The sequence below is a fragment of the Botryllus schlosseri genome, chromosome 16 (assembly GCF_051294905.1).
Source record: "Botryllus schlosseri isolate E-star chromosome 16, Bs_hap1, whole genome shotgun sequence".
Classification (NCBI taxonomy): Eukaryota; Metazoa; Chordata; class Ascidiacea; order Stolidobranchia; family Styelidae; genus Botryllus; species Botryllus schlosseri.
The window spans coordinates 17,456,444-17,683,017 of record NC_137251.1 but is presented as its reverse complement, the minus strand read 5'-3'; the positions used below and the strand labels follow the sequence as shown (position 1 = coordinate 17,683,017).

General features: G+C 40.4%; 15 protein-coding genes, 4 long non-coding RNA genes, 2 other non-coding genes and 1 pseudogene across 27 annotated transcripts; 9 read left to right on the top strand and 13 right to left on the bottom strand.

Moving 5' to 3' along the window:
* Window positions 1-201: 201 nt before the first annotated feature.
* LOC145459093 (exosome complex component RRP4-like) lies at window positions 202-4,480 on the bottom strand. The gene is made up of 6 exons (XM_080337689.1): window positions 4,235-4,480; window positions 4,015-4,175; window positions 2,583-2,732; window positions 1,282-1,495; window positions 877-1,034; window positions 202-377 (listed from the first exon to the last, which is right to left on the bottom strand). Exons 1-6 carry the CDS (start codon window positions 4,365-4,367, stop codon window positions 297-299), a joined length of 897 nt encoding a protein of 298 aa, XP_080193815.1. The 5' UTR covers window positions 4,368-4,480; the 3' UTR covers window positions 202-296.
* A 13,795-nt stretch (window positions 4,481-18,275) lies between these two features.
* On the bottom strand, window positions 18,276-18,478 carry LOC145459544 (small nucleolar RNA U3). The gene has a single exon (XR_013921460.1). It is a non-coding gene; the product is annotated as a small nucleolar RNA U3 (small nucleolar RNA).
* A 2,666-nt stretch (window positions 18,479-21,144) lies between these two features.
* LOC145459523 (small nucleolar RNA U3) lies at window positions 21,145-21,347 on the bottom strand. Its single transcript, XR_013921443.1, has one exon. It is a non-coding gene; the product is annotated as a small nucleolar RNA U3 (small nucleolar RNA).
* Window positions 21,348-29,507: 8,160 nt separating this feature from the next.
* On the bottom strand, window positions 29,508-31,310 carry LOC145458753 (zinc finger BED domain-containing protein 5-like). Its single transcript, XM_080337221.1, has one exon. The coding sequence runs from the start codon at window positions 31,308-31,310 to the stop codon at window positions 29,508-29,510; it is 1,803 nt and encodes a 600-aa protein (XP_080193347.1).
* A 2,339-nt stretch (window positions 31,311-33,649) lies between these two features.
* On the top strand, window positions 33,650-35,446 carry LOC145459253 (store-operated calcium entry-associated regulatory factor-like). The gene has a single exon (XM_080337900.1). The coding sequence runs from the start codon at window positions 33,799-33,801 to the stop codon at window positions 34,825-34,827; it is 1,029 nt and encodes a 342-aa protein (XP_080194026.1). The 5' UTR covers window positions 33,650-33,798; the 3' UTR covers window positions 34,828-35,446.
* Window positions 35,381-37,952, bottom strand: LOC145459242 (origin recognition complex subunit 4-like). Its single transcript, XM_080337890.1, has one exon. It carries the CDS (start codon window positions 37,219-37,221, stop codon window positions 35,881-35,883), a length of 1,341 nt encoding a protein of 446 aa, XP_080194016.1. The 5' UTR covers window positions 37,222-37,952; the 3' UTR covers window positions 35,381-35,880.
* An 874-nt stretch (window positions 37,953-38,826) lies between these two features.
* Window positions 38,827-206,645, top strand: LOC145459265 (uncharacterized). The gene is made up of 2 exons (XR_013921322.1): window positions 38,827-39,036; window positions 206,484-206,645. It is a non-coding gene; the product is annotated as an uncharacterized LOC145459265 (long non-coding RNA).
* Window positions 38,996-39,347, bottom strand: LOC145459268 (uncharacterized). Its single transcript, XR_013921325.1, has 2 exons — window positions 39,189-39,347; window positions 38,996-39,070 (listed from the first exon to the last, which is right to left on the bottom strand). It is a non-coding gene; the product is annotated as an uncharacterized LOC145459268 (long non-coding RNA).
* Window positions 44,937-56,595, top strand: LOC145459030 (uncharacterized). The gene is made up of 2 exons (XR_013921260.1): window positions 44,937-45,179; window positions 56,381-56,595. It is a non-coding gene; the product is annotated as an uncharacterized LOC145459030 (long non-coding RNA).
* Window positions 52,014-52,506, top strand: LOC145459458 (uncharacterized). The gene is made up of 3 exons (XR_013921425.1): window positions 52,014-52,099; window positions 52,245-52,277; window positions 52,342-52,506. It is a non-coding gene; the product is annotated as an uncharacterized LOC145459458 (long non-coding RNA).
* On the bottom strand, window positions 59,028-75,901 carry LOC145459237 (semaphorin-5A-like). Of its 2 annotated transcripts, none has more exons than XM_080337881.1 (10): window positions 75,734-75,901; window positions 74,858-75,010; window positions 73,179-73,316; window positions 72,846-72,933; window positions 70,834-71,121; window positions 63,649-63,761; window positions 62,791-63,042; window positions 61,482-61,632; window positions 60,291-60,580; window positions 59,028-59,312 (listed from the first exon to the last, which is right to left on the bottom strand). In XM_080337881.1, exons 1-10 carry the CDS (start codon window positions 75,789-75,791, stop codon window positions 59,143-59,145), a joined length of 1,701 nt encoding a protein of 566 aa, XP_080194007.1. In that variant the 5' UTR covers window positions 75,792-75,901; the 3' UTR covers window positions 59,028-59,142. The 2 variants fall into 2 exon arrangements, with proteins under 2 accessions (XP_080194007.1, XP_080194008.1); XM_080337882.1 differs by having other exon boundaries at window positions 62,791-63,039.
* On the top strand, window positions 66,858-70,028 carry LOC145459228 (uncharacterized). The gene has a single exon (XM_080337870.1). The coding sequence runs from the start codon at window positions 66,891-66,893 to the stop codon at window positions 69,177-69,179; it is 2,289 nt and encodes a 762-aa protein (XP_080193996.1). The 5' UTR covers window positions 66,858-66,890; the 3' UTR covers window positions 69,180-70,028.
* LOC145459260 (uncharacterized) lies at window positions 83,639-89,627 on the top strand. 2 transcript variants are annotated; one of them, XM_080337919.1, is made up of 5 exons: window positions 83,639-85,197; window positions 85,981-86,088; window positions 86,840-86,947; window positions 87,659-87,825; window positions 88,261-88,953. In XM_080337919.1, exons 1-5 carry the CDS (start codon window positions 85,102-85,104, stop codon window positions 88,262-88,264), a joined length of 483 nt encoding a protein of 160 aa, XP_080194045.1. In that variant the 5' UTR covers window positions 83,639-85,101; the 3' UTR covers window positions 88,265-88,953. The 2 variants fall into 2 exon arrangements, with proteins under 2 accessions (XP_080194045.1, XP_080194044.1); XM_080337918.1 differs by lacking the exon at window positions 88,261-88,953 and adding an exon at window positions 88,971-89,627 and having other exon boundaries at window positions 83,646-85,197.
* Window positions 97,314-98,930, top strand: LOC145459346 (small nuclear ribonucleoprotein Sm D3 pseudogene; annotated as a pseudogene). Its single transcript, XR_013921354.1, has one exon. The product of XR_013921354.1 is annotated as a small nuclear ribonucleoprotein Sm D3 pseudogene (transcript).
* LOC145459341 (protein SCAI-like) lies at window positions 98,934-112,785 on the top strand. Its single transcript, XM_080337991.1, has 16 exons — window positions 98,934-99,075; window positions 100,530-100,625; window positions 100,685-100,771; window positions 100,874-100,972; window positions 101,187-101,286; window positions 101,716-101,811; window positions 101,880-101,973; window positions 103,399-103,502; window positions 103,560-103,622; window positions 104,236-104,337; window positions 104,473-104,548; window positions 104,987-105,086; window positions 105,401-105,555; window positions 105,755-105,928; window positions 110,088-110,188; window positions 112,017-112,785. Exons 1-16 carry the CDS (start codon window positions 98,972-98,974, stop codon window positions 112,155-112,157), a joined length of 1,692 nt encoding a protein of 563 aa, XP_080194117.1. The 5' UTR covers window positions 98,934-98,971; the 3' UTR covers window positions 112,158-112,785.
* Window positions 107,120-109,987, bottom strand: LOC145459339 (uncharacterized). Its single transcript, XM_080337990.1, has one exon. It carries the CDS (start codon window positions 109,432-109,434, stop codon window positions 107,584-107,586), a length of 1,851 nt encoding a protein of 616 aa, XP_080194116.1. The 5' UTR covers window positions 109,435-109,987; the 3' UTR covers window positions 107,120-107,583.
* Window positions 113,771-115,317, bottom strand: LOC145459342 (RIB43A-like with coiled-coils protein 2). The gene has a single exon (XM_080337992.1). The coding sequence runs from the start codon at window positions 115,246-115,248 to the stop codon at window positions 114,109-114,111; it is 1,140 nt and encodes a 379-aa protein (XP_080194118.1). The 5' UTR covers window positions 115,249-115,317; the 3' UTR covers window positions 113,771-114,108.
* Window positions 116,157-125,039, top strand: LOC145459344 (gamma-interferon-inducible lysosomal thiol reductase-like). Its single transcript, XM_080337994.1, has 8 exons — window positions 116,157-116,386; window positions 116,456-116,543; window positions 117,829-117,929; window positions 117,996-118,076; window positions 118,797-118,898; window positions 120,388-120,534; window positions 121,165-121,236; window positions 124,837-125,039. Exons 1-8 carry the CDS (start codon window positions 116,279-116,281, stop codon window positions 124,873-124,875), a joined length of 738 nt encoding a protein of 245 aa, XP_080194120.1. The 5' UTR covers window positions 116,157-116,278; the 3' UTR covers window positions 124,876-125,039.
* LOC145459343 (RNA/RNP complex-1-interacting phosphatase homolog) lies at window positions 125,061-128,641 on the bottom strand. The gene is made up of 2 exons (XM_080337993.1): window positions 128,217-128,641; window positions 125,061-126,425 (listed from the first exon to the last, which is right to left on the bottom strand). The coding sequence occupies exons 1-2, from the start codon at window positions 128,636-128,638 to the stop codon at window positions 125,891-125,893; spliced, it is 957 nt and encodes a 318-aa protein (XP_080194119.1). The 5' UTR covers window positions 128,639-128,641; the 3' UTR covers window positions 125,061-125,890.
* Window positions 128,677-130,725, bottom strand: LOC145459345 (RNA demethylase ALKBH7, mitochondrial-like). The gene has a single exon (XM_080337995.1). It carries the CDS (start codon window positions 130,703-130,705, stop codon window positions 129,983-129,985), a length of 723 nt encoding a protein of 240 aa, XP_080194121.1. The 5' UTR covers window positions 130,706-130,725; the 3' UTR covers window positions 128,677-129,982.
* LOC145458571 (somatostatin receptor type 2-like) lies at window positions 146,719-167,378 on the bottom strand. Of its 3 annotated transcripts, none has more exons than XM_080336981.1 (10): window positions 163,614-167,378; window positions 161,638-161,754; window positions 160,862-160,980; window positions 157,137-157,315; window positions 156,411-156,487; window positions 155,844-155,969; window positions 154,367-154,540; window positions 149,805-150,019; window positions 147,872-147,972; window positions 146,719-147,262 (listed from the first exon to the last, which is right to left on the bottom strand). In XM_080336981.1, exons 1-10 carry the CDS (start codon window positions 163,711-163,713, stop codon window positions 147,223-147,225), a joined length of 1,248 nt encoding a protein of 415 aa, XP_080193107.1. In that variant the 5' UTR covers window positions 163,714-167,378; the 3' UTR covers window positions 146,719-147,222. The 3 variants fall into 3 exon arrangements, with proteins under 3 accessions (XP_080193107.1, XP_080193105.1, XP_080193106.1); XM_080336979.1 differs by having other exon boundaries at window positions 163,419-167,345; XM_080336980.1 differs by lacking the exons at window positions 146,719-147,262; window positions 147,872-147,972 and adding an exon at window positions 149,017-149,048 and having other exon boundaries at window positions 163,419-167,357.
* LOC145459245 (somatostatin receptor type 2-like) lies at window positions 184,709-204,288 on the bottom strand. 2 transcript variants are annotated; one of them, XM_080337892.1, is made up of 9 exons: window positions 203,346-204,179; window positions 202,426-202,542; window positions 202,178-202,296; window positions 199,886-200,064; window positions 194,855-194,934; window positions 194,150-194,275; window positions 188,317-188,536; window positions 186,437-186,583; window positions 184,709-184,941 (listed from the first exon to the last, which is right to left on the bottom strand). In XM_080337892.1, the coding sequence occupies exons 1-8, from the start codon at window positions 203,638-203,640 to the stop codon at window positions 186,472-186,474; spliced, it is 1,248 nt and encodes a 415-aa protein (XP_080194018.1). In that variant the 5' UTR covers window positions 203,641-204,179; the 3' UTR covers window positions 184,709-184,941; window positions 186,437-186,471. The 2 variants fall into 2 exon arrangements, 1 of the variants encoding a protein (XP_080194018.1); XR_013921316.1 differs by lacking the exons at window positions 184,709-184,941; window positions 186,437-186,583 and adding an exon at window positions 192,300-192,479 and having other exon boundaries at window positions 188,397-188,536; window positions 203,346-204,288.
* Window positions 206,646-226,574: the final 19,929 nt, after the last annotated feature.

Below are 226,574 nucleotides of genomic sequence, written 5' to 3'. Positions count from 1 at the left end.
TTCAGCAGATGGGTACAATATTTGACAAGGTCCACGGACTTAGTAGCATGTGACATTGAGCATACTGGTTGAAGTGAAGGTTAGGTTAAGGGCTACTTTTGAAGTTAGGGTTAGTTTTGCGGTTATGAAATCACACGCTTCAATGTTGCATGCTGAATTATCATTTTTCATTGTGCCGGATGCTCAAATGTTTGACAACCATTTGAATCACCAGAAGATAATATTGCTGACAACTATCAACAGAGCAAATTCTTGTATCGAAACAGAATTACAAATATCAATTCTGGGCAACTTTTTCAAGTTTCTTCTCTTTCCAGTTTCCCGATTGCATCAGTTACAACGTCGGCCATAACTTCGGGATTCAAGAGTTCTTTAATCTGAAATTTGATATCTTTATAACATAATACATCCTCCATGTCAAATACCGTTTAACGACCTGAACTTGAATCGTGCGAGAGCTTCCTTGATAAGAGTTAGATGTTTCAACAAACATTTCAATGGACGCCGTACAGCAGGGCTACTCGACTATTTTTTAGCAAACGTCCAGTTACAAACGTTTAAAATTTGCTACAGTCCATCATAACTCGCATGAAAAAATTTACAGACATACAAATGTGATACGGTATAACTACATACAAAATACGTTAGCAAAGCGATACGGTATGCGAAATGTATTCAAAGTTCTGTAAGGGCTTCTGGGAGGTACACAAATTCAATATAATATTCAGTTTATTTTTGTGTTAGTTACAGCTACCGCGAAATTGGCATTTTTTGGCACTTTGTTTTTGCAAATTAACGTCAACATTGAAAAGGTCAGAACTTGTGCTTGGAGTAGCCCCTGCCGTATACGGCATGCTATATTAGGGATGTGAATACCTGATAGCTCATCGATGCGTCGTAGGTGTACATGACGCTGGTGTCGTATAGTTGAATATTATGTCTCGCCAACATCAGAACACAATTCCTCAGTCGACAAATAACTTCCCTATCCTCCAATAAAACAGGTTCAAGATCAGCGACGAAACCACCGTGACCTGAAAGTGTGGCACACTCAAATAAATATAAACCCACAACACACTACATCTATGAAAGTACATATATAAATGAATGATACAAAATATTTTGAATACGCGTCTGGTCAGAATGCAACAATTAAATAATATTCTAGTTCTCTAATTGGACTATTAGAGCGAAATGGAGGTTATCTAGTTCTAATCTAATTTGTGAAATGTTGAACATCAACTGGACTGAACATATTTTCAGAATAAATATGATAGATACCTTTATCAGACTCGTTATCTTCCGATGGTGGTGTAGAAAATATCCAAATGTAGCCATTATTGGCGAGGATAATGGTCGCGCCGCATGTCAAGTTATGCATATGATTTTTGCGGCGTTTCACTAACGATGGCGACACCACGACTAGGCAACCTTGACCAAGTTTCCCGTATCTCAAGCTTCGCGTGTGCAAGGAAAGTGATCCGTCATTGTGCACCTTAAAATGGAAATAGGTTCCCTTACCGTACTGATCAAATAGTTGGATACTTTCCGATATCAGGAGTTACGAGGATAAAATGACAGCAGTAATAGGCCTACTGTATGAAAACAAAAATACTTTAAACCCCAGTGCACTCAAACTTGACTCGGCAGTGTACCTACACGGGAGTGTACTTTTATGCAACATATAAATAGGGCTGGGCACTATGATTCGAGTACTCGAATCTGAATCGAGTATTAATTGTAATGATTCGAGTCGAGTAGTAAAAGACGATTTTTTCGAGTATTGAAATTTTACGCTCCTCGGCACTGGAAGTTAATTTTTCAACGAGAATAATAGTTTCGACAGTAATTTCACTATTGAAGCCTTGAAACCTTGATTGGCCGTATCGTAGCATACGAAACATAGAGTACAAAGCTACGAACGTCACTGGAACTAGCACATTTTCGAAGTCATGATCGTCCCACAACATTGTCACCAAGTCCAATAAAATCGGTATGGTCGAAAAAATACCAAAGTATCTTTAATATGATGGATAACAGGCATATTATTCTTTGTGGTGGCATAAATGGTACATATTTGAACTTTAACATATCACGTTCTGCTATGACGTCATAATGAGTGATACTCGATTACTCGACTCGACTCGAAGCATATTACGTGATTCAGAATCGAATCACTCAGGTACTCGATTTTGCCCAGCCCTACATATAAATGCGTGAGAAGTGTTTAAAATATTATGAACACTGTGTCAGGCTAGATGCGATGTAAAATATGACATAGACTCTTAAATTGGGATTCAAAGGTAACAGTGGCCTACATTTGTCACAGGACACCGTCACTGTGCATTATCTATCTTACAGAATCATGCATTCAGTCAGCAGTAACATAGAATCAGGAATTAAAACCACAACCTCTTTACAACTATACAGCCGCTTATTCCACCCTACACTAATGACCAAATCAGTGCAATATCATAATCATATGAAAGCAGTGAAATTATATAAACTGTAACACACTCTTCAAGTGACTATCGCATCTTAGTCTTTGTGCTACCTGCTAGTCAGCAAATAGATAAGCCCACCTGTTGAACTTCAGCACTGATGAGGTCACCCTCCTTGAGGTACTCTCGCATATTAAGCTGGTCGGCTGCAGATCTTCGGCGAAGCTCACCGCCAGGTAGATTAACATACGACAAGTGTAGAATGGAGTCCACTCGGGAATTTGTGTCCACCTTTGGAAAACAGCAACAGGTCTCAGTAACTGACCCATTTCATTTGCTAGACTGTATTTGTGTGAACGTATAAAAGATATAAGTACTAGCAGTAGGACAAAGGTGGTCAAAGTGACCAGTGTTACTACTCAAGTAGCAGTGGAGGTAACACTGTAAATTTACACTCAATCACAAATAGAAGTATCAATTTGAAAGGCGTGTCAAAACTAGTTTGAGTGCAAGTAGAAAGGGAAAGGTTTGACGAGTACTCAAATAAGTAGTTTAGGAAATTACATTTAATTGAGGGATTGCACACCTTTGGTAGTTCGTAGGAAGCTTTTTACTTTTGAAATTCAAAGATGCATGTTCGCGACTAATGTAAAATCTCTACTACAACAAATAGTTAAATAGTATATTCATATTGAAATGAACCGTCAGTACATTGAACGCTCTCTCATTCGAAATTTCATGCTGGTGACGTCATATTTTGTGATATGATTGTTGATATACAATGTTCTTTCCAATTCTCTACTAGTTGCTGACGATTACCCCTGACGAGTGTCAGCCGAAAATATTCGGGTTCCTTTCAATATGAATATACTATTTAATTGTATATTGAAGTTCTGTACCTCCAAGAAGCTCTACAACAAATAGGTACAATCTTCACAAATATATTCAGCAAATATTGTGATAGTTATTACACACAGTTACTCGGAAGATTTCAGTATCTACTGTTAACGTGGAATGACAACGACCGATTTTGCAGATCGGAGGCCGAATTCAGAGTGGTTCCAGTGCCTGCTCATATTTCAATTAATTTCTTTGATAGCTTTCGATCAAGACCAGATTCGGTAAATTCTGCGCTCTGGCTGGATGATAGCTTCCTGACAGTCGCTGCCGTAAATCAATTCAGTGTCCCGCCTCAGCGAAGTGAAACGAAGCAGAAAAATCGGTTGTTGCCATTCCATGTATATATTCGATAATTTCACAAACAGAAATGACTAAAATTACCACAAAATATCTTTCTACTTTCTAAAATCCAAAGTGCAATACCGGTAAGTAAGTAGTTTTACCTTAAAAAAAACTGAACTGCTTCTTGGAAGTACAGAATTTCAATATACAATTGAATACTATTCATATTGAAATGAACAAGAATATTTTTCGGTTCTCTTAAAAAAACTGTTTGAGTACGGTATATGATGAAACATAAGCACTTGAATAACTAGAGCACGTAGAGTACTCAAAAAATGAAGAAAGTACTTCGTTACTGACCCCCTTAGAAGTGGTAGATGTACTAACGTACCTTCCAACGTTTTTGTTGCACTTCTTTGATCCTACCAACAACAATATCACCCACTTCGCCGTTATATCGTAACTTCAAAGGTTTCACACTAATTAGCTTATTGATTCTTTCGACAACGCCCGCTACACAGGCACGCAGCTTGTCTTCTTCCATATACGTACCTGAGAAGTGTGAGAGTAGCGAAATTTAGAATTTGTACGCAAAGCTTCATTTCACTTACCATGGCCTCGCATGTAATCGGTGTCGTCAGTAACGACGTCGCCAGGCGTTACGAGGTGAATCGACGCGTCTTGTTTGGTCGGAAGCACCGAATATTTTGCAGGGAGTCTGAATTGTACCTGTGACGTTGACATCTCTGCACCTAACAGCTAAGTTTTTTTACTAAACAGTAAACTATGACCGATGAAAGCAGCAAAACAAGTAAACAACCAGAAACACGCGTTGTTTGGAGGGGAATTCCCCACTACAGAAATCATTTACATCACCTTACGGAAGTTCTTACATCCGCAAATGGTCTCGCGATGTCGCATCACGTATAATATTCAGATGATCCTTTTTAACCCTTTTAATGGGGGGTCAAATTTTGCAGAACTGACCATCACTTTTCAAATTCATACCGTGGCCCCACCAAGTCTTGATTCCGAGCTGTTCCAGTTTAGAAGTGGGCGGAGTATAGCCTTCTACCGTTTCAGGCCTCGATCGACACCCCATGACATGTTTAGGTTTTTTATAAGACTAAATAAATAAACTTTTTTTCTGTAAAATCAGTTTCTCTCTTTAATTATTCAAGATTGACCCCCAGGATAGCGTCAGAGCATAGCAATTTACAGCGTAGCTACGTAGCTACGCTGTAACAGAGATGAGCGGATTTGAAATTTCTATGTCCTAATCCAATCCAAATCCGAACCTTCAAATCCAAATCCATATCCTAATCCATAACTTTTTCATATTCAAGTCCATGTCCAATCCTAATCCGATTCCAACTGGAAATTCAGAAAAAATACTAATTTATGCAATGGAGGGATTCGAAAATTTTCTTTCACCACCAACGATTCACTTTATTCAAGATAACTTAGTAACCATAAGTACATTAATAACTGATCTGAATAAAGGTTGTCGCCATTCGTCACCTGACATTTTAATCTCCCAGAAAATAGGTAAATCCAATCCAAATCCTAATCCGTTCTGAAAAAAATGGCTAATCCAAATCCAATCCAAATCCGACAAAATTTCACAAATCCTGTTTTTTCAAAACCTAATCCTAATCCATGCTCATCTCTGCGCTGTAAATTGCTATGGTCAGAGGGTTGCCAGTAAACTCGCCCCAAAGTAAATTCGGCCCGTCGAATTCGGCCCTCGGTCACTTCGGCCGTCGGTGAATTCGGCCCTCGGTAAATTCGGCCCTCGGTAAATTCGGCCAGGGCCAGAGTAACAACAACAGTTACAATACCATTATCTAACCTGAACCCTAACCCTAATCCTAACCCTAATCCTAACCTAACCTAACCCTAACCCTAACCTAACCCTAATCCTAACCGTAATCCTAACCTAATCCTAACCCTAACCCTAATCCTAACCCTAACGCTAATCCTTACCCTAAACCTAACCCCTAACCTCCAAATCACTTGATAATATTATAATTATGTAATATACTACACATTATTAGTTAGTAGTTATTAGTAGGTTTAGGGTTACGATTAGCGTTAGGGTTAGGATTAGCGTTAGGGTTAGGATTAGTGTTAGGGTTAGGATTAGGGTTAGGTTAGGATTAGGGTTAGGTTAGGTTTAGGATTAGGCTAGAATTAGGGTTAGGATTAATGTTAGGGTTCAGGTTAGATAATATTAAAATTATGTATTATAATACACATTATTAGTTCGTAATAAAATTTCACACAATGTTCTCCGAGGGCCGAATATACCGATTGAATTCGGCTGCCGGTAAATTCGGCCCCGTAAACATCGGCATATATATATACATATATATATTTATACGCATACCCTGTTCTCCAAATCACTTGATAATAATATAATTATGAAATTAATTCACATTAATAGTTGGTAATACATTTTTATAAAAAATTCTCCGAGGGCAGAATTGACCGAGTAACCAGTGAATTGACCGGTGAATTCGGCCGTCGGTAAATTCGGTCCCCGTGAATATCCGCGCTATCTCCCGTGATTACGCGATCTACGCATACCCTGACATCCAAATCACTTAATAATAGTATAATTATGTAATTAATTCATGTTAACGGTTGGTAATACGTTTTAATACAATATTCTCGGTGGGCCGAATTTACTGATGTAATGGCCGAATTTGCCTGGGCCGAATTTACTTTGGGGCGAGTTTACTGGCAACCGGTCAGAGAGTCAAAAATCATGCATCAGTGCGTAGCCACCGTTGCCTGGTTTCGAACAAGCCGTCAACCGTAGCCGTAAACCGCGAGGCTTGCTTGCTTGTTTATATAGCTCAGTGGGCTTGCCAGATATCGAGAAGTCAAAATACATGAAAAATTTACATATGGGCGTGGTCAGTGAGTGGTCATAATGGTCAAGTTCAAGATCAATATCGAATCGAACCTCTACCGCCCAGTTAATGGCATGAAACAACATGGTATACTTTCTCTTGTCATATCCAACCATTTGCAGGCATAGTATACCAGTTTATGACTCATATTCCGTCACGAACTTGGACTTAAATTTGACTATGTTCTCGAAAATCACCGAAGCGTGACCATAATCACCAAACCCTATCAGTAAACTCCCCAGAACAAGGTTTGATGTTCGAAACGGTGAAAAATTACGCAGAATACCGTACAAGTCGACTTCTGCTGTTCTGGCAGAATATATGACTAAATTTCCCACTCGGAAAATAGCCACTTTTTTCGGCATGCGTATTTTCGAACGAATTTCTCATGTATGATTGTCGGTACTAGAAAATTTTCATGCCTTATACCTTGAAATTAGGTATCATATTATTCAGAGGATAGCTGACTTTCCATAGAAACCAAAAGCAGCCCGCTACGACATATACTTTTGGAGAAATTGAGAGATGAACTTGTACTTGGGTCACCAGTGACCCCCCCCCCCCATTAAAAGGGTTAACAATCGACTTCCGACAGACCGGCTCTAACGTCACTTTTTTGTCATCCTTGCCGTCGAAATCTGGTTTTCGCGCCATTTATGGCGTTTTTAGTAGCGCCTGTCGAAACTATAAAGTAGGACGGATTGTCGAAAGAGAGAGAGAGAGAGTCTTTATTTTTCATCAAACCAAAATACATAACACACGGCAGTGGTGGTGGTACAGAAAATATGCATGCACAGTATTCGGTATTAGATAGGAATGATCGATAAGACCGTGAGGGTCATCTAGTCTGATCACACCAGCATCAAACAGGTACACTTGACTCTAAACAGTCTGGCTGTAAAAAAAGTTACCGTAGTTAAAAAAATAAAATAGAAGAAAAATTAAACGATGGTAGCAAATGATCAATTAAGCAATGTCTGGGCGAGGTAGGGCAACAGTGTTAGTGTAACGATAAGAGGTGATCAAGTAGGGCTTTTTTGAATCTATTATAGGGCAATTCACGGATATGTGGTGGTAATGCATTCCAGATGATAGGTCCCAAGTAGTCGATGGACCTCTTAGTTAAGTTGCTATTGGGTGGGGGTAAGTAGATATTTCCTTTAGACGAGGATCTCGTGTAATGGGAGTGGACATTTTTAGCAGGCATGAAAAAGTCATCAAACACAGGAGGCAAACTATTGGAAAAATATTTGTGAATGACTTTTGATACTTCGAAGCGATATAGGTCGTCAACTTGCAAAATTCGGTGCTTACGGTAGTAAGTCGATAGTTTGGTACGTAAAGGTACAGATGAGATCAGCCGTATCGCACGGTTTTGCAGGGTTCGAATTCTGCACAAAAATGTTTTGCATGCACTTCCCCATACTACGATTCCATATTGCAGGTGAGAGTGGAAAAGAGAAAAATATATGGTTCGTAGTATTGATCTGGAAACCAAAGATTGCAGACGGGTCATTATTCCCACACACCGAGCTAGTTTTGATATTGTGCATTCAATATGCTACTTCCAAGACATTTTAGCATCAATAGTGACACCGAGATATTTTGCTGAGTCACATATGGAGATTTGTTTATGATTGATGTTCACAGTGAAACTATGATTGGCATTATTTAAAAGGAGCATCTCGGTCTTATCTGCATTCAAGCTTATTAGTTTGTTTGCTTGCAGCCATCTCGACACTTTTGGGAGTTCCCTATTCACGGATGCATGCAAATCATTGACAGTGTTGGAGGTTGTGAAGAGGTGAGTATCATCAGCAAATAGGGTTGTGCGGAATAAAGATGCATTAACAATGTCGTTAATGTAAATGAGGAAAAAAGTCGGTCCAAGGACTGAGCCTTGTGGGACTCCACAAGTTATATCTCTGGTAGTCGATCTTAATGTCCCCAGTTTAACAAATTGTTTGCGATTTGCCAGGTAGCTTTCAAGTAGAGTTGGAGTTGGAGTTGGGGTTGGAGTTCAAGTAGAGGAGGACATTTGGGCGTTCTCGCATGACATTTTCGATTTCTTGAAAAAGGAGGACAAATCCTCCTAAATGAAGACGTATGGAAACACTAATGTAGGGAAACTTCGACAGTATCATTACTCCCCTGCACTGTACCCATGCTTCAGCAATCAATTTCTTAAGGTAGGCCTATAACAGGGCAGTGTTGAGATCAAGTCACTACCTTCGAGTCACGAGTCATTTCGAGTCATTGCACATTTTGACTCGAGTCAAGTCAAGTCAATTGATTTTCGAAGGTGACTCGAGTCAAGTCAAGTCACTGGATTTTGGAGGTGACTCGAGTCAAGTCGAGTCAAGTCGAGTCAAGTCAGGTCAAGTCACGAGTCAAGTCACAATTCAAGTCAAGTTGCCGTTTTGAAGTATGAGACATGAATACGTCATTGCATTTTGCTAGCTGTCTGAAATACAGATCGAGTGGTCATTGATTCTGAACCGATGAACGAATATAGAGTTAAATATACACGCAAGAAGGTGCTGCATTGCTCACATACACGTAGAAATGTACAACTACGTAACTAATTGCATTGCCTCAGCTTATTGTTACACGCCAAAATAGAGAAACGAATTGATATGATGCAATACATTACCCGTTCACATATTAACATGCTTCGAGCCTGGGCCGATGGTTGGGGAGTATATTATAAAGTATATTCGAATTCAATTTCAATAAAGCAAGAGGTTCGGCTAAGGTGAGAACAGAGAACAGAAATAGATATTTTGCTATTAAATTACTTTACTACTAGTTTACGACAACCAACGTAAGCTGTAAGCTTCGATCACTTCGTTTGCGGTCAATCTATTTGTGAGAGAACAATGGGGAATCAGTAAAAAACACACGATCATTGAATGATTGGTCGATTTCACGGGTTACACCAGAGTTTCGCGAACAATGCGAACATATGGAAGTTTTCCAGTGATTTTTATCGAAACCGATCTTTGATGACTTGAAATTGACTCGTGAATTTTGGTTCCAGTCACGAGTCAATCTCCATTTCTGATACGTCAAGTCAAGTCAAGTCATTCTAACAAAGTGACTCAAGTCAAGTCATGCGTAAAAGGTGACTCGAGTCTGACTCGAGTCAAGTCATGACTCGAGACATCCCAACACTGTATCAGGGGTGGGCAACCTGCGGCCGTAGAAGGAAATTTGTGCGGCCGTGGCACGAAATTTAATTAGTATGTGTTGGCGGCCGTTAACAGGCAAATTGAATTTCTGAATAATTAAATTTTAAATAATCTTGAAATTTTCTTCGCGCTGTGCGCGATTCAATGCTATACTTCATGGTAGCGCCCTTTGCAATCTGACCCCCACAGTACAGACGCGAACTGCAGATAAAAATGATGCGCCCCATATAGAAATACCAAACTTGGAATAGCGTGTCTCCTTACGAAATAAATTTGTTTCTGGTATGTTTCGGCCAGTGATTTCCAACCACGTGTCTCAGAGCCACATGCGGCTCCAAGGTAGCCTTCTTGCGGCTCTGATTGACCTCTAAATATATGCAAAAAAAAGATAGGCTAATTGACGATAGTTGTTGTTTGTTTCCTTGAATAGCTATGGGCAATTTCTGTATATGAATGCTAAAATGAGGGATATTAGCTATGTTTAAAGCCGTCCAAGGCCGCTTCTGAAAACCGGGAAAGAGAATTCTTGCAGACTGGCGCCAAACGCATGGATGAATAGTAACCCGTCAGACAAGAATGTATCTTTGGTTTTGCTGGTCAGAGTGGTCAAGTGGTCATAGACCTTTGGCCTATCGTCTCTGTGAAGAGTAAATTTCGACACTGTTTTACTAACATCAAAATAATGGCTCATAGACAAGTATAAAGGGCAATAATTCCAACATTACTCAGCCTATAATTCCCCGCAAACTTGTGCATAAAGTGCAGGAATATATGAAGACTGAAGAGCTATCATATCACGACACAATAGTACTCTCCAATTTGCTTGTATCAATGCTATAATAACCGATATAGAATCCATAGAAGTCCATGTGCAATATGTGCATCATTTTGAATTTTGAATTTTGAATTTCGAATTTTGGATGTTGAGAGCAGAGGTTGGCTAGCTACCTTTAAATTTTCGTTAGAAGTAGCCTATACTCGAGCGGGGCCTACAATATCGTGGGCCCCGACTCGAGTGTTTTCATGCGACTCCATTCGTACTCTGATGTTTGAAATGCGGTCCCGACCTCCAAAAGGTTGGGAACCACTGGTTCAGGCGATTCCAATATATTTCCGCTATTGCCTATGCCTACCGACAATCCTGATGTCAAGAAATAATAACACGCTACAAAGTGACTAATAACAATTGGTCCACCCGAAGATGCATCATCATGTGCAACTTGCTCCCCTCAATTTCCGAAGACACTGCTTCCATCAACTCCACCAGTGAATCTGATCACATGGGCTGATAAAGGATAAATATTTGATTGCGATATATGAATATAATAATAATAATGACGGAATTCATTTGTGAATCCGAAAATATTTTTTCGCTTCGCGCGACCCGTTTCCCGGTCATTATTCAAAACACGGCTACTCGTGATTTCGGTGTGTATAGTAAGTCGATATGAGAAAGTAGATTAGTCTGGAGTTCAACGGAACTGGACATGATCAGTTTAACATGAATTTGTTTGTTTTATTCACACATACACAGTGGCCCTTATCGCCTATAGCAGTGGTCGGGAACCCAAAGAGCCATATTGACCCAATATTTCCAGTTGTAACTCCCAAAGAGCCATACATGTCAATCGACTGTTACGTCACAATTGAAAATTCATGACGTTTTGCTAGCACAAATATATGGGATTCGTAATGTGTGCCATATTTATCTGCCCACATGCGACATGCGTAGATGGAGCCAAACTACAGCAGCACAGCAGTACACAGCCACTGCAGGGTGATGATACGTCAGTGAAGTGGGGTTAGGAGAGGAAAGTGAGGCAGTGCCTCAGCCCTCACGTGTCGGTGGGGATGAGCGAGGGAGAATTGCGAAACTTTCAATGATTAATTATTCATTGGCATTTTTATCGATGTTCATGAATGATTAGATAATAAACATTTCTATTCAAGAAAATTGCGGAATTTTCATATTTATTGTTCGAAAATGAAGCGAGAAAGGAGAGTTAACGCACAGATGAGGCACAGACGGGCCAAGCCGCACCTGTGATAGCGCAATTCATCGTAAATACCTTAGAATTCCTCATCACTGATATTATTCAAATGAAATTGTCACGCTTATTCTGAAAATCTAAATATTGATCGACTTCTAAAGTATTCGGCGTAACATAACGCTACACACCTACATTTTACGGCGGTCCTAGAAAGCTATACTTACATTACCAATCAAGAACTTGGATAGCTATGGCCTTGTTTTATATTTGAATTTGTAATTGTTAATGTCACTTCCAAGAAAGTTTATTTATCCGCGTAGATCAGGAAGACAATGTGTATTTGAAAACTGCATTGTCCTACAAGCGTCGCGATGTCAAGGTATCAATCAAGGTATCAATTTAGAGGCGCGCGATGACGGGTAGATAAAATTTGCCGGTGGTGTTAGTCTCCGGTCCGACAGCAACCTAAATTTCAGGATTTTGAAATGGGGCCCGAATAATTATTCTCGTTGCAGCATAATCGTGTTTTTGAGAGGCCAAGACACTGACACAATCAGTCCTTTGTCTTTGTAATGTTTCGGACGACTTCCACTCTCGCTCTCTTTCATCATCGGTCTCGTTCGTTTTCCATGCGCCCACTTTGCTGCCGACTAGGGATGGTGTGAACGTGAGGTTCACGTTCGCGTTCTGTGTGTGAACCTCGGAAATTCAGAGGTTCACGTTCACAACAGAACCTTGATAGGTTCTACACTCTGAACCTTTTTCATATATATTTTCAATTTTCACTTCATTATGACATCTTCAGTACAAATTTATTGCATTTCAACTGCGGGCCACTCTGTACATGCCGCTGACAGCAGGAAAAATCAACACAAAACGAATATGCACCTTGACAATCTCAAAAATTTTATTTGCTTTGCTACAAAAGTTCGCTCAAAATATCCAGATTTCCGTTTGTGAATATTTAGCTAATCTCTGCTAAGAGCTCGACTCGCAATCACACAACGTCACGAGCGAAATACACTACATGTAGTCAGCGAATGATGCTTATTCAACCAATCAATCTTGACTTTATATGTTTATTGTATCATAAAAAAAATCGTGCGATTGGGGTGTTGGCTACCGCTGTATAACTTATTAATGGGATAATATCGGTAGCAAGTCTAGAAAAGACAAAAATGCGGCATTGCTACGATATAATTATAGAATGTAAACGTTTACATTCCATCTATAATATAATAGTAGCCTACATCGTATTAGTCTATTGTTACGCCATAAAACAAAGGTGGTTGAAGTAGGAGATGGAGATAGACTAGACTGGATCAGTGCTTATCAATCGGGTGTATCTCGCAACCGAAGTTGTTTCATACTTTTTTTAAAGGGTTTACCAAGCTCTAATGGGGTGTGACAATAAAGGTGTCCTTCCTTTGCTTGAAAAACGCTTGGAACATCTCAGACGCAATGACGGAATCTCAAACTGTTCAATTATAGATAACTAGCCTCCGTAAGTCCGTATGTTAGTTAGCCTATCTATAGTTTAATTTTCCAGCAGGCATTGTCGGCCAAGAAAACAAACCTGAATAGTGCTTTGGCCACAATGGGGAAAACTGTTAATATGATTTTAGTCTCATTAACTGAATCAGTTCCGGCAGATATTACTAGAAGCAGAGAATCAATATGGCGATGTCATGTAGGCCTATATCGGTCATGTTCGCGCAGCAAGAGAGAGAGAGAGAGAGAGTCTTTATTTTCATCGAACCAAAATACATAACAAACGGCAGTGATGGTGGTACAGAAAATATGCGTGCACAGTATTCGGCATTAGATAGGAATGATCGATAAGACCGTGAAGGTTACCTAGTCTGATCACACCAGTCGAGCAGCTATGCTTACACGTATACACGAGTGTATAGAACTGAGAAATGAAATAGCAACTTTCCTCGAAAACACAAATATCGCCGACTCATAATCTTGTAATCGAAAATGGGTATCTCATCTTGCTTTCCTGGTACATTTAACGTCACATCTGAACAAATTGAATTTGCAACTTCAGGGGAAAACAACTAAATACATGAGATGTTGAGGCGCATTCAAAACAAATCTGTGACTCTGGAAATGTCAAAAGTACAAAGAAAATTATGCTCACTTTCCTATACTGGAGGAGTGAAAACCTAATACCAACACTACATTTGTAACTGTGATACGAAATTTAACTACTGAATATTCACCCGCTTTTCCGACATTCCTTCTCTGCAAAATGAAATCTGACTATTCAGTACTCCGTTTAATGTGGACGCCAATACCATTGCCTGAATACTTCAAATAGGCCTTTCTGAAATGCGATGCAGTTGAATTGAATGACAAATTTCATACAAAGAGCATATTGTTGCATGACTTTGACAAAGAGTACGTTCTTGAAATTAGTCTTTATCCCAGCTTGACCAACAATGCAAAAGAAATTGCATCGATTTTTGGAAGCACGGACGCATGTTAAAAATAGTTTTGAACAATGAAATTCACGAAGAGCAAGCTAAGATCACGTATTTCGGACGTCCACTTTGAATAGGGTCTGATTCTTGTTTCATCTGACTTGTTACCAGAAGTTGAAAACCTTTCACAAAGCTAGCTGCGTCAATTGTCACATTTAATCTGTGTTGTTGAAGTGTAAATACATGTATCTTCTGATTGATATGATTGAGATTGCAGCAATGTAGGATAATATACCGAAGTGAGCGTAAAATATAGTACTAGAAAAATTCCGGCCCGCCAAAAAGTTGTACACCCGAAATTTGGCCCGCGACTATTAGCAAAAGGTTGCCGACCCCTGACATACGCTATCACTTCATTGAAAGATAGGGTTGGGATTGGCAATATGACGTCACGTGACGTCATGAGGTTCACGTTCGTGTTCACACAGAACCGTTGAAAAAGGTTCGCGTTCACACGAACCTGAACCTTGCAGAGGTTCACACCATCCCTACTGCCGACTTCTGGCTCGGCTCACCTTCATGTCTGGGTCAGCGATGAGGCGCCCAGAGAAACCTCCGACACGTGGTCATTGGCTTCGCGACGATGGCGCTTAACCAACTGCGCCACTCGCTTCCCCCTTTAACGTGGGTACTTGACGCCCAATTAGTTGATTACGGCTTATGCGCAGGAATACAGCCGTTGGCTACATAAGTAATCGTAATATGGCCGTGAATAGCAAACAGGTTGCCCACCCCTGCCCTATAACATCGGTGATTATTTGAAAAAAAATGTTACAACGAGCCATTGAAAATATGTTAATATCTCCGAGTGATCCGAGATGTATTGAAAGTAAGTACCATAATAAGAGAATGTGCGTAAAATTAAGTTGTCCATCAGTCTGTCGCTGCTTTGTATGGTGTCGCGAGTTTCAATCGCACATCGACCATATTCCATAGCGACATTCTGCCATTGCTGCGATTGTCCAATGATAACAACTAGAAATATTCCGGTGTCGAACACGACTATCAAGTCCTTAACAACACAACATTCTATTAACGGTATGTCGATATACACCTTGCTCGAACGGCATTCAGTTCTAGGATTCATCAAGTGCAAACTTCTTCCATTAGTTTGCTTTTAGTCGAAGAATTTCTGCAATGTAGTAAATGACATTTTAGTAGTAGGCCTAGTATATATATTGGCAAATGCAATGCTCAGGAGTACTGTAACCATGGTCAGGCGCAAAATTTACTCAGCTGTGATTAAAGCATGCATGATTTTTCAGTCTGGGTGTGGGTCTGTTATCTTTTCAAGTGTAAATTATTTGATGGTTACCAATTTAGACAAACTAATGGGGAATTTCAAAATCCTAGGGAATTCGGCGATTTCGAGTCACGCGAGAAGGACGAAATAAGACCAATATTTTCTTCGCATCAAGTGCGATTTCATGTCAATGGTATTTTAGACTTTAGTACAGGTACCATCACCATCCACCATCCACCGCCATCGCCAATCATGGATCGGTCAATGACTACGTTGTGAACGATATATTAGAATATATTGCAGAACTTCAAAATAACAATAAATCAATCACGTTCATCTGGATACCTGGGCATGCTGGTATTCGTGGCAACGAAAAAAACGATGGTACAGAAAAAATCCTATGCTAGTTAACATTGGTAATTTAAAGATACCTTTGAAAGCAATTTTTTCATAATAATGAAGTCGGAGTCAGAGTCAGGGTCATTTTCACAAACTCCGACTCCAGTCAGTATTTTTTTCACGACTCTGACTCCGACTCCAGCCACTATAGTTTGCACGACTCCGACTCCGACTCCACAGCCCTGGGTGAAAATAATATATCTGCACTTGTATATTTGAAACAAACCAAATATTGATTTGATGACAACGTGCACGCGTCAGAACCATTGACGATAATTTATAAGCTGGTCGTCTTCAATGCCAAAATTAGGGATGGGAATCGGTTGACCATATTCTTAGAATTGGATGAAAATTTGAGTCTGTGAACAGCGATCTGCTCATAGATTTGCTGATCGCACTTCTGACTTAACTCCAGGGCTCACAATTCTGACAGCATCATAAAGATGTTACCTTTGAATAGGCTACGCTTTTACAATGTATAAATATTATAAATATAAATACTTCTACACACACATAGAAGGAATCTATCTAACAAACTCGCGAATCGGTTTCTCCAAGTACAGCACTAAAAGCAATAAACTTGCTCATGTTGCCAATCTAAAATCACACTCGTGGTCCGAATTAAGTCATTTACGTTTCAGTTCATTCGATGTTTAGCAATAGAAACTTTCAACATGCATTTGCCTCAAAGTCGGGCTGTGTCGCTATTGCTTTCAATTGAATAAAAAAACTACTGTGGGAATAATATAACTTATCGTTATCATGTTGAAATATATTCGGAAAAAGTTTAATAAAGTACCCACAGGCCACAGTAATTTGATATTTAGTATGCACTTTATCAATATTTTTATTACGTTTCTTGAGGCTTTCGCGGGCCGCACAAAACAGTTTGGCGGGCCGCATGCGGCCCGTAGTTTGCCCACCCCTGGTCTACTCTGTATCACGGTACTATTCGGTGCCGTCCATTTTGACGACCAAACAGCAATATCCTAGGTTTTTGCCAACCAGCGACGGTTAAATTTTGCCAAGCGTTGATCGCCGTCGATCTCTTTTGCAGCCCACTTTGCCCAGTGTATAGGTTGGTCGAAACTTTTTGTCTTCATGTGTCGCGGCGTACAGACTTCTGCACATGTTTTGCTTGTTGGAGTATCCAACACAGTGATCTTGGACATCCACAAACTAACAACAGTAAATCGCGCGAACCGCTAAGAAAATTTTGTTGCAAGTAATTCAACAAATGTCACATACATATTATAAGTTCGCGACCCATACTTTAAGAACCCCTGTTATAATATGTCGTGTGCCTCCTTCTGATACTCTTTAAATCATTTTTCCTCTCGACGTTACAATATGGCATCATCATTAGCGGGGCTGCCAGTAAAACTGCACTTAAGCCGCTACAAAAACTACAACATCAGGTCCTCCGTATCATAGCCAGTGTCCCAAATGGACCAGGAGATGTGTCCAACAAATCACTGCTAAAAAAATTCGGTGTCCTAAACATAAAAGATATGCGGAAACTAGAAATTGCAAAGTATATTTATCGTTTCCCCTGCGGTCACTGCTCCGAAAACTTAAATGACCTCTTTACCTCGGTATCAAAAGTGCCTACATACGACACACGCGCGTCCGCGTCGTCCAACTATCACGTCCAACTATCATGGTTGACAAAAAATATCATATTATAGCTCTATCAAATATGCTGGACCTGAAGTGTGGAGCAGTATCTCGCCGGTTATCCGACAGTCGTCGAGCATGTCCACATTCAAGTCGAAATACAAGCAATTTCTGTTGAACAAATACTAGTCGGCCCTCCCCATTCACCGGACAACGACCTGACACATCGATCTCGCCTTCCGCCACTTGCCACCTGTTTTTATCGCTTGCCATTTTACATTATCTTCTTTTACTTTCATTCAGTGTGCATGCCTCCTCTTTACATCGCCTAGCTACAGGTCGGTGTCTGATCTTAAGACTACTCTTAGTCGTTTCGGCATCTTCCTATCATTCATTGTATTGCAGTCTTGTGATGCTTTGAAGTGATGAAATTTTATGAATAAACTTGAAATATATACATGTGCCCAATCCTTTTCATATCTGTTGCAAAAGTCTGGTTGCCATCGGTGACTGATGAGCCGAATTTACCCCCAAATCATGTATATAAATATGAGTGGTTGTCGGCGAACTGCATGTGGACCTGGTAAATTCAAAACTCCTGCTTGAATTTACGACTTTAGCAGATAGGGATCTGGATTAGCAATTTGGATATTGAGATATTTCAAGAGACATTAATGAAAGCCCAGTCCGTAACTGGATACGCACATTGCACATAAATCATGGTGCGAAAAAAGCTCTGGACTTAGATTTATGGCTCCGCTATGGGATTGATTGTGGATTCAATCAAATTCAGATGGAAAGAAAACCGCTCAGACGACCTCGCAGCCGACCTTTCAAGAAAGAAAGGCGCAATCATCAATCTCGAATTCGGGCAACGCCCACATTCGAGTTCGCTTCATGCTCAGGCCGCGAAGTTCCGTCTCATCATCACGGGGCTCGGATTCGCAATTTTGAACAATCACGATCAAGATACACACTATAGAAATGATCCCTAAAAGTATGATCTTGATTCGATGAGTGCGGTCGAGCGGGCATACTCCAATACTTATATATAGCTTTAACGGTGAACAGCATCTTTCTCTCTCTTTGCTGCGTACATGCGGATCGCTAATTTCAGTGTAGATTCAGAATGTAGGAGATTTCAGAGTGCTCTTGCCAGGGATATCTAGACTGGATATCCCTAGTCTAGATATCCCTGGCTCTTGCGTAGGGGTGGCGATATGAATTATAGCCCAAAGATAATTTCTGGTAAGCGTGTGATTATGAGGTTGAATGATAGACGAACGGGATTACATTCGAGATGACACCCGAAAGACGGACAACCGGAAAATGTAAGTTTTATGCAAGACCAAGGAAACACGTTTGAAAATTTTATTTAGTAGTTCGATTTCAAAACGTCTGTTGTAAATGTGTAAATATTCTAATACCAAAACCAATTGAGTGTACGTAGTGAGGCAAGACACCACCATATTCCAGTGGAGAAGTGTTAGCTTATATTCTTATCCGTGCATATCCACTATCCAGTAGGCGATGGTATGAACATGGTCGTCTTCAATGCCAAAATTAGGGATGGGAATCGGTTGACCATATTCTTAGAATTGGATGAAAATTTGAGTCTGTGAACAGCGATCAGCTCATAGATTTGCTGATCGCACTTCTGACTTAACTCCAGGCCTCACAATTCTGACAGCATCATAAAGATGTTACCTTTGAATAGGCTACGCTTTTACAATGTATAAATATTATAAATATAAATACTTCTACACACACATAGAAGGAATCTATCTAACAAACTCGCGAATCGGTTTCTCCAAGTAACTAAAAGCAATAAACTTGCTCATGTTGCCAATCTAAAATCACACTCGTGGTCCGAATTAAGTCTTTTACGTTTCAGTTCATTCGATGTTTAGCAATAGAAACTTTCAACATGCATTTGCCTCAAAGTTTGACTGTGTCGCTATTGCTTTCAATTGAATAAAAAAATACTGTGGGAATAATATAACTTATCGTTATCATGTTGAAATATATTCGGAAAAAGTTTAATAAAGTACCCGCAGGCCACAGTAATTTGATATTTAGTATGCACTTTATCAATATTTTCATTACGTTTCTTGAGGCTTTCGCGGGCCGCACAAAACAGTTTGGCGGGCCGCATGCGGCCCGTAGTTTGCCCACCCCTGGTCTACTCTGTATCACGGTACTATTCGGTGCCGTCCATTTCGACGACCAAACATCAATATCCTAGGTTTTTGCCAACCAGCGACGGTTAAATTTTGCCAAGCGTTTATCGCCGTCGATCTCTTTTGCAGCTCACTTTGCCTAGTGTATAGGTTGGTCGAAACTTTTTGTCTTCATGTGTCGCGGCGTACAGACTTCTGCACATGTTTTGCTTGTTGGAGTATCCAACACAGTGATCTTGGACATCCACAAACTAACAACAGTAAATCGCGCGAACCGCTAAGAAAATTTTGTTGCAAGTAATTCAACAAATGTCACATACATATTATAAGTTCGCGACCCATACTTTAAGAACCCCTGTTATAATATGTCGTGTGCCTCCTTCTGATACTCTTTAAATCATTTTTCCTCTCGACGTTACAATATGGCATCATCATTAGCGGGGCTGCCAGTAAAACTGCACTTAAGCCGCTACAAAAACTACAACATCAGGTCCTCCGTATCATAGCCAGTGTCCCAAATGGACCAGGATATGTGTCCAACAAATCACTGCTAAAAAAATTCGGTGTCCTAAACATAAAAGATATGCGGAAACTAGAAATTGCAAAGTATATTTATCGGTTCCCCTGCGGTCACTGCTCCGAAAACTTAAATGGCCTCTTTACCTCGGTATCAAAAGTGCATACATACGACACACGCGCGTCCGCGTCGTCCAACTATCACGTCCAACTATCATGGTTGACAAAAAATATCATATTATAGCTCTATCAAATATGCTGGACCTGAAGTGTGGAGCAGTATCTCGCCGGTTATCCGACAGTCGTCGAGCATGTCCACATTCAAGTCGAAATACAAGCAATTTCTGTTGAACAAATACTAGTCGGCCCTCCCCATTCACCGGACAACGACCTGACACATCGATCTCGCCTTCCGCCACTTGCCACCTGTTTTTATCGCTTGCCATTTTACATTATCTTCTTTTACTTTCATTCAGTGTGCATGCCTCCTCTTTACATCGCCTAGCTACAGGTCGGTGTCTGATCTTAAGACTACTCTTAGTCGTTTCGGCATCTTCCTATCATTCATTGTATTGCAGTCTTGTGATGCTTTGAAGTGATGAAATTTGATGAATAAACTTGAAATATATACATGTGCCCAATCCTTTTCATATCTGTTGCAAAAGTCTGGTTGCCACCGGTGACTGATGAGCCGAATTTACCCCCAAATCATGTATATAAATATGAGTGGTTGTCGGCGAACTGCATGTGGACCTGGTAAATTCAAAACTCCTGCTTGAATTTACGACTTTAGCAGATAGGGATCTGGATTAGCAATTTGGATATTGAGATATTTCAAGAGACATTAATGAATGCCCAGTCCGTACCTGGATACGCACATTGCACATAAATCATGGTGCGAAAAAAGCTCTGGACTTAGATTCATGGCTTCGCTATGGGATTGATTGTGGATTCAAACAAATTCAGATGGAAAGAAAACCGCTCAGACGACCTCGCAGCCGACCTTTCAAGAAAGAAAGGCGCAATCATCAATCACGAATTCGGGCAACGCCCACATTCGAGTTCGCTTCATGCTCAGGCCGCGAAGTTCCGTCTCATCATCACGGGGCTCGGATTCGCAATTTTGAACAATCACGATCAAGATACACACTATAGAAATGATCCCTAAAAGTATGATCTTGATTTGATGAGTGCGGTCGCGCGGGCATACTCCAATACTTATATATAGCTTTAACGGTGAACAGCATCTTTCTCTCTCTTTGCTGCGTACATGCGGATCGCTAATTTCAGTGTAGATTCAGAATGTAGGAGATTTCAGAGTGCTCTTGCCTGGGATATCTAGACTAGATATCCCTAGTCTAGATATCTCTGGCTCTTGCGTAGGGGTGGCGATATGAATTATAGCCCAAAGATAATTTCTGGTAAGCGTGTGATTATACGGTTGAATGATAGACGAACGGGATTACATTCGAGATGACACCCGAAAGACGGACAACCGGAAAATGTAAGTTTTATGCAAGACTAAGGAAACACGTTTGAAAATTTTATTTAGTAGTTCGATTTCAAAACGTCTGTTGTAAATGTGTAAATATTCTAATACCAAAACCAATTGAGTGTACGTAGTGAGGCAAGACACCACCATATTCCAGTGGAGAAGTGTTAGCTTATATTCTTATCCGTGCATATCCACTATCCAGTAGGCGATGGTATGAAGATGAACGTGAGGTACACGTTCGCGTTCTGTGTGTGAACCTCTGGAATCTAGAGGTTCACGTTCACAAACGAGCCTTGGTAGGTTCAGCACTGTGAACCTTTTTCATATGTTACAATTTTTCACGTCATCATAACATCTTTGGTTGAAGTTCTTTGCATTTCAACTCCGGTCCACTATGGCTCTGGCAGCATAAAAAAATCAACAGTAAACGAGCATGTACCTTGACAATCTCCAAGATTTTACCTGCTTTGTCACAAAAGTTTGCTCGAAATATTCAGATTCTGTTTGTGAATAGATTTAGTGAATCTCTGCTGTAAGCTTGACCCAGGGTTGTAATGACTCGAGTCATGACTCGACTCGAGTCAGAATCGAGTCACGATTTTTTTGTGACTCGACTTGACTCGAGTCATTTTCTTGAAATGGGAAAATGACTCGACTCGAGTCAATATTTGGATTGACTCCACTTGTACTCGAGTCATTACGCATGACTCGGTCCAAGTCATTGACTCGGCTTATTTTATATGACCTAAAGACGAAGAAATTTGCGAATGGTAATGGCTAGATCAACGCATCTGACGAATTCTGCCGACATCGCTATTTGTCATCACTGCTTTCGTTGCACTCGTCTGATATCAGATATGCCGCCGTAAAAACAACAGGCAATGGTACATAGTAGCAATGCAATGTTCAAAATCATCCAGCAAGGATATCTAGAACTTCTAGATCAGAGGTCTCAAACACGCGGCCCGCGGGCCGCATGCGGCCCTCGAGAACATTTTGTGCGGCCCGCGAAGGCATTTTTCAATTTCAAGTATTCGACAATATATTCTAGTGTCATATATCTTTTTTCAGATTTAGGAACTTAAAGTTCACTCTAAAACTACTACAAAAACCTGAAATCTCAACAAACTTCACTATCACATCACTTCCTAAAATCTACCATGCAGTGGAAGATCGCTATTACGTCACATTTCAGGTTCATGATGACAAAACATGAACCGTTGATGATTCGTGACTGAAAATTGTGATTTTGTTTGGTGCGACCTTTCGTCAAATTACTCGATTTTGGATTGACTGAGTGATAAACTAAAAATGACTCGAGTTGAGTAGGGTCGAACGTTAAAATCAGAAAAGGACTTGACTCTCGGAAAAGTGACATGGCAATCCTACGGACGCAAAAATCTAGGAAGCTGTCGTGTGGAATAGTAGGGTTGCGTAGGGTATATAGAATATAGAAATCTAATCAGGTCTGTAGGAAACCATTGGCATTCTGTGGCCCCCGTGACGTATATTTACATCCTGGATGTTGTTTGTGCTCTCTGTCCATGTTATAATCGGTGGCGAGTAAGGTAGTGGTACGCTCCACAGCTGCAACACCAATGGATTCCTCCGCGATCAGTCATTTCTATTGCAGGGGTTCCTAACCAGGGGTCCGTATCCCCTTGGTGGTACAAAGAACCGTAGGGGGTACCAGATGCATTGTGGAAATTGGCCACAAGCTGTGGAATATTTTCTGGGCTAATTTATTCACCTGGAAAATATTCTTCGCGCTACGCGCGGTTTTATGTGAATGGGCTTTCTGATTGTCATAGGTCCGATCAGAAATTGTGTTGAAAATCGACAGGGGGCACTGGAAATCTAATTGAAAGTACAAGGGGTACGATCGCTAAAACAGTTAAAAAACAATGCTATTACTATGGATCAATGAATGGTTATTATATTTAAGTTGTAATTGATCTGTTCCAATATTAATCGAAGAAAACTTAACGCTGGTTTAATTTGACTTTGGCAATAACAGTAACAATGGCCTATACTTATCACGAGTATATCAGAAACCCCGATTAGGCTACACCGCTCACATGCTCTGATATCAGATCAATCTTTAGTGAATTCTAAAATATTCTACATAAAATTGTGGCATTTCAAAGGTCCAATAGCTGCAATATTACAACTCCACAGCTTTTACGATATCATGATGCGTCCTCTCGCATGATGTCTAAACTCATTATTTCTAACAAATTATGCCCGGCACAAAAACTATTTTAATAGTAAATTGCATTTTCTCGATGGTTGTGGAATGCCTGTCTGCAAGGTGCCGTTAAATAAGGCCTAGTTGGATATTATAGATTGAATACCCCTATTTATTGATGCTGCGGCCCGCGGGTCATCACAAATTAGGAAATTGGCCCGCGAGCACATTTGAGTTTGAGACCTCTGTAATCTAGATATCCCTGTCATCCAGTGATGAGGAGATAACAAATCCTCCGCAATCAAAGCACTCAAGACTTTTCAATTATACAAGCAAATAATCGAAGCAAAGTTAAATTAGAGCCAATGCGATGACTCGGATGGTCAAGTATTGGAAGAGACTGATAAGCTCATGTGTATATTTGAAGGCGATGATTCTTTGCATTTTAGGGCGACTAGAAAGAATATCTAATGCTTGTCAATTCCTTCACCTAGTGCACCAGTGCAACGTGTATTCAGTAAATGTGTATTAATTCTAAGGCCATGCCGATTTAATATATCTGAGGATCTCCTTTGCACTTTGGTAATTTTGAAGTGTAACTCATCATTGATTTGATGTGCCGTCTGTGAAAACACACAACGCCCTCTGTCCATTTGACGTTTTGTTAGGTATGTGCATTGTGCATGTGAGTAATAATGAATGGCTAATGTTGTGTGATGTTTCTACAACAGGGCTGTTCAAAAATAACTTCTGTTTCATTTTACTGGATGGCTACTTGATAAAATTATTAGGTTGCATTAAAAGAATACCGTATCTTGCTAAATTTTAAAAAGTAGAATCAATAATATGCGAGGAGAAAATTTTGGATTTGAATATTAATAGAGTATTTTTTGCGAGAAATTCTTTCATATAATATAACTATATAGGCTACTAGTGGTAAGCCCACTATTTTTTCATATCCAAAATATCCTACTCTAATAACTTCGCTTCTTCCAATTGGATTTGAGCCAAATTTGCTATGAATCATATTTTCACACACTCTAACAATATCATGATATAGCCGGTAAAATTCAAAAATCTCTATTCGTAATTAATCCAAAATTTTCTCTCATAGCATTGATTTCTACCGGTTGAGATTGTGCCAAATTTGAGTTTTTTAGGCAATCTAACAATTTTAAAAAGTAGACAGAAAATTTCAATTTTTTTTTAACAGCCCCGTTGTAAAATTGATTCTCCAATGCTGTAACTGCGATATAGTCTTTAATGCAATTGAGAAAGCCTTTAGTAATATCAAAAGATATATGTTCTTTTGTCACTGCACATTGCTGCATGCACACTTTTACAGCATGCTGGCCTGGTGAAAATACCTCTACAATGTAGAGGTATTTTCACCAGGCCAGCATGCTGTAAAAGTGTGCATGTAGAGTATGTAGAGTCTACATAAACGTGCATATGTTGATTTTCTATCAGCTGATACGTAGATCTGAATTCGTTGGTTCTCCATCAGCTATTTGTGAGCCGACGTCGATGTGCTCGTAAAAAATAACTGAGTGCTTGTATCTGTGATGTATCAGACTAACAGGACAGATATTTGATTAGTGAAGTTAGCATATTGGGGGTCTCATCTATCTGTGGCATCGGTAAATGAGGTCAGGAACTGTCCGTTATCTGCCTATAAATAAACATGTGCCAATACTCTGATAGGGACAAAATAAGCATGTTTGGCAAGCAAGGAATTCGTTAGTTGAATTCATTAGTTGAACACGACTTCAATGCTGTGACTTGGACTCGGACTCGAGTCATAACACTATGACTCGGACTTGACCCTTTAAACGGTGACTTGGACTCGGACTCGACTCGGTGATGAATTGAAAATGACTCGACTTGACTCGAGTCAAAACCGCAAAAGTAAGATTGACTCGTGACTCGGAACCATGTGACTTGGTTACAACCCTGGCTTGACCCGTAATCACACAACATCAAGACCGAAATACGCTACATGTAGGTAGTCAGCGATTGAGACTATATTTTTATTGCTCCAGTTGATACATTTGGCGATGTTTAAAAGTCAGTATGTACTTCAGCATTGTGGCATTATGTGGCCCCCGAGTCGTCGCTAGGTATCGTGTACGTACATCTCTGCATACTAAATTGATATGGGCTTTTTTTGTCGCCGCAGTGATGTGGAGGAAGAGCGCTGAGGAGACCAGATAAAACCGGTCCGCCGCGGAGTAGCATTCGCCATTCGCTGCCGGCCATTCTCCGGACTTGCTTTGAAATACTCCGTCAGAACATGACGCGGCAAAGGTGGCCGGATAAGCTTTCGATACTTTTAATGCTGATATTACCATAAGTGACTGTGCTAAAAAGCTCATTCAATTCGTATTTGTTTGATTATAGATAACTAACCTACGGTTAGATGCGCATCACGTGATTCACGGTCGAGTGATGCTACAGGTGCAGATTTGTTGTCGCTTCATAGCATGACACCATAGTGTCCTATATGGTGTCGACACAAGCAAATCTTACGGCTCAGTGAAATTGTGTCACGTCACAATTTCCATTTGGCTACAGGCAATTTGACGGTCATTTTTGACCGGCTTGCCGAGCATTAAATTTGGTGAAATGGGTATCAATCGAAAGCTGACTCTGCACTGATTACGAAAATATAAATTTTATTCCACTCCCGGCCCTGGAACTCCCACAATCAGCCTCGAATTTTTCATTGTTATGGAGATTGGCATTGGGACGCAACAATGCTGTCTGGCGAAACGAGAGAGTAGTTCCAGAGAAAAAGAGTCAGAAAGCATTGATGCGTCCCAATGCCAACCTCCATAACAATGAAAAATTCGAAGCTGATTGTGGGGTTCCAGGGTCGCGAGCGGAATAAAATTTATATTTTCGTCATCAGTGCAGAGTCAGCTTTCGATTGATACCCGTTTTACCAAATTTAATGCTCGGAAGGCCGGTCAAAAATGACCGTCAAATTGCCTGTAGCCAAATGGAAATTGTGACGTGATACAATTTCACTGAGCCGTGAGATTTGCTTGTGTCGACACCATATAGGACACAATGATGAAACTATAAAATGTAAACGTTCTATAATAAAACCATAGTGTCGTATGTCCATATGTCCATCAAATATGCCGGACCTGATGTGTGGAACAGTATCCCGCCGGCCATCCGACAGTCGACGAGCATGTCCACATTCAAGTCGAAATACAAGCAATTACTACTAAATAAATACAGTCCATCCTCAAGATTACCGGACCACGACTGACCTATCGATCTCGCTTCCCATGACATGCCGCCCTATTTCTCGTCGCATTCTTTTTCTATACCATCTTCTTTACTTTCATTCAGTGTGCATGCCTCCTCTTTACATCGCCTAGACCAAAGTGGGTGTCAGATTCCATAGACTACTCCTTGCCGCTTCGACATCTTCCTGTCTTTTCATTGTATCGCATTTTTGTGGTGTATTGAACTGATAAAATTGCTAATAAACCAATGATGATGATGATGAAACAGCAACGTAATTGCTAATCCCATAGATGACGACCCGAGCGCTCAAATTTATCAACTTTGATATTATCCGAAAGCTACAGTCGCACTGATTCTGATAATATACATTAAATTTTCATCAAGGCGATGGAACCACCCCGAAATAGCTTTCAAAGTCAGAAAATCGGTAGGTTATTTATCTATAGTTTGATACGGTGATTTTTGACGTTTAGAAACTAATGCTCACTTCTAAATGTACACAAACAACATCCGGACTCGATGTGCACGCCATTTTGTAAAATCTGTACGTAACCCAACTTTGTTCTATGAATAGCTGTGCGAGATTGCGCCATTTGCATAGTTAGCAACGATCAGGGGACCAATTTTTTTCAATTAGTGCATGTGCTAGCTGACGTGTCCTTATGTGGGGGCAATAAAGAGGAGCGACGGTAGCTTATGTCTATTTCAAATGTAGAATACGACTGTCAGTTGTGATTATCAAGATAGGTACGATAACGCCAGGCTGCATCATTGCATGGAACTCGTAGTTTTCAAGTTTTGGAGTAGGCTCTCTTGATGTAGCATATATAGGTCTACTTGAATAACTAAAAATGTTATATATTACACATTACAGTCGGCACTGGGTATGGGTATTATGCTAAAGGTGTGACTGTGTTGTCGAACGTTATGCCGATTTTATATAATTGACAATCTGATTTCTTGCATATTCAATGTACAACCGATGAATGTTGACAAAAAAGAGACTCGATTCTTGACTCATCCCAGCTCGCAAAAAGGTGAATTAGATCAAATATGGAAAATTTGATTCATATTACTAAACTACTTTTCACCTGCAACTATTGAGTATAGACAAAAATCAGTATTACAGTATCAAAAACCTGTTGAAGGGGAGTTGATTCAAATAATTTTTTGAACCACTGCTCTAGTAGCCTATTGCAAACTGTGTCTGGTCAGTCTGGGTGTGACAGTCTGTCAGTCTGAGCCATTGTAGATTTTACGTCAAGTGTTATTACTAGGGCCATTTAAAGTCATTAAAGTCATATTTTTTTCAATGCATCAGTAAGTCGTGAAATCAATTTTAACGCAAAAACCGCATCCATATGGGGTATATTAAGAAAGTTATAAAGTCATATAAAGTCATATTTTCCTGGTTAGGTCATATTTGAGTTATAAAGTCATATTGTTGTATACTTTAAATAAAAAGTGCCAATTGAAGCAATTACGCACTAATTAAGTAGGGCAATTTCTGATCGAGCGAAGGCAAACTGTAAGGTTAGCCTACATAACATTACAGTCGCAGACCTATGAGGTCACACATTGCATTATGAGGTCACACATTGCATTGTGTTGCTACACAATCTGTTTTACTTCTGTGCACTGAAGTGGGACGTCATTTGAAGTTATGGAGCTACAAAGACTAGACATTTCACCAGCGCTGTATGCAAAACTGCAGAAGTGTCAACCAACATCAGCGTCTGTGGATCGCTCATTTTCCTTACTAAAGTCATTTTTACGTCCAAATCGTAACTTTAAAGACTCCAACATTCCACACTACACGAAACTGTACTACAAATGTGGTTTAAACTAAAAATAGATGTGTATTATTGTTATGTTGTTCATGTTTTACTCGTCAGTTCCATGAGTGACGTTGGTTACATGAAAAAATACACGATTTTCGCATAAAGTCATATAAAGTCGTATTTTCCCAAAAATAAAGTCATATAATTTATTTTTTAAGGTCATATAAAAATGGCCCTAGTTATTACTTCTTACAGTCATGGTATGATCTAGTTTGATTTGATTGATGCCTCTAACAGGCTATACATTAACACAGTGGTTCCCAACCTTTTTCTCCCCGTTACCCAAAACCAGACTTTCCAGACAGGTTTTTACCCCCCTCTTCCATCAAAACCACGTTTCATCACTAAACACTCAAAAACGATCGTCCAGTCCAGGATGGGAGTTTTACCTGAGGGAGAGACCGACCTGAGAAAAAGCGACATCAAGTTTGAAAGAGAAATAAATTGGTTTATCAGTGGAAAAAGGCTGCAGACGTTCGTTGCCAAGGAACAAATGCAAGCAAGGGATAGCAAACACCAAGACAACTGTCGTGGAATGACAAAGATAATATTCAATCAGTGCGAAGGTTGAGCTTGCATATCTACCACTAGCTTTGCAATTCTGGGTTTGGTTGTACTGAGGGCAATTCTTGCGTCGTTTTCGACATCCAGGCGATTCCGCTTTTTGGTTTTCAACCCTACAATGGTCGAAAATCCTTGTTCGCAACGATATGATGTCGAAAAGGAGATGAGAACATTCAATGCCCGTGTGGCCAATGTTGGTGCATCCTGAAGTCTTTCTATCCAGAATGCATCCAAATTCTTTTCTTTGAAATCAATTTTCAAGGCCTCACTCATTCTGAGGGCGATGAATTCCTCCTTGGCGGGAAAGTCATCGTCGTCCACTTGGCTGTCAAGACACCTGAACGGTTCAGTTAGCCATCCCATGTTAGTGGTGTCCAAATCCGGAAAATATTCTTCCATTTTCTCGACTAGCTGTCCCAAGTGGTCAGCTATGTTCCCTTTCAACGCCTCTGTGAAGTCGGGTTCATTCTCTGTCTCCAGGCCTTCGAGATACATGTCGAGCGTTGGAAACTGTGCCAGTACACCTCTGTTGACCCGCTTAATCCACAACTTCATCTTCGCGATAAATGCTGCTACAGCTTCTTTCGAGTGGATCACAGTCACACACTTGCCTTGAATTGACAGATTCCCTTTGTTCAACTCAACAAAAATATCGGCCAGGTAGCCAAGCTGGGCAATCCAATGGGGGTCTGAAAAGTATTCGGCCAAGCCCGACTTCTTTTCTATCAAGAAAATCTCAACAGCCTCACGAAGTTCAAACAAACGGGTGATCACTTTGCCACGAGATAGCCATCGCACCTCTGTGTGGTACAGTAATGCCTCATATTTTTGCCCCATCTCCTTGCACAGTTCCTTGAAAAGACGACTGTTCAACTCCTTCGCTTTTATGAAGTTTACAACCTTCACTGCTTGGTCGAACACTATTTTCAAGCTCTCCGGCAGAGATTTGGACGCAAGCGAGTAGCGGTGCAGTGCGCAATGATCCACATGAATGTCCGAGTTTTCCCGCTGCACAAAGCCCCTGAAACCGCGGTTTCCACCCATCATAGCGGGACAGCCGTCAACAGAGATTTGCTGCACATTGTTCCACTCCAAACCGTGCATGCCCAAGAAATCGTTCACAAGGTTGAAGATATCTTCTCCTTTCGTTGTTGTCTTCAAGTTCTTGGCAAGCAAAAATTCCTCCTTGACAGAGTACTCGTGAATGTATCGAACGTATCCGAGTAAAACTGCGCAGCTGCTTACATCCGTGGATTCATCGAACTGGAGAGAAAACATTTTGTGAGGACTTGCCTTCACTTCGGCAACGACTTGGGCAAGGATGTCAGCTGCAAGATCATCAACCCTTCTTCGAATTGTGGTGTTCGAGACTGATACTCCTTCCAGCTTCTTGGCCTGATCTTCCCCACACATTTTGGAAACGATCAACTTGGTACAAGGCATAATAAGGTCTTCTGCGATTGTGTGGTTCTTGGAACTTTTTGCAATTCGGTATGCCACCTCGTACGAAACTTCAACAGCGGCCGTTAGCTTCTCCGAAGCCATGCCACCTGATCCAAATTGAATGCCTCGAAGTTGCTTCGATTTGCCCTCAAAGTATCCTCGACTCTTTCCGGCCAGTAGCGGATGACGCTTCATGAGGTGCTCGTTCAGTTTTGACGGCTTTAGGCTTTCGTTGGTCAAAACTTTGAGACAAATGACACACTGTGGTCGATCGTCACCATTCAGTTGTGGTGTGTTTACAAAGCCGTGATTCAAAAACGCCTCTGCATAATGTCGCTTCTTGCCCGGCATAATGACAGTTCTTCTGAGGAGCGTAAAAAGCGGATGATTAGAGTGCATCAAATGCTAAGGTGAAGTAATGTGGTAATAAGGAACTTTTATCACACAAAGAATAAAATCTCTAACAAACTCAATTATAAACTGACCTATGAGCTATGAGAGCAGTCACGGAGGAAAAAAAACAACTTCAAGAAGTATAGGACCATAGCAATTTACAGCGTAGCTGGCATGGAAACTCCGTAAGCAATGTTGCGTTTTGCACTGCCTCCAGTGGTGGCGTACAGATGCTGCTGCTTCAACCTGCTTTAGTGTGTTTCTGGGTAATCTTCCAGCTGGGACCAGAGCACAAAAGTAAATGAAACTGGTATCAATCGAAAGCAAATTTCGCACTGATTCCAAAAACATAAGTGGAAATCCGGCCCGGGAACTGAAACCCTCTGAAAATTGACTTCAAAGTCTTAAATCGTCATTGTTTCACACAATGGGGTCGCCGGCCGACAATCGCCGATTAACTTTTCGTATGATTGTGACGCCACTGAGCGGAGATGAGCCGTGCTGTAACGCGTATCCCAATACCAGTACGGTAGTTCACGTCGTTGCGCAATGCGCATTTACACAACCGTCGATAAATACACGGTATAACACAGAAGCCTCCGCATATCATCGTAGAAGAAGTTACTTGACTATTTTTGGAAAAATGATGTCACTGATCTGTCAGCGTATGGAGTTGCAGTTGGAATTTCAACTTTTATAGTTAGGTCAGCAAAATTTGCACTCATTCTTGGTTCACATATTGTCAGTCTGTAGTTCATACATAAGTGCTCGGACTGCTCACTGTTCAATCAAGTTGTCACATTATGGCCACTGTAAATATGTTCTTTCTGGAGTATTTGCAATAACTGGATATAAATATACAGAATGTAAAAAATCAGGCAGGTTCCACTCGTTGGAATAATGTACACTCGGAATCTGCTTCAGCAGAATAGATGCAGTCATCACACAGAAGAAAACATTGCTTTTATATATCCTAATTTAGCAACTATTGAAATGATCTCCACAAGTATCGGAAGACAGCGTTAGTACGGCTAATGTTTACATCTCTGTTCTGAAATCTGAATGACGGCTAAAAAGTATTACGCTAGCGATAGGTGTCGCTGTAAACCACAACATCGATCGTATTCAGATGGAACTCTCCATGCCAGCTACGCTGTAAATTGCTATGATCGCATCGTGCTTTGACTTCCTCTTTGGCTTCGCTGTAAATTGCTATGATAGGACGGCGCCATTATGAAGTTTGGAAAAGCTGTGCACACCCACTGACGAAAGTCACCTTTGAATTTTTATATTTTTTTTCACAAAAGTACGAAGAAAACAATGAATACAACAATTATTTTTTTACTTAAAATCCGACCCCTTTTTACCCCCCCAAAAATGCCAAATTACCCCCGGGGGGTAATTTACCCCCAGGTTGGGAACCACTGCATTAACACATCGGTTCTTAACCTGGGGGTAATTTACCAATTTCAGGGGGTAATTCAAATTGTCATCATTTCATGTAGGCTACTTATAGGCTAACTCTGTACTGATATATTTTCAAACGTAAATATGAATTTAGGCTAAAATATATTTTTGCGATCTTGTGTATATTTCATTTCACGTAGCACACCATGCCTTCTGTGATATCATAGTAACCATTTTAGTGATTATGAATAAAAGAATCGGATGCAGTTTAGTATAGTGCTAGGTACGTATAACTTGTTTAGCAGTAGTGCGGATAATATATTGTTGTGCTTGCAAATTGAATCGCAACAGCTGGGGGCGTCTAAGTTTAGCTTTACCCCTGTAACACAATAACAATATCTTAAAAATATAGTCGTTAGTATTGAACAGTGTAGTGGTCTACTAGTCAGTAAAATCAAGTCTGACATCATCAAAATGCCTTCGAAGAAACGAGGGGAAGATATCGGAACATTTCGGATTTGCCTTCAAAATGAATAACCAATCTTTGTCATCACGGTATTGAACTTTCTGATTGAATTTCCTCCAACTTATTGTTGTGAAGTAGGATATACAGTCTATTAAAATTATCTTCGCCGTTCCTTAGATTTGACCACTCCACTGGATAACACAAAACAGCATCAGCCTTCCCGTTGACTTGATATTTTCAACAGGCATTATGACGTCATCCTTGCGTTGTTTTACGGTTAATTAAAAGCTGCAATTAATATATTTTGGAATATGTAACTGCATCCCGTCCCTTGAATCTTGGGGATAATGATAGGAAAAAGGTTAAGAACCACTGCATTAACATGCTATTCTTGACCCAATATATTGTTTTCTGTTCTATCTACAGCAATTTATTATTTGTGTCCACGAATTATTGTGACATTGGAAGATTCGTACCGGATTTTGTGGGAATCAAGATACAATTTATATTTTTGTGTCCAGGAACAATTGTGACATCACCAAGTTTCATACCTGATACCTGAAAAGACGAAATATGATACGTTACGCACTGATACTAGTAATACTGGTATCAGCGTTATTACTGCAAAGAGTGTCGACATGGGGTAGTAATAAAAAAGTCTTACTGAAAGACGTGACAGCATTGACTCTGCACAACGGACAAATGACTACAGGTCAAAGATCGAGCCCTGTACCGCAACTGAAATGCATTGGTGGTAGTGCCGGCTATAAATTCACCCCTCAGACAGTGCAATGTCGAAATGTGGGTTTCGATGGTCACGAGGTACAATGGGAATGCAAGTGCGATATGGATGATTCATACAGATTCGGAAAAGTTCAAGTCACTTGCGAGGGGTATGATTATCCAGATGACCCGTATATTTTGAAAGGATCTTGTGGATTGGAGTATACTATTGATTATACAGAGGCAGGTCGGTCTAAACAACAATACTCGGCTCCTGTTTGGAAATCAAATTCCTCTAGTGATGGTGGCGGATGGATATTTTTCTTCATACTAATTTGCGTCATTGTCTTTATGATATGTAAAATGGGTGGAAATGATGATACGAACCGTACCCCTTATCCTGACCCGCATCGACCTAGTCACCCTAACCATTCACAGCATAATAATCCACCTCCCTACGGTTTCAAAAGTGATTACACACAACCAAGACCTGAATATCAACCCCCTCCTCCATCATACCATGACGCAACACAAGATCACCACCATTCGTCAACATACACAAGGAGTAATCATGGCTCTCGCACTAATTCTAACTACGGAGGCTTTTGGTCTGGCCTTGGGTTAGGTGGAATTGGTGGATACCTTTTTGGGAGTAGACAGAGAAATCGACACTATGGTCACCAAGGATATGGTTATGGGAATAGCGGATGGGGTGGTTCTTACGGAAATAATGGTGGATGGGGAAGTTCTTGGGGTAACAGCGGCGGATGGGGCAGTTCTTGGGGGTCCGGTCGCACTACGTATCGAAGGAGCACTGGGTCTGGCTCGTCTGGTACAAGCAGGACCACATCTGGTTACGGCGGGACATCAAGACGCTAATACAAAGAATGAGAAAGATCTGCAGTACATCTGTGAATTTTATGACTGCATACAGTTATTGCGAATCTGAGGTCAGATTTTTGAACTGCTACGAAGCAGATGTAGAGATATTTAGTTGGTGGTTGACAACGTTACTGAGAGATTCAAAACTGCACAAAGTTATCGCACATCTGCAAGTTTTTGAACTGCTATGAACGGTGTAGAGCTATTGATTTGGTGTATCTATTTTGTAAAAGTCGACAACTATACTTGAGTAGCATCAATGTTGGCAACTATCTCTAATCTACTACGAAATTATTATTCCATATCTGCTCTCTCAACCCTACCAGAAACTATTTAATCATTCCACTTGAGTAGTTGTTCGAGATAGTCGCCGACATTGGTGCTACTCACCTAGTATAATGAAATATTTCCTTGTAGTTGAGATCATTGATACTACTGGAGTAGAATCCTTGACATTGACAAAATAAATACGCCTGTATTCAGTATTAGTCGGTGTTGGTTCTGTGCACTGTTCTGTTCTGACAACATGCAAGTCTTATTTGAGAGTGACTCCTTTTATATGTGAAACATTTTTTCGTAATGCAATAAAGAATAGCACTTGTAACGGAATGACAAACCAGACTGCAATAAATAGTTGTCAAATAGTAAACAGCACGATAATAAGTGATTCGATTCAGAACCGCGTATTGGGTGTCGAGTCGGGTATCACTAGGTATGACATCATAATAGTTGGGAGTGATGTGTACATTTAAAATGACTGACTCCAATATACCAGTGAAATTGGAAAATAAAAGAGCTATTTTTGGACAACCCTACTGTGATTGATCATAACTTCACAGAAATACGTAGCTTTGTGTTATTTATACTCTTGATGTCGTGATACAACCAATCCCTAAAAGGCTTACACGGTGAGAAACAGTATCAAAATTTCAATTGTCGTTGAGAAGTTCAACTCTCAATGACAGGGGCTTATAATTTTAGTACTGAAAAACACAATCTCTCACTACTAGATTCGGATCATTTTGCCCAGCCCTTACGACAACAGCTTTCCTAGTCAATATCAGATATGGCCCATTGTCTCACATCGGTCGGACATCCGACATACTTGTGCACAGCGGTGTGCAACTGAGAATTCTTCACCAATAAATTCATGAGTCTATATTCCTTTTGAAGTTTCGATTTTGAACCGCCAAATATGCTCGACTTGGCAACGGTGGCGTCGATCGGCATCAACAGCTCCAATTCTATCAAATGTTCGTAAGCTTTCATTAGAACTTGCTTCGAATGGTTACGCACGATGTTGGAGCGTTTCTTTGCGAATTTCAAAAATTCAACGTACACCATTTGAAAATTGAAAGGTTCTTCGTACGTGTTTGAAACGTGATGCATAGCGATAACTAGACACAGTTCAAGCACTGTTAATCCGTTCATGATGTTCGCTTTGTCGTCACAGTGGCTGAATGCGATTTGGTCAACGATTGCGCTGCAGATTAAACTATGGTTTTCAGCAGGATTTAACTTACACAGGGGTAAGAATAATATCGCATACAATGCAGATAGACTTTGACTGATATTGTATTGTGATTTTAATGACCGTATTACTGATGGATCGGTCACTATGTTATTGACATATTCATTCCAACCAGGAAGGAACTCTTTGGCTACTTTTTTTGACACAGAGTATTGATCAAAGTCATCATGCTGCATAATCAGACAGCTCTTTAAATTTTCCACATAATCATCAAACGTGTAGTCATTAAAAACGTATATCTGACGATGCGAGAATCGTGACTTGACTCTCTTCTCAAAAAGATCCATAACATCTAACTTGGACGTCAATCCAATCACAGCCATCGGCGTGGATCCAGATTGAGTCAGATCGAACAGATTATACAACAAAGTTTGATTCTTGTGCTGTGCGAACAAGTCGAACTCATCCAGCACGAATATTAATGGACGTGACTTGGAAGCATTTCCGGCTTTGAGAGCTTGTAATAAATAAGTCAAGTGCTCGGCGAAAGAGTCAAAGCTTTTGTCTTGCACAGCACCTTGTAGATTGAGTTGACGGGTAATTTCTTCCAGAGCAAGTTTGTCGTTAGACTGCATCAGTCCGTTGAGATGGATTTCCGTTAAATCATCAGCGATTTCTTTATCCTCGTGCAATTGGAAAATTGCTTTTTTCATCAGTGTAGACTTGCCTGAACCGCGCGGTCCAATTACCAATACAGAATTTCCCTCTCCCAACACTACAGTTCGTTTCAGTAGTTGTACGATATCATCCAGAGGTTTGAGCAGTGAATTTCTCAACCTTTTCGGAGATCTTTTACCACTGAGGTTTTGACGCACAATATCCTGAGCGTAACTCGGCAACTGTCCAATCATGATTATCATTTAAGTCAAAAGTAACTGTATTAAAATAAGAAATTGAGAGTAAAAAGAATTATGCATCATAGCAAGAAGTCTTCAGACAAAGATTGAGTGGTCGCAGTAAGGAGAATGAAGTTCCTAAAAGAATTGTGATATCAAATGTACGTTTAAAATAACGCTAACATAGTAATTGCAAGATGAATCTGCAGTGAAGTGATCATCTAGTCTACTGCAGCAGATGTTCAGTTAGGAGTGCTTCGATCTATATTGTGTAAATTTAGGCTATAGCTATGAATATGGAACGTGTCACAGTATAGTCTGAAGTGCACAAGTCATATTATGTTAGGAAAATCATAAATATGTTCGCTAATTCACATGATGATACTGTACTACCTAATATTAATACCAGTACTTACCTTGATAGTTCTAGTTTTTCAACTTATGTACGATTCAATAAGATACGGTAGTTATAACAGCCAACATAGTTTTAAATAGGCATGAATAATAATAATAATGGCTCCTGTGATGGAATGGAGTTCCATACTAGAAATCCAAATATACCTTTATCAAGATTGGAATAAAAACTGAGAGCCACATCATTGCTAGCATTCGACATGACCATATATATAAAATATTCCAGAATTTGGCTTACAAATGCGCAAATTGGTGACACTGCGGCCCGAACATTACCGATCTGGCATTGCCCTTCAACTAATCATATGCCTTACTGGCAAACGCTGGAACGCCGAGGCCGCGAGCGCGATTCGCGAATACTCCAACCATAGTGTCCTATAGGCAGGCCGTGTTATTTTTGGCATATGCCAAAACTGCCAAAAATAACTTATTTTTGGCATTTTTCGATTTTTATTTTTGGCAGTTTTGGCATCGTCCTCTAAATAGATAGTTTCAGCCTCGAATTAGTCACAAAAACGCTTTATTTGGGCTAGTTTGTCCAAAGACACCACAAAATGTGCAGCATCCACGTATAATCAGTGCCAACGAACAATAATAAGAAGAAAAAACCTAACGATTTCATAGGTTAATAATATCAAACAAAACCACAAAATGTGCAGTATCCATCGGAATCGGTGCCAATGAGCAAAAAAAAAAGAAAGAAAAGCCTAACAAACACGCTCAACAGCTGATTGTTACAGCTGTTGAATAGACTTGAATCGTTTGCACTGTAACGGGTAACCCTAAAAGGAGGGAACGCGGAAACTGCGGAAAACGCGGAACTCGCGGAAACGGCCCCTAAAACGCGGAAACTGCGGAAAAAGCGGGAAACCTCGATTCCTAAAGCGCTGAAATAGAGGGAAACGCGGAACAGTCGGTCATTGACCTTTATATATCACACAGTAGGCACTAAAACGAGGAAACAGCGGAACGCGGGACAGTCGGTCATCGAGGTGGGATATTAGGGTTGGGGGAGGTGGGATATTAGGGTTAGGGGAGGTGGGATATTAGGGTTGGGGAGGTGGGATATTAGGGATGGGGGAGGTGGGATATTAGGGTTAGGGGTTAGGGTTAGCTTAGGGTTAGGTTAGGGTTATGATTAGGGTTAGGGGAGGTGGGATATTAGGGTTAGGGGAGGTGGGATATTAGGGTTGGGGGAGGTGGGATATTAGGGTTAGGGGAGGTGGGATATTAGGGTTAGGGGAGGTGGGATATTAGGGTTAGGGGTTAGGGTTAGGTTAGGGTTATGATTAGGGTTGGGGAGGTGGGATATTAGGGTTAGGGAACGTGAATATTAGGGTTGAGGGAGAGGGTGATGTTAGGGGAGGCGGGATATAGGGTTGGAGAGAGGGGGATGTTAGGGTTGGGGAGAGGGGTGATATTAGGGTTGGAGAAGAGGGTTAGGGACATGATATCCCACCTCCCCCAACCCTAACCTAACCCTAATCATAACCCTAACCCTAAGCTAATTCCCTAATACCCCACCTCCGCTAACCCTAATATCCCACCTCCCCTAACCCCTAACCCTAATATCCCACCTCCCCTAACCCTAATATTCCACCTCCCCTAACCCTAATATCCCACCTCCCCTAACCCTAACCTAACCCTAATCCTAACCCTAACCTAACCCTAATCCTAACCTAACCCTAACATCCCCCTCTCCCCCAACCCTAATATCTCCCCCCTCCTCAACCCTAATATCCCCCTCACGTAACCCTAATCATAACCCTAACCTAACCGTAACCCCTAACCCTAATATCCCACCTCCCCTAACCTTAATATCCACCCTAATAACCACCCTCCGCCAACCCTAATCCGTCTCTCCCAAGGCAAAAACAATTTATTTTGACGTTTATAAATTTTTGCATCGTAAAACGAAGAAGCGCCATCAACTATTACGACAGTTCTCTGTCATTTATGAGTCCTACTTCGCCTCACTCTAACATTGGTGTCCCGCAGTTTCGTCGTTTTAGACTTTAGAGTTCCTCTATGAGATCTACAAATGTCAATGCGTTCCGCCTTTTCCGCTGTTTCCTCGTTTTAGTGGCTACTTTGTGAACTTTAGAGGTCAATGACCGACTGTTCCGCGTTCCGCGTTCAGCGCTTTAGGAATCGAGGTTTCCCGCATTTTCCGCAGTTTCCGCGTTTTAGGGGCAATTTCCGCGAGTTCCGCGTTTTCCGCAGTTTCCGCGGTCCCTCCTTTTAGGGTTACCCCACTGTAACAGTGCTTCCAAACTCATGTCAGTTAAGTTTCTCCTAAATTCATTTCTCGCCCAGCCAATCTGGGAAATATCGGCTTCAACAGTAGCCGTTGAGGGAAAGCCAGTCATCCACAAAAGGTTTTCAGAGCTTCAAAATCTTTGGAGGGCCGAACCGGCTTCCATGCATCATGAAAAGAGATCACTACGCCAGTGCCATCGATCTCATCGCGGAAAGAATTTTCTTCCCGATCCTTTTCCAGGAGTTTCCTGCGTTGTCTCTCAACACATTCTATTTAGTAGCCCGACTATCATTTCTGCTTCAGTCTACCGATATATTTTCGGAGGACTTTTGTCACTTCAGGAGGCTTTAATATTACCAACTCGCATGGAAGAATCCTGGGAAGGTTAGATTGTTTAAGAACATTGACGCAACAAGACTGTCTGGCAAAACGAGACTATGCACTGGTATGCAGCTCAGAAATAGCCAGACAGTTTGTTGCGTCACCACGTTCAACTCGATCGCGATGCAAAAATCGTGGTTGATTTTGGGGGTTCCAGTTCCATGAGCAGAATATAATTTATATTTTAATAATCAGTACTGCGGCAGCTTCTCATTGATACCCGTTTTATCAAATTTAGCGCTCGACAAGCTGGTCAAAAATGGTCGTAAAATTGCCTTTGGACAAATGGAAAGTATGACGTAAACCAAATGCAGTCAGCCGTTCAAGCTCGTTGTACCCACACCATTTAGGACACCATGCTTTCACCCCTAATGGGTGGGCTGGACCCAGATTAAGAAACCTGCCCTTCACAAACGCTCTTCTCGCTTGTAAAGCAGTCATGTTAACACAACACCATGAACAAAATGCACTATTTTGCAGGCCGTGTTATTTTTGGCATATGCCAAAAATTGCTTATTTTTGGCATTTTCAAATTTTTATTTTTGGCAGTTTTGGCATCTGGCTCCTGAAATGCCAAAAATAACACGGCCTGCCTATAGGACACTAGGCCTATGCTCCAACCTCTGCTTTGTATTATTGCGCCACTGTAGCCTTCCAGGCGTAACGTTGAAGTGAGGCACTGTCAAAGCCGTCAGGCAGATGTGGGGTATTTGTGATGTGTAATCATCATCATTCATCATTGGTTTATTAGCAATTTTATCAGTTCAATACACCACAAAAATGCGATACAATGAAAAGACAGGAAGATGTCGAAGCGACAAGGAGTAGTCTATGGAATCTGACACCCACCCTGGCCTAGGCGATATAAAGAGGAGGCATGCACACTGAATGAAAGTAAAGAAGATAGTATAGAAGAAGAATGCGACAAGAAATAGGGCGGCATGTCATGGGAAGCGAGATCGATAGGTCAGTCGTGGTCCGGTAATCTTGAGGATGGACTGTATTTATTTAGTAGTAATTGCTTGTATTTCGACTTGAATGTGGACATGCTCGTCGACTGTCGGATGGCCGGCGGGATACTGTTCCACACATCAGGTCCGGCATATTTGATAGAGCGATGATCTTTTCGGTCGATCATATGATATTTGGACGACGTGGACGCGCGTGTGTTGTACTTGTGCGCTTTTGATTCAGAGGTAAAGAAGTCATTGAAATATTCGGGGCAACGACCGCAGTGAAACTGATACATAAACTTGGCGATTTCTAGTTTCCGTAATCGTGATCGATTTCGACGATTAGAGCATTCTCGACTACAGTCGTAATCGATTTATGCGTGATTTTGCTATCGAAGTAATCATGTCAGCAGTAATCTACACACAATGTGTGGCCACTGGCGAACTGGCCATTTACCATAGGCTAGAATGGTAGATGTGTGCAATGTGCATTAAAAATTACACGAATTGACATGGTGAGGCTTATGGCTGATTGATAGTATAATGGTGACTTGCAGGCGCACGAGCACGGCTGACTTTATCTGTATTAACAACGCCAGTTGCCCCTGCATGAGTGCAAGATTTGATAAAACTGGTATCTGTCGAAAACTTGGTTGTCGCTTGCTTTATATATTATTTTCTTTTATTTTCATTGTGCAGTGCATCAGAGATGAGCATGGATTAGGATTAGGTTTTGAAAAAACAGGATTTGTGAAATTTTGTCGGATTTGGATTAGACATTTTTTTCAGAACGGATTAGGATTTGGATTGGATTGAACTATTTTCTGGGAGATTGAAATGTCATGTGGCGAATGGCGACAGACTTTATTCAGATTAGTTATTAATGTACTTATGGTTACTAAGTTATCTTGAATCAAGTGAATCGTTGGTTGTGAAAGAAAATTTTCGAATCCCTCCATTGCATAAATTAGTATTTTTTCTGAATTTCCAGTTGGAATCGGATTAGGATTGGACATGGACTTGATTATTAAAATGTTATGGATAAGGATTTGAAGGTTCGGATTTGGATTGGATTAGGACATAGAAATTTCAAATCCGCTCATCTCTGCAGTGCATGTCTCCTCTTTACATCGCCTAGGGCCTAGGTGGGTGTCTGATTTCAAAGACTACTCCAAGTCGTTTCTACACCTTCCTATCTTTCCATTGTATCGCAATTTTGTGGTGTATTGAACCAATGATATATGTGATGATATATATCATTGATTGAACTGATAAACATTTCTACTAGCTAAACCGAACCGAGCCACGTGTCGTAGATATGTATAAATCTGGTCTGGGCACTGGCACCACCAAAATTTGAGAATGGTCGTCCGGAATTTCCCGGACATGTCCGGAATTTCACTGCTGAAACTGCGTCCTGGAGGAATTTCTTAAATATGTCTAAATGTCCGGAATTATGAAGGTTTGAAATAGGATAAAAATGCTTTCGTAAATCAACAGAAAAGGTATTATTTTGGGCAGATTTATGCCACTTGAAAAATTTCTTCGCGCGATTTAGTGTCACAATCATTGATTTTAATATGTGACACACCGCCCTCAAAAAGCATACAATCAAAAATTATTAAAAATAATCATCACTTACTGAAATAATCTCAATTATAGGAGAACGGTATATCTATATGACTGGAATCGGCCATTAAGATGCTTTAGTCAAAGATCTTGGTTCTAAACCCGAGGGTCGTTGCCTTTATTTCGGGGTTATTGAAGATGTTGAACGTAATCAGCTTCCAAAATAGTTCGTGAGCAAGTCCGGACAAAGGTGCTGACCGTTTTTCAGTAAACTACTTATCATATTCTGAGCTGGGCCAGAATAAATTTTCAAATTTGAAATGGAGTTGCGATCATGAAAGGTTGAAAACCACCGGGTGTGCAACCTGCTGGTGCGGATCTGCATTTAGGCTCATAAATATTCTTATAACCGTGTGACGAACGGGCCTTCACGAACGGCCTTCCCGGATACTACGAACTTCTTTGAATGGCGGCCACGGCAAGGAATGCGCACGCGTACGACTCGCGAGGCAATCCACGTAGGTATTCTTGCCTACGCAGACGACCTAGCCCTGCTTGCCCCGAACACCGCATCGGCACAGCGCCTCATTAACCAGCTAGAGGCCGCCGTCGCTCTTGTTAGCCTCCAGATCAACGCCAAGAAGACTGAGGTTCTGGCCATACCAGCTCTACCGGAGAACGCGACACCAATTCGACTGGGAGATATCGATCTCAAGTATGTAACGAGTTTTGTATACCTCGGTATTGACGTCGCTGACTCTGGAAAAGCGCTCAAGGTGAGGCGAGAAAAGGCCTGGGGCGCGGCAAGACGGCTGCATAGCCTCTTCCATTCAAGTGCCTCAACCCAGCTCAAGACCCGCATCTTCCGTGCCACTGTCGAGCAGGTTCTTCTCTACGGAATAGAGGCACTCACGCTGACAGAGAAGCTGGCTAAGACGCTCAACGCTAACTATGACGCATTCCTCCGCTATGCACTCGGCATCCACCATCCGGAACATATATCCACGAACGCATTGCGAGAACTCACAGGAACGGTCCCATGCCGTCTACTGGCAGCTGAACGACGCTTCCGCCTAATCGGCCATCTAGTGCGGCATCAAGACGAGCAACCAGCCGCCGCCATCATTAATCACATTCCCACGGAGCCATGGCGCAGAGGTGGCTGGAATCGGAGAACATGGCGCTCGACAATGGAGACTGATCTAGCGCAACGCGGGCTGTCGCTTGAAGACGCCCACGACCGCCCACGTTGGAGACGCTTAACACGAGCCCAAAACTGATTATCTCGATGTTCTTTTTGTCTCCTGTTTTCTTTTGCCCTTTTTTATTTTATCTAATTGAAAAGTCGATATATATATATATATAACCGTGTGACATGGCATGACTTCACGATGTATAATTCCGCTCCCTGCATTTTCGAAGTCATCGTCATCCACCAGCTCCACCGCTAACTAATACCATGTAGGAGGATAAAGGATCAAAATTTAATAGTAATAGGCCTACATGGAAGAAACAATAATATAGACTGATTTCATTCACAAAACTTGAGCTGACTTTTATTTTTAGTCAACCACCCGACAATGTGGAGGAAGAAACGATATTTTGGGCTCTGAGCGTGAAAGTTGACCTTATTCTTTTTAGGCCCTTTTCATACCGGATTTACGAAACTCTTTCGGGAACACGTTCCGAAACAGGCGATGTTCACATAGAGAAAAAATTACCGAAACAGGTCCGGGAAAAGAGCGCGTTCATACCTATTTAGAGTTACCGCGAACTTATGTTCATACAGGTCGTTTTTTCGGTAAATTCGCGGGAAATTATGGCCAGTATGAACGCGATTCTCCGTAAGTGTTGATAGTTACGAAACCATGTCTGTGGGGTGTTCCAGTTGTAATATGCTTGTGGAAAACGATGTGGGAGAGGCATATTCGTGGGATGCGGATAAGGTGGCTTCAACTTTTAGCTATGGGATGCTGCGGATATGCCTTCTCGATGTGTATGGGGCTCTATACTCAATATACCAGTATCAGTAATAGAGCCCGAGCATGTTTCTGGCTTGTATATTATCAACCGAAGCTGAGAGCAGAAACAGAAAGCCAGCAAAGAGGATAGAGTCCTGGAATGAAAAGAACCACCGATCACACCTGTGTACAACAAAGTCAGTTTATCTTGGTGATTGCTGTATGTGTATAATGGTTTGGGTAAATCTAATCGTATGTACACTGTACAGAGAAACCAGGGAATTCGAGAAATCCGTGAGAGAAACATTTGGTATACTCTCCGACGAGCTTCGAGACCATAACGAAAAGCAGCCAGCAAATTATACGAGCTCAATTTCTCTTGCTTGCTGAGTAGCTGTCGCTCTTCGGAGGCTAGCCAATGAAGCCAATCGTTTATAGATCCAGGTAAACATCAGATGTATTTTAAGAAGGCAACTGTCACAAGTTGATTTTAATAAAAATAATTCTGGTGCCTAGTAGGGCTAGCCACAATGATTCGACTACTCGAATCTGAATCGAGGATTAACTTTATTGATTCGAGTCGAGTAGTAAAATACTACTTTTCGAGTACTGAAATTATACTGAAAGTTAATTTACTAACGAGAATTATACTGTAGTTTTGATACTATTTTCAACTGAGTAAGCCTTGAAACCTTGATTGGCCGTGTCGCAACATACGAGATATAGTACAAAGCTACGAACGTTGCTGGAAATAACGGCCCCGTGGATATAAAGCTGTATCAGCTGTATCAGCTGTATCAGCTGTATCACCCTGTGGATATAAAGCTGTATCAGCTGTATCAGCTGTATCACCCTGTGGATATAAAGCTGTATCAGCTGTATCAGCTGTATCACCCTGTGGATATAAAGCTGTATCAGCTGTATCACCCTGTGGATATAAAGCTGTATCAGCTGTATCACCCTGTGGATATAAAGCTGTATCAGCTGTATCACAGTCTATCAGCTGTATCACTCTACCTGTATGGGATCGGTGTCTTGTGTTCAAACAATTCTTGATTTTTTTATTATTATTTTTTTAATTACTTTAACTTTGAGAATCATCGCTGCTGCCATGTTAGATAAGACAAACCGTACCGAGATTCATCCAGGTATCACTCGCTGCAATAAGTATCACGTCTATACTATGTCTGGGATGCGCGAAATAGTATATAGCAGTGTTGGGATCAAGTCACTACCTTCGAGCCACGAGTCATTTCGAGTCATTGCACATTTTGACTCGAGTCAAGTCAAGTCAATCGATTTTCAAAGATGACTCGAGTCAAGTCAAGTCACTCCATTTTCGGAGGTGACTCGAGTCAAGTCGAGTCAAGTCAAGTCAAGTCACGAGTCAAGTCACATTTCAAGTCAAGATGCCTTTTCAAAGTTTATGTGAGGCATTATTACGTAATTACAGTTTGCTAGCTGTCTGAAATACAGTTTGAGTGGTCATTGATTCCCAAACGCTGAACGAATATAGAGTTGAATATGCATGCAAGAAGGCGCTGTATCGCACACATATACGTGGAAGTTAAACTACGTAATTACGTAACCTCCGTTTATACAGTTACCAGCCAAAATAGAGAATAGAGAAACGAACTGATAAGATGTAATACATTATCTATCTACAAATAGATATGATACAATTCGAGCCTGCGTCAATGTTTGAGGACTATATAAACAGTATTCGACTTCAATTTCAATAAAACAAGAGGTTTGGTTAAGGTAAGAACAGAGAACAGAAATATACATTTTACTTTACTACTAGGAGTTACGACAACGTAAGCTGTAAACTTCGATCTCTTTGTGCGCGGTCAATTTATTTTTCAGAGAACAATCGAGGCTCAGTGAAACGCACGGTCATTGAATGATTGGTCGCTCTCACGGGTTACGCAATCGTTTTGCGAACAATCTAAACATATGCAAGATACAGTGATTTTTATCGACACCGATTACTTGATGAATTGAAATTGACTCGTGAATTTTGCTCCGAGTCACGAGTCAATCCACATTTCTGATACGCCGAGTCAAGTCAAGTCGAGTCATTTTAGCAAAGTGACTCGAGTCAAGTCAAGTCATGCGAATAAGGTGACTCGAGTCAAGTCATGACTCGAGTCATCCCAACACTGTAGTCTAGTAGTCTATCACACATTTAGTGAGTCAGCTCTTCTTGCGTAAACGCGCGAAGCAAGAGAAATTTCTATATTTCATGATTGCTATCAATTTTTTTCCTCTCTCTACTCACGTAATCTGATTTAGGCTACCGACCGGTAGAGCTGAGTGAGTGTGTTTGAAAAGGTATAAGGACCCCTCGTATAATGATTAATTAAACATCTCCGGGTTTATTTATACCCGTTGGCAGGAACGAAAAAGCACTTCGTCAGGCTCCCCAAAAACCTTGAGTCTTGGGCTCCTATAGGGTGATAAATAGAGGTGATCATGATCAGTAACGAAGTACTTCTACTTTTTCGAAGTACTCAAGTAGTTTTCCTCTACTTCTGGCACTTACTGAAGTAGATCTGATTTTCGCTACTTCTATACTTCGTAATATTTTGTGATTACTTACTTATTTTTCGCTATTTTCAGTTTGTCAAGTAGAAGTAGTTCAATCCTCCAAGCAAGAAGATAGCCTGAGCAATTTCGGGCTGTTTCACGGAGTATCAACATTTAATTTTCATAAAAGTTGAGTAAAGCCCAGAATTTTCGTCGCGCGCAGTGTGTTAGGATTGTCTAGTAGAATTTCACGATATTATCGGTGAATATAATTTAGGTAGCGGCTTGGCGTGGTTCCCTTCACACCACATTGTCGCCCTTCGCCCATATGAAATAGTTCGTCACAGTATATATGGCTCATCATAACGTTTTGGGGGGTTTGGGATGCGGCAGTTGTATACGGCCCTATACTTATAGCAAGGCAACAAGAGGATTTGTGCGATGATGAAGTATAGACCAAGATTCACTCACTCAACAATGATCACTCATATAACACCTGGCCATCATGTTCGAAGAGATATCACAAGTATCTAGTTTTCTAGTATCATATCTAGACTGCTTTCAAACCTGCATTTAAATTTGATAATCCCAACTACTCCTGTGTGTCTGTGTACCCACATCCGCCTCTAGACCCAGATATTTACGATACTGTTTTTTCTCATAAAAGAAGTAAGTTTCATGAACGAAAATAACGTAACCCCGGAACGAAATTAATTGCAATCAATATCAATTTAACTAAAAATTGCCATTTTCTTTCTTTTTCGCCGGCTGCGGCCTGGTTTCGATCCAGCATTTTTATTTGGAACCGTGATGCGTAGCTTTCCGTCGGCAGAAACTTGCAAGTTAGTATCAGCAGGCAAAATTGCTTCCCCAAGAAACCTTGCAAATACCATTTCTTTTTCCTTGTCCGATTTTTTGTCCCATTCATATAAATGGAATTCATATTTTCGAAATTTCCCCTTCAGTCGGTAAATCCCTTGATTATAAAATGCCCTTTGTACATCCACATACATTGTCGTGACCATTTCATGAAGCAGATCAACCAATTTTGTCAGTTTACATTTTTGCCATTGCGTCTGTACCTTTATCATGAAATTCACTGTTTCGCAATTATTGTTCGTATACAGTCCTTCAGAGTACGAATGCCGATTTAATATTTTATTCGGCCCCCAAACCTTCTCACGAGCCTTCGCGAGAAATGTATTATCCAAGTACGACAGAATTGTCTTTACATTCAATGTGATGAATGCTGCCAATGGAGAATGGACAGTGGACACACTCTGCCTTTCTCAACGTCGTCATGGGTTCTCAACTTGCCTGATATAACGGGCCGCAGATCTATAATAATATGTATCAGTGTTGGCCTGTTGGGTAAGTCACTACCGTCGAGTCACGAGTCATTTCGAGTCACTGCGCATTTTGTCTCGAGTCAGGTCAAGTAAATGGATTTTCGAAGGTGACTCGAGTCAAGTCAAGTCACTCGATTTTTGGAGGTGACTCGAGTCAAGTCAAGTCAAGTCAAGTCAAGTCAAGTCAAGTCAAGTCACGTCACGAGTCAAGTCACAATTCAAGTCAAGTTACTTTTTCGAAGTACGAGGCATGATTGCGTCATTGCATTTTGCTGCCTGTCTGAAATACAGATTGAGCGGTCATTGATTCTGAACCGATATGAACGAACATTTTGCTATCAAATTACTTTACTATACTCTAGTTTACGACAAAGTAAACTGTAAGCTTCGATCATTTCGTTTGCGGTCAATTTATTTGTGAGAGAACAATGGAGGCTCAGTAAATCGCACGATCAGTGAAATATTGGTCGCTCACACGGGTCATACCAGCGTTTCGCGAGCAATCCAAACATATGCAAGATACAGTTGACCATTTTTATCCACACCGATTACCGATATGCATATGCGCAGATCGTGTCTATGTGTATCATGAGTCGGTGTATATGCCGCAAAAGCATCAAGGACAAAAATAAACTACGTCCGTTCCTTTTTTTTTATCTATCCATTATATGTTGTCTGTAAAAGCTGTAAAGGAGGACGGATTGCCTAATAGGGGGACAATTAGGCGTTCTCGGAGGACATCTGCGAAAACCTGAAAAAAAAGAGGACAAATCCTCTTATAGGAGGACGTATGGTAACCCTACGATAAGAGAGCTAAGTAGCTAAATTAAACAATTCAGTGTCAGTAGTAATTGCGTTCATAATAACAGATGTTGCGGGCCGCAAAATAAACGTGTGTGGGCCGCGGGTTGAGAACCCCTGCTCTAAAGGATCCGTGAAGCTGATATCTGCGCACCATAAGAGGCCGGGTTTGGTCAGAGAGACAGACGGAGTCTTTATTTCTTCATCCAACTGAAATACAAACAAACAGACGGCAATAATGGTGGTATACTGTATTCGGTATCAGATATGGATATCCACAGGGTGATACAGCTGATACAGCTTTATATCCACAGGGTGATACAGCTGATACAGCTTTATATCCACAGGGTGATACAGCTGATACAGCTTTATATCCACAGGGTGATACAGCTGATACAGCTTTATATCCACAAGGTGATACAGCTGATACAGCTGATACTGCTGATACAGCTGATACAGCTTTATATCCACAGGGCCGGAAATAACACATTTCCGAAGTCATGACCATCACATAACACTGTCAAGCAGTGCAATGAAAACGGTATGGTCGAAAAAACATTAAAGTATCTTTAATGTGACGGACAATAGGCGTTATGTTCTTTATGGTGGCATAAAATGTAGCCTACACATTTGAATTTTGGCATGGTACATTGTGTTGTGATGTCATCATTATGATACTCGACTCGAAGCGTAATGAGTGATTCAGAATCTAATCACTCAGGTACTCAATTTTGCCAATCCCTAGTGCATAGTAATATTTCTATATTTGTCATGGCGGAATGTCAGCCAGTTTTTGTGTAGCATACCACTACAAAAAGGTCAGACAAATTTGGTCTTGAATCATTATGTTAGAAAAAGAAGTCTGAAAGACCAATTGTTCTTGCCAAGTAGGCTACTTTCTGTCTCAAAAGCAAGACCCAAATAAATGGAAAATATACTTAAACTGGAAACTGAGCAGTCAACACAATGACTTGGACTCGAGTCATAAAACCATGACTCGAACTCGACGCTCTGCTCGGTGAGTTGGTAAATTGAAAATGACTCGACTTGAATCTAGTCAAAACTATTGAAGTGGGATGGACTTGTGACTTGGTTACAACCCTGCTCACTTATTAAGACTGAAATTGCTGAAAATGAGACCAAATTTGTATATTTTTCTAGTGTAGTCAGACATGTACATCAACCTACTCATTTAGTTACTAAAACTAAGTAGTTCTAGTTGTGGATTTGAAGAAGTGAATAGTTTCTGGTTCTAGTTGCGGATCTTTGAAAGTGAGTAGTTCTAGTTCTAATTGCAGATTTTGAAAAGTTGATGGTTCTAGTTCAGGGCCGGCCAACCCGTGGCCCGCGAGTTAATTTCCTAAATTAGTAGTATTATCAAAAATGGATTGCACAGATTGTGAACTTGCAAAGCCAATCAAAAATTTGATTAGTCTGGCAGCAACACTTGAGATGTGATGACTGAAATATCAGTTCCGACGCATTGGCAGATCCATGAGCCAGTCACATTTTGATAGATCTTCGTACACCACAATAAAGCAGAATACTTTGTGATAGATTAATCCAAAGTAAAGATTTTCTACACGCCTAGCGCAACATCTTGTCACTCGATTTCTTGCTTTTAATATTGTTACCCCTTTGTAAAAATTAAAGAACGCCGAATCTATCAGATTGAGTCTAACTATATATATATATATTCGCAACCTCCCGTTTGCGCTCGCAAAAAGACCGTCGACTATGAAACCTAGGCACAAAATGATTGCCGCATGTTGGACGAAGCTTTCGATATCGATATGTCCAGGTGCCGAATAGTCCAGTCCAGACATGGGGTGATTACTTCATGAATGTAATCGATTGCGATTACGATTACTTCCGAATGACGCGATTACGATTACGATTACGATTACAGCAAAATCAGGAAATAGTCGATTACGATTACGATTACATTGGAAAAGTAATCACGATTACTCACGATTACATTTATTTTGCATTTTAGAAGTTATATTGGAAGACAATATATGGATTGCGCTGAAAAGGCCTAATGAGATAACAAACTTCTTTTTAAAAAAGATGCGTTATTTGCTTGTTACGTCGGTTGCCAGTGAGCCCGTCCCTCGGTGAACCCGTCCCGTGAACCCGTCCCTCGGTGAACCCGTCCCTCGGTGAACCCGGCCCTCGATGAACTCGGCCATCGGTGAATTCCGCCCTCGGGAAATTTTGAAATTAAGTGTATTAACAAGTATTATTATGAATTAATAAACTAATAATGTCATTATCAACTGATTTGTCGATCTTGTAAGGAGGTCAGGGCTAGCGTAGATCACGCAGTCACGGAGTGATCAGATCACGTGATTACGATTGCGTGGTCGGCTCATTGTTGAATTGACTTGGCGAGGGGCGGTCGTGCGACGTTCGACATCCTCGTATCTCCTCATGACATCGCAATGGGTCTTATCGCATTGTATAATGTGTGTGACTTGTTCAGAGGAAAAATATATCCCAACGATTGTTATTGCTCACATATCAACCACGCGTGGTCTGCTCGTTATTGCAACTGTAGGTTGAGGTGGGGTGTTAGGGTTGGGTAGGGTGGGGGGTGGGGAGACATTAGGGTTCGGGGAGTGGGACATTGGGTTCGGGTAGGATACTAGGGTTGGGGTAGGGGGGATATTAGGGTTGGTGGAGGTGGGATATTAGGGGTAGGGTTAGGATATTAGGGTTGCCGGAGGTGGGATATTAGGGTTGGGGAGGGGGGGATATTAGGGTTGGGGTAGGATATTAGGGTTGCCAGAGGTGGGATATTAGGGTTAGGATATTAGGGTTGCCGGAGGTGGGATATTAGGGTTAGGGTTAGGATATTAGGGTTGCCGGTAGGGGGACATTAGGGTTGGGGTAGGATATTAGGGTTGCCGGAGGTGGGATATTAGGGTTGCGGTAAATACAAAATTTCCCGAAGGCGGAATTCACCGATGGCCGAGTTCATCGAGGGCCGGGTTCACCGTGGGACGGGTTCACCGTGGGACGGGTTCACCGAGGGACGGGTTCACCGAGGGACGGGTTCACGGGACGGGTTCACCGAGGGACGGGATCACTGGTAATCGTTACGTCATAATCTACCCATTGCCGATTTTTATAGAGGACGATTTATCGCACCAACGATTTGCATTCTTGCCAGGTCCATGACTGCCGCACCCCAAATTTTCCAATAGGGTGGGGAGCGTGCTCGAAGGGGACTCAAAAGTATTTCGTATACCAACATAAATTATAGAGTATTCTCGAAAGATTTGATTAACTTGAAAATTCTCTCTAGATAAGCTTGATTTTGGAATACATACGTCTCCCCCTCAACAAAAAAGCATACATAATTTAGGATTGCATTTAAAACAAATGGTTGTGTAAAACACACTGTTTAAAACATGTTTTAAACCAGGGGTTCTCAACCCGCGGCCCGCAGACGCTTTTTCTGTGGCCCGCGAGATCTTTCAATATGATCGCAATTACTACCGGCACAGTATTGTTGCATACGGTATCAATTTAGCCACTAAAGCTCTCTTATCGCTCTGTCTCTGTTTCGTTTGATTTATTCTCATTCTTCAATGTTTTCTGGTTTCTTGATATATGGTCGAGTTTAGATTCTTATTGTTCTAAATAGGTCTTCGGACAGTCCATCTCGAGTTACACATATCACCTGATCTTAGAAAAAAAGCGTTGCTAGCTAGGTCTCAGGCTGAGCAATCCATATTTTGAGGCATTGTTGAGATTGCCGACGACGTTAAAAACGCATGATTCAAAATTGCTTGGTATATCGCTAAACCCATGAAATCTGTTAAAAAAGATGTTTCTCCAACAAAACGTTACTATACTGTGCGAATCTCCGCTGTTTCCGGAGTTTAGCAGCAAGGACAACTTCACCTAACAAATTTCGAAGCTGCAGTTGTCTGATTCAACCGTGACAAGAATGGTAACAGCAATGTCAGTTAATCTTTTGTCGCATGTTTTGAAACACGTTGCCCCGCAGACTACTTTAACCTAGCATTGGACAAAATCTACGGACATTGCAACGCTAATTGTATTTGGGTATTCTATCAGAGTGGATATATTTGTAGACGTAATGCTGGCTGGGCAAACGTGGGGAGATGGGACTAGCAAACAACATCAACTTAACAAAGCTGACTTCTGTAACTATTGGTGCAGGGCATCAGCCATGGAAAGAAAGGAGAATGGTTGATTGGTTTGCTCAGAAATTTCCCCGGACGTGAGACTTCTTCTCATATCACAGAGAGCCTAAAGTGACAATGGCCTCTGTAAAGAAAAAGTTACCGTAGTTTTATACTTGCTCGCTCACGCATTGAAACAGAGAGTTCAGTTCTCTGGTGCAAGGGTTTGAAGGTGCACATATACCGACTTGGGAACGAATGCAATGCACGCTTCATGAAGGGATTTACGCAACAATCTCACTAGAAACAGCAACTGAAAGCTTACGAACGCTGTCCATTATGCTGTAGAATGCATACAAACAAAATGCCCATACACGACTGGTAAATAGGCTATATTAGCCTAAATATAATAGTATAGTCCACAAATATACGATAATAATGTTCTGCGGCCCGCAGCGCTTTTTGCTGTTAAAATGCGGCCCGTTACGCAAGGAAAGTTGAGAACCCCTGTTTTAAACAAAGGCTTTAAAAGAATTGTGTTTTTTCAAGTTGTAGAATTATACCATAATTGTGTAAAAAAATGCTTTCCACAATTACCACCCGATTTAGCCGACGTACATAGATATCGGATGGTTGAAACCCCTCAAAATGGTCCGTTCAACAGTTATAGTACGGATATTTCGTCAAAGGAGCCATATTTACCTTATATTTTCAATTGTCAATGTCAATCCACATTCGTCACGTCATGGCTTAAAAAATAAAAAATAAAATAAAAAACCTGTTTTAAACAAGGGCCTCGTTGTAAACATGCTCTCTTTAAATTCATTTTTGTTTTAAATGCAACCCTATTTTATAGCAATAGGTATTTAGGTTCCAGTCAATACCATGCCACAACACACCAAAAGACATATGCAATTTCGACCAACACGCGACTTCACGAAGCGTGCTACTAAAGAAAGACTTAGGCCGAAACTATGGGCATGTGTCCATTGTCAATAGCCACGCTGGGCGGGCGTGACTACTGGTCGGGTCCTTTCAATCCGAGCCCACGACGCAAATGCCCCCGTACACCCACAGAGCATTAAAGACATGACAATTTGTGTGTGCGTCTCACGAAAGTTTTTCTTTTAGTCTGCTACGTTTGGGATACAACATTATCTTTTGATTATATAACAGACCGGAAGTCACGAATGAACAACATACGCTAAAGTAATTATAACAAGATAACATGCGTTATAATTATGAATTACGTGCCCCCAGCTCTACAGGTAAATCTGACCATCGGGGGGGCAGAGAAAAAGAGAAGAATAAAAATTAATAATAATATAATGCAATAACCGATATTATTGACGAAATTCAGTCTTCAACTTAAAAATATCACCCTATGGCGGCCAAAGATCAATGTTTGGACTGAGGGACGAATTGCTGTTTTGGTCCTGGTTCTAGCTACTACCCACGCTAACATGATATATAAGCTCATGGCTATTGCGGCAGGTCCCAATGTTGAGTAAAGAATTATGAAATAACGATTGCCGCCTGTTTCGAGTAGAGTCATATGAGAAGAAGATGAAGAAAACATAAAATTCTGCCTTCAATTTAATACATATAATGTAGCCTACTTCAAGCTGCCGCTACGTGAAACGGCAAAACGGCTCGGTTATGATATATATCAGCATCTGTTGATTTTTATTGCTTCGTTGTGGAAACCGTAATGTTTTATTTGGCGAGTACAAAATTTCAAATCTCTATCCGGTGTACGTACGTATACGTACTAGGCCTACATATATGCCTACTGCTCGCTGAGCAGCAACGGTCAAACTGCGTTTACATGACCAAACATTATTACACAAGTTACTCGGTAGAGTGGTGATTAATTATCCTGCTGCGGGGTACTGGCGTGTGGAAAGTGTTGATAACCTGATATACACCACGGCGGGTGTTCTTACAATCCCATCGAATATCTATTTACTGTGGATACTTCTTACGCAATGACTAGCAAAGCTAATAGGCTACTTCTGACGTAATAATGAGCAATGGAATTTAAAAATCGGACGTTTGTTCTATCTTGAACCTGGTATAATACATCTTCCTTGTTCACGAATGTTCAGTTTATGTCATAGTACTTGTACAAATAAAAAGTAATCGTTCTTTCACAAAGAAATCGATTAGATATGGGAAGTAGTCGATTACGATTACGATTACTTCGGATTTTTTTCGAATGTAATCGATTGCGATTACGATTACTTGAAAATGCTGTAATCGTCGTAATCGATTACGATTACTAATCGCGATTACCCCATGTCTGGTCCAGTCCTTGCAAACTGAGCCCAGCGATATACAGCAGGCTTGCAATATAGTCAAGTGACAATATTATTAATTTATCAACTTGAAAAAATTTGCGCGGCTAGTGGCCCGCAGAATAGTTCGTCAATCGAATGTGGCGATTTGGCTGAAAAGGTTGGCCACCCCTGTTCTAGTTGCTAGTTTAAAAATTTTTGTAGTTCTAGTTAAAGTTACGCATTTTGAAATTCCAGTACTTTGTACAAGTATTGTGGGTGGATAAAAAATTACCACAGCAACATTTGTACCAAACATGCATTTGCCGCATTCAAGTTTTTCAGGATGACTTCATAATTGGGAGCCTGAGGGTTCCGTACTAGCATACATAACTGATGACGCAGCCTATCCTTTTCAGCCCTGGCTCATGAACCCTTTTACCTGAAACACAGAGTATAAGATAAAGCTAGTTTCAAATATGTAATATAAATTTCCTTTCTGCTGCCCTTAAAATTCACAATTGCTTTTTCAGAAACTTAGCAAAGCACACATGAGGTTGAAAGATTTTGGTCGACTGAAGGTGCGGTGTTCGGCTTTTCTCAGAAACTGCAATCCGCTAAGGCCAGAATGATACAGAGGATGGTACGCAATGAAGACAAGACCTGGTGGTGATCCAAGTATCGCTGGCCCAGACGTCGGAAATGCCCTGTGTGACTTTCTCAATAAACAATGCTCTTGCTTAACCAGATGTGTTTGTGCTGTTTCATTTTATTCATGAGAGAAACTATAACTTAATGCACACTGGCACAGTTCCACCTTTTTCATCAGTATCCTCCATCTAGACCTGCGAAAAGATCAGATTAAGTTACATTTGCCTAACATTGCATAACAAAGGAATGACTTGGTTGTAACAAGAAAATGAAGGCATAGGTGAAAACCAAATTATGGCTTGGATGATGTACGATGGCTTACCAGCCCGTTGGTACAATTTGAATTTTGGTTAGTGAGTCAGAGCTAAGGACATTATTCCCTGCTGTGCTGCCACTATCAAAGCAGATGTTACTAAATCCCCTTTTCAGTAGGTGTATATATGACGGTGACTGACCTACGCACAGCATATCCGTGGTTAGAAACTTGCCTTTGATATAACAAATTTGGTAAGGGTAGAGATCACCTACCAAATTAGTGTTGAAGTCCGAAAGTTTTCAGGCAACTCACCCAATGCTGCATCATTTGGAGATGGTGTTGTACCTTTTTAGCTGTGCTCTGTTTACAAAACCACAGAAAAAAGAAGCTGACTAGTAGTCAGTGACTACGTATTGTGAGCATACAGAATATATATCCAAGAATAATGCATTCCCAACACCATTACACAATAAGATCAAAATGCCGCAGATAGCTGACCTCGAAATACAAGCAGCCTGAATGAACAGCGCGTTACCGTAACTAAAAGTTTGATTGACAGCGTTCCGGGAACCCAGCTGCGCCATTCGCGTTCATACTCAGTCGGTCCCGTAAAAATCTCCGAAAATAAGCGCGTTCATACCGCCCCGAAACACCAGTGTTATGTTCACATAGAGGGGTTCCGGTAAACATTTTCGAGAAATGTTATTCCCGGAACCCCGGTATGAAAAGGGCCTTAGTCAACCACCTAGCAATGTGGAGAGAAAAACGGTATTTTGAGCTCTGAGCGGAAAGTTGACCGATCACAAAGTGGGAAAAATTCACCGATTTTTGAGAATTCTTCTCCGGTTTTGCAAGTCTCAAATTTCTGAAAAAGTGTCCTCTTTTTAGATTTCCAAAATATGGTAAGCCTAATATAAAAACTATATGTATATAGTAAGGCCCCAGAAGTAGTGCGGAGCATGGACCGGAGCCGGATTGGATATCCGGCCGGATTTTTACAATTTTGGCCGGACCGAATCGGAGCCGGATCACTACTTTTTTGATCCAGCCAGAATCTTTATGGATAAGCATGACTTTTATAACTATATAACTACCAACCAACCACACGTAAGTAACCTCCAAGCCAGTGTGAACATAAACGAGGCATATTTATCAATTCGCGGAACCTCCGTACCGAATAGGGCCGGATTTCTGACTGGACTTTTTCATTTTTGGCCGGACCGGATTGGAGCCGGATCAGTACTTTTCCAGATACGGCCGGACCAGAGAATTGAACAACCGGATCGGAGCCGGACCAGAGAATTTGTCGATCCGCTCCGCACTACCCAGAAGTCGCATCGATTACACTATGGTGGGCTCAATATCAGTGTTTATCTGGACGGGAGGGGGCTGAAAATATGTTGTTTCGATCCTGGTTACAACACACAACCACATAAATGCACCAACCTAACATCATAACAGCTCGTGATCCGGATGGTGACCACCTATGGTCGATAGGCAAAACTTTGCTAGTGTGACGTCATATTGAAAGACAATGTGCTATATATACCTCATTTTAAACTCCGCTAGTGGGCGCTAAAAGTGTCCGGAATTTGCTCTGCATAAATATGGGGTAACCCTAATATATGCTGACAAGTAGTTTTCACCCAGTCGTTCTAACTCCTTTCTGTAGAATGTCGCAATTAAATATCGAGCTACCCTGCCATGTTATTTTTGCCGGTAAACATCGCATCAAGCCGCTTTTTTCGATTTTGTTCTATGATGACAAATAGGCCAAAAATGACACGATATTTTCAAAAGTAATAAATATAAGAACAAAGAGTAGCTCAGTGGCCTTACATGAAAATAATGAATATGGCTCTTGGAAATTATTAGACGCATATTCAATAGTCTATACCAGTGGTTCCCAACGTGGGCGATATTTTGGCGATCTAGGGGGGCGAAAATGACGAAGGGGGCGACAGGGGGGCGAAAATGGACAAAGGGGGCGACGGGGGGCGAAAGTAGCGAAGGGGGCGATAGGGGGGCGATGACGCGTAAAATCCGCTGACCTTTTTTTTTTTTTTTAGTCATCCACCTAGCAATACGGAGCGAAAAAACGTTATTTTCAGCTCTGAGCGGAGAAAGATGACCTTTTTTTTTTTTTTTTAGTCAACCCGCCGGTGATTACAGTGTCTGTATGCCCAATTATCGGTGCACAAAATTTGGGGGGCGATGATCGGTGTTGACCTTGAAAAGGGGGCGATGGGTCGAAAAAGGTTGGGAACCACTGGTCTATACTCTATCTGAAGTATATGTGCAAATTGCACATTGTAAATGCACATTTACATTTCCACATTCCGCTGTGGAACAGTGTGCTTGCTGTGTTCATTGGTGGTGCAGTCTTCATCACTTGGGGCAAGATGACACATTGCATCTTATCAAAGTTCTTGAGCATACGCGAGATTGTTTTGTGGCTCCGCTTTCTAGACAGGATCTTTTTACTTCCTTTATCCCTCCATCACACGATTTGGAGCAAGGCTTCGTAGTGCGCCATGCTGACCACAGTGAACACAGATCTGAATTGTTACAAAAATTGACCGTAAAAGATATGCAAACATGGTGCCTTTTGTACAGAGACGGTCAGTAACGCCGTAATTCTTCGTGTACTTCAACTTCAATTAGATACTCGGACTACTGCCGCAAGTGATGATGTTTTTCTATTTCAACGTTTGTCTAGAAAAAAACTATGCAAGAATACTCACTTTTCACTTGGGCTACTAGGAAATCGTTACTTCTAGTTGTACTTGAGTATCAATGATGAATACTTTGACCACCTCTGCTTTTGTCAACAAGGCACATGTCTGAAATAGATCGCGGCAATTCGCTCGTATGGTATCGCGGCCACCGGCCATTATAGGGTTGTCAATTGCCTATTCTCTCTTAGGTTTTGTGGTTCCCATGGCATCCTAAGCTATTCCCAGAGGTGGTCAACGGCTTATATAGCTAGGGATAGCCTACCATATTTTGAGATCCGGAAAAAGGACATTTTATAGCAATAGTCTCTAATCAAAGCAGTAATCGTTGGTAACAGCTGCTGAAGTAGAAGTATGGAAGTAGGCCTAGGTGATCGCCAAGTTAGTAAAAAGTAAGTATTCTGGGCGCAGTTTTGCCTAAAAACTGTTAAGTAGTGGTGGAAGTAGGCCTACTCTAAAACCAACGCCAAGGAGTGGTAGGCTAATTCGTTACTGTCACCCTCTTGCTAGTATTGGGTAGCCTATATCTTGCATATCATTAATAAGGGAATGTGTGACAATCCCATCTATTCCCGACTAAGTTTTGTGATCTGGTCAAGCAATGCACGCAGAATGTGTTGTGGTCATTCCATGCTATAAGGTAGCTACAATATAGGCTATTCGCGCTCCGCATTGTGTATGGCAGCTATATCAAACAATATTAGGTAGGCTTCACCAAACGTCCTCCTTTTTCACAATTCGGCCTATATAGGACGAATCGATAACATCCAGATGTAAATGTAAACAGATGTCTCGATATACCTTCGTTGCAAATTCTTTCTTGTCGAACAGCCCCATCTCCACAAGCGGTCCCCATTCTTCTAGTTGTTGTTGCGAAGAAGCCATTCGCTGCTATGCAAGATCTTTTCCGTGTTCGTACACCAGTACCGCACTGGTTTGTGCATTCTGACCATCGACTCCACTCGGTCCACATGTTGTGATCGTTTTCGACGTGTTGCCGGTCTCGTAACACGCAAGGATTTTCTCCACACACTCGCAAGTTGACTGCGCAAGGCGGCGGCCCGATCTCTTTATCCAGTTGTCGACATGTTCTACGCAGAGGCGATATAAGTATATTCAGCGTACTCACGTAGTCATATACTTGAGAACGCCATAAATTTCGACTGAATCACAAGTAGATCTATAGTGATTTCCGACAGGTGTCAATACTACTTAAAGAGGGAGTAGCAACAAAATGAATGGTCTAATCCTAATCTAATCTAATCTAAAGGCGGAGATCATATAGTTGGATTGATTAAAGAAAATCGATTATCGCGTATACCAGGATTTAACAACCCAGCATTAAGAAAACCGGATGATCGCAGCGCATAAAGTTGAGTTTTAATCTCATGATTTAGCAAACCGGAATAAACGGCACAATACACTGCGTAAAACTCTTACGCGGAAGTATTTCCGAAAATGACCGAAACGGTTGTGTCCTAGGTTTCACTAAACAATCAGACAATCAACCAATAATGTACGCACCATAACAGATATCACACTACTACTTGATTAACAGTGTACTACCACGTAGGGATAATCATCACGCGGAACGGAACCTTATCCAACTTCATGCGTCCGGATTAGCAATTTTTATTCACACGATTAGCATTCTTCCGGATCAGCTAACTTTACGATCTCCGCTTGAAATGCGCCAAGATTAGCAGTTGTTAATCACACGATTATCGTTATCCCTGATCAGCTAACTTTATGATCTCCACCCTAGCAAGATACTTTGTGTATCAACAATCGTATCACCAAATATGTTGATTGATATACAATGTTCTTTTAAACTTTCAATTATAGTTTCTGACGAATACCCTTGACGTGTGTCAGCCGAATATATTCGAGTATATTTCAATATGAATATAGTATTCCATGGTATATTGAAGTTCTGTACCTCCAAGAAGCTCTTCATATAGTAGAGTATTGCTATGATGCCAAAAAACAAACCGTTCGGTGGTTCCAATCGCACTGCCACACGAGACCGCGCATGGCATATCGACCCAAGCAGTCCAATCACTGCAAAAATTCGTGTTGCACTGTTTTGTAGAGCGGGATGCGCCGTGTCCGCCGATACATTCGGTTGGAGATAGCAGGGTACCTGAACACGAAGGTCAATATACTCCAACCGTGTCTAATATTGGAAGGTTACCTATTGTGGAAACCAATGTTGCGATCAAGTCACTATACATTCGAGTCACAAGTCGTCTCATTCATTGCATATATTCTGTCTCGAGTAAAGTCAAGTCAATCGATTTTCGATGGTGACTCGAGTCAAGTCGAGTCGTTCAATTTTGGACGAGACTCGAGTCCAGTCAAGTCAGATCACGAGTCAGGTCACAATTCAAGTCAGATTGAATTTTCCAAGTATGAGGGTTGATTCGAGTCATTACATCTTGCTGTAGCTGTTTGAAACACAGATTGATTCGAGATCAAGTAATGAATATAAAGTTGAATACACGTGCAAACAGACGTTGTATCGCCCACGCACACGCAGAACTGTATAGCTAATAGAGCTGGTCATGGACGGGGCCCCGATTGGATATTCGGCCGGATGTTGTCATTTTTGGCCGAAGCAGGTACATTGTCCGATACCGCCGGCGTCGGATCGGAGCCGGATCAGTACTTTTTACTAAGAAGAGAACAGCCTTATACCCCCTTCCGCCCTCGAATCAATAGTTAAAATGAAACGTTCATGAAAATAAACCCCATGCTAAGTCCAAGTTGACATAATTACTTCAGATAAGGGTTGGGTTTGATCTTAGAGTTTTTAATTTCCTGTTTACATTGTTTCAATCAATCTTCAATACTATCCTGTGAGTAGATAATTATTATCGAAGTTCTTCGGATCGGACCACGGTCATCTCTAGAGTCCGGCCTAGGAGTCGGTCCAGAGCTTTAAAAACAGGATCGAAGTAGGACCAGAGAATTTGTCGATTCGCCCTGCACTAATAGCTACATTGCTACGGTCTGTAATTGTCAGACAAAATAGAGGATCGAATAAGGAACCTCGAGAGGTTGAAACAAATTGGTATGATGCAATATAGTGAATACACTACGCCTCTACACATCCGTGAAATACAATTTAAGCCTGCTGACGAACGATGAAAAACAAATTTCACTCAATTCCACATCGTAAAGTGAAGTTATTAGAGTAAATTTTTTTTTGATACGATCAAAGTATTAACGATGGAAACTCTATCATTTAGCTATATGATCAAATGTTCATGAATCTCAAACTTTAGCACAAGAAACATACCGTTTCGGACGCACACTCTTGCTCTTGTTGCTGTACCGGGACCACAAGACTCCGTGCAAGTTGACCACCCGCCCCAATTGGTCCAGGCGGCGGGACAAGTATTCTGGCATTTCTCCTGTTGTTGGTTTGGTCCATCGCAATTTGACTCGCTGCCTGTCTTGTCGATGCATTGTCGGCGTCTTTCCCTATATGTGACATCGTAGCATTGTTCGGGGCATGTTGACCATGAGTTCCAGTCAGACCACACAGCTTCTAAAAATTGGAATAAGTATGAAAAAAGTAGGCTACTCTTATTGACAGTTTTGAGAATGACAATTGTAGCAGATTCGGACAACAAGATCCCATTAGGGCATTCCAAATTCGATTAGAATTAGAATTATAGATACGCGGTTTATCAAATCCGAGTTAACAATCATAAGCACGTGAATGACAAATGTCTGTACACTAAGCTTGGTTAGTTTCGCACTACGCTGTTCTCCTGCAGCATTTTCGAGAAAACCGGAAATTAGACGAGAATTAAAATTGGAGCATATAAACATTAACAAATAAAATTAAGTGGATAAATTAATGTCACTGCGGTGATATTTCTGCACTATAATTACCAGCGTTGCGCTCGAAATAGTCTAATTCATGGGTTCTTATCCAGGGGTCCGTGGACCCCTTGGCGGTCCAATTGGGTCGATTTATTCTGCCTGCAAATTGTTATTTCTATGTTTCAATATGGGTAACATCTGTAGTTGTGTTGAAAATGGACAGGGGTACGAGAAATGTTATTGAAAGCTCAAGCGCTAAAAGGTTAAGAAACACTGAGGTTTAATTTCTAGTTGTACAAATCTGAATTATAGCAGTAGCTCTCACCGATTTTGGGCTTAGTAGTTGGCGTCACTTCGGGCCATTTTAGCATTTGAACCACTGGCATATGGCAGGAGTCCGGTTCCATCCAGCAACAGAAATGTTTATGGCAGTTTGATCTGTGTTTGAGAGGTAGTATTGTCGACATGGTTTCGTAACTCTGAAAGATGTCTATGCCAAGATTGAAGCATAGACCGTAGACACGAATAAGAATATACAGCTCAGTCGTCCACTGCGACCAAGACACAGTGTTGGGATGACTCGAGTCACCTTTTTCGTATGACTTGACTTGACTCGAGTCACTTTGCTAAAATGACTTGACTTGACTTGACTCGGCGTATCAAAAATGTGAATTGACTCGTGACTCGGAGCAAAATTCACGAGTCAATTTCAAGTCATCAAGTAATCGGTGTCGATAAAAATCCATTTATCTTGCATATGGTCGGACTGTTCGCTAAATGCTGGTGTAACCCGTGAGGGTGACCAATTTTTAAGTGATCGTGCGCTTTACTGAACCTCCATTGTTCTCTCACACATAATTTGGCAGCAAACGGAGTGATTGAAACTTACAGATTACGTTGTCATAAACTAGTACAGTAAAGTAATTTTATAGCAAAATGTCTGTTTCTGTTCTGTTATTTCCTTAACCAAACCTCTTGTTTTATTGAAATTGAATCCAAATATAGTTGTTATAGTCCTCAACCATTAGCGTAGGCTTGAATTTTATCATAGCAATTTGTAAATGGATAATGTATTGGATCTTGTCAATTCGTTTCTCTATTCTCTATTTTGGCTGGTAACTGAGGTTGTGCAATTACTTACGTAGTTTAGCAGTTCTACGTATATGTCAGCGATACAGCGCCTTATTGCGTTTTTATTTAACTTATATTCGCCCAATGGTTCAGAATCAATGATCACTCAATCTATATTTTAGACAGCTAGCAAAATGCAATGACGTAATCATGTCTCATATTCAAAAAGACAACTTGACTCGAATTGTGACTTGACTCGTGACTTGACTTGACCTGACTCGACTTGACTCGAGTCACCTTCAAAAATCGAGTGACTTGACTTGACTCGAGTCACTGTCGAATATCGATTGACTTGACTTGACTCGAGTCAAAATGTGCAATGACTCGAGATGTCTCGTGACTCGAAGGTAGCGACGTGATCCCAACACTGCCAAGACAATACTTGAACAGAAGTGACCAAAGTTGATACTCAAGTAGAAGTAGAGTTAACGTCGCTAATTTCTACTCACTTATCAGTAAAAGTAGCAATTCTGAAACATGTCAAAATTACTTCAAGTGTAAGTAGAAAATGAAAAGCCCGGAAGTAATCGAGTAAGTAGTTTCAAAACGTAGAATTCGTTTATCTACTTTCGAAACTCCAAGATGTATATCGTCGCGACTAATGAAAAATTACTAATGAAATTACAAATACGTACAACAGTCTTAGCTAAAAGATTGTGTATTAACACCCAAAGGGACGAAAGGGTGGTACATGGAAGCAGAACCTAACTCAGAATACGTGACAAGATAGCGCATAGTAGTATAATCCACTGCTACAACACCAATGTGTCGTGGGTTCGTGTCCGACCGAGGTCAACTCCAGAATTCCTACCTAATTGTTGACGTTTACCTGTAGGCTAGCCTACTTCTCGCCATATCATCCGTGTAAGCGGTATCTTATAAAAGCCGAGAAGTGGGCCGTGCTACAAGTCGCCAGCTACGGAATAAAAATGAAGAGAATTGGCCTGGTGTAAATGACCATTGTAGTCGAAACACACCATGAATACCTCAAAAAAATACTGCATCCAGAGTGGAGATCAAGACACTGCCTTTGAGTCACAAGTCAATTCTAGTCATTGTACATTTTGACTCTAGTCAAGTCAAGTCACTCGATTTTTGGCGGTGACTGGAGTCAAGTCATGAGTCAAATCACGAAACTCGAGACATGATTCAAGCCATTGCATTTTGCAAGATGGATTAAAGTACATTTTGATTTACTATTAATTATTATGAATCGAGTAACGAGTATCGAGTTAATTACACCTGTCAACGGGGCGCTGTATGGCTCACATATAGGCAGTACTACCTGGACACGTTGGTAAATGTCCGCCAAATAGATGATATAGGAGGGCAATTCCCTGCACAGACAACCAATGTTCCCACCACTACCTCTTCAAATCTCCTGAAATTTGGTACACGCAGAGATGAGCTAATTCCAACAAGGATGAACTTTATTTTATGAAAATTGGACTTTTGGGTCAAAAGTTATGTCACTTTGAAAATTGACAATTTTCTGCTCATTTCAGGTCTGCACTTTTAGGTTTTATCAATGCAATATTCAAGAAGGTGTAGCTAGATGTTAGACGACAGTTGAAATACGGCACTTGGATTTATATAAAGCTTGTTTGATCGTCTATATTTCCAAGTGAAAATTAATACCCTGTAGGTTAGGGTCAAAGGTTAAATTGAGGGGGAATTTGGTCAATAGTCTAAAATCAGTCAGGCGTTACGCGATTTAGACTGTGGATTGCTCAAAAACATATTAAAATATTTTGGAAAATTTGGTCTTAAATGAAAGTTTGCTTCAAGGGGACTTCGTTCATAGTTGTTTGATTTTGGCTATTAAACTGTAAAGTGATGAAATTGCAGTTTCAAGAGCACACTTCATTTGCACATGGAAATAGGTACGTTTAACACATGGTACACAAGTGTGGTAACCCGTTGTTTCCAGAATGTTCTGTATTTGCCGTTTGGAAATTATGTTGCGCATCATATGACTAGAGACCACGTGTTTAGTTGGGAGTTGGCTGAGAGCGTGGCTGAAAATGGATGTGAATGAGTATGTCTCTGTGTTTGGTAGCGGGAAGTATGAGTAGTAGGGAGCAGCAACATGAAGTAGTTGTGGTATTAGGCAGCTTGGGCATGAAGTAGCCGGTAGTTGGTTTTGTATTTGTAGGATTGAGGTGGATGTATCCTGTCGGAATCTATGCGCGGGTAGATTGACTGGGGTACGGAAAGGTCACAGCTTTTTCTCAGAAAATGTCTGGCAACCTTGCGGAGCAGGCGGTAATCGCCGATAGACGAGGTCCCGAGCCCAGGAACAGAACCGCGTTCCCTGTTAGGTACATCGCGCCGCATCAGGGTCGCTACACAAGGAAAAGTATTTACCAATGCCTATATTTATATTCATTGTTAACAGTATTTGTTCAACTTGAGATTCTATCGAAATTTGTTAAAATGGATACCGAAGTCCGGTCTTGCAGCATTGGACAGCTCATAGGAGAGGAAGGAGATTGTCAAAAAGACCCATCGAAGCATATGCAATTTGGTTTATTTGAAGAGGACGACAGAGAAAAAGTTCTACACAGATCTAGACTACTTGAGCAAAACGAGAAAGTCAATAGCATCTGTGCACAACATAAAAGAGCTTTCCTTGACAGGTACGAATTTTATCAAGTGTCCTGTTGCGACCCCTTTACCAAGCACAAAAAACTAATGAAAAAAACTCTTCGTGTCATCACATTAGAAACCGTGAAAAAGCTAGAGGGAAAAAACTTGAATATCATTCCAGGCAAAAAGCTTTGCGTAAACTGTAGGATGGAGGTGGAAAAGCTTGCTATGGCAGAGGTTTCATGTCCCAGTTATGTCCAATCCCAATCCGGGACAATCAGTAGTGGTACAAGTACTGACAGCGGGGAAAGTAATTGCTCGGATGAAATTGCCAGATATCAGGTAGACAAAACATTGACTCTTATAGGAGAGACCCCTCTCAAGCTCCACGGTTTACATGACAAGGAGAAACCTCAATACAAGAAACGAAAGCTATCTTCAATTGGTGACCATTATGGGAAGATGATGACAAAAGCCTTTCGATCGCCGGAGCATGCTGTGGATCATGACGTTGACATGGAAATTGGAAATAATGAGCAATGCCTTAAGGACTACAATATTTTACTTGGAAAAATTAGAGAAAAGATTAACGACAAGACTACCACATATTCCGAGAAAATTCAGTTACTAACATGCGCACCTGAATCCTGGTCCAAAACTACGGTTGCAAAATATTTTCAAGTAACTCAGCACAGTATCAAAAAGGCACGTGAAATTGAAAAAACGTCAGGAATATTCAGTAAACCGCCTGTGACCAAAAGGAAAGGTCAGAGTTTGGATATTAAACAGTTGGTCATTGATTTTTACTGCGATGACGAAAATACAAGAATTATGCCAGGAGCTCGAGATAAGGTAAGCATCGCCAGGAATGTGTATGAGCAAAAGAGGCTTCTTTTGTGTACTATGAAGGAGCTCTATCAATCATTCAAAGGCCAGTATCCAGAGAGAAAAGTGGGATTTTCAACTTTTGCTAGCTTGAGTCCAAAATGGTGCGTGTTGGCGGGTTCTGCAGGCACACATTCTGTATGCGTTTGTACGATACATCAGAATGTAATACTAATGCTGAAGGCTTGTCACACGGGAAAAACGTACAAAGACTTGATTGCTATGATGTCGTGTGACATAGAAAACCACGACTGCATGCTACTAAGATGTCCTAATTGCCCAAATGAAGATGCTGTGAGGAAATACTTGCTTCGTCAATTTAATGATACATACGACAACATCAGCTTCAATCAGTGGGTAACAACAGATAGAACTGATATGATTACTCGATTACTTCCCATTGATGAATTCATCAATTTGCTTGTCCAGCAACTAATTAAACTCAAGCCACATTCATTCATAACGAGTCAACAATCAAGCTACCTTAAACATCGGAAACGGTCATTAGAAGATGGCACAGTGGTATGTCTTATGGATTTTAGTGAAAACTATTCATTCCACGTACAGGATGAGGCACAAGGCTACCACTGGACCCACAAAAATTGCACCGTTCACCCGGTTGTGTGCTATTATAAGGATGGCGACGCGCTAGCACATTCCAGCGTGTGTTTTCTCTCCAAAGATTTTACACACGATGTCGCGATGGTATATGAAATACAAAAGAACACCGTTGACTTTCTCAAAAGACAATTACCACAGCTGAGAAAAATCGAATATTATACCGATGGCTGCGCAGCACAATATAAAAATTGTAAAAACTTCTTGAATTTATGCAAACACGAAGAAGACTTTGGTGTCGCTGCTGACTGGTCGTTTTTTGCAACCAGTCATGGCAAATCGCCATGCGACGGCATTGGAGGCACAGTAAAAAGGCTGACGACATTGGAAAGCCTCCGTCGACCCTATCAAAACCAAATATTGAATTTGACAGATATGATGGCATTCTGTGTAGATAATATTCCAGTCGTACACTTTATCGAAATAACTGAACAATGCATGGAAGCAACGAGAACAAATCTTGTAAAACGATTTCAGCGTGCAATGACCATCAAAGGAACAAGAAGTTTCCACTATTTTCAGCCAATTTCACAGACAAAAATTGGCGCTAAGAGAATAAGCTTTGAGGAAAAGTATGCTTGTGTATCTGGCATTTTACAACCTGAACGTCACAGTCAACCCTCTACTGAATAAATACGAAGCAGTCACGATTATCTTACCACAGTTGACATATCAACATCAACTACCGAAACATGCCTCGTTGATTTCCAACGATACTCCTTTATGTTTTCCTTTGATGTAACTTTGTGTTTCATTTCATGATTTTCGATCATTTTGGTGAATAAAATGGCATTAGTTGTCCGTCATTCTGATTGAATTCTATTGAGATCACTCACAATCAGGTTAGTTTCTAGTCTCAAGAGTGACAGAAAGGCGTTATGGCAAGTGATATTCAATCTTCATTGTTCAACATGTGTCAAACTATTGCATTTCCATGTTCAAATGAAGTGTGCTCTTGAAACTGCAATTTCATCACTTTACAGTTTCATAGCCAAAATCAAACAGCTATGAACGAAGTCCCCTTGAAGCAAACTTTCATTTAAGACCAAATTTTCCAAAATATTTTAATATGTTTTTGAGCAATCCGCAGTCTAAATCGCGTAACGCCTGACTGATTTTACACTATTGACCAAATTCCCCCTCAATTTAACCTTTGACCCTAACCTACAGGGTATTAATTTTCACTTGGAAATATAGACGATCAAACAAGCTTTATATAAATCCAAGTGCCGTATTTCAACTGTCGTCTAACATCTAGCTACTCCTTCTTGAATATTGCATTGATAAAACCTAAAAGTGCAGACCCGAAATGAGCAGAAAATTGTCAATTTTCAAAGCGACGTAACTTTTGACCCAAAAGTCCAATTTTCATAAAATAAAGTTCATCCTGTTTGGAATTAGCTCATCTCTGCGTGTACCAAATTTCAGGAGATTTGAAGAGGTAGTGGTGGGAACATTGGTTGTCTGTGCAGGGAATTGCCCAGAACACGAAACCTCGGAAATTTGAAACAAAGTGATATGATGTAATAGGCTATACACAATTCATCTACACATCCACATGATACAGATTAAGCCTGTACCAATTGTTGACGAGTAATATAAACGTATAAACTAATATATCAGTCCGATATAAATTATGCAAGAGTTTCGTTAAGACTAGCACTGAGCAGGAAGACACTGCTATAGATAGAATACTACTAGTCTACGAGTTAATATATTTGTGTCATATCGACGAATGCGTAGTAAAACCAGACTGCGGAATCATTGAATGATTGGTTGCTCACACAGATCATATCAGGGTGTCGAGTACATGTACATTGTACAATTGTAGGCTACATGACGACGTACAGGTACAGCGATTTAGTTGACACTGATTACTTCGTGACTTGAAATTGACTAGAAATTTTTAATTCGAGTCACGAGTCAATCCACATTTATGAGACGCCGAGTCAAGTCAAGTCAATTTTGCGAAGTGAGTTGAGTCGAGTCAAGTCAAGTCATCTGTAAAAGTAGAGTCAAGTCATCTGAAAAAGTAGACTCGTGTCATCCCAACAGTGACTACTAGTAGTGGCGATGTATTTGCGTAGCAACGATGACTATACTTTAATCATACCTGTTTTTGTCAACAAGGCATTAAGTTCGAAATAGTATAAGTAGTCTATTCTAGGCCTAGTTTTGCCTAAAATAAGGAAAACTGTCAAGTAAAAGTACTTCGTCACCGACCACCTCTGCTGAAAAACTCCTAAAAATCTAAAAATATACTCCGAATTTCCACGTCACAACCCACCTAGTAACTTTCGTTTTTATGCAATCCGACTTCCTGTCTCCTATTTTAGGACACCGCGCGAAAACTGTGTACCCTGCAAGTTCGTACACCCCGTTCGGTCCGAAATAACTGGGATTGGAGCCTGTTTCTTTCATGATCGGATGCCGCGTGCCGCGGAAAGACTGAGTCTTGATCGTCGCAGTGCTCGGCATTGTCGTTGTAACCGGTACAAAGATGGGAGACTTGTTGATAACTTTGCTTCCAGTTTCTTGGTCGATCTGTATACGGGCTGATATGAATCCTCCTGTTCTGAATAAAGTGTATTTGTATATTCCATGCATAGCTCTTGGAGGTATAAAGAACGGTCCAGAACTGCAGTATACTATTGAATAGTGTATTCATATTAAAATGTGCCGAATAGTTACGGCTGACACTCGTCAGAGACTAGTAGAGAATTGTATATCAACTCAACAATCATATCACTAAATATTCCTTTCACTTCTCTACTATATAGTTGCTGACGATTATCCCTGGCGAGTGTCAGCCGAAAATATTAGAGTTTATTTCAATATAAATACACAATTCGATCGTATATATACAGGGTTGCCATACCGTCCTTATTTCTAAGATTTGTCCTTATTTTGAAGGGCCACGTCTTAGAAAACTCAACTGTCCTTATTTCTAAGAAATGTCCTTATTTTTGACTTGCGTCCTTATTTTGTCTTATTTTCAACCACTACGGAACTTCGACCGTTTTCCTTTGGTATCTTTGTTGCATAATATTCACAAATTATGCTTTTGCGTCGAGATTTCATGACATCATAAAGGAAAGGAACTCTCGTGACGTGCACACCATGATATTTGACTTCTAAGTGGTGATAGCTCTGGCCGTGAGTGGTTTCGTCTGTACCAAGCTACCACGGCGGACGTCATTTTATCAGTAAACAGCAGTACCAGGTTCCTGCTATTTGGTCTACAGCAGAATAAGCTCAAGCTGTGGGGAAGGCAGCATTCATTGCGTAGTGAAAAAAGGCACAGTGCAGTCGACACAGTGGTTAAAAAGTAGTAAAGCTATTAGTCATTGATAAATTGTTCTAAATTATATTGCACTTGCGCACATAGTTTTAGCTACTAATAAGGCTAAATCTGATTAGTTAAAATGAGCAGGCGTAAAAACGTTTTTCGTGACGATTATGAGAGATAATTCAAAGGTATCTAACGAAGTTTTAAGGGCGAGTGTTTCGCACATTGCAATATCTGCAATTGTGACATTAACCTGGAGGCCATAGGAAAGACCGCCATTTAAACTCACATTGATACCCCAAACACAAGAAGTGTGTCATAATGATTAATTAGAGCCAGTCGATGAATAATTTTTCTACCAGTCAATGAGCAGTGAGCACCAACGACCACAGACGACAAGGCTGCTGCTGCAGACGGTACCTGGGCATTCCATACTGTCAAACGCCAGCAATCATTCCTCACCAACGATTGCACATCGCAATTGTTCAAAGCAATATTCCCCGATTTCAACATCACAAATAAGTTTTATTCGGCCAGGACCAGGACTACAAGCATTGTTACTGGAGTTCTTGCTCCATACGCTCAAAAATGATTTTGTCTAAACATGGTGTACGGTCTTTTTCCATCTTGGTTGACGCCTCGCCTCTAATCGCAACGAGGTGAAGAAGTTTGGTTTATCACCCTATGGGGGGGGGCAAGTCCAACGTTTATTTTTTGGGTGGAGGGGTGACGAAGTGCTGTTTCGGCCCTGAGTAAAGGTAAACCTAGAGCTGAGCTGTCGTGAGTACTTTCTAATAACAAGGAGTTGCTGGAGCAAATTGTTTCTGGCGAATAGTATGGAATGTGATATACCATGGTTCTTATAAATACAAAGTATGTTCAAAAACGCTTTTTCATGCTAATCTAATTTTTCGACTGTCCTTATTTTTGGGTCTATGTCGATGGCAACCCTGTATATATAGCTCGGTTACTTTGTGAACGAAACCGAGACAGTCAACATTCCATCTTACTTAGTAATAGGTCTTTCCTTTACGGGCTTTGAGATATTCATTAATTTACTACTTTTCCTTTCGTCCGAAGTTTGTTCGTGCTTACGTTCTGAACAGAAAAATGATTATAAAATGGGCCCGAAGAAGCTTTGATGTTCATTGTACAATGTACATATAGTATATCTAGTAGTACATCTACAATATACAATTGCACCCAGATATGAGATAGCTATGCACAAAACCGAACTGCCCATCGAAAGTTGCTTTGTTGAAAAAATCCTCTCGATCATGAATATTTGCACGACTGTACTGTACAATCTACAATTATATACATGTGCAGTACATGATACTCACTTTTATAGCAAGCTGGATATTGTCTGCTGTCATCATAACAGCAACCCATATATTTGCAAATAGCTGACCCCGTGTTCCGATATCCACATATCTCTCTATCAAACGGACTCACGAGACATTCTTCTTTCTGGCAGGGCTCTAAAATGCGCGTGTTAAATGTAACATAAACTGACTGTTCAAATCATGGACTTGTAGTACATGCAGAGGTGGTCAGTAACGAAGTACTTCTACTTTTTCGAAGTACTTGAGTAGTTTTCCTCCGCTTCTGATACTTACTCAAGTAGATCTGATTTTCGCTACTTCTACTTCTACTTCGCAATATTTTGTGATCTACTTACTTACTTTTCGTTATTTTCAGTTTGTCAAGTAGAAGTAGTTTAATCCCCCAATAAGAGGGATAGCCTGAGGAATTTCGGGCTGTTTCACGGAGTACCAAACATTTAATTTTCATAATTAAGTCAAATAAAGCTCAGAACTTTCGTTGCGCTTCGCGCACAGTAGTTATATGGAATGACAAATATGTTTTCATGTAAGTATCGGTGAATATAATTTAGGTAGCGGGCTGCATGGTTCCGTTCCCACCGCATTGTCACCCATATGAAACAGTTCATCACAGTATATATGACCCATCATATGTGAAACTGATGTTTCCCAATCTAGCATTTACTTATCACATCGTAATCTAGCAGTCCATGGCGTGTCCTAATCTGGAAAAGTGAACTCTGACTTTTTTAGCTTTAGACCTGTTTTAGCATAATACCTTTGAAACTTTCTGGACTAAAGACATGATATACATTTTCCGCTTTTAGAAGTAGTATTTATATTTCACTTTCAATTCCCAGTATCATACTTAACGTTCTAATTAGTATCAGTTCTTTTGTCTGGAGAACATACATGTTGATGGATACAAGCAAGTGTATAGTAATGCCTTTAATTTCCGGAAATAAAGCTACACAATATGGCATTTTTACAATCCAGCATATTTTGTATCAACGTTTACTAATCGCGTAAAGTGTTTACACCGTATCCGATACAACTTTTCTGTATTGCTCTTCGACTAAACTACAGGCCTTATGATATGGGTGAGGGCGCCATTTCATGACATTTTCTAAAACGGGCTGTTCGAGTAAACAGAGGATTAATATCGCATTTCCATATCAATACTATCATTTTCATCCCATAATGCGGACGAATGCTTATGCTGTCGAAAATTTTATACCGCCTATGGTATGCATCAATATTAATCAAGATCCGCATCTTTCTCTTAGCTCCATTTGCAGGTTTTTACAATCCATGCAAACGAATCACAATCTTTTTCACAACTACTTACTTGAGTAGATTTAAAATCAGTTAATTCTACTTCTACTTCAAGTAATTTTGGGTTACTTATGGAAGAAGTACTTCTACTCGTACTTGGGTAGATTTTTTGTCGCTACTTCTACTTCTACTTGAGTAGCTTTCTTGATTACTTTGACCACCTCTGAGTACATGTATACTTTACTTAAACGTAAATTTACTTAAACGTAAATAGATTAAAACGAATGGGTGTAAAGTAGATTGTAACTATATAGTCAAAATAGGCCTGTTTATGGGATATAGCGTGCAATAATGAATTTTTTCCTGACGCAGTTTGATTATTTTCACGCCTATATCAGGGATAATCAGAATATGATCCCTACCTTTTTTCTCAAAGCATCGCCCCGAGAATCCAATCGTTAGAGAAGACGACACGTCATCAAAACAACATCCGGCGAGCTCGCATTCGTATTTATCACGCCACGGTCCGATCTCGCAAGGCGCTCGTTGTCTGATGGACTTCCAGCATTGACAGTCTATAAACCAGAATTGGACAACTATAATATTTTCAACTTTTGCAATGTGGATTAGAATTAGAATTGTAGCTACACAAATTAGAATTGAAACTATTGAATTCGCAAAAGCTTTGGTTGTTGGTGGTATTCATGGCGTTTGTGGACTACAATGGACATTTACACTAGGCCAATTTTCTTCATTTTTATTCCGTAGCTGCCGACTTGTAGCGCGGCCCACTTCTAAGCTTTTTATAAGACACCGCTTACACGGATGAGATGGCGAGGAGGCTCAAAAGCTGTGAAATTGAATCCTAATTAAAAACCAAGTCCAGTGCATATCAAGTCAGAATTCCTTTTGACACGCACGAGAATGGCAATGTCTGTACACAAAGTTGGTGTCATTTCACATTTAAAAAGTTCTCCTATAGCGTTTTCAGGAAAACCACAAATTAGATTATAATTAAAATAAGAGCATAGAAATATTTCACAAATTCGATCAGAATTAAATTACCGACATTTCGCAGAAATTATTGTAATACGTTCTACGATGAGCTGGAACCACTTTATACCTTACCATGATACATTGATTTATTTCGATTTATACTGTGAAAAAGTTACGGTTTATGACGTCACACTCTTTTCGCTAAGACTGTAATAACAACAGGAGCGTTGAATCAGACGATTTCAGATGTCTAGATAAGAGCTACAGTACACAGGATGAACAAAACATACGCAAATCCAAACCTTTCATAATAGTCAATACCGATCCTAAATTGAGCATCAACGCGAGCAGCCGAAACATCGCTTCAATGTGTCAACAAATTGATGCGAAATTTCTGATCGAAATTAAGAACATAGATAAGTCTTAAAAGCTAACATTTGAACCTGGAAACGGGAGGGTTCAGAAAATCGTTATCGGATTGATTGATGCCTGACTAATTTATACCAAATCAGTAGCACTCGCGCTAGACAAAATCGAGTACCCGAATGGTTCGCATATTCTAATATCACTCATAATGACGTCATAACAGCGTGAAGGACATGAAAAGTTCGACCCTGCGCCGCGAAGGCTCTTAAGCATTATGTGCTTGGCTTTCTGTGAAAAGAATAAATCGTTTATCCTTTCCTTCAAAACTCAATCAAGGTCTGATGCAACTACACCCTACTTTCGTATCAGTTCTGAAAAGAGATCCTCATTTCGCCATCTGCGGTGCGCTAATGACTTTGGAAATCCTCTCTATGGGCGTGGGTATCCTGCTAAATTTGAAGGAGATGTCGTGTGAAAACAATCTGCCGGTTGATCGCTAACTGAAGTCGACACGCCCACGTTCAATATTGAGTCCCAAATTACGAGATTATAGAGGAATATTGGTATACCACGATATATATACACATGGATTATATTATGATGATTTATTTGGTCTATACATCGACTCGACATAATACAAGTATACCATCTGCAATCTGCAATAAACAAATACGCAATGCTTATTACTGTGTGATATGTCAGGTGGGTACAGCGTCGTTATGAATTGTTTTTAGAGTCCATGTGGCTATCCACAGCATACAAGTCGAATGCAGAATACGCCAATACGGGTTCACAGTTGATAGGCGTTGAGCTAACCAAATAAAGTCGCAGTCTCACGTATAGTGCATTATAACCCCAGACAAACGCATTAACCATAAATCTAGCCTTGTATTTCCTGTCTGAACGCTACCATACAATTACAGAATCTTCTTCACCATAAAACTAAATAGGTCGGTGGATAAAACATAATTTTCGCGGAAATATTCGGATAATCCCGGGATGTTTACATCTCTGTAATACAATTGCTACTGATTCATGTACCGCACATAGTGCGATATTCCACACAAGGCGAACCGCTAATCAGGCAAATGCTTATTCGATTCACTCCGATGAATACCTGAGTTGCATCATTGTCAAGTACAAGGCGAGAGATTATTACGGTCAATTTGAGTTGATAATTGTCGGCCGTCTTGCTGTAAATTGGTTGTTATGGTTGCAGCGGCGCATTCCCGCTGCTTTGAAAACTGTCTCAAACGTTTTTAAATGGTTGTATTTACGATTACTGTTGACACAAGCCGGAACATTAAACTTGAGATGCCGGTATTAGTGCTAATCGATCAGTGTAAATACGACAAGGGTCGTGAGGATCTTGTGTCAAAACGCGTCAATCTTGTTTTAACACCTCGAGAATGGACTCAAGCAATGGTTCCCATCATAAGTATCAATTCACAGATGGCAACTGCTCTACGACGTGGTATGGAAATTGTTGTATATTTGTCATATTCACACGGTCTTTGTCTATGATCTGATCAATTTCACTGGCCGAGAAATTTGTCGTTTGTGTTATTCATGGAGTTTGTCGACTACAATGCTCATTTACACCAGGCCAAGTTTCTTCATTTTTATTTCGTAGCTGCGGACTTGCAGCACGGCACACTTCTAGGCTTTTATGAGACACCGCTTCCACGGATGAGTGGGTGAGGAGGAGCCTAGATTAACCTCCAACATTTAGGTAGGAGTTCTGGAGTCGGACACGAACCATTTGGTGTTGCAGCTGTGGATTGTACCACTACACTATTTCGCCATACTTGATTGTCAATGATCGTAAATGCTTTTGTCGACTGATTCCAACTGATTTTGGGTCCTTGAATCCGAACATGAACTCAGATTTGCTCTATCACGCCCCGAGGTGGTCACCGGTCAGAAACGAATTACTTCTACTTTTCGGTGTACTTCAAGTACATTTTGCCTACTTGCACTGCTTCCACAAGTAGTGATTTTAGATTACTTCTACTTCTACAGTTTTCAGTTTTTCCGACCAAGCTAGGTCTATTATACTAGTTTCTTTTTTACTTTCTTATAAATTGATACTTCTACTTATATTTGAATATCGACGATGGCTCCTTTGACCACTTCTCATCTCGTCAGTTTATTAAGTAAAGAAAACTTGTATTTTCATGCATTTTCGCAATCGGTTAGGAAAAGTATTCAAGTAAATTCAATCACATTAGAGCGCATTAATTTTTAATTTTGTTAACTTCGCTTCAACCGGTTGAAAGTACGCAAATTGTTATGCGCCGTTCTTTTAGGAAACTTAACCATTTCATGTAAAATGGAAAATTTGAAAATTTACTTTAGAATTTTTTATGGGCTCTGCGGCGGCTTCTACTGTTTAGAATTGAACTAAATTCGGTGTGCAACGTTTTTTGAGGCAACCAAACAATTTAATCAATGAATTCCCCGGAATCCGGAAACAAGTAATATTTGAACAGCAATACTGCGGCAATCATGGTGCGTTTGTCGACTACAATGGTCATTTACACCAGGCCGATATTCCTCATTTTTGATTCCGTAACTGCTGACTTGTAGCACGACCCACTTCTAAGCTTTTGTGAGACGCCGCGTACGCGGACGAGATGGCGATGATGAGCTTATAGATAAACCTTACGTACTTACGTAGGAATTCTGAAGTCGACCTTGGTCGGACTCGACCCCACAACCCATTGGTGTTGTAGCTGTGGAATATACCACTACGCTATCTCGCCACCGTTCCAACTGTGGGTTGTTCACGTCGCACTCGCAGGTATATCTCATTCCACTAACGTGCGTAGCAGTACCACATGTTTTTAATGCTGTGTCACGGCTATTGAGGTTTGGAGGCTACCACGTAGGGAAAATGCCTTGGTACTAAAATTATCGCTGATAATATTACTTTTAATGAAAATAGGAATGTCATTTCAGTAATCGCTTAACCACTCGACACGATTCATTGTGCTCGGCCGTAGTAAAACCACGTCCAAGGTTGATTTGAAACCACTCGCCGTAAGATTGCGATATCGCTATACAATAATCTACTTCTCAGCAATGGATCACAGATACAACGTAAATACATCTTTTTGTTCTGTGACACGCGCGGCGGTGCTACTCCTAAGTTACTATGCTTAAGCAACGAATAAGTGTTACGTAAATACAGATCCCACAAAGCCAAACGCATTATGGTTCGGACGTGTTGTTATTGCGTGGTATCAGTCGTACGACCTTGACCAGTACTCGATATCTGGCAACGATTTGTACCAACAAAGGATTCTATATCAGACCTGATTGGTAGTTGGTTTGCTCCAGTCAAGATTGCTTACAGTCGCAAGCGCAAGGCATGAAACAAACTACAGTATTTTCAAAGAGTGTATATTCACACCTTAAAGGGAACAGAACCTACTTTAGAATTACCATTACAGGAGTGTCGATCGTATATTTAGGAGACTTGTTCGCGACGGAACATCATTTCCTTATTTGCGTGTTTCAATTAAGAGCCAATTTGAGCCAATCATCGTTATCAATCGGCGTTTTCGTTTCGCTGCATGTATTCAGTCGCTGGTTTAGTTCTTTTTGGCAATTCGCGAAATATATTTACGCTTGCGATGGATTCGTGGTTTAAAGTAGTTTCATAAATCCTATGTGCCTACGTTCCTTTGTACTCCGTCTGTACTTGCTCTTGTTTCTCAAGCATCGTTTGGGTTAAAATGTTGTGTCTGATTTATCCGAGGGTAAAATTCTGAGGTAATAGGTTACGTTTTTGTCTTTCACCTTCAGGGTGTGTATACAATATATACCAGGGACCGGTAACCTTTTGTGCGCAGCGTGCCAAAATGTCAAATTTTTAACATCTTGCGTGTCAAACATTCAATTTATTATTATTTAACGTTTCAAGCAAGGAATACCACTAACTGTTTTTTTTGCAGCTGGCAACGGCATCAGTCACGTCATAGTATGGTCGCTACCGCACCCGACCTATCGCGCGCTTACATGTACATGATATTTATTTTAATTTATTTTAAGTCGCGCAATGATCGATCTTCTGTGGTTGATTTGGTCGTTTCCGAGTCCCCTGCGTTCGGTACTATATCCAATAAGTGACAGGCCAATCAGTGTTGTTACTATGATAGGGTTTGATGATGATGAAAAATGTATCATTCAAGTTGGCTATAGGTGTCGCATTAAGATTTGGTTTGACACTAGATTATATATTTATTTATTGAGGGTTCCCACATTATAATCAAGACATCAGGTACCAATATATCGCGCGAAGCGCGAAGAATAATTTCAAGATAGGTGAAATCTGCTCTAAAAGTCTCTACTTTATGTTGATATACGAAATAATTTTGGATTGCCTACGAGCTTTGTATACATTTTGAAAACTTCTGTTTCACTTTTTGCAAAAATATGATCTCAATATGTCGTTTGCGTGAAATCATTTGGCGTGCCATGAATATTCATCTCGCGTGCCACAGATGGCACGTATGCCGGGGGTTGCCGACCCCTGATATATACTACCTTTTCACTGTGAGTGTGGCATTATATCGAATGATATCGTGGCATTGATGGAAACAGATAGACCCTAAATTTTGTTGGGATATCGTTTACTACCTTGAGCACTCTGTTTCCGTGACATTATGTCAAAAGAGCGTAACGAAACTTGAGAACAATACAGGAATGGTAGATTGATTTTAGAATAGGCCTACCTAGCATGGGTATGAGAAGCCACGCATTGTTAGAGTGGGCCATTGTCACGTTAAAGCGAGGCATATTCATGCTATTTTAAGAGCACGATGTTATTGTCGCCAGAACAGTTTTATAGCAAAAGATGGTGCTATTGAGGGCGGGGGATGAAATTATTATAATGTAGCTCAACAGACTGAAGTTACTATCATGATCAATTATATAAATACATTATCACTAGGGCGATTTATTTTGACATGTCAAAAAAGTCAAAATTAGGTCAAAATTGCATCGTCAGGTCAAAAAATGTCAAAATTGTTTCCTAAGTTAAAACTTTTTTGCAATCTGCATTTCGTTTGTATTGTGGATTTTGCACTGTCGGTGACTGATCATTTGACATTTTACCGCTTGTAGCCTATGCCTACCGTTGTAGATGGCCCGTTGTCTGCTCATTGTGAATCATGAATATTCAAATGAAACAAATAGGTTGACATGGTGTTTTGCTCAACTTTCCGCAATGTCTCAACTGAAGCAAGACAGCGTGAGCATTGCATGGTTCTTATATCAAGAAGCTCATGATGAGAAATTGTGATGTAGACACCATTGCCAGAATGCAGCAACACGGTTTGTCACCAGCAGTGTACGTACCGTACATACAACTTCCGTGTTGTCGGCCAACAACAGCTGCTGTTGAACGTTCTTTCTCCATTATTGGCAAGCTGTTTATTAGTAACAGACACATTCTACCCGAGAATGTAGAAAAGTATCTTTCGTTGTACTACAAAAATTTCTGACTATTTCTACCATAATGCGTTATGTAACTACTGGAATTATTCATAGGGCCAGATTTCGTCAAAATAGAGTTTTTTTAATGTAAAAATTGTCAGTTTTTGAGGCAAAAAAGTTTTTTTTTCAGGCCCAACTACTTCGTAAGTACAGACAGTTCCAACCAGAAATGAAGATAAGTAGTACAATTCTAACATTATGTGGGATAACACCTAATTTGCATACGTTATGTCAAATTTGGTCAAAATTAAGAGTTTTTAGGTAAAAAAGTCGCACTAATTATCATATAAAGTCACAGATTTTTCGAAAGAGTTCGTGACCGCTGGCCTAGCTATTGCATGCCAGTCATTCGTCATTCCTTTGTAGTGCAGTGGTTCGGGGTTCTAAACGCCCTTGTCAAAACGCATACCAGCCTCGTATAGCTGGAATCACAATTATTTGCAGTAAATATCGATTATAATATTTTTGTTGTGAAAATAATGTTTAACGGTTTGTTGCACACAGTTCATTGTGTTCACCGGTATTCTGCACTAATGTATCAGATGTGTAAAGCGGTTGATTTCTGTTTTTGTGACTAGACGAGAAAGGTAAAGAACCGCTGAACTTGAGATACGTAATTTGCTTGTCGCGGCGAACTTTGACCTTGTTGCTCACTGACTTGGAACGTATAATGCAAGTCATCTTTCTTGTCGGACTGTACTTCATGCGTATTGCTAGGTTAGGCTTGAATAAAAATTACCGACTTGTATATCCCATACCAGATTTAAACGAGTTTGACTTTTTATCGGCAAATGAACTCGGCACATTGACACGATGACAACTACGTCTATGATTTGATATTTGTAAACGTATACTTTGGGTAAATTATACTGAATCTGAATGGTGCTATGTTTATACCAAGAAGTGGCGTAAATACATGTTTCTCTACATTTGGCGCCCGAGCGTACAGAGTACGTAGTTCATTTAGCCATTCAATTAAGCGAATTCGCTGTGAAAGATTTCATTATCGAAATGCAGCTCCCACGGTTATCAAAGTTACTAGTTTCGATAACACCGAACATTCACAGAACTTCGTTAGCAGAAAGGAATTCTATCGAAAATTTACGATTGTGGATTCACTGAGGCAGTCCTGGTTTCACGTCCCATTCCCCTTAAGTATCGATTGCATCTTTGTCTAGATCACAAACAGTTGTATCTCTAAAATTAGATTTCCTGTTTTATATATAATGTGTATAATGTGTAAACTTAAGTTAGACTATACTTTCATTGCAAATTCAAACGATTAACACCTTGGTATAAATATATGTAGATATCTCAGCAATAGACAAACAAGCATGTCACGTTTATCTTTCTACAACGATATCCAATATCCACATGGAATATCAACACATTTGTTTTGAACTTCCAATCTCGGTTTGTTTGCCTCCCCCGCACTGTATTCGAAGCATCTTACCTTCGGTGCAATCGACAGTAAATTTTCAATGAGCCCTTTTGATGTATGCAACGTAGCGGATAATTGGTTGGATGATATTAAGATTCAACGAAGGAAAACGTTCTCAATCAAGGTGGAAATGGAAAATGTAATCGAAGCCGTCTCTTCGTTGGCGTAAACAGAGAAGGTCATGCGTGGACTCACACAACGATTGTAAATGGCGTAGCGCGGCATACAGTTATAGTGAGCAATGTCTCTCAGTCATAGAGTTTGACAACTAGAAGATTTTGAGCTTTTCTTAATTTGATCAGAATTACAATTAGAGCTTGATATTTTTTCAAATTATAGCCTAGAATTAGAATAAGTGATTTCTCAAAAAGTTGGAAAATTGACTCCAATTCCTAGATAGAAAGAAATACAAGACGTCATATTGTGTGCTACGATTGTTAATATTCAATGTTCTTTTCAATTCTCTACTAGTTGCTGACGATTACCCCTGACGAGTGTCAGCCGATAATATTCGGGTTCATTTCAACATGAATATATATTATTCAACACCCCTTCCATACCAATGTTCTATATCGACTTGCTATAGCTGTTGAACTGACGACGATGTCGAGGGTTCCAGCCACTCCATATCGTATACGTCGACTATATTGGGTGAAAATCGTCCGTAGGGTCATACTACATGTTTTTCGAAAGTATTTTAACTATTATGGCTTAACACAATTTTTTTCAAAGGCATTTGTTTATGACGCTGTTGAAAACATGTTTAAACAAAGTGTTTTAAAACACCGTGTGTTTTAAATGCAGCCCTAACTACCGATGAGTTAAAAAGAGATGAGAAGCAACACTGTTCGAGTGCACATTGCACATTGCACATTGCACATTGCACATTGTACAGTACGTTGCTGAATAGCGTCCGTTAAATATTGGAGCCTACAAGCTTTTGACCTGATTTTGTAAGCCTCTATATCTCTACCCATGCCATGGTGTTCTATTCAGAAATTTTGAGTCAGTCACAAGCCTATATCACGTACTCGAAGCGTTTCCGTGGCTTTTGCGCATACTTTGGTGAGACAAACTGCGCCATTTCATTCTACGCGCGCGAAATGATTATTCAAGACAGGAAATGTCGACAGGCGTTGTATATCTGTAATGCGAGACTGCTGTTTGGAGTGTTCGCCCTCTCGCTTCACCATCGCCAGAATTGTGGTCTCGACGCAATAATCCGAACTGTATTTATCGTACGCTTTGCATGAAAGAGTATTATACTATTATATAGCATCTGTGTGGCGGATGTTACGACGCATACAGAACGTGTGGAGCTTAATGAGGCTTCTTTTGTCATTGGAAGCCATTGCGTGCACCAGATATGTACGAGGCAGCTGTTTGAATATACTGCTAATAGTGGAGGTTCGATACAAATGTAAGTGGTAATATCTGGAATGAGATAGCCTTTGGTCACCATGCAGTGTGCCCTTGTGCAATTGCGCATAGCATAACATAACGAATGGGTGGACTAATTCATTCTTCATTTCTGGTTGTAATTGTCAATACCTTCCAGATGTATGTTGTAGGCCTATATCGTACGCAGCATACGAGCAAAGTCGTCAGTAAATGTAGGCTATCTCTGACTTACGCAAAGATATTTATATGCTTATAGCGCGTATCATAACGATGATGGTGAAACTGGGGTCTGCTCTGATAACGTTTTTTTCTCGTGAAGCTAGGGGAATAACAATCGTATAGAAACGACACGAAAAGATTCCGTGCAACACAGCTACACCGTCGATCGCTGAATTAGTCTTCGGTGGCAGGCAATCTTCATGTGTTACAGGAAATAGTTTATCTTTCTACCACATTACTATCAGGAAAGTTCGGTGTAGCTCTGGGTACACCTGATGCTAAGCATTCACCAAAACTGGTCATGACCTAGGCGTTCGAAAAATACTTCGAATAACAGCTGTGTGATTACGGAAATACAAACGAAATCGCGTGATAATATGTTATCTCGGTGCGAAAGGTATGTGGTAGCCTTTATTTATTTGCTATCCTTTTCAAGACTACGTCGCAAGTGTGACCATTATGGTCACATAGGAGCTCTACAGTTAATTTTGTATCCTTGAGTAGGTCACGGTGTTGACACAAGATATTATTTTATCCGTTATTCAAACATGAGACTTATGCGGATGACGTGATCCATCTTGTATATTCTCATTGTCCGCAGTGGCGTCGCGCACGTTAACTTCGTTATAAGGAACGCGGATGCGATCCAGATAGATACGTGTTTATATTGCGAGTCCTTGGTGTATAACTCGTAAATTTGCGATTACATTAGTTAGGAGATAGTGATATTTCGTATTCTAAATGGAGAGCGAAGAGCTTCTGGGCGATAACTCCTCTGGCATCAAGATGAAAGGAATATCTTCGGAAATTAGCAGTGACGACAGCGATGATATTGAGGTTGGTGGTTGAGTGCTGTAGATATATGCGTTGCATTTTGTAACATCTTTGCCGCGATTAAAACGAGAATACGGGCAGAAGTGGTCAAAGTAGTCACCGTAGGTATTTAAGTAGAAGTAGAAAGAATGTAAATTTCTTCTCAAGAAGTATAGCGATTTCCGAGTAAGTAAAAATGGCCCATGTTTGTGACTGCCTTGACCTGTAGACAGACTTGGAAAACTAGAATATTCACAGCATTTTCAAATTGGATAATAAAGATTAGAATTATAACTACAGTTTTTCCAAATTATACTAGACTAGAATTATAACTACGCATTTTATTCCAAATTAGATTAGAATCAGAATTAAAACTACGCCGTTTTTTTAATCAAAATTAGATTAGAATTAGAATTACTGAATTCGCGAAAATTTGGACATTGAATGAAGTTTAGTTCACTTCATATCAAATTTCATAAGCATGAGAATAGAAAATATCTGTAGAGCAATATTGATTCGTTTCGCACTATACAGTTCTCATGTAGCATCTGCAAGAAAACCAGAAATTAGATTAGAATTTTAATTGGAGCATCGAAACATTTCATTACCGACATTCCGTTCCAATTAATCTAGTTATAGGTAACTAGAATAATCTAGTTCTTCAAGTTTCTCTGTAGACAGACATCATTTGTTTAGTCTCACTAGAAAACCAATATTTCGTTATGAACAGGCAGAGTCGATACCACCAATTGGTCTTCGAGTCCCCACGGTGTTAATCGCCATCTTTCAGTAATTCCGATGTTGCAGATTTTTAATAGGAAACGACGTGGAAATCAAGGAAAGTCTTGCGAAGTTGGAGGCGTGCTCTTGGTCTTCCTTTGCTTGACTTTCTTCGCAGCGACAATAATTTTCGGGGTAAGATCGTGTCGAGGATTTCAACTAACGTGCTGACATTTAATAGCCCATACCCTACTGCCCTCACAGTCACGAGTGTATGTTTTTACGGTTCAATTAGATCTCAATTAGCCTCAATAGTGGAATGACCATATCCTGAATAAGACAGAACGCAACGACCCATCAAAAATGAACAGCACATGCCATATATTATACCGACATGGCTGAAGAAATGTTTGTATCTGGTATCAAGGCCATCTGTTCGCCTGCAGTACTCGAATTGTCATCTCGGTGACGTCATATTTGGTGATACAATGTCCTTATCAATTCTCTACTAGTTGCTGACGATTACCCGCGACGAGTGTCAGCCGAAAATGTTTAGGTTTATTTCAATATGAATATATTATCCAATTGTATATTGAAGTTCTGTAGCCCAATCTCTTCGTATAAAAGACGATTTTTCGATTGAGATTGCACCACATCCAACCGACTCTATCTTTTTGTTTATGGCCAAGCCAAAAATCTATTCAGAGGTATGTAACACGAGTGTATACTGCTCTAAATGCGAATCTTTGGCACTACCGGTATATAGAACCATATTTTCGAGAAAGATAGGATTTTTCAATCACTCTGATTTCAAATATCGACTGGTTATTGACATGCACCGTATACTGCTCACTAAAGTAACAAATGTCGTTGACTTAGACAAATGTACTTGAAATCTAAGGTTCTTGAAGCGCATTTCCATTGGATGAATTCTTTTGTCATTCAGGCTCGGTATATGAGTGCATTAAAGCAAATAGAAATATTAGAAGACGAAATCAGCTCCTGTCGCATCGAAATCGAATCTTCACAAGTCACATCGAAGACGAAAATTATGGTACGCCTTTGTTTAATATACATACACACTACAGATGTTTCGTATATAGCAGATTATATTTTGTGGTATCTGGTATTTAATATTTGTCTACGAGATGTCTGTGTTTGGCTGTGCTTATTCCAAAATATTCATGACTATAGAGCTGGACAACTAAAAAATTTTCAGCTTTTCCAAATTATATTAGAATTAGAATTACTGAATTCCCGAAAACTTGGAAATCGAATAAAATTCTGTATTAGAATGAAATTCAACAAACGTTCAGTTAATATCAAATCAGAATTCGTTCTCATCAGCCTAAGAATCGTAAATGTCTGTACACTTGTGTACAGTACACCAAGCTTTGCTCGTTTCGCATTATGCAGTTCTCCTGTGGCATTTATTGCAAAAATTAGATTAGAATTAGAATTAGAGTAAAGAAAGATTTCACAAACTATTACAATTAAATTACGGGTATTTCCCTCTCGTTAGTCAAATAAATGGATACTATAATTATTATCTAGTTATCCAAGATTGCTCGACTGAACGAAGGCCAAGTATAGGCCTAAGATAGTCTTTTGTTATTCAAGTATATATTTCAGCTAAATTTCACTCTCTTTATAATGAGTTGAAGGAAATAACTACAAGCTCATTCTAACTATATCATATCATCATTATCTAAGCGTCTTTCGTAGATAATACACATCGTTCCTGATTTGAGCTACTCCTGTTCAGACTTCCAAAAAAGCTCCCGACACGATACTATCGACCACGGAAGCGGGGAAAACCGAAGGAACACCAAATTCAAAGAACGGGGAAAATCCTACATTAAGCAGATCAAATCGCGAATCAGCTTTTCCACAACCCTTCACCAACACGTCAGCACGGAAAATGATGCACAGGTAGCAGAGATGAGCATGGATTAGGATTAGGATTTGAAAAAACAGGATTTGTGAAATTTTGTCGGATTTGGATTGGATTAGGATTGGAGAATTTTTTTTGAATGGATTAGGATTTGGATTGGATTTACCTATTTTCTGGGAGCTCGATATGTCGTGTGGTGAATGGCGACAAACTTTATTCAGATCAGTTATTAATGTACTTATGGTTACTAAGTTATCTTGAATCAAGGGAATCGTTGGCTGTGAAAGAAAATTTTCCAATACCTCCCTTGCATAAACTAGCATTTTTTCTGAATTTCCAGTTAGAATCGGATTAGGATTGGACATGGACTTGAATATGAAAAAGTTATGGATTAGGATTTGGATATGGATTTGAAGGTTCGGATTTGGATTGAATTAGGACATAGAAATTCCAAATCCGCTCATCTCTGACAGGTAGACATTGCAATAACGGCGAAATAGTCGCTCCCTGCATATATGGCATGCCATCTGTCCAAATTTATGTACGCAGTTTGTACACACAGTGTACCTATATACAGCGCACACCGTATATATTCTCTCTCATTCGGTTTACTGTACACAATTAGCAGTCTGCATACAACGGTATTTTCCGTGTTTCGTGCCAATTGGACTGTTGTCGGTTGTCGCCCTCCGCAATCCGCACAATACCCGCATCATAATTCATAATATTTATCACATAGCCTATAGCTCACGTCTATTTTTCATATTTACTGAAAATCTTTTCTTTTGAAACAATGTTGCAATCATAACGATGGTCAAGATATGACCGAAAGACAATGGAAATTTTACAAAACTTGATTTTCTCATGATGTGAAAATGGACATTTTGCTACTCTGATTGTGACTTGAGGGACACCCGGAGTCGGTTAGGTAACACGCAAAATTCTGATTTATAGCTATCCTTTGTATTAATTTCGACGAATCCCCCGATTTTCATTGCAATATATTAAAGGATAATTCAGCAATGAATTCTGATTTATATCTATCCTTTGTATTAATTTCGAGGAATCCCCTGGTTTTAATTGTAATATATTAAAGGGTAATTCAGCATAAAGTTCAAAATGGATGAGCAGGGTGCGTGATATTGGTTGAATTCGACTGACTGGATACTTGTTTTGGTTACAGGATATCGGTTTCTTTTGTTTCAATTTGCGTGATTACATATTTTGAAAAAGTAATCGTATGATCGAAGCGAAGGCACAAATGGACGGATGCGCGCCTGTTTCCGTGGACGAAGATACTATTCTCCCACGCGAAAACATCAGCGAGATGGGAATAGACACTGCAAATTTAGAAGCTCATAACAGCTTTGAGACTTGTCTACTTTACCATGAATAGAGAGCTAGGAAGTAAATTAATTCGTTATTCGTCATGTAGGCTATAGCCTCGCGTTTGGTTCTGACAGCTATAACATTGATTCATCTCACCTATGTCTAATTCATATGGACGGAAAAATTTATTTGTTCAAATTCATATCGATCTCAAAAGAGATTCGCAAAGAAACTTTTTTAAATTTCCCGGCGGGTTCTTTTCATGTATGCGCTGATTGTTGACAATGTACAATGGCTATTTTGTGAAAGCATATTGGTACAATATTGAGAGCCCGACCTTCACGAACTACCGTCCCTTTAATATTGTAATGGGATACGTTGCTGTCTTATTGTCCATTTGCGTCTATCGATTTTTTACAGAAGAAAATATTATGAAATAATGGTTGCTTGTAGCTGATTGTGTTATTAGAAAATATTATGGAAATACATGCTTTATTCCAGTTTCCGACAATTCTGTATGTATTTCAAGTATAGTCATAATTTTCTGCTTTATGATTTTTGGGTAACAGACCGAACAAAAATTTCGGGATAGTGCAGCGTTTCAACCGTGACGCATATCTCTCGATCTAGAAAATCGAGGATTATCAGAAGCAGATTATTTCCATGACAGATACTATTTGGGCCTGTTGCTATATACCAGTGGTCGGGAACCTTTTTCGTCCGAAGAGCCATATTGGCCCAATTTTTTCCATTTTAACTCCCAAAGAGCCATACATGTCGATCAACTGTTACGTCACAATTGAAAATTTGTGACGTCATGGTAGCACCCGAGATTCCTCGTGTGCGCCTCATTTTCTCCGTAAAAATTCCTACTAATCATGCTGGTAACCGTATTCAAGCATGCGGAATTTGAGTTACGAGAACGTAGCTTCGTCGTGATGCTCCTGTTAAATGCGACAGCCATGATCACATGCGTAAATGGAGCCAACATGATCGCTACAGCCGTATATAGCCAATATAAGATGTGATACATCAGTGACATGGGGTCAGGGGAGGCAAGCGAGGCAGTTCGTCACCTGTTGCTACGATGAGTGAACGAAAATTGCGAAAATTTCAATTACTATTGGTATTTTTTATCGATGTTAATGAATGACTGAATTTTGAACATTTTCCTCCCAAAATTAGGCGACTTGCATATTTATTATTCGAAAATACAACCCGATGCGATAGGTAAGGCACAGACGGGCCAAACTTCACCATTGATACCGCAATTCATCGTAAATAGCTTGGAATTTATAATACCTGATGTGAACTGAATGTAACTGTTGCACTGATTCCGAAAATCTAAATACGATCGACTTCTCATAGGGATGGTGTGAACCTCTGAAAGGTTCAGGTTCGTGTGAACGCGAACCTTTTTGAAAGGTTCTGTGTGAACACGAACGTGAACCTCGTGACGTCACGTGACGTCATATAGCTAATTCCAACCCTATCTTCCAATGAAGTGATAGCCTATATTAATGTACACAATACCTAGCGAAGACTCGGTCCACATAATGCCACAATGCTGAAGTACATATCGGCGTTTTAAACGTCGCTAAATGTATCAACAGCGGTAATCAAAGGATATAATAATTGCGTAAAATCAATACATTCCGTCGCTTTGCCAACAATTTCGACGAGGACTTACCAAGGAATATAAGCTTACGCTTTAACGGTCTTAGCCAGACCGGACAATGTGTTCGGAGTCTGAGTATTGCTACATTGATATTGAGCAGAGTGTACAACGGGTTTCAATACTCGCTACCGATACCACAAACAACAACAAGTTATGCAGCACTAGCAAGCACCTTAATCGCACGGATTTGGTTTTAATGATACAGTAAAGATATGAAGTCAAGATTGACCCCGTACGCCCGTTCGATTTTTTACATCAGAAGACGATATCAATATCATTGATTGGTTGAATAAGCATCATTCGCTGACTACGTATATCGCTCGTGATCTTGTGTGATTGCGGGTCAAGCTCACAGCAGATAGTCACTAAATATTCACAAACGGAAAGCTGGTTATTCCGAGAAAATTTTTTGCAACAAAGCAACTAAAACTTTTAAGGTTGTCAAGGTGCATGGTGCATGCTCGTTAAGCGTTGATTTTTTATGCTGCCAGCACCATGCATGGAGTGGCCCGCAGTTGAAATGCAATAAATTTGAGCCAAAGATCTTATAATGGAGTGAAAAGTACAATTTACCAAAAAGTTCACAGTGCAGAACCTACCAAGGTTCTGTTGTGAACACGAACCTCTAAATTTCCGAGGTTCACACACAGAACGCGAACGTGAACCTCACGTTCACACCATCCCTACAGTTCTCAATTCAAGTATTTGGCGCGAACATATAACGTTGCGCTTCATGCCTATATTTTATCGCTGGTGTCACGAAGCGACATACCAATCAAGAACGTGGATAGCTATGGCGTTGTTTGTAATTGTGAATGTCACTTCCACGGCAATTCATTTCGCGCCGTAGATCAGGAAAACGGTGCACAATCTGCACATATATATTTGATAACTACGTTGTCATTTATGGGCATCATCATGTCGCCGGCGCGACAATAACTTCAATTTGGGGATTTTGAAAAGGGCTCTCCGAGCCCCTAACTCTGAAGACGGCATTGTCTTTACCTTTCAAAGACATGTAGGCCTATAAACGCTCACGAGAATAATTATTGTGGTCGTGATGAAAATTTATTAACAAGCTGCTGTAAAAATATATTTATTTGGCAAAAAGCCATATCTTATACCCAAAAGAGCCATATATGGCTCGCGAGCCATAGGTTCCCGACCGCTGCTATATACTATCCGAATCATTCGTGTTTCGATTAAACGTTCGGGATGCTTACGATCGGATAGGCGGTTCGAAGTTTCACCTATGGGAAATATATATATAATAATTTACAAAAAAAGAATAGGCAGAGAAATCCTGCTCAGTTTCCTCCGGTCAATTCAGCCCAGACTAAAATAGCCTAGGCCAGTGGTTCTCAACCACCGGTCCACGGACCGGTGCCGGTCCGCGACAACATTCCTGCCGGTCCGCCAGGTATATGACAGTTTTATACTTCAATATCAAGATGCAATGTTGAAGGCTTGTCCTTTGAGAAAATAAATAAAACATCTAATTTTAAACTGATTCAAAACTTCGTGAGGTAACGTTCGGGCTGGAAACATGCTCGACTTGACTTAAAGTTCAAGACGTTTCATTTGACGACATGCGAGCGACAAATACAGAACAGATACGAGCTCACTCATCGCTAAACAGCGCAGTTTGATCATTGGTTTTCGATTCATTTATTTTGGGCAGGACCGTAACTGGGGCACACCAAACCGCCCAATTGGAGAGGGGCCGAGCTTGAAAAGGGCCCAAAATTATTTCGCAAATGAACATAAATCATAGCGTTTTATTTGAAACTTTTTCCAACATTTTTCAATTTCTTTTCGGGCTTTGCACGATTTAGTGTCCCTAAATGTCTTGCTTATTAGGTGCCCTTCTTCGAGAAATACGCATGATTTATAGGCATTTCGGCGTCAGCCATTACGGCGCCACGACGTACCAACACATAATGAAGTTTAGGTTAACATAGGGGACTCCGAAATTTGGGCCAAAAATTCGGCCGCGAGAAAACCGCTTCAGTCGTGAACGATTGAAAATTTTCGCTATAAGCTACGTAAACTCTCTGCTTACGCTGAGTAGAATGGATGTGATCACAAGTACAGGTGAAAACTTCCACCCAAGTGTAGGATCTTGGGGCGAAGCCCCCGGAAGTTTGGCTTATCGCCCTGTGGGGGCCCCAAGACCAACATTTTTGGGGTGGGCTGACGAAGTGCTTTTTCGGCCCGGATTTGCGCATGGCCGGTATAACTGCTGTAATGTGTTTTCTTGCGGCACGCATTGTATTCGCAGTTGCCTGAGTAGCTTGCGTCTGGTGGCAGTGGGCGATGACCAAGGTAGCACGACAAGGTTCCTCGACTCGGCAGACTCACTACCATAAAATCACATGGATGCCATCATGAATATAATTAAATGCGATCAAAACCCTTTAAATGTCACTCTCTAGCACCATTTCATTGCAAAAAACGGTTGCATACTTTACATTTTGGCTTCATTTCAATTTTGACAGTTCACCGGTCCGCCAGACATTTTTTGAAATTTTACCGGTCCGCGAGTCGAAAAAGGTTGAGAACCACTGGCCTAGGCTACAATAGAATCCCGGTCCCGTGGTGAAAACACTAAATTGAAAAGTGTCAAAACTAGAAACACGAATGCGATACCAAAGATGGATGTTCACTTTTCAGTTCACTTTATTATTAACAATTTTATCCGATCAATACACCCCAAGATTGCGACACAATGGAAAGATAGGAAAGTGTCGAAACGACTTGGAGTGGTCTTTTAAAATGTAATCAAATACCCACCTTGGCCTACAGCAGTGGTTCCCAACCTTTTTATCGTAATTCCCCACTTCCGATTTATTCCGAGCCTTCATTCCCCACCTAAAATCTCCATATCCATATCTACCCTTTAAAGTGCTACCTCCAATAAAATTTTGCAAGACTTTGCTTAGTAAATAGTACGTGCTATTGGTGTTTGTTAAGATCCCCGGAATTGATCAACACACAATAAAATCAACGCAGCGGTGAACTAGTAACCGTAAACGCACCTCCGTAGATTTATGTATCTATCCCGGCGCGCAGCCAACAGAAATATGGCCTAGGAGGGGTTTGAAAATTGTCCAACTGTTGCGTGGTAGCATCAATTTACCAGGGATATATAGAACTCCTATAGTTCTATATATCCCTGCAATTTACATACGTAAGTGTCGAACATTACACGGGTCAGATAAACTTCCTGATGTTGACGAACTCATGCGTGCGATATATATATATAAGCCGCCGTAAACTACACTTTCGCACAATACTAAAATAACTTGAAATAACATAAATATGTAATTTCATTTGTATGTGCTATCAATTAGCGATTCCACGATCTCCCTTGAATGCATGTTCTTCAATATGAGCTCTTATTACAACGAATCAGAATTTTTCTATCACTACGTTTCGTGACCGATGATGGTGTACAGATGAATAAATACATCTCTGGAGAGTACGTGTCGCTATCCAGGCGATTCTCGCTAATTGGAGGCACTGGTAATATGAATCGCTGAATTGCAAATGGCTACGAAATATTCGGCCGGCATTTCAAAACGACATTTAATAAAGGAGAATATTACTGTAAAGATTTTTTCAAAATTGATTCCATTCCCCACCAGAAATCCCGAAATTCCCCACCGTTTGGGAACCACTGGCCTACAGCATGTAATTATACAAGAAGCATGTACAATAGGGCTCTTCAAAAATGACTTTTTTTCTCAAATCGTACTGGCTACTTGATAAAATTGTTAGGTTACCTAATTTAAGCCTACACACAAAATTTGGTTCAATTTCAGCCAGTAACCGCTTTGCTACAGGAGATGAAAGTTTCTATTTATTATATAAAAATCAATAATGAAAAATTTGAAAATTTTCTGTTCACCCCATGAAAGTGGTAGGCTGTCTATAGAAACGATGCTCACCAAATTTGGTTCGATTCCAACCAGTGGAAGCGGAGTTATTGCCGTCGAAAAATTTGGATTTGAATAAAATAGTATTTACGGTGAGCACAACTATACTAAATAAACAAAGAATCGGTCACCGTAAATACTATACTACCCATAAAGAAATACCGAATGCGCTTCTCACAATTGAAGGTTTTTCAAGTACATTTGGCCGATTCCAATATATATTTCGACTATATGCGTAGAATCCTGATGGGAGGTCAAAAATTGAAAACATGCAACGAAGTGATTATCAAAAACCCGAAGATGCATCATCAATAATTTTCTGCCAAAGATCTTCCAAGATACCCTCCATCAGCTATAGGCCTATTGGTTAATCTGATCATGTTAGCTAATAATAATGGATAAACATTTGACAGTAATATATGAAACTGCCAACATTATCGACGAAACTAACCCTCCAGATGGAACACTACAAGGGCTCTCCGCGGTGCGAAGTTTCCAGTAACCAATTCAACATTAGTATATATGACATCCAGATGGGCCATGACGACTTTCCGCCGGAATGCGGCCTTATGCTATATATGAAATCTAAGCACGTCCGTGAGTAGCAAGTAGTTTGAGCACCCCTGGATTACGCTTATATGCGGATTGCGGAATCAGTGAGTTATGTGGTCAGGACTCAGGGGTGTACGAGTATCGAGTAAACGTTAAAAGGGTGTACCACGACGAAAAAGGTTGAAGAGCACTGCTATAGATAACTAACCTACGGAGGTTAGCAGGGTTGTAACCAAGTCACAAGGCTCCGAGTCACAAGTCAATCTCACTTTTATATTTTTGACTCGAGTCAAGTCGAGTCATTTTCAATTCCCACCGAGTCAAGTCCGAGTCCAAGTCAGCGAACAGAGGATCGAGTCCGAGTCATGGTATTATGACTCGAGTCCAAGTCCAAGTCATTGTGTTAACTGCTCAGTTCCCATTTAAAGTCTTCCTAAACCCACTTTTTTAACTCTGTTTGGTGATATTGAATAGTTCGCATTTATAATATATCAATTTTCCTCACTTTTAGCAGTTTCTGGTCGCATTTTCAAGCACCAGTACCAACAAACGAAATCCCAATAGTGTGTTGGCTTCGAAATTACAATGAAAAGTCAGTCTTGGCCGTCTGAATCTCGAGTCAATGACTTGCTTCGAGTCATGCGCAATGACTCGAGTCCAAGTCGAGTCAATACAAAGATTGACTCGAGTCGAGTCGAGTCATTTCCGTATTTTGAGAAAATGACTCGAGTCGAGTCGAGTCATCCGAAAATCGTGACTCGAGTCTGACTCGAGTCGAGTCATGACTCGAGTCATTACAACCCTGGAGGTTAGTTATCTATACATATACGTAGAGATGTTAAACTACGTAATTGCATAGCCTCAGTCTATAGTTACCAGCCAAAATAGAGAATAGAGAAACGATAAGATGCAATACGTTACCCATTTACAAATAGATATGATAGCATTCGAGCGTGCGCCAATGGTTGAGGACTATATAAACTATATTCGACTTCCATCTCTCCGTCCGTGCTGTGTGCATGGTGTAGCCTCATTTTGCCACCCCTGGTGCAGTGCCGGGTCCGCCAAGTGGCTGTTAGCTGCTACGCGATATTGTGCCGGATCTCAAGTGTGGAACAGCATGCAGTTCGCCCATTACCGGATAGTCGTCGAGAATGTCCACATTCTAGTCGATATATAAGCAATTTCTACTGAATGAAAACTATAGTCAGCCTTCAAGATTACCGGACCTCGATCTAACATATCAACGTCGCCTATCGACACATGCGTCATCATTTTCATTACTATCTGTTTTATATGTTATCCCTTATTTCTTTCCATCCAATGAGCACTGTGCATGCCTCTTATTTACATCGCCTAGTCCAGAGGCCGATAACGCAAAACAGGTCACGGGCCACTTTTCCACATTCGTAGAGACGGCGGGCCGCACGACTTCAAAATCGAGATAAAAATAGGCAACGCGGTTTAACAACCACGTTTCGAGAACTCCATTTCCTCGTAAAGCATGGTCTTTTGTGGAGCCTGAAGTTGTTTTCTAAGCGTGTCGGTCTTGGCAGTGTTGGGCCATTGCACGTCAATGCAATACGTACCCCCTTTCATATCAGCAAATTATTCCTCCATGGAGTGATATTACCAGCGCCAAAGCCGTATCAGCTAGTGAGGAATTGTGATATTGATCACAGACGAATAGCTTACTTTGAACAGTGACAACAACAATATGTTTTAACTGAAATCAATTTCAGCATATTGAAATCATTTACTAGCGTTCTTCCGAAATTTCAAATCAGGTCGTGGGCCGCAAAATGTGACCTCGCGGGCCGCGTGTCGGTGACCCCGGGCCTAGTCCCATGTGGGTGTCTGGTTGCAAAGACTTTTCGACACCGTACTATTTTCTCTTTATATCGCAGTCTTGTGGTGTTTTGAAATGATGAAATAAATATTAAACTGATACTGATTTCATTTTTTGACTATCCGGACCGAATCCGGATTCGTGAAAGCTGCACTCCGAATTCACCGCTACCATCGGTGCGTAACCACGCGGGAACAAAACATTACCATTCCGACATCGCACTGACCTGTGTTAGTGCTAATTTTTTGCGCCAGATTTCTACGTTTGGCCAGTGTAACTATGTCTATCGGCGTTCCGATCAAAGTGCTTCACGAAGCAGAAGGTCACATCATAACCTGCGAGACCGCAAATGGGGAGGTTTATCGCGGAAAGTTGATAGAAGCGGAGGACAACATGAATAGCCAACTGACTGAAGTCACTGTGACTTATCGCGACGGGAGCACAGCTCAACTGCAAACTATTTACGTCAGAGGCAGTCAAATACGATTTATGATACTGCCAGATATGTTGAAGAACGCTCCCATGTTGAAACAGCAACGCGGGGGCTCTGCCGGGCGAGGAAAGTCGGCGATCTTGAAAGCCCAAGTAAGTCGGGGTAGGGGACGAGGAGGATTCAGAGGGAGCTTCAGAGGACGCGGAGGCTTTGACGCTGCCAGCTACAGAGGAAGACATTGAAATGTGTTTGTCAATTCGAGAAAATCAAGTTTTTGGCTTTGAACATTTCATAATCGGCACTCCATATTCAACTTTTTACAAATTGCAATCGTTTTTGTGAATTCTCCACTACCGTAATATTTCCAGTTCACAATTGTTTTGAAACTGAACCGCCTGCTGTGTCCTCTCCTGAGACAATGGCTTGGTTTCGCAGCTTGAAATGTACCGGTATCTTTCCTTTATTGGGTAGGATTAATTTGTGCATGCTATTGCATTTAGATTTATGGTTGTCATACGAATCTTGTTCATTTATTAATTATAACAATTGTCCTCATTTTTGAGTTGCGTCCTTGTTTGTCCCATTTCTGGCAACAAGGACATAGTTCTTGCTGGGCGAAAGAGAACTTTTGGCGCTTGTACCCCAAACCTGAAACACAATGGTTTTTGATAAGGTTTTCATGAGAAACATTTATTGGTTTCATGGGAAACACTTCACATATCGCAGAAGCACATACTTTTTTAAGTAATCGCGTTATCAGAAAATTCATGGACAGATGATGGATATATTAGTACTGTACTGGATTGAAGTGATGAGCCTTTTTCAATCATTAATTTACAAATTCCGTGGTTACTCAAAGTTCATAGTTTTTGACCCATGTCGATGGCAACCTTGGCAATAACTAATGTCTGCAATGCTTGAATGCTATGAATGTCAGAACAAGCTATATGATCACGCCTTCTCCAAATTGACAAAAATCGTTCTATTTTCTGAGACTTATGGTTACCAAAATGGTCCCACAACTGCCTGACTTCTTCACGACTTGTCAATTCCGCAGTTATCCTGATGCAGTTTGTTGAATTAGTATTAAATGACTCTCGCACAATACATGCTTTACATGGTAATGTGATTTGACGGTTTTAGCATGTTTTTTTGTATATCTTTGTACTGATGGCAGTACAAATTTTGACTTACCATGTATGAAAAATAATTTGTGCTGGTAGCAACTGTTTCGCATCTGATACCATACGCCACGATTCGTGATTTTCTGTATGTGCTGGCTATTGAGTGGTGACTTCTTAGCTTAAATGTCCAATACCATGAATTTTATTTTCAACGAAATAATAACGCTGACATTTTCAAAAGATGCCGAGTTTGAAATAGGCTAATAAATCTATAGGGCGCTATGACGGAATCAGTTTCCACTTCACCAACGCTAGAGGAGATAGAAACAGTGAAGGAATTTTCGGATTTACTGGAAGCGTCCAAAAGCCTTTTCAATGGTCTTAGGTAGGTAGACTTTGTCAATTACTTTGCGCGGTACTTTGATATTTGAATCTATGTACCAGTGTTTTGCTTCATTGCAAGAAAAGCCGGTTAAGTCTAATGTAGTTGAGTACAGACTTGTACAATAAGGCTGTTTGAAAAGGTTGCCAGTAAATTCGGCCCTCCGAGAATATTGTATTAAAATGTATTACCAACCGTTAACATGAATTTATTACATAATTAAACTATTATTAAGTGATTTGGATGTCAGGGTATGCGTAGATCGCGTAATCGTGGGAGATAGCGCGGATATTCACGGGGCCGAATTTACTAGGTAAATTCGTCCCTCGGAGAATTTTGTATCAAAATGTATTACCAACTATTAATGTGAATGAATTACATAATTATATTAATATCGAGTGATTTGGAGGTCAGGGTATGTGTATATCACACAGTCACTGGAGATAACGCGGATATTAACGGGGCCGAATTTACTGAGGACCGAATTCAATCGGTAAATTCGGCCCTCGAAGAGTTTTGTGTAAAATTGTATTACCAACTGTTAATGTGAATTATATTACATAATTATATTATTATCAAGTGATTAGGAGGTTAGGATTAGGGTTAGGGTTATGGTTAGGTAATGTTATTTCAACTGTTATTATTACCATGGCCGAGGCCGAATTCACTGGCCGAATTTACTGGAAATCGTTTGAAAATATCCTTTCAAATTTTTGCTAATTGATAATATTATTAGGTTGCCTAAAAAACGCTGCACCTCAAATTTGGATCAATTCCAATCTGAAGGTATAAAACCATTGTCATTATATGAAGAGGTTTTACAATTTTACTGGCAACATATGAAAACATGAAATTGTCAAGTTATCTAAAATAACGATGCATATCAAATTTGACCCAATTCCAACCCGTAGAAGTGAAGGTATTGTAGGAAAATTTTGGATATTTAAAAATAGGATTTGCGGTAGCTAGTTTTATAATTATTAGTCAGGGGACTACAACTAACAACCTTTCGCAACTAACTAAAGTGTAACAAACTAAGAACTGGTGATACGAATTACAAATGAGCCACGAAATATTGAGATAGAATTGACATTTCCAAAGGATGAACTACTCAAAAACCTGCAGTTAGTTGACCGTCAAGGAGGTAAATTGATAGTTTACACAAGTCTGGTTAAGTAATGAGCAGTTTAACCAAAGATGTGGGAAATGGCGTGATTACTCCACTATAATATAATGTGATTATAATCTCTAGGGTACCTCATGTCTTACCTATAGCTACAAACATATTTTGCACATAATATACCATACTTTTCTGGTTCCTATCTTCATTAATCTTCTACTTTCAGGAATTAGTCTAAATCCTTGGCAAATGTAATATGATCAATTGATCATAGAGGCATTGTCTTCGCCTCACCTTTGCTCTATCAAGACCTCGAATGCGCTGGATTCTATTTCAGAGATTTGCCGCTGTACGGACAAAGACAATACCAGCCTTACTTTGCCCGTACATTCGAGACGTACACTAAACTATGGAAATACCAGCAAGAAAACAGGTCTAAACACATCCGTGAATGCTTGAACTTGAAATTAATTATAAAAATTTAATTTTCAGAATGGTGCTTGATAATGTATATGGTCTGAAACGCTGGCAGATTGGAGAAATTGCTTCGAAAATTGGACAGCTTTATTATCATTACTAGTAAGAATTATAATAGCTTGCATTACATTATTATTACCGGTAGCCTACTATTATTGTCATCATTCCTAATCAAGTAATCGTGTTCTAATGCATTTTTTACAGTCTGAGAACGAGTGAAACAAATTTCTTGCATGAAGCTTATCATTTTTACTCTGCAATTCGTACAAGGAATTACTACAAAAATGTTCACAAGGAAGAAGGGTGAGCCCTGTTTTGCCTGAATAATGCTTGATATTAGATGCTAATATCCGTGATGTGCTATCTGCAAATTTCACCGCACACATTTGGGTAATGTACATGCGTGAAAAAATTATTCTATTGCTGCACTCGTATAATGCATATTACCATTCATCAGGCAGTGGCAATTATCAGAATAGTTCAGAGTTATTTTCAATTTTTGCGTTTGATTTTTCAGTGCTGCTGATCTGTTACTGAAGAAGTATCGGTATTATGCGCGATTTATTGTTGCGTGTCTGCTTCTAGGATACAAGAAAGATACACAAGACTTGGTCACGGTGCGTCACTTATTTTTTTGAAGTCAGTTTTTATTTTTGGATTATTCTTAGCCCCCATCACCCGATTGTTATGAGAAATTGCCGTTGCACGCATAGACTTGTAATATTTTCTTAAAATGACACAGAGCTATTCAAACAGATTTTATACATCTCACAAATATACAGAAATCAGAATGCTTGTGTAGACTGTCCATCCGACTATAGTGACAAGGCTAGTACACTTGTGCGGTATTGACTTCAGATTCTAAGTCACACGCGTCAAACTCAGACTCGGTGATTACTATGATATGTGCAATATACGTATAATGACACATGTACGTACATTTATTGATGATAATTATAATTCATAATTTGTAAATAAAACAAGAAAATATGAAATTATCAATAATATGATTATCTAGTTTTGTAAATGAAATTATTTGTTATCAGGAATTCTCCAAGCAAGTCACTGATCACAAAGACCAATTGGACGACAAGGAGAATGAATGGACGCAAGTGCTTGGCGAAGTTCGGTCGTTTCTTGTGGTAATTTGTTCACTCTAAATAACGTTCCAAACAATAATTCCTATAAAGCCGATCATGTCATGTTCCAGGCTGATCCCGTGGAAGTGTTGCAAGCGGAAACCTATCAAAAATGTGATATCAGCATGAGACTGACGCCTGGCGTCTTGCCCGTACCTGAAAAAGGTGATAATTCCACATTCAATGTTTGTTGTTGGTGATATCGGTAATACTTTTGCTATATCTAAATTCAAATATGGAATACTAGTGGATAGATTACACCAGGTTTGCTGTTATGAGTCACGATTTTCTGATGAATCGACTTGACTCGGGTCATTTTCTCAAAATACGGAACAGACTTGAGTTATTGCGCATGACTCAAGACTCAGACGACCAAGACCGACATTTCGTTTTAATTTCGAAAAATAGTAAAGTAATCACACTATTGGGATTTTGTCTATTAATACTGGAACTTGAAAATGAGACCAGAAACTGGTAAAAGTGAGGGAAATTAGTATATTATAAATGCGAACCATTCGATATCACAAAACGCTTGCTCATTTTAACTAATCAGATTTAGCGTTATATGTGCAACATAATTTAGATAAATTTATCAATGATTTATAGCTCTACTACTTCTTAACCCAAGTGCCGACTGCACTGCTCCTTTTTTAGCTACACAATGAATGCTGCCTCCCCACAGCTTATTCTACTGTAGACTAAACAGCAGAAACCTGGTACTGCTGCGATAGCTTGGTACATCTGAAATTGCTATACCACTCACTGCCGCCCTAGCTATCTCACCACTTACAAGCCCAATCCTGTGGTATGTACACCACGGGTGTTCCTTTCATTCATGATGTCATAAAATCACGACTCAAAAGCATAATTTCAGAATATTTTGCAACACGGATACCAGAGGAAAACGATATCGAAGTTCTGTAGCTGTTGGAAATAGGACAAAATAAGGACGCAAGTCGAAAATAAGGACATTTCTTAAAAATAAGGACAGTTGAGTTTTGTAAGACCTGGCCTTTCAAAATACGGACAAATCTTAGAAATAAGGACGGTATGGCAACCCTGCCTATAGCTCATGAACCGGTTGGCACCGGCAGGTTTTTCCGAAAAATTTTGCTGCACTTTACGACGCCTAACCAACTACGCCGCGAAGCTGCACAAGAGCATGGCAACCGAGCGTGTATATAATCAAGAAGACGAGATAACCTTGGGACAAGTTTTGGGTACTTCCTTATGGAGTCCACAACGTATGACTAGTGCGAATAAGTACGTGCTATTCACTGCCAAAGAGATATCATCTTTCAAACAAGGCATGATTACCACTTTTGCTCAACTTATTCCATCGATTACATCGAAACATGGTAGAGCGTTTCACCATAAACACGCAGTTGTTCAGTTCTATCTTAAATCGCATAAAGTCGATGGAATGCAATAATGCAGGCGCAATCGTAAAATAGATATACAATGTTCTTTTCAATTCCCTACCAGTTGCTGACGATTACCCCTACTGGGTATCAGCCGAAAACATTTGGGTTTATTTCAATACCAATATATTATTTAATTGTATATTGCAACATATAGTGTCTATTGTAGGTGTTCCGACTCACGTGACGCTCGGAGACGTGATTATTGTCGGCAATTCCCCGCAGCAGCTGAAATTTTCCGAACTGACAATCGATATGTTTCGGATGGTGCAGGTTGGCTTGCGTGGGTGTTGTGTTTCTTCGAAATCATTTTTTGTTCTTTTTCCCAAGGTACTTGAGAGGAAACCCACTTTGGTCCGAGATCAGTCTGGAGCAGAGAAAGCTATTTCCGAGGTACATGGAACATGCTGTATATGCAATTATAACAAGACAATATTCAAAAGCAGGGTTATGCGAAATTCAGTACCTGAGTATTTCGATTATGAATCGAGCATTACACTTCAAGAGTATTCTAGTATCACTCATTACGATGTCATAACAGTATAAATGATGTGGAACGTTCAAATGTATACCTTTTATGTGACCAAGAAGCGTACGATCCAGTTCTACGTCACATTGAAGATAATTCGCTATTGTTTCGATCATACCTATTTCATCGCACTTTGTGACAATGCTGTGAATTGATCATGGCATTTCTCTAGCGTAGTTCTACTGCACGTTTTCGATGCTACAATACGACCAATCAAGGTCTCGAGGATATCTCAATGAAGAATAGTGTCAAAATTACAACTCTCATTGATAAATGAACTCTTAGTGGCGAGGAAGGTATAATTTCAGTACAACAATCAATTCTCTTTGTTCGAGCGCTAGAAATATCGCGCCTAGCATAGCCCTATCCATAAGACTGGATGTGTAACTGAAAACAATAGTTTTTGCTTGAAATAGCGATCCATGTTGATCTTGGTTGTTTGTTGCTATGGATGGCATCATTGCTAATTCTTTAAAGGAAAACGGGGACAGGCAAGCAAAAAGAGACAACCCTCATAAATATCTTCTCTACCGGCCAACATTCTATCAACTCTTCACGTTCATATCCACCGCCGTTAAGGTATGATGATTCGGGATGTTGAAATAAGTGTTGGCAGTCGTCAAAACATTTGTATATATATTGTATATGGAATATAAATAATAAATTCAGTTGATGGTGCAGGTCCTATACGCGTTGATGACTGTCTTTTTACAGGAATTAGCGCCTTCTCAAGCTCTGCTTCTTTATATGTCAGCCCAAGGAAGCAAATCTCACAGGCCTCTTGATTCAGGTACCTACATCATGAAATGGAATGCAATTTTTTTTTTGTCCAGACAATCGTTATGTGAATAATACTTGCACAGTATGGTCGAGTTTATTGTTTGCATTGCGAGTTGCAACGCGTATATATGTAGTAAGATTTAACATTGGAGCTATGGTTCTTAACCCTGCAAACCCACATGCTAACCCCAAATTTTCGCATAGCCACAAATACCGATATCTACCGCATTACGCTTCTGATTTATTGCTCTAGAAAACTGGTGCACAAATTGACCTCTGCATCAACAACAAAGTTATTAGGGCAACACCGTTCAAACATATCTTAACACAGAACAAAAAGATTATAATGAACATTATTGCAAAAAAGTCCGACTTATGTTGTATGAGTTGGGTGTGTGTCTGGACCTCCAGCGAACCGTGGTCACGGCTAAGTATAGATCTCTTCCAGGCAATTATGAAACCGGTGGTGTAATTACAAACGACAGACTCGATAACGAAACGGACCGCATGTCTCCCAAAAGACCTTTGGCACAAAAAAATATGCACTGGTAAGTAATGGACGTATTAACTCCAAACCCTAGCACCAATTTCTGGCAGCCCACAAACACTACTGTATTTCTCAGTCAGTCATGACAAATTTGAAAATTTACCAACCCACATGACTTATTACTAAGGCTGGGCTCATAACTAGGCCCTATAATTATCAAATCCGTTTCTCATTGATAAATTATGTCTTACAACCGGAAAGCATATAATTTCGGTACTCAAACTCAACTCGAATCAATAGAATTAATACTAGCTTCACATTTGAGTACTGGAATCAGAGTGCCGAGCTCTAGTGACGGGTGGTATTTACTTTCAGTTTACATCCTGGCGACCTGACACCCTTCACAAGGAAACCGCTGCTTCTTATCATCGACAGCGATAACTCACTGTCCTTTGCCGGAATCCCGAATCATTTCGGACAACCTGTGATATGTTTGATGTCACCGGAAGAAGTGCCTAACTCGGTGAAAGGTGACCTTTGACTTCTTTGGAAGCCGTGATTCAGACTTGGTCTTCTAGATAATTCTAGCCGTTTAAATAGACTAATTAGAGTGGAATGCTGGTAATCTATTTCTAATGTTATTAATTACATCTACTTGTATAGCAACGCTGACCGCATTGTACAATGTACACCTTTGACCTTGAGTAACCTTTTTGTATCGATTTTCAGATAACTCGGACAACGGCCGGCTCCTGACTCTGTTTCTTTATTCGCCAATTTTTGCGTTCATGCATATTTGTAAAATCTCGCAAACGTCTGACTGGGTGTACGAGACCTGTTCGCAAGTATTACATAAAGCGCTGGACGAAGCTCAACGCGCGTTTCTTAGATCTAGAATTCTCGGTGAGCGCTATGATAGTCCTAGCTTATGACTGGGTTACTGAAATATTACAGCCCGTTCCACTAAGAGTTATATATTTAACAGGGATTATAGTTTCAATGTTTTTCGTGACGCCTCAATCGGTCTTATCGCAGCATCCAAAAACATGCAGTACGTAGCTACGAAATGACGCGTCTCTAAAGCAGTGGTTCCCAAACTTTTTTGGCTTGTGGCACACTAGAAAAATTATAAAAAAATTATTAAGCACTCCAACAGTCTCTCTGGTGTACCTGTACAACTTTTAGTTTCAGTCAAACAAACAAGGCTATGTTCACATAGTCCTGGAGATGCACAAAACACATCGCAATAAGATCCTTATTGCTTTGCACCCGTGGTAATGGATGTGAAAGTAGACAGTCATAACTCGTCCATTTTTTTGTGGAAACAGCGTTTTCGTAAATAAATGAGCTATGCTTCTGTCGAAAAATTGCTTGATTCACTGCTTGCCAATGGACTTACTGCCCATCTAAAGTTGTGGATAGCAAATCCTAGAGGTGGTCAGTAATGAAGTACTTCTACTTTTTGAAGTACTTGAAATAGATTTTGCCTACTGGCACTACTTATTAAGTAGTTATGATTTTAGACTACTTCTACTTCTACTTGACAGTTCAGTTTTATAGGCAAAAATAGGTGTAGAAAACCTTACTTACTTGTGAACCAGCACTACTACTACTACTTGAGTAGAAATTCTGGCGTTACTGCTACTTGAGTAGCGACGGTGACTACTTTGACCACCTCTGAGCAAATCATTGGAAGTAATATTGCAAGTCTGGACCGAGGAGAAATTTTGTTGTTTATTAGCCGATTCATTAGTACCGTGAAACGAATTAAAGACTGTATCCACACATAGAATCCCCATATGGCAACAATTACCCAAGTCTTCGACAATGCCCTGATTGGTTCCATTGCAGTGGTCAAGTGGGCTTATGCACCGGCTATGCAGTAGTTTTAGCGCAGTTTTGCTAGCATGCGTGCCTCATTTTAAAAAAATTATGAAGATTTTCTCCCAAATTAGAAATTCGCGGCAGACCTGAGAATCTGTGGCGAGACACAGTTTGGTGTCAAAGTCCAATGAAGTATATGGTTAGAAAGATGTCAAATTATCTTAATGTGTTGTAGAAATTGCAATAATTTCTTTGTGGTCGTATAAAAGGTAGGGGAGAGTGGGTAGGTATGGGCCACCAAATCTTGCCAAGCTGTAATTCCCCCCAACTTGGTCCAATATTCCAATATTTTGGTACAGACAATCACTAGTTATATGGCTAACTATTAGTGATGGAATTGAGCTAAAATATAAAAGTTCTTGGAGTTGACATCAAATTTTGTAATAATACATCATTTTTGTAAATAAAAAATAGGGTGTGAGGTATGGGCCAGGGGGTGTTGAGGTATGGGCCGTTGTCTGTATTGAATCAATTAATGCAATTCATCATACTAAAAACCTCAACTCTTGTTACAGGTATCAACCATCTGCATATACTGATATAAAACTGGTCTGGAAGTAGACAATTCATTCATTTGAATTCCTGTATTGATTATAAACACCTAACGAAACCTGATAACTGAAAATAACGAAACCTAATAACTGAAAATATGTAACTTGAAAATCACTATCAAATTACGCTTCTTTCGCCTCAACCACCCCGTCAAATTCATATGTCACAGCTCTATCTCTGGTTAAAGTGGGAGTGACAAGAGAGCAAACCACGTCACCAAATTCAACCTCAAATACATCATTTTCTTTAACTTGAAATTTAGTTTTTGAGACGTTGATTGAGCGATACCCCTGCACCCTGAACCAATTGTCACCCTCGTTGAAACTTTCCAAGGTTTGAACCACGTATCTGTAGGTAACAGATTGCCGACGCCCTCCTTTTATTTGTACGAGAAGCCACTCGCCAACCTTCATGTTTTTGACAACAAACTCCTGACTGGGGTTGCTTGTCAACTCAGTCACCTCATCCATTTCTGAAAAATCCCTTTCGTCACCAGAACTATCTGTCAGTAATTTATCCAAAGCCTTTTTGTCCAAATTTCTCACTTTCTTCTCATCATTTCTTTTATTGTGAATTTGTAATAATTTATTCTTCTGGGGCGTTGATGTTAAAATCACTGGAATTCTTCTTTCCCGACCTCTCCTTGGTCCTGACTTTCTAGTCGGAGCCTTAGGCAAAGGTCTGAATTGTTCAGGAGATAGGGCTCCTGATGAACTGGGCTCCTCCGGCAATTCAATTGGAATAGGATTTTCTTGGAGTGGTTGCTCACTTGGCTCAGCACCCATAAAGTCAGCTTCAGTAAATGAAATGGGATTCGGGGGCCAAATCCCGCTCTTCTGGAATCCGTTTACGATGTTTTCGATGGTAAAAGCTTTGTTAAAAGATGTTTTCACAAGGCTACCAACATCATGAATGTTCAGTGCTCGTCCTGGATTTGAATGATGCCATGAACGAACTTCATTAGCATAATAGGTTTTGAATGGATACATCACACCTACATCTAGTGGCTGCATTTTGTGCGAACAGTGAGCAGGCAAAGTAACAATCGCCACTCCTGAATCACGCGCCAAGTTGACTACATCGATGGTGATGTGCGAGTCGTGATTGTCGAAAATCAGAATTTGCGGGTTTTCTTTTGTTGCTCCCATCTGCTGAATAAAATGATGCAATACTTCAGGAAATAGCATGCTTGTCATCCAGCCACTCTCATTCGCCAAGGTCAAAGTTCCAGGGGGTGCAGCTGTTGCCCAAAATGATTGCACTTTCTTTCTTGGATAGATCAACACTGGCGCAAGGGTACGTCCAGCTGCATTTACGCAGGCGCAAAGTGTGACTAGGGTACCTCGTTCTGCAGACGAGATGCCTCCAACCTGACGGTCTCCTTTCTGAGCTATGAGCTTTTGTATTTTTGTCACAGTAGACACTCCAGTCTCATCCAAGTTCCATACATTCATTGCTGCAAACGGAAACTGTTCCAAAGCTTGTTGGTATACTTTATGAAAAAGCTGGACATTGGTGGGGTTGAAAGCTGATGCTCGGGCAAGGCTTGTACTCTCAGCAATGCGGAGTGAAAGCGAATGTCTTCTTCGGAATCCTCGTGACCATTCCATTCCCGCCTTGCTATCTTTGGACCATGCCGTTGGTAGTGGTGTCTTTTCATTGGCTATTGCAAACTGCCATGCAAGTCTACAAAGGTCGTCAATTGATAAACCATAAAACATCTTGGAGCATTTGATGACGTACTGCGCTAACAAACTTTCCTCCTCTTCATTAAAGACAGTGTTGGCAAACGACTTTGATATCTTTTTCGCGTATGATTCTTCTCCTGCTTTTTCCAGATACCTGTTCAAGGTAGCTCTACCAATTTTGTACTGACGACATGCTTCTCTTTTTGACACCTCCCCTGCTTTAACTTTTCTTATTGCCAAGTTGAGATCTGATTCTGAAAACTGGCCCTTTTTTGTGGGCTTCATGATTAAACTTCGATTGAATGTATATGGGAGGGATAAGACCAACACCTGTTGTATTGTAATGAAAAATATATTTAATAGGATCGATCAAATATTGATTTCAGGCATATGCTATACTGTCCCATACCTCAGCCTATTGAGGTATGGGCCGGCCCATACCCTAACCTACTGAAAGGCCCATACCTCAAACACTCCATTTTACTGATTCTTACCATAATTTCAAAATAACAGAGATTGACAAAGCAGTAAAACTATTCTCCATAGATAGCCTATTGCTATAGCTTTCACACCATAAATAAGTCTAGCCCAAACATGCACACACCTAGACTCAAACCCAAATTCCCTATTTTAAAATAAATTTACTTTCGACCACAAAAATTATATATCTCCAGCTAAATCAAAAACTCTGCTGGCCTCATGGCTGTGAGGAACATGTGTGAGTCTGAAGCCTTTTTCTTACAATCACAGAGCGTGACAAGCATGTGTGATGTCACAGTCGCCTGATATGGCAGTGGCCCACACCTTAACAGTGGCCCATACCTACCTACTCTCCCCTATATATTTCAACATCTAACTATCCATATCATCCATGCGTTCGACTGGAAGCCTGACACTTGATTCGGAATTGAATCACTTGGGTACTCGATTTTTTACAGATAATGGATACTTGCAAATCCTCGGCGATGATTTCTTGCGTCTGATCCTCCTACGGTTTGTGTTCTGCTTCTGCGTTCTGAAGCTCCATAAAGCTTTCAAGGTATTGCATGCGTAGGGCTATTCCAAAAATAACGGATCCCAGGGATTCACTGATTAACATATAGACATATGACATATAGAAAATGACTCAACTTGAGTCAATTTTTGTATTGACTCGAGTCATTGTGCATGACCCGACCAAGTCTTATCACTCAAGACATTCTCTATGACTTAATGCAAGTCTCGTGCATCATAATTAGAGCCCGACCGATATTGGATTTTCGAGCCGATACCGATAAAACCGATATCCAGTACCTTCACCGATAACCCCGATATATTCAGCCGATATTCAAAAGATATGGAATCTATCCCAAGGCGCATATTTGACACCTCAAAGAGTATTTAATTGAACATGTTTACAGCCATTGCTATACTTAACATGAAATGAATGATCTGGGGGGCAATAAAAATATATCAGTAGCACCAGTACCTGGCAGTTGCGGATTACAGTTCATGAAGCATAACTTCTCGGCGTTTTCTCCAGGGAGTGAACTTGTGTGGTATTCATGAATGATGTAGGCTATACAGTACTTAACACAGTGAACAGTCTTTCACTTAGTACCGTAGTTGGTATCACAGCAAGAACTGGGAATCTTTGTTTATTTTGGTTCCACGACTGCAGGGGATCTTTTCTTCATTGGTTCCACCAAATATTGATATTCTTCCGGCAGTACACCTGGACCCTTCAGAACATCATTAACAGTTGAAGAGAATGTTTAAAACAACTCAAATTGTTCACGTCCGCTCCACCCATCCCCTTGACTATGACCAGCATTTCAACAATCAGTTGATCAATCTTTTACACACTCTCAGAATTGGCCCACGTCATTATGGAATCAAAAACATTTGTATGAATTGTTGGCTCTGCTCCCTTTTTGCTTGATTTTCTTGCACTCTATGCCCGCATATCCCTTATCATGGAGGCCCCTCAGTCAGATGATTCCATATATTACTGCTCTTTTTCGCTTTGTTGGTACCGTACCGAGCCTTGTGAGCTTCCTACACAGACACCAACCGCACTATCTACAGGTAAATGTTTACACGCGACCCTTTTCTCTGTCATCGCGACGGTCAGTCCAGCTTGAATGAAGTTTTCATTTCTCAAATGAATCGATTGGAATCTTCTAAATACAATTTTCCATTCACTCGATGTCTGCTCTGTCTCTGGTGTTCGATCACCGCAGGGGGATTCCCACTAAAGTCACTGGGGCATAACGGTGAAATTATATTTTTTACATAAGGCGAATGTGCATTGCAGCTTGGCCATTTATCTTTATAATTTACTGACATTCAGTGAAGACTTCGCGTCTTCTCTGACTCCATACGACCATGTTGTGACGTCACGAAAATGGCCGATATTTTTTTACCTCCAATGGCCGATACCGATATTTCTTTCCAAGTGTGATATCGACACGATATTATCGGCTCGCCGATAATCGGTCGGGCTCTAATCATAATGGATATTTGAAAAATAGGCCCGGAAAGAGTGAGAAAAATGTGTATATTATGAATGCTAGGCCTTCGATATCACCTATGAGTTAAAATTAAGTGATTTGAACCCGACTTGAACTCGATAATGAACATTGAACACAATGACTTGGACTCGCGTCATGACACTGTGACTAGGACCCGCTGCTTCTAGACTTGGACTTGACTCGGCGGTGAATTGAAAATGACTCGAGTCGGAAATACAGAAGTGAAATTGTCTTGTGAATCGGAACCTCTTGACTGAGACTTGACTACTTTGATCACCTCTAGCACATTGCTAACATAATGTGGGTCTTGTTCAATGATGACCTGACCTAATAGTAACACTTCCTTTTTGACAGGATGCATCGCATTATCCCTCGTCTTATCCTGAGCTACCAGCGGAAGATTTTGTCGGAAATCCAGCCATTAATAAAGCCATTTTTGATATTGCCGATGTGCTGGGTGTCCGAAATTTGTTCATGGACTCAAGCGGACACTAAGGTCGCCTCAGTCTAGTATTGAGTTTCTTTTTAATGATTTTAATAGCTATTTCTTTTGCTGGTCACTATGTCTCAACAGTATGGGTGTTTCGTATGATCAGCATTATACTGTTTCTAATACTGAGGGGCCATTTACATACGTAGTGTAACCTGATATTGGTCATGTTGTATGTCTGTCAGTGGTATGTTTCAACGTGGGTTTCATTGAAAACCCTCTGTGAATAGGTGTAGTTGAAACAGTTGAAATGACGTGTCTACGTCACTGCACCATAATGATTGTTTTAAATCGTGATGTAAATGACAATGTAAAAATAATGTCCATTATAATAATTTTTGCTAAAATTTGGTTCTATTAAGTGGGATGTTCTTTTTGTCAACCAATTTTACATGCATTACTTTTCCCTTGAACTACCTTGGCCTTCATTCTTTTGAATGGGTTTTCGGTTGTAAATTGCGATACGTTATGATTCTTTATAATACCTGAGTGAATATTTTAGTGACCAATTTCGTTTTTATACAAACAATTTTGAATCTACTGTACGACGGCCATGTTTCTGAAAAACGTTACCTTTGTCACACCCGCACAAGTGTGAAACTGTATTTTGCATTAAAGTCTATTTTCGAGATATTCTGTGTTGTTGATTCAAGTTGGAGCATACTAGTTTGAAAGGATCGACGTGTATTCAAAGACCAATAGTTTGATGTTATCAGCATTTTTGAAAGAGCATGCATATTGGATACTCTATATAGAGTTACAACTGAGGTTTACTATCTCGTTCAACAAAAAAATAAAACTTATTTGACAAATGTAATTGTATCTTCGTCTTACAATGATCAGAATATTCCAATGCTAAACAGATTTTTAGCTCAGCTATCATATTTTCAGTTCATTACAGGCTATGCATAAGATCAATTTTTAAACAGTCAATGCTCCTGATAACGCGCAGGGTACGCAAGGGCTTCATTTATAGCAAGGAGATTTGCAATGAGGAAATCAGTCCTATTTGGTGACATTTTCTGCTGCAGCAAGTGTTTATCCACGGACAGAAGCTGGTTTACTTTATCGGACAATACAGAAGGGTTTTTTACCCTGGAGGTTATCAGACTAGTTGAAGATTGGGTTTACGAAAGTTCAATGCTAAAACTATAACTGTAAACAGCACTGTCCTTTGAAAAGTATGTCCTCATTCACAGGCCACAAGCATGAATGTTGACCTTTTAGTCACCAGGTAGCTTTTAAGGCGTTAACTCACGCAGATGACAATGTGAGGCCGTGATTAGGACTGGGTTGTTCAGTTCGAAATATTTTCAATATGGGGAATGTGCACCACCCAATAGCATTTAGGGGTCTGTGATAAAAAATAAAGAGGTGAGAAACACTGCAATGGAGCAATGAGAGATAAACGGTTATATTTAATAACATTTTTGATTGAAGCAAGATCCTATCTGTGAACAGTCTTTACGAATTGGCTTGCATAATCAGACAACAGAATAGAGAAATGAAAAGATATCAGTAGTATTCTTGTGATATTTTTTACTGAAGTTGGATCGCAGGTAGGCTATGAACAGTATTTTGGAGCTAGCCCTGATTTTCACACAATAAAACACAGCAATGAGAGGAGATCAGTCCTATTCAGGTACATTTTTCATGTAAGCCAGTTCCAATCCGTGAACAATATTTTGGAGATGGCCCACATTATCAGACAACACAATATAGCAATGACAGCAGATCAGTGCTAGTCAGGGACATTTATAATCAAAGCAAATCAATACCTACGAACAGTATTTTTGGACTGGCTTACATTATCGGACAATACAACACAATAATAGAGCAATGACAGAAAATCAGTCCTATACATTGACATATTTCATCAAAGCAAGCTCATATCTGCGAACAGTCTCCTTCAGCTAGCTTACAACACAATACAACAATAAAGAGCGCAAATTTTTTTTATCTCGTGGTAGTGTTGAACTGCTGGAAATACTGAGCAGTGGGCGGGTTAACGTACACTTCTTTATCGAGAAATCTCTTATGAGCAGCTTGCTCAGCAGCTAGTCTCAAGTTCGCCAGATCTTGTTCTTGCCTCAAACGGCGTTGTGTGTTCTGCTCGTTTCGCTCGAGTATCGTGGCTGCTTTTGCCATGGTCACGCGTTGCCTGTCCCATTCCATATCGCGTTGCCATTCTTCCTCGCGCAAGCGTCTTTTTTCTTGCCTCTGCTGTTCTTGGATCCTTCTGATTTCTTCTAACTGAGCAGGGCTCATGCCTTTCCAACGGTCTGGTACTACGCGGTGAGGGCCAAAAGCGCTGGACGCAACAGCTGGATTTTCCGTGAGCATATCACCGAATACGTGGTTCGAAATTTCGGTGAAATTGTCGTCCAGTTCTTGACGTTTAGAGACGTTCTCTTTCTCTTTTCTCTCGTTAGCTTGAGCGCGGTTAAAATCTTTGCGGGATTTCTCAATTTCCTCGCGACATTGTGTCTCAGCAATGTCCAATTCGACTGCTCTCTGGTCTAATTCGACGCGCTTAAGATCGTACAAATGATCGGCGTACATTTGCTGTTTTTTAGCTTCGCTTTTTTCTGTGTTTTGAGCGATGGACCATTCTCTGATCTGTTCCTGTTGAAGTTTCTTTCTTGCTTTTGAGTTTAGATCTTCGCCATCGAATTTCTGGAGGCTTGAAATGCCGCATCGAGGGTCGTCATCTGATACTCTAGCCGGCTTGTCTTTTTTCTTACCATCTGGATCGTATAAATCGAACTCCTTGCGCGTTTCTGGTTTTTGAAAGTTCAAACGAAACTCGTTCAAAGACTGGTTCAGCCTGCGAATATCTCCGTCCTGTCGCTGCTCTAGCATAGACGCGATTTTGTCGTTTCTGACCATGTCGTTCATGAAAGCGTCATCTCTAGCCTTTTCTGTTTGCTCCCGAATATTTCTGTCTTTTACTTGAGCCGAGATTCCGTCTAGGTCTACCCCTATAGTGCGAGTTTTTGCGTTGAAAATGCGGTCCTGTCGCTCCTGCTCGCGTTTTCTGCGGCTTTCTATGGCCGCGAATTCCTTGGTGTCAAGGGGGAGGTCCAACTTGTACATGGTTGGCGGTTCTTAGCTTAAATCTCGGATGCGAACGCGCAAATGGCTTGTGTATCTCGAGTCGGTGAGTTGTCGGTCGTTGCTAAGCTACCAGCGTTTACCGCCACCTAGTGATGAAAATACTATTGCAATAAGCTACGGTTCATCACTGGTTCAGTTCGGTGTTAATAATATTTCCTTTAAAACATCACAAGATTGCGATGCAATCAAAACATAGGACGTTTTCGAAACCACTTTGGGTACCCTTTGGAATCAGACGTCTACCTGGTTATCTTGAGCGCTGACTGTTCAGTAGAATCTGGTTGTATTTTGACTGGAAGAGGATCATGCTCGACGACCGCGGGGACCGTCCAAATTCCGTTCCACAGTTGTGGCCATGCATGCTCGATATATATAAATATGTATTCGGCAGTTCTGATTCGCTATTCAAAGACACACAATGTACAATGTGATACACGAGACTCAGTGCGAACTGCGGTCGTTCTGAATTTAGCAAGAAATTTCGACTTCAATGTCGATCATGTGACTATAGAGACTGTAGTCTCTATAATGTGACTATGTTCACAATTTTCACGATCGCCCAATTCACCTGACTACAATGATATAGATATCATTGGTTATTGGCCTATGATAGGTCCTCTATTTCCTGTCACGCCACTCGTGCACAAGTGCATTGTCTGGGAAGTGGGAATGCGACCAGAACCTGATCCCGGAAAGAAATGAAAAGCATAAATATCTTGAGATCACATGAGAGTCGAATGCTTTGCTTGCTGCATTTCCTTCAATATCATGCGACATGGTCTTGTTTTTGCAGAAATAGCGATATTCAGTCCGGAATCATGAGTCTGAATGTCTGATTTGCGATCGCAACGATCACGCATCAGGATCATAAGAGTGACAGCTTGTTATTGTTTTCAGACGGGGACTTTCCCTCCAGATGTCTTATATTCAGAGAGCAAATGAATTTCCTCAGACTACAAACATCGCTTCGGAGTCCTTGGTACGCGATCGACTCAACAAGTAAAGCAACATGTTGAGATTGTTCCTCACATTCATCACGATAGCTGCTTGTTCAGCCAGTTGTGGAATTGTACCGCAGTTCTGGTGCGACTCCAAGGAAATTGCGAGTAAATGTGACGTGAGTATATATTTCGTTTCGTCAACCTCTCGTCAACAAAGGCTATTCAATGTAATTTCGCATTCTTAGGTAGAAGCTCAATGCGCCGAATATCGTTGGGTGGATCCGGCCGCCAAGCCAGTGATGTTCGAAATGTATACAGAATCTCATTGTGGTGGTGAGTATAGATTTCTATAGAGATAGCTATCGAAGTTAGCTGATCTCCTGATCATGATCAGGGTTGGTAACTGAAGTCAGCGTTGCCACTTAAAGGGGAACTGCACTCTAAAATTGATGTGGTCTCAAATGGAAGGGCAAAACGAAATGAAAATTTTGGCCGCAGCCGTTTTCTTCAGAACGCCACCGTAATCGAGCTGCAATTTATTGAAATTTCGATAGCAACATAACGCTCCAGCAGTCACGCAGAGATCGAACTTTATATCGTTGTCAGTCGATGTTATGAAGGAAATATGTCGTACACGCCAAGGTGGTTTAGATACCGCGTTCAGCGGAAGATGTTCAGTCAGGAGATTTATGTCAAAATCTGGCCTAGTGTATTCTATTTCCTTAGGACATAGGGCGTGCACGACATATTTCCTTCATAGCATCGGCTGACAACTATATAAAGTTTGATCCCTGCGTGACTGCTTGAGCGTGAAGTTGCTATCAAAATTTCAATAAATTGTAGCTCCATTACGGTGGCGTTCTGAAGAAAACGGCTGCGGCCAAAATCTTTATTTCGTTTTGCCCTTCAATTTGAGACCACATCATTTTTAGAGTGCAGTGTCCCTTTAAATAGAAGCAACGCATTAAATTTATACTCGAGTACAATTAGAAATGACGATTTCCAAGACTTGTCAAAACTGTATTAAGTGAAAGTAGAAAAAGTCTGAAAAGTGCTCAAGTAGCTAGTTTAAAAAGCAAGATTTGGTCGAAGAGTCACATACTTTTTACTGATAATCGGAGGTGAGTTGTGACTACGACGGAATAGCAGATAGAAGTACCTCTTGTCTGACCACCAGGATTGTAATGACTCGAGTCACGATTTTTTGGTGACTCAACTTGGCTCAAGTCATTTTCAAATGCCTAAAATTACTCGACTCGAGCCGATTTGTGTATTGAATCGACTGGTACTCAAGTCATTGGGCATGACTTGAGACTAGGATGGCAAAGTCAGACATTTCATTGTAACTTCGAAGAATAGTAAAGTCACCGTATCATTGGTATTTCGTCTATCAGTTCTGATACTTGGAAAATTGGGCCAGAAACTGTTAGGACTGAAAAAAATACGATACTATGAATGTGGGCCATTCTATATCACTCGAGCAGAGTTGAAAAATTATTAGACTGCTACTTTGCCGACTCCTTAGTATCTTTTCATTTTATCGCAATTGAAATTATCAATAAATTGAACTGATCCTGTGAACTTGTGACAAAAGCTATTTCTTTTTTCAATTCTTCAGCTTGCATCCGATTTCTCTTCGAGCAGCTTTATCCAACGTGGCAGGCACTTCAAAATACTGGGATATTGAATGTCACGCTTTATGTGTATGGAAATGCCAAGGTATTCAAATCTTGCTTATAGTAACTGCGCAATTGCGCATATCCCAATGTTATTCTCTGAATGCAGCAAGTGTACAATCCTGATACGAAATTATGGAACTTCACATGTCAACACGGGTTCGAGGAATGCCAAATGAATTTATTCGAGGTGATCACGGTTCTGTGTATTATTTACTATGCAGCCAATGCCGATTGGGTTATATCTTGCAAAGACGTAATTTGGCACACTCAATGTTCCAAAGCCGAGAATCCACTTCTTCAATATTTCTACGAATGTAGCCAGCCATAATTATTGCAATAGGAAATGTTCATTTCCTTTGACTTGATGAAAAACATGGATATCAGTGGCTTGCAAAATGAGCATTGCCGATCCTATGTCAATACTGATACACAAGACTCAACTTCAGTATACAATTGGATATTATATAATCATAATGAAATAAACCCAAATATTTTCGGCTGACACTCGTCAGGGTAATCGTCAGCAACTAGTAGAGGATTCTAAAGAACTTTGTATATCAACAGTCCAGGGATTTTTAGAAATCCCTGCAACAGTCATATCAATATTTCAATGTGAAATCGTATATTATATTTCTGTGTCTGTATTCCACAGATTTTGATCCCTCACATATTGAAGTGATGCTGTCTGGGTAATAAATTGAGTAAAAATGATGTAAATTGGTAATATGAAGGTTACAAATACTGAAAATCGATTACAGTGCTCGCAAATGTAAATGTAAATTTCACTGCATACTATTAAATATCGAATGGAGCCCTTACAAATCATAATGTTATAGCTGCAGTCCATAATTATTAGTAGGCACCACGGTTTTGAAATATTAACCAGCATCACCTGTTCATTTTTCAGAACTGCGTTCAGCATTACACCAACAACGATGCAAACAAGTACATGCCAATCTTGAATTGCATTGAGCAGACACTGTCTGACCCGACAAAGGATGAAATGCAGGTAGTAGAGCTTGGGATGCAGTATTACCGTAGGGATTGTATTGATAGCCCATCACTCGGTGTTTATCATAATTTGTCTTGTTACTGTTATGTTGAACTTCCACAATTGCTGCACACACTGCAGTTATTATGCGCGGAGTTCTGTCATAACAAGTGCAACTGAAGCCTGCATGACTCACTGTCACATGAGGGCATATCCTGTCTCATCAACTGTTGCTTCAAGTTGGTACTGCGTGTTTTGTTTATTGACTTACGTTTTGGATTGACAATTTTGCTGATTCTAAAATAATTTTGATGGATGCTGCTTATTGCATAGAGGTGGTCAGTAACCAAGTACTTCTACTTACTCAAGGGACTATGCTTATACACCAATTGACTTTAAGTTTCCAAATAAAAACTACTGACATTTTTACCCTTTGGATTTGGTATAGTAGAAAGTAGTTTTAATGTATCAAGGGAGCTGAATACTTGAACCTGTTAGCAGGGTTGTAACCAAGTCACAAGGTTCTGAGACACAAGTCAATCTCACTTTTATAGTTTTGATTCAGGTCAAGTCGAGCCATTTTCAATTCACCACCGAGTCAAGTCAGTGAGTAGATGGTCGAGTCCGAGTCAAAGTGTTGTGACTCGAGTTCAAGTCATTGTATTCCCTGTTGAGTTTCGAGTTCCGTCTGATTCAACTCTAATCGAGTGATGTAGAATGGCTCGCATTCATATTATCGTAATTTTCCTCAGTCCTTACAGTTTCTGGCCCTATTTTCCGAGTATCAGGACTGATAGACGAATTACCAATAATGTGGTGACTTTATTATTCTTCGAAGATACAATGAAATGTTTGTCTTGGCCGTCCTAGGCTCGAGTCATGCAATGCACAATGACTCGAGTACAAATTGAGTCCATAAACAAATTGACTCGAGTCTGAGTCATTTTTTTGCATTTAAAAAAATGACTAGACTCAAGTCTAGTCACCATAAAATCGTGACTCAAATCATTACAGCCCTGGTAGAAAGTAGTTTTAAGATAGGTTTGCATCAGTTTTAGGAGTGGCATTGTCATGACAATCAAGTGAAATAAATCCTGTATCAAGGGTACTGAATACTTGAACCTAGTAGTGTCATTATCATTAGTCGTTTTATGTTAGCCGCAATAATGCATCTTTCAATTTTATGTAGCCACCTTTTATTGACCTCTAGCAATGAGGCGCTTCTCCCGAATCTCATTTTCAAAGCTACTTGAGTACTTTTGAGACCTCACACGTTCAACTTTAAGTAGTTTTGGCTTATCTTGAAAATCAATACTTGCCCTCCCGATTGAGTAGAAATTCACGGTATTAGTTATACTTTTTAGTACCAATGCTGACTACTTTGACACTCTCTAACAGTGCATACCAATTAACAAGGTCTCTTCCCAATAATTAAGCATAAGCATGTATTATACTAGTACTTGGGAAGTTAGCATACCAATATGCTATGTCATTGATTTTTTATCAGTGTATATTCGATGCTGGTATGGATTTTCCAACAATCAACAAATGCGCCACCGGTCCGGAAGGCAATGCACTCATGCATAAAGCGGGTGCACACACGGAAAGTTTGAATCCACATATAGAAGGAACTCCAACGATATACATCAATGGGGTATGTGGTAGTGATGGGTTAAACTTATACATTTTGAGTGCCGTTAACACAATATATGGAACTGTTTGGGATGAAAATACAATAGAAGAGTTTGTTGTTTCCGTTGGGACTGGACACAATGACTCGAATCTGAATTGAGTATTAATTGAACGATTTGAGTAGACCAGTGAGGGATGATTCCTTTGAGTACTGGAATTATATGCTTATTCCGACTATACGTTAATTTATCAATGAGAATTGTAGTTTCGATACTATTTTCTCACTGTGGAAACCTTGAAACCTCAATTGCTAGTATTACATCATACGCAACATGTAGTACAGAGTCTTGCATGTTGGTGGCAATGACGTATTTTGTGACATCGTCTCAAAAAGTGTTACAAAATAGATATGGTGTAAAAAACATCATATCATCTCACATGATCTAGAACTGGCATAATTACTTTTCTCTGCGGTTCCCAGAAAAGTACATATTTGAAATCATTCTTTTATGATGTCGCAATGAGAGACACTCCATACTCCATTCAGAATCGAATTCAGTTCTCTATTTTTCCCAGCTCTAGTTTGCATATTCAAACTCAAGTTACCATTGTTCTAAAATGTCGTTGTATTGAATTTTTAATCTTTTTCCAGTTGCATTCGAACCCGATGCAGTACGAAATACAGGTGGGGAATTTGACTCAATTCATCTGTGACACCTATCAGGTAAGTACCTGTCTAGTTGTAGAAAAAGTGGCAGCTATAGATTGCCAAGCTACGAGCTTCTCGTAAGTATGAAGATCTTTAGCTTCTTCATCAGGGGTGGGCAAACTTTTCAGCTAGCGGGCCACATTCAACAGTTGAATCCCTTCGCGGGCCGCATTTTAGTATAGTCGGAGTTATAAGCCACGAGAGAGTGGGAGATGATATTCTTTTCCGACCGCACCATCGAAATGCTTTGACGACGGAGATGCGATACGACTGTATGGTCACTCAGTCTGCACCCCCGTATTTTTTCCTCCATGCTATCCGTGGATGCTAAGTGCCTAGCAGGATAGCTGCGGATACCAGTTTTCGAGTCTTCGGTCTGAGCCGGCTGGGTATTGAACCCACGAAGAAGCCGGACGCATCACCATTACACTATCTCGAGCTTTTATTTGATTACATAGTAACCATGCAGTAACCGAAGACGTGGAGACAATACACAAACAATTTAAACACTGATTTGATGATTGCACATGCATCAGAGAAATTATCGAGATTTTGTAAGCTGCCCAGTGGCCACCCTCAACCAATTCGTCAAAAGTAGGTTCGACTCGACTTGACTCGAGTCATTTTCTCAAAATACGAAGATGGCTTGACTAGACTCGAGTCAATATGTGTATGACTCGAACCAAGTCATAGGACTCGAGACTCTGCCAAAACCGACATTTCATTGTAATTTCGATGAATAGTAAAGTAACCACCCTATTGGGATTATTTCGTCTATTGGTACTGATACTTGAAAATGCGACCGGAAACTGCTAAAAGTGAGGGAAGTTCGTATATTATAATTGCGAACCATTCGATATCTCCAAACAAAGTTATAAGAAGTGGGTGGTGAATTGAAAATGAATTGAATCGACTCGAGTCAAAACTGTAAAAGTCAGATTGACTTGTGACTCGGGGCCTTGTGACTTGGTTACCACAACCCTGGTTAAACCTGCCTGTTTACATACTTTAGTGCGGACGACATACGCGACATAATTTACTGTTGTCTCAAACATTTGATTAATTCGGTTGATTTATTTTGCACCTAACAATTTGATAAATTGTCGAGACCGACGAATCTACAACACACTCATGAATCGTTTTTTCCGTGTATAGCACCGAAAGTTCAAGATAGTGTAATGATTATGCGTCCGGCTTCTCGGTCGATAGGTCGTGGGTGCGATTCCTGGGCGGGTCATACCAAAGACTCGAAAACTGGTATCCGCAGCTATCCTGCTAGGCGCTCAGCAATCACGGATAGCATGGAGGAGAAAAAAAACGGGAGCGCAGACTAGGTGACCTCACGGCCGTATCGCAACTCCGTCGTCAAAGCATCTCGATGGTGCAGGCGAAAAAGAAGATCATATCTTTCTCTAATCTAAATCACAATTGTGATCTGAACTATAAGTCATTTCCGTTTTGATTTTCTTGGATGTTTGGCAACCTAAATGTTTCAAAATACGTTGGCCTCGAGGAAGGGCTTTTACGCCAACAATAAAATAGTTATCAATATTTTTGATACGTTTCTCGATGCCTTCGCGGGCCACACAAAATGATGTCACGGACTGCATACGGCTCGTAGTTTGCCCCCTCCTGTTCTACATACGCAATTCGTTTGCACTAAAAGGAAGACTTGAAGATAGTCTTTGGATACAACTGCCAGAATATCTCTGTCATATGAATTTGGTGCCTGAGAAAAGCTTTTTAAAAACTAATACGAATTTTAAACGGTCATTTGGCCAGTCTAGACCCAGATACATTTTACAGAGTTGGTCGAAGTATTCATCGTCGGTACACAAGAAGAAGTAAATTTACAAACGATTTCAAGTATTCTTGGCCTAGATTTGCCTAAAATACTGAAAACTGTAGCATGTGATTTTCCATGTATAATACGCCGACATGTATAATAAGCACCATTAGAATGGCATGTAGATTATGGGAAAAAGCCTGTAACCATGTAGGCTATAGTACGCACCCTGCATTTGCATTACATGGATTGTGGGATACATATGTGTGTAAATGCCGATTATACAAGCTTCTCGTGTTGACAAACTTGCGCGTATGATAACTTACCAGCGATGGTTGCGGTATGTTTTAGTATTCGATGTCATTATGTTTTGTGATGTCACTGTTGAGCAATCACGACATAACGATCGCTAATCATTATACACTTAACGGCATCGTCTGTAAACCAGAGGTCTCAAACTCAAATGTGCTCGCGGGCCAATTTCCTATTTTTTGATGACGCCGCGGGCCGCAGCATCAATAATAGGGATATTTAATGTATAATTTCCAAGTAGGCCTTATGTGACGGGACCTTGCAGGCAGGCATTCCACAAACATCGTGGAAATGTTATTTGCTATTATACTATTCACGTTTGACACGGCAAAAATGACGTTTTCAAATATTTGAATAAAATTGTTTTTGTGCCGGGCATGATTTTTTAATTAATGAGTAATAGACACCATACGAGAGGATGCATCATAACATTGTAATACTGTCGGGTTATAATATTGGAGCTAGTGGACCTTTGACGTACCACAATTTTATGCAGAATATTTTAAACTCTACTGAAGATTGATCTGATATCAGAGCATCTGAGCGGTATAGCCTGGTTTTGATATAGTGACTCGTGATAAGTATAGCTTTACAGAGTATTGTTACTGTCATTGCCAAAGTTAATCAGCGTCAGATTTTGCCTTCGATAATCATCATTGAACCATAGTAATAGCATTGCTTTTTAGCGATCGTACCCCTTGGGCTTCCTATAGGATTTCTCACAGCCCCTGTCCATTTTCAACACAATTTCTGACGGTGCCTATATTAAAATCAGAAAACCCATTCACGGCCCGCGGGCCTCATGTTTGAGCTCTAAACGATATCAGCCAAGCGATGATCCAGCGACGATATCATTCGCGCGAGGCCTATTACAGATGCGATTGCTCTGGCCAACGATTGTATTATCGTGCGCACCAGGCCTGTTGGAGATGCGGCTGTTGACTGTTGGTTGAGGCTAGCGATTATCTTGCGCACACGCGATTGTTCAGGCCTGTCGTTGACGCGACAAATTAGCGAGGACTGCCGCGCGGGTGTGCAGCAATCAATGACCTAATGTCGCTCGCGTACAAACGGCAAACTAACTCAGCAGGAGATCGCGTGCTGTGCAGATGACTTTTCTTAATTGGCAACACGCTTCTCGCATATTGGCTGCGCGCAACACTGATAATACGAATTACTGGGTACGATGGCTGAAGGAAACAAACCAAGTTTTTTTATCGAGGGAGATTTTTTCAAGGCCTGTTGTACCTATGTATAATACGCACCCCCCCTATTTCAGGGCAAAAATCGGTAAAATTCTGCGTAATATACATGAGAAATTTTGGCAGTAGCCAAAAATAATCACCAGTCGAGTTGATAGTCAAAACCTGCTTGGGAGTACTTCTGAAGGTAGAAGTACCTTGTTAGACACATGACTTCGACGTCTGGTCCACACAAGCTCTTCTGCTTTCAGACTTGCGGATGCTGTTTGGTTTTATAATCTGTCAGGGTTTTCTGAATATTTTACTCTGTTTCAGGGTGTGAAGCCTCCGGAATGCAGACCATCGCGCCAGTGACGGCCAATATCGCATGTGTAATGTAGCTGTACCTCCATGAAGCTCTTCTGTATATTATTGCTACCTAGTTCTTCAAGACGATGCTTTTGAACACTTTTTTCCAATCATGATCTTCAATATTTGCCTTTATCGATGGAATGCAGTATTACAAACGTGTTATAGAAGACTCGTTCATTTCAGATGAGATTTATTTCAAGTAACGAGTGGAGCAAACATAGACATGTAGTCAACCCACAAATGAAAAACTAGTATAGAGGGGATGAGGCGATAGTATACATCCAAATGATCGCAACACAGTCGCATCGACCTGATGTGCAGCTGGCTAAAAAACATCAGTACATCGCATGATATTGAGACACGCGCACATTAGGGCTGTTCAAAAATATATTTCTTCCTCAAATTTTACTGGGATTACCAATAACATTTGAACTGTCTAATTTTTTAATAGATCCAAAATGCTTCTAAGCTTCTACAGGTTGAAAATGAGCCAAGTTTGATGTGCAGCGTCTTTTCAAACAACTTGACAATCTTATCAAACAGCACTAACACACAGTGAGCCTACTACAGCATTACGCAAATAACTAACAAGTAAAGCAAGATAAAGCGGGTCACAGAAAGTAGGGAAGAGTCGGCAACAGAGATTACAATCTCACTCAACCCAAAACCTTTTCGGCTGCCAAAAAGAAATGAACCAAACACAGGCCATTACTTGGTTGTCACGTCTGAAGATGGGCAACACCAAACAACTATATACAATAAACGAATTGTCAACTTTTCAAAAGAATGACGCAGAAGCATATCTTCAAATAGTCCATAGCTTCCCCCCTTTACCAATGATTAAATGGCGATTCGATAGTTCTATTACCATCATGTCATATTATATAATACGATAATTACACTAACATAATACAAATAAGCCCGAGAAAGTTAAATATCTTGCAAATATAAAGATTTACATCTCGGATTTTGCTAAAACAAATATCGAAGTTTTCAACGCACTATCCACGATTATTAGTTACCTTCTCGGAAAACGATTGCGTCGTGTACTCGAATAATCATCATAGCCAGAAAGATCGCGGGAGTAATCATCAAAATATCCCCCATATCTACTCGCGGATGACCAATACTCATTGCTATGATTTCTTGAACTCCTACCATAGTATGGGTCATATGTATCGTGAGAATGATATGATCTTACAGGGTCACGACGGTGTTCATGAGGATAATATACTGTGGGCCGTGTGTACTGTAGATTGCGTGGTGGGATATGATTGTAGGAGCGGTGATGATCATGTCCATACACACTTTGTCTTTCTTTTCGTCTGTAGGGATCATGCCTGTCTGTATTGTAGGCACCGAATTGTGTTTCATCATTATGGATATAACTTTCAGTCTTTCTCCATTCATTCGTAGAATTGCCTCCTGGATTCGGCAACGTATCGCCTCTCAGATCACACAGATAAAGCTCTCTCTCCATTTTGTGACCTCTAGCTTTTTCGAATGCTTTGATAGCTATTTCAGGCTTGACACCTTTTCTTTCAACCAAATATCTGAAGAAGAATATGCAATTAGTAGGGCCATTTAAAGTCATTAAAGTCATATTTTTTTCTATGCATCAGTAAGTCGTGAAATCAATTTTAACGCAAAAATCGCATCCATATGGGGTATATTAAGAAAGTTATTAAGTCATATAAAGTCATATTTTCCTGGTTAGGTCATATTTGAGTTATAAAGTCATATTGTTGTATACTTTAAATAAAATGTGTCAATTGAGGCAATTACGCACTAAAAAAGTAAGGCAATTTCTGATTGAACAAAGGCAAACTGTAAGGTTAGCCTACATAATAATACAGTCGCAGACCTATGAGGTCACAAATTGCATTGTGTTGCTACACAATCTGTTTTACTTCTGTGCACTGAAGTGGGACGTAATTTGAAGTTCAGAGACTTCCACAAGTGAAAGAAATAGTCAAAGCACGGGAAGCTGAAGGAGTTATTGTAAAGAGCGTCAAAGATTAAGTGAACGATCCAAAGTTGACGAGTCAGTTAACAGAAATATGCCTCCACTACAACAATATTTCAAACTTGATACTGAAAATGGAGTTGTACGTACACTATCAAAGAGGCTCATGCTGATCTAAATGGCCTTGATTTCGGAAAAGATACACTTGAGCTCAAAAATAACATTAAGAAGCGATTGGACAAAAACGATGTCAAACAAATTATGGAGCTACAAAGACAAGACATTTCACCAGCGCTGTATGCAAAACTGCAGAAGTGTCAACAAACATCTGCGTCTGTGAAGCGCTCATTTTCCTTACTAAAGTCATTTTTACATCCAAATAGTACCTTTAAAGACTCCAACATTCCACACTATACATGAAACTGTACTACAAAAGTGGTTTAAAATTAAAATGGATGTGAATTACTGTTATGTTGTTCATGTTTTACTCGTCAGTTACATGAGTGACGTTGGTTACATGTAAAAATACACGATTTTCGCATAAAGTCATATAAAGTCATATTTTCCCAAATATAAAGTCATATAATTGATTTTTTAAGGTCATATAAAAATGGCCCTAGCAATTAGTCTTTGATGTCTGGTAAGGCCAGTCAACGAAACATCAACATGCTATTGGTATGCAGAGCTGTTCACTGCTCAGTAGCCTGACGATGTACATTCACTTTTTTAAAGTAATCAAGCAGGTTTTGCCTGCTTACACCGTTTACCCATCAAGTGGTTGTGTTTTGGACCACTTTTACTGAACTGGGCCAAGTTTTTGGAAAACTACTTCCTTTTTACCCTTTGGATAAGATGAGCTCGCATCACTTAACGTGGATACTCGAGAGAACCACACGAAGCGGCCATCGCAGTAACTGTTGAATATATTTTTGAAGATTGCACATAATTATAGCGACTTTGCATTAGCCGCTAAGATGCATCTTGCAATTTCAAAGTTGCAACCTCCAATTCTCTGCCAAAAGTATGCGAACCCTCGGCTAAATCTACTTTTCAAAACTATTTGAGTGCTTTTCTGACATTTCATTGTCTACATCCACCATGTCTTGAAAGTCACGAATTCTACTTGTAATTGAGTATAAATTTACTTTCTAGCGTAGAGAATGTTTGCAAACTTCACAGCGTTTACATCAACAGCCTTCAAGCCACTGCTATGATACATTTTAATCTCTCACTGTTGATGCTGATATTTCTTCTATAGTGTGATACAGACTCGATATGATCGGCTAACCGATGTCATTCAATTTCAATTATCCTTATTTAACAATATAATATGGGGCGTGACCGTATGACGAAAACCGCTGAATGTATAGTGACTCACTTGCACACCATATATCCAGTTCTGTTCAACCCGTGTGTACAATGCACCAATATGACATCATCATTATGCCGATTGTTTTCTTCGAAGCTGTCAATAGCGTCATAAAAATCGTGCATCAGCGCCCTTTTAGGTATCACTCTGCCAGGCATGAAAATCTTTTTATACAATATATTCTCGTTTTTGAAAGACATCGGGTCGTAGTATCTTTTGGTGAACGTTAAATCAATAACGAGTCCGATTTTTCGTCCCTTCATAGACATCATATCGATTGCATTTTCGCAGCTGAATTTACAGTCATCCGGTACCGACTGTAGCAAAGAAGGCTTCAGCGGAACTTTCATGCATATGAATCGCGTATCACGTATCAATTCGCCCATTGCTTTATAATCCAACCATCGGTCGGGTAATCCTTTTGGGGACATCACAGTGTGTCAAAAATTAGCAGTGATAGGCTAACCTGCTAAAAATGTTGATAGATATCAGACGCGTCATGCAGGCAGGTAGAAAATAATGAAATTTCGGAGCAAATTATCTGAATCTACATTTTAATGATATATATTCATTACTCAAATATCAGTACCTTAAAATACACAAAGCTTCTGGTTTTAATGTATTTACTGAATGAATACACTATTATAATAAACATCAAAGTTCTGTCCCACAAAGTCACTTCAAATCTGAATCTGATCCCTACACTTGTAGGCCTACGTAAAAATTTCAACAATTTAGCAAAATGTACTTTCATGCTACGTTTCATGTCAAGTTTCGAGAATTTAGTAGCTACAAAAAGTTCCATGATGATTAGAGGGAGTCTCTATGAATCGGAGCAGTTGATTACGTTGCCATTTGCTGGTCGTCACAAGGAGAATTCCTCAACTAAGTCCTATAGCTTAGGATTAAAGTTAGCAATTGTGCGTGTCGACCTGACTGTTCTCAAGTGCCAGGAGTGAGTTATTGAACAATTACCAAGTCAAAAATTGCAAAAACACAAACTACATTCTTTAAGACTCTATCATAAAAATTGCCCAATAGAAAATTACAGCATGATCCATATACAACACACGAGATCTGAACACGAGACTATGTCTGCTACTAAAGCATGAGCCGGTGAGCCCATCAATCAAGTTGGACGGATAAGATTTTGGTTTTAGAGTCTCTCAGACATCCATCGTCAGGTAGGGTTAGATGCAGCAATAATGAATATTGCTGGGCAGGAACGAGTATCTGAGTCGCGTATCACTGATTATGATGGCATATAACACTACGAATGGTGCTTAAAAGTTCAAATATGTACCTTCTATGCGACAACAAATAATGTAATACCAGTTCTACATCACACTTAAGAAAATTTGGTACTTTTTCGACAATACCTCTTTCATTGCAACATGTGACAATTCTGCAGTTGGTCACGACTTCACGGATATGTCATATACACAAACATAGCTTTGTACATGTACGTAAGCCGAGTTACGACTAATGGAGTTTTAAAGGTATCCAGTGTGCGAAATATACAAATGAAACTATATATAATTCTCGTTGATAAATTAACTCCTATTTGGAAGGAGCGTACAATTTCAGTACTCATAAAATCAATTCTCACTACCCTACTCATTAGAATCAATTATCGATTCAGATTCAATTACTCGAGTGATTGTGTCCAGCCGTTAGAATGATATTGTTTGCATTGAAAAGCCTATATGATCTTCAAAGCAATAATAAATAATTTATACGTATATAGGCCTAGTCAAGAAAATACACAACAAATCTTAGTTACTCAAATGTGCGTTGAGTAGATCGCCAGGAGGCTGAGACTCAACACTGTCAGGCTCGCTACGACATATAACTGAAATTCTACGCTTCTTCAAAATAAAATCACCTTTAAAGTATGAGGATTCGTTGGGTAATATCTCGTGGCTATAATTATACCGTACCCCGTCTTTCATGATATACAAAGATCTTCGGTTTAGCAGAACATCAAAATACTTTGATTGATCAGCGTTTTCGGTAAGACGCATTACACTCGGTGACAGCAGACTCAAACCTGCGATAACTCTGCCGCAAAATCGTGTTGAATCTATATGTGGCTTGATGTAACCATTATCTGCTAAATCAAGAACATGTACAAGGCTGCGTTGTGTGTCTAAGTCTGAAAATGCCGTCTGCCGTAAACGTCTCAAAATCAACGAACTTTCGTTGGACCAGGAGTTTATTTCCTTCTCCCTGTACCCTTGGATTGCGTTATCCCAGTGATCGAATTGGTAACGTAATCTCCGCCATTTCGGTTCAATATCACTTAGAAGGTGGTTTTCTTCCTCTTCTGAAACGAAATTGTCGAACACAAGCATATCTCGAGTCGCATTTTCCTGTATCTCCGGATGATGAAAATGATACACCTCGTTTTCGCAGTCTAGATTTGATGAGTATCTTCGGCACGTGGCTACAACTCTGAAATTGCTAAGACATCGACAAACAACAGCTAAGGATATCATTGTCGAATCTATGATAGCCGGTTATCAGTGTTGCCAGGTTATTTTACAACAAGCAAAAAAATCTGAAAAACAAGCCCAAAACAAGCGAATTTTTGGCCGAGACAAGCCCAAAAAAAGCAACAATTTTCATAATGCAAAACATCGTATTAACAATACAATTCACTCAGATAGGCTACAGGCCTTACATGTGAAACGATGTCATTTTCCTGTCCATCATCAACAGTGTCCTGATACATGCTTTCATTAAACCGACTAGCATGCATTTCGTAGGTTTGAAGTCGGTACAGAGCAAACATTTTGCCGTCTCATGCCATATCGCACATGTAATATTCCAGCAAGTGTTTTGTTGGTCATGCGATTTCGGAGCTTTGATTTGATGATGTTGACTTGGGAGCAAGCTCGCTCAACATCTGCATTGCTCAAAGGCAATGATAAGATTGCCAAAGCATATAATGACAGCTCTTCAAAAGCACGCTCACCACTTGCATCTTTGTACTGATAAGCTTTTTGCCACTGGCGTAGCCAGGGGGGGGCGAAAGGGGCGGTCGCCCCCCCCAAATTTTTGGAAAATTTTCGTAAAATCAATAGATATTAGAGTATTTTGGGGCAAATGTATGCAACCTAAAATTTTTCTTCGCGCATCGCGCGATTTAGTGACCGTTCATGTCTTGATTTGGTTATCGGTATCACGAAAAAAATTTATTCCGCAAATACCTATTATTGAATTTAGCTGCATTCTCAATTATGAGAATACAACAGTACCAGTAGATACACTAGAGTAGCCCGAGGTCGTTGGGTTGATTGAGTCTGTAGGAGTGTCAGTTCAGTATGGGGTTGGGGACTGTTAGCTCCGGCAACTTCCGTTCCGGGACACACGAAGATATATAAAGTATGCTACATGCTATTCCGCAAAGTGCGCTCCCAAAATGATTGACCACCATAAAACCGACCCATGTATTCCGAAGCCTTCGATATAGATTTTCGGGTGCTTAAATGGCTGGCGCCGAATGATCCTGTCCCTGCAATCAGACCCCTCCAACATAAACACAACTGGCACAGGAAAATATCACCACTTCCCGTTAAAAATTGCTAATTTGAAATTGAACGAGTCTGATCAAAGGTGTTTTTTAATTTGGTCTGGTATGTATCAGCGATTTCAATCTTTAAAGTAGCGTCAATCTCTACCAGAGGTTACGAACAAACCGTGCTTCAACGAAGTAATAAGAATGGACACCACTTGCTCATATAGACGTACCAATATTATTGATCAAATTCTTTCATTTATTCAAAAAAAAAAAATTCCGCTCCGCGCGACTAGGGCCGAAATTCACACTGATTGTTCATCACTTTATGTCAGCGATTTGGGCTCATCCGTGCAACGACCGCCTAATAAGCTATAGTTGACAACTGGAAGCTTCCATAGGGTATGTGTGTGTGTGTGCGTCTAAGAATCGTATGTATAAAGGGTAGTGATGAAATTGCCTATATGGCAGGATGTACGGTTCTGCGAGATGTTCCCACGAGAGAGCTCCCCTAAAGTCATGATTCCCCACCCCACCCCAAACAAAATAAAAATAAATTGTTTTTCTGGCTACGACCTTGCGTGTGCTCAATCTCTTGAGTGGTGACAGCTTTCTACGCAAGTCATGAAGTAACAGCAATAAATGACAACTGTCCCGTCCGGCGTCCACCCTCTAGAACAGGGGCGGCCAACCCGTGGCCCGTCGGAAGGTTAGAGAGGCCCGCGGGTTAATTCTCGAAATTACTAGTATTATCAAAAAATAAATTACCAAAACCGAATAACTAAAATTTGATTAGCCTGACCGCGAAATTTGGGATGTTGCCGACTAAAATATCAGTTCTGAGTTCCGACGCATTGGCGTAGCCAGGGGCCAGCCACATTTTTCGCAGATCGTCGTATATGACTATATAATGTACAATATTTCGCGCGGCTAGGTTGGGGATCCACACCAAGTCTTCATGTCATAATTGTTATTGATTTTGATGCGTATTAATATAAGTATTGTTTTCAACGTTACCTATTGTCCGGTACGATTCCATCGGAAGACTAAAAAAGGTCATCAACATTCAAGTGGCCCGCGCAATGGTTCGTAAGTCTCATGTGGCCCTTTGGCCACCCTGCTCTAGAAACTCTAACTAGTCTTGCCGTGTGGTATGAACATATAGCTCAAGATGTATAATTAATTGTCCCCTGAATGTTTGATGACATCACTTCTATCAGCCCTGCCGGCAAATCTGATAATGAAAACGTAGGCTATGTACAATATGCAAAGACCAATATAATGAACCAATTTCATTCATTAACCATAAACAATTCTTCGCGCTTCGCGCGAAAGTGTTGTCGTCCTGGTTTTCCACAGTCATCGTTTGATCACATCCGTCTGTGGAATATATATAACTATCGCCCCAGATGTTGTGTTAATCATCCAATAAGCGCCCAAGTCCATCGATTTTACCTATTTTTTCCTTATCTTTAAGGGGGGGGGGCATTTACGTCATCGAATTTTTCGCCCCCCCCAAATATTTTTTCTGGCTACGCCCTTGAGTTTTTGCCATAGCTGTTCTGCTGTAGTATCGCCAACAATATTCCACTGTATCAAATTCATCATTCTGTATTGGGTGTCTAGCAGCCCTAGATCACCCTTGTAGAGCTTAACAAGTGCCAAGCTAGAAACGGGTTGATTTACTTGGGACAACACAGCAACAGGGCTGAAAGATGACTGTGATCTCCAAATTCGTATATTTTCGGGCAGCCTGAGAAGTATTTGTTTCGCACCCTCAACCAAAAATCCCAAGCAACGATTTTTTACCTCCTGAATTACTGTGTCATTCAGCATTAAGTCTTGAATAGAGGAGGTGAACAATAATGCACCAAAATCAACTGCTGCCTATGGTAGGAAAAGTGATGTATCATTTAGATTCAAGGAAACAACGCCCTCATCAGATGGTGGTATGTACGAGGGTATCACAAACCTTGACACCAACGAGCGAAAGAATAGTAACAGATCATCCTGTATTTTTAGACGATCTCCAGATTAGGACTGAAAAAGCTTGTTGATTTTGTTGAATTGTTGCAAGATTGGTGTCAAAAACTGCAAATACAACTTGTTAACAGGCCATGGCCGGCCATGGCTCAAGGGTAGAGCTGTCACACAAACACTACGACTGGAAAAACATTTAAAAATATCATAACAATTTTAATAATTATTTAAAAAAACAAGCCCAAAACAAGCAAATTAAAAAATCAAACAAGCCCAAAAACAAGCAACCCGCGACTCCTGAATATAAACCGCGAATCGCGGAAACGACAAGCCCAAATTCGCGGGAAAACCGCGAGGTTGGCAACACTGCCGGTTATCCTTATTACGCTTTAGAGAGCTTTTATATTTACGCGTGCAGCGCCCTCCGCCGGTTACCCGTTCTGGTGACCAGGAAGACGTGCCGGATTATCTAGGCCCGGATTTCTAATGCCCGGTGATCCGGATTCATGACTACAGTTTCTGCTGTACAGGATATACGTGTGGTGAATTCTTGTGCGCGATTGTCTCTTCCTTTACATTTAGTCAAACCAATTAATACTTGATTACCTGTCTTTTCCTCTATATATTGTCTCGCTCCTAATTTGTCATTTCTTGGTACCTTATAGTTGCTGGCCTAGCTGTGTTGCGTATAGTGCTCGTTTTCAGTTAATAAAAGCCTTGGTTACTCTGAGAAATAAAGGTCATCACAATTTTATTAACTGAAAAGATCTACTATGGCGTCAAACCAGACGCTCATTCGCGTTCCCGTTTTAAAGGCTATGCCGAGGGATGATGATGCTGGTCAGGAGTTCAAGCACTGGATGCGCATGATAAAGGCGTATCTCACGTCCGTCGATGCTGCTAGAAGAGATGGTGACCCAGAGATCGATAGGTTCAATATAATGGCAGGGTAATTGTCGGCTGAATCTTTTTCGCTGGTTGAGGAAGAATCGACCTTTACGGATGCGATGAAACTTTTTGAGGGCTTGTACGTGAAAAAGAAGAATCTTGTCTATGCGCGCCATGAGTTAGCCACAAGGAATCAGCAGCCATCGGAGACCATATCTGAGTACGTTCAGAGTCTCCATGCTCTGGCTAAGCAATGCGAATTCAAGGACATTTCGGCAGCACAATACATGGAGGAGTCCGTGATGAATGCAATGATCACCGGATTGCGCTCTTCAAGTATACGACAAAGGTTGCTAGAGTATGAGGACCTCACACTGCAGAAGGCCATCCAAGTTGCTGATACTCTTGAAATAGCACAGAAGTTCTCTGAAAACTACCAGCAGCCGTTGTCATCGGTCGCCAAGGTATCAGTATGTGCGGATAGCGCTAATGACTACGCACTCGATACCAAACCAGATCCGTCTGCCATTGCTGCTTCAACCTCGAAGACTCGTAAATACCTGAAGAAATGCTGTTATTGTGGTACTCGTCATGTTTTTCGCAAGAGTCTCTGTCCCGCGAAGGATGCTGAATGCTTTGGATGTGGGAAGATCGGGCATTTCAAGAAATACTGCGATTCGCTTTATTCCGACGAACCTATTAAGGATTCGGACCGCCGACGTGTGGCGTCGCTTATGGCTGGGATTCCGAGCTCGTTAAAAGGTGCAATTATTACGATTGGTTTGGATGGCAATGACTTGGATGCGCTATTGGATTCGGGGCCGCCGAGAACTACATATAGATTATCAGGTGGCGCTGCGGCTGAAGTTATCGATTGCACCATGCGATGTTACCGTTGGGCTGGCATCAAAAGATGCAGTAACCAAAATGCGTGGCTCCGTAGCGGTGTCCATAAACATTTCCGGAAGCGTCTACCGTAACGTTCATTTTGGTGTCGTTTCTAATCTATGCGCCGATGTTATCTTGGGACACGAGTTTCTAGAACAGCATAAAGAGGTGATATTTAAATTTAATGGACCTCGTGATACACTCTATGTCGGACAGTGCTACCTCGCCGCTGCTAAAACCTACGAGATTCCGAGACTGTTCCGATTTATTGATCCGCATAGCAAACCCATAGCAACAAAATCGAGGTATTATTCCCGCCAGGATAAAGCTTTCATCAATTCCGAGATTGAGAGAATGTTGGGGGCCGGGATAATAGAAAGGTCTTCCTCGCCCTGGAGGGCACAAGTTGTCGTAACCAAAGGCGACAGACATAAAAGACGGATGGTTATGGACTATTCACAAACGATAAACCGTTATACATATCTTGACGCATATCCTCTGCCGAAAATTGACGAGGTCGTCAACGAGATAGCGAAAGGTAGCGTTTATAGCTCTGTTGATTTGAAGTCCGCCTACCATCAGATTCCCTTGTCGGATGACGACAAGCCGCCAACAGCGTTTGAGGTGAATGGGCGGCTGTATCAGTTTCGTAGAGTTCCATTTGGTGTGACTTAATGGTGTTTTAGCTTTCCAGCGTTTCATTGACACGTTCATCGATCGCAATAAGCTGGAAGGTACGGTGGCATATCATGATGTCATCACGATCATTGGGCGATCACAGGAGGAACACGACAGACGTCTGAAGGCCTTCATGGAAGCTGCAAAATTGAGTAATTTAACACTGAACCTAGAAAAATCCGTTTTTTCAGTGAAAAAGCTCAGACTTCTTGGCCACTGCGTATCCCACGGTGATATCAGACCCGATCCTGAAAATCTGCGACCGCTCATGGAGATGAAACCACCTGGAAATGCTGCAGAAATGAAGCGATGTATTGGTATGTTTGCGTATTACTCTAAATGGATTGTCAATTTGTCAGAAAAGTTGAAACCACTAACAGAAAATAGAGGGTATATACACTGGGACAGGAGGCGTCGAACGCTTTTCGGAAGCTCAAAGATGGTTTGCTGGAAGCCAGTCTTGGATACATATGTGATGATTCTCCGTTTGTTGTGGAGTGCGACGCATCAAACTCTGCTGTCGCTGCTGTTTTGAGCCAGAAAGGTAGGCCGGTCGCGTTCGCGTCTAGAACGCTCAATGAGACGGAACAGAAATATCCGGCCGTTGAGAAGGAAGCTGCAGCTATCATAGAAGGTTTACGCAGATGGGGATATCTGCTTCACGGTAAAAGGTTCAAGTTGGTTACTGACCAAAAGGCTCTGTCCTTCATTTTCAAGAAATGTCATAAGAGTAAAATTAAAAACACAAAGCTTCTACTGTGGAAACTTAACTTAGTGCATTCGATTATGAAATTGAACATCGTCCTGGAATACAGAATTTTGCTGCTGATGCTATATCAAGGATATTTTCTGTTCATTCTATTTCAGCATTGCGGGAGGCACATGTTAATTTAGGACACCCGGGAGTTCGGAGGCTTATGCATTTTGTCAGGGCTAAAAATCTGCCCTTTTCGATTGATGATGTTAAAGCCGAATGCCGATCGTGCATGGAGTGTGCCAGAATCAAGCCTCGTTATTTTCGGCCGGCAGAGGAGTGCTCGTTGATTAAAGCTACGAAACCAATGGAGCGACTGAGTGTGGATTTCAAAGGCCCCGTTGCTGGCAGAAATAAGTATCTTTTGATGATCATTGACGAGTTGAGTCGTTTTCCGTTTGCCTACCCGTGTAGGGATATGTCGTCGAGAGCGGTAATCAATCGATTGTCTCAGTTGTTCTCACTTGTCGGCGCTGCTAACTATATCCATAGTGACCGGGGGATGTCGTTTCTTTCCAGAGAAGTGAAGACCTTCCTTGCGAAAAGGGGGATTGCGAGCAGTCATTCAACGCCTTATCACCCGACGGGAAACACTCAGTGCGAAAGAGTGAACCAAACGATATGGAGAACTGTCAAGCTTCAGCTGGCCTCTCAGAATATGCGCGAAGATGACTGGGAAATGGTACTTCCCGATGCTCTTCATTCTGTGCGTTCATTGCTGTGAACTGCAACAAATGTTACTCCGCACGAAAGGTTTTTCGCATTCCCTCGTAAGTCTACGTTCGGGCAATCTTTACCAGATTGGTTGCTTCAAAGTGATACTGTTCTCTTACGCAAGCACGTCAGAAGCAAGGGTGAAGCCTTGTGTGAGCCCGTAGATTTGCTGGATGCAAATTCGAAGTAGCCTATGCCTCTATCCGTTATCGCAATGGTACGGAATCGAGAATTTCGGTGAAAGATTTAGCGCCCTATCCGAAGAACCGAGATGACATCGAGTCAAGAGCCGATACGGAACATGTCGAACTTGACGACACCGATCCTTGTGATCAGGGCTTCGGAGCAGCCGTAAATTTGCATTGCTCCAGCTCCGGCTCCGGAGCTTTCTTCTATCATACAATAGCTCCGGCTCCAGCTCCGGAGCCGCATTATTACCACTGCTCCGGTTCCAGCTCCGGCTCCGGCTCAGAAAATTATCGAAGGTGTTTGTCTATATCAGGGGGGGGTAACCCGCGGCCCCCGGGCCATATGTGGCCCGTGAGAAGGTTTTGAGTAGCCCGCGAGCTAACTTTCCATGATATTATCGAAATCCTATTATATTATCGAAATTGAATTGCTCAGATTGTGAACTTGCAAGGCCACCCAAAAATATGATTTGTCTGACTGCAACACTTGGGATGTTGATGACTAAAATATCAGTTACGACGCATTGGCAGATCCAGGGTCCAGTCACATTTTTAGTAAATCGTCTTACATTACAATAAACTAAAAGAGTAAGTAAAATTTTTCTTCACGCTTCGTGTGTTTAATAGTCACAAGATTTTTTCTTTGTAGTCCACCCCTGCTGAAAATGAAAAAACGCCTGATTTAGCCGATTGAGTCTAACTGTATTCGCAATTACGAGAGAAAGTCTTCTCGAGTTCGCGCTCGCAGAAAGATCGTCGACGATGAAATGTAGGCAAAAAATGATTGTCGTATATTAGCGGAAATCTTCGATATCGATATGTCCAGATGCCGAATAGTCCTGTCCTTGCAAACTGAGCCCAGAAAGCGGTATACAGTCTACCCACAATATACCCAAGTAATATTAATACTAACTTTGAAAATTTTACGCGCACTCGTTCGTCAATTTCATGTGGCCCTTTAGCCGAAAAGGTTGGCCCCCCTGGTCTATATAGATTACTAATTTACCCGTAGGTTAGTTATCTATAGTAATCTAGAGTCTGTCAGCCGTCAGTAACATCGGATGCAGCAACAAAGACATGGGTGTCGGCGTGCCGGCTTGTGAAGTCATAATGAATACTTGGCAATTGTCGATAACATCACAGTTGCACTAGAACGCACTTATTCCATGCCATTGCTGTGTACAGCATTAAAATTCTGATGGGGCGTTTTAACACTGGCACTGCACTCGTTAACATTAAGCCATACAGCTCAATTCAATCTTTAAATGTGCGATTATATTATTCAACTGTAACTGTGGTAAGAGCAATGTGGGCGGATATCACGACATCATCAATAGAAATTCGATTTTGTACCAAATTGTTCAAATGACCAATGGTTTGACGTTCGGTACTGGTGCGCTCGTTACCAGTCCATCCGGTGTCGATCAAGTTTATCGGAATATAATATTTTCCCGTTTAAACGAATCGGATAATCGAATTAAACTATGCCGTAAGCACATTGCACAATGCACATTTACAAGTCACAGTGCGCGATAATGCGAGAATACTGGAGTATCAAGCAGACATCAAGAATGAATTTACGAAACAGATGATTACAAATTAGAAATCGCGATTCAAATCAGTAATTTGTCTCCAACATAAAATACCATTGAGTCCTGACATCGCATTGAGTAGCTCGCACCGCGACAATTGTTTGCTGAGTGCAATGGCGTTTTGGGCTACTCTTCTGCCATCCCCTATTTACGCTCGAAAATCCTCACTGGAGTGAATGACGATCATGCGCAGTAATGAATTCCAATTCGCATGTATAATTGCATACACAATAACACTGTCCAATTTCGCGGCCCGATTAAAGAGCTATCACGAAAGAACGAGTATTTGCTCATCCGATTCATAGCAACGATGAGATGGAATTTCTCGGCTCGTGCTCATCATATCTACATGTGCAACAAAATCACGTTTTTATCCTCTCTCCCATTTCGCATTATACATAGTGATCATTATTTTCGAACCGTACAATTGGCCAACAAGGTTGTGCTGGTGATAAAATTGCGGGTATGCCGAATACCCACAATATTCATAGGCATATTTAGCATACCGAGGTTCGGCACTCATGTATGAAAATTGAACATTGAACATATGACTGCTCTGCTGTTAAATCCCAAGGAACATATGGTTAGTCAGAAAAGGTAGCGCCAAAGAGGAAAAGATTCCTAATTTCGCGATGGCCTGCTGTTGAATTATCTGAACTCAGCAGATATGGTTGTTGCATATATAATAACATCTTATGAAATACGTCGGAGCCGGAGCTACCCCTCAAATAACTGGCTCCAGCTCCGGCTCCGGCTCCGGTTGAATTTTAAGTAGAGCTCCGGCTCCGGCTCCAGCTCCGGTAAAATTGCACGGCTCCGGGGCTCCGGCTCCGGGCTCCGGCTCCGGCTCCAAAGCCCTGCTTGTGATCAGCGTAACTCTAACTCATCTACTGCTCCAGAAGTCGTATTGGACCAAGACAACCCGCAGACGGCTGAATGTAATGATAGTACGCCTTGACGCCGGTCTACCAGAATCCGTAAAGCTCCCGATCGTTTTCGATATTGAGCCAATTGTAGGCTTACCATATTTTGGAAATGTAAAAAGAGGACACTTTTTCAGACATGCAAAACTGGAGAAGAATTCTCAAAAACCGGTAAATTTTTTCCACTTCGTGATCGGTTGACTAAAAAAAAAAAAAAAAGTTCATCACTTCCGCTCACAGCTCAAAATAACGTTTTTCTCTCCACATTGCCAGGTGGATGACTGAAAAAAAAAAAAAAAAATTAGCTCAGAGCTAAAATCACCGCTTTTCCCTCCGAAATACCCGCCGGAGCGTCACTTCTCGGCTAATTTGCGGGGCATATCGCTCGCAATTTGATCTAAATCTGACCTAAATTTTCAAAAAAGAGGACAAAATCTCAAAAAAGAGGGCAAAAGGGCGTCCTCCGAGGACACTTTCAAAAAAGTCAAAAAAGAGGACAAATCCTCTTAAAAGAGGACGTATGGTAAGCCTAGCCAATTGCCAATTCCTTGTACGTATTGTACGATTTCTTCTCGGGTGGGGAGATTGTGGTGAATTCATGTGCGCGATTGTCTCGTCCTTTACATTTAGTTAAACCAATTATTACTTGATTACCTGTCGTTTACTCTGTATATTGTCTCGCTCCTAATTTGTCATTTCTTGATACCTTATAGTTGCTGGCCTAGCTGTGTTGCGTATAGTGCTCGTTTTCAGTTAATAAAAGCCTTGGTTACTCTGAGAAATAAAGGTCATCACAATACGTATGAGTGTTTTTGGTGTAGAAAAAGATGTAGGATATTCTTTTTCGCCTGTACCATCGAGATGCTTTGGCGACGGAGATGCGATACGACCATAGTCGTTTACCATAGAGACGGAGATGCGATACGACCATAGTCGTTTACCATAGAGACGGAGATGCGATACGACCATAGTCGTTTACCATAGTCGTTTACAGCTACTGTTGTCATATTGACTCAGTCCAAAGCAACTCTACCATAGCACCTCACGTCGTCAGGGGTGGTAAAGGTATAGGTAGGGCATGTTAACCTCTTCTTTTCTGTAGCAAATACCGGTAATGCATACGACCCGGGCTAAACGCTGTTTGCCGCTACTTCTCATATACATTGGGTGTCCGTTAAGTGAGTCGGATTTGCTTGCCTAATCGCGCAAAGCGCGAGAAATTTCTATAATTCATGACCGAATCGGTCAATATCATCGGAAATTGCATATATATTGTTATCAATTTTTATCCTCTCTCTGCTCTCGTAATCTGATCTACCGGTAGAGTTGAGTGAGGTGTGTTAGAAAAGGTAGGACCCCTCAATAATAGTTAAACATCTCCCGGTGTATACCCGTTGGCAGGAACGAAACAGCACTTTGTCCCCACCCCCCAAAAAAAACTTGAGTCTTGGGCTCCAATTGGGAGATAAAGCAACCCCCATCACGTCGTTCGCATCTTCCACGAAATTATGGTGGTACTGTTTAGTGAGCCAGCGCGAAGCGCGAAAATTTTCGATAATTTATAATAAAATCGGTCAATAAGATCGGGAAATGCATACATATATTGCTATCAATTTCTTGTCCTCACTGTTCACGTAATCATATTTACCGGCAGAGCTGAGTGAGGTGTATGTCCTGGTGCATCGTGGCACGGTAATGGCCAACGCCGATATGCCCATTTCTATAAATCTTGCGTAGGCCTATTTTTTCTTGGGAAAAAATACTCAATAATCAAGATATTTGGCGACTTGAAATTGCGCGTAGCGCGAATTTTTTTTAGAAAAAGTTGCATAAATTAAAAGAAAATACTCTAAAATTTATGCTAATTCACGAAATGATTTTGGGCTCCCTTCGAGTTCGCCCCCCCCCAATTGGGGGTTTGTGGTGCGGCAGTTACGGCGCTGATTCTACCGTTCAGATTAATTCGACCAATACATAAATCTGAGGCAATTGCCGTAGCAAGAATCGTTGAGCTGTCAGATCAAGGACTAAGGGAAGATCAGGTGTCCGCCATTGCTAATAAAGGATATATGTAATCCACAACTTACGTTGGAATTACAGGCTTAGCAGGTCATCCGACAACAGTAGGCCTACGCCAGGGTTGCCATATTTTTGTCTCACAAATTCCGGACGCTCTTCAGCGCCCACTAGCGAATTTCAAAAGGAGGTGTTGTCACTTTGTCGATCAAAATGACGTCACACTAGCAACGCTTTGTCTATCGACTAGAAGTGGTCACGAGCCGGTTCAGGAGTATATGGTTGTGTATTGTGATTTGTAACCAGGGCCGAAGTCACATTTTTTCAGCCCCTCCCGCCCAAATAAACACTGATCTCGCCCCCCCCGTAAGGTATTCGATACAACTTCTGGGGTCTTACTATATGCATCTGGTCGTTGAATCATTTGAAAGAATTGTGTCAATAATATTGGTTCTTCCATATATTACTAGAGCTGGTGGGGGATGATGACTTTGAAAATACAAGGAGCGTAATCGTACATCGCTAAGTCATGTTCATGTCACGCCGATAAGAATACTTATCAGCCTAATGCCGGTCCGCACTGCACCACTTAGCTATATAAACACCGCACATCCGGTGGTTTCCAACCTTTTATCGTCGCCACTCCATTTCCAATTTGAAAATGTGCCGTGGCCCAGCTCAAAATTCGATGAGCTGATTATGATTACTAGGGATGGTGTGAACCTCTGAAAGGCTCAGGTTCGTGTGAACGCGAACCTTTTTGAAAGGTTCTGTGTGAACACGAACGTGAACCTCTCGACGTCACGTGACGTCATATTGCTAATTCTAACCCCGTCTTTCAATGAAGTGATAGCCTATATTAATATACACGATACCTAGCGAAAACTCGGGCCACATAATGTCACATTGCAGAAGTACATAGCCTATTGGCGTACTAAACGTCGCTAAATGTATCAACTGCGGTAATCAAAGGATATAATAATCGCATAAAATCAATACATTCTGTCGCTTTGCCAACAATTTCGACGAGAACTTACTAGGGAATATAAGCTTACGCCTTAACGGTCTTAGCCAGACCGGACAATGTGTTCGGACTTCGGAGTCTGAGTATTGCTACATTGATATTGCGCAGAGTGTAAAACGGGTTTCTATACTCGCTACCGTTACCGCAAACAACAAGGTAAACACAGCAGTAGCTAGCACCTTAATCGCACGGATTTGGTTTTAATGATGCAGTAAAGATATGAAGTCAAGATTGACCCCGTACGCCCGTTCGATTTTTACGTCAGAAAACGATATCAATGTCATTGATTAGTTGCATAAGCACCATTCGCTGACTACGTATATCGCTCGTGATGTTGTGTGATTGCGGGTCAAGCTCACAGCAGAGAGTCACTAAATATTCACAAACGGAAAGCTGGATATTTCGAGAAAGTTTTTGTATAAAAAAAGCAAGTAAAACCTTTGAGGTTGTCAAGGTGCATGCTCGTTTAGTGTTGATTTTTTATGCTACCAGCGCCATGCATAGAGTGACCTGCAGTTGAAATGCAATAAGTTTGAACCAAAGATCTTATAATGAAGTGCAAATTACAATTTACCAAAAAGGTTCACAGCGCAGAACCTACCGAGGTTCTGTTGTGAACGCGAACCTCTAAATTTCCGAGGTTCACACACAGAACGCGAACGTGAACCTCACGTTCACACCATCCCTAATGATTACTAAATAAAGGTCGGCACATTTGCCCAGACTTACTTAGGCTACTCACGGCTTATTTTGGAAGCTAATTACGTTCAACGTCTTCGCGATCCCCATAATAAAGGCAAACTACCCACAGGTTTAGAACCACCATCATTGAATAAAGCATCCAAACGGCCTGCCCTAAACTGACTCTATGAATAAACCGTTATCTTGTAATTGCGATTACAATCAGATTTCTTTTTGTAAATGAGTGTAGTCCCCATATTGAAACCAATATACATTATGCTAAATCGCGCGCAGCGCCAAGAAAAATTTCATGTAGCATAAATCTGCCCAAAAATAATCTTGTTTATATTTCTTTACGAAAAAATTATTAGCTTACATCGAGTATTTAAAATTCCGGACATTTAGGCATATTTTAGAAATTCCTCCCGGACGCAGTTTTTACAGTGAAATTCCGGACATGTCCGGGAATGTCGGGACGTATGGCAACCCTAGCCTACGCTCCATACAATAGCATCTCTATCCAACGGCCAACTCCCAACCTGCCGAGTCGCGACGTACAATACCTCTCAAAGAACCGTTATTGAATAGGCGAAAAGACGACCCACTTGAATGGTGGAAGAGCGATATAGTTCAAGATACAGGCTGCTAACCAGTGGTTCTCAAGTATTTCGACTAATAGCTCCCGAATGCGAAATAGAGGACATATATATAGGGGCAAGTTATTCACCTAACTCTAATCGCTGGTGAATTGACTAAAATAAGGTCATTTTCCGAGTATGTGCTCGCTAAACCGGTTTTCGGGTCTACTTTCCGTTGAGTTGACCTGTTTTTTTGTTAGTCGGCTCGGCTTCCACGTCATATCCAGAATAAGCCGTCTTCGCGTGCACTTTTTTGGCTGGCCGTGTTGATTAAATATATCTCACAGGACGTTCTAATATTTTCGCCCCTATCGCCCCTTCGGTATTTTCTCCCCCTTGTTTCTCAAAATCGCCCACTGAGGGAGATATGGACCACTTTGGGAACCACTGTGTCTAACCTCGCAATCCTTGTCTGTTCCGAGAGAACGTATTTTCAGTGAAAGCATTCAGATTTACGCTCTCAGGAGGACAAGTTTAACTGGTGAGCATGCAGAGAAACGGTGCTTTCTGCATTCATTATAATCTACATCTACAGGACTGATCTGCCATTCTGTATCACGTCTTGCATTTTGGGTTTAGCGAATATTTTCAATGATGTGGGCAATTCAGCAACAATTCTTTCTAGTTTCAGTTTGATTGTTTGTTATTCATCTTTCTGTGGCATATGCAACTGCTATCCTGCCTAATGTTAATATAATATTTCGGGAAATGGTTCTCCTATTGGCTTATGTTATCGGTTCTCCGCCTGCAAAAATATGACTGTGTCAATAATCGGGATCGGTCTGCAAAAATCAATATCGGTCAACCTCTAGCTAGATTACAGTGGTTCTCAACCTTTTTGTCTTCGCGGACCCCTTTCGGACCGTCACGGACCCCCACGAAATTTTTTGTCAAATTTAGCTCAATCATCGTGCAATCGTCATATGTCTTGTGCAAGTGATAACTGTAGGCTTAGTGATAAACAGCAACAAAATGTCCTTTCTTGAAAATTAGATCATACTATTCATGTAGAAATTGGGTTCACTTCTGTTATTTCAAAGCGAATCATGCAACTGCATTTCTTGAAATACGTGGTCGTGTCTTGAAAATCCGGGCCTTCGATTTGATTAGATATGAACGAGTGCCGAAAATCCTTTTCGACAAATATAGGTTTTGTTTGTTTTGTGGTATTCATGGTGTTTATCGACTACTATGGTCATTTACACCAGGCCGATATTGTTCATTATTTTCCGTAACTGCCGACTTATAGCACGGCCCACCTCTAGGCTTTTTGTAAGACACCGCTTACGCGGATGAGGTGGCGAGGAGGAGACTAGGTAAACCTCCAACACTTAGGTATCAGAATTCTGAAGTCGACCTCGGTCGGACTCGAACCCGCACCCATTGGTGTTGCAGCCGCGGATTATACCACTGCGCTATCTCGCCAAAAATATAGGTGGTGGCGAATGTAATGATAACGCGTATCGCTTCCGACGATACATTTGGGTATGATCGCAACAAATATGGCACCAAAATTAACAACCAATTTTTTTTAATCAACATATAACGTCCAGCCTGGTCATTTCTACCTAGCAGCTTATCTTGAAGTTATTATGGATAATTGGTTGTGCATATCACAGGAGAGAATGGATTTTTGTAAACATTTCAAAGTCACCGGGATTGACCATACTAATCCAACTTTTTTTCCCCACAATCCCCAACAAAACATCTCTAAACAGCAAAATATGTTTGTATCAGTAGGCTATTGGCAATTTAACAATTAAAATGAGTCAGCACAGTAGGATATTTTATTTCAGACGGCCATTCTGTTGATGTGAGATGTGGAGTTTTACCAGTAATGAAGCGAAACTGCCTCGTGATTTTCCGAATTTAAGAGAATACAAATTAGGTTGTCAACTATTTTGCGGCTTCGCGGACCCCCTGAAAATGCTTCGTGGACCCCCAGGGGTCCGCGGACCCTCGGTTGAGAACCGCTGAGCTAGAATATACTTGCTGTTGAATTTTGAAGCCAAATTATTCTTGTCACCTTTCGTACTTCGCACATTGCCTGTTGTTTATATTCAGAGCGTTCATGCAATCATGCATACAGCGTCTAGCTAGGCTATATCAAGAATAATTTACTTATAAGATATTCGTAACACCCATTTGCAATTTAAACACTTAGATATAATCATAGAACACTATGATATAATACTGCAATCCAACCAAATCTTTTGCAACACGAGAGTGCCGTACATACACCGAAGCTGCCATGCTGTCAGTGTCATTTGATTGAACATGGCAATGAGCACGCTGCTGAGACATTATCTCGGCGAATTAGATGAATTCAAGCAACAAACGCATTTCACAGTGTCAGCGAGTCGTAAGTATTAACCGAACATTCTAATCTTCGGTCCAACAATACAATTTGAACCGTAACAAACAGAAGCAGTCGGCGTCTCTACGTAGCCGATGTGAATGTGATCGTTGCAATATCGCCTTGACGTATAATACTTTATTGATGCACCCTTTGCGATCATGCAGCTGTTTCATCACATATTTTGAGTAGTAGCATATCTTCCAGGGCGGTATCTAAACAAAAATTAAAGTTAATGAATACTCTCGCGGTTACGCTAAATTGTATAATTTCGATGAAAAATAATAGCTTCCATATTCAACAAATAGAACGCGATGCTTGTTTGGCGCATTCGATATAGCAGACCTACAACACGACTCGTCAACTATATCTGGTGTTGTGTATTGTAGATTACTAAACGATGGGATGCGATCTGATTTATCAAATATAGTGGCGGGATTGCGGTCTTGAATCAAAACTATTTTTTGATATAGACTTGTAGTCATAGCAAGCAATTGCTTTGGTCTTCCCGAATTTCCTATTTTCAACAGGGTGATGTCAACGTGTTGTGATACTATAGGAATCGTTCTGCTTAATTCATAGCGGATTTTACATACAATTAGCGCAACTTGGATATGAGGGATTGAAGATTGGAGAAGATTTCTTAATCAAGAATGAGTTTTCGCAGTATGATGACATCGCAGGATTCGCAGCAATTACGACCAGCCAATGGATTTTATCTTGTGGGCACCATACGAATCTTAACATCTATACAGCTATCGTCACGAATACCTGCCAGACACACCGATAATATTCCTTGTCCATAGTATACATTTATTGGATACCTGTCGTTGCAATGCTCCACATCATTCACCGTGAAGTTACTCCTAACGCTTGCTCTTGCGAATTCTTTGCGGAAAAATACCGCCGTCGTGTTCCTGGAGGTCTGTTACGAAATTACCGGTCTATATACAATTGCATCATAGCCGGCTACTTGGATACATGCAACAAGAGGGATTACATCTACGCAGATGTTTCCAAACTAGATTATAATTATAAAATTACTGAATCTGCAAAAACTAGTAAATTCAAAAATCAAACATCAAGTTCATTCTCACAAGCACGAGAATGACAAATGTCTGTACACCAAGCTTAGCTCGTTTCGCACCGTACAGTTCTTCTGTAATATTTTCAGGAAAACCAGAAATTAGTAAGAATTTAAATTAGAGTTTAGAAACATTTCACAAATCAGATTAGACTAAGATTACCGACGTTTCGCTCTAATTTAGGGATGCCATATGAGGATTTGTCCTCTTTTTCAATAAAACAAAAATGTCCTCCGAGGACGCCCAAATGTCCTCTTTTTTTTCGCAATCCGCCCTCTCTTTTTGTTTTGAGTGTTGCGCGAGTATGCAGAGACGACTAAAAAAGGTCAAGTCGCCCCAAGGTACTCGTGAAAACCGGCTGTTTCTAGAACTCACGCGGAGGTTGATTAAAAAAGGTCAGTCCAATGGAAACTGTCCGCGAAAAGCCGGATTTAAGGTACCAGCGCGGTAAGTTGACCTTCTTTTTAGTCCAGGGTTACCATATTTTTGGGAATCTGAAAAGAGGACACTTTTTACAAATTTCCAGACTTACAATACCGGAGTAAGATCAGGAAAAAATGGTAAATTTATTGCGAGTTTGTATTTGGTTGACTAGTTGACTAAAAAAGGTCATCTTTCCCACTCGACTCTGGATATACACAGCACTGTAATTGGATGTTACGTTGGTTGACTAAAAAATAAAAATAAAAGGTTTATTGACTCAGCTCCCGAAAGATCCGCCGGACCGTTTCGTCAGTACTGATTTCCCATATCTCAATTGAATTTTAACATACATTTAACCAAAACTTTCAGAAAAGAGGACAAATTGTCAAAAGGAGGACAGTTGGGCGACCTACGAAGACACTTCTACAAATCCTGTTTAAAGAGGACGCATGGTAATCCAATTTTAGTCAATCTACTGGTCGATCAGCAGTATCTGTATAAATTTCCCATTTTTTATATCTCTTTCTGTAACTTGGAAAATAGCGTCCTCTTTTTTTTCGGATCTTGAAATATGGTAACCTTACTTGGAAATTTAATCAAGTTTAATTTATATCAAATCAGAGTTAATTATCATAAGCGTGGGAATGGCAACGGTCTGTACAGCAAGCTCGCCCCGTTTCACACTATAAAGTTCTGCCGTAGCCTTTTCGAGAAAATCAGATATTAGATTAAAATTAGAATTAGAGCATAGAAACTTTTCACATATTATATTAGAATTAGAATTACAGCAAAAAAATATTTCACAAATCAGATTAGAATTAGTATGCCGGCTCAAATAAGTTTAATTTAGGGTTACAATATTTTGGAATCGGGAAAGGAGGACGCGTTTATCAAATCTTAAAAGATAGTTTACCGAAATTGAAAACAGCTGATTCTGTTATATTTATTGGAAATGTTGTTGTGTTGACTAAAAAAAGGTGATCACTTTGGCCCGACTCCCGCATTACTCCCGCGTAACCCGTTTTGGGCCGAAGTTTAACGTCTTTCGTGGTCTTTTGGGGCATTTGAAGCTAAAAAGAAGGACAAATTGTCACAAAGGAGAACATTTCAACAAAATGAAGGAGAAATCCTCCTAAATGAGGTAACCATGGTAACCATATCTAATTAGAAATCTAGAATTTATCTATATTTATCCAATTCTGGCCGCATATACCTCCAACATCACCTTAAAACGGTATACTCTACTCACGTCGTAGCTGCCAAACGCTCTCCTCGAGGACCACGACCTTCGGCTTGAATTTCCTCTGACAAAACGGTCAGTGTTACGAACGCTGTTCGTAAATCTTTCTTTAAATTTACTTCCGACAAATGTATACAACATTGGATTTAACGCGGAATTCGAAAACGCCAACGCAATCAAAAACTCCTCCAATCCGTAACAGGTCAAATGTGACAGCGGTATGCCTTTGTAAAAGAGATGCAAGTATACAGTTGCGTTTTCAATTGTAGCTAAACAGTAGGACTGGGAAAAATCGAGTACCTGAGTGATTCGATTCTGAATAGAATATTGTGCTTCGAATTCGCGTTGTGTATTCGAGTATCACTCATTATGACAATACCAACAATACGAATGGCGTGGAAAGTTGAAATATGTACTGCAGAGGTGATCAAAGTAGTCAAGAAAGCTACTCAAGTAGAAGTAGAAGTAGCGAAAAAAAATCTACTCAAGTACGAGTAGAAGTACTTTTTCCATAAGCCACCTAAAACTACTTGAAGTAGAAGTAGAATTGACTGACTTTAAATCTACTCAAGTAAGTAAGTAGTTTTGAAAACAGTGTTAATTCGTTCGCATGGACTGTCAAAAGCTGCATATCGAGCTCCAGTGGTTCCCAACCTTTTTTACCCGCGGACTCATCTCAAGCTCGCCAGTATACCCGCGGACTCAAGCTATATATTACTGAAATTTTTTTTTCTATCCAAGGGAGTGTAATACGGTATCAACAAAAAATGAGCTAAAATTGAGTCAAGGAAGCTTTCTTAAATCTGTCTTCCCACATCTGTCGGCTTTGCAATTCAAGCAACTATTCAGTAATGCAGACCACATCTCGAGTTCCACTTATATTAGACAACTATAGATTGTTTCTGTGATTAGCACATGTCCCTACGATTTGTAATTTCCCAAATAGTCTGTAAGTGAACAAGTCGCCATAATCAATTACCAGCACTCAGCGTATATCGCGCTGGAAACCTGTGCAATGTGCCTACGTGCAGGACCGTAACAGCACTTCGTCAGCCCCCCTCAATAACAAAACGTTGGTCTTGGGCCACACAGGCCTTAAACCTAACTTCTGGTGGGCTCCACCCCCAGACCCCCCTTCCGATAATTTTTCTAAAAAGTTGCATAAATTTTCAAAAAACACTCTATAATTTATGTTAATTCACGAATAATTTTGGCCCCCCTTCGAGGTCCCCCCCTCAATTATGGGGGTTTGGTGTACGGCAGTTACGGTCCCGCATACGTGTGTAGTGTATAAAGAGCTGTTTATACCTGGCATATTCTGTATGTGAATTGTTAATAGTGAACACGCGGCATTAAATTCCGAGTCCGGTCGTACTAAATTCAAGTGAATCCGGCCAAAATTGTAGAGTTTATGACCGTGATAAAATTGCTTATGACAATTTTAGCAATAGGCTATACCTCGAACATAAATCTAGGGCATTTTGAAAAATTCCAGTTGGCGATAATTGGGGTTTTATACCTGGCGTGATTGGTATCAAACCAGGATGATGCGACAGATGTGCAAAGCATACACGTTTTGCCTGTGATACTTGCAACCAACTGGTTTGCCCAAGACACAGAAAATCTCAGGAGAACCAATAATGCTTGGAATGCTGATCAATTTGTAGTGGTGCTGTTTCGTTGTTCTTGCGTTTGAAATATACGTGGCCAAACATCGCTTATTGAGGTATCTCTAATATTGCTTCCAAAACTACATTCACTGCAGTATAATTTATTAACTTGCAGGAATTTCGTATGCCCCCTATCAACAAGAGGTAACGGGACAATAAGAAGCATATAGAAAGAGATTCAAACAAAATCCAAATTGGCAAAATATGACGTAACAATGGAATGATAAAAAGGAACGGTAGCTGGCCAAAGTCAGCTGTACCGGTACTCCGGTAGTCATAATAAAGGGATAATAGAGAATCAAATTATACGATACTCAGAAGACGTTACACAGACAATTAGCGGAATATATTAATGGAATATTGAAAGATTGTATACAAACTCTTTATCCTTTTTATGGTGCCGTTAATTCTTGATAAGGGAAACCCGAAAAGTCACCGAGGTAATAAATTCTACTGCAATGAATGTAGTTCTGAAAGCACTATTGAAGTTGAGTGCCGCCAGTCACATATTTGAGGTATCTATGCATTTTCTATGACAGCTATTAAGGTTACTAACATTTCAAAATGGGTATTTTGCAAATCACTCAGCCTAATTCTCAAATCGGAATTGGACGAAAGCGGACCAGGACGGGGCTCATTCACTTTCGGACCAAAAAGCTATTTTTTCCGTAAGGCTGCAATGACTTTGGTCCGAAAGTGAACGAGCCCCGTAGGTCTGTCAATTACATGTTCCGAAATCATATCGGAAGTGGAAGAAAAAGTGTGCCGAGCCGATTGAGTTACTGAAAATTCCTGTGTTCGCGGACTCACCAAGGACCTTCCGCGGACTCAAATGAGTCCGCGGACTCGGGGTTGGGAAACACTGAGCTATGCGGAAGGTGCAGAGAGATGGATTCGTATTGATGCATCCCAGGAGGTATCAATTTTCGACAGAATAAGCATTCTTTCGCACCGTGGGATGCAAATTATAGTATTGATATGAAAATGCGATACTAACCCTTTGTTTACTATAAGTCCCCGTTTTAGAGAATATCATGGCATGGTGCCCTACCCCTTATTATAAGGCCCCAAGTTTAGGCGAAGAGCAATACGGAGAAGTGGTATCGGATACGATTTCAACACTTTGCGCGATTAGTATACGTTAAGAACAAATATAGTGGATCGTAAAATTAATATTTAGTGTAGCTTTATTTTCGGAAAATAGAGGCATTACTACACTTGCTTTTATGCTTCTACATGTATGTTCTGCATACCATTGAAAGTAATTAGAACTAGAAAGTATGATACTCTGAGAATCATACTCGGAATTGAAAGTGAAATACAAATACCACTTCTAAAAAGCGGAAAATATATTTCATGTCTTTTGTCCATAAAGCTTCAAAGATGATCTGCTAAATCTCGTGTAACGTTCCAAAAAGTCGGATTTTCCAGATAAGCAGGACACGTCATGGGCTGCTAGATAACGATAGGATAGGTAATTTCTAGATTGCGAAACGGTAGTTTCAAACGTTATGGTGGGCCATATTTACTGTGATGAAATATTTGATATGGGCGACAATGCCGTGTGAGCGGAACCATAAGCAATCCGGTACCTAAGTTATATTTACTGACACTTTCGTGAAAACATATATGTCACTCAATAACTACTGTGCGCGAAGCGCAACAAATTTCTGGGTTCACTTGACTTTTATGAATATTAAATGTTGGTACTCCGTGAAAACAGCCCCGAAATTCCTCAGGCTATCTTTCGTATTTGGGATTAAACTACTTCTACTTGACAAACTGAAAATAGCGAAAAGTAAGTAAGTAGATCACAAAATATTACGAAGTAGAAGTATAAGTAGTGAAAATCGGATCTACTTGAGTAAGTACCAGAAGTAGAGGAAAACTACTTGAGTACTTCTAAAAAGTAGAAGTACTTCGTTAATGACCACCTCTGTATGCCCCACGGAGAATATAATGCCAGTTCAACGTCATGTCAAAGATGATTTGATATTTGTCAATCATATCTATTTTATTACACTTTGTGGTAATGCTGTGGGTTAGGGTTATCCAAAAATAATGTTTTTCCGGATTCCGTGGATTCACTGATTAAAATGTTAGGTTGCCTAAAACAACGCTACTCACCAAATTTGGCTCAATACCGACCAGTAGAAGCCGACATAGAGCCAATTAAAAATTTTGAACTTATAATAAATTTTTTTTTCAAATTTTACTCTCAACCCCATGAAATTGTTAGTTGCATAAAAGAACGATGCATAACAGTTTTTGCTACTTCCCAACCGGTAGAAGCGAATTTATTGCAGATGGAAGTAATGGATTTGCAAAAATAGCATTGACAGTGATAAATCCAGCAATTATTATTAATAAAATCAAATAACTTCGTTTCTAAGGGTTGGAATTGCATCAAATTTGTTTTGCATCGTTTTTGTAGACAACGCAACAATGTCATGAGGTTGACTGCAAAATAATAATAAATTCAAAGATCTCATTTGGTTCTGCGTCGGCTTCTACTGGTAGGAATTGAGCCAAATTTGGTAGGCAGCGTTGATTTAGGCAACCTAACAATTTAATCAGTGAATACCCGGAATCCGGATTAAAAAAAAATTGAACAACCCTACTGTGGGCTGATTACGACATAACAGATATGTCATTTCCACTAACGTCTGTAGCTTTGAAGTACATGTTTCATGTACTGCGATACCACCCAATCGAACTTTACAGCCTCCACTGTGGAAAGAAGCATCAAGCCTATAATTCTCGTAGATAAATTAACTCTTAATGCAAACAGAATATATAATATCGGTACTCCAAAATAACATCTGTCACTATGCTCGGCTCGCGAATCATTAGAATAAATAGCCTACGCGACAAGCCCTACTAGATAGACGTGTGACTCACCCGGAATTTTTGCTAATGTAAGCACATGATATGGCATCCAACAGAATACAAATCCCGCGACAAGCACACCGACCATTTTTGTGACTCTCTTTCGCATCCGTGCGCTGCCGGTACTGTGTCCGATGTTCCGCTCAACTTTGCGTACATGCAGCAATATCATGGCGTACATGAACACTGCAAAACAGTGTGTGATAATGATACTAATTACTCAGCTTTGCATCAGACTTGAAGAACTTGATAATTTTAGATGAAGAATGAACTAATTACAGCAAAATGCCGGTAATATCATTTGTGAAATGTTTCTATGCTCTGATTTTGATTCTAATCTAATATCTGTTTTCTTAGAAATGCTATACAGGAGAATAGTTTAGTGCGAAACGAGCCAAGCTTGGTGTACAGAAATCTGCGATCTCATACGTATGAAAATGAACGTGGTTGTTGTTGTTACTGGTTGGTTAGTTTGTTTATTTCATGTATAACAGTGGTGCTTATCGCCTATTAAGGTCATGTGCTCCACGACAATGGCTTGGTAAAGTTCAGGATCTTTGCCTTCGTAATCTTCCGGACTACTTCCGCACCCGCGTGCTTCCAACATTATCTTTGCTTGCCGACTTTCGCGACTCAGGTCTACATCAATCTGGGATTTTTGAAACACTGCTATGGCAGCGAGGTTAGCGATGAGGAGCTCAGATAAACCTCCAACGCTTAGAAACATGGCCGATCAGGGCTCGAATGTTGTTTGTGGTATTCATGGTGTTTGTCGACTACTGTGGTCATTTGCACTAGGCCAATATTTCTTTTTATTGATTCCGCATCTGCCGACTTGTAGCACGGCCCACTTCTAGGCTTTTTGTAATACACCGCTTACGCGGATGAGATGGCGAGGAGGAGCCTAGATATACCTTCAATACTTAGGTAGGAATTCTGGAGTTGTCCTCGGTCGGACTCAAACCCAAAACCCATTGGTGTCGTAGTTGTGGATTATACCACTACCTACGCTATCTCGCCCTTGCAAAACGAACTTTGATTTGATATGAATTGAACTTCTAATTAGGAATTTAATTCAATTTCCAAGTATTTACGAGTTTAGTAATTTTAATCTAATTCGTAAAAGCTAATATTCTAACTGTCCCACTCTGCTTATTGGGTTCTATGTGTCGGTGGTCTATCTGGGCTCCTCATCGCTGACCTCACTGCATATGCGGTGTCGTACGAAAAGCCCAGAGGAATCAAGTTAAGTCGAGCTTAAAGAATCGGCTGCAACTGACTCTGACGAGGACGCGTGGGAGAGAGAGTGGAAGATGTGAATGAATCTGTGACTGCAAGTCGTCCGCAAAGGTTACCGAAAGCAAAGACATACGAACATTACAATATTCGTGATCGGGACAAATGACCGTATCGGCGATAAGCGCCAAAATTGTTCAATAAAAGCAAACAATACAAACTGTGCTTATTTATAGCGTTACATCGTGCTCACCTATCACTCCGATTGGGAGAACGAACGTCAAAATAAAGTTGACCCACAGCCACACTTTATAACTTGTAGGATCGTCTTCGTAGTCGCATAAAGACTGCGAGTTATTTCCTATGTTACCGAAGATAGCTGCAATATACAATTGAGTAATATATTCATATTGAAACAAATCCGAATATTTTCGGTAGACACTCGTCAGGAGTAATCGTCAGCGACTAGTAGAGAATTGGAAAGAACATTGCATATCAACAATCGTATATTTATTATGGCAATAGCGCCACCGTTATATACCCAGGTTTATACTCAGGTGACATGTGTATAAGTCCGATGCCATAGCTATACACCGTTTCATTCATGCAATCCTGGTTTGAAACGCTGTTTCTCGGCAAGACGAAAGGTACCTCCTCACCAATAGTATTTTCCAAATTTGCCAGCTACGACACAGATACTTATTTTATTATCAACTTAACGTTTGGAAATTATTTTCTCGTCAGCGACACACCCCATTGTATACAATAATTCAGTAGGCGAAAACATTACAACCCACAAGCTCATTTGACTCAAACTTACATGACGCGTTTGACAATATTTCGTAGTCATCAAATGCGGGGGCATTCTCATCGTAATCGTCGTAGATAGCAAAACTTCTGCAAGAAAGTATGTTATAAAAGTTATAAAAGTTACCAAAACAAAGAGAAATACAACAATCAAATCTATTTTTCAGATTCAGCCAGTGAATACTTCGCGGTTTCATTATGACTTTGCCGATAATGAATGACTATTTTCACGAGTTCGTGAAATTGTTTACACGAAATGTCATTGACATTATGCACAACAGTCAAGTTTCTCAAACTAATACGTTTGTTACGTTAGAACTTTGGTAAGAAAAATTGCGACAGATCCTCGCATGTAAAGCGGCCAATATGTTACAACTGAGAAAGTTGATCACGCGTTTGCAGTAACAATCAAGAAGGTGGGGTTGGTAGGGCAATTTGTTCGAAAACCATTTTTAATCCATCAATTTGGCATGCTACATAACTACAGTATTGTTTTAGGAAATGAATACCACGTTTCGCCTAAAAGTTTTGTTGAATGTATAAGCAACTACCTCGAAATGCGTAAAAAGAGTACATTTTGGGCATGGGCATTTTTGAGCATCCTCGGATAACCTTTCATTTTTCTTGAGAAAACAGGACAAATCCCTCTAAAAGAGTACATATAGTAGGCCTACTTTAACCACATTGCGTGATACACATAGTGGAACCTAAAATTGAACACTTGAACATGATCGCTTACATGTCAATTGAAACGACGTCTTCGCGAATATACTTGTATCCAGGGAACATGATTTTGCACGCTCTTAAATCACTTCCTTGCTGCTCAATTCTGGCGTAGAGCATGACCGGGACGCTCATTAAAATCGACACCAGCCAAGTAACACCGCATACGATGTAAGTTCTCTTTTTGGTTCGAATCTGTAATGAGTAACTGCGTCGTTGCGAGTTAATAAAGCTGGGTGTCGCGTTGACATGAGCCGGAAACTGGGTTGCTTTGCGTGTTGATCGGGTTTACTCGGTATTGAAAAACATTGAAAAAGACGTACACAAAGTACACATGCAAGCACCTATAGGCCTATACCTACACACTTGCAGTGCAGAAAAGTACTGTACAGTGAGGGTTGCATTTAAAACAAATGGTTGTTTAAAACACATTGTTTAAAACATGTTTTTAAGAGTGTTTTAAACAAAGGCCTGTTTTAAAAATTGTATATATGCCATAATTTTGTAAATACTTTCCAAAACACATATAGTATGATTCTACAGACGATTTACACTCGATATAGCCGACGTATACGATATGGAATGGTTGGAACCCTAGAAACAGTCGGCGCAATAGCTATAGTAGGCTACGTAGATATAGACCATAGGTGCGGAATGAATGTTCTGACATTGATGACCGCCCACCGTAAAAATGTTGCATGGCGATGTATAGTCCTGGTTAAGAATATTTTTGGTCCTTATATAACATGGAGCTATATTGACTGTATATTTCCAATTGTCAATGCCAATCGACAATGACGCCACATTAGAATATTCGTAGCGCCATGGTTTGAAAAAAATCTTTAAAAAACGTGATTTAAACAAGGGCCTTGTTTTAAACATGTTTGTTTTAAATGGATTTTTGTTTTAAATGCAACCCTAGTACAATACAGCAGTGTTCTTAAACCTTTTTCGTCGTGGTACACCCTTTTGGCGTATAAGTAGTATAGTAAGTATAATCCAGGGGTGTTCAACCTTGTTGCTATGTACGGCCGCTTTTTGATTTTATATATAGTAGGGTTACCATACGCCCTCTTTTAAGAGGATTTGTCCTCTTTTAGACTTTTTTAAAAGTGTCCTCGTAGGACGCTTTTTTGTCCTCTTTTTTAGATTTTGCCCTCTTTTTTGAGAATTTAGGTCATATTTACTGCCAAATTGGACTGATATGCCGTAAATCAGCACCGGAGTGAAGCTCCGGCGGGTATTTCGGGAGCTGGGCGGAAAGTTGACCCTTTTTTTAGTCAACCGACCGCAAAGTGGGAAAAATTTACCGTTTTTTGAGAATTCTCCTCCGGTTTTGCAAGTCTGAAAATTCTGAAAAAGTGTCTACTATTCAGATTTCCAAAATATGGCAAGCAGTAAAACATCCCCTCAGGCTTTCTAAATATGCACCCAAGTCGCGAGTCTTAATGTTAGGAAAAGTTATTTCGGTTATTTCAACTTCTGGTGGTTTCACATATTGCTGTCCATTCTCCGCCCACGCGATTAGATTAACCCAGTGGTTCCCAACCTTTTTCCACCCGCGTACCATTTCGAGGTTTTATGCCATGCTCGCGTACCACCTATATAAGTTACGCGCGTTTCCACCATTTATGACGACATCTCACGTATTTGACCTATGCGAGGTGTATTAACAAATTCTATTGAACTGAGCCAGGGATGTCAAACACGGCCCGTGGGCCGGATCCGGCCCGCCAGACGATTTTATCCAGCCCGCATAGCAATTCTGTGTACATTGAAAAAAGATTTTATCATCAATCACATCCACAGTAATAAACCAAAATACAACGTCCGAGTTGACAGTTAAATATCTTGTATTCATCACAACGCATACGCAGAGTTAACGCCAGATTATGACTAAAGCAAGGGTGGCCAACCTTTTGGCCATTCACGGTCGCATTTCGACTACTCGTGTAGCCTACGGCCGCATTCCAGGGCATAGTCGAAATGAACGAGCCGATGGACGCCAAATACCCAGGTTAAAATGTCTATGTCCATTTCCGGTGAACTCCGGACTAATCTATTTAATGATAGGCTTACTATGCGCACAAAATCGCGAGCAGTCACTGGTAATGTTAAGGAAGGAAGTCATCATAGTCGCGCAACGCGCGAAAAAAATTCAGATTCACCAATGAATTTCGTCATTGATATTAGTAGTTTTACATATCACCCTCAAACATTTATCCTTTCTCATCACGTGTGATCAGATTCACTCGTATAGAGTTAATGTAAAGCAAGTTATATATTATGATGCATCTTCGGGTGGGCCAATTGGTATTAGTCACTTTGTAGCATGCTGGTATTTCTTGACCTCCCATCAGGATTGTTAGCATAGTGAGGAGCACACGATTCCGCGCTGATATTTCCATGTGAGGCGCATCATTTCCCACTGATGTTCGCATCTGTATTGTGGGGCTGTGATTGCAAAGGGTGCTACTATAGTAAAATTGAAAAATGTAATCGCGTTGAATCACGCGCAAAGCGAATAAAATTTCAAAATTATTGAAAATCTTTCAAGAAATCGGGAGTCAATTCCTAAATTCAAATTTCATGTCGGCGGCCACTAACACATACTAATTGAATTGTGTGCTTACGCCCACACAAATTCCCTCTTATGGCCGCAGGTTGGCCACCCCTGGACTGAAGCAAAGGGAACACTTAAATATGTCTACTTGTATCGCCGGTAATGCCATTGTTTTAGCAGTTCTTAACTGTATTCAACCGGAAAAACATCATATTTTTGCATTGCTCGCAAATAATGGTGTTGCGACTCGCTAGAATGAAACCCCTATGATCCGTGTATTATCTATATATGCTTTATAATAAAGTATTCCAGCGAGAAGCAATGGCACGAGGCAACATTTACGATTCCGTTGACTGGTCTGGCCCGCGAGCGATTTCATGACTTCGATCCGGCCCGCAATGCAATTTGAGTTTGACACCCCTGAACTAAGCATTATCAGCAAGGGTTGATGGGATGTATGGAATTGTTTTTTTCACCACCAGTCACAAGGAGAACAGCGTAATGAAATAACAACACATAACAAAAGTCAATTTATGTAATGCGATGGTTTCATTTGTATATTTTCCACTAGCTTGTCGATGCGTGGCATACGTTTGCTTACAGCGCATCGAAAGTCATGTATGGGCGCAACAAGTCGGTTTCGTTTCTTCGACTTGATAATCATCGGGGATGAAAATCCTTCCTCGCATTCCCACGTATAAAGGAAAATTAGCAGCTATGGGGAATAGCGAGAGACGACGGCTTCAAAAAACTCAAAATCAACCTCATCTGAGCTAATAACTCCCTTTGATCGAAAAAAACAAACAGAATCTGCTCGCGTACCACCTGGAAGACCTTCGCGTACCACTAGTGGTACGCGTACCACAGGTTGGGAACCACTGGATTAACCGGTAGAGCTAATGTAGGGGGTGTTTGAAATTTGGTCACAAAATTAATGATGATGCATTTTGCGGTTTTTATTTTTCACTTTGTTGCATGTTGTTATTTCTTGACCTCCAATCAGGATTGTCGGGATAGTCCAAATATACCCGAAATCACCCAAACATACCGGAAGAATTTGAGTAGCAATGACTACTTTGACCACCTCTGCATAGAATATATTGACGTTCCGACTACTATGGTCACTTACACAAGACCGATATTCCTTGTTATGCGTTCTGTTGAAGGCCTAATTTTACCTGTGTTGAGCTGGAGCTGTGAGCCACTGCAATGTATCTGTCGATGCTCATCGCAGTTAAAAAAAAGATTCCGGCATTATAATTGGTGTACTTCACTGTATGAAAGAAGGTACACCAGCCTGCAATGCAAACGAAACAAATGGTAGAATATAGCATTTTTGTTCTTGAAGAACGCTATACTGGCGTCATTTTGTGATTATAAAAACGTGATGTCTCAAATCTCTGCCAACTTCAGAATTCAATAAGTAAGGTCCAGTCTTTGCCAGAGGCTAAAGTTGTTTTTCGACGAACAATAACCATCAATCTTCATTCCAGTGGAAGCCGCTTACGGCAGCCAATACATTGCAAAATTGGATTAGGATACACTGAATTTACCCGTCTCTCTGGGCTCTTCATCGCCGACCTCACTACTACGGTAGTGCATTGAAAAGCCCAGACTGAAAGTGAGCCGTGCTATAAGTCGGCAGCAGAGACCACGATGGGGACGCATGGGAGTGAGAGACAATGAAGATGGCTGCGAGAGAGAATGATAAAGACGTTCCCAACAAGACAATAAAAGCAAAGACCAATGAACTTTATGAAATTCATGTCGTGGGGCACAAGGCCTAGAAAGGCGATAAGCCCCACTGTGTTGTGCCTATCACTACAATACAATACCCGTCGCTATTAAAAATCAATCTGGAAAAGATGAATCTGCATGCTTCGTATCGTCTGTTTGTCTTTTTTGTCAATCCCAATAGTCAACATTCGAATGAAAAAATACGGAACTAGCCCACCTTCACTGTAATCCCAGTAATTGTGGCGCGTTTGCATTGTGAATATCGGTAATGTGAGCAAGAAAATCGTGTCGGCAATCGCCAAATGCAGTATGTATATCACGGTGACCGGTCTCCCTGGATAGAATTGAATTACGAATATCAGTAGGAATATATAGACATGCGTCACAGGTCTTCATAAAACGCCATGCCGTTCTATAGCCGAACCCATGCAGAGAAGATCCTGGGTTGAGCCTAAATTGTATATTAGTCTGTGTTCACATTCACACTCGAAGGGCCGAAAAGGGTCACAAATCCAACGTGCCTATGTAGGCCACGTATAATCGTGCATATCTCCCTATACGTTCCTACGAACATGCATGATTTGGATTAAAATGTTGTACTCGATTTATACCTCGTTATAAGTCTAAGGTATGTTAAAGGTTCGATTAGTTTATATTCACACCGGCCTATCAGGGGTACGTGGTAGATTAGGGCTCTTCAGAAATGACTTTCTTTCTCAAATCGTACTGGCTACTTGATGAAATTGTTTGGTTACCTAATTTAAGCCTACACACAAAATTTGGTTCAATTCCAGCCAGTAACCGCTTTGCTACAGGAGAAGAAAGTCTCTATTTCTTATATAAAAATAAATAATAAAAAATTTGAAAATTTTCTGTTCACCCCATGAAAGTGTTAGGCTGTCTATAGAAACGATGCTCACCAAACTTGGTTCAATTCCAACCAGTGGAAGCGAAGTTATTGCCGTCGAAAAATTTGGACTTGAATAAAATAGTATTTACGGTGAGCACAACTATAATAAATAAACAAAGAATCGGTCACTGTAAATACTATTTTATTCAAATCCAAATTTTTCGATGGCAATAACTCCGCTTCCACTGGTTGGAATTGAACCAAATTTGGTGAGCATCGTTTCTATAGATAGCCCAACACTTTCATGGGGTGAACAGAAAATTTTCAAATTTTTTATTATTCATTTTTATATAATAAATAGAGACTTTCTTCTCCTGTAGCAAAGCGGTTACTGGCTTGAATTGAACCAAATTTTGTGTGTAGGCTTAAATTAGGTAACCTAACAATTTTATCAAGTAGCCAGTACGATTTGAGAAAAAAGTCATTTTTGAAGAGCCCCAGTGGTACATGGTGGGAAATACATCCTTTTCGCTAAGAGTGCAGTTTTTGTAATATGCAACATCTGGTACAGGTATTCTAGAAAGTAGGTCACACATGTAATGGCTCCAGGTCCATGGAGTAGTATCTAGAATAGATCGTCCATCGATGAAACGTGTCTGATAAACATCTTTGGCAAAATGACATGAATTCGATCCGTCAATACAGCATCGTAGGCCTGCACCGTAAACGAAAATAAAGTATATTCCGCTGATTTTCACCCTAGCGTAGACTGGAGGCAAAATCAGGTAAACTATATGTTCTGATACCAAATTGTCGACGTTCATCATCATCAGAACACCCATTCCGTACCAATGATATATCTACGTGATATAACTGTTGAACCGACGACGATTTCGAGGGTTCCAACCACTCCATATCGTATACGTCGATTTTATCAGGTGCAAATCGTCCGTATAGGCTCATACTACATGTTTTTTCGAAAGTATTTACACAATTATGGCGTAATTATGCAACTTTTGAAAAGACAAACAATTTTTTTCATAAAACGGCATTTTATAAATACACCTGTTTTAAACAAAATGTTTCAAAACATCATTTGTTTTAAATACAACCGTACATATAGTCCGTAGCGTAGAGTGCAGCCTCACCCCTTTCTCTTCCAGCACATATAACGAAAAATACAACCATGTTTGCAATGAGCCCCACGATTGTCACAATGCTGTAAACAACGATCAGAGCTGTATTCAGCGACGACAGAGCCGATGACTTGTCGCCGTCTTGAAGCGTTGCGTTTTCGATGTACTGATCAAGCAGATACACTTCGGATAAATCCGATTGCAAACCTGATACGATGTTAGCGTCTGTTTGACTTTCGTCGATCTGAGCTCCATCTGCTCCCAACCACAACACTGTAGTTGCCATGCCTAGACAATTTATGTTCATGATAACCTAAACTATATGCTGTTTATCATGTCATCGGTTCCCTGAAATGATCCATGGTGACACTCAACACATGGTTCAATCGAATAACACACATTCATATTGAAATAGACCCGAATATTTTCGCCTGGCACTCGTCATGCGTAATCGTCAGCAACTAGTAGGGAATTGAAAAGAAATTAGTATACATCAACAACCGTTTCATATACAATATTGTACAAGATATAATACATATATCAGGGGGTTTATTTCAATATGAACATATTATATTTAATTGTAAACGGAAGTTCAGTATCTCCGAGTGTCTCTTCAAGTATACATGGTTCTTTCATAGCATGTTAGTGATTTGACCGATAGGATAATTTGCAGTGAATTTTATGTTTGTGTCATTGATTTCTTTGTTACAATCAAATCACATACAACATCTAAACTAGTGGTTGCTAACCTTTACTAACCTGGCGAACCGTAACGCTAATCCACAGCCTTCGACGAAGTTCAATTTCTCGCCCAGTCGCGAAAACAAAATCACGTTACTCATCTAATACTTTACTATAATACTGATGCATGAAGTGAGCTGTGCATCAACATCAGTGTTCTTAGAACATAACCACTACCATGCATGATTTTCACAGAAAACGAATACATTATAATGAATATTTAGAGCAAATCAGTGTGAGTCAGTTGCGTGTCTTGACCTCTACGAATCTAGGTTGAGAACCTGAGATAGGAAATTATGGGAACTGCGAAAATGAATTATTTACCAAGCAACGAAACCATAAATCGGTCAAGAATTTTTGTGGATATCAGGGTCCGTGGACGGACAAACAATTGAACGTACCACGCAATAGCATTCTAAACATTAGCGCTCGACACTTGGGCACATGACATTCTCGAGAATATGTGTTAAGTATGGCTAAGGCAAGGTTAAGGCCAGGGTCAGTTTTGTGGTTGTAAAATCTCACGTGCAACTGTCGAATTCATTACGTAGTACGATGAAATGTCGAGTAACCCGGTAATAGGATATATATAAATATACAAAATGTGTTGGCATCAGGAATGTTCACGCCTTTGCACAGCGTATTATAGGGAGAGAGAGAGAGCGAGAGAGAGAGCGAGAGAGAGAGAGAGAGAGAGAATAAGACGGAGAAATCTAAGGACTTTTTTTCGCGGAGTACCAACAATAATACGGAAAGTTCAGAATTTTCGTCGTGCTTCGCGCGAAATAGAAATCGGGTGACAAATTGGGTTGCATTCAAAACAAAAATCAATTTAGAACAAACATGTTTAAAACAAGGCCCTTGTTTAAAACATGTAATATTTTTTTTTCAAAGTCATGACGTCACGAATATTCAATTGTGACGTAATAGTGATTGACATTGACAATGGAAAATATAGGGTCAATATAGCTCATTTGACGAAATATTTGTACTATTGCTGTTGAACCGACTATTTTGACAGTTCTAATCACCCCATATCAATATACGTCAGCTATATCGGGTGGTAATTGTCCGTAGGCTCATACAACATGTTTTGTTGAAAAGTATTTACATAATTATGGCATAATTTTACAACTTCAAAAAAATTGTTTATTTCAAACAGACCTTTGTTCAAAACATTGTTTAAAACATGTTTTAAACAAAGTGTTTTAAAACACCGTTTGTTTTAAATGCAACCCTAGTGACAAGTATGTTTTCACGAAAGTGTTAGTCAGTGTCATTTTGATAGCAGGCTCCTTTTATGTGGTATTGTCACCCATGTGACGTATTTCATCACAATCAATATGGCTCAGAAAAAAATATTGGGAGCTATCTAATCGTAATCTAGCATTCTAGCCGCACAGCGGGTGTTCAAACAGGGAAAAAGTGGTACTTGACTTTTAAGCGTTAGACCGTTGAAACTGTATGAACAAAGTACATGAAATGTATTCCCCTTTTTAAATATTATAGTGGTATTTCTCTTTATGCACGGCATCGTTACAGAGATGTCTTCTAATTCATCCGAGTTCTTTCTTGCGGAGACATGCACGAGAAGAATTTTATGATTACGAAGTAAAATTAAACGTTAATGATATTTTACAAGCTACCATATTATTGTTTTACGTAATAATCGTCACGCAAATCGGTAATGCCGTTTTTCATACAACTCCGTATTACTTTTTGCCTCAACTACAGGCCTTGTAATACGGCAGAGGGCACAATTTCATGGCATTATCTGAAATGGAGCTCTGGAGTAAACAAAAGTTAAGACTTCTATCATTTGCATCCCACGATGCGTTCTAACTCTTATGTGTGGAAGCTTTGTATTGAGCAGCACGAACCCAGCTCTCTGTACCGTCCGAAGGGCTCAGTTTCCGGATTTTGACAACCCGTGAGAGCGTTTGTACTGCTTCTCGCAAATACTTACTTATAGCTTACTTGAGTAAATTTTAACGTCGCTACTTCTACTTCAAGTAGTTTTAGGATGCTTTTAGGACTACTTCTACTCGTACTTGAGTAGATTTTAGCTACATTACTTTTACTTTTACTTGAGTAGCTTTCTTGACTACTTTGACCATCTCTGGAAATAACATTTCTGAGAATCCGTGATCAACCAAGAGCCATTGTCATAAAGTGCAGAAAATAGGCATGGGCGAAATATACCAAATTAGCTTTACGCGTGATGTAGAGCTGACATTCTTTTCGTTGTGGTCACATAAACTATTTACGCATTTCCACATTCCACACTATTTTTACTTGTATGACGTCACAATGGGTGATAATAGTCGACTCGAACTGTAGTACTCGATTTCTTAGCCCTGTACCACTTTTCAACTGACTTTTACCGAACAGGGATCGAATTTCACGATGATCAAAGTATCGTTTCCCATTCTGGCATCTAATGCGTGTCAGTATAGTTCCACGCCAACTTACAAATATCTTGCATCAACTGCATGCGTGCTGACTATAAATGGTTCTCACCGCTGACCTGCTGCCTAAAATGTATGTCTCCTGTGGTGATCTCCCTAGCGTCGTTACCGCACAATCTACCAGAAATGCCTGATCCGCGCAAGCCTAGAAGTGGCCCGTGCAATAAGTCGGCAGATGCGGAATAATTATATAGAATATCGGCCTGGTGTAAATGACCGTTGAAGTCGAAAATCCACCATGAATAGGCCTACCACAAACAACCACAAAGGCATGCCGATCTACAGGAACTACATTTGCAATTTACCAATGGATCAACATCGACTTGACGACCGCTCTGCAGTTCTAATGTAGCCTGTATGGTGCTAGGTTCTCACGGAAACTGCATTTCCTTCGTGTTGATATACGTAAAACTGATAAATGGTGTGTCAAAGACTGTGCTCTGACAGCATCTCCGCGAATTCGTTAATCCCAGGATAGCACCGTGCTTTGAGCGTTCAACCAGACTTGGACAACTGCACACTGCACAGTACGCCCGTCCAGTCGTCTAATTAGTCTAATAAGAGCGAATGGCCCGTGACGAGCCACGAATAGATATGTATTGTAGCACGATTCTTGTCATATCTTTCACTGCTAATGCGTATTCCATAGGCTGTGAGCAGTAAGTTATTACACGGCTTCCGGAAGCAATTGTTAGCGCAATCCGAGCGACCAAGTTTTACTCGGAATACGAGCTGTGTACGAATTACCTCGTGAATAGGGATTAGGTCATCATCGGGAATAAATAATGAGGGTGTCGTAATGCTGAAATTGGGAATAATTATAGCCAATATAGTCTAGTCTAGTTCAAACTTTAGAGCAGAGGTCAGGAACCTCTTTCAATTGTAATTCATAAAGAGCTACATGCAACGATGCCACTCAACAATTGGCGATTCGTGAATCATGGTCGCACGAAATCGAAGTTCACTACAAGGGATTCGTAGCCGCGCCGTATTTTATATGCACAAACTGATGCAATGGTATAAACGCCCGCATTAATCAAGCAATTTGCCCGACATTTTGAGCTTGCGACACATGACGTGTATTATGCCATTTTTAATTGTCTCTGTACGATCGCCTGGCTCTCAAAGCTAGGAGGACAAAATGCGAAATAGAAGGTCATTGGGGCGTCCTCAAAGGACATTTTGAATTCTTGATAAAGGACGACAAATTCTCCTAAAGGGGGACATATGGTAACCCTGAATTCGTCGGCGTTAACTCAACGTTGCACTGTAAGGCTACATTTTAACGGTGGTGCAAGCAAGCTGTAACAATCGGGAATGTGGATTGTGGATGACACGATGTTTATAATTGAGAATGTCATTTCTAAGTTCATTTTTCTCGCCAATGATCAGGAAAACAATAACATAACTTTGAAAACTGCATTGTCATAATAGGCTACGTAGTGTGTGCTTTTCTCTATGAGCTGAGCAATCAACGCATTATGCAATCCAAGATTTGAAGACGTGCAATATTGAGTGCATCGAATTATGATATTGGTTACCGTTACCGGCGTGACAGCAACTTTGTTTTTTTGCAATTATACAAACTTCATATAGAACTGGACGGACTCGATTTTTCCGTCTCCGTCTCATCAGCAGGGTATGTGTCACATAGCCAAAGTTTTGAAGTTTTGAAAGGGGCTCCGCACCCCCAAAACCGATCTGGATATGGCAATGTCTTGATCTCACAAAGACTTGTCTCAGTCTACCACGAGCATAATGATGATGTCGGCCGTTATGAAAACTTACAAGAAAGTTACAGAAATATTGATACATTAGACGCAAGTGCAAAATTAAGAATTTATCAGAGAGCCATATCATCAAAGGAGCTGTCTGTGGTACCTTGCGGGCCTTTGGTTCCGGACTCCTTGTATGGAGTTACACAAATCAACGAACATGTACGACGGACGTGCTGTGAATAATAGTCATTCTATTCATGTACATGTACAATAGCTACGCCAGGGTTTCCCAACCCTTTTATGGTCGTGGCCCCAAATTATGATTTGGCGTGCTTCGTTTGTTCTTATTGACACAATTGGCGCTTTCAACAACTTGGGTCATATGCGCCGCACAGTAAATTTCATAAGGTCTTCCCGCTTGTCTTGGGCCTTTTCTCTGGTCCTTTTGCTGCCATCTTTCAAGAGTTCGGCTCTCTCTTCCTCTGGGCTTTTCAAGGCACTGTATTTACAGCGGGTTCGGCGATGAGGAGCCCAGATAAACCTCCGACATGTGTAAGTCATTCATTAATTCATATAATAACTTTGGCAGTAGCCTAAAGCTCGGTGTGCCGGGTAGCTGTTGTTAAAAGCTGGCGAACTGCACTGCCTAAGACCAGTGTTGGGATGACTCGAGTCATGACTTGACTCGAGTCAGCCTCAAGTCAACTTTTTCCTATGGTTTGACTTGACTCGAGTCACTTTGCTAAAATGACTTGACTTGACTCGGCGCTTCAAAAATGCGTATTGACTCGTGACTCGGAGCAAAATTTACGAGTCAATTTCGAGTCTTCAAGTATAAACGGTATCGAATCACTGAATTTTGTGAATGTTAGTATTATGCGCGATACGCCTGCTGTGTCACTTGCGATAGTAACCAGTCGTTCACTGATTGTGCGTTTCACTAATCCTCTATTGTTACACCACAAATAAATTGACCACAAACGTAATGATCACAGCTTACGTTGTTAGTGGGAGTAGCGACAGATTAACCTCATAACAACGTATCTCTGTTTCTTAGACGGCTCAGTGATTAAATTCCATGGCGATCGCCTTTACCGACCCTCCTGTATGATTTAAATCTAGCGAATATAGTTTGTGCGTTTATTTTCTCACGGATGGGTTTAGTGTAGGCTTACCATATTTTGGAAATGTAAAAAGAGGACACTTTTTCAGAAATTTCAGACTTGCAAAACTGGAGAAGAATTCTCAAAAACCGGTAAATTTTTCCCACTTCGTGATCGGTTGACTAAAAAAAAAAGGTCATCACCTCCGCTCAGAGCTCAAAATAACGTTTTTCTCTCCACATTGCCAGGTGGATGGCTAAAAAAAAGGTCTTCTTTTCGCTCAGAGCTAAATTTACTGCTTTCCCTCCGAAATACCCACCGGAGCTTCTCTTCTGCGCTAATTTACGGCATATCACTCGCAATTTCCTATAAATCTGACCTAAATTTTCAAAAAAGAGGACAAAATCTCAAAAAAGAGGACAAAAGGGCGTCCTCCGAGGACACTTTCAAAAAAGTCAAAAAAGAGGACAAATCCTCTTAAAAGAGGACGTATGGTAAGCCTAGTATAGGGTATTGTACCACATCAATTTGTTAAACTTCTCGAGGCTTCGAGCCGATTGGCTGCTAATAACAGACTGTTGCATGTTGCTATACATAGTAACTCATGTATTTTGTTTGCAGTTCTACGTGTGCGTGAGCGATACAACGCCTTCTTGCAGGCATATTCATCTGAATATTAGTTATTTGATTCAAGATAAATGGCGAATTATTCTGTCTTTCACACAGCTAGCAAAATGTAATGACTTTGGATCGTCACTGATACTTCGAAAATTCAATTCGACTTGAATTATGACTTGACTCGTGACTCGACTTGACTTGACTTGACTTGACTCGAGTCACCTCTAAAAAACGAGTAACTTGACTTGACATCGAAAGTATGTTCGAAACTCTAATCAATTCTCTCAATTGAGCTGAAAGCAATATTCGATGCATTGATATGGCGTTCAGAAAATTCCATCGAACGAGTTGCTTTTTGAGTGACTCTTTGAGTGCATTGCTGTCGTTAAAAATTCAACTTGGTGAAAATAACTATAATACCAATCAAATATTACAACCGACTCACCATCTCTTACATGAAAGCCATAGAGATATTTCTTTTATATGGATTCCAGGACACTGTGGTATTAAAGGGAATGAAGTCGCTGACCGACTTGCGAAAGAGGCTGCGGCCCATGACTTCGCTGATCAAAGTATAGATCTTACTTCTGGCGAGGCTAACTCATTGATTTTAAATCACTGTATAGGCAAGCTTGGAACCAACGTTTCATCGAAACAGCCGCTGGAGCACATTTCAAGCAGTTAGCAAAATTGGATGCTCCGATACCCCTCATTGTACCACATGCCATGTTACAGAAACTGCAGAGCACGTTATTATAGAGTGTGCGAAGTACGCCAACGAAAGGTGCCAGTTTAGAGCTGCCGTACTGGACTTGAGAGTACCCTTCACCATGGAAAATATACTAACTACCGATTATATATTACCTTTGCTGTGGGAATTCATAGCGAAGACAAAGAGACAGTACTAAATGTTTAGTTGAATGGATTTAATTATCACAATATCTATTGGATTTACAACTGTTTCGATTTGATTAGCAACTGTTAAGTCGTGACGCAAAAGACCATCGTTGTTATATGCGTCACTAAAATTGTTTTTAAATATAATATTAACAAAAATAACTTGACTTGACTCGAGTCAAAATGTGCAATGAATCGAGATGACTCGTGACTCGAAGGTAGTGACTTGATCCCAACACTGCCTAAGACAGACTTAGATGCAATATAGGTTGCCCGGTTTCGCCCTAAATTAGGCTATACCCGAAGTCAACACAATTTAAGTCAATTCCAAAACTGATCAAATTTAGCATGGCAGTACAGAACGACGCCGTGCTCTCTGTAGTCACTACCAGCATTAGGATCAGTCTCAGTGCAACCCACCTTAAAATAAATTGATGTCCTGTTCAATGTTTTTTGCTATTTTCAAACAAGTTTTGGGAAATTTGTCAGAAGTGTTAAAGACTCAACAACTGGAATGCGGATTTAAACTTGGCGTAAGACATACCATATGTATCCTATTAGACCAGGGATGGGCAACCTGCGGCCGTAGAAGGGAATTTGTGCGGCAGTCGACACCTAATTTAATTAGTATGTCTTGGCGGCCGTCGACATGTAAATGGAAATTGCGAATTCACTCCCAAATTTTTGAGAGATTTTAATTAATCTTGAAATTTTCTTGGCGCTCCGCGTAATTCAACATAACTTCATTTTTCGATTTTAATATAGTAGCACCTATCTCAATCTGAGCCGGAATCGGAATTGTGTGCTCCTCGTTTGTGGTACATTTGGGCGATTTCAATATATTTCCATTATTTCCACTACCGATACAATCGACAATCCTAATGAGGGGTCAAGAAATAACAGCATGCAACAATGTGACTAATAACATTGGCCCACCCAAAGATGCATTATCATTTATAACATGGGTCGAGAAAGGATAAATATTTGATAGTAATAAGTGATACTGCTACTATTAATTACGATATTCATTCGTGAATCTGAAAAATTTTCGCCCACTGTGCGACAATATGAAATCCCAGCAACCATTCATAACATTGCCACTCGCTATTTCGGTGCGTACAATAGAATGAAAAGTAGAATAGTCCGGAGTTCACCGGGAATGGATATGGACAGACTAACATAGGTATTTTGCGTCCCGTTAGTTCATTACGGCTATGTCCTGGAATGCGGCCTTAGGCCATAAGTAATCCATAAGTAATCGAAATGCGGCCGTGATTAGCAAAAAAGATGCCTACCTCTGTATTAGATGATGTGCTCTTTTTGACATGACGATAAGTGCAGGGGGGTCAGGGGAGCGTGACTGCTGGAGTTTGGGTTTGGCGAGCTTTCTTGAATACGAAATAAGTTTCATCTTCAACAACCGTCTTCTCAGATGGTTGTAAAACACATGTTTAGTCAGAATTCATAATACTTTGTCAATTTCCCGCACCCCCTGAGAGCCTCCAGCGCTCCCCAAGGTTGAGAACCACTGGTCTTGCGGTATTATTTGATGAAGGTTTATCTCAGCATTTGTTACAAGTTTGCTGGATAAAATAATCATTTTCCATCTACTTAAAATTGCTTCGCGGGCCGGATGAAATCGTCTGGAGGGCCGTATGTTTGACACCCCAGTGCTATATAGGGATGGTGTGAACCTTTTTGAAAGGTTCTGTGTAAACGCGAAGTGTACCTCATTACGTCACGTGACGTCATATTGCTAATTCCAACCCTATCTTTCAATGAAGTGATAGCCTATATTAATATACATTGTACAGTTGTACACGATACCTTGCGACGACTCGGGTCACATAATGCAACAATGCTGCTGCGTTTTAAACGTCGCTAAATGTATCAACTGAGGCAATCAAAGTATATAATACTCCCATAAAATCAATATATTCCGTCGCTTTGCCAACAATTTCGACGAGGACTTATCAGTAGGGTTACCATATTTCAGCAACCCAAATTCGGGACACTTTTTAGCACCCACTAGTGGATTTCAAATTGGATTATGACGTCACACTAGCAACGCTTTGCCCATAGACCCGAGGTTGTCACGGTCCGGTTCAGGAGCATGTGGCTGTGTGTTGTGTAACCGGGACCGAAAGCACATCTTTTAGCCCCCTACCGCCCAAATAAACAATGATTTTGAGCCCACACTATGGGGTAATCGATGCAACTTCTGGAGGACTCCGCCTCCTATTTGAAAATGTTCCGTGGCCCAGATCAGAATTTTACAATATTGAGCTGCCGATGGCAGCATAGCGAGAAAAACTAATAGCAACGGCCGTAAGAATGTAGTACAGAGTTTCCGCAATGGATCCTCCACAGTTCTTGTTCAGATTTAAGACATGATATAATAGGCCTATATACATTTAAGATATATATATTGGTAGGAATTTAGTGAACAAGACATTCTGGTGTTTTAGCCAAAGGATCTTCATCCGTAAGCTCTCATAGACGGGCTTGACCCTACCGACAAGAATTCAAAGCATGGGTGTTTTGCAGGGCTTCGGAGCAGCCGTAAATTTGCATTGCTCCAGCTCCGGCTCAGGAGCTTTCTTCTATCATACACCAGCTCCGGCTCCAGCTCCGGAGCAGCATTATTATGGCTGCTCCGGCTCCAGCTCCGGCTCTGAAAACTATCGAAGGTGTCTGCCTATATCAGGGGTGAGCAACCCGCGGCCTGCGGGCCATATGTGGCCCGCGAGAAGGCTTTGAGTAGTCCGCGAGCTAATATCCCATTATATTATCGAAATTATGTTATATTATATTATCGAAATTGAATTGCTCAGATTGTGAACTCGCTAGGCCAACCAAAAATATGATTAGTCTGGCCGCGGCACTTGGGATGTTGATGATGGGACTAAGATATCAGTTTCGACGCATTGGCAGATCCAGGGTCCAGTCACATTTTTAGTAAATCGTCGTCTATTACAATAAACTAAAAAGCACTCTACTCCGTGCCACAGCATTAAAATTCTGATGCGACGTTTAAACACTGGCACTGTACTCATTGCCATTAGGCCATACAGCTCAATTCAATCTTCAAATGTGCGATTATTATTGAACTGTAACTGTAGTAAGGCAAAATGGGCGGATATAACGACGTGATAAATAGAAATCCGATTTGTACCAAATGGCCTATGGTTTGACGCTCGATATTGGTGCGCTCGTTACCAGTCCATCCGGTGTCGATCAAGTTTATCGGAATAATATTTTCCCGTTGAAATGAATCGAATAATCGAAATAAACACTGTTTGTACATTTACAAGTTTACGAAACAGATGGTTACAAATTGGAAATCGCGTATCAAATCTGTAGTTTGTCTCCAACATAGAATACCAACGGGTTTTGGCCTATACTCTTCTGTCATTGTCATCCCCTATTTAAGCTCGAAAATCCTTACTGGAGTGAATAACAATGATGCGCAGTAATGAATTGCAATTAGCATGCATAATTGCATACTCGCAATAACACTGTCCACTTTCGCGGCCCGACTAAGGGACCATCACGAAAAAACGAGTATTTGCTCATCCGATTCATAATAGCAACGATGAGATGGAATTTCTCGGTTCGTGCTCGTCATATCGAAATGTGCAACGAAATCACGTTTTTATAATCTCTCCCTTTTCGCGTAATACATAGTGATCATTATTTTCGAACCGTATACAATTGGCCAACATGGTTGTGCTGCGATGAAATTGCGGGTATGCCGAATACCCACAATATTGACAGGCATATGTCGCATACCGAGGTTCGGCTCTCATGTATGAAAATTGAACATTGAACATACGACTGCTCTACTATGAAATCCCCAGGAACATGGTTAGCGCCAAAGAGGAAAAGATTCTTGATTTGGCGAAGGTTTGCTGTTGAATTCGGTGAACTCGGCAGATATGGTTGAAGCATATATAATAGCATCTTATGAAATACGTCGGAGCCGGAGCTACCGCTCAAATAACTGGCTCCAGCTCCGGCTCCGGCTCCGGCTGAATTTTATATAGAGCTCCGGCTCCGGCTCCAGCTCCGGTAAAAATGCACGGCTCCGGGGCTCCGGCTCCGGGCTCCGGCTCCGGCTCCAAAGCCCTGGTGTTTTGGATAGATATTATGTAACATAAAATCTGGGAGTATATAGGATAAAGAGTTCTTATGGGAAGATAAAGTATAAATAAAGGTAAAGTCATAATAAGGAAATAAGATTAACAAAATATTTAATACTATAAGCAGAGGGTAATAATATAGTAGCATGAATATGACTCAGTCCAAAGCAACTCTACCATAGCATCTCACGCCGTCAGGGGTGGTAAAGATGTAGGTAGGGCGCATTAGCCTCTCCTTTTCTGTAGCAAATACCGGTAATGCTTACGGCAGAGGAATTATAACAATTTTGAGTGAGTTTAAATAAATGAACTTGTATGGGGGGGGGGGTGAATTTCTACGAGAATGGTTGATTTCAAATCGTATTTTAACATACTTCTAATTCGAAATCAGACAAAAGCAATACATTTTTGAAAAGAACTAGTTTCATACTTCATGATTCTGCAAAAAAAAAAAAAATTGTTAGTTCAGCAGTACCTTACGGCCTTAAAAAGCGGGACGTTTGGCTGACTGGTCGGGACGGCGGGACAAGAAGTTAAAAAGCGGGACAATCCCGCCTAAAACGGGACGTATGGTAAGCCTACTTATCAGGGAAATATACACTTACCCCTTAACGGTCTAGGCCAGACCGGACAATGTATTCGGCGTCTGGGTATTGCTACATTGATATTGAGCAGAGTGTAAAATGGGTTTTTATACTTGCTACCGATATTACCTCATTAAGAAGTTCTACAGAAGTAGCCAACCCCTCAATCGCACGGATTTGGTTTAAATGAAGTAGTAAAGATATTGAGTCAAGATTGACCCCGTGCGCCGTCTCGAATTTTTACATCAGAAAACGATATCAATCTTATTGATTGGTTGAATAAGCATCATTCGCTGACCACGTATTTCGCTCGTATGTTGTGTGATTGCGGGCCAAGCTCACAGCAGAGAGTCACTAAATATTCACAAACGGAAAGCTGGATATTTCGAGCAAACTTTTGTAACAAAGCAAGTAAAACTTTTGAGATTGTCAAGGTGCATGCTCGTTTAGCGTTGATTTTTAATGCTGCCAGCGCCATGCTTAGAGTGGCCCGCAGTTGAAATGCAATAAATTTGAACCAAAGATGTTATAATGTTATAATTGTAATATATGAAAAAGGTTCACAGTGTAGAACCTACCAAGGTTCTGTTGTGAACGCGAACCTATAAATTTCCGAGGTTCACACACAGAACGCGAACGTGAACCTCACGTTCACACCATCCCTAGACTGCTAGGCTATATATAAGACAACAATTTTTCAATTTACTCAAAATGGCCTCGCGGGGCGGATGACATGGTCTGGCGGGCCGGATGCGGCCCCCGGGCCGTATGTTTGACACCCCTGATGCATAGATCCTTTCGAACGGCATATAGCGTATGACCCGGCAGGCATACTTGGTTACTTCGGCATTACCTTAGAGTTATTACATAACCGGACATGTCCGGAATTTCACTGAAAAAAAATGCGTCCGGGAGGAAATTCTAAAATATGCCTAAATGTGCGGAATTTTGAAGGCTTGAAGTAGGCTCAAAAGTTTTTCGTAAATCATCATAAACAATATTATTTTCAAGCAGATTTATGCTATTCGAAATTTTTCTTCGCGCTGCGCGCGAATTTATCCTACGTATTTTGATATTCGTATGGGCGCCAGGCACAGCCCTCGCAAAAAATGAAATCAAAAATAAATGTAAGCAATCACCATTTACTGAAGTAAGTCTAATTGTAATCGCAATTATAAGCTAACGGTATATTCCTAGAGTTGGTTAAGGCCGATTGCATGCTTCAGTCACAGACGGTGGTTCTAAATCTTGGGGTCGTTTTTCTTTATCTTGGAATCGCGATGATGTTGGACGTATTCAGCTTCCTAGGCCGTGAGTAAGTTTGGGCAAGCTGAAATTTTTTAGTAATCAGCTTATCAAGTTTTGAGCTGGGCTACGGAAGATTTTCAAGTTAGAAATGAGGTCGCGCGACCATAAAAGACTGGAAAATATGCAACCTGCTGTTGCATTTTATAGTAGCCTAATATATGGAAGGGTCCATATTATTGACAGAATTCATTCATAAAATTTACCAACCAGATGCATATAGTAAGTGCTCAAGAAGTCACATCGATTATCCTATGGTGGGCCCAAGATCAGTGCTTTTTTCGGCGGAAGGGGGCTGAAAAAATGTTGTTTCGGACCTGATTAAAATTCAAAACCAGATAGCCGCACCGACCTAACAGTATAGCAGGGCTGTTAAACACAATGCCGACGGGCCAGACGCGGCCCGCCACGGCCGTGAAGAAATCTATCGTAGACTCTAAAACAGTGGTTCCCAAACTTTTTCGGTGTGAGGGCCAAATTTAGAATTTCAGAGTGCGGTCGGGGCCGCACGAATACTACGGTTACGAAATGGGCCCAAACAGCCATAGTGGCTATTTTGGGGTAGTTTTATTGCCCTGACGAGATTTCAAAACTGTACACTATCTACCGATACTTATCAGCTACATTGGGTGTCCGTTGAGTGAATCCGCTTTCATGACCTAAACGCGCGAAGCGCGAGAAATTTCTTTATTTTTAGCACTGAATCGGTCAATATGATCGGGAATTGCATGTATTGCTATTAATTTTCATCCTGTCTCTGTTCACGTGAACTGATTTACCGGTAGAGCTGAGTGAGGTGTGTTTGAAAAGGTATAGCCCCCTCAATAGTAATTAAACATCTCCGGGGTATACCCGTTTGCAGGAATGTAACAGCACGTCGTCAGGACCCCAGGCTCCTACAAGGTAGCCCTGTAGCTTAGAGAGGGCTGCCGAACGCCGGCGGTTACGGCGAGCCGGATAAAAAAAAGGGTGATAAACTGACCGGGCATCACGTTGTTCGCTTTTGCCACGAAATTAAAGTTGTACTGTTTAGTGAGACAGCGCGAATATTTGGATAATTCATGATAGAATCAGTGAATAAGATCGGGAATTGCATGGTTGTCCTCTTTGCCCACGTAATCAGATTTACCGATAGAGCTGAGTGAGAAGTGTCTTTGAAACTGCAGACTCCGTAAAATTAAGCATCTTCGGGCAGGCGGATCTCTGGATATGACTTCTTTACATTATGTTATTTTGTGACCATCCTGTCTGCTATATCAAAAAAATGTAGAATTGCCCGCACCTACTAAACTGAAAGATCAAACGATTTCAGATTGGCATTTCTTCACTGGCATATAATTTTCTTTCCTGCAGGATGGCATTTGTCTTGTGAGGTTCAGATTGCCAAGACAAGAACATTCGGCGCCAGTCATTTAGGCGCCTTTACGGACAATTAAACCTATATGTATATCGTATATATATATAACGAATTTGTTGGTATTCCGAAGTTTTTGGTCAGCATAAAAGCAGTCCTTTACGGCCAAAGCTTTCTCGCTACCGATCGTTCTGACACACTTCTTGGAGTCACATGTTACATGGCCTAAAACTTTATATGTCTTGGTGCGGTCATGGCAAACGCTGATATGCCCATTTCTATAAATCTTGCGTATTTTTTCTGGGGGAAGTGTAGCCATTAATCAAGATATGCGGCGAATTGAAATCGCGCATAGCGCGAAAAATTTTTGAAAAAGTTGAATGGATTTTCAAAAAAATACTTTATAATTTATGCTAACTCACGAAATAATTTTGTGCCCCCTTCTAGCTCGCCCCCATCAATTGGGGGGTTTGGGGTGCGACAGCTACGGCCCTGACTACAGGACTACTAATTATGCTGCTTTTAGCCGGCTAAGCAGTGTGCATTTCGGCGTATTCAACCACGAGTCACATCTAGTTATCTTAGGGTCACCATACGTCCTCTTTAAAGATGAATTGTCCTATTTTTTCGATTTTTCCTATTTTTTTCCTTGTAGGACGCCCAAATGTCTTCTTTTTTGAGATTTTGTCTTCTTTTTTGAGAATTTTGGTTACATATAGGGGCAAATTCGACTGATGTACATCAAGTCAGCACTGTGGCAACGCTACGGCGACTATTTCGGGAGCTGGACCGGAAAGTTGACCTTTTTTCAGTCAACAATCTGTTAATGTGAAAAAATGTATTTTCCGGGAGTTGGGCTTCTTTTTCTCTTTTAGTCAAGCGACCACGAAGTGGAAAACATGTACCATTTTTTCAGGATTTTTCTCCGGTTTTGAAAGTTATCAATACCTATTTATATCTATAGCTACTGCCCGTTCAACTGGAAAGTTAGGGCGCATTGCATTGAAACAGCAATGGCATTACGTTAGCAATCTATACTCACAACTATCCTGTAATTCTATAATTAAAAACCACAGAGGCCAAGCCAAGCAAGAGAATTTTATAAATATAAATTTTATTTTTTGTCATAAATCGATTTCTTAATATATTTTGGGGGCCGCACGAAGGCTATCTGAGGGCCGCATGCGGCCCTCGGGGCCGCACTTGGGAATCACTGCTCTAAAAAGTAGCAACCATCAATGCTCAAATTACAGATGGCCCAATTCATGACCTATGATGTTCAACTCCATTCCTGCGTACACTGTACAGTCGATGGGCAATGCTTGGCTAGTGTGACGTCATATTGACATACAATGTGTTATGGCTCATTTTTAAATCAGCCAGAGGGAGCTAAAGAGTGCCTGGAATTTGCTTCACAAAAATATGTAACCCTGCCGTAGGTTGTCATCAGGACCGTAACTTCCGCACCCCAAACTCCCTAATTGGAAACCGGTAGCCGCGGCTTAAAAGACGTTGTTTCCCCCTCATATTTTCAACTTGCATATTGTGACTCCATACGTGTCACTACGTTTCATCTGAGTAGCAAGAAAAGCTTGATGCAGCCTACCATACGTACGATTTGGTAATATGAATATACCTTCTGTGCGAATAACACAACAAATATATCTAAATTTTCACTAAATATAGGATTTTTCAAAAATCTCTGTGGCCCACCTCAAAATGCCTCTGTGGATCACTGTTTGAGAACCCTTCGCTTAAACCTACTCACGGCATGATATGTTGTGTGAAGGTGGCGACTACGTGCGCACTGCGCAGTGATAGCGATTATGCAATTATGAACTCGTAAACCTCAGTCGTTAGATTAGGAAATTAAAACAGACTATATAGCAACGTATATAGGTATTTCAGAACGATTTCTATCCATATCCAATCCAGTGATAGTCATTAGTCAAAAGTTTGTTTGTTTTATTAAACAATTTTGACGCTTATCGCCCAGTCAGTTTATTTGCGCCATGAGAATGAATGTTACAATGTTCATTGGTACCTTCAATTGCCTATTGGCCTTTGGTACTATTTTTGGACGACTTCCAGTGACGCATCCATTCATTATCTATTTCTCTCGCTTGCAAGCGTCCTCGTCAGGGTCATTTGCTGCCGATTTTCGAAGCTCAACTTCACTTGATAAATCTGGGCATTTCGTACGACACTCCAGACGCAGTGAGGTCAGCGATGAGAAGCCCAGATAAACCACCAACACATAGAAACTTGACAGATCCGTGACTCTAACCAACAAACATTGGTGTTGTGGCGATGTCGCTTAGCACACTGCGCCATTCGCTTCCCCATTGGCCATTAGTCAAGTAGGCTACTGCTACGTGAAATTCTGCGTCACGCGAAATATAGTTAACGATCTATAAGTTTTTCGGCCGTGCAGGGCGATTGTGAAAGATTTATAATGTTAACACATAGCACTATACCGGTCACTTGTAGCTTTTCTGGAATGAAAAATCACTGCCTTACTGAATTCTATTATGCTCCCAACACTCTAATCGTTTCATAGTGATTGCCAGAAACCAACAATCAGAAGTAGAAGTCACGATATAGATTTCTACTCAATTACATTTAGAAGTAACAATTTCAAAGACATGCCAAAACTCCTTCACGTCGAAATAGAAAATGAAGAATTCATAAGTATACTCAAGAAGTAGAAAATCTGGTGGAAGGATCGTAGATACTTTTACCAGTTAATCGGAGATGGCCACTTTCGTGTAGAGATTTTCAATGAATTAAGAAAACAAGTAAGTACTCTAGGCCTATGGCTTTGCTTGAAGAACTCAAAATTGTGGTGAAGTATAAGTAGTCTAAAAGTAGAGAGGACGTAATGCACGTCGGATAAACCTATACTCGAGTACTTCGGAAAACTTCAAGTACTTCTTTGCTGACCATCTTTGTGTGATGGTGAAGATTACAGCCCGGCCTAATATCGGTTCGCCGATAATATCAAGTCGGTATCACAGTTTGAAGTAATAGCGGTATCGGCAGGCCGTGTTATTTTTGGCATATGCCAAAACTGCCAAAAATAACTTATTTTTGGCATTTTTCGATTTTTATTTTTGGCAGTTTTGGCATCGTCCTCTAAATAGATAGTTTCAGCCTCGAATTAGTCACAAAAACGCTTTATTTGGGCTAGTTTGTCAAAAGACACTACAAACTGTGCAGCATCCACGTATAATCAGTGCCAACAAACAACAAGAAGAAAAAAACTAACGATTTCACAGGTTAATAATATCAAACGAAACCACAAAATGTGCAGTAGCCATCGGAATCGGTGCCAATAAGCAAAGAAATAAAGAAAGAGAAGCCTAACAAACACGCTCAACAGCTGATTGTTACAGCTGTTGAATAGACTTAAATCGTTTGCACTGTAACAGTGCTTCCAAACTCAGGTCAGCTAAGTTTCTCCTAAATTCTTTTCTCGCCCAACGAATCTGGGAAATATCGGCTTCAACAGTAGCCGTTGAGGGAAAGAATGTTGCCAGTCATCCACAAAAGGTTTTCAGAGCTTCAAAATCTTTGGAGGGCCGAACCGGCTTCCATGCATCATGAAAAGAGATCACTTCGCCAGTGCCATCGATCTTATCGCGGAAAGAATTTTCTTCCCGATCCTTTTCCAGGAGTTTCCTGTGTTGCCTCTCAACACATTCTATTTAGTAGCCCGACTATCATTTCCCCTTCAGTCTACCGATATATTTTCGGAGGACTTTTGTCACTTCAGGTGGCTTTAATATTACCAACTCGCATGGAAGAGTCCTGGGAAAGTTAGCTTGTTTAAGAACATTGACGCAACAAGACTGTCTGGCAAAACGAGACTATGCAGCTCAGAAATAGCCAGACAGTTTGTTGCGTCACAATGTTCAACTCGATCACAATGCAAAAATTGTGGTTGATTTTGGGGATTCCAGTTCCATGAGCAGAATATAATTTAGATTTTAATAATCAGTACTGCGGCAGCTTTTCATTGATACCCGTTTTATCAAATTTAGTGCCCGACAAGCCGGTCAAAAATGGTTGTAAAATTGCCTTTCGACAAATGGAAAGTATGACGTATACCAAATGCAGTCAGCCGTTCAATCTCGCTGTGCCCACACCATTTAGGGCACCATGCTTTCCCCCCTAATGGGTGGGCTGGACCCAGATTAAGAAACCTGCCTTTCACAAACGCTCTTCTCGCTTGTAACGAGGTCCTGCTAACACAACACCATGAACGAAATACACTATTTGGCAGGCCGTGTTATTTTTGGCATATGCCAAAAATTGCTTATTTTTGGCATTTTCAAATTTTTATTTTTGGCAGTTTTGGCATCTGGCTCCTGAAATGCCAAAAATAACACGGCCTGGGTATCGGTCATGAGAGGTTGAAAAATATCGGTGATTTTCGTGACGTCAGAACATGGTAGTAGAGCAGTGGTTCCCAACCTGTGGTACGCGTACCACTAGTGGTACGCGAAGGTCTGCCAGGTGGTACGCGAGTAGATTCTGTGTTTTTTTTCGACCGAATGGAGTTATTTGTTTAAGTGATGTTGATTTTAAGTTTTTTGTTGTTAATACATTATGTTGTTCTTCTTGCGACTTGTGGTGAAAAACAATTCCACCCATTCCATCAACCTTGACTGATAATGCCAAGTTCAGCGCTCGGCAACCTTTCGCATGCAGCTTGCCAAAATATTACCAACTCGCGTGCCAAACATTTTTAATTTTGTCAAATTTAGCGTTTCAAGCAAGGAATCTCACCAACCGCTTAATTTCAGCTGGCAACGGCATCAGTTACGCCAGTGAATCTTAAAGTATTGGTCGCGAAGGGAATAAATTTTGGTCGTTCCCGCACTATATGTAATACGCCTAATATACGTAATATTTGCATCAATTATTTTAAGTCGCGCTGTGATCGATAGCCTGTTCTGTGGTTTCTTTGATCGTTTCCGCTATATTCGGTTCCATATAGCCAATAACTGACAGGCACATCAATGTTGTTACGATGATATGGCCTGATGATGAGAAATGTGTCCACCGCTGTATCATACATGTCGGTTTGATGTCACATTAGGGTTGGTCTGGCACTAGATTTGTCTGCAAAGCTCGAACGGTTCCGGTAAAGCGGTCAAGGTCGTTGCTCCAGATATATTGGAATCGATAAGACGTATCAGACGAAACTAAAATAATATCTTCTTTCGTGAGACGAACACGATTCCAAATTCGAATTTCGACACCGGACTCATTATTATCTTCGGCGGGCCTCATTTGATACGCAGGAACCAAGCTGGGACGAATTTACCATTCGGCGCCTGGACAGTGGACACATCAATGTCGAACGTTTTAGCCGGAATGTAGCGGTTATTTTATTCATTATCGCCGCCATTCATTTTGACAGCGCAGTAACCGCACGGAGTCAAATGATCGCATGTTTCCCCGAAACGTTATGTCCAGGTCATGTCTCCTAGCGTGAAAATGCCCAGCGCCGAAATGCCGGTTCATATAGCATACTATAGTCGTGCTCCCGCAGGCTGCACTAAAGCGTTCGAACGTTTTCATACGATATCATAAATTACCGTTCTTTCATAACTGCTAATACGGGTGGACTCATTTCTGCAGATTACGCATATTTAAAAAAATATAATAACGAAATCAGGTCCCAGTAAATCTCGCAAAGCGCGGAAAATTTTGCTAGATAAATAAAATCTACCCAAAAGTCTCTATTTTACGTTGATTTGCGAAATAATTGGGGGGCGCCTATACGAGCTTTGTACAATTAAAAAAACTTTCTGCAATACATTTAAAAAACTTCTTGCAATACATGGTTATAATATCTTGTTTCCGTCAAATCATTTGGCGTGCCATGAAAAATCATCTCGCGTGCCACAAATGGCACGCGTGCCGGGGGTGGCCGACCCCTGGCCTATAGTTTGATATAATTTGTTATTACACCTCGCATAGGACAAATACGTGATTATGACGTCATAAATGACAGAAAAATTTTCACCGGCTTCGGAACGCGTAACTTATGTAGGTGGTACGCGAGCACTGCATAAAACCTCGAAATGGTACGTGAGTGGAAAAAGGTTGGGAACCACTGTAGTAGAGAGATACAGAACTAAAATCTGCGACTGCTTCACCGGGAATGTTGATCTATTTCTTATAGCTTACAGGTGTCGAGATTCAGCCATCCTAGTTTATTTCATGTTCAAGCATAGAAATGATTCTAAATCTGTTCTGTTCAAATCAATGCTCTGAAGTTTTGGAAGTGCTAGTTATCGGGTTATCGGTCTGGCCTTAGTGATCAATGATCAATTGATCATGCTTGACAAGTAGACTTAATGTAACACATTAGATTGTAATCATAAAAATCGAATATACATTCTAGAGAAGAAGTCAGTTCGAATACGCAAGTGATATCGACTTTTCAGCTCATTGCATTGTAAAAAGGAGGGAGGCGGGTATATTGTCATCATTTAGCATATTCGTCAGACTTCTTGGGTGTTCAACTTTGTCTGTACAGTGTGGTCGAAAAGCGACCGATCATTTCCATCTGTTCTGCCGTTCTCGTCGCTCTGAAATTACAAAATATTTCCTGAGCATATCGTATCTCCCCATCGCTCGATTATGATCGAATTTATTTTGTACGGTTCTTAACCGGGGTTCACTGAACCAGTATCAGGGGTTCCCCGGAAGTCGGGACGACACACATTGAACTCATGCATACGATTGGTAATTTTATTTTGGCCGTCATTGGTTGTTGCAGACAGTTAGGACCGATCAGAAGTCGAATCGTGATTGCTGTGGTGGTACGTCGAGTGCAGTGGCTTACGCAGGGCAATCGAAAGGGCAATTTTACCTCCAATATTAAGTATAGCTCATTTGTAATCAAGAAACTGGTTTCACGCTGTTGCGCTTTTACCGGATAAAAATATGGCTTTCTCGTATTTTGTCTTTGTTCATCTGAGGTTGATATTGTGGACGTACAGCCTACTCAATCAGTCATTTCGTAGATTTTAGTTTTTGGACTCAGCTAAGTTTGGAGTTAGTAAAGGTTACCACCAAAAACTTTCCGGTCGGTTCGCCGACTATGTTTTAATCATATTCTCAATTGCAAATTGCAAGAGTTCGAAGGCTGGCTCATTAATTAGAGAAATTAAACACCGAATTCTAAATTGGTTTAGAACGCCCGTTGCCCTGATACAGATTGAATGGTCTTCTTTCGAATAATCTTATGTCACAATCCTGCACGAGTTGTGCCAAACTGTTTAAAATTAGCCTGCAACTGGTCTGCAGCAGTACGTGAGGGCAAAGAATATATTTCAAACAAAAATTGACGAAAGTCGACAGTATCATTCTGGGACAATTGACAGTATAATGAAATGTAGCAAACATCGAGGTTGCAGTACTTTCAATATAAACAAAACAGTCAAAATGGAGTTGGTGGTTTTAACAGGACTTCTATAAATAATTCGAAAAGGTGAAATCAAAGTGCGCCGAATAGGGTTGCATTTGAATAAAAATCAATTCAAACACAGCCTTGTTTACAACATGTTTTTTTAGCAATGACGTCAAAAATTTTTAATTGTGACGTCGCAGTGGATTGGTATTGACAATTGAAAATACAGGGTAAATATGGCTCCTCGACGAGAAAGCCTTCCGACCCCAGTCTTAAACGGATCAAAAATATCCTTGATTAAGACTATACAGCATTTTTACAGTCGGCGGTCATCATCACCAGAACATCCATTCCATACCAATGATCTATAACAACTTGCTATAACTGTTGAACTGACGACAATTTCCAGGGTTTCGACCATTCCATATCATATAGGTCGACCATATCCGGTGCAAATCGTCTGTAGGCTCATACTGCATGGTTTTTCGAGAGTATTTACACAATTAGGCTATGGCATAATTATACAACTTTTGAAAAAACAACATTTTGTTTCTTTTAAAATGGCAATTTTTTAAAACAAAGATTGAAAGTTGTGTTAAACAAATGTTTTCAAACACCATTTGTTTTGAATGCAGCCCTAGCACCGACGCCTAATTTCCATCGACACCTACCTCTAGCCGTTTGTCGCTGCGCGACCTGTCTCTCTTCAATCCCAGCAGAGTGATTTTCCTTGACTTGTGTTGGAACGCGCTTTCTGGATTGCTTCCGTTGGACGAAGTCCTCCGATAGATTGCAATGCCGGCGCTCTTTTTCTGTCCCTAGGAGGGGATACACGATTAAAACACGATAGATGATATGCGAAGCATACAATGAAGCTGCGATCTTGCCAACACTTGTTCGGAAATCAATGACTTGCAGCATGGTCAATAGCGGAATTTTTGTACTCTTTTCGAGTATATACTCAAATTAGTATCACCTACTTTAACTACTTATTAGAGCGGTTATGTTTAAATGCTACTTCCACTTGAGCAGTTTTTACTCAAAAAATTGCTGTTACAATTTGGATTTTGAAAACTTGAAATAGTTTTGAAATAAATTTGTGACACGATTTATATTGTAGTTGCCAATAAGAACTTCTTAAAGTTGACAAGTATGCGATCCCACGACGAAATGTACTTTTTGTAACTAGTTACTTGCGTCATTACCAGACCGTTAATTTTCGGAGTACAACAAGCAGGTGTTCTTTGCTTGCACTACTTAGTCGAGTGGTTACGTTTTAAACTACAACCAGTTTGACTAGAACACTTCTTGCTTTTTATGCTTTGGATTTTAAAGAGCTTTCGGAGGTACAGAACTTCTATATATAATTGAAAAGTATATCATATTGAGATGAACCCGAATATTTTTGGCTGACACTCGTGGCTCTCTGATAAATTGTCAATTTCGCACCTAATTCGAATCATATTCATCAATATTGCTGCAACTTTTTGTTATCATTATTGTTAAGTTTTAGGAGCTCGGAACCCCTCCCATGCACATCGTTAAGTCATGTTCATGTCACACCGATAAGACTATTTGTCAGCCTCATGCCGGTGCGCACTACTGAGCTACATAATCACCACACATCCTGTGGTTTCCAACCTTTTATGGTCGCGATTCCATTTCCAATTTGAAAATGTTCCGTGGCCCGTCAGCTCAAAATTTGATAAGCTGATTACTATAAAGGGGTCAACAGCTTTGCCCAGACTTACTCACATCCTATTTTGCAAGTTGATTGCGTTCAACATCTTTGCGAACCGTAGAATAAAGGCGAACGACCCCCAGGTTTACAGAACCACTATCTTTGAATAAAGCATTTTAACGGCCTTAACCGACTCTAGGAATACATCGTTCACCTACAATTGCGATTACAATTAGACTATTTCAGAAAATGAAAGTAATTTTCATTTATTTTTTATTGCAGTTTTTGCGAGGGCGGTTAGTCCTCGTATTAAAATCAATATCTGTGATACCAAATCCCGCGCAGCGCGAAGAAAAACTTCAAGTGGCATAAATCTGCCCAAAAATAATGTTGTTTATGTTAATTTACGAAAAAATTATGAGCTTGCTTCAAGCCTTCGAAACTCCGGACATTTAGGCATACATTAGAATTTCCTCCCGGACGCAGTTTGAACAGTGAAATTCCGGACATGTCCGGGAAATTCCGGACGTATGGCAACCCTAATATAGGGTCAATATGGTTCTTTTGACGAAAAAATTTCCCGACCTCTGCTTTAATTAGTCTAGTTAGACAACTACAATTATCTAGTTGTCCAAGTCCACAATCAACCAATTAAGCAATTATAACAAAAGAGTAAACGACGCTAACTATCACCACATTCATTTTTACTGCAACTTTCAGTAGCCTTGACTCGTTTCAGAAATCGTTACTTCTACTTGTAATCGAGCAGAAATATTCGGCGTTACTTCCACTTTTATGTCAGCATCAACGCTGACTATTTTGACCACAGCTGCTTGTGAGCAGCCGACAAAAACAGCTACTATAGCTTACCTCATCTCCAGTACTGTTAAGCCGATGTCGAAAAACGGACCAACAACCCGATGTCCTGCTGTAAAAACTGGCTGCGTGTTGTGGACGCTTTTCCTGAACCTCTCCCTGAAGTTATATCCGAGGAAAGTGTAAAGGATCGGGTTGATCGCTGAGTTTGAGAACGCGAAAGCGGCGAATATCTCTTCCAATCCGTAGCATATCGCGGCAGAGGAGTAGAACCCTGCGAGAACGAAGAGCGTGAATGTACAGTAAACCAATACAGTGAGACTCTAGATCAAATTTTGTGCATCCAGTATTATCTGGTAATGCATCAGATGTGTAATATGGTAATAGGTTTTAGTTTTTGTGACTACGCGTAAATTTGGGGTTCGAGGAAGTCTGCAGATTAGCGTAAGGGTTCACCAGGTTAGTAAAGCTTAAGAACGACGGCTATATGTGTAATCGTTTCTGCTACGCCACTTTAATACTCGTCATACAACGTTCCCTCCAAACCATTCCCTACATGGTAGTGTATTATGTAAATGCAAACCGTGGGCATAGGCACTTAGGCAGTCAGTGACGTACTTCCATCTTTTCAGAATGCTACAAAATAGCGATGGTCTTCATAGACTGCTTCTACCTCAACGCTATTGAAAAAAAAACTACTGTCATTTTTTATTTTCTACATTTTCAACAAATCCATTTGGAAAACCATTAAAACATGATTTTCACAAAACAAACCGATTATATTTACTGCTGATCAATGTGACTTATGTTGTATGAGTCAGTTGTGAACTCCAGAGCCAACATGCACACAAATCCGGTTTTTCCGAATCGTAATCCTAATCCATGCTCCTCTCTACCCTATAGGGCGAGCCGCAAATGTAAGACGCATTAGTTTAGTAGAGTGATAAAAGATAAAAAATGATACTTGTAGAATGTAGATACCATTATTACTTACATAATTTTCATGATTCACATGCCTAACACAACGAAGATGTGATAGGCCGATAGCAATGAATAAATAAGTCTTGCGTTCATGAATTGAAGTTGAAATTCCGTATATTCTCTACGGAAAGAGTATGCTTGCTTGTGAATCGAGTATCAGCTGTATATATTGATGAAATGACTAGGGATGGTGTGAACGTGAGGTTCACGTTCGCGTTCTGTGTGTGAACCTCGGAAATTTAGAGGTTCGCGTTCACAACAGAACCTTGGTATGTTCTGCACTGTGAACCTTTTTCATATATTACAATTTTCACTTCATTACAACATCGTTGGTTCAAATTTATTGCATTTCAACTGCAGGCCACTCTATACATGGCGCTATAGGCATAAAAAAAATCAACACTAAACGAGCATGTACCTTGACAATCTCCAAAGTTTTACTTGGTTTGTTGCAGCAGTTTGCTCGAAATATCCAACTTTCCGTTTGTAAATATTTATTGACTCTCTGCTGCGAGCTTGACCCACAATCACAAAACATCACGATCGAAATATGCTACGTGGTCAGCGAATGATGCTTATTCAACTAATCAATCTAGCAGGCGTATGGGGTCAATCTTGACTTCATATGTTTACTGGATCATTAAAACCAAATCGGTGCGATTGGGGTTTTGCTGTATAACTTGTTAATGGGGTAATATCGGTAGCAAGTATAGAAACCCGTTTCACACTCTGCTCAATATCAATGTAGCAATACTCAGACGTCGAATAGATTTTCCGACCTGTCATACGAAAAAGGTGACTCGAGTCTGACTTGAGTCAAGTCATGACTCGAGTCATCCCAAAACTGCTGCAAGGCTATATCTGCATCTTCCTTGCCCGACCGCATATGCACATCATGTACTCACGGTACGCATATACGCAGATCGTGTGTATGTATATCATGAGTCAGTGTATATGCCGCAAGAACATCAAGGACAAAAATAAACTACGTCCCTTGCTTCCCTGATATTCCCTGGTAAGTCCTCGTCAAAATTGTTGGCAAAGCGACGGAAGATATTGATTTTATGAGATTATTATATCATTTGATTGCCCCAGTTGATACATTTGACGACGTTTAAAACGTCGATATGTATTTCCGCATTATGACGTAATGTTGCCCGAGTCGTCGCTAGGTATCGCTAGGTTGGAATTAGCCATATGACGTCCCGTGACGTCACGAGGTTCACGTTCGTGTTCACACAGAACCTATCAAAAAGGTTCGCGTTCACACGAACCCAGACCTTTTAGAGGTTCACACCATCCCTAGAAATGACCCGTGTGATGAGGTGGTCCAGACTACGGAGAGAGGAGGTCACCCCAGAAGTTGTTATGAAAACCATACGCGGGCCCAAGGTCATTGTTTGGGAGCGATCTGACAAAGTGCTGCTCCGATCCAGGACAGAGGTTACGAGAAAGTCTCATGAAATCTCAAGGGGTACGAGCGCTAAAAAGGTCACGAAACACTGACATAGTGAATAAATCTGCGTATATAATTATCAGTGTTATTATTATTAATCGTGAGTTTTAACTACGTGGCACCTATCGAAGTTCCCGGCCTTGCGCGCCACGGAAAATGAAATGTTTTAATTATGATTGTCTTTTCTATGCTATATGGCAGTGATTGAGAATAATTTTCAATTTATATAACGTCGCAGTGGAATCAAAGTGACTTGTGTCCATTTTACAAATTTTAAGAAAATTGACTTTACGTGAGGTTTTCATCTTCTCTCAGCCCTATATTGGCCCTGATTAATTATGAATTAATGAAACAGACATAACCATGGCCAAGATATGGTTGAAAAAGAATGAAATTTTTTTAAAAACTTGAATATTTTCAAGTTTTAATAATGGACCTTCCAAACTTGAAAACTGGACATAAGTCACTTTGATTCCACTGCGACGAATATGCTTGTTGCATGAAATGATAAACTCGGCGACCGATGCAAAAAGTTGCGTCAGAGTCAGCTGACTAGTCAATGCAAGCTAGTGGATTCGAACCGACGGGGAATTTCTCATTTGTGGGGATTTCGTTTTTATATTTCGTGGGGAATTGACGCTGCAAAATATATACAGTATATAAAACATATACATATTTACGGCTTGGGGTCAGAAACACGTTTAACACGAGCCGCATGACGTGCGATAAACCTTCGTAGAATTTTATGGGTTACCGGTAGACAATAAATTTTTTGTTGCAGTAAAATGAGAATGTCTAGGTCTCCCAAGTATATTGGGTACAATCAAATACCCAATTAGCTTGCCCGTGGTAGACTGAAAGTTTGATAAAAAGGTAGCGATTCAAGTTAAAAGAAAATACGAGCATACTTAACCTGACCACGGATCAACGAACCGACGGGATAGCGTAACGGTCAAGCGTCCGGCATCTTGATCGGTAGGTCGTGGGTTCGATCCCCGGCCGGGTCAGACCAAATACCTGTTTAGTAACACTGGTATCCATGACATCCCTGCATGGTGCTCATGCGTTGCTGGGATGGCATGGAGGGGTGGAGCCGTAAAAGGCTATATCCGCCCTTTCCTTGTACCAGCGCATCATGCACCTCATGCACTCATGGTATATGCATACGCACAGATCGTGTTAAAGAGTATCATGAGTCGGTGTACATGCCGCAAAACATCAAGGACAAAATGAAACTACATCATTTCCTTTCCGTTGATTGTCTGATTCTTAAACGGTTGTCACTATCAATCCTGATGCGACTTAACTTACACCGATGGAAAGTCTTAGCAAATTTTATTGCAGAAAGCATTTGTGAGGGTGGGATAGAGGGATCTTACGTTGTGGGGAACGAAGACCCGAAAGGAATCAGAATTGGGGAATGAAGAAAAAAGGTTGAGAACCACTGATATAAGCGGTGTGTTGAGAGTTATGCAAACGTCGCAGGAAATGTCCAGTGAAAAAATTTGTGTATTTGAATGTAAAGCTAGTTGCTATATTGAATTGTTATGTAAATATAACGTTGAAAGTCTAATTGCACGCCGTATTCACACACTGATACCTTGGATTCTTAGAAGCGTCAAGATGTGATGAGGCAGCCAGCAAATGGTGAAACATATGACCAGAGCCGCCACCATCTAAGTAACTCTTTTTCGCATTTCCACCGCTCTGTTGATGGCTGTGTGTCCGATATTCTGCTCTACCGTACGCAAGTGGCGTAGTACCAGGGCGTACATCGCCACTGAAAAGATTGTAGATATTGTTTATATTACCAGAAAGCTGCTAGCAAAGCCAAGTAGGATTTGCCTGCTTGTATCACTTACTCAAGTGAATATTTTTAGACTACTTCCCCTTCAACTTAAAAAAACAAGCAACAAGCTTTATGTAAAACTCATGTATGCCGCGCATTCAGTGTGTATGCGACAGAGGTGGTCAATACTCAATAGTGAACTACTTCTTTTTTTTGCAGTACTCAAGTAGGTTTTGCTTAATCGAGTGGTTTTGATTTTAGGCTGCATTCACTTCTACTTAAACAGTTTTTAGGGAAAACTAGTAATTTTTTACACTAAAACATCAAATTTTAGATTGATTTAGAAGTTTGGCACGCATTTTTCTGTGTGGTGTCATGATAGAGAGTACGGTCTACTTTGGGCGTACGCCACGATAGTGCCAGTGCTGTGCGAAACTGTGTAAAAGTTGCATACAACTCCTTTCTGACCTGTTATATGCGAAAGCTACGGTGACATTTGAACAAACTTCGGTAAATTCCGACTTTATGATTTAGTGACACTGGTTAGCGTAATAGATCCAAGAGCTAATAGCAACGTCGCTTTTCTTTTAAACGATCACCGATCAACATAATCAATTCGGTGGTCTTTTACAGGACTTCGAGAGCTTCGCCTTGCCGAAACTTCAACAGGATATTCAATATTCGTCAGATTATATTTCCATCCGAACAAGACACACACAATGCACAATGCACAATGTACAATGCGATAATAAGGCACAATGCGATGTAATGAACAGATAAGAGGATGCCGAACGACCAGTTGCGGTTGCAGTAGCGGTCTCTAAACTGCTGGTATCCACCTTGGCCTAGTGCCGGATTTCACAGTTCCTTTTTCGATGTTAGTCACTATTACGTGGCCCTTTCTTGCTCTTTGCAACGCTTGTGAGCGCGCTCTTTCATCGGGTCTCTTTCTGGGCTTTTTTTTTGTAGCCGCAAGAACAGCGAAGTGGGGGAAGAGGAGCACAGAATAACCTCAGACGCAGAATCGAACCCAAGCCGCCTGGGCGGTAGGCGCTTATCGTCACTACTATGCCATCTCTTCCGATGGTATTAAAATATATTATCAAAAAGCTATAATTTTCATTCTAATCTAATTTGGAAAGCTGTGTGGCTATAATTCCAATACTCGTCTAATTTGAAATTAAACTGATTAGCTATAATTTTAATTCTAATCTAATTTGGCTAAGCTGTGTAGCTATAATTCTAATTATATTCTAATTTGAAAAGAAACTGAGTAGCTATAATTTTCATTCTAACCTAATTTGGAAAAGCTGGGTAGTTATATTTCTAATTATAATCTAATTTGTATAAAACTAGCTAGCTATAATTTTCATTCTAATCTAATTTGGCTAAGCTGTGTAGCTATAATTCCAATTATAATCTAATTTGGAAAAAATGCGTAGCTATATTTCTAATTATACTCTAATTTGAAAAAAAATGAGTAGCTATAATTTTCATTCTAATCTAATTTGGAAAAGCTGTGTAGCTATAATTCTAATGCGAATCAAATTTGGAAACGCTATGTAGATATAATTTTCATTCTCGTCTAATCTGGAAAGATGAAAATTTTCCAGTTGTCCATGACTGACTGTGTATGGAGTGTATACACGAAGAAAACTTACCAATAATACTAAATGGTATTAGGAAGGATAGGATGAAATTGGACACAAGCCAAATCTTGTAACGATGACTTTGCGAATCGAACGCGCACCTGTACTGCATCGTCTCGTTCCTGCCGTTGTAATGAACTGTAACAAATCGAGTATTTTCAACGAGGTAGCAATTCTCGATGACAAATCACACTGTAACCACGAATGTTGCATTAAAATAAGAGTATCGAAAAAGTCATATTTCTCGGTATGCTATCTTTGTATATACTCTCTTTCTGCGTATAGTCGCGATGAAATCAAACAAGCATATCTCCATTTTTTCCAATCTTGAGTTACAATTTGCAAATTGGTAGACACATCGTTTCAAAGTTACTCATGGCCAAGATATACGGCGGAAAGAAAAACTATAATTTTTAAAACTTTTAATTTTCTCAAAATTTCTAAAAGGGACATTAGCCACTTAACAGTGGAAAAAGTATCGAAAGTGATCTTCATCGTTGATAAATTAACTCTGTGGCAAGGAGCGTGTAATATCAGTACTCAAGAGATCATCTGACACTACTCTACTGGAATGATTAGAATTAATACTCGATTCAGATATACGAGTACTAGAATAATTGTGCCCCTCCCTAATCATAATACATTATAATACATCACAGCGTCATTTAATAATTGTTAACAGTGCACTGGCGTATACACGGTAGAAAAATTGCTCACAGTCGGTTTCCGTATCTGCTGCCGGAACATAGTAAATCGCGTCCTCGTCTTCTCCAGATCCAGCTCCAGAAAAGTAGTCTCTGGAAGAAAATTCATAAATAGTATACTAGGGTAACACATGTTCCATGGAAAGGTATCTAAGCCAGTGGTTCTTAACAGGGTCCAATGTTCAAACTAACACCTGGACTTCGCTGGAGGTCAAGGCAGTGAAGACACAGACCCGACTCATACAGCAGAAGTTTACAGTAAATAGTAATTATCATATTTTTGTTTTGTTCAATGGTTGTTGTTCGTTGGTTTGTGGTATTCATTGTGTTTGCTGTCTACTACATGATATTTATGCCTTGCCAATTTTCTTCATTCTTATTCTGTAGCTGCCGACTTGTAGCACGCTCCACTTCGGGGATTTTTAAGACACCGCTTACACGGATGAGATGGTGAGGAGGAGCCCAGATAAACCTCCAACACCTAGGTAGGGTTCAGGCTACCTCGGTCTGACTCGAACCCGCAACGCATTCGTGTTGCAGATGTGGATTATACCACTACTCAGGGTTGCAACTGCTGGTGGTCCAAAAGAGCCAAATTGCTTTCCAAAATGTGACAAATGGCCCTTCAAGGAGTCAACCATTTTTGATTTCAACCAATATGCTTATAAATTACACCTAAAACGCGAAAATGATACGTTTTCTACATCCTGTGGAGTAGAAATAACTTTTTTTAATCGAAAAAAGGGGGTTCTTAAATCCCAACAAATTACCGGAAACTTCAATAAAAATTGACTTTAGGGAATTGCCCTTATTTTCCAGTCGGCAACCCCCTATTTCTGCGCACGAACTGGGGGTAAAATTGCTCAACTCGACAACCACTGCTCGTAGAGTCATGATATATAGCTCAAAAGCTGCCAAAACATCATGTTTCTATCTGTCTTAAGAAGAACGTTTTCTCTATTGTGAACACAAAACGAGTTACAGCCAAAAAACAGTAAGATATTGAAGCGGGTAAATGGCGGGAGTAACTAAGTTACATATTAGTGTGATTTACACAAGAACAACTAAATATATCAATCTCATTACATAAAAGCTCACTGGTAAGAGATGTTGCTCCATTTTTTAGAACAGGCGCGCGGGCTACTCATCTGGTCCTTGCGGGCTACCTTGGGCCCGCGTTGGTGACCCCTGATCTGACATATGGAGCACGAGAGAAGCACTAATTGTGACATAGGCCTGCAAATCCTAATATCCAAGGTTAGAACGAGAACTAAAGAAGAGCGAATGGAGCCAACTCGCCAAACGTAAGTTTTCGTTGCCAAACGACCTTTAAAAGAGCCAAATTCCGAAATTTGGCTCTCAAATGCGCTGATTGGTATATATATATAGTAGGGTTACCATATTTTGGAAATCTGAAAAGGGGACACTTTTTCAGGATTTTCAGGCTTGCAAAACCGCAGGAAAATTCTCAAAAAAGGAAAAGTTTTTCTCAGTTTGTGGCCGGTTGACTGAAAGAAAAGGTCAACTTTCCGCTCAGCTCCCGAAATAATCGCCGGAGCGTCACTTCGGTGCTGATTCACGGCATCTCAGGCGAATTTTGCTATAAATATGACCAAATTTCAGAAAAGAGGACCAAGTCTCAAAAAAGAGGACAAAAGGGCGTCCTCCGAGGACACTTTCAAAAAAATCAAAAAAGAGGACAAATCCACTTAAAAGAGGACGTATGGTAACCCTAACTATAGCAATGTATCAGATGTGATGTGATAGGTTTTCGTCTGTGACTAGGCGAAAATTTGGGGTTTTCCGAAGTTTGTTGTCTATAGATATCGATCTATACATAAAACGAGGAAGATGAGCTCTTACGAAAAATAAAAATTCGATGGCAATGCAAATAAAATATCCGCGCTACGCAGAATTTTTCAGTTTCATTTCCATTGGCTCGGGTTCGAACTGGTGGCTTAGCGATGACCAGGCCGTGTTATTTTTGGCATTTCAGGAGCCAGATGCCAAAACTGCCAAAAATAAAAATTTGAAAATGCCAAAAATAAGCAATTTTTGGCATATGCCAAAAATAACACGGCCTGCCAAATAGTGTATTTCGTTCATGGTGTTGTGTTAACAGGACCGCGTTACAAGCGAGAAGAGCGTTTGTGAAAGGCAGGTTTCTTAATCTGGGTCCAGCCCACCCATTAGGCGTGAAAGCATGGTGTCCTAAATGATGTGATGGGCACAGCGAGATTGAACGGCTGACTGCATTTGGTTTACGTCATACTTTCCATTTGTCCAAAGGCAATTTTACGACCATTTTTGACCGGCTTGTCGAGCACTTAATTTGATATAATGGGTATCAATGAGAAGCTGCCGCAGTACTGATTATTACAATATAAATTATATAATGCTCATGGAACTGGAACCCCCAAAATCAACCACGATTTTTGCATTGTGATCGAGTTGAACATTGTGACGCAACAAACTGTATGGCTATTTCTGAGCTGCATAGTCTCGTTTTGCCAGACAGTCTTGTTACGTCAATGTTCTTAAACAAGCTAACCTTCTAAGGACTCTTCCATGCGAGTTGGTAATATTAAAGCCACCTGAAGTGACAAAAGTTCTCCGAAAATATATCGGTAGACTGAAGGAGAAATGATAGTCGGGCTACCAAATAGAATGCGTTGAGAGACAGCACATGAAACTCCTGGAAAAGGATCGGGAAGAAAATTCTTTCCGCGATGAGATCGATGGCACTGGCGAAGTGATCTCTTTTCATAATGCATGGAACCCGGTTCGGCCCCCCAAAGATTTTGAAGCTCTGAAAACCTTTTGTGGATGACTGGCAACATTCTTTCCCTCAACGGCTACTGTTGAAGCCGATATCTCCCAGATTCGCAGGGTGCAAAATGAATTTAGGAGAAACTTAGCTGACCTGAGTTTGGAAGCACTGTTACAGTGCAAACGATTTATGTCTATTCAACAGCTGTAACAATCAGCTGTTGAGCTTGTTTGTTAGGCTTTTCTTTCTTTTTTTTTGACTAATTGGCACCGATTCCGATGGATACTGCACATTTTGTGGTTTCGTTTGATATTTTTATTAACCTATGAAATCGTTAGGATTTTTCTTCTTATTGTTTGTTGGCACTGATTATACGTGGATGCTGCACATTTTGTGGTGTCATTTGACAAACTAGCCCAAATAAAGCGGTTTTGTGACTAAATCGAGGCTGAAACTATCTATTTAGAGGACGATGCCAAAACTGCCAAAATCAAAAATCGAAAAATGCCAAAAATAAGTTATTTTTGGCAGTTTTGGCATATGCCAAAAATTACACGGCCTGGCGATGACTCACAGTTAAATGTCCAGTAAAATTACTCACCCATTGTGACGACACTGTCTAATATTAAAACCAGATCATAGTGACTTACGCGACTGTTCAGCATGTTTGAAGAAGACTTGAACAACTAGATAATTCTAGTTGTCCAATTAGACTAAATTAGGGCGAAATGGCGGTAATCTAATTCTAATGTAATTTCTGAAATGTTTTTTGACCTAATTCAAATTCTAATCCAACTTTTGAAATGTTTCTATGCTCTCATTGTAATTTTAATCTGATTTCTGGTTTTCCTGATAATCCTTACAGGAGAACTCTACAGCAAGAAACGAACCATGCTTGCTGTGCATGCATTTGCCATTATCATACGTACTGGAATGAACTCTGATTTGATATGATCGAAACTTGATTATTGTACAGAAGCATTTTCAAGAAAACCAGAAATAAGATTAGAATTAAAATCAGAGCATAGAAACTACGGATGGTGTGAACGTGAGGTTCACGTTCGCGTTCTGTGTGTGAACCTCCTAAATTTAGAGGTTCACGTTCACAAACGAACCTTGGTGGGTTCCGACATTCCGACCACGCATGCATGGCGCTGGCAGCATAAAAAAAAATCAGCACTAAACGAGCATGCACCTTGCCTATCTCAAAACTATACTTGCTTTGTTACAAAAGTTCAATGTCAAAGATCAACAGTCAAATACCCTACCTGTAGCTGTAGGCAGTCAGCCAATGAGGGTTATTTAATCAATCAATGAAATTGATATCGTTGTCTGACGTAAAAAATCTAGCAAGCGTACGGCGTCCATCTCGTTTTCATATGTTTCTTATATCATAACAACCAAATCCGTGCGATTGGGGTGTTGGATACTGCTGTATAACTTGCCCGTCATGAATGAATTAATTTACTACAAAAAGCCACAGTGGGCGGAGGGCCGTTGTTATAAACTTACCGATATCGTGACGCTGCACTTCCGATGGACGATGTTTTAAATACAGTTTTAGCAGTCTCTATTCGATGCCCGAGCCCTATTTATGCTTGGAGGGGGTTTCATTTGTTTGAGCAAGTTTTGAAAAGTGGTTCTAATTGATAGGGTATGTTGCTCAGTCATAAGATCAATCACTCACGCTTTTAGCATCCTACCCACTGCTTCAGTGTTTAATTTTACCTATAACATCAGAAATTTGCTTGTAACTTTTTTCTGTTCATTTTTAAGAGTATAAGTTCTATAGAAGTGAGATAGAAACATGTTGCTTCTGCATCTTTTAAGCCGAAAACTGACTTTCTAGTGTAAGTGATGATCAAGATATGGCGAAATTAACTGTTTTTGGTTCGTTCGGTGAAATTGCACGACCACTAGAGGGTGTACGAACCCAAAATTATGATAGAATATATTTGTTTACTATTTGGCACTACATATCAAGACCCTCTTTTGAAATTCTTCATTTTTCACTCCACCCTATAATGCCCATCGCCAATGTTAGAGAGCACAGCCTCGTACTGACGTAAAGTTTTAAAAGCAAGTTTGCTCAACTGCTTGGCTAATTTTCCCTCGATATTGCATTGTTGCAGCCCGCGGCCTCTACAAAATTTGAAAATTGGCCCGGGTGCCGTATTTAGTTGGCGAACCCTGCTACATTTAGTATAATTACACAATTAGAATTATGTAGTTGCCCGAGTCTGATACCAGGCCTCCAAAGCATCGTATACTCACATGAAGATTGATGTGTCAAACTCGCCCCGGTATAACTTATATCCAGGAAACATGATTCTGCACTGTGTAGATCCATGTCCATCCTCGATTCTTGCGTAGAGCATGATTGGAATGGCCATTATGATGGATACGGTCCAAACCGTGAAACAGATCAAATAGGTGCGTCCGTTCGACCGAAGCTAGTGGTATATATAATATATATTACGGTTAGCATATTTTGAGATGCGGAAAAGTGGACACTTTTTACAAAGCACGAAACTTATAATATCGTACGAGAAAACGGTTAGTCTGAAAATTTTCACGGGAGATACTGCTGTATTGAAATCTCCCCTCCCCCCACCCCCACACCAAAAAAATAGGTCATTTTTCCAGCTCGACACCCGAAAAACTTTTTTGTCATCCTTGCCGTCACTGCCGTCGAAATCCAGATTCAAATTCGGTTCAATTCTAACAGGTATAAGACTCTGCAGATCCAATTTAAAATTTTAATTTATTAGGGGAAATTGGAGAAAAAATTCCAATATTTTTGTCAACCCCATGAAATTTTTGAGTTGTCTTTAAAAACGATGGAAAACAAATTTGACTCTATTCCAACTAGTGGAAGCGGAGTTATTTGAGTTTTTCGTTGATAATTCTCGGATTATCCTTGATTGGTGTTAGAATTGAACCAAATTTGGTGCGCAGCGTATTTTAGGGTAACCTGACAATTTAATCAGTGAATGGATGGAATCCGAGAAAAAACTTATTTTTGAACAGCCCTACTGTACCGTGTACAATCGCCTGGCTGCCAAAGCTATAAAGGAGGACGAATTTAAAAAAAAGGAGGACATTTTCGATTTCTTGAAAATGGAGGACGAATCCTCCTTAAGGAGGACGTCTGGTAACCCTATCATATATAGAGTTCAATGTTCTGCGATTCTATCAGTTAGATAACAAGCATAGCTGGTCAGAAACGAAGTACTTTTTCTGTGTCTGAGTACTTGAGTAGGTTTTGCCTTCTCGCTACTCAAGCGGTTATGATTTTAGATTAGTTACGATTCTACTAAACAGTTTTTAGTTTTGTAAGTAAAACTCTGCTTACAACACTTACTTTTTTTACTTACTGGGAAATAACGACTTCTAATTGTCATCAAGTGGAAATTTACGACGTCAATTCTAGTTCTAACTGAGTACTAACGATGAATATTTGTCTACCTTTGCCAGCACCACTATATAGAATATATATACGATTACTCAAGTTGGTCTCGACCGCTTTCGCTAATTACTAATCACTAATTACACTTTGGTTTTTGTAGGGCGAAGATCATGAAGTTGTATTCATTAAAGAGTGGAATTCTCGTTCATCAGGATTTAAGTACCCAAGATCAAGGAAACCGGTTGGTCGCCGCGCATAAAGTTGATCGGGTTACGTTTTTAATCTTATGATTAAGCAAACCTGGACAAATTCTACAGATGCAGTAAGCTGCGTAAAATTCCTACGCAGGAATATTTCCGATAAAGACCATGACGATTGTCTCAGGTAATGCCATGGCTTCACTCAACAATCGGACAATCAACGAATTCTGCACGCACCATAATTGTATAGCAATGCATTTCATCTATTCTAATCGTTGTGTCGCTGTACCGTACTAGTTGGACACGAGTTTATTCTGGCCATGATGATAATTCAAGCTGTTACAATCGCAGAGTCTTGTATCAGTAGCAGGCCGTTTCAATCAACAACCTGACAACTGACAGCTAATAACGCGATTTCGCACTATGATGCAACAAATATCATCTCACACTCACTCGGGAGTCGGGAGACCGTCGATTAATCATCGCGCATAATATTAACCGACGTTATGCGTCACGATTCCCCATTAAAAGTTTTTAAACCGACGATTGGTATTCTCCCGGATCAGCTAACTTTATGATCCGCGCCCAAAATACGCCAAGATTAGCAGTCATTATTCACGCGAATGGCATTCTCCCGGATCAGCTAACATTACGATATCGTTCTTGGATTGGTTTGCTTCGCTTTTGTGAGTGACATTATCATACCATCATGTGTTTTCGAAAATTCCTCTATTCATAGTGTCGTCTGTAAATATGCATTGTCGCAAAGTTGCACACTCCGATTTACTGTTTAAAGTATGCGAAACCTCGTCCAAATCTACTTTTATACCGACTTACCTTAGTACTTCGAACCGTTCTTATTATATTTCTTAGAGTAGTGTTGGCATATCCTAGAAATCGCTATTTCTACTGGCTTAGCAATCCTAACTGCTTTGACCGCCTCTGATATCAAGTTACCTGCGTCGTTCTTGTGCTGTAGGCCACGGCTATGTATCTGTCGACGCTCATCACAGTGAGAAAAAATATACCGGCGTAATAGTTGAAAAACTTGATGGTCTGGCATATAGCGCACATTGCTGCAACAAGAAATATATTCCTTTCGGTCTGTCTGAGTCGGCTGCTTTGTTCCGGTTGTACACGGGGCTCATACAATGAATGTCTGAAACCGAAATAGGCCTGGGAAATGTAGTAACTGTCGTGCGTACCTTCTCCAAAGCTCCAGCGTTTTCTCAGCTTTTGCATGCTGAATATTGGCAAGGTGATTAGAAAGAGCGAATCGGCTATCGTCAGTTGCAGAATGTATATCATTGTAACTCTCTTTCCTGGAATATAAAACATTATAACTAGTTCTGAAGTAGCCGCAATGCCTCGGCGAAATGCATCAAGTGTGGTTGAACTAAATCTCCACCTCGCCCATTAAGATTACGTACAGACAGAGTTGTGCAACAAGAAAATTTACAGTTCTTCCAAATTAGAACAAGAACGATAGCTACACAGTTTTCTTGCAGATTATATTTGGATTCGAATTTGTGTTACTGAATTCAGTAACTGAAGCTGAATTCAATACCGAATTAGTAAAAGTCGACAAACATCAAGTTCTCTTCATATCAACTTGGAGTCCATTCTCATCAGCACTAGAATGGCAAATCTCCGTACACCAAGTGTGGCATGTTTCGCACTATGCGGTTCTCCTGTAACGTTTTCAGGAATGCGAAAATCGGATTAGAATTAAAATTAGGTAGGCCTGCTCCATGCCCTTATTATACAGCTAGTGTTGTCCGGTTGTCCAAGTCTGCTTGATGCACAGGCCTATAGAAAGGCGAAAAATACCAATACAGCATCGTCTCAGATTAATAAGTAATGATGCGTGCGTGGGACCAAATAGATAACTAACCTACCCCAAGATGGTAATCTGTAGTGTAGCATTACGTTTAGAACAGAGACCGATAAGTCGATTAATCAAATTGTGTATGCCATGATTGCCTTTGCCATCACATCGCATTGCGTACTATTGTTGCTATAGGCAGGACTGAGTTTTCCTGTGTAGCGCCAGCAATCAGATATGTGAAATTTCGTTGAAATACGACTCATTAAACAGTAGGGATCTACGATACTGATAACTCACCGGTTTCGTGCCCAGCGAAGATGACGAAAAACACGATCGAATTTGCGATTAGTCCAACGAAAGTGATAATACAGTACAGAACTATGACAGCAGTATTAAATGTCGACAACGCTGACGCTTGTTCACCCTCTTCATTTCCATATGTATCGATTGGTATATCTCCGAGATATTCATCCTCAAATTGTATCAGATCAACCGTGCTTCGGATGTCGTAGTATTCGTAGTCTCCTGAATCGTGTGCAGTAGCGGCTCCGCCGAGAAATACTAGTAACTGTACGATGACCCTTGCTCTCATGGTAACGAATTTCGTTGATGTTGCGGTCTTTTCGACGATGATTTAATACATTAACTTGACAGATGATATTGTATCGGTTTACGAAACCAGTTTACCAGAATATACCTATTGAAAGAATCATAATTGTGACGTTCTAGATCAGTGGTTCCCAACGTGAGAGATATCGCCGCCCAATGGGCGATTCTGAGAAACAAGGGGGCGAAAATACCAAAGGGGGCGACTGGGGGACAATAGGAGGCGAAAATATTAGAATGTCAAGTGAGATATGTTTAATTAACACGGCCGAACAATGCACGTGAAGACGGATTATTCTGCATATGACGAAAAACGAATTCAACTCAACGGAAAGTAGACGCGGAAACCGGGTTTCCGAGCACCTACTCGGAAAATTGACGCGTTTTTCAGTCAATTCAACAGAGATCAGAGCTAGGTGACTAAATTTCCCGTTTGTATGTCTTCTTTTTCGAATCCGTAAAATTTGCAACGCGAAAATTCGTGTCGAGATTGATAAGAGGGTGACGAGTCGAAAAAGGTCGGGAACCACTGTTCTTGTTCTTCGTAGAACAATATATATATATATGCAACGAAGCTCCAATTAGTCACAATCATCATTTCCTCGTGTGATTTGCTTTGTACTTATACCCTATGTGAAATGCTCTCCTTTTGTTGATCTGCACTTTGGATCGTGGCCCGTGTTATAGTATTCCTGCTGTTAGAGATTCTTCTAATTCTTGCAGAAAGTTCGTCGTGTATGCTTATTGCGCACCCGGCATTAGTAGATGTACGAGTAACTCCGCAATTTAAGATAAGTATTTTACGATAGAAATATAAATCATTTCCCATTGTCCAATATATGCGAGCGGTTCGTTAATCAAGTCATAAGTAGTCAGGATCAGGACATCAATAGCTTGTAATGCATACAGTTGGACAACTACCAAGTATTCAGATTTTATTAGAATTATAGGTCCACAGTTGTTTCCAAATTAGATTAGAATTTGAATTAAGGCTTCACATATTTTTTCCAAATTAGACTAGAATTAGAATTACTGAATTCACAAAATCTTAAAAATTGAATCATGCTCAGGTCGTATCAAATCAGAATTCATTCTCACGCACGAGAATGGCAAATATCCTTACAGCAAGTTTGGCTCGTTTCACACTATACAGTCCTGTAGCATTTTCAGGAAAAGCGGATAGTGGATTAAAATTAACATTCGAGCATACCCATAGGCGCCGACTTTTATTTTTTTACGAGGTGGCGAAGTCTTGTGACGTCATAATTGTTCCCTGTCGATGACGTCATCGTCGCACTAAAACGCACTTTACTTCATGCCGCTGGTGTGCGTGCAGCGTTAAACCGTTCGCGTTTTACGTTACGTTACGTTTTAATACCGGCCCTGCACTCATTATTATCAAACCATGCAGTCGAGTAATTAAGTGGAATCTTGAAACGGTACGATCATCCGTCCGTCCGAGGAATGCATCGAACAAAAATCGGAATTTACGTCACTGAGAATTTGGAGTTTGTTATTAACCCGCAATGCGTCGTGTGTGTAACGAAATGCACAACGCACTGGGCTGGCAAGTTCGCAAGTAACACACGACAACTCTCGAATATGAGATTTCAAACAGACAAAGAGACAATAATGATGATTACAAACGCGAAATCGCGCAGCCAATCAGCAATTGTCTCTTGCGGTTTCGGGCTTCGCGTTGGGAAGCTCGCATCGCGGCAATTGTTTGCAGATTAAAACAGTGATTTTGGCGGCATTGGTGCATTTCCCGATTTACGTTCGCTAAGCATTTTTGGAGTACATTCAGGCGCGTAGCCAGTGGGGTTTCGGGGGACCCTCCTTAAAAGCAAAACCCGTCCTTTTCAAATGAGCGCTCTGACGCTAATACTCGGTTGCAATTCAGTCGTATTATCAGTGTCACGCGCGGCCAATTAACGAAAGGCGTGTCGACAATAAGCGAGATTCGTCCGTCCGTACATGCACAATGTAACAGGACACGATCTCCCGCTGAGATAATTGCGAAATTAGGTCATTCATTGCCCCGCGCTCGGCAATTGTTGCTAGCCTGATTTATCGGGGTAACCCTAAAAGGAGGGACCGCGGAAACTGCGGAAAATGCGGAACTCGCGGAAACGGCCCTAAAACGCGGAAACTGCGGAAAATGCGGGAAACCTCGATTCCTAAAGCGCTGAAACAAGAGGAAAACGCGGAACGCGGAACAGTCGGTCATTGACCTCTATAGATCACAAAGTAGCCACTAAAACGAGGAAACAGAGGAAAAGGCGGAACGCGGGACAGTCGGTCATTGACATTGGTAGATCTCATAGAGGAACTCTAAAGTCTAAAACGACGAAACTGCGGGACACCAATGTTAGAGTGAGGCGAAGTAGAACTCATAAATGGCAGAGAACTGTTGATGGCGCTTCTTCGTTTTACAATACAAAAATTTATAAACGTCAAAATAAATTGTTTTTTCCCTTGGGAGAGACGGATTAGGGTTGGCGGAGGGGGTATACTAGGGTTACGTGAGGGGGATATTAGGGTTGAGGAGAGGGGAGATATTAGGGTTGGGGGAGAGGAGGTTGTTAGGGTTAGGAGGGTTAGGATTAGGGTTAGGTTAGGGTTATGATTAGGGTTAGGTTAGGGTTAGGGGAGGTGGGATATTAGGGTTAGGGGAGGTGGAATATTAGGGTTAGGGGAGGTGGGATATTAGGGTTAGGGGTTAGGGTTAGGATTAGGATTAGGGGAAGTGGGATATTAGGGTTAGGGGAGGTGGGATATTAGGGTTAGGTTAGGGTTATGATTAGGGTTAGGTTAGGGTTAGGGGAGGTGGGATATCATGTCCCTAACCCTCTTCTCCAACCCTAATATCACCCCTCTCCCCAACCCTAACATCCCACTCTCTCCAACCCTATATCCCGCCTCCCCTAACATCACCCTCTCCCTCAACCCTAATATTCCCGTCCCCTAACCCTAATATCCCACCTCCCCTAACCCTAATATTCCACTTCCCCTAACCCTAATATCCCACCTCCCCTAACCCTAATATCCCACCTCCCCAACCCTAATATCCCACCTCCCCCAACCCTAATATCCCACCTCCCCTAACCCTAATATCCCACCTCCCCTAACCCTAATATCCCACCTCCCCTAACCCTAACCTAACCCTAATCATAACCCTAACCCCTAACCCTAATATCCCACCTTCCCTAACCCTAATATTCCCCCTCCCCTAACCCTAATATCCCACCTCCCCTAACCCTAATATCCCACCTCCCCCAACCCTAATATCCGACCTCCCCCAGCCCTAATATCCCACCTCCCCAACCCTAATATCCCACCTCGATGACCGACTGTCCCGCGTTCCGCTGTTTCCTCGTTTTAGTGCCTACTGTGTGATCTATAAAGGTCAATGACCGACTGTTCCGCGTTCCGCGTTTTCCTCTTGTTTCAGCGCTTTAGGAATCGAGGTTTCCCGCTTTTTCCGCAGTTTCCGCGTTTTAGGGGCCGTTTCCGCGAGTTCCGCGTTTTCCGCAGTTTCCGCGGTCCCTCCTTTTAGGGTTACGCGATTTATCGCGTCACCTACAAGCGTAATTCCACTGGCTTCAATAATCGCATCTGCAATAGACCCCGTGCGCACGGTATCATCGTTGGCTTACAAAATCGCATCGGCATTGGCTTGGTGCACATGATATCATCACTGGCCTACACAATCGCATCTGCAATAGGCGTAGTACGAAAGATACCGCTAGCCTAACTACCGCGTCTCGGGCCTACCATGCTTTGGCTCCTACTTTCCGATGGTTTGGATAAAATGCCGTTAAGTATATGCTGATTAGCGATTCTGATTAAAGAGTGTCATCTCCAAACTGAATGGCATCGAATGTCCGCAAACATGTGCGACGCGTGTGTACAACTGTACATGCGTAATTGATTTCTGCTAATACTTGAACATAACCATCAAAAGCTGTGTGTCAATGCTTGAGTTATAAAAGAGGTGAGGTTTGAACCACCTGAAATCGGCGTCATTATAGCACATATTCCATAAAAACTCGCACATTTTGACTTGCGCAAATCGTCGCCAAGGCTACATAACGTAGGATGCATTAATAAGCGCGGTATTTAATTGTCCGATGCGTTGATAAGCGCGCGTATTTGATTGTTCACGACCGAGAACGGAGTAGCTAATTAACAGCACGTCCGGATTCGTCGACAAGCTTATCATACGCGTATAATCGTCAACACGATGATATCGTTCACACCAGACAGAAGCCGCCAATGCAGACGCGATTGCGTAGACAAGCGATGATATAGTTTGAACTGGGCCTACTGCAGATGCGATTGTTCAAGCCAGCGGAATCAGGCTTGTTCGAGATACGATAAGTCAGGCTGGCGACGATTGCCACGCGCACGGCAATGACTGACCTAATTTCACGACCATGTCAGCGGGATATCATCACAGACTCTTCGCGCTAATTGAAAACTTGCCTCTCGCAAATCGGCCGCACCGAACACTGATAACTAGGGCGATTTTTTTTTGACCTAAAAAACGGATGATTTTGACCTAAAAAATCTAAATTTTGACTTTTTTTGACCTAAAAAAACTGAAATTTGACCAAATTTTGACCTCACGTATGCAAATTAGGTGTCTTCGCACATAATGTCAAAATTGTACTACTTATCTTCATTTCTGGTTGGAACTGTCTGTCCTTACAAAGTAGATTGGCCTGAAAGAACGTTTTTGGCTCAAAAACTGACACATTTTTACATGAAAAAACTAGTATTTTAACGAAGTCTGGCCCTATGAAGAATTGCAGTAGTTACATTACGTATTATGGTGGAATAATTAAAACTTGTTGTAGTACAACGAAAGATACTTTCCTACATTCTCGTGTAGAAAGTGTTTGTTTTGTGGTATTCATGGTTTGTCAACTAACTATGGTCATGGTCATTTACACCAGGCCGATATTCTTCATTATTTTCCGTAACTGCCAACATATAGCACGGCCCACCTCTAGGATTTTTTGTAAGACACCGCTTACGCGGATGAGGTGGCGAGGCGGAGCCTAGGTGAACCTCCAACACTTAGCTATCGGAATTATGAAGTCGACCTCGGTCGGAATCGAACCCACACCCATTGGTGTTGCAGCCGCGGATTATGCCACTGCGCTATCTAGGGTAGAAAGTGTCTGTTCTTACTAAGTATAACTTGCCATGAATGGAGAAAGAACGTTCAGCAGCAGCAGTTGTTAGCTGACAACACTGAAGTTGTGTGCACACTGCTTGCTGGCGATGCACCGTGTTGCTTCATTCTGACAATGTTGTCTATATCAGTGGTTCTCAACCTTTTTCACCTCGCGGACCGGTAAAATTTTTAAAAATGTCTGGCGGACCGGTGCACTTCGAAAATTGAAATGAAGCCAAAATGTAAAGTATGCAACCGATTTTTTTGCAATTATAGGGTGCTATAGAGGGACATTTAAAGGGTTTTGATCGTAAAATTAATTATCTTCATGATAGCATCCATGTGATTTTATGGTAGTCAGTCTGCTGACTCGAGGTAAAATTGCCTTATCCAGATAAACGTGCTACCGCCGAGAGTCGTTTACAGTCTTTCGCGCCGAAGGTCGTGGGTTTAACCGACCGCGCCAACTCGAACCAAGTTGAACCAAGCACATTGTCGTGCTACCTTGCTCATTGCCCACTTCCATCAGACGCATACGCTACTCTGGCAATTACGAATACAATGTGTGCCGCAGGAAAACACCTTGCCGCAACTATAGCGGCCATCCGGAAATTCGGGCCGCAAAAGCACTTCGCTAACCCACCCCAAAAACGTTGGTGTTGATCCCCCACAGGGAGATAAGCCAAACTTCCGGGGGATTCACCCCCAGACCCTACAGTTCGGTGGATGTTTTCACCTGTACTTGTGAGCACATCCATTCTACTCGGTGTAAGCAGAGAGTTTATGTAGCTTAATCGCGGCAATACCGAATATTATCGATCATTATAATGACTGAATCGGTTTTCTCGCTGCCGAATTTTTGGCACACCCTTCGGAGTTCCATGTTAGCCTATACTTCATTAGGTGTGGGTAGGTCGTGGCGAGGTAATGGCTGACGCATAAATGCCTATTTCTATAAATCATGCGTATATCTCGGAGAAGGGCACCTAATATGCAAGACATTTAGTGACATTAAATCGCGCGAATCGCGAAAATAAATTGAAAAATGTTGGGAAAAGTTACGGTCCTACACAAAATGAATGAATCGAAAACGAATGATCGCGCAAACTGCGCTGTTTAGCGATGAGTCAGTTCGTACCTGTTCTGTACTTGTCGCTCGTCAAATAACATGTCTTGATCTTTAAGTCAAATCGAACATGTTTCAAGCCCTAATGACACCTCACGAACTTCTGAATTATTTTGATGTTTTATTTATTCTATCAATGGACAAGCCTTCAACATTACATCTTGAAATTGAAGCATAAAATTGTAATATACCTCGCGGACCGGCAGGAATGTCGTCGCGGACCGGCACCGGTCCGCGGACCGGCGGTTGAGAACCACTGGTCTATATCACAATTTTTCAGCTTGCGCTTCTTGATGTAAGAACCATGCAATGCCCAAGCAGTCTTGCTTCAGTTAGGATATTGCGGTACGTTGACCATAAAACCATGTCACTATTTGTTTCATTTGACCGTTTATGATTCACAATGAGCAGACGATGGGCCGTTTACAACGGTAGGCCTATCTAGTAGGCTACAGGCTGTAAATTATCAAATGATAAGTTCACAGACAGCGCAAAATCTACGATACAAACGAAATGTTGAGGTCAAAAAATGTCTGATTTTTTAAACAATTTTGACAAATTTTGACCTAACGCTACAATTTTGACCTAATTTTGACTTTTTTTGACATGTCAAAAAAAATCGCCCTACTGATAACACAATTATTGAATTGGAACTGAATATTGGCGTTACAATGGTCATTTCAGAATGACGGGGTTTCGCGTTTCAAACGGGGGATTCGAATCCCTTGGCTGCGCGCCTGGAACACGCGCGTATCAAAAACGAAGACGTTTCTAACGAGGTCGCATCGATTCGCCGATTCGCCGGATTACTAATTACTGGTCACAAACAACTTGGCGTTTCAGCATTTCGTACGAGGTGGCCGCCACCTCGTAAATATAGTGACGAGGTGGCTGCGCCACCTCGTAACCTCGTAAGTCGGCGCCTATGAGCATACCAATACATCACGCATTAGATTGGAATAGAATTAGAGAAAAGAAGCATTTCACAACTAAGATTAGAATTTCATTGCCGTCATTTAGCTCTAATTAGTGGAATTACACAACTAGAATGATCTAGTTGTCCCAGTATGGTAATGCAACAATCCGATGCGCAATGCTCAAAATTACTACGACGCCTAACCTTAGTAATGTTAACATTTGAAGCTGATGTTTCGCAATCTCGCATTTAGCATTTAGCGTATCGCTATCGTAATTTAGCATGTCCAGTCCATGGCGTGCCCTAATCTGGAAAAGTGGACTCCGACTTTTTTAGTTTTAGAACTGTTTTAGCATACCACCTTTGAAACTTTCTGGACTAAAGACATGAAATACATGTTCCGCTTTTAGAAGTAGTATTTATATTTAACTTTCAATTCCCAGTATCATATATTTTGAGTTCTAATTAATATCAGTTCTTTTGTCTGGATAACGTACATGTTGGAGTATAAAAGCAAGTGTAGCAATGCGTTTAATTTCCGGAATAAAAGCTACACAATATGGTATTTCTACGGTCCACTATATTAAACGTTTACTAATCGCGCATGTGTTTACACCAGGGTTCTCAACTTCCCATGTATAACGGGCCACATTTTAACATGAAAAAGTGCTGCGGGCCGCAGAACATCATTGCCATGTGATCGTAGGCTACTAATAAATTCACTGTAATTACCAGTCGTACGCGGACGTTTAATTCCTAATTATGCATTCTTATAAAGCATTATTGGACAGCGTTCGCAAGTTTGCAGTTGCTGTTATTTGTGTGAATACGTTTGTTATCTTACAGTGGCGTAAGTAAATCAGAGCGATTTTTATCCTTTCCCACCATGGCTGAAGCCCCATCACCAGGCCTGTTTATTTTTGGATATTGGGTTTTATTTTTGGAGATTCTCCAAAAATAAGATTTGAAAACATCCAAAAATAAGCTTTTTTTTCTTGATTTTTTTCAAGTTTTTTAGTGAAATAAACGAGTCAGAGCAGTGTAAATACTGCTGAAACAACCAGGAAACTCACAAAAACACAGGCCAAAAGTAGGCTACATCCACTCACTGGAAGGACCAGAGGCGTGGCGACAAGAGTTGAAGAGGCGGCATGGTATGAAATCGTACGAGTGTGGTGCGGGCTGCACCACTGGACCTTGTGGCGCAGGCCGAATACCGCCACCTCTACAGCAATCACTTCGTCCACACGATGATGGGACTGAATGCTGGTTACCTCAGACAGCAACAGGACTTGATCCAGGAGATCAAAAGTACGTACCCCAAGTTTGTTGACACCTGTTGGTTGTCAATTAAGAAGATGACCACTTGGTTAACTAGACACCGTACCCAACTCCTCGGAGTTATAAACGAGGAATAGTCCGGCCTGTGCACCTTAGCCGCAGTGGTGGATCCAACTGATCGTCCTCGATCGCATGGCCACGGAACTGAGCACCACCGTCACGAAGCTTCAGGGACTTGCCCATCTGATTGTGGAGCAGCAAGTGAAGCTCCATCGCCTGGTCGAACGCCTTCAAGCTCAGTGCCCAGCTGAGGACTGGGACAATGACACCCACGGCAAGGAAGGTTTTCTGGTTAGACGGTGCTGGGCTATCAAGTTCACTGTGGCACGCATCTTCGTGGAGGATCAGGGGTGTGCACTGTGCAGTCCTCAACGTTCTCGATAATATCGACGAAGAGGAGAAGCAGTCCACGTTCGAGGCAGCAGGGAGGATTTATTGCAGGGCTCATCGACGGCATAAAGAAAATTGAAGTTGCCGACAATGAAAGGGTCCTGCCCTGTGGTGCAACCTTGTAGGCAGGACAGAACAAACACTTCTTGCTCTTTTAGATTCTAATATTATCAACAAGAGTGATACATATATATATGCTACTTTATTTGCAGCTCAGTGAATTGATCGACAAACACCGGGGTGGGCACCTGAGTAGATACAGAATATCAAAGACCAATTCCAATCCATATCTCTCCGATACAAAATGGACGTCACTTTCAAGCGCTTGCCAGGAGCAAAGGTTTGGAAGATTGAAGAGTTTGAAACCATCCGACAGTTCTTTGGACCCATATGGTTTGATATTTCCCACAACTGCGACGGTCGAAGCTGATTTCTCGAAAATCAACTAGGAGAAGGGTCTCTACCAGGCGTCACTGACTGATTTTTATTTGGAAGCCATTCTTCAGGCCAAAGACTTTGTGAAGAAAGTATTGGAAAGTTAGATCAAGATCACTGATGATGTCGATGTGTTGAAGGACATGAATACATGATAATAACATACTTTCGGTGAAGTTTTCTAGTAGTATTAGGGCTTAAAAACACCTTCAATTCTTATTTTTGGAGATTCTTCAAAACTAAAATTTGAAAACATCCAAAACTAAGCTATTTTTGTTATTTTTGGAGAAATCCAAAAATAAACAGGCCTGCCCATCACTAATTGAAAAAGTCAGCTTTGTCAAGTTGATGTTTTTGGTGGTCGTCGATAAAAGCTCGTCATTGCTGAACAACTGTCCCCTCCAGACGTTTGTCCTGCTAGCATTTACTCTGTGAAAATGTCCACTCTGAGAAAATGCAACCATGTTATGAGCTAGGCAATGTTCGTGCAGTCGGTGAATTCGTCTGCTGGGCTAAAGTAGCCTACGCGCAGCAGCTTGTTGCAGAAACTGCGATAAAAGATTGACCGACATTAATGTTACTCATTTGGAAACGGTTGAATCAGACAACTGTAGCTTCAAGATTTGCCAGGTAGTATTGTCCTTGTTGCTAAATTCCGGAAACAGGGATTTGGCACAGTCTGCTGAAGTTTTCTCAAATCTTCATTAGTAGTTATATAGATCGCTCTGGGTGTGCCTGGGGCTCTTATGGGATCGCTCGACCGGTGCCGCGAAAACTCGTGTTGAACCGGTGACCCATTTGACCCCCCCTTCCGCTCGACCGGTGCCTTGTAAGTATATGGATCGCTGATGAGGTGACCCCTCGCTGATGACTTTGGCGGTTGAAATCTGTGAGTTGGCGGCACCCCCCTATCGCTCAACCGGTGCCTGGGTTAGTATAGGCATCTCTCGACCGGTAACCCTTTTCGGCATAGGGATCGCTCGACCGGTGCCTCGAAACTCGTGTTGAACCGGTAACCCTTTTCGGTATATGAATCGCTCAACCGGTGCTAGTATAGCCATCTCTCGACCGGTAACCCTTTTCGGTATATGAATCGCTCAACCGGTGTCGCGGTGGTAATTCATACTTTCGGGTATATGCATCTCTCGACCGGTGTTGAATATGTATCAAGTAAATAGTCATGTGAATGAATCTTTGTTAATGTGTATATCGTGAAAACTCGCGGTCGTGACTCGCCTTTTTTTGCTATAGGCAATCGCCATTGTTTCTTATGGGTGCGTCGGCATATCGTACTTTCGAGTATAGGCATCTCTCGCGCGGTGTTGAATATGTACGAGTCACCAACAATAACCGCACCAACGGAAACGCGGCTTGCAATAGGATTACGCGTGCGACCTATATTTCGAATGACCTCTGCGCTGAATTATTTCTCTTATTTCTTACGGCGGGGGTCGCATGCGGCTATTGCGTCTTATGGGTGCGGTCGTGATTCGTACTTTCGGTATAGACTGCGGGCGGTATGTCGTACTTTCAACAAAAAAGGTGTGAAATAGTTTGCTAAGTCTAGGAATCACTTGCAAGGTAATATTTTGGTATTTAGTTTACCACAGAACCGGCGTAGACGGTGATTCGAATATCAACAATAACAACGGTCACAAATTACCACTTCAAATAGCTGTGAAATAGTTTGCAAAACCCCGCGATCGCTGACAAGATAATGTCTCGGTCATAACCATCTTTCACGACTTGGTGTTACAGGCATATTGATCGCTCACGCGGTGAAATTTTAGTAATCAGTTTGTCACAGAACTTGATATCGCTGGTAAGATTTAACAAGTAACGAATAACAGACCACCAGTGTCGGTAACTTGAATAGCGACAAATTGTCACTTATTTCCGCTCTAACCCTAATCCTCTGTGAAGTGAACGCTTATTCAAAAGGGTGTGATATAATTTTAAAATCCAACGACCACTCACCGGATAATACTTCAGACATAGCAATTCCGCATACCCGCCTACAAGGTAATATTTTGGTAATTAGTTTGTCACAGAACCGTCGCACGCGGTGATTGGAAAACCGACAATTTGTCACTCGCCCGCGATCGCTATATGTTTCACGCCTCCAGAATAGTGGCTGACTTTAGTTGCGTGATAAGATCCATGAAAATACTCAATCAATGTGTTAGTTTATCAACTTGAAATGAAACCCACTACACAAATCAAGTCAATTCGTATCTGAATGTTTTAAATCGGTACAACTCTAATCCTTTGACAAATCCCTTACCGCGTTTTTGTTGAATCGAACGTAACCCGAATATTACTGACGCCAACTTTCAGCCGCATCGAATTATTCGCACATTCCGCGCCACTGTTTTCACACTTATAGAATCAATACCAACTATAACTCTACAAGAATCAAGAATCAAAGTATGTGCATTACACAGTTATTGTCTTTATTAACTTGAAATCAAAAACTTAACAAAAACACACAACTAATCATTTGGCAACTCTAGCATTACCAAAAAATTCCAGTATTGTTGATTGAAAATCCTTGAGTCATTATTATCAAAAATGTTATAGTACCGCATCGGAATCCATTCGCGGGATGTACTAAAGTTAAATCCAGATAATCCAAAATGAAATATTTGGACTTTGACATAGTCTGAATTGAAATATATTGACAAACATGACTACCAACTTTGATCCAGTCACATTTCAAGATCATACTTTGAAACAATCCTTGAAACTTACAACTCTATTCACGACTGAGTTTTCCGTTTATCAAATAGAGTTTCAGTAAATACTATCGCGATATTTTAATGTGTTACTACACACAATAGAATCAATCAATGAAATAGCACCTGTTGTAAATATTTCTAACTTGACAACCACTTGTGCGTACCGCGATCGACTTGCGACGCGATGAGTTAAATCGGAATATTTCAATCTATTTGTCGAAACCTTGAACAAACTATCAGGTTATTTTTTGTTGTAATCGAGTGAACGGAAATAGTATTACGTCTCAACATTTTAGCATCTTCCCATGAACAAAAGAGTAAAATACAAAAAAAAACCTTGTCAATTCAATCCGTTTGTAACTTACCCAACCAACTCAACAGTATCCTTACGAAAAGTAGACAAGACTACGCGAGTAATCACTACAATCCAAAATCCATAGCAAGTTCGGTTGTATTCATATCCCTACGATGCGTCTTTTGTTTTTCAACTGTAAAAGTCGTTACTATTTTGCAAGACAAAGTAATTACTACTTGATATATTTTATAAACCAAAGTAAATACTACTCGGTGTGTGGTTTGAGATTAACATATTACATTTGAGTATACCGGATTTGAATGCCTGACCAACGTAGTTGAGAATTCATTTCTTACAATCAAACGCCGGTTTTACATTGAAAGGTATCATACTGTAAACATAAGGATTGACACATTGATTTGATATATGAGATTTTGTAATGCTCGACCACGACTTGATTATTAAATTATTCACGATAATTAGACCCGATGTTGTGGTAAAGGTTATTAGAAAATATCACTTTTGGCATCGAGTACCAGTCGAAGTGGGTGAACAATAACACCGAAAATGATAAATGCGTTTCGTGCTACTATTGATACAAGTTCATTTCTATCAGGTGAAATAAACGCCATCACAAAACTCAGAGCATGCAAAGGTCTTGATTGATATGAATTTCGATTTGTGTCTTATGATTTTAGAAATATTATGATTCGTTAAACCAAAGTCGTATGTCCGATTATTAATTGATTGGAAACTTGATCACGTACCTCGATCATTACAGAAGATTATAACCCCATTGTTCGACAATCTTTTACAAAAGGATCGAAACCAAGTAACCCAAAGTCGTTGCCATCGCATAAACAATTTGTACGACGTTTGATAATTGTACCCTATACGTTGGTGTACTAGAGATATTTGTAAAACACACTCTGGTAAAGAAATCGAAAAGATATCCTACACCTAAATCTGATAAAACCATTTTGCACTTTTTGTTCGTCAGTAGTATCCATTTTAATTTTCCCATTTCCTCTCGTCAAAGTAGATGTAATCATAGTCACTAAAGAACTTACTTGGATGTGTTTGAATTCTAGACATAGTTATGATTTACTCAACGCAAGACCCAAGAACAACCGTAGTTAACAACCGTGCACACATATCCAAAATATCGCACACTCCGCTATTCCTAAAGTACAAACACCCGATACAAAATATCACTTGTTGCGGCATCATCTTCACAATATCACCATTTTGTTTGTGTCAATTAGTTACTTTGTATGTTATCCCACAACTCTTACAAAAGTACGAAGGATATTAACATCGCACTAAGTAATTAACTTTACTCGATATTCTCACATTACGAAACTAAAGAATGGTTGGTTAGACTCTACAAATTGTTTCGATATCACAAGACCTTTATTGTCTGAATGGGTGTTCATGTATCTTAATAATCAAATAGTTCAACACAGAACTAGTACTAACAGAAACATCAGAGTTGTTTACACAAAAGTTTGTATGTGTACAGTATGCGAATACCATGTGTAAGTCCAGCACAATTGCAGTATCCATTCGAGTTTAGTCAACACAAATTTATTACAACGGAGCCACGTAAACTTTCGTGAAAGAAAAGCATACTCACTTCCAGAGGGTTATGTCAACACCATAGCAGTTCCCCAACAACAAAGTACATATGTTTCTAGCCGCGGTTTTTACATCTTTCACATAGATCAATCTACTTTGCTAACGAAAAGTGCTGAGTCATCACATGATCGCTCTCACAACAAAACAGCTAGTAGATATTATCATTCAAAATATTCCTAACCCTTTACACACCAGTGACAAATCATACAACGAATATGCTTTGTGGGTCGAATTGTTGTTCAGTGTCAAGTCTACCTGTTGAAACGTACATTAAACAGCGCAATCCAATTAAAACCACGAATCTATTTTCATTTCGTCACATACAGAAAAATAAATTTAATTCCCCAAAACATACTTGTAACCAATCGCTTTCATTAAACACACAACACTATAATAGTATTTACTTTCTACAACATAGACATTCCGGTGTAGTCAAGAAATATTTTTAATAATCAAAATCATCGACTTCTGTTCACGGCGTTAGTGTGTGCATGTCATACCCGTGGGCCCCGTATTAAAATGGACACGACACGACTGACTGTAAGGAGATAGAAGTCTATCGCATAGATTTACATGTGGTCTTCGCTACGGTTTCAAAAAACGAATCATCTCTTTTGCATTGATCTAGACGGAGCAAGTTAGTTAATGACCATGATTGTGTTTGTCATATGTGAATGATAGGGTTACTGTCAAATCTACATACAACAATCTTCTGACGATCATAATAACAATTTCATTTTCCGCCCTTCATAATTGTACAACTCGGTAACTACGTTTAACAAGACCAATCACACTACCAGCGTTGAACACAAGATACCTACCCAAGTAAAAATATCATTCTAGTTTGGACAACTGACGTTTACCTGTGTAAAATTATCATTTTCACTTGGAGGTCCACCGTTACCTAACTAAAATACCATTGTCCTTTGGAGATTTATCGTTTACCCAGTGTAACAATCCCCTTTTCACTTGGAAATCTATTTTTGGCCTGAATAACAAACCCCTTTTCACTTGGAAATCTATTTTTGCCCTGGATAACAAACCTTTTTCATTTGGAAATATATTTTTTCTCTTGGTAACAAACCTTTTTCACTTGGAAATATATTTTTTCTCCTGGTAATAAGCCTTTTTCACTTGGAAATATATTTTTTCTCTGAGTAACAAACCTTTTTCACTTGGAAATATATTTTTTCTCTGAGTAACAAACCCTTTTCACTTGGAAATATATTTTTTCTCTTGGTAATAAACCTTTTTCACTTGGGAATATATTTTTCTCTGGTTAACAAACCTTTTTCACTTGGAAATATATTTTTTCTCTGGGTAACAAACCTTTTTCACTTGGAAATATATTTTTTCTCTTGGTAATAAACCTTTTTCACTTGGAAATATATTTTTTCTCTTGGTAATAAACCTTTTTCACTTGGAAATATATTTTTTCTCTGGGTAACAAACCTTTTTCACTTGGAAATATATTTTTTCCCCGGGTAACAAACCTTTTTCCCTGAGCAACAAACCTTTTTCACTTGCAAATATATTTTATCCTGGGTAACAAACCTTTTTCACTTGGAAATATATTTTTTTCCCTGGGTAACAAATCTTTTTCGCTTGGAAATATATTTTTCCCTGGGTTACAAACCTTTTTCACTTGGTGATCCGTCGTTTACCTGAGTAAAAATATCATTTTCCTTTGGGGATCTGGCGTTTACCCAGTGTAACAATACATTTTCTCTTGGTCATCTAGCTTTTCCTAGAGTAACAAAACCATTTTCATTTTGAAATCTGACAACCACACCGACAATTTGATATTTTTGTATTTTCTTACAGCGAACAGCGACAAAATATACACCAACAACGACTCCGATACATTTGTCTAATCAAATATTCACTTGTGTTGGTGCATCCCATCAAAATCGTCGGTTACCCACATGCAATGCGCTCTTGTACACAGAAATGCATGTTCTGGAAAATTGGACAATAGACTTCGATAGTTCTGTGATGTCCGGGTTCGTGCTTTGGATTTTCCAGAGTCAAAATGTCTGAATAAAACACCTCCTTGACGATGGTTGGTATGTGGATAACGGTGTTCGGAAAACGGTTGGATTTATGTCACCCATCGCGATAACAATTCCAGGTCGAGTTTTCCCCCGCATGTTTACTATATTGTGTCTTTATTGGTCAATGCATGTCTCGACATTCAGTTTGAAATCGGAAACCCTGATAAAGTATGTAACCGGATCCGGATATCAACTCTGAATCGATAAACCAATGAACAATATTCAAAGTAAACATGTTACACCCTGTGTTTCCACGAAAAAATACCATCCAGACATACGTCGCGCTTGTTTGCCCACATCAGTATACGCGTAAATGGAGGTGTGTGACATTGCATGCAATGTGTTGGTATACAAACATCGATCCACAGACATTATCATAGCCGGTAATTTTGATGCAGATCGAATGTCATCACACCCGATAACAATACCAATAAGCCACATTGCAATGACTCTGAGTCCGCGCTATTACATCGATATTTCGACACCGTTCACTGATTTATTCGATGGTGTTATCGCAAGATAGTCATGACCCTATCTGTAGACGGACCACCCAGATCAATTGGATACATCGATCAATGTGTTGTCCACACCGAAGTTTTCTGCAGCAGCGTTTGACCATGGTGAACTATCGAAGTACGGTGCTCGAAATGATTGCGACCAGTCTTTCAGTCACGATCAATGGATGTCGCTACTCCCACATAACGACTCCAGACAAATATCGTGAACAGTGATTATGCAAATCTCGGACTGATACTGTGATCCAATAAGGTGTGTTTCTGTGGAATGAAGACTGCAATCGTACACCACAATAGAACACTACCTCGTGATTTCACACGCAATCATAAAACACACTTTCGTAAGGGTCTAGCTCGTCCGGTAACATTTCGAAACGGTCGTCACCACAAGAGATCGAGGTTGCGCTCGTCATATCGGAGCATTTTGAAACGACATCGTCACAAGTCTATTGACCTCAATTCTGTTCGTCATGTCAATCCGTTTCACAATCCACCGTTTTTCAAGTCCCTGCACCATAGTGTTACGACACAGACAAGAAGCGACGGTGGAAATAATAAAACACGGAAAGCACACTTTGGTGTTATTTGACATGGATTTTACACCAGACGAACCTCACATTCGAGCGACGAATTGGAATGACCTTTGTATTATTGACGTCGAAGGGAAAGAAATGTATCGATTTATCGGATTTGTACATATCCAACAAAAATCTGGGTATATGATTGTGCATGGTTCGCATATTTGACTGTGAACGCTCTATTGGTATATGTTGTACAGTTTACTTTCACCGTCGTGCGAATAACCATGTCAAGGTTCCATGTTTGTGTGTCTATATGTCATACTTCAGATTGACTCAGAGTCATTGCAATGTGGCTTATTGGTATTGTTATCGGGTGTGATGACATTCGATCTGCATCAAAATTACCGGCTATGATAATGTCTGTGGATCGATGTTTGTATACCAACACATTGCATGCAATGTCACACACCTCCATTTACGCGTATACTGATGTGGGCAAACGAGCGCGACGTATGTCTGGATGGTATTTTTTCGTGGAAACACAGGGTGTAACATGTTTACTTTGAATATTGTTCATTGGTTTATCGATTCAGAGTTGATATCCGGATCCGGTTACATACTTTATCAGGGTTTCCGATTTCAAACTGAATGTCGAGACATGCATTGACCAATAAAGACACAATATAGTAAACATGCGGGGGAAAACTCGACCTGGAATTGTTATCGCGATGGGTGACATAAATCCAACCGTTTTCCGAACACCGTTATCCACATACCAACCATCGTCAAGGAGGTGTTTTATTCAGACATTTTGACTCTGGAAAATCCAAAGCACGAACCCGGACATCACAGAACTATCGAAGTCTATTGTCCAATTTTCCAGAACATGCATTTCTGTGTACAAGAGCGCATTGCATGTGGGTAACCGACGATTTTGATGGGATGCACCAACACAAGTGAATATTTGATTAGACAAATGTATCGGAGTCGTTGTTGGTGTATATTTTGTCGCTGTTCGCTGTAAGAAAATACAAAAATATCAAATTGTCGGTGTGGTTGTCAGATTTCAAAATGAAAATGGTTTTGTTACTCTAGGAAAAGCTAGATGACCAAGAGTAAATGTATTGTTACACTGGGTAAACGCCAGATCCCCAAAGGAAAATGATATTTTTACTCAGGTAAACGACGGATCACCAAGTGAAAAAGGTTTGTAACCCAGGGAAAAATATATTTCCAAGCGAAAAAGATTTGTTACCCAGGGAAAAAAATATATTTCCAAGTGAAAAAGGTTTGTTACCCAGGATAAAATATATTTGCAAGTGAAAAAGGTTTGTTGCTCAGGGAAAAAGGTTTGTTACCCGGGGAAAAAATATATTTCCAAGTGAAAAAGGTTTGTTACCCAGAGAAAAAATATATTTCCAAGTGAAAAAGGTTTGTTAACCAGAGAAAAAATATATTCCCAAGTGAAAAAGGTTTATTACCAAGAGAAAAAATATATTTCCAAGTGAAAAAGGTTTATTACCAAGAGAAAAAATATATTTCCAAGTGAAAAAGGTTTGTTACCCAGAGAAAAAATATATTTCCAAGTGAAAAAGGTTTGTTAACCAGAGAAAAATATATTCCCAAGTGAAAAAGGTTTATTACCAAGAGAAAAAATATATTTCCAAGTGAAAAGGGTTTGTTACTCAGAGAAAAAATATATTTCCAAGTGAAAAAGGTTTGTTACTCAGAGAAAAAATATATTTCCAAGTGAAAAAGGCTTATTACCAGGAGAAAAAATATATTTCCAAGTGAAAAAGGTTTGTTACCAAGAGAAAAAATATATTTCCAAATGAAAAAGGTTTGTTATCCAGGGCAAAAATAGATTTCCAAGTGAAAAGGGGTTTGTTATTCAGGCCAAAAATAGATTTCCAAGTGAAAAGGGGATTGTTACACTGGGTAAACGATAAATCTCCAAAGGACAATGGTATTTTAGTTAGGTAACGGTGGACCTCCAAGTGAAAATGATAATTTTACACAGGTGAACGTCAGTTGTCCAAACTAGAATGATATTTTTACTTGGGTAGGTATCTTGTGTTCAACGCTGGTAGTGTGATTGGTCTTGTTAAACGTAGTTACCGAGTTGTACAATTATGAAGGGCGGAAAATGAAATTGTTATTATGATCGTCAGAAGATTGTTGTATGTAGATTTGACAGTAACCCTATCATTCACATATGACAAACACAATCATGGTCATTAACTAACTTGCTCGGTCTAGATCAATGCAAAAGAGATGATTCGTTTTTTGAAACCGTAGCGAAGACCACATGTAAATCTATGCGATAGACTTCTATCTCCTTACAGTCAGTCGTGTCGTGTCCATTTTAATACGGGGCCCACGGGTATGACATGCACACACTAACGCCGTGAACAGAAGTCGATGATTTTGATTATTAAAAATATTTCTTGACTACACCGGAATGTCTATGTTGTAGAAAGTAAATACTATTATAGTGTTGTGTGTTTAATGAAAGCGATTGGTTACAAGTATGTTTTGGGGAATTAAATTTATTTTTCTGTATGTGACGAAATGAAAATAGATTCGTGGTTTTAATTGGATTGCGCTGTTTAATGTACGTTTCAACAGGTAGACTTGACACTGAACAACAATTCGACCCACAAAGCATATTCGTTGTATGATTTGTCACTGGTGTGTAAAGGGTTAGGAATATTTTGAATGATAATATCTACTAGCTGTTTTGTTGTGAGAGCGATCATGTGATGACTCAGCACTTTTCGTTAGCAAAGTAGATTGATCTATGTGAAAGATGTAAAAACCGCGGCTAGAAACATATGTACTTTGTTGTTGGGGAACTGCTATGGTGTTGACATAACCCTCTGGAAGTGAGTATGCTTTTCTTTCACGAAAGTTTACGTGGCTCCGTTGTAATAAATTTGTGTTGACTAAACTCGAATGGATACTGCAATTGTGCTGGACTTACACATGGTATTCGCATACTGTACACATACAAACTTTTGTGTAAACAACTCTGATGTTTCTGTTAGTACTAGTTCTGTGTTGAACTATTTGATTATTAAGATACATGAACACCCATTCAGACAATAAAGGTCTTGTGATATCGAAACAATTTGTAGAGTCTAACCAACCATTCTTTAGTTTCGTAATGTGAGAATATCGAGTAAAGTTAATTACTTAGTGCGATGTTAATATCCTTCGTACTTTTGTAAGAGTTGTGGGATAACATACAAAGTAACTAATTGACACAAACAAAATGGTGATATTGTGAAGATGATGCCGCAACAAGTGATATTTTGTATCGGGTGTTTGTACTTTAGGAATAGCGGAGTGTGCGATATTTTGGATATGTGTGCACGGTTGTTAACTACGGTTGTTCTTGGGTCTTGCGTTGAGTAAATCATAACTGTGTCTAGAATTCAAACACATCCAAGTAAGTTCTTTAGTGACTATGATTACATCTACTTTGACGAGAGGAAATGGGAAAATTAAAATGGATACTACTGACGAACAAAAAGTGCAAAATGGTTTTATCAGATTTAGGTGTAGGATATCTTTTCGATTTCTTTACCAGAGTGTGTTTTACAAATATCTCTAGTACACCAACGTATAGGGTACAATTATCAAACGTCGTACAAATTGTTTATGCGATGGCAACGACTTTGGGTTACTTGGTTTCGATCCTTTTGTAAAAGATTGTCGAACAATGGGGTTATAATCTTCTGTAATGATCGAGGTACGTGATCAAGTTTCCAATCAATTAATAATCGGACATACGACTTTGGTTTAACGAATCATAATATTTCTAAAATCATAAGACACAAATCGAAATTCATATCAATCAAGACCTTTGCATGCTCTGAGTTTTGTGATGGCGTTTATTTCACCTGATAGAAATGAACTTGTATCAATAGTAGCACGAAACGCATTTATCATTTTCGGTGTTATTGTTCACCCACTTCGACTGGTACTCGATGCCAAAAGTGATATTTTCTAATAACCTTTACCACAACATCGGGTCTAATTATCGTGAATAATTTAATAATCAAGTCGTGGTCGAGCATTACAAAATCTCATATATCAAATCAATGTGTCAATCCTTATGTTTACAGTATGATACCTTTCAATGTAAAACCGGCGTTTGATTGTAAGAAATGAATTCTCAACTACGTTGGTCAGGCATTCAAATCCGGTATACTCAAATGTAATATGTTAATCTCAAACCACACACCGAGTAGTATTTACTTTGGTTTATAAAATATATCAAGTAGTAATTACTTTGTCTTGCAAAATAGTAACGACTTTTACAGTTGAAAAACAAAAGACGCATCGTAGGGATATGAATACAACCGAACTTGCTATGGATTTTGGATTGTAGTGATTACTCGCGTAGTCTTGTCTACTTTTCGTAAGGATACTGTTGAGTTGGTTGGGTAAGTTACAAACGGATTGAATTGACAAGGTTTTTTTTTTGTATTTTACTCTTTTGTTCATGGGAAGATGCTAAAATGTTGAGACGTAATACTATTTCCGTTCACTCGATTACAACAAAAAATAACCTGATAGTTTGTTCAAGGTTTCGACAAATAGATTGAAATATTCCGATTTAACTCATCGCGTCGCAAGTCGATCGCGGTACGCACAAGTGGTTGTCAAGTTAGAAATATTTACAACAGGTGCTATTTCATTGATTGATTCTATTGTGTGTAGTAACACATTAAAATATCGCGATAGTATTTACTGAAACTCTATTTGATAAACGGAAAACTCAGTCGTGAATAGAGTTGTAAGTTTCAAGGATTGTTTCAAAGTATGATCTTGAAATGTGACTGGATCAAAGTTGGTAGTCATGTTTGTCAATATATTTCAATTCAGACTATGTCAAAGTCCAAATATTTCATTTTGGATTATCTGGATTTAACTTTAGTACATCCCGCGAATGGATTCCGATGCGGTACTATAACATTTTTGATAATAATGACTCAAGGATTTTCAATCAACAATACTGGAATTTTTTGGTAATGCTAGAGTTGCCAAATGATTAGTTGTGTGTTTTTGTTAAGTTTTTGATTTCAAGTTAATAAAGACAATAACTGTGTAATGCACATACTTTGATTCTTGATTCTTGTAGAGTTATAGTTGGTATTGATTCTATAAGTGTGAAAACAGTGGCGCGGAATGTGCGAATAATTCGATGCGGCTGAAAGTTGGCGTCAGTAATATTCGGGTTACGTTCGATTCAACAAAAACGCGGTAAGGGATTTGTCAAAGGATTAGAGTTGTACCGATTTAAAACATTCAGATACGAATTGACTTGATTTGTGTAGTGGGTTTCATTTCAAGTTGATAAACTAACACATTGATTGAGTATTTTCATGGATCTTATCACGCAACTAAAGTCAGCCACTATTCTGGAGGCGTGAAACATATAGCGATCGCGGGCGAGTGACAAATTGTCGGTTTTCCAATCACCGCGTGCGACGGTTCTGTGACAAACTAATTACCAAAATATTACCTTGTAGGCGGGTATGCGGAATTGCTATGTCTGAAGTATTATCCGGTGAGTGGTCGTTGGATTTTAAAATTATATCACACCCTTTTGAATAAGCGTTCACTTCACAGAGGATTAGGGTTAGAGCGGAAATAAGTGACAATTTGTCGCTATTCAAGTTACCGACACTGGTGGTCTGTTATTCGTTACTTGTTAAATCTTACCAGCGATATCAAGTTCTGTGACAAACTGATTAC

Coding starts and splice junctions, on each gene's coding strand:
- LOC145459093 (XM_080337689.1), bottom strand. CDS start 4,367: ATGTCAACGTCACAGGTACAATTCAGACTCCCTGCAAAATATTCGGTG. Junction 2,733..4,014: donor TGCAACAAAAACGTTGGAAG/GTACGTTAGTAC, acceptor TGTTTTCCAAAG/GTGGACACAAATTCCCGAGT. Junction 1,496..2,582: donor TCAGTGCTGAAGTTCAACAG/GTGGGCTTATCT, acceptor TTCCATTTTAAG/GTGCACAATGACGGATCACT.
- LOC145458753 (XM_080337221.1), bottom strand. CDS start 31,310: ATGCCGGGCAAGAAGCGACATTATGCAGAGGCGTTTTTGAATCACGGC.
- LOC145459253 (XM_080337900.1), top strand. CDS start 33,799: ATGATACGTTACGCACTGATACTAGTAATACTGGTATCAGCGTTATTA.
- LOC145459242 (XM_080337890.1), bottom strand. CDS start 37,221: ATGATAATCATGATTGGACAGTTGCCGAGTTACGCTCAGGATATTGTG.
- LOC145459228 (XM_080337870.1), top strand. CDS start 66,891: ATGGATACCGAAGTCCGGTCTTGCAGCATTGGACAGCTCATAGGAGAG.
- LOC145459237 (XM_080337881.1), bottom strand. CDS start 75,791: ATGTTTCGGCTGCTCGCGTTGATGCTCAATTTAGGATCGGTATTGACT. Junction 72,934..73,178: donor ATATCCAGCTTGCTATAAAA/GTGAGTATCATG, acceptor TTTTCTGTTCAG/AACGTAAGCACGAACAAACT. Junction 59,313..60,290: donor AGAAAGAATTTGCAACGAAG/GTATATCGAGAC, acceptor GTAACAATTCAG/ATCTGTGTTCACTGTGGTCA.
- LOC145459260 (XM_080337918.1), top strand. CDS start 85,102: ATGGAGAGCGAAGAGCTTCTGGGCGATAACTCCTCTGGCATCAAGATG. Junction 86,089..86,839: donor CAGCGACAATAATTTTCGGG/GTAAGATCGTGT, acceptor TTTGTCATTCAG/GCTCGGTATATGAGTGCATT. Junction 86,948..87,658: donor CATCGAAGACGAAAATTATG/GTACGCCTTTGT, acceptor ACTCCTGTTCAG/ACTTCCAAAAAAGCTCCCGA.
- LOC145459341 (XM_080337991.1), top strand. CDS start 98,972: ATGACGGAATCAGTTTCCACTTCACCAACGCTAGAGGAGATAGAAACA. Junction 105,929..110,087: donor TCTTAGATCTAGAATTCTCG/GTGAGCGCTATG, acceptor GATTTTTTACAG/ATAATGGATACTTGCAAATC. Junction 110,189..112,016: donor AGCTCCATAAAGCTTTCAAG/GTATTGCATGCG, acceptor CCTTTTTGACAG/GATGCATCGCATTATCCCTC.
- LOC145459339 (XM_080337990.1), bottom strand. CDS start 109,434: ATGAAGCCCACAAAAAAGGGCCAGTTTTCAGAATCAGATCTCAACTTG.
- LOC145459342 (XM_080337992.1), bottom strand. CDS start 115,248: ATGTACAAGTTGGACCTCCCCCTTGACACCAAGGAATTCGCGGCCATA.
- LOC145459344 (XM_080337994.1), top strand. CDS start 116,279: ATGTTGAGATTGTTCCTCACATTCATCACGATAGCTGCTTGTTCAGCC. Junction 117,930..117,995: donor ATGTGTATGGAAATGCCAAG/GTATTCAAATCT, acceptor CTCTGAATGCAG/CAAGTGTACAATCCTGATAC. Junction 118,077..118,796: donor GCCAAATGAATTTATTCGAG/GTGATCACGGTT, acceptor TTCATTTTTCAG/AACTGCGTTCAGCATTACAC.
- LOC145459343 (XM_080337993.1), bottom strand. CDS start 128,638: ATGTCCCCAAAAGGATTACCCGACCGATGGTTGGATTATAAAGCAATG. Junction 126,426..128,216: donor ACTGGATATATGGTGTGCAA/GTGAGTCACTAT, acceptor ATTCTTCTTCAG/ATATTTGGTTGAAAGAAAAG.
- LOC145459345 (XM_080337995.1), bottom strand. CDS start 130,705: ATGATATCCTTAGCTGTTGTTTGTCGATGTCTTAGCAATTTCAGAGTT.
- LOC145458571 (XM_080336979.1), bottom strand. CDS start 163,713: ATGAACATAAATTGTCTAGGCATGGCAACTACAGTGTTGTGGTTGGGA. Junction 155,970..156,410: donor AATATTGTCAAACGCGTCAT/GTAAGTTTGAGT, acceptor TGTATATTGCAG/CTATCTTCGGTAACATAGGA. Junction 147,263..147,871: donor GTGGAGCATTGCAACGACAG/GTATCCAATAAA, acceptor ATTTTTGTTTAG/ATACCGCCCTGGAAGATATG.
- LOC145459245 (XM_080337892.1), bottom strand. CDS start 203,640: ATGAGAGCAAGGGTCATCGTACAGTTACTAGTATTTCTCGGCGGAGCC. Junction 194,276..194,854: donor AGCAGATACGGAAACCGACT/GTGAGCAATTTT, acceptor GATTTGTTACAG/TTCATTACAACGGCAGGAAC. Junction 186,584..188,316: donor TTAACAGTACTGGAGATGAG/GTAAGCTATAGT, acceptor ATCCCCTCCTAG/GGACAGAAAAAGAGCGCCGG.